General features: G+C 34.4%; 1 protein-coding gene and 1 pseudogene across 1 annotated transcript; both read left to right on the top strand.

The window, feature by feature from the left end:
* The first annotated feature begins 51,223 nt into the window (after positions 1-51,223).
* LOC118606045 lies at positions 51,224-51,342 on the top strand (annotated as a pseudogene).
* Positions 51,343-75,243: 23,901 nt separating this feature from the next.
* ADAMTS19 (ADAM metallopeptidase with thrombospondin type 1 motif 19) lies at positions 75,244-288,109 on the top strand. Its single transcript, XM_016158274.2, has 23 exons — positions 75,244-75,424; positions 76,030-76,685; positions 117,771-117,936; positions 124,859-125,031; positions 126,676-126,759; positions 127,530-127,687; positions 140,357-140,400; positions 170,000-170,105; positions 189,888-190,028; positions 191,487-191,637; positions 209,255-209,356; positions 214,346-214,476; positions 215,378-215,550; positions 222,091-222,218; positions 226,028-226,148; positions 232,283-232,363; positions 243,973-244,130; positions 248,109-248,262; positions 259,040-259,175; positions 263,208-263,412; positions 266,123-266,275; positions 284,526-284,703; positions 286,612-288,109. Exons 1-23 carry the CDS (start codon positions 75,331-75,333, stop codon positions 286,761-286,763), a joined length of 3,645 nt encoding a protein of 1,214 aa, XP_016013760.2. The 5' UTR covers positions 75,244-75,330; the 3' UTR covers positions 286,764-288,109.
* Positions 288,110-288,358: the final 249 nt, after the last annotated feature.

Raw genomic sequence — 288,358 nt, 5'->3', positions numbered from 1 at the left:
GTTATTTTTAAAATAATTAAATTTGAAATACTTTTTGAGCATGAAGTGTCTATTACATGATATTCTGGGGTCTGAGACAGAAAAATGAATAAGACATTGTTCATACCCTCAAATAGTCAAATCCGCTACTTTCTACCCGATAAATTTGAAGGAAGGTACACTGTAAAAGTACCCAACATGTACTGATGCCCCCAAACTCCCCCTACTTTCATCCCACACATATTATATGTTCTACTCATATTTCTTGTAATATCTTTTTCTCATCAAATCAGTTGACTTAATCCTTACGACTTAGAATATATAGATATGTTTGTACACCATATGTTGTTTCTTGCATTTTTATCTATGTATTTGAATATGTGTATGTAAGAGTGGGGGGTTATAATTTTGCATGTATTTAAAAAGTTTTAAAACACTAACATGTTTTCTGGATAATTACAAGTACAAAAATTATCATACTCATTAGCATTGTTATTGACACTGGCAGAAATGTGGATAGAGATAGGGTATCATATTTCTTACATCTTACATGTGCTCTCTATCTTATATATAGCAAGTGCATGTGATCATGCATGCATGTGTGTATGTGCGTGCACACACGTATGCACACACACACACACAACCACTTTGTAAGAGTCTTTACTTCACATACGCTACAACTTTCTTAACTACTGGAATTAACTGAATGCTTTCTGTTGTAAAGCCATCTGTTTCAAGTGTTCATGGATCACTTGAATTTTATCAGTGGATCTTTCTGAAGAAAGACTGGCATAGGTATAAGCATGTTTAGGTGACAGTGAGTAAATTAAATCATTTAGAGAGTTATTTATAAGTAGAGAATAAAGATGAGAATTTTGGAAAGCAGGATGTAGGTTGAAAATGAGGAGACTTGACTGCTTAAATGAATGTTTTTGGATTTGTTCTTTACAACATGAGAAATCATTAAAAGTTTTCAAACAAGGACAAAATAGACAATTTCATGCAACTGGAAATAACATTAAATCCCTATTTACTTTTCTAGATCTCTACAGAAGTATAAGCTTCTTTAGAGCACGAAATAGCTCTGCTGAGTAACGTCATCTTGAAAATTTTCTTTTGCATAGAGACAATAATTAGGAGCACAGTGGAGAGAGAAGGACAACAAAGCACATATATAGGTGCCTAGATGTTTGATCCTTTTCTGAAAGTAACTGATGAGGTCATCTTGGGTAAATCACTTAGATCCTGGAAACTTTTTCTTCAGCTTTAAGAATTCAATGAATCTGTTTTTCGCCATTGAGTATGTTAGCTGTGGGTTTGTCACACATGGCATTTATTATGTTTTCCTTTTATAGCCAGTCTGTTGAGTGTTTTTATCATGAAAGGGTGCTGTATTTTGTCAGTTGCTTTTTCTGCATTTATTGAGGTGATCATATGATTTTTATCTTTCATTATGTTAATGTGGTGTGTCATATTTATTGATTTGCATATATTGAATCATTTTTCTATCCCAGGTATAAATCCCACTTGGCCATGGTGTATAATCTTTTTAATGTGTTCTTGAATTTGGTTTGCTAATATCTTGTTGAGAATTTTTGCATCTATATTTATCAGGGATATTAGTCTATAGTTCTCTTGTAGTTTCCCTTTCTGGCTTTGGTATCAGGGTAATGCTGGTTTCATAGAATGAGTTTGAGAGTGTTACCTCCTCTTTAATTTTTGGAAGAGTTTGAGAGGATTGATATTAATTTTCTTTAAGTGTTTGGTAGAATTCGCCAGTGAAGCTGTTTAATCTTGAGATTTTCTGTGCTGGGAGCTTGTGATTACTCATTCAACCTCCTTACTCATTATTAAATGTCGGTTTAGATTTTCTATTTCTTCCTGATTCAGTCTTGGTAGGTTGTGTGTTTCTAGGAATTTATGGATTCTTCTAGATTATCTAATTTTTTTGGCATATCATTGTTTATAGTAGTTTCTTATGAGCTTATGTATTTCTGTAGTATTAGTTATAAGGTCTCCTCTTTGATTTCTAATTTATTTGTTTGATTATTCTATTTTTCCCCCCCTTAATCTAGTTAAGCATTGTCAATTTTGTTTACCTTTTATAAAACCAGCTCTTAGTTTTGTCGATTCTTTCTATTTTCTGGTCTCTATTTTATCTATTTCTACTCTAATCTTTATTATTTCCTTTCTTCTGCTGACATTGGATTTAATTTATTCTTCTTTTTCTAGTTCCTCATGGTATAAAGTTAGGTCATTTGAGATCTTTTTAATTTCTTAATATGCATGTTTATTGCTATACATGTTCCTCTCGGACTGCATTTACAACATACCATAAGTTTTTGAATATTGTGTTTCTATTTTCATTTGTTTTGAGATTTAAAAAATTCATTTTTAACACTTTCTTTGACTCATTGGTTTTTCAAAAGTGTCTTGTTTAATTTCCACATATTTATAGATATTCCAGCTTTCCTCTTGTTGATTTCTGTTTTTATCGTAATCAGAAAAGATAGTTGGTATGATTTCAGTCCTCTTAAATTTACTATCACTTGTTTTGTGTCCTGTCATATAATCTATCCTGGAGCATGTTCGTTGTGCACTTAAGAAGAATGTATATTCTGCTGCTGTTGGATAGAATGTCCTATGTATGATTAAGTTCATTTGGTCTACAGTATGTTCAATTCCAACATTTTCTTCTTGATTTTCTGTTTCTAAGATTAGGAACAAGGCAAGGTTGCCCATTATTATCACTCTTATTCAATATAATACTGGAGGTCCTAGCTAGAGCAAGTCCTACTAGCTTGCCTACCAGGCAAGGCATCCAAATCAGAAAGAAAGAAGTAAAACTGTCATTATTTGCAGACGATATGATTTTGATTTGTTTGTGCAATGAGATAAATAAGGACCTAATTTTTTTTTTTAAATAGCTTTCTACCTGCCAATTTCTGTGTACCAGCATGATCACAAGATGGATGCTACATCTTTAAGGATCACATTCTTGCACAATAGCATCTCATTCAGGAAGGAAAAGACTTAAGGGCATTCTCTTGGCTTTACTCTGGTCTTTTATCTTTCCCAGAAGATCTTCTCCAGGGGACTTCCTTTTACATTTCACTAATGAAGAATGGGTTTAAGTTCCACCCTTATGCCAGCAATGTCACTATAATTGTCTCGGACCTTTGAGCTTGACACATTAGTGTCCAAATAAAAGTTGACTAGAAAGAAGAGAGAATGGCTGCTGAGTAGGCAAAAAGCATATTTGACAGCTTTGAAAATTAATAAATGTAATTTTATTTAGATCTCCTGTGTTCCAGTAGCCAGGATATTAAATTGAGATAATCCATGGTGCTTAAGCAGTTCACCATATTTTGTTGGATTTATAAAAATAAACAATTAGTCTAGTGCAATAAATATATTAAAAAGTGATAATGAAAGGTGAATGGGAGTGAGGAGAAAGTGACCCATGCTGACAAGGGGAAAGGAAACAAACTACCATTTACTGAACTACTCTATGCTAATTTCATAAATGTATGTTAAATAAATTTTGTTAAGTGAATAAAATAATGGTAACAGAGATATCATATGGATAGCTGACTTCATTAATAAATCCGGGTTTATAACTCATGACTCTAGACCCAAGACTGGTATGCCTTTCATCAGGTATTAATTCATATGCTTGAAAAATCACATTATAAAATCTTGTCTAGTTGCCCAATCATATACCTGTCCTTCCTTAAAAAAGTGTGGACATTCTACTTAACATGGAAACCTTTTTAATAGAATTAATTTATTTGATCAGAGCAAATTGATTTCATCTAATTGGATTTTGATCACATACAGTAAATCCATCAACTAAATTTAACACTATTGCTCTTAATCTTCCTTTGGGATAATTAAAGGAAGGTATGCTTTTTAGAGATGGGACTTCATACATATAAAGGAAGAAAGAATCATAATCATAAAATAAAATAATCTTGAAGTTTTCTGCACTTTATCTCAAAAATATCCTGTTGAGGTGCTACTTCTTAAAAAATGAAGAAAATGTTATGTTAATTGGAGGAGCTTTTTGTAATGCCAATTACATCCACACAGTGTGTTTATTCTTAGTGTATAATATTCACCAGATTTTCTAAGTCCCACAGAAAAGTTCTGAAGCAGGAGAAAAGGTCCACTCCTAATTAGAAGTGGGTTGATCAGAGGAATTTATTAAGGGGGATTAGCTATCCATTCAGAAACAAAGGGCCGAATTCTTATTCCTTCTTTACTTCTAAAGGAGCTCCAAGAAATGACAAGTGGAGTAAAGAGAAGGGAAATGGAATCTGGCTCCATTTCTCATCTTTCTGAAGGTACAGAAAGGTTATGTGACTGCCGCAGGCAAAATAATTAATGGCTGAGTTGCAAACATGAAGAAGTAACATTGGATATTACACTTCAACTTATCTAAAAAGTTTAAATTAAAATGTTACTTTGGAGCAAAACCTCCAAAACAGCAAACATTTTTGATGCTTTTTCCAAGTCATTAACTTAATGTATATGTTCTTTGTCTTGTTCTGGAATTCTCGGAATACCTTGCATTTTACAGTATAGTAGTATATTGTGCTGCTGTGTTAACAGAACTGTGCTAATTTGAAAGATGGTACCTAATAATCTTTATATTTGACATTTTAGAATAGATGTTTTAAACTACCATAAAATTAGTTGCTTTTGTTAACTTCTTTTTGCAAAATTAAAATACTTTTATAATAGGAAAGCTACATATTAACTAAAAAAAGAAATCAATTTTGGAAGGATTGATTTTAATTATTACCATGGTGTATTCATTACAAGAATATTTGTTTCACAGAAGAAATAATAACTATGGTTACTTTTGAATCAAAATATAGATAATTTTAAAAACTGGTGTGATTATTTTTCTATTATGCAAGGAAAAATTAATAAAATTTTGAAGAAATTAACAGTCAACTCCTTTAAGACCAAGGGAAAATATCTTATTTCATTCTTTGCTGTTTGCAGAAGATCTCAGATCTTCTTTTGAAGAAAGATAATACATAAAATCTAGACTTCTGACAGGTGATGGAGAATGTATTTTAAATTAGTTTTTTATTTGAGAAGAATTGTTCCCCTCGAAGAAATGTTTAGATTGAATATCATAAATAATTCTTACTTGCACTGTTTCCAGGCTGCTGTGTGATCGAAGAATAGAAAATTGACTTTTATAATAATATTGGTTTGAGATTAAACTCTTGCTAAACTTGCTTGTGGCTGAAAAGAAATAAAGAAGCAGCACTTAAAAAGTATAAGAGAAAATTATATACTTTGAAAAATAGGATATCATTTTCCCACTTAATATGACAGGTAGTTTCATTCTTTTAAAAAATACATGAAAGTAAGTGGAAAAAAATGTTAAGTAGGTATTATGTAAATGTAACAAATCCTCTCTCCTACTCTCAGGTCCCTTGCCGGGGTTATGTTCTCTTATATATCCTTCCAGACCTGCCAGTAGAAGCATGCTATAAAATGTTTAGGAACTTTCAATGTTCATTTGACATATCTTATAATTTTTTTTTCATAGCTAAAGCATTTATTTTAATGGCTACTAAGTATAAAATACTATACAGAGAATATGATTTATCCAACTAGTTCCTGTTTCCAGGCTACTTCCTTTGCAGAAGTGCTACAAATAACCTTTATGAATCGTTAGGCCAGTTATATGGAAAATTCCTAGAACTGAAATTTCCTGGGGGCTGAAACAAAAATGACAAAAAGCCCCATTGCTTATAATATTTGTAGCAAACAAATTTTTTTCTGATTAGTTCTGAGTCTAAAAATCATAGACTCAGAATTGAAAACTATCAGAGATCTTTAAAATATATTCTATCTAGTTTAAACTTTTTTATGTACAATGAGGACCCTGAGAATTTTGAAGCAGGGATAATATTCTATGTATCTTCATATCTCCTCCCAATATTAAAAAAAATATGTTTTCTTATTAAAGTATAGTTGACATACTATATATATATATTTTTTAGTTTCAGGGATACGACATAGAGATTTAATATCTAAACACCTTATGATGTGATCAACACATTAAGTCTGGTAACTATCTATCACCATACAGAATTATTACAATATTGCCTTTATTCCCTGTGCTGTGCATTATATCCTCATGCCTTATTTATTTTATAACTGGAAGTTTGTACCACTTATTCTTCATCATCTTTTTTATTCATCTCCCACCCCCTTTCTCTCTGGCAATCATCAGTGTGTTCTCTGTGCATATGAGTCTATTTCTGTTTTGTTTTGTTTGTTCCTTTGTTTCTTTCTTTTGGTTCCACATGTAAGTGAAACCATACAGTATTTGTCTTTGTCTTACTTATTTCACTTAATGTGACCCTCTAGGTCTCCATGTTGTTGCAAATGGCAAGAGTTCATTCTTTTTATGGCTGAGTAATATTCCACTATATATATTTACACACACACACACACACACACACACACACTACATCTTTTTTATTCATTATCTATTAATGCACACTTAGGTTGCTTTCATATGTTGGATATTGTAAATATTGCTGCAATGAATGTATTTTTCAAATCAGAGCTATTGTTTCCTTCAGATAAATACCCAGAGTGGAATTGTTGAGTTGTATGGTAGTTTTATTTTTATTTTTTTACATTACAATTTACAATTGTACCAACAATGCAGTAGGGTTCCCTTTTCTCTACATCCTCATCAACACTTATTTGTTGACTTTGTGATAATGGCCATTCTGACAGTGTAAGGTTATCACCTTTCATTGTGGTTTTGATTTGCATTTCTCTGATGATTAGTGATATAGAGCACCTTTTCATAGTCTGTCGGCCATCAGTATGTCATCTTTATAGAAATGTCTATTCAGGACCTATGACCATTTTTAATAGGTTTTTTTTTTATGTTGAATTGTATGAGTTCTTTATATGTTTTGGATATTAATTAATCCTTCGTCAAATATATCATTTGCAAATATCTGCTCCCATTCAATATGTTCTCTTTTCATTTTGTTAATGATTTCCTTTGCTGTGCAAAGCTTTTTAGTTTGATGTAGTCACATTTCTTTATTTTCGTTTTTAATGCCCTTGCCTGGAAAGACATGTCTAAAAAAATTTTGCTAAGACTGATGTCAAAGAATTTACTACCTATGTTTTCTTCTAGGAGTTTTATGCTTCAGTTTTACATTTAAGTCCTTAATCTATTTTGAGTTTTTCTTTCTATATAGTGTAAGAATGTGGTACAGTTTTATCTTTTTCTATGTATCTGTCCAAAGTTCCCAATGTCATTTATGTCATCATATGTTTTTATCTCCTTTGTTGTAGATTAAGTGACCATATTAGTGTGAGTTTATTTCTGGGCCCTTTATTCTGTTTCAATTGATCTGCATGTCTGTTTTATTTCAATATCATAGTGTTTTGATTATATTTTGTAGTATGATTTGGAATTGGGGAGCATGATTTTATTCTCCAACTTTGTTCTCTTCTTAACATTTTTATAGACAGTTTTTGACTCTGATAGAGTGCTCTATACAGAATAAAAAAGTCAGCAAATATTATAAATTTAACAAAACTTAGCTCTCACAGAATGATTAAGTTTCTGTTGAAGTTACTGTCCTATAATTAAACAAGTTATGTCATTCTTTAGTTTGAAATTGTTTTCCACTTTTTGCATTGTTTCTGAATAATTTTCAAACTATGTAGTTTTCAAACTACATGGTCGTTTACAATTTAGTACTCAACTATTTCTGCAGTTACTACACCCCACGTATTCTACACTTCTTGCAATGCAAATCCAATCATTCACCCAACAAGCTCTAGTTTGTTGAATATTTATTCTATTCATAAGGTGAGTTAAGAAAATTTTCCAAATTTTCTTAGTAATGATTCTCATTAATAGCTTCTATAGTTAAGAATTTTCTGGTTTCCAATCAAAAAGGTAGAGTTGGTAAATGCTGTACTCACCTCCCATCACCACATCAAAATTGCAACTAAATTATAGAAGAGTCACCTGGAAAACCATCTGAAGACTAACTGAACAGAAGTTCTATAACCAAGGATATAAAGAAGAAGCCACGTTGAGACTGGTAGGAGGGATGGAGACACAAAATGGACTAGTCCCACACCCATCTGTGATAGTTGAGAATCAGGACAGCTATTTCGACGGCAGAGATCTACTCTGAGGAGCGAAGGGTCCTATCCCCACACCAGGCACCCCAGCCAAGGGTTCTAGTGCTGGAAAGATGAGCCCTCACAATATTTGGCTGTGTAAATCAGTGGGTATTCTGACATCTGTGTGGGCTAGGGAACTATAGGAAACCAAGGCATCCTCTTAAAAGGCCTGTACACAGACTCATGCACTCTCAGGCACTCACCCTGGGCTCTCACAGAAGGATGGCGGCTTGGGAGGTGACAGAGACATACAGGAGAGACTTAGTTGTGTGGCTTCAAGATGAGGGTTGGAGAGACATCTGCCATTGTCCCTGCATTGAGCCCTCCCCATTATGGCCAAATTTGAACCTGCATTGGCCTAATGAACCCCACTCACTTTACCCTGGTGACTCCCTGGGACTGTGCTGTGCCTCACCCAACTTGTGCACCGCCAGAGGCTCTTTCAGTGGCAAGCAGCTTGCCTTGACCCCCAGTGAAGTCATTCTTAAAAAACTCTCAAAGGTCTACAGGTCCCCAGCAAGTGGTGGCTGTGCCTTACGCGAGTGGCTCCAGACTCAGCACTGGCTCCAAATCTGAATCTGCATTTACATGGTGAACACCACTTACTCCACTCTGGTGATTCCTTGAGAACCTGGCTCATCCAACTTGAATACCACCCAAGGCTCTTTTAGCAGCTGAACTTTATGAGTAGCTGGCAGGTGGCGGTAGGCCTCAAGATGCACTGTGCCTTTTGCTGAACTGCTCCAGGCCCAGTACTGGTGGAAGCCAGCCTCAGATTGCACCATGGCCTCTCCCACATGCCTTCGTGTCCAGTGCAGGCAGCTACCAACCACACAGATCATTTTGTAGTTCCTACCAGGTAGCCCTGGGCTGGTCACAGGCAGTGACTGACTTTGGCCTGCACCAGAGCCCCTCTGAGGAGGCTCTAGAATAAATATACCCAGTGGCCGGCTTCAGACCACAGCAAAGCACCGCCTAATTAGCTTCACAAGTGGCACACCTCAAGGGTGGTCTTGGCAGACACCACAGCCCGCTGGGGAGAATTCAGCCCCATGGGTCAGCCCCCACACAGCAGCTGATACATTGCGATCATGGTCAGTCCTCACAGCCAGTCAGCTTGAGGGCCTCCCCTACCCACTGACCTGCCAACAGCAATTAAGGATCAACTACAATAAGAGGGCACACACAACCCATATAAAGCATACTCCTGGAGCACCCACTCAGGTGATCAGGGAGACTGTGCCACCGGGCCCCATGGATCACTTAGTATATAAGGCCACCCTGCCAAAATTGGGAAATGTAGCAGATCTACCTAATACACAGAGGCAAACAGAGAGGCAGCCAAAATAAGAAAACAAACATATCTCAAGTGAAAGAACAGGGGAAAAATCCAGAAAAATAATTATATAAAATGGAAGCAAGCAATCTACTAGATATAGAGTTCAAAACACTAATTATAAAAGGATGCTCAAGGAACTTAGAACTTAAAGAGATAGTAAGCATAAAAAGAACATAGGAACCATAAAAAAGAACCAGTCAGAAATGAAAAATACAATTACTGAAATGGAAAATACACTAGGAGGAATCAACAGCATATTAGATGAAGCAGAGGATTGAATCAGTAATTTGGAAGACAAAGTAGCAAAAAACAGCCAATCAGAACAACAACAACAAAAAGAATTAAAAAAAATGAGGATAGTTAAAGAAACCTTTGGGACAACATCAAATGTGGTAACAATTCGCATCATAGGGATACCAGAAGTTTAAGTGAGAGAGCAAGGGATTGAGATCCTACTTGAAGAAATAATGACTGAAAACTTCCCTAACCTAGCGAAGGAAATAGACATACAAGTCCAGGAAGCACAGAGTCTGAGACAAAATGAACCCAAAAAGGCCCACACCATGACACATCATAAAGTGGCAAAGGTTAAAGACAAAGAGAGTCTTAAAAGCAGCAAGAGAAATGCAGTGAGTTACCCACAGGAGGGCTTCCATAAGACTGTCGTCAGCTGATTTCTCAACAATACTTTGCAGGCCAGAAGGGACTGGCGTGAAATATTCAAAGTGATGGCAAGCAAAGACCTTCAACCAGATTAATCTATCTAGCAAAGCTATCATCCAGAACAGAAAGACAGATAAACAGCTTCCCAGACAAAAGAAAGCTAAAGGAGTTCATCACCACCAAGCCAGTATTACACGAAATGTGAAAGAGACTTCTTTAAAAAGGACATAAATATGAATAATAAAACAATAACTACATACCTATCAATAATCACTTTAAATGTAAATAGATTAAATTCAAAATAGATTAAATTCAAAATAGATTAAATAAAAAAACATAGATAAGAAATGGATAAGAAAACAAGATCCATACATATATTATCTGCAGGAGACCTACTTCAGATCAAAAGACACACACGGACTGAAAGTAAAGGTATACTTTACTTTTGTTTCATGAAATAAAGATATTTCATGCAAATAGAAACAAACAAAAAGTTGGGGTAGCAGTACTTATGTGAGACAAAATACACTTTAAAACAAAGGCCATATAAGAGGCAAATGAATACATTATGTAATGATGAAGGGATTACTCCAATAAGAGAATATAACCCTTGTAAACATTTATATACCTCACGTAGGAGCACCTAAATATATAAAGCAAATATTGACCAACATGAAAGGAGAGATCGACAGTAATACAGTCGTAGTATGGGACTTTAATACCCCATTGACATCAATGGATAAATATTCAAGAGAGAAAATCAACAAGGAAACAGCAGCCTAGAGCATTTCATTCCAAAGCAGCAGAATATATATTCTTATTGGCCATGGAACATAGTCTATTCTAAGATAGACTACATGTTCGGCCACAAAGCAAGTCTCAATACATTTAGGAAGATGAAATCATCAAGCATATTCTCCAATCTCAATGGTAGGATATCAGAAGTCAATTACAAGAAAAAGAACTGAAAAACACACAAACACGTGGAGGCTAAATAACATGCTACTAAACAATGAATGAGTTAACAATGAGATCAAGGAAGAAATTGAAAGATATCTTGAAATAAATGAAAATGAAAACACAATGAATGACCCAAATTTATAAGACACTGCAAAAGGAATCTTTAGAAGGAAATTCATAGAGATACAGGCCATACTTCAAGAAACAAACAAACAAAAATACCAAATGAACAATTTAACCCTACACCTAACAGAACTAGAAAAAGAACAGCAAACAAAGCCAAAAGTGAGTAGAGGGAAGAAAATAAATATCAGGGTGTAAATAAATAAAAAAGAGTCTAAAAGATAAGCGGTAGAAAAGATCAATAAAAATGAGACATAGTTTTTTAAAAAGATAAACAATATTGATAAACCTTTAACCTAACTCATCAAGGAAAAAAGAGAGAAGACACAAATAAAATCAGAAATGAGAATCAACTGACACCACAGAAATACAAAGGATTACAAGAAAATACTATGAACAATTATATGCCAACAAATTGGAAAATCTGGAAGAACTAGAGAAATTCCTAGAAACATAATCTTCTAAAACTAAATCGAGAAGAAACAAAATCTGAAGAGATCCATTACTACTAAAAAAATTTAAGCAATAATTAGAAAACTCTCAACAAACAAAGGTCCTTGAGCAGATGGCTTCAAATAAGAATAACACCTACACATACTATTCCAAAAAATTCAATAGTAGGGAAGCCTCATAAGCTCCTTTTCTGAGGCCACCGTTACTATGAATTCAAAACCAGACAAATGCATTACAAAAAAAAAATTATAGAACGCTAATCTCTGTTAAACATAGATGCGAAATTTCTCAACAAAGTATTAGCAAATAATAAATTACGCAATACATTAAAAAAGATTGTACACCATGAACAAGTGGGATTTGTTCCTGGGAAGCAAAGTTGGTTTAATATCCACAAATCGATTAACATGATACACCATATAAACAAAATGAAGAATGGAAATCGTATGATAACTTCAATAGGTGCAAAAAAAGCATTTGACAAAATCCACCACCCATTTATGATAAAAATTCCCAGCAGAGAAGACATACCTCAACATAATCAAGGCCATATATGTCATACCCACAGTTTACATCATACTCAATGGTAAAAAGTTAAAAGCACTTTCCTTAAGGTCAAGAATTAGGTATGGATCTCCACTTTTATCACTTTATTCAACATAATGTTGGAAATCCTAGCCACAGCAATCAGAGAAGAAAAAGAAATAAAAATCATCCAAATTGGAAAGAAAGTAGTGAAACTGTCATTATTTATAGATGACATAATACTATATAGAGAGAACTCTAAAGATTCTACTGAACATTATTAGAACTGATAAATAAATTCAGTAAAGTAGCAGGATACAAAATTAATATTCAGAAATTAATTGTATTTTTATACACAAATTAAGAAAATAATCCCATTTACAGTTGCATCAAAAAAATACCTATGAATAAATTTAACCAAGGAGGTAAAAGACCTGTACTCATAAAATTATAAGACAATGAAGAAAGAAATTGAAGAAGATATAAATAAATGGAAACATATATCGTGCTCATGGATAGGAAGAATTAGTATCATTTTAAATGTCTGTACTACTCAAAACAATCTACAGATTCAATGTAATCCTTATCAAAACACCAAAGGCATTTCTCACAGAATTAGAACAAATAATCTTTAAATTTATATGGAATCACAAAACAACCCCGAATAGCAACAGCAGTCTTGAGAAAGAAGAACGAAGTTGGAGGTATCATGCTACCTGATATCAAACTATACCACAAGGCTATAATAATCAAAACAGCATGGTACTGGCATAAAGACAGACATGTAGATCAACAAAAAAGAATACAGAGCCTGGAAATAAACTCATGCCTCTATGGTCAGTTAATCTATGACAAAGGAGACAAGAATATACAATGGAGTAAAGACAGTCTATTCAATAAATGGTGTTGGGAAAACTGGACGGATAATGCAAAAATATGAAACTAGACCGTCTTCTTGTACCATAGACATAATAAATTAAACAAATATAAAACGCTTAAATGTAAGACCCAAAACCATAAAACTAGAAAAAATCATAAGCAGTAAACTCTCTGATGTTGCTCTTAGTAATATTTTTTCATATGTATATCTCCTTGAGCTAAGGAAACAAAAGAAATGATAAACAAATGGTACAACATCAAACTAAAAAGTTTTTGCCAGCAAAGAAAACTACCAAAAAAATGAAAAGGCAACCTATTGCATGGGAGACTATATTTGCCAATGATGCACCTGATAAGGGGTTAATATCCAAAATATATAAAGAATTCATTCAACTCAACAACAAAATACAAACAATCCAATTAAAAAATGGGCAGAGGACCTGAATAGGCATTTGGCCAGAGGACATATAGATGGCTAATAGAGATATGAAAAGATGTTCAATGTCACTAATCACCAGAGAAATGTAATTAAAACCATGAGATAGCGCCTCACTCCTGTCAGAATGGCTATCATCAATAAATCAACAACAATTGTTGACCAGGATATGGAGAAAAGGGAACTCTTGTGCACTCTTGGTGGGAATGTAAACTGGTGTAGCCACTATTGAAAACAGTATGGAGGTTCCGCAAAATATTAAAAGTAGAACTACCTCATGGTATGGCCATTCTATTTCTAGGTATTTATTCAAAAAAATCCAAAACACTAATCTGAAAAAAATATATACCCCTTTGTTCACTTCAAGATACTTTATAATAGCCAAGATATGGAAGCTATGTAAGTGCCCACCAATAGACGACTGGATAAAGAAGTGGTAGATATATACAATGGAGTATTACTCATCCATAGGCAAGAAACTGAGAAAGACAAATACCATATGATTTCACTTATAATTGGAATCTGAAGAATAAAACAAACAAACAAAACAGAAACATACTCATAAATACAGAGAGCAAAGTGATGGTTGCCAGGTGAGAGGGGGAATGGGGTGTTGGGTGAAAAAAGTAAAAGGATTAAGAAGTACAAATTGACAGTCAAAAAACAGTCATCAATAATATTGTAATAACTATGTATTGTGTCGGGTGGGTGAGTGCTAGACTATATCTACTTGAAAATGTCATCTCATTTACAGGAAATTCCTTGTAACTCGAAGCCCAGTTTATTTCTGCTATAGCCCATTCTGGCATATATTTATAGATGTAAATCTCACATATGAATGTCATGTATCCCAAATGGGAGAACATTATTGTGAACCTCTGATCCTGAGATTAAGGTCTAAATCCAGAAAAAAATTTTTTTCTACATATGCATATTTTAAATGTACTTTATTATGTTATGTCTATTTTCTTCCCTTCACTGAAGAATAAAATATATGGTAAAATCTATAATTATATAATATACTTGAAGATATACAATTAGGTGCTCATAGAACTTTTCTTCTTAAAACTAAATAAATGTTTCCATCTTAAAGCATTTATTTGCCTTTTTTCAGCCCTTTGAATCATTATTGTAGTTTTCTCTATACTCTTTCCAACTTTCCCTCACATAGAAAATGAAGTATTGTATAAAACTGTTTATAGTATTTGTCAAGCATTCATTATAAGACTTAGTCTAACAAAGTGATGATGCAGCCTTTCCTTCTGTTTATGCATGAGTATGTATTATGTTTGCGTTTTAACAGTGACACTCCATGACTGATTCATGGCTGCTGATGAGTCATTTTCTTGATTAATTATGTTAAGCCTGTTTGTTTTCTGAACAACAAAACTATGTGATGGATAACCGGGTTCTATGGTTTAAGACAGGAACAGATGTTAAGAGATTATATTCAGCCTATTAAAAGGGGTAACCAAATAATTAGTCATCTATGCTGTCTGTTTAGAGCAATCTGGCAACACGAATTGCCTTATAAAAGTTGAACTTTCAGCTCCACTGACAAATGTCACTGTTTCTCCTCATCTATATCCATATTCGAAAATGAATGACAAGAGTTGTCTTTTATAATCAGTTCAACTAAATTTCAGTCAGGTTTTCTTTCAAATTAAATTTTGACTATAAAAGGCTCTCTTCCCAGAGACTTTCATTTTACACAATGAAAATGTGATCCAGGTCAAAATACTGTCCTGGTTATTTCTTGTTTGTGTAGAGTTACCTCCTTTGCCATGGATACCCCATGTCTGCACTATGTACATCTATGCCCCGAGTGATTAAGACAGAGAGTCTTACGAGTCATGCAGGCCTAACCTGCCACTTCCACAGCTCCAGGTTCTTCAGAGCAACGCCTCGGTGTTCCGTGTACGAATGCGCCTTACTTACCGGCACGATTTCGTTCTTGCTCCTCGGTAGTCACGAATTCAAATATCTGACTTCGTCTTGAGTTTCCATTTCTGAGAGAGAATGATTTGGATTTTTTACTACCTCTTGTAAGAATCATGGAGTTGGAAGGTGATCTAAATTGAAGAACCATCTAGACCACAAATGCATTTGATGATGTTATACAAGTTATTTAATCATTCTAGAGTGAATTGTTTTCCTTATCGGTGCCAAGGGAATAAGAACACATATCCATCTCACAGAAGTGTTGTGTGTTTTTAAAAACAAGACACATAAGCAGTTTTTCTTTGTTTTCAGTTTAAAATCTTACGTAAATGTAGAATGGCATTATGATTTTACTTCCTCTTCAATTAAGTGCCCTCTGCTGGTTATGCTATTCCAGAAACCAGTTGCCGAGGTCTGCATTACGTCTGGAAGGATGTGGGCTAAAGATTCTGCTGCGTATAAGCATACAGCCAGGCTCACTCTGAGCAACAGGGGCTTCTTCAGGTGTTAAGATCATACGTGGTATCTATTATCACAGTAAAATGAAACAATTCTGAGACGGCATCCTTATGCATAATTAAATTTTTAAATGTTTGCTATGATAATGTTTATATAATTTGCAGGTAACTCAGCGTTTGAGTGAATAGAGCTTTATGTGAAGTCATGGCCATCAGCTTTTATTAGAAATGATGGCACTTAAGACTAGTAGTGCTCACTCTTCCCAATCCTTGTTACTTGGTATAAAATCAGATTTTCCTCTTAGAGCCTACATGTCTACTCAATATCTGTTCTCTACTTCTTCATTCTTTTCAGAATCTCTGTATTGGTGGGAGGGGCAATGTGCCCATCCAAAAAATTGTATTTTCTGACCTCTCTTGCTTGTGGGTATAACTAATATGAGCAGAATCTATTGTGTGACCTCTGGAACTAGGAAGGGATTTTTTTGTTGCTCTTTAATTTTATCTTCCTATCTGGAATGTATAAACGATTATGGGAGCCAAATAACCATCTTGTGAACGTGTGACGAATCTGAGAATGGAACCTATACTTTGAGTACAGAGAAGCAAAAAGATGTTAGAACCTGGGCCCTGATAACTTTATGGAGCCACCATTCTAGCTCATGTTAGGTGAGAGACAAAGACATTCAGAAGTTAAGTGTAAGCCACCGTTATGTTTTAAGTCTCTGCTATGGGCAGCTCAATATAACTCTTAGCATACATTATCCTTCATAAAATAGGCATATTTGCTTTTTTCTCTTTTCCCATAACCAGAAAACAAAACAAACAACAATAATGAAAGGAAAAAAAAGCCACTATATGTTTCTATCTGCTAGACCACATGTAAGCAAATAGATCCATGATAGAAACACGAAGGCATTGAACAATATATTTTCTCTATGACTCTTATTCAAGCCTTCATATGGCTTGATTATAACAGCTACTGTAAAGTGATTTTCTTTCAAAATTGAAATGGATTCACTTTAAGTGCAATGAAAAAAATGAACTTAAAAAAAAAAATTCTTCCTCTCGAGAAATACGCTGGGAAATGTCAGAATAGGCAAAGTACCACTTAGAGACCTCCGGTGGCTGCCAGGTCTTGAGTGTTCCAGAGCATTAGCGCTGCCCTAAGTGTAATCACGATAGATGGTGATTAGGCATTATCTTTGGCTGTTTTCTCTGGCTGTCTTTTTCTGACAGGTCCGTCTTAACTAAACCCAAATTGGAATGAAAAAAAAAATAACTGCCATGTTTTCAAAGAACAAGTCAGCCAAAGTTACAAACCAGCTCATATTTATTTATCTTGAACCAGGAAAACAATGCCATTAAAAATGAATCGTTTCAAAAAATAAAAAAAATCTTGTGCCTTTCGGATTTATTTTTAAGTCGAAGGGATTATTCTCCTTCAGGGACTAAGAAAGATTTAGATATGAAAGTAAACTTTTGGGAAGAAATAGAGGTATGGGATGAGTGAATGAGGCTTGTCAACACACATATATGCATATAAAAATATGTATATATAAAAATGTTTGGAAGAAAACGTACCATAATGGTTAAGATATAGAGAGTGGTTATTTGCAGTTGTCAAAAATATAAGCTTATATAATTTTCTCATTTATATTTTCTTATATTTTCCAATACAATGAACACAGATCTCTTTTGTAATAAAAAAATAAATCATTGAAGAAATATATTGAATCAAAATGACAATCCATGCCACTTTCAGATTCATAATTCTAACACTAGAGTAAGCTGCTTCTTTTTGTTCTCAGTGGAAAAGCAGAAAATCTAGTCATCTTCCTATATCACAGTGCTTCATATACATTTTGCTGGTTTTAAAACAATATCCACAAACGCTTTATTATTGCTTTCTTTGAGAGTAGTTCCTCTACTGGTGAGTTTGTGCTAGAATTAGTGACTCAATTCTAACAAATAGAACAAACAAACTAGAATTGATATGTCACTTCCATGTTCATGTTAAAAAGATAGCACCTCTCTTTCTTGCTCTGATCACTCAGCACAGGGAAACAATCTCCCATGTTGTTAGCAGTAGTATGGAGAGTCCCATGTGACAAGGAACTAAGGCCCTCTGCCCGATAGTTCATGTAGAATTGAGGCCTGACAACAAGCAGGGGATAAACTTGAAAGTGGGTCCTTTCAACTCCATGCAAGTCTTAAGATGACTACAGCTATAGCTAACATCTTGACAGGGACCTAATGAGAGACCCTGAGCCAGTGCCACTCAGCTCAGCTGTACAATGATCCCTCATCCTCAGATATTATGACATAAATCTTAAGCTTCTAAATCTTGGAGTAATTTGTTACACAATAGATAACTCATACACACCTACAGGAGGATTGTCCAAAAGCATTCTTGGAATTCTCAGATAAAATAAAATTCCTCAGTCTTTACTACCTCCCCAAACTAAAAATATTATCCAAAATATGAGTAGATATCAGACAGCTTAGCCAAACAAAGCAACTATAAAGTGCAGGAAGGGGTTCAACATCAATCTCTACTGAGCATTGGAAATAGAGAGAATTCCAAAACTGGACACAATGTTTACTCTAGGTTTTCTGTCCTCAAATCAACAGGTAGGAAAGTGAGGGGACATAATTCTGAGAAAAACTGTCTAACTCCCACCATTAACATATAAACCATAGACATCATTTCAGACAGGAGAACTGAGGAACAGTGAAGTACTCCTACTATGAATTTATATCATCTATCTTGTTTTCTGCTTTCTCCTTTGTTTTGTTTAATCTACATTTTCCCCCCTCATTTCTTATCTTTTTAATTATTGTCTTTTCATTTTCCTCCCTCTTCTAGTTTGGAAATTGTAAGATATATTTCTATTATTTAATAGGCTTGGTTAGATTAATAGTTTCTACAAATAAACTTGACTTTGAACTCTAGTTAACAATATCTCTATCCTCTTTAAGACTAATGATTCTTGATTTTAAGGACCATGTGAAATACTCAAGGATCTTATTAAAATGCAGATTCTGATTTATTATGTCTAGGGTGGGCCTGAGAGTCTACATTCTAATAAATTTCCAGGTGAGTGTGATGCTTTTGCTCCATGAAACATACATTAAGTTGCAAGGTCTTAGACTCACAAAACTCTTTCATTCTTCTTTATTATTAATATTCCCGACCTATTATTTTTGTATTTTAATGCAGGATAAAGCCATTTATTTGTGTACAAATTAAAATCTCTGAAAGTATATCAAATAACTCTTAATGAAAGTTTACAGTGTAGAATTATGCTAGGAATTGGAGAAGAGCAAAAGGAATTGCTTATTTTTCATTTAAAATCTTTCCAAAGTTCTGGAATTATTTTCATGTAGCAATATTATTTTTTAAAATTCAAAATAAGAGTATGCATACAACTCTTAGAATTAAATTCTGAAATATATTTGTTAAAACTTTTTAAAGAACTATGTATAAAATAAAGCATAGGTATTATTGAACATTTTCATAATGTCGTGATGGTATTCACATACACAGAAAAATATAGATGATAACTGTGCAATCTAAGATAACTCAAGTACATAAGAATAAATGTTTAATGAAGACTCCTCTACACCTAAAATAGATACTCAACCCTGGGTCCTGGAATTTTGTTTTTGCTCCTGGAATTTTCTTTTCTGAAAGGTGTATGGCAGATATGAGAATGTTTCGCTTTTGTTGCATCCAGTCTATTTTGTTAAGTGTCCTGTAATTCAACAGTGAAGCTCAGATTCTCTATCTGCATTTTTTTTTTTTTAAAGAAAGAAAACTAAACTCTGGATACTCAAATGACAGTTTTATGCATAAGGAATTGAGCCTTTTCTCCTAAATGTGTTTGCTTCATTAGCTTTGGAAGAAACTGCCCTAAATGAAGAAAAAGAAAGTCTTGAAAACCTTCAGGGTTCTTCAGAAAGACTTCGTTTGCATAGAATCGTTCATCAATTTCAGCAGTAACAGAAAGTAATAGAAACGTGACCTGAATGGTTAGCTGAAAATTGAGTAGTAACTAAAACTTCTTTGAAGTTGTTCATCAGATATAGGGCACAACTTGTTCCTTGTATCATAAATATTGAAACGTTGTGAATATTTTTATTACAATTAAAACATTTCTGAATGGTGGTGATGTAATGTGAGTTATTTGTTTACTGCACTTATCCTTCGGTGGGCAGATGAATTATGGCATGAATTTTTAGAAATGATTTAACATAAGACCTATTATACTTACAAAGATGCAGACCTTTATTTAGAACTGTAAGGGAACCTATTCCATCTGAAAGTTTATTATTAAAAGTACTTTTCAGAGAATAAAATGACGTGAAAGCTGGAAGTCTCTGGCACAGAGGACAGATATTTTCAGGTGCTCCCAACCACACGTGTCCACCCTCAATTTTAGTAAGTTTTGTTTTTCAATTTTCATAATTTTGTATTACATATACCATTTACTCCTAGTTTATACACTCGTGTTTATAGCTTTTGATTATCACCGAAACAGAAGTTCTGTGCCTGTCTAGTTTTTCAAAAGAGAGAATACAGCTTAAAAATTAAATCTACAAATACTTTTTTAATTGGAAAGCAACAGATTAAGAATCACCTGTGGTCTCAAGAAAAAGAAATAAGTAAAATCCTATAAAATTCTTAAGGTATTTATCTTATAAATATTTGAAAATTATTTTGATCATTTGGCCTTTTTAGTGATTGGTATATTGATATTTAGTAACTCTGAAATTATTCCAAGAAATATTTTGTGATTTTGTAAGAAAAAAATTTCCCAATGACTTTGCTACTTTAAAAAGAGGAGGAGGAGGGGGAGTGGTAGGGAGAGGAGAAGGAAAAGGACAGAAAGAGAGAGAAGGAAAAAGTAAGAATTGATGCTACACAGTGTCTTCAAGATAAGATAAGAGTATCTTAACGTTTTCAGACAAAAATCATATACAGGCTAATCCATGAGATAAGATAAAGACCAAAAAGATAGCAAAAATGCTGGTACTACACTCTGAAAGTTGTTTCAGACTGCTTTTAAAACATAGAAACAATTTAAAATCCATTATTTTTAGCAATTTCCTGGTCTTCTTTGAGAATAATTACAAAGATATATTTTCCAATATGACATTAAAAAATATATGTCATTAAAATTCTGATTAATCTTAAACATGAGAATAGTTCTAATTATTGATGTCTATTTAAAATACTTTGAAGAAAAATAAATCAACATTTCAGTCGATTATTTAAAGTACGTAGGTATATCTATATAATATATATTTGTCTGCAGGATAAAATACATATATGTGTATATGTGTATGTATACTGTTTGAAATTATTTATAATATATGGAAGAAAAAACAAGGTCATATTCATGAATTTTTATGTAGCAAACTAAGGTATATAAGTTAAGGTATATAACCTTCTACTCCATTTGGCGCGGAAGTGTATAAAAGGAGATGATCTCTTTCTGGGACAGTCACATGAAGTGACCAAACTGTTTTATAAAGGTATGAGGAATACTAGGAGGTAAGGGAGGTGGAGGCAGAAATCTACTTGAGTTGATTTTTAGAGAAGCTGTTCTAACGCTCACGAATGCCAGGAGCCTGTGGGTGGCAGTGAGAACTACAGATCCATCCAATAATGTGACTGTCATTGTTGAGCAGCCTTTGCAATACAATGTACATCATTTTCAGACTGCAGATGACCAAGAAAGCAAAAAATATGACATAAATTAGTTTCAAGGGTCACAATGAAGTATCTGGAGTTGGCTGATGAGACTTTCATCATGCTTACCTAAAATGGTTGATGCCTGAAATCTAAATGGTATCTAACATGGTATCGACATTGATGAGATACCACAGAAAATCTCAAACCAGCCAGGGCTGCGAAGATTCATTCAGTTTCTGCCCATGGGGGTTGTAAATTTAATTCCTTTCTCATTCAGTCCCTGTACTGGTGTTTCTCCCTGTTGCCTCCTGATTCTTATCTGCATCAATCATGTGAGAAGACAATGTTCATTTATTTATCTTTTCTTCATGTTGTTATAACGCCTTGGACATAATTTCATGTAACCAAAGAATAAATTTCTAATTTTAAGTGGGGCAGAAAATCTACATATTTGAGGTGCTGTGGTACTACATGTCATAATGAGTCTATAAATGTTCCTACATGAGGCCGATTGTGGTGGAGATGTCACTTTCTTTGCTGCTTTGTCCAAGGAGTGAAAGCAATAATGTCAGTGTTCATCCTAATATATATCGAGCATTTGTAAGATTCTTTATATTTGACAAAGCAACGTTCACATTATGATTTCATCTATCTTTTCAAACACCCTTGAGGAAGGCAATATCCCTTTTTATAAATAAGTATATGCAACTTTCTCATTACTATGCAGTCTTGAAGCAGCAGAACTAACACAGATACTGGGGTCTTTGATACTGAAGATCTGGTCCCTGTCCAGAGCTGTCATTAAAGCTTTTCTCCTCTGAGAAGAAAAGTAAGAGGAAGTTCTTTTGTTTCCCACGTGTAGAAATCTTGCTACGTAACTTGTAAATGGCCACAAAAAGCTTGGGGATTTTTGATACTTAATTACAAGACCGGGTCAACTAGTACAATGCCATGGATTCTAGAGTTCTCATTAGATACTTTTGATGTTGGAGGTTATTGTGTGCACCAGTGGATGCTGAAGGTTGATTTGGCCCAGCCTGTCATTCCTGTCCCCTCCCCTCAATTACCTGGATGATGTATTGGTAGACAGGGCAGTGCTACTAAAGAATTCTTTCATCTGAGGGTGAAGATGAAAACAAACCAGTAAATTCTCCCTTCATTGTTCACGAGGTCTTTGTTTTATCTTCCAAAGGTTTGATGTTTGATAATGAATAAATTAGGATAAAATATGAATGCACCCTCTGTAAGGACCCAGCGGGAAACATTGGCTGTTGAGCCAGAGCTCAATCAGCAAATGAAAGGGGTTCATTTTGGCATCAAGACCAGGCCTGTGAAGTTTGCTTATTTAGAAGAAAATTCAAGATGAAAAAGGCAGTATGTGTGCATGGTGCTTCTGTGTGCAAGAGAGATAATAAGTAGGCTAAGAAAAGTTTCAATTTTATGGAAACACCACAAATTTTATATAAAATAACTTAAGTAATTTCCTAATGTAATTTATTCTTTAAAATATTTATTAAGTAATTTATTATTTCTCTATTCTTAATTAAATTGACATACATGTTTTATTAATGCACATAATGCTTTAATAGGCTGAACATCTTTTGAATCTCATACACATATATAAAATATGGATGCTGCTGGCTTAAGCTGTTGCTTACCCTCAGAGAGACAATTAGAGTCATTTATAAAAAAGAAAATTCTGTGGAAACTGGCTTTGTGTGGAATTATATGAACAGTGTCATAGCTTGATGTTAATTAATACTTCTTTCCCCTTATTATCAAATTTAGATGGCTTCTCCCTTCTTGGTCTCCTACAGGTACTTCTTTTAAAGGTTGTTACATATTATTCTCTGAGGACAGTGCCATAAGTGATGCAACCACATTAATTTAAAGCCAAGATCTGGAGCTAAGAGCTAACATGTTAAATATAGCATGTGGTTCCATACTTTTGCTATTCTCCTCACATCTACCCCACCACGAGAGCTGTCAAGAAAAGTTAGCAACTCCCAACTCTTCCTGTCACTCAGTTTATACATAGAGCCTGGCTTTTCGGGTAGCTTTCCCTTTATCTAGGGCAGGCCTAAAAGCAAGGAATGGAAGCTGTGGCAAAGGCTTCAATTCTAAACTATGCAAGAGGCATGAAGTCCACTCAAGGGCAAATTGCTAGGTAGGCAAAATATTTTTCTGTCCCTACCCCTTGTGTTCACTTTTCCGCTCTTTACTGTGTTTTTTTCCCCACCCATTTCAGACTCTGGAATGGCTATGAAATGAAGCTTTAGGAAAGGTTGTGATAGGTGGGAAGGCACTCACCTTTTTTGACATTCATCACCTTCTTCTGAGCTCATTTAAACACGAAACTCCCTTTTTAACTATATTGCCTCAAACTTTATTTCTAAATGGAAAAAAAAAATTTCGAAGTCTCGATAGAGTGTTGGAGAGATATTCTGGGTGGCAAGGCACTTCACCCAAATAACCTATGACGGGCAGCTTCTCATGCCATATTTATATACAACATGCCAGGAGGACAGTGTTCTTTAGAAAGTACTTCAAAATTCTGTACCCCGAGGTAACTACTGCAGTCTCAGTTTCAGCCACTGAGCACACACAGTCATGATTCTTGTCCTTCCGTATTTTACATGATACGATAAGAGACTTGGCTCAGTGTTAGAATCAACATGGAGTAGTAGAGTCAACATACAATATATAGAAAAATGTAGCAAACCCATTACCTTATTATATGGACATTACAATTACAGCATTTCCCCCTTTCAATCTCTAATCAAATATATGTTCTGTTTTAGTATCAAGCAATAGAAAGATATAGATAAGAGAGCTCGCTTCTGAAGCAGTGTGATTGAGTAATTTTAAAGAAAAAAATTAAAGTTTTTCTATTCAAGAGAAATTTTAGACTTAAAAATGTTTTAATAATTAGGATTTCTTGAAGGGACAGGAAGAATAACACATGTTATATAGCTATGTATTATGTATACAGCAAGATCAAAATACATTAAGTTAAAAGTAATTTCCTTTTGTATTTTACCTAACTCTAATTGGCACTTGATATGTTTAGTTAAATTTTTCTTTTGACCTGTTTTCTTTTCACTTCCTTTTTTGACTATTAAAACTGAGATTTTTATCTTTTAATTAGTAGCACGAACTTATGTTAGAATTGCCTGGGGCATGCATGGTTAAATACCGCATTGCTACCATATAATTAACTGCCTTTCAACAGGTAAGAGGAAGAGCAGGGGAAAGAGAAACACACACAGAGCTAAGCAGAAAGTGGTTACAGGAGAAGAATCAACTGTAAGAAAATATATTATATTAATAAGTAATAAGCTGCAGTTCTTTATAATCTCACTAGATGTCATGTTACTGACTTGAACGAAAAAAACTAAAGAAGAACCAGGAAAGTTACAATTTTTTAAAAACAGCTGTATCTGAAAGTTATTTGCAGTTATTTATTTTCCTACCTATTTTTACAGCTCACAACTCAGATATCTCAAATTTGTATTGTGGAGCAAATGATATAATACATGTAAAAGTGCTGTTAGTGCCTGGCAGACAGTACTCAACATGTACAAGTTTATTTTTGTGGGATTAGTCAGAATAGGAAGTGTTTTTCTGCTGTTTATGTTGCTATTCAAATGTATAACCTTATTAGTGAGGGAGGTCAAGAATTTTTATAACTAGTAATATGTTTTCAAATGGTTTATAGAATTGTTTAAAACACAAATATAAGGTGACAGAAAGTACATATGAACATGTTATTGATACGCTTCTAATTATTTCTAAACTTTAATTAAATATTGTTTCGTAAAGAATTCCTACCATCTGAATTTCAAAAAGAATTCTTAAATGTGATGAACAAGACTCCCCACCATGTACTAAATTCAAGTTTCTAAAATTTACAAACATGTATTATTCACATTTTTTGTGACCTATAGTGTATTTCCCTCTAACCTGTTTAAAAATTGATAAGTTAGCAAACTTTACACCCCTCTCTCTTCTATTTTTCAACACAAGAAAGTGACCCAATGAATAAAAATGACTTTCTTAAATAGTTTATGGTATAGTATATAAGTGGTAGGTTAGAAGAGAGAACAATGGGAAAATATAGCAGTACTTTAGAGTATTATTGATATTAGTATACTCCAAGGAGACAAAACATAGCTAGTTAGTGAAAAAAAGTAGGTAACATCCATTTTCACTTTTCAAGATCTGAAAATAATGACAGAGAAGTAGCTTGAGATCAAGTTTAAAAATGTTCATGTACATTTTCTCCTGTAATGGGTCATTTAGACAGACAACAAGGTGAACATGCATTTGATATGATTCCTCAAATATAAGTTTGAGCCACTTCCTTTAAATGATGAAAAATATGGACATGTAGTTATAGAAAGAAAAAATAACCTTCCATTCTTATAAAAAGAGGAAACTTTAATTTATTGAGTACCTACTTTGTGACAAATACCTCAAATACATTATTTAAATCCTAACAATAATCCATTAAAAGAAGAATCATTGTTATAGGTATATATGAAGAAAATGAAGTACATCTAAGTTAAAAAACTTGCCTAAGTCACTTATCTTGTGAATGGAAAAATTTGGATCAAATTGAATGGACATTCACTTCAGGTTGTCTCTGACTAACATTTTTAATTAACAGATTTTCTGCATGGCCAATTAGAAATGCCACTCTTTCCAAAAAAAATGCATTCGCTATTTGTTGATCACAGTTATACAAATGAAGGAAGAAATTTTACTTGTTCTCGTATGTGATCATGCCATGCTTTGGCATTGGGGGTGTATTTAATAATACAAATTTAAAATGGATCAAAGACCAGATATTCAAAGTGGAGAGATTACAAATTATATTTGAGTAATATAAGAATAATTAAAAATATTATTGGAGGCATTTCTGCTTCTGGTAGATTAGATTAGATAATTTGGACCAAAACTTTTGTGGGCATAACTAGATAACTGGGGACAGCAGCAGGGAGAGGGAATCATGGATTCTCAAAATTCTTGAGAGTAGAATAGAGAGTTAAAATTTATCAGACCAGAATTTAGAAAAGGATAGATCCCTAGTGATGTAAGATGGACTTGGGCTTGCTTTTTCCTCTAAATATTTGCCTCTCAGGACAGGGGAGCCATGACACTCAGGTGAAGTGTACATTTTGACAGACTGGTGTAGACAGAGAGAAGGGGATTGGAGTCCAGGAACCTCCAAAAGAGCAGGAACTGGAGGACGCCTCTCACATGAGGCTGGCACTGCAAAGAGCCCCACTCTGGGGTGAGAACGATTGCTCTGTAGAAAGGTCCTTTCAGAGACTTTGTAGAAAGGCCCTTCTTAATCTTTCAAATTGGACTGAAGCAATTCTAGATTTCTAGTGTGCCCATGCAACTAGCAGAAGTTGAATAAAAAGACTTTGGAACAAGGTAGGATGTTTGGTCTCAAATTAGTTTTCCAAACAACTTTTCAAACAGATATCCAAATTATCCAAAAACAAAAACAAAAACAAAAACAAAACAAAAAACCCCAAAAACCAACCAAACAAAAAACCCAAAACAAAAAAACAAAAACTCCCAAAACATAACCAGACAAATGAGGAGACACGATGACATAACTGAAAACTGGCAGCAACAATAAAACATAGCACTCGGGTCTGAACATTTGTGTCCTCCCCAAATTCATACGTTAAAATCCTAATCCCCAAAAATAATGCTGTTAGAACGCAAGACCTTTGGGAGGTGATGAGGTAATAAGGGTGGAGCCCTCAGGAATGAGATTAATGCTTTTATAAAACAGACTCCATAGAGCTCCCTACTCCCTCTTGCCATATAAAGATACAACAAGAAATCTGTGACCTGAAAGAGGGCCCTCATCTGACCATACTGGCGCCCTGATCTTGAACTTTCAGCCTCCAGAACTGTAAGAAATAAATATTCGTTGTGTATAAACCACCCAATCTGTGGTTTTTTGAATAATGTTATAGCAGCCCAAACAGACTGACATATAGAAATAGACCTATGAGGGCTCTAAATATCAGAAACAAATTTTGAAATAATTATACTATGTATAAGGTGATAATAGTCAGAATTTAAATTTTCAGGAGAAAATTGCAAACTGAAAAAAATAAATTGAAATTCTAAAAGTGAAAAATAACTGTAATGAGGAACTCAAAGAACGGTTTAATAACAAATTAAAAGCAGCTGAGAAAAATTTGTTAAGTGAAAGAGCTAAGAGAAGATAATTTGAATTATGTGCAAATAGACAAAGCACTAAGCAAAACATGGAGGGTAGGATAAAAATGCTTAACATAATTATAGCTGGAATCCTAGAGGAGAGAAAAAGAAAAATGGAGCAGAAACAATTTGAAGAGCTAATGAATACAACCTTTATAAAACTGATGAAAGACATAAAACCATTTTTCATAAAGATTATGACCAGCAAAAATGGTAAATATAAAAGAAAATCCACACCTGATCACATCAGTAACTGCTGAAAACCGAAGACGAAAAGAGAACATTTAAAAGCAATCAGAAGGTTAAAAAAACTTTAAGGATTATATTCTCCTGTGCGACAGTTAAACTAAAACCTGACTTGTCTGTAACAACAATGGAAAACAAGAAGCAGCTGAATATTTTCAAAGTGCTGCAAAAAAAATCCCCCCAAAACAAACCAAAAAACCCCTGAATTCCATATAAAGCAAAAATGCCCTTAGAAAATTAAAGTGAAAAAATTATACTTTCAGGCAAACAAATGCTGAAAGAATTATCACTAGTAGAACTTACTATTGGGAAGAAAGACACCTCTTCAGAGGGAATATACAGGATCTCAGATGGGAGAGCAGGGATGCCAGATGTTAGGAAGAGAAACGAAAGGTGAAAGTGAGAGGAAATGTAAATAAAGTTGGATGGTATAAAAATGAAAATGTATTGATGGCTTATATTTTATATGTTTCCTTAAATATAGTTATAATAAATATTTATTTACATATTTATTTACAATGGCTAAGAAAAAAAAACAGCTGGAAAGTAGATGTGTTAAGTGTTCTGAGGAATATTTGAGAGAGAGAGAGTCGGAGACTCCATATATAGAAAATGTTAAAAATTGGTCCATCATTTCCTCCCCTCCTCTCCCATTACTGATCTAAACAATAAAGTACATAGTCATCTGATGGAAGTAAGCAAATCTTTGCCACAGCCCAGAGCAAGTATCAAAGGTACAAGAAAAGGGGACTTACAAAATACGTACTTTTGTTTGCAGTTCTGTGGTGAATTATTCCAAAAGTGTATGGAAGCTGATGATGAACATATAAAAGACCCAGTTCCTTCAGATTATATACCCAGTTTTTCCTAGTCTCTAGAATCACAATTCTAAAAAGCTTTAAAGACCATCAAGGCAAAGTTTCGATGGAATTTGGTATAACTATGGTTCCATTCTGACTGAAATGTGCTCACATGATCTATAGTTCTCATGGTAACCAGGGTTTTGAGTTTAGTATATTTACACATGAGGAAGAAGGCGGAAGGCCCCAGGTATAAAAATCATGCCAGCTCTCATGTCCCGGGATATAAACGGGCACAGTAATCAATTTTTTAAGTACACGCTTGAGAATGCCTCTCTACTAAGAAGTATCAACTTCAAAAGAACTTATTTTAGAAACACATGCCACAGGTCACTAATAGAAATGCTTTTTATGACAGCTTACTCTGTCTTTCATCGAAACAGCCAGCCACATGTGGCTTTATGAGGGATGTCTATTTTGTGGCACTAGCCTGTAAATCCTAAACTCAAAGATCTTGATGACACGACGATTCATCTTCATGGCTGGCATAGAGACGAGGATGAATTCTCAATGTATTTTTTTCTTTGTCAGTGAGTGTATTTAACAGATATTTACAATGAAGTTATATATGTTTTTTTTTAAATATTCAAAATTATTAAAAATGTTCTAGGAATAAAATTCTTCACAGTTTTATCAGTATGTTGACATATACTCATTTTAAAGAAAGAATTCAAAAGAAAGAAATCATCATATGGTCTCACATGGTGCTTAGCAAAGGGGGCAGCTTGGGCTGTGATGTAACTTGAACTCTGATTCTGGTCTGTGCCCTGCAGGGATCTCAGAGGGTTTTTTCCTAATCCATGCAGTGTCACTCTACAGGTTTGTCTTGGCTCCAAATTGTCCCTGCAATGTAAGTTCACGCTAACTCAGCTTGTACTACTGAGTGATCCACTGAGAGATGTATTTCTTCTTCCAATCTCTCCCAAGAACTGTCCTGTCTACCTCCTCTGTGGCAAGGAGACACTGAGTAGGTTCACTAGTTCTAACTTCCTGCCCACTTGGGAGACACAGCAATTTTTATACGCCCTCAAATTCTACTCTTGGTTTATGGGAAACTTAGGGTGTTTTCTCCAGAAATCTTTTTGCCTGGGGGTACCTTGCCTCTCTAGGTAATTTTCTGTCTTCATTTTAGCTAAAGTCCCCAGAGGTTAAGAACGAAACAATATTTAGCAATCACGTCCGCACTTCAAAACTAAATGCTGCAGAAGAAGTGAACCCCCAGTTTTGTAGTGCTATCCAGAATGGACATATCAAAGAACTGAGTGTGAAGAAGCTTAGAATGTCTTAGCAGAGGTGTACTGGAATGCTGTGAAATTTTCACCTCCTGGCTCCATCAGAGAGGGGAGCACACACTTTCCTCTTACCTCAAACCAGTGATAGAGGCTTCAAGGAGACCAGTCAGAGTATAATCCTCTGATGTCTAGGGAGTTCGGGCATCTGTATGGATTCTGATCCCATGCAACTGACTACTTATCATCATGATATGACCTATGTGTCACTATTGAAATAGAGATGGCCCCAGGAGGAGAAGTAACATGATAGTTGACCTTGCCAATAATAATTAGGGTAGGATGTGATAAATGCTCTAATAAAAGTGCCAGTTTTTTAAAAATTTATTTTTAAATTACAGTTGACATAATATATTAGTTTCAGGTGTATAATGTAGTGATCAAACATTCATACACCTTACGAAGTGACCACCCATCTGACACCAGACACAGTTATTATAATATTATCGACTATATTCACTATGTTGTACTTTACATCCTTGTGACTATTTTTATAACTGGCAATTTGTATTCCTTAATCCCTTTCATCTTTTTGCTCATCCGCTTCACACCCGTCCTATCTGGAGACTATCAATTTGTTCTCCCTATGAGTTTGTGTCTGATTTGTTTGTTCATTTACTTTGTTTTTTTTTTTTTTTTTTTTTTAAATATTTTACATATAAGTGAAGTCATATGGCATCTGTCTTTCTCTGTCTGACTTATTTAGCATAGTATCCTCTGGGTCCATCATGTTATTGCAAATGGCAAAATTTCATTCTTTTTTATGGCTGAGTAACATTTTATTGTGTGTGTGTGTGTGTGTGTGTGTGTGTGTGTGTATATTCCACCATAATGCTGCAATGAACATGGTACATATATCTTTTTGAATTAGTGTTTTGGATTTCTTTGCATAAATACCCAGAAGTGGAATTGCTGGATCATAAGGAAAAATGTATTGGAGGAATATAAGAATATTTGATTTCTTCTTGAGCTGATTGTCCTTATAGTATTAAAATACTATAAAATGTAGGATCTTTTTCCTTCTAATAGTTTAATTTACCAGATGTGAGGTCACACCTTTCAGGTGTGAGACTTTTAAAATTTGCTGTTTTGCCTTATAATTATAGAAAAATAATCAAACTTCTCTTAATTGACCGGAAAGAGATAAAAATTCATAGGCACTTAACTTTGTTTAAATAATAATCTTTGCCTCTAAGTTTATGTGTTAGAGCTGATTTTGTTGGAATTTACCCTTGATGTTACTCTAAAATAGTCACTTCCACAAACATTCTTTTCAGTTGTCACATCTGAAGAAGATCCTTCAGCCATTTTGTTTTTAATCAGGTGCCTCCCCTTTCAGTGTGAGCTTAAGCTGGGGCATAGGATGCACCAGGAAAGCTTCGGCTGAAATGAATACTGATGAAGTGATAACTTCAAAGAAGCTGTCATTGCTTCACCTCTAGCAGGCTGGCAGCTGCAAGACAGGGAACTCAAGTGGTAGTCCTCAATGATTCATATCCTTTGTGACTGTGGAATAAACTTACACAGTGATTTCTCAGTTATGGCATTTCTCTCCTACTCCTATTACTGATATGAGAATTAATCAAAGATGTCTAAGAAATGGTGGCATTTTATCTCAGAAAACAACTTGTTCATATAACCCCATTGACATTTTGAAACTTGGGGATTTCAAGTCTTGTCGCTTTGTCTTTCAGGCATCTTTTGATCAAGCCACATGTAATGTCTTATGTCTTTCACTAATGCACAGTTGGAGTGATGGGTATATTGTCACTTGCCTTTGGTTAGGCTCCTAAGTCAGAGCAAAAAGGGCAACCGGTTTCCCAAGACCTTTCCCTCTCACCTTTCTCACCCCCTATTGCTCCTACTGTTAAAAATAATTTGCAGGCGTCTCTGAGCATCCAAGGCTGCAGGTAAATCCATGGTCCATGATGCATAAGCTTTTCTCTAAAACATGAAAATACATAAAAACAATTAATTATAATCATATTTTAGTAATTTAAGATTAATATAATTCACACTCAGTGACATAAACTATATCATAGCAATGAAAGTGCATTCTTTGGAACAAAATACTCTCTGGCACAAAGCCATAACTCAAACCATGCATTCTACTCAAAGATCAGAAGACAAGCTACAAGAAGAAAGGTAGTGTATTTCATTAAAACTCTAAAACCTTTAAATATATTTTTGCTGTGACTTTGAGTTGAAAATACATATTTAATATGTATTAAATACGTATATATAATATGCAGTTTGAGTATTTATTAAATTTATTCATAAAGTTTTAGTGACAGCCAAGGCTGCTTTTAAACACTTATTAACTTATATTTTCCAATTTATAAGGAGCCCTCTCATTTACTTTCATGAAAGCAAATTTGGTTGAAGAGTTTTTCAAAGTGATATTGATAGTTATGGGAATTAGTGCTTCTCATTTCAACTCATATTCCAATAAGCTAAGGCGAAATACATAGACTAAAATGTTATTCTTAGAAAGCAAGTCTATAAATTGGGTACTATAAATATTACCATTTAGCCTAAACAAGAACTATCACACACTAAGCGTAATGGCCTCAAATATTAGTTGGCTTTCATGTCTCTGAAAAGTCTCATTTTTTTTGATTAATTGCCCCCCTCTCCAGGCTTATAGCTCTATGAAATGGTTCCTCAATATTTTGTCTCTTTAATAATCAGACAAATTAAATCAGATGCAATATCTTCACTAGAATCCTGACCTGACCATAAAGTTTCTCACAAAGACTCAAGTGCCACAGTCTCGTATTTCCTTGCTTACTTTTCTTGCAGTAAAGGTTTAGATTTGATTAGCTTATTACTAAAGGTCTGCATTGGTTTAAGGACTCTCAAACATGTAAACTCATTTAATTTTTAAATAGCAAAACAAAACAAAATGAAGCAAAACTCCTCCACCCCCGCCCCCCAAAACCCCTCCGAAACCCAAACTGTTAATAACATTAGTAAGAGGAAAATTTGGGGGATTTTTGAAACTATTAAATGTGAGTAAATATATTTTCATGGATTGAGTCCTCAGAAAGATTTTGGCCTGATTTTTTGAATAGGTATAGTTGCCATGCTTCCTGAAACAAAGTGACTTTGTTTCACATCTGTTCTGTGTCCACAGTACTTTATATTATCTTGATATAATAGGCATTTGTTTTGCTTACTCTCAGACTGTAGCCCTGAAGTCTGCTTAGCATTGCTTCACGTTTATCCTAGTTGCTTCTGCGATTTCTCCAGAAACAGTAAAAAAGGTATGTGCGTTATTAACAGTACTCTCTCCACTTTGATCTTTATCACTACACTTCTGCTGAGCTTTATCCACTTTCACATTCTCACAGCTGGAACCTGTAGACGTCATCTCAACGATGTGCATTGTGTAAGCTTCCCTAGCTCTATATCAAGGATTGGGAGAAGCTAGGAAAGAGTTAGCAAATTTCTACCATTGAAAAGCCTACCATACTAACATTTCTCCGTGGTGGTGCTGTTGGAACACATCATAACAAAATTTTAACTACCAGACCCTTCCTCCTCAATGTCTCTTGGACTCCACTTATTGTTACCACCCATCACTACTGATTCATGGCTCTCTCTTTGTCTACAAATCATTCTTGTTGGAAAATTAACTCTGACAATGCACATCTTAGGAAAACAAAAGTTCCTTTGACCCATTTCCCCTTCCATTAGAGTTGCATTTCCCCCGCTCCCATTTGTAGTCAAACGTTATGGAAAATGCATTAACATGTCCTGCCTCTATTTCCCTACTACCCATCCAAGATTTGGTTCATTTCAATTTGCCTTCGGCCTCCAGCACAAGGACAAAACTGTTTTAATCAGTTACTTCCACTTTTTCAAATCCCATTCGATGTTTTTTTTCCTCGTGTTATTTAGATTCTCAGCAGCCTTTGACATACTCTGTCAACTTTTCCTCAAAATACTCTTCTCAACTAGCTTCCATGGGCTTTTCCACCTTTGCAGCTCTTCCTATGCATTTCTCACTTCTCGTTATTTATCTGTACTGTAATTTGTAAATTTGGAAGTTGCACGAGCCAGATCCTAGACTTGCTTTTATCTCTCTACATTCTCCTTTTGGTTATTCTATTGATTCTTCTGGCTTTAAATACAATCTTAAGGCCACTCTCCTGTCCAAAAGAGAGATGCTATTTATCACTCAGCAGAAAGATAGAACTGTGAAGCATCAGTCAGGACCTTTTCCCGAGATCTTATTTTGCCAAAAAAACAAAAAAAAGAAAAAAAAATCGGTAGAGAAATATTCTATTTTGTCTTACTATTGAGTATTTGAAAGTCCTCACATAAATATTTTCTATTATTAGTTCCCTCTCCTTCTATGTTGTCTTCATTCTCTAACTTCTTTCGATGTTCGTTGAGTTACCGGAAATACTACAGAGTATGCTACAAAGCACTATACAAAGAAAAATTTTTGACAATATATAATTATTCAGACTTTGTGTGATATATCTACAATTCAGAGCTTACCTATTGGAGGCATATTGTCAAGACAGACAATACTCTGAAATCTTATAAATATACATGTAACAATTAGTATGACATTCAGAGGAAGAAAAGGTAAATATCCACTGGAGTAACCTAAGAAACTAGACCTTTTCCATCCCAAGATTGTTGTTTTAATAATTCAAAGGAACTTCTGAATAGTCCTATCATAGATTATCAATAGCCTTAAACATAATCAACTCCTTGCCCCAATAATTTCAATTAAGAGAGTTTTCCTAGAGAGATAGTCAAAATTAGGCATATAATTTAATGTTATTCATAATAAATTATACGCTGAATATATCCACTGTTAAATAAAGTATATTAATTTTGATAAAATACTAAACAGCATATTGAAGAACAGTGTATATAGCAATCATGTAAAATAAGACTATTTGTAAAAACAAAAGACGGAAATATAAACTATGTAGAATAAGATGTTAATCACAGCAATCTCTGGATAGTGAATTTTTAAATAATATTTGTGTGCTTCTCTGTATTAAAAATTTTAAATAATAGTTACATACTGCATTAGCAATCAGAAAATTTCATAATAAATACCCATCTAATCTCTCCAAGAAAATTTCCCTTACCAGAGAAGATAGCAGTAGAGATTTCTCCCATCTAGACATTGCTGTTAACAGTCACTTCATTTATGCCAGTCCGTTTTGCTTGCACATAAACTAAAGCCTTGACTTATTGATAAATATCTCTGATATTCATGGAGCTGAGTGTCTTTATATAGGCTCATGACTTATTTGCATTGATTCTTCTTTGAAATACCTGTTGATGTTTTTCAACCACTTTTCCAATTGTTTTTATTGACCTATAGATGTTATTTATATTCTGAATAGAAATCCTGGGTTAGTTACAGGTGTTATTCTGGCAGGATGTGGCCTATATTTTTACTCTACAATCTAGCAAACCCAGTTCTGGGTATTTATCCAAAAGAATTGAAATTAGTATCTAGAAGTGATATTGGTACTCCTGTGTTCATGGCAGCACTATTCACAATGGCTAAGATGTGGAAACAACCTAACTGTCAAGCAACAGATGAATGGATAAAGAAAATATGCAGTATACACACACAATGAAATACCATACAGTCGTTAAAAGGAAGGAAATTCTGTAACATGAAACCACAGGGATTAACCTTGAAGACATTAAGCTAAGTGAAAGATGTCAGTCACAGGAAGACAAACACTGCAAGATTCCACCTACATGAGGTATCTAAAAGAGTCAAAGTCAGAGAATGAAAGAGTGGAATGGTGATTACCAAGGGCTGGGGGGAGAGAGCAAGGGAGAGTTATTGATCAAAGGACATAAAGTTTCAGTCGAGCAAGATGTATCAGCTCTAGCTATCTGTTGTACACAATTATATCTATAGTCAACAGTAATGTACCGTACATTTAAAATTTTAAGAGGGTAGATATCCTGTTAAGTGTTCCTACCACACTAATATAAAATAAAGTAATAAAAAAATGAAAGTAGTGATTTTTAAAATAATATTTTAAGTGTATAAATATCACATTGTTGCATTCATGTTGTTTTATATACATTTAATTGTTTAATGAAAGGTCCATTGGATCCTAGTTTTGTTAATGATGATGATGGTGGTGGTAACTACATTAAATATTTTTACTATGAACTATATGTCAAGCTCAGCGCTAGGCTGCTTTGATGTATTTTCCTACTAATAACAGTCTATGATACTGCTGCTAAAATTGTTCCAAGGAGAAACTAAGGTTTGGAGTTATGAAAAAATTCTCTCAAGGGCTTGAAGGTAATAAGTGGAATGGCTGAGATTCAAACCCAGGTCTATGCGATCCCAAAGTCCATCAGTGCTACTAGTCTCCATGCTAGTCTAAAGTGATTGGTTCATATTTGCAAAGGCCTCTTCCCTTCCATTGCAAATTCTTTGTTTTCTTTTGTTAATCTCCAAACTCACTTTTTTGTTCCATACAACTTTATGTAAAAAATTATGTTGCTAGTAGTCCAAATTGGTGAAAGCCATTAGCATTGACAAGAGTAGAATTAAAGTTTTTGTAACAAATGGAAATCAAGTTCAACTTAAAGAGCAACTTTGCATTTTAAAATTATAATAGTTTGACTTTATAAGCAGGTGAAGTATAATTGTAGTGGAAACATTTCCTCTGAAAAATTATTTCTCATCCTCTTTCTTTACAGGGTGAATAGTTACTTTGACATTTAAAATTCTTATATGACATTGTGAGATGTCTTGGAGTGACAAGGGAAGATTCACTGGGACCTAGTTGGAGATTAGATTCTAATCTTCTATTGCTGACATTTCAGTCCTCTGAGGCACATAAAATGTTTTAGCTGCCTAAGATGTAGAAAGATTCAGTTGCTCTAAGGAATTGTACTGGTTTTTATTGCTAACTTCAAATTCATTTTCAAAACCAAATAATACAAAAGTCTGACCATCTGTGTACGCATGGTCAGCGAGAAGACTCATGTACTCAAACTAGGATATGTGATGTGCCACAGAGATATGCAATGAGGCCAACATAGTTCCTGAAAACTTGTCTTGCAAAAGGTTGCCCTGTTTACGATACTTCTCTGTACATGAAGGTATTGCTCTGGCACATTCAATATGGACAAAGAGCCTGTTGTTAATGTAAAAAGTCCTCCCCCTCCCCTTCTCATGTTATTTGATACCTCATGGCCACAAGTGATCTAAAGATGACTGGATGCTGAAGCAAAGAAATGAAATGAGGCTGTTAGGACGTTTGTACTCAGACTCTTGGGTGAGAAGTTAGTAAGCTCTGGCTTTTTGCAGCTTTATATAGATTAGAATCTGTGGTGCGCTCATTTCTCCTTGGCTTATTTCCCAACCCAGATCTTGCTGTTGGGAATAGGTGTGCATTTCCTTGACTCTTGAGACCTGCACTTGGGTGGGAGCTCGTTTGTGGATCTTAGATCCAGAGTCTTTGTTTTTGTTGTATGGAAATTGGAGCTGCGGAGCATCATGTGAATCCTGGAGCTGCTTGGACTAAAATAAGGGCCAACATGTAAAGATACTCAGGTGACATAAAAAAAGAACACATGTAGTAACTGTCTACAAACACAGTCACAATTTCTCCTATCCCTGTTCATGCATGCTGCTCCTTCCTTCACGCAGTGAGGTGTCCATCCTGCCCTTTGAACCCAGGCTTGTCTTGTGATGTACTTTGATCAATAGGATGTGGCAGAAGGGATGTTCGCGTCTGTCGAGCCCAGACCTTAAGAGACCTCATAGGTTCCTCTGTTGCTATCTTGGAAACAAGCTGCTATTTAAAGAAGTCTGATTGTCCCTGGAGGATGAGAGGCTTCAAAGGGAGGGGAAGAAGCCCAGATGGCCCCCAGCTGTTTAAGCCACCCAAAGTGAGGCACCAGACACGAGAGTGAGGTCATCTTGGACTTTCCAGCAGACTCCATGTACAGCAGGAGAATTGCTCAGGTGAAGCCAGCCAGCCCTTGAAATCATGAGAAATAATGAACTGTGGTCTTTTTAAGTTGTTAATTGGGGGGTACTTTGTTATGCAGCAATCGATAACCAAAATGATTCTACTGTAGTTGGCACAGCAGATATTCTCGCTTTATCCATCACCTCAGTGAATCTCTCTCTCTCTCTCTCTCTCTCTCTCTCTCTCTCTCTCTCTCTCTCTTTCTCTCTCTCTCTCTCTCTCTCTCTCAATCTCTCTCTCTCTCTCTCTCTCTCTCTCTCTCTCTCTCTCTCTCTCTCTCTCTCTCTCTCTCTCTCTCCTCTCTCTCTCCCCCTCTCTCTCTCTTTTCTTTGTGACTCCCTGCTGCATTTGGTACTTCTGATTATGCCTTTTCCAAACTTTAATTTCCGAGGCACCTCTATCTCCCAATTTTTTTTTTAATCTGAATTCTTTTTCATTTCCATTATCAACCCCCTTCGATATCTCCCCATTAAGTGTGGATGGTTCCAAGGTTTGAATCTTGTCTCCCTTTCCTTTTGGTGTATATATTCTTTTGCATGCCTCCCTCCATAACTCATGTATTCCTTAACCATCTATTTTCTATGTTTCCAAATTTTCTAACTCAACCCAGATCATTTAGACTCTCATCTTCAACAATGTACTGGAAAACTCTGTTTAAATATCTAAGTATTTGAGCCTTGGTCCTAAACTAAGCTCCTAAATCTTTACCAAAAATTGTGTGTGTGGTTTTAAAAAAATATTACTTAATTTACTAATTTACTTTGCTCTCTTGCTCTTCTGAGCCATATGTCTGGGGCGACCTTCCTGTTGTCTCTCTTTCCCAGATGATCAGACACTATGTGTTTAGAATTCTAACTGGAAGGTGTTTCTTAGGTCTGTCTCTTCCTTTTTTTCTGATTTAATCTAAGGCTCTCAATATTTATGACTCAAACTAAATCAGTTGTCTCTTGAATTGTTTCCTTGTCTTTATTTCTTACTTCAGTTAAACAGATTTTTTCCAAAGTGCAGATAAAATGGTAGAATTTCCTACCTTAAATCATTAAATGGCTCCCTTAAATATAGCAAAACTTTCTATTTGGTGTAGTGGGCACAATGACATGTGTGCACAGCAGTGAATCTAAAAATGTTTAACAACCTGCTGTCCATGAGGAAAAAAAGTATGTGTGTATTTTAGATACCTGTGTGTAGTATATATATATATACATAAATTTAGTATATTTTACTGATATAAAGAATGCATAGAATACAATTTACAAATAATAAAAATGCAGAATTCTTTCTTGTAAATTCAATATAGCCAATTGAATTTACCTAATAGACTGCTTTTGTTGATTTTTGCTGAACTATTTTGTATCTGGAGCCAAGCTACAGTTGCAGTTGATAAACGACTATCATTCTGACATGAATGTTAACAATATTTTCATTTACATTAATGATTAAGATGAACATGAACAATAATGATGTATTTTACTCGTTAGTGACATAAGCAACTTCTTTGCTGAATTGGATAATAACTTTCTAATTTTGGATGTACTTCCTCAATATTTTTGTGCTATTTATAGCATACTAGTTCTAGTTACAACACATTTTAAGTGTAATCTGCATTATTAACATTTTCTCTATCAGTTTCTGAAGCCCAATCAACAAAACAGTACTGAAAACTTGATTTGTAGTGTTTGCTTATTTTTCCTGACATAAATACTCCCACTATGGCCAAGTTTGAGCCTCCTACTAGGAGTTGGAAAGAGATGCACAGTAGCACACAATTAATTAGTATTTCTATCTCAGATGAAATAAATATAAATAACTACAAAAGCATACTTAAGAGTAAAATGTAGTAACATAATTGGAAAGTTATAAGGTTTGAATATTTATTACCTTGTGTTTAATATAATTCGATTGGAAGTTTATATAATGTGAATTTAATAATGGCTATGTTTATCAACCAGCTTGCAAATTCCCTTACATTTAAACAACTGGCTCTCTTTAATCAGTATTATTAACTGGATCTGGCACTGAACTTGGTGGCCCAACACCTTGATCTGCTTGCTCTAGAGGAAGCTGCTCACATGGAAAACTCCTGCTAACTTTTCGCTTTCTGAGTGAAATTTTGGTGAAATTATCCTTTGCCTGTGCAAATAGAAATGACTTGTTCCTTTATATTCCACTCTCAGTACTCACTTTTCTTCACCTCTTGCAACATCTGTCATATATATCGTGACTATTTATCATTATCTTACCATACTAACAGTCTTAAGAGCCTGTAGCAAAGAACTGTGACCAATAATAGGTGTCTAATTTCTTGTCTAAGAATAGATGTATAGAAGATGAGTGGGCTGTAGGGCTGATGGAAAACAGAACATTGAAAGTTGCCACCAGAATGCAGGGTTCTCTACTGCTCTGGGCAAGCCGACTTTCACTGACATCATCTAGCAGGAAAAAAAACAAAGTGACTCACTTTCATCAGAGTTAGTGAGATAGCTCCGAAGACTAACAGAACAGTCTGTCAGCACTCTCCTCAGTAAAGGATCCGCAAGCTTCTTAGAAGCTCAGAAGTACTTCAAAAGATTCTCTTTCAGGGAATCTGGTGAGATACTACATTAGAAACTTTGTGAGACATTTTAAAATAATGAAATTTGTCAGAGAGAACGAAGTGTTTAGCCTTAAGCATATAAGCTTCTGGTTAGTATTTCTTTAACACAGGCAGTACCTGAGGATCAATGAGTAATATCATGACTTCTAAAAAAGAAAATGAAACACCTAGTGGAGACAGACAGAGCCTTCATGACACACCAAACATTACCCATAATGTGCTTTGAGTTTAAAAGCAAAGCAGTGAAGGCAGAATCCTATCTAATCGCCCTCTTCCAATTTACTGTGTAGCTTGTGTTTTAACATATTTTGTGATGGAGAACTCACTGCCTCTCTCAGTTCTCATGCTGGATTTCAGAAAACATGAAAACGAGTAAGGTTGACGAATGAAGTCTGAAACTAAGCCAGTCTCTTATCATCTTGGCTGCAATACTTTCATACCCAGTCTGCTGGGCTGCACAAAGTTTGGCAAAAGATGACAGTGCCACCGAGGTCTTGTATGTCCAACTTCTTTGCCAACAGGGTAGAAGAATCTTCATAAAGACTATTTTAAAAACCGGAGTGCTGCCCATGCTGAAGCCACATAATCACAGAATGGCCAGCTGGGTATAATCATTTTTAGTTCATAGAATGAATCTTTGTGGTTGCCACAAATCAGTAATAATAAAAATAAATTATTTAGTGCTGATTTTCACTAATTTTGTAACACTGTTAAAACTAATTGCTTTTAGTAAATGAAGAAATATACCAACAGGCAGAATATTTTTATATTTGTGTAGAAAATCTTATATCTTACTATCTACAGTTATAAATAAAATCCAGAGACTCAGTGAAATGAATTTTCTCATGATAGATCATACAGGTTGGAAGTGGCAGAACTAAATTCAAATGTAGGCTTGTCTAACTCCAAAGTTATGTTCTTTGCCCGATGCTATTAAATAAAGATATGCGTCTTTCATTAGACATTAAAATTCTTGTTCACACTATTAATCATATTAGTCATAAGTCCACAATGCCATCCTTAAATACAGAGGTTAGCAATCAGAATGTAACTCCTTTCATCGTGGGCTGAGATATAAACATCTGAAATATTTGAATGTTAATATTCAGATCTACAAATATTCAGACATTCATTGAATTGCAGAAAATTATAGAGGTCCTTATTTTATGTAATGGATATTCTTTATTGGTATAATGTTACTCATTTCTTTCCTTCAGAAAACACTATTGACCAAGGACCAGAAAGTGTGCTAAGCACTGCTGGAACCCCAGTGAACAAGACAAGCAAGTTCCTGCCACCCAGAGAACTAACATTTTAGTTGAAAAAGGCAGATTATAAACACACACACAAAAATTAACACATAAATGACTGTGCTTTTTACAGACTGTGAAACTTATCATGAAGGAAATACACAGTGTGATGAGGCAGAGAAGAATTAGAAGGTGACTACTAAAAGCCAATTCATTTAATACTGCTATTTAAGAAAATAGCAGTATCATCAATATAGAGCTATGTGAGGCTTTCTAAGAAGGAAAAACATCATTGGTAGATGCTTGCATCAGTCCCCCCACAGTCTGAGTGATCTGAAAAAGAATTCTTTTATTCAAAATTATGCACCAATTGATGTTGCAGGTGCATTGAACAGAAAGCATTGAACAGGCACAAACTTTTACTTAAAACCTTACTGTCCATCAGCAACTTTCTATTCCTTATCAGTAGTTATAATTGAGGTTTCATTTCTTTCTTTCTTTCTTTCTTTCTTTCTTTCTTTCTTTCTTTCTTTCTTTCTTTCTTTCTTTCTTTCTTTTTTTCTTTTCTTTTTTTTTGGAAAACTAAGCTCCTCTGTGTGCCATGAAGACAGGATTGCAGCTATAACTTTTCAGAGCAGTGGGATCCCAGGAATTATTAGGAAAGTGGCATGATAGAGGTGAAAGCCAAGTGCTCCGGACAGTCTTGGAACCTCATCGCTCTGATGTGTCCTTGCACAGGTCATAACCCCCCCCTTTTTTAACAATCCCTAAAATGAGAGTGTTTCATCATTCATCAGTTGATTACTGAGGTTTATTCTAACTCTAACTCTGTCTGTGTTCAGATTCAAATTATATATATATGAATTATCTATAGCGATCAAGACAGGAAGAAGATATGAAAGTGAGATCTTTTAAATTAGGATATGGTCTCAGAATTTTTAAATAGCTTCCTCTAAAATTGTTGGGTATGATACTAGTTAACTAATTAGTCTAGTCCAGTGTCTTCATTTTGAAGAGGAAACAGCAGCCCAGAGACATGAGGGACTTACCCATTGTCCTAGAGACAGTGGCTGAAGTGACACCAGGGCTCCAGCCCTAACCCTGTTGTCTCTAAGAATAAACCTGGATCATGTCCCTTTGCGTACTAATTTTTAAATCTAAATCATTTGTTCTCTGTTTCTGATCTCATTTCTTTCTTCTTTTTCTTTATGGTTTATTATAAATTAATATTATTAAAAATTTAGAGATATAATGCAACCACTATTATGATAACCTGTTTCTTATTCCAGACCATCAAACCATATCTACAAGTCAGTGCCCATGAAAAAGTTTCGAGGAATATGTTGTAATTTCATCGATCTGCTTTGTTCTTTCTTGTTCCTTTTGAATTCTGCTCTTTTCTTGCTAATAAAACTAAATCATTGCACCATCACTGAAACACTGACAGTTCTACTGTTGACACAGAATTTCAAATTTTATATATGACAGCTCAATCTAGCCACGTACAGAAAAGAGTCAAGTGTCATAGTGCTTTTATTTTTGTGTGAAAATGTTTATATTATTCCCAATGAATAGAGAAGCAAAGTAGGAGCTATAATTATGAACACTCCTTTAAAATTCTCTGTATAATCTTGTTACTCAAAAGAAATAAAAACATATGTCCAAATAAAAACTCATACACTAATGTTCATAGCAGCATTATTCATAATAATCAAAGAATGGATACAACCCAGATGTCCACCAAAGGATGAACAGATAAACAAATGTGATATATCCAGGCAATGAAATATTATTTGGCAATAAAAAGGAATGAAGTACTAACATTTGCTATTATATGGATGAATCTTGACAACATTATGCTAAGTGAAAAAACCAATCATAAGATACTATGTATGATTTATGTGAAAAATTGGGAATGTACAAATCCATAAAGACAAAAAGTAGATTAATGGTTACCTGGGCCTGGGAGAGAAAACAGAAGTGACTGCCATTGGATACAGGGTTGCTTTTAGGAATGATGAAAATGTTCCATAATTAGATTGTGGTAATAGCTGCACTATTCTGTGACTACACTAAAACTACTAAATTTTCTGCTTGAATTGGGTAAATTTTACGGTATATGAATAATATCTCAGTAAAGTTATTTTTTAAAAAATCGTCTGTTTACACTGGTATCTCTCTACTGGCGTACCAAGGAGTTGGGCTTACTTTTCCCATGCACCAACTTTATTCTTAGAAATTGTGAGAAACTCAATTGTGAGTATCTACTTTTATAGATGTGATGAAAGTTCCATAGAGCTCTAAGGTACCTTGGAATTCATAGTATAAAGTAGTCAAAAGATTATGCTCTGAACCAGATTACTCAGGTTTAAATCCTGGTTCTGCTAGTTATAAAATGTGTGATCTTGGACAAATATCTATTTTTCCTTGATTTCCAGATTTCTAATTCATAGAAGGGAAAAATAATAGTACCTAGCTTAGATGTAAATAAATTACTATTTTGCGTAGTGTTAGGTAACATGATATAGTTCAAATAGTTAAATAATTGATAGTCATATGATATAACTGCAATACCTCATTTTACAAATGTAATACTGTTGATAGGCTTTAAAGAAGTTATGTAAAGTTTCACAGAATCACATAGTAAAATAAAGCAAGCTATTTTGTAGTTTAGTACTTTTAGCTTGAAGTTATCACATGTCTTTTTTTTTGCATCGAATAATACTTTTTTATTGTTGACTGAAATATTTTTTACTTTGGAGTAATTTAAACCATTTAGTTTTTATAGGTTTAACTATTTCTAGTGAAAAGAGCATTTGATAAAAGATAAATAATCCACATTGCGTTCCTATGATGACTGTTTGAAAAGATGAAAACTGAAAATTAAATTTGAGTTTAATTCAGTTTATATTTTATAGATTTCTCCAAAAAAATGTGAACTTTGAAGACACATGCTAAGCGACCTTCAGTTTTAAGGAAATTGACTAAATTACCCATTTCTATTCAGTAATCTCTAATACTAATGATACTAAAGAATTGTCAAATACATGATTTAGAAATATAACACGCATAAATACAAAATGTTTCAGTAGTTAAATGAAATACCTTCTGTTAGATTTTTTGTTCATTCTCAGGTAAGGTTTAAACTGATTCAAGAATGTAGTCACAAAATTGTTCTTACTTGATTTGCTGACCTAGAAGAGAGAGAGCAAGAAAGAAAAAAAATGAAACAGTGGGAGAGAGAAAGAAAATGACAAAAACATAGTAATTACACTCTTGTTGGCAGTTTTTATCTTGATGTAATTCCATCCTTCTATCATAGAGTAGATATACAACAATGATCTCTGGACTGGAATGCAAAGTATTTTAGCCTAAAAACAATTTATCTAACTAGTCTTTAAAATTATAAATTCATTTAGAAATGTAAACCAAAAGGCTTTTTAAACAACATTTTTCCTACATGGAAATAAAAGAGATGAGAGAAAAATACAAACTTTGACATTTGACTGCATTTATAATCCTGACACATTTGCTAAACATTTTGATAATGTTGAGTTCGAATTTAAACAAATGACAAAGATATGTCCAAAATGCAGGTTTCTTAACTTAAACTTTATCTTTACATCTGATTAGTTATATTTTTAACTTTTATACCATGTTTCCAAAAGAAAGTATTTAATGAACCCCAAAATCAATAGTTCCAATCAGCAGAATTCTAAAATTTTCAGCTTAACTATAGAAAAAATAAAAGATAGTTAAACTAAATTAATAGTTGTGGCATGGATTTTCTTTGTTCATCTTTCTTTCTTTTTGGGGGTGTGCTCAACAAATTTAAAAAATATTCAATAAGCTCGATCATTTTTTTTTGAATGAGCCCTTAACTAAACAAATAATTCCCATCTATTATTTCAGTACCACCTATATTATTAAAATATACTCTGTGAGAGTGTGCTATTACAACTACTGTCCACACACAAAAAATTTAAAACAAGGTCACTGCTGTTTAAAAACCTTATTCAAAGAATGGATTTTTTTTCTTGGTTTTATTGAAATATAATTGACAATTAGCTGCTTGTATCTGCATTATACAATTCAATGAGGTTTTTTTTTTCAATTATAGTTGGGATACAATAATATACCAGTTTTAGTTGTGCAGCATAGTGATCAGAGATCCGCATAACTCACCAAGCGATCACCCCACTAAATCGAATATTTTGTGCCAAGCCCTTTTGTCCTGCATACCTTCTTTTGAGAAATCAGCTGCCAGTCTTATGGGTGCTCCCTTATAGGTAACTAACTGCTTTTCTCTTGCTGCTTTTAGGAGTCTCTCTTTGTATTTAACTTTTGGCATTTTAATTATGATGTGTCTCGATGTGGCCCTCTTTGGGTTCCTCTTTCTTGAGACTCTCTGAGCTTCCTGGGGTTGTATGTCTATTTTCTTTACTAGGTGAGGGAAGTTTTTTGTCATTATTTCTTCAAATAGCTCTTCAATGTCTTATTTTCCAACATTGTATTCAGATGTTTTTACGTTTAATTGTGTCCCATAGGCTCCTTAAATTATCATTATAACCTTGGCTTCTTTTTCTTGCCATTCTGATTGCATGTCCATGACTTCCACATCCTCTATATCAGTGGTTCAATCCTTTTCTTTATCCACTCTGTTGATTCCATATAATATGCTCTTCATTTCAGATAATGTGTTCTTCATTTCAGACTGGTTTCATTTTATAATTTCCATTTTCATTTTTATGTTTTTTTTTTCTCTGTTAAAGTTCTCACTGAATTCATCTATGCTTCTCCTAAGTTCATTGAGCATCTTTATAACCATTGTTGTGAACTCTGTGTCTGTTAGATTGCTTGACTCCATTATTCCTGAATCTCTGTTCTGTTCTCGCATATGGTTTCTGTTTCTTTGTCTTCCCATTCTGGCTGCCTTTCTGTGTCTGTTTCTATGTACCAATCAAAGCTTCTATGTCTCCCGGTCTTATTAACTTTGTGTAGTAGGTGTCCGGTGGCACAGTCCTGAGAGGTGTTCAGTTGTAGGCCAAATTTAGCCCCAGCCTGTACCCCTCCAGAGCCACCTGTTAAGATTCAGCAAGCAATCCACAGATGCTGTGGCTACAGTTGCCTCAAGAAACCACATCAGACACTGAGGCCAGTTGCCACCAATGTGAGTCTTGGTGCTGTTCAGCGAGGAGCCCTGGGCTTGCTGAAGACATACCTGGATGTGGAATGGGTGGGACCATGAGCTGGGAGAGGTGGAGTTTGAGAGAATCCTCTGGGTGGAGAGACCTCTTATCCAGTTTGATGACGTCTCAGCTATGGCAGTGCTGAGTCCACACACTGGGAGGAGATAAGGCTCAACAGAAGAACAATGGATACTGCTGGCACGTCTGCCTGGAAGTGAGCTTCATCTCTAGCCCTCACTCTGACAATTCAGTGCCTCCCTGTAAATCCCTGGTGCCCCCGGAGCAGCCTACCCAGAGCTGGTGCTCAGAATGAGCAGGTCTGTCATGCTAAAGTCCACACGAGGACACAGCCCCTTTAAGAGGAATGTCCACAGCTGCCACTCACACTACCACAACCTCCATCCATCTCAGATACTCCGGACTGGATAGCCTCGCATCCTTGCCTGATCCTACCTTCTACTGTTGCAGGGTGATTTCTTTTTTCTCTCCCTAGTCGTAGTGCTTCTGTTTGTCTAGAACCCAGGTGACTTTCCTTGCTGTTTGCTCCATGTTTCTGTCACAACTTTGATGTGGTCTCAAGAGGAATGAACAAAGCCTCTCATCTTCGCCATTGTTTCCCCTCCCAAAAAAGGGATTTAAGCCATCTATGAGAAATGCTCCCAACAAAGCTATCTGGAGGGCACTGCGAAAATACCTGGAAAGGAGAAGTAATTGTTACTTTAAGGAATTTTGTCAGCCCCCTTTGAGGAGATGGCAGGTAGGGCTAGACAAGAAACTATGGGGGATGAAGAAAGAGTGTAGAGCAAATTTGCGATGAGAATAACTTAAAGCAGGGCACAGTCCGAGAACAAAATGTAAGCTCTTTCTTCTCCTGCAGTCCAGTTTATCTTCTTTTTCAGTATCATAATTCAGCACACTGTGAAGCAGCCATACTGCATTTTGCCACACCACTATCTGTGCTCATGCTTCACAGAAAGAGGTTATCTCAGGGCTGCCTGAGTCAGAAGATCTTGGCATTTTGTCTGATTTTCAGCATTACACTAAGAATCCGATTTTTTTCTGCTTGGTTGCTGTTTCTCCTTGATGTTTTCAAAGTTCTCTGGTGCCAGAGTTTGCGCACCAGATTGTTTGCCTCTAAAAAGCAACTTGAAGATGTGGCTCATGTAGTGTATAACGTAGTAAATGTTTTCACAGCTCATGTGGTCTTATAGAATTTGTTCTGAGAGTTTCCACATCTCAGTTTTATGACTAAATACATTTGAAAAACATAAATCAATTCTATAACATTTGTTTTTTTTTTTAAAATCTGACAAGAATAATGGGATCTTTCTTCACTCTAGAGGAGAAAAAGAGCAAAGAAGATATTCATCACACCATTTGAAAGAAAGATGACTGGTAGGTTAATTCATTTCCTTTCACTAAGAAATTTGGACTTCGTTCCTAGAATATTCTATATGAAACATGATTCACACAAATTACTTAGTGAACCATTGATTTGACTATAGAACTTATTTTAAAATAACTTTTCATTTTTTATATTGTCGATTCAATATTATTGGGAAAATAAGTAAACTATATAAGTCATCACTTGCACTGTGAAGATTATATAAAAAGGAAGAAGTACACATCAAAGTATATGTGCAACATTTAAGAAATAACCCCCCAAAATTCTTTTATCATGTGAAAATTTTCAAAAAATCCACCTACAAGCATCAATTTTAAATATTAATAGATGTATAGATAATGTTAAGTTTGGAATAAATGCATATGTTTATTTTGTGTTCATGTATATCTCTGGATCAGTGAGTGCTTCTTCCTGCTTTGTTATGGTTAATTTTCATATTTTTGTTATGTCAGGAGGTCTCACAGGACCTTTTGAGTGATAGGCACTCAATAAATGTTGACTGCTAGCAGCAGTACTATAACACAAGAGTTCATCTATAATAATACATGAACTTTCAATAAGTCATTACAAGCCTATTGCAAGCAATAAGTTTTCTGACAAAATTATCATTCTATTATCACGAATGATAAGTATGTTCCATTCTTAGTTTCTTTCTGTTCTGAAAACAATCCAGATATAATGTTTTCAAGAAGTTTCCTAACATGGACTGGTAAAATCTGTTCTATCTTCCCACATACAACACAATATTGGTCTATGTGATTTTATTCCAAATCTATCTCATTCTTTTATTTTTATTTTATATTTAATTAAGTTTATTGAGATGACCTTGGTTAATAACATTATATGTTTCAAGTGTACAATTCTATAATACATCATCTGTGTATTACATTGTGTGTTCACCACCCAAAGTCTATTTTCCTTCCATCATCATATATTTGATGCCCTGTACACTCTTTAACCTCACCAACTCTTCTTCCTCTCTGGTAACTATCATACCGTTGTCTGGTCTATGTTTTTTGTTTGTTCGTTTTGTTGGTTCATTTGTTTTTTTTGTTTGTTTGTTTTATATCACACACATGAGTGAAATCATATGATTCTTGTCCTTTGTCATCTGACTTATTTCATTAACATGATACTTTCAAGATCCATCCATGTTGTCACAAATGGCAATATTTCATCTTTTCTTAAGGCTGAGTAGTATTCCATTATATATATGAACAACATCTTTTTTATCTAATCATTCATTGAAAGACACTTGGGTTGTTTTCATGTCTTGGCTATTGTAATAATGTTGCAATGAACATAAGAGTACATATATTTTTATGAATGTTTTCAAAATTTTCAAGTAGGTACCCAGAAGAGGGATTCCTGGGTCATCTACAAATACATACTACAGCTTCTACAATTATCCTCCAAAAGTCAATCGAGTTTTATATCAAGCCCCACCAACTTCACACCTCCTATCCCAGTAAATTTTGATAGAAACGACCATTTGCAGAGAATATTCCTGGTTTTAGCACTGAAAGTTCCAAGTTTCAAGAAACCTCTCAATCACAGGCAATCTGGTACAATTAGTCACCATAGATAGTCTATCGCTTCTGTAAAACTTTAAAATGATATATCTCTTAAAAATAGGAATCTTTAAAAAAGTGATCATTAGCATACCTAAAAATCCTTACTGTCATCAAATACCCACTGATGTTCACTTTCTCTAATTGTCATAAATTTTTAAGCAATTTGTTTTTGGATTAGGGTCCAACGAAGATACATAAATTGTGATTGGTGAATGAATATGTGTCTTAAATTTTTTTAATTTTTATTTTGTTTTTGTTTTTAGTCTATAGAGTCTTCCTCTTCCTCCCTCTCACCGTCCCTCACTCCCAGTTTTTGTTACTAAAAAAACAAGTCATTTATCCTGCACAGTTTTTCACAATGTCCTGCACAGTTTTTCATGATGTGTATTTTACAGATTGGATTCTCATGGTACAGTTTAATATGTCTCACTGACCCTTATTTACCTTGTAAATTTCTAATTAGATATACAGTCTTGGCCACATTCAAGTTACAGCTTGGAGGGGGAGGTGGGGTGAAGGGCAGTACTATGCCAAGTGGTGTGTACTTCATCTTCATTCCATGTGAACATCCATGCCTGCCCAATGATAACAGCCACTACTTAATATTGCCTAGACTCATATGTGATCTTAGGATAATTAGTCTAGACAATAAAACAGAAAAATATTCCAAGAGTACTTAATAATTACATAGGTCCTGCATAATTATTGTTCATTCCGCCTAGGATGCTCCATTTCTACCTGGTACCAAAGGCGGAAATTGTCACATTTTTTTTCAATCAATTCAAACTCAGATATGTTAAGGTAATCCTTTTTTCTTGAGTGTATTATCACTTTAAAATGAAATTCTTAAGGATTAAAACACCCTGTACATATATGAAATTATACTATTGTTTCAGTAGGGACAAGAAAAAGCATTTCTGAGTCTATGGCAATGCCATCCTGAATGTTCCTGATCTTGTCTGATCTTGGAAGATAAGCAGAATTGGGCCTGGTTAGTACCCGGATGGGAGACCACCTAGGAATACCAGGTGCTTTAGACATTAAAAAAAAAAAAAGTATTTCCGAGCACAGCCTTGCTTTGGTGCTCCTTCTAATAACACCTCATAAACAGCCATTTGGGAGACTTTCTTATTTATTTGTAAGAATACTTTAGTTACTAATGATGTTAATCACTTCTGTGTATTGTATATTTTGCAAATATTTCCCCCAGTGTCTATTGTTTTATCTTTTAGGGTGATTTTGGCCTTTAGAAGCTTTCAATTTTGATATTGCTATCAATAATATTCTTTGAAGCTTTCCTGGTTTTTCTTCCTTAATAATACCTGAGGATTGGTAATTGTTTAAAGAGAGGTTTTCTAAATCATGCTTAGTTTCTATAAGCAACTTTAATATATCTTAAAAATGTATCAGTGTATGGAGTAGCGCTAAGCCAATAATTTTAGGTTTTCTATTCCTGAAGCAATATTAAAATACCTGATTCATTAACTTAATGAGAGTACATTAATCACTTGGAGAAAATGGCCAGCACTAAAGCAAAAGTTCAAAGAAGAAATAGCACACTGGTGTCAGATAGGTTTCATTGTGAGTGCTGACTTAGATCTGTTGGTAGTGAGACCTGAAATAGAATGGCATGAATATTTTTAACTGTGTTTTTCTGAATTTAGGGAGAAACAAAACTCTGAATAATTAAAAATATTAACAATAGTAATAAGAGAAGGGAGTGATGGTACACTTGCCATTTATTTGCCGATCCTTTCCAAAACCAATTCTTTGTCAAGTTCTATCTTAATCATTTAAGTCATTTCCTAGAATTACCACCATATGCTAGCTGTATTGAAGAATGCAAGAAAGTATGGTGGTAGCTTTATTCATCTTGATAATAAATTAACCTTGAAAAAACATATGCAAAGTCTATATGCCAAATATTATTGCTTGATGCCTTTTAAAAATTTATATGGGAATTATTTGGTACATTGCAGTAATACTCTATAGCCAACACAGAGCTGAGAGAATTCTTATGGAGAAAATATTCAGTTCATTATCTGGGTACATCTTGAAAAAATTAAGTCCATTCCATTATAATGAATGCAGAGGAACCTTAATCACTGGGCTATATCTCATACAAATGTAGAAAAAGCTCCCAAACTAAATATCATTAAAATTACTGGAGTCAGAATAGTCAGACCTCAGAAAATTGGGGCAGAAAGCCTACTAACTGGTTCCTCAGAATTAGAAGCCTACCAACCTGAGTTCTGTTAATATTTATCAGCTATGTTTCCCGCCTCTTCACACTGTATTTCTTCATCTTAGGTTTTTGTTCCCCTTACCAAACCAACAACGTGCTCTTTCTTATTAAGGTTTTTTGGGCTTGTGCTTACACATGGATTCTGTTGACTCTTGTCCACTGCAACCTATTGGTCTCTTTTTTCTCTGATCTTTCACTTCCTGTTCTCACTACAAAGCAAATGACTTCTGACTATTTACTGACAGTTCAGATTACCAAGAGAACGGAAGTTTCTAATGCTCTTGCAGCTATTTTTCAGGCTATTGAATGACTGCTCTTGAGGGCCAATTATAATGTAATCATGTTTAACTGGAGGGATGGCACCCTTACGACACTGTCAGGTGGAATTATACAAAAGGAAATTCTGAGGCTTGGGGTAATGTACATTTATCTTTCAAAATACTGAATTCTATTATGAAATGTGAAGAGGTCTGTAATTTGTAAAACACAGATGAATAAAATCCGATGTTTTATGTATAAATAGTAAGCAAAGAGTTAGACTTAGGCAGGATTCACAGGCTGCGTTTGATAATTATAACTACTTAGTAGCACAGTTATCTTAAACATCAAAAGGAATTGGCAATATTCTATTATACGAATATATCACATTTTCTTTATCATTCATCTGTTGGTGGACGTTTGGGTTGTTTCCCTATCTTGGCTATTGTGAATAATTAGTGCAGATCTTTGTTTGGGATCTTAATTCTTTTGGATAAATACCTAAAAGTAGCATTGCTGGATCATATGTAGTTCTATTTTTATTTTTTGAGGAACTCTCATACTGTTTTCCATAGTGGCTGCACCAATTTACATTCCCAATGACAGGATACAAGGGCTCCCAGTTCTTCACATCCTCGCTAACACTTGATATCTATTTGCAACAACATGGATGAAACTGAAGAACGTTATGCTAAGTGAAATAAGTCAGTCACAGGACAAATACTGCATGATTCTACCTATATGAGGTACTTAAAATAGTAAAACTCATAGAAGCAGAGAACAGAATGGTAGGGGAGGGGGAATAGGGAAATTCAATGAATGCCAAGTTTCAGTTATGCAGGATGAGTAAGTTCTAGAGATCTGCTCTATCACATAGTGCCTATAGCAGACAATACTGTATTGTACACTTAAAAATCTGTTAAGAGGGTGAAGGTCATGTTAAGTGTTCTCATAACAATGACAGCAAAAGAAGTATGAGGAAATTTTTAAGGATAATTTTAAGAGTCTGTTATCTTGATTGTAGTGATGGTTTCATGGGTATATGCATATGCCCAAACTCATTAAATTGTATACATTAAATATGCGCAGTCTGTATAGCAATTATATCACAATAAAGAAAAAGAAAAGGGAAAGAAAGGAATGAACAAATCAAAAGATACCTAACAGTCATGAAATATATATGAAGCTCTTACTATTTGTGAGTATCTAATTTGGTCACCTGTGAGTGACACTCATTCTGGCCTATATCCCCTCTGCCCAAGGAAAACAAGTAGAACCCAAATCTGTTCAGGAAGCTAACTGGCAAGATACAGCTCTGACCAGGCATACTTGTCCCTGTGACTTTCTAATCAAAGAAGTTTGTGTCATTGGTCAAGAATGCCTTTCATCTGTGGGACTTCTCACTCAAATTTAATCTTTGATATCAGTAACCACATTGATCACTGAGGAACACAGAGGCAGAAGAGAGAAAGGCAGGTTATATGAATATGGCATACCCCAGGATCAGGTAGCGTGGTCCCTTCATCCCAATTGTATATGATCCTATATGTGTTAACTTGCCTGTCTCTTTCCTCTTGCTTCTTATCGTGAGTTCTAAATATGACTTGAGCATTTTAATTTGGTCTGTGAGCCTTTCTGTTCTGTGAGCTCTGGGATAACTTTTTTGTTATTGTACTTGGAGGCTATTATTGTATCAAAGTAATTTCCCACATGATATTTGACTCGCCTACAATTTGTAAGTCAAACATCTTTACTTTAAGGGTTTGTTGCTTAATATTAACTAAATGAAGTATAATAGTCAAGAAGAAACAAATTAGTAGTCTACTCAAAACCAGGGGGAGAGCCTTGGAGAGAAAGGAATTGAATGCTTATTTCTTCATATTCTTTTCAATATGAACTAGGGAAAAAAATCTACACAGCTGGTTCTATTTCAGTTGTCTGTCTCATTACTAAGAATGATACAGCTTCTAATCAGAATCTCTTCCTATTATTTATTTAATTCAAAGCCATCAGTATTTATATTCTCAAATATTTTTGCCTCCACTATATTATTACTCTACTCAAATTTGCTTGATAAACAATTGTTTTCACCATCCCCATTGTCCACAGAACTATTTTTCCTAAGGTCTTATAGGTAGCTTAAAAAAACATGGATTAGCAGCATATCTCTGGACTCACAGTCTTACTTTTCCTATTGTAGCCTTCGGTTGTCCTTTGAGTTGAAACCAATATTTTAATTACTGCCTCTGGTTCCTATATGCTCATATTAGTTTTCCATTGATGCTGTAACGAATTTCCACAAAACTAGTGGCTTATAACAACATATATTTATTATTTTAGAGTTATATAGGTTAGAAATCCTACACAAGTCTTGCTGGGCCACAGTTGAGATATCAGCAGGGCTGGAGAAGGAATGGGCTCTGCAGCAGGTCCAAGCTTGGGCTATACGACCCAGCAAACCTTTGTGGTACTGGAGGTGTCAATAAGTGGGAAACAAGACTGTCTCGAGTTTATGGAAAGCCCCACTGGGAAAATCTCAGTGAAGCTCTGTGTGGTTCTGGAGCCTAGTCTTGCCATCTGCAATGGAACTATATGTCTTTTGACAAAACAACTACTTGCATGTATAGTGGGTGTTGGTAGAGATGGAGCACCAGCTGTTAGACAGTAAGGGAAGAAATAGCCAGAATTGCCTATCATGAACTGGATCTTGTTAAACCCACCAACTCATGAGTTGGGCAGACCCATTGACAACTCATCATAACTTGAAAGGAATACATCTAGGATGTGAGGAGTGACAGGGAGCAAAATCGAGTTGTATGAGAAGTAACTCTAATCTTTATGGAACCCACCACTGTTGTGCCAGCATCTCTCCTTCATGTCATGCCTAAGGTTGTTTGGGGACTGACTTAGTATCTAGATGCAAAATAGATGGTGGCTGAATTACCACCTAACATAGGGATGTCCTGAGATAGTGGAGACGACAGATAGAGAAAACCCTCCTACTTAGCAGTTTCAGATAATGAATCTGATCATCCACACTGTGTTAAAAGAGGCCTAAAGTTAGAACATATTAGGACTAATTGACAGTGATCAAGGCTTTGGGTGGTTGACAGGGGCCTAGAAGGAAAAAAAGGAAAAAATTAGAAAGAAGGAGTACTGAGAGATATGAAGTAGAAGCTTGCGAATGGCCACATGAGAGTGGGCATGGACTGTGAATATTGTTGTATTGTACAGTAGTACCAACAACAGAACATCCCTCATAGAAGAGGTAAGGATTAGGATGACCTAGCCAGGGACATCAGCCAGCCTCTCTCATTGGCCACCCCAGTGCTGCTACAGTGGACACGTGAATAAAGTGGCCTTGATGGCAGAGGTGGAGGCTATCTATGTGCCCAACAGCATTTGTTCCTACTAGCTGATCTACCTAACAAATGTCGAAAGTCCAAAGAGCCAACAATAAAGACCAATATTGAACTTCCATTTGGCAGATGAACTGGTTCATTAGTGCCTTGTTTGTCACTGTTGGGGCCAATCAGAGTTCGGTGTCACCCCAACAGCAGGCGTTAAGGAGAGGGATAAGAACGGTGCAGAAGTGTAGTTAGCATTTTCCCTTGGTTCTTCCTCAAATGACATAGTAAAGAATAACAGGTCATTGAGATTTAATAGTTTTATTATAGTATGTTTTAGAGTCCAGAAGGGCAAAAAGGGCCCAGAAATAGAAATGTCTACCTTATATTTGGGCCATGATGGGTGGTTCCAAAGGCATTCCTAGACAACTGGCAAGTGAGGTCATTTTGATTGACACCTGGCTGCTCTATAACTCTGCCTAGTGCACATTACATACCCAGAATTCAGTCTCATAATTAGATTCATGAACTTCCAGGCATAAACATAGTATTAATAATGAAGCTTAAATTGTAGGAAAATTAGAATAGTACCTTCTGTGCGGGCATCTGTAGCCAGATTATGCCAGCTAAGACAATGACTCTCTTGTCCTTTGTTTCTGGGGATGCAGGAGGGATACTCTAACTACCAATAGAGTGTTCCTTGGGCAGCCTCTAGGCTGGGCCCTTATTCCTTTGTTTCCCTTGTTGCTCATGTCTGACTAGCTACCTAACATGTTGATGACATTTGACCTCTTTTATTCTGGAAAGGCCAGCAATTTGTTCCCCAAAGAATAGATAAATATTCAGAGCTTGGGTTTGCCTTTCCTATATATAGGGTTTTGGTGAGCACTACCGTTTGAAGTTTTATGGAGTGATGAATCCACTGGCGTGGAATCTCACAGTATACTGTATCAAACCAAGTGACCAGCTTTCTAGCAAAGAAAATGTTTGCTTACATGGGGCATACATTATATAATCTTGTAAGAATTGCTTGCAAGAATTGCTAAAGGCCAGGTGTAGGCTAGCATCAGAATGTATATATAGCTCCAGGGGGCTGCTACTTTTTCACCCCCTAAACACCAGCAGGAGTTCCAAGGAAAGACTAAGGGAACTCTAGATCTTTCCCCAGTAACATCAAATGGAGAGAAGAACAATAACTGGTGTCAGAAATTCCCACCGGCTCCATATCCCCAGTCTATCTTACAGAACAAAAGCTTAATTTGCAAGGGAAAGAACAAGAACTGTCATACTTTCCACTAGGAGAAAAGAAAAGAAAAAAAAAAAGCTCTACCTGGGGGCAGGGCAGGGCAGGAATACTTGCTAGGCCCAGCATTACAGGTAGAAATGGGACAGGGGCAATTTTTTTTTTTTAAATAATAATTTTTGTATTTTTCAATTACAGTTAACATACAATATATTATCTTAGTTTTGGGTGTAGTGATTAGACATAGTGATTAGACATTTATATAACTTACTAAGTGATCTCCCTGATAAGTCTAGTACCCATCTGACACCTTACATAGTTATTACAGTGACTATATTCCCTATGCTGTATGAACAGAGGGAATTGAGAAAGCCACATTCCACAAGTTCATAGAGGCTGCTAAGACTGAGACTTAATCGGAACATCAGAGAAGGACTGTCCTCCCCTGCTTCCCACCAGTAAGGCAACAAACACCCAGTGAAAAGAACTAGAATACAACTGGGATTGCTGCAGGAGACAGATTCTCCTCCTTGCGGCTTGGACATTGAGAGTACTGTCTGGTGAACTACCTCACACCTAAATATGAGGCATCACTGTAAAATACGAAGCTTCTGGTATGCTGAGGGTAACCATAGCAACACCAAACTTTCAACTCAACCCCTCGTTAGACTAGATTAACACGAACCCCCACATTAAAGGTGTAGAGGGAAAAAAGGCTATGCTCATCTTCAAACATAAGGTGAAATTTGTGTCAGAACCTTACAACATGTCTGGCTTCCAACAAAAATAACAAGTCATTTGAAAAGCCAAAAACAGATACAGTCTGAATATACAAAGTAATTACCAGAACCAGCCTCAGATATGACCCAGATGCTAGAACTGACAGAGAATTTAAAATAACTATGAATAATATGTTAAAGGTTCTAATAGAAAAATTAGACAACATGCAAGAATGGATAGGTGATTTTAGCATAGAGCAGGAAACTGTAGGAAAGACATCAAATAAAAATACTAGTAATCAAAAGCAGTTATTATTTAGTTCCTTACTTTATACTTCTACCAATACGAGAACTCAGACTGATTTGACCTATCAAGTGTTTTAACCTCACCCGTATTTCTTTTGGATTGCTTGATAATAAAATGAATAAAAACAAGAAAATCCAATAGAAAGTGGTTTTATTGACTCAACTATGTGTGTAAATATATCTTTAAATTGATTTGATCAAATTTAGTAAAAACGGCCAAATTAATTTTTACATTAAGTCACTAATTATCAATGGATGGGTTCAGATGTAAATATGGAAAAGGGTTTTGTGTCTGAAAGAATGCTGCTTGTTCTAGAAATTTCTGCATATCCGACAAGCATGCAACCTTTCAGGCAGCAACAATTTTATATTTCAGCTTAGACTCAACTTCCTGGGGAATTCCATTCAGTTGAATTGTTCTGTGGAAACACAACACCGTGTGATGTAAAACAGCCCCTAACAATTTACTAAATTGCTTTTTCATTAAGCTGTATTTTCAAAAGTAAAAATGACCAGTTTAAGCATTTCTTAGCATAATACTCATATGACAAGATCAAGAAAATCTTGGATGACAATCCAATTAGTGTTCTGTTGAATAGTGCTATTAAAAAAATAATAATCATACATATTCTACCCACATGTACTGCTGTTAATAGTACTATTTGTTATTTGTTGAGTGCTGACAGTGAGCAGATGCAGCCCTTGCCCTGGGGGCTTATAATAGAACCTAGACAGCCAAGAAAATCTGAATAAACTATGCCAGTAGGTGCAAGGCTTTGGGGCTCATGTCCATCTATAAATTTTTCTTCCTTTTCTCTTCATTTCTCTTATAAAATTCTGTATATAAAGTAAATACATTACTGTAATATTTTTTTTCAGATTTCATGTAATTCACATTAAACAAGCTACAGGTTAATTTATAATTTATAGAGTCTTTTAATATCATTTAAGTAGAGAATACCTTAAGTCCATGAAAGCTTTTCACAGAGAATGTGAAATTAAATCCATAAATATTTATAACCTAATACAAATATTTTAATTACTAAAATTATTTTTTTCTCATTTTTGAAAAAGGGGACCATTTTAGTTGGATAACAAAAAGAAGAAAAAGAAGTAAAATCTGTTAACTATACACTATTTATTCACAGCTGTTTGATGTTATTATTTTACCTACCAATTTTTCTGTATTGTAGTTGAGCCTTTATAGTTGGATTTTGTTCAAAAGCAAGGTTTCCTTAAGAAATTAGAAAGTGTTTGAAGTAATCTCAAATATATATGTATGTCATATACACACACACACATTTAAGTAAATCTTTTATTTAAGCATATAAATATAGTATAGAATTACACATTGAACATTTGGAAATCATGAGTTTAATGTGATATAAATTAACTGTTTAGATCAACAGAAATACATTGTTGCCTCCCTAGACGGGAACACCACCATTTTTCACAAAGCAGTTTAAAACAAAAATCAAGATCTAGCACATACATGTATGTTTCTGAGATGGAAAACCGGTCTATACTCTATCTTGAATTTTTATAAGAGTTTATTTATCCTGAGATAACATTTGAAAAGCTTTCCAGAAACAGGAAGACATAAGTTTCTGGTTCTAATTTAAATAGTCATATGATATGTGACCTTAATGTAGTAAGAGGTATTCCGGCCAGGGTAGTTTCTTCTACGGATCAAGCGTATTTTTGTTAAATTGAAAAAATTTAAAACAAATGTCTCTCATGCTGAAAAAAAAAAACCTCAAGGGCATCATCAGTCATAGGTTTAAAACACAGGCCCAAATAATTAGCAGCTAAATCATAGCAGAAAAAAAATAAGAGCTTTTCCTGAACAATTTGTGGCATTATTTAAAGTCTTCTCTTAGAAGGCAATTGTTCTAGAATGACTGATTTTCTCTGTGCACTTTCACTCAATAAACATTAATGAGTCAATTATGTAAAAGTAGAAATAAAGAAAAACAGAGAAGTATTGAGCACTTTAAATTGTAATTTTCCTTCAAAAATTCTTTAGTAGATTTTTTAAAAAGTCACAGAGAGTTAAATGACACAACAGAAAACATTCTGAAAAGGTTCTCTTTCCCTGTAGCTTTCCCTATTACACCAAACATACATTCACACTCTGATATAGTTCAGGTTTGTTCTATACTCTGCCATTCCTCTCTGTATATGCACATGAATATACTCACCTGTTGTATATCAAAGGAAATACTATACACGTTACAATATAACTTATTTTTTAAAAGTTTTATAATACAGTGTATACCTTTTTGCATATCAGTAGAAAAAGGTCAATGCTTTAAAAAAGTAATCAAGCATTTTCCATAGTAAGGTATGCTGTAAATTATTCAGTCATTTGCCTAATGATGGACATCGAGGCTTTCCTGCAGTTTGATGCCCTTAAAAAAATGGCACCATAAACATCCTTAGGTGCCTGGCCTCTCTCTCTCCAGGATCAATTTCTTCAAGTGGGATTGATGGGTCAATGGAATGTGTTGTTTTAAATTTTGCCGGAGATGTCCGGTTTCATTTCCAAAGAGGATTTAGTACACACTTTCAGAAACAAGGTTAAAACTGTTCCCATCTCTCACACTTCACCTGCATTGACTTTTATCACTCCTTTTATTTGGGGAAGGGGGATTAAACGAATTTAAACAGAACCTTTTTTTGTAATAATCTGCATTAGTCTCCACTTTTCATATGATTGTTTCCCATTTGCATTTCCTCTATACTCAATGACTTACTCTATCGTTACCCATTTGTCTTTCTAACTGCTGGTCTTCTTTTAAAACTAATTTGTATGAGCTCTTTTTATGTTATGAATATTAACCCTTTGTCCTATGTTTTTTGGCTTTTTAAAATATATTTTACAATACACACATTTTTAAAAAATGAAGCCAAATGTCTTTCTTTTTCTTTATGACTTTCAGACTTTCTATATTACTTTAAAAGCCTTCCTTAGCCTAAGATTATTCAAATATTCATCTATAAGGTAATGATATTTTTGCTGTTGGTGTATTCGAGAATTAGTAGTTGCAGAGGCCTGATCAAGTTTATTGAAGGAAGTAGCCACTGATGCTTTTTAGTTATACTCTCACCGATAATGATGAGTATGTGAAGAAGGGGCTGGCTGATGTTCTCAGAGAGGGCTGGTTTGTATCATCTGGGAATGAGCCCCTCTTTCACAGAGGAGGCCTTTGAAGGAGCATTCACATGGGACACAGTATTATCTACTCTCGGAAGTTCTTGAACTTCCACTTCAAGAAGTTCATACGCATAATTCTTACACAGGCTGATTAATTCCTTTAATCAGATTCCTTCTTAGTTTCTTACCACCTTGGCAAAACATTAACCACCTTTCATTGATCAGTATAGAAACTTACTTGATGCTATGCCTCTTTCCCGTGGTGCACAAAAAAGATGTGCTGCTTGAAATTTAGTCTGCTCTCCTTCAGGACGACTCCAGAGTGGGGTGTGACTTTGCAAGGGTCCACTCATGATTGGTGTCAGCAAATTGCACAGAGAAACCTATGAACCAGGCTGAAGTTATTCTTCTTTAGCTGTCAGCTAGTCTTAGAAAATTTCCCATAAAAATGTAGATAAGATTTGTGGGAGGGACTTCACTGAGATAAGGGTAAGCAGGCTTGTATCTGGAGAGAACAGTGTATGGAAACTGGGGCCTTCGAGACCTGCTTAGATGTCATCCTGTTGCAAGTTCTATTTGGTGAGAATGTTTCTGGACAAGTGTAACTAGATCCTTTTCTCTCTCTCACCCTCCCTTTCCTTATTCCTTCTGTCCATCCTTCCTTTTTCCTTTCCTCCATCTATTAGCAAATATTTCCTGAACAATGGTTCTATGTCAGCTATTATTCCAGAATCTGGGCAAGAGTGGTGAGTAAGACTGGCCAGCCCCTTCCTTTATGGTGTTGATATTCTAGTAGAATAGGACAGTGCTTGATTGATGACAGGAAGTTAAGTTTACACAATTGTCTGCTAGTCCATAATCAGGTATTCAGTCTCAACCATGGCCGAGTAGAAAGCCAAGCACTTCTGTAAATAAGAGGATAGTTTTTTTTGCAGAAGAGGACATGGCAATGCTCCAAATTTTTAGGGTCTCCATCTTGATTTTCTAATCATGGTTTGCCACTGCTGCATACAGATGAGAGAATGCACACTCACCTGATGTCCCTCTTGATTACCATTCCTTTCTGGCAGAGCTGTTCGCACCCCAACAAGACCAAACAGAGGAACTTTGGTGTCTCAGAACCATATTCAATATGTGTCATACTTTAGATTACTAGTAAATAGATCGAAAAGCCTAACTCAAATGAGGTTTACATTTTCTCCAAAACCCAAAGAACCCACAGAATGTTTTTCTTTCTGGTGGGGCACAAAGTACAACAAAATATTTCTTTACTTTGAAAGGGGGTTTCTGACCTGTCTCCAAATCACTGGCCTCCGAGAAACGTTGCTAAGGTGGTAGGCCCTTAATCGCCCAGCCTTTAATATATGTGCTTTCCTCATGTCTGGCTGCATCACGCTCTCTATGTTCTGTCAGCATTATTATTAACTTAATGGACAACTGTTGTGTTCCTTGGGGAATAGAAACTTTAATATTCCTGTGGACTAAATTATAGAAAACATTAGAGAGTAAATATCATCTAGGAGGAATTTGTACTCTGATCTTTTTCAGGTAAAAAATTGTTTCCATTGCTTTACATTTATAGAGATAAAAGAAAAAATATCACCAAATCAATAGCTGCTTATTAATTATCAGAAGCTATATTCATTTACCCAAGTAAAAAAGACCAATCTAGAATAGTAGCTAAAATAGATTAACAGACAACACTCATTTATTCTTTTCCAGGGCCTGTCACCTGCACAGGATAGTTAAAAAGGAATATTAAAAAATGTCACCACCTTTGCATCTTCTAAGTCTTTGATAGAGGCACTAAATACTGTAGTTTCACGGTAATTCAAGATTACTTTGATTCATAATTTTGGCTTGGAAGAAGAGCTCACTGGTTTCCATTTGGTGTCTTATTGCAATAGCCCTTACCCAATGTGTCAGGAAACCCATGCGGGAGAACTGCCAGTTCTCAGTATTTCTCTCTGTAGTATATATTTAGCAAGTGGACAAAAAGCACAGCATTGTGACAGAAATTGCTAGATTGTCATTAAAACCTTGATAAAATGTTAAGCTATATATTCTGCCATCCTTGCATACAGAGATGATCCCATTATCAGATTTTGTTAAAAAAAAATGTGAACAGGCATGATGTCCCACTTCTAAGGTTTTCTGGAAACTTGCCTGGCCCCTCATGTGCCTTCCCCACCCATAGGCTGGGTGCAGACAAGGTTCTGGGATGTGGAAGAGCCTTCAGAAGGAAGGAGCCTGCGTCCTAAGGTACCGGGAACACCTGCCTTGACTGTTATGTAAGTGAGAAATAGATTTTTATTGTGTTTCAGCCATTGTAAATTTGGGAGTACATTTGTTACAGTCTTATAAATACAGTGTGGATTCAGGATTTTTACTGGGCCTTTCACAAATATACTGAAATAAAATTCATTTCTGACTTTCAGAAGCCCTCACTGTAACATGTGAATTGCAATGGCTGTTGAGTCCTCAGGTATTTAGTCTTTTCTTAGAATTAGCAACAGCAAGGCTCAAAAGATCTGGGAATATTCTTTTCTACAAAGCAGTTAGTAAGCAGTTAAATGTTTGTTTCGGGCAAGAAAAAGGGAAGATTGGCTTATAGACAATGTTATCAGGTCTTCTCGGGGGTGTCCAGGCTTTCCTTCATTCAAAGGACTGGGAGGCTCTGTACTGAGCGGGAGCTAGGAATTTGCTAAGAAGCATCTGGGTACATGGCTAGTGGCAGCACTTACTTAGCTGGGGGATCCTGGAGTACACATACTCATTGATGTCTGAAATGGAAGCATTGGGGGTGTCATGTATTCCTAAGTCTTTCCTTAAAATAGATTTATTGAGATATAATTTATACACAATAGATTTTACCAATGTTAAGTGCACAATCTGAATGAGTTTTGAAAAATATAGTTACGTAACAAGTACTATAATCATGATCTAGTGATTTTCACCACCCAGGAAAACTCCCTCATATCCTTTCGCCTGCCGGGCCCCTAGGCCAGCTCCTGGCACTGATCTTTCTATCATTTAGTTTCGCCTTTTCTAGACTTTCATACAAATGGAAGCGTTATTCACTTAAAATAATGCTTTTGAGATTCACCCATGTTGTTGCACGTATCTGTAGTAGTTTGTTTCCTTTTATTGCTGAGTGAAATTCCACTACAAGGAAAGAGCAAAATTTATTTATCTATTCACCAGTTGATGGACATATGGTGAATGGATAAACATTCCGGTTTGGAGCTATTATGAATAAAGCTGGTGCAAAAATTCCAGTAGTATTTTGTATACACCCGTATCCATTTCTCTTGGTGAATATATCTAGGAACTGGGTTTGCTGTATGATAAATGTATATTTAGGAAACATAAGAAGCTGTCCATTTTTCCCCCAAAGAGACTGTATTTTGCATTCACATCAGTAATGCATGAGAGTTCCAATTATTCCACATCCTTGCAAACATTTGGCATTCTGGATATTTAAAACTTCCTCCTTTCTTATGGGTATGTAGCATTATTTACCCCTGGTTTTAATTTGCATTTAATGTTTATTTCTCTAGTTATTAATAATGTCAGCTTTCTATATATAAAAACATAAATCTTACCTTATCTTAGCTCATCTTATAAAATTAGGCCAAAATGGATAAGAAGCCTAAACGCAAGAGGAAAACCTTGAAAACTTCTAGAAGAAAATGTAAAAGAAAAGCATTTGATCTTGGGTTATGCAAATATTTCTTAGATAGAAAACCAGAAGAAAAACCATAAAGAACAAATTAATAAATTAGATTTTATCAAAATTAAAATTTGCTCTTAGAAGGACATATGAGTAAACAAAAAGTCAAGCCACAGACTCAGAGAAAATCTTCTATATCTGCTACAGGCTTCTCTCTCTCTCTCTCATTCTCTCAGTTTGTATTGGTTTTGATAAGAAATTTGCTGTCGTTCTTATATTTGTTACTCTACATCATCTTTTTTCCTTTGGCTGCTTTTGAGACTTTCTATTTCTCTTTGGTTTTCACCAATTTTATCAAGATATATGTTGGCATACTTTTAATACCCTGCTTGCTTATGTGTGTGAGTGAGTGTGTGTGTGTGTGTATGTTTGTGTATGTAATTTTCATAAATTTAGACAATTTTCAGCTTTATTAGCCAAATTTAGACGATTTTCAGAACTCCTTTTTCACATATGCTGGATCCTTTGTTATACCACAACTCACCAGCGTCCAAATCATTTCTTCTTCTTTTTTTTTTCTCTTTATACTTCACTTGAAATAGTTTCTGTTGTTATGTCTTCAAGTTCACCAATCTTTTTTTTTTTTTTTCTTTCTGAGGTGTCTAATCTGTTTTCAATCTCACCTGGTGAGCTTTTCATCTGAATACTGCATTTTTTATCTCTTGAAAATCCAGTTGAATCTTTTTTAAGACCCTATTTATCAGGTTCATCTTTTCCTCTATCTTGTAAATTTACAGCCTATCTACAATAGCTGTTTTAATGGTTTTGTTGGCTTATTCTATTACTTCTGTTGTGTCTGGATCTATTTTTACTGATTGACTTTTTCTTTTTTTCTCCTACTTTTTGCATGCCTGGATTTTTTTTTATTGGATGCCAGATAATGAAAATTTTATATCCTTGCTGCTTATTATTTTCATTCCTTTAAATACGATGGAGTTTATCCTGATAGGAAATTAAGTTACTTAGCATCAAATGAATCATTTTATGGCTTACTTTTAAACCTTGTTGGAATGGGTTCAAATCAATTTTAATTATAGGTCTAATTTAGTCTCACCAAGCAGTAATTTTCTAGGAGCACTATCAAATGCCCCTTGCATTATGAAGTCCTTCCAGTCTAGCTGGTGGGGACACATGGCACTTAAAGTATTGTTTGGCCTAATGCTTTCTGCTCTTCCCCTCCTCTCCCTGACTGCGGGTAGTATCTTCGTATATATGTACGAATCAGGACACAGAAAATTAGTTTAAAGTTTTCTCAGCAAACATCCAGAGTTCTCTCTTTTACTTGGTAGTTTAACAATATGTCCACAAATTCTTTGATTATTCCCCCATCAAAGAGTGGAATTTTATCGTCTTCTCTTTGAGTATGTGTGGGACTCAGTGAGCAATGTCTGACAGATTATGGCAGCAGTGATGGGATATCACTTCTGTGGTCAGGTAATGAGAATACTGTGGCTACCTTTTTGGGTGCACTCTGTTGCTCTCTCATGGATAACTGCTCTGTGGGATGCTAGAACCTTCCAGCCCATTCACATCATCAGTGACTATAGACCATGGCTCTGGCCAACAGCTTGGTTGAAACCTTATGAGAAATCTGGGGCCAGAATTACCAAGATCACCTCTTCCTGGATTCCTAACACTGTGTGACTGTGTGAGATAATAAATGGTTATTGTTTTAAGATGCTAAGTTTTGGGGTAATTTGTTATGTAGCAAGAGTTAACTAATACATATTTTGGTACCTAAAAGTAGGTGTTGCTACAGCAACAACTTAAATGGTGAAAGTGGCTTTGGATCTGGGCAGTGGGCATTTGGGAGAGTATTAGCGAAAGTCTAAAGTACCTTCAAGAAGCTTTATTATAGGTTTTATTTTGAAATAATTCTATACTCAAAAATTTACAAATATTTCCTATGAATCCTTCATCCAGTTTTCACCAATGATAAATGTCTTATATAACCATTGTACATTATCAAAACCAGGAAACTGACATTGGTACAATATAAGTAAACTACAAACCTTACTTGGATTTCACCAATTGTTTTTGTGTAGTTCTATGAAATATTATCATGTATAAATTTGTGTAACTACAATGATTAACACAGAATGGTTCCATTATTACAATGAAATTCACTTTTCCATTTATTTGTAGATACATAATCCTCTCAAACCTAATCTTTTGCAGCCACTAATATGTTTTTATCACTATATTTCCATATTTATTAAAGTATATTTTCATCACTATATTTTATCATTTCAAGAATAATATATAAATGAAATCATACAGCATATAATCTTTGAGATTGACTTTTTCATTTAGCATAATACCTTTGAGATCCATTTGATAGTTCTTTTAATATATGAGAGTTCTAGTTGATACAGCATCCCTGTCAAGACTTAGAATTGTCAGTGTTTTGTATTTTAGCTATTCTAATAAGCATGTGATAGTATTTAATCATGGTTTCAATTTGCATTTATCTACCAATTAATGATGTTTAATATTGTTTCATGTGCTTATTGGTTCTGTATATATTTTCTTTTCAAGTCTTTTGTCCACTTTCTAGTAGAATTGTTTGTTTTCTTAGTAGTAAGTTCAAATATATTTTTACTATTCTGAATCTGTCTCTTGTCAGGTATGTTTTCAAATTTCTTCTCTTATTCTGTGTCCTATTTTTACATTCCCTTAACAGGGCCTTTTTTGAAAAAAAAAGCTTTTAATTTCTATTAAGTGTAATCCATCATTTTATTGTTTATGGATTTATTTATTTTTAATACTATTATGATTTTACAGATTCTACTTTTGGTATCATGTCTAAGAACTTTCTTTTTAATCCTAAGTCACAAAAGCCAAAAATTTCATTTCGTATTTTTTCTAGAAGCTTTATGTTTTATAGTCTTACATTTTATATTTAGATCTATGATTCATTTTGAGTTAATTTTTATATGTTATGAGATTCAAGTTGAGATTCTTTTTTTGTCTTTGATGTCCAGTTGTTTCAATCTCATTTGTTGAAATGACTATCCTTTCTCAATTGAAATGCTTTTGTACTTTTGTCAAAAAACAGTTAACTGTGCTTCGTGAAAATATTTCTAGACTCTATACTGTTCCACTTATCTATAGAATACCTTAATCTCTTGATTACTATACCTCTAAAGTGAACCTTAATATTAGGTAGTGTTGAGTCTTTTATTTTACTTTGTCAAAATTTTTTCCATTAATTTAGCTCCTTTCTGTTCCTGTATGTATTTAAAAATAAGTTGGTCTATATCTATAAATAATCCTATTGAGTTGTTAATAGGAATTTTTATAAACAAAACAGAATTGAGGGAGATATGTCACCTTTAATATGTCTATACTTCCAACCTGTGAACCCACTATGCCTTTCCATTTATTTAGGTCTTTAATTTTTATTAATGTTTTGTGTTCTTCAGCAAACATACCCTATACAATTTGATTAAACTTCCACCTGCCCAAATATTTCATTGTTTTGGAACTACTGTAAATGGTATTGAATTTTAGCTTTAGTTTCCAATTGTTCATTGCTAAAATATGGAAATATGATTGATTTTTGGTATTGACCTTGTATCCTGTGATCTTGAGATCTAAGAATTTTTGTTACATTTATTTTTGAGAATTTTCTACATAAACAATCATGTCACTGGCAAACTGGGACAGTTCTATTTATCCGTTTCACATTTGTATTATTTTTATTTATATTTCTTGCTTTATAACACCAGTTAGGATTTTCAATACTATGGTGCATATGAGCAGTGAGAGTGGACATCCATGTCTTGATCTCAGTTTTAAAGGGAGAGAATTCAGTCATTCTCTCTTAGCTATAGGTTTTTACAAATATATTATTTATCCAGCTGAAAGTTTCTCTTCTGCTCCTATTCCAGTTTGCCGAAAGTTTTAATCATAAGAGGAGACTGAATTTTGTTAAGTGATTTTTCTGCAACAGTTGGTATACTCATGTGGTTTTCTTCTTTAGTTTGATGTTACAGTGAATTATATTGATTTTGGAATATTAAACTAGCCTTGCATTCCTTAAATAAATCTCGCTGGTAATATTACATTATTCTTTTTATATATTGCTGGATTCAATTTGCTAATATTTTGTTGATTTTGCATCTATATTCATGAGATATATTGGTCTGTATTTTCCCTTTTTATACTTGCTTTGTCTGGTTTTGGTATGAGGGTAACACCAGCCTCAGAAAATTAGTTGCTAAGTGTGGTCTTCTATTTTCTGGAAAAGATTATGTAGAATTGGTGTTACTTTAAAAACAAACATTCAGTAGAATGAGCCATTGAAAACATCTGGAACTAGATATTTATTTTATTGAGAGTTTTTAAGCTACATATTTAATTTCTTTAATACCTTAAAAAAGCTTTTAGTTGAAGCAATATCTTTGGTTAGGCTGTAGGTGAGGGCTTTTAGGAAAGTGAAGTAAATATCGTTAGAAACTAAAGGAAAGGGAATCCTTGTTATATAGTGGCATTAAATTTACCAGCACTGTTGTCTGTGGTAGAAAATGGGCCTAGTAATCGGTTCATCAAGCTAAGGACATTTCCAAAAATATTTTGAAGGTGCCACCAGGCTTCTTTCTGCTTATAGAACATGTGAAATGAGAGAAGATAAACTAAAGGAAGACTGTTAACAAAAAGTAGGCAAGAATTTTTTTCCAGCCTCTTTTACTGTAAAATAATGGTAAAATTAAGAACAAATAACATCAGAACAAGGATGAAATCAAGGGCACTTTCAGGAAAGCATGGTCTAATAATGAAGCCAAAAGTGTAAAATTCCTTATTAAGAAATAAAGATCACATGTGGCCATTCTGAGTATCTTCCAGTCAGAGTAAAGGCCCTCTAAGCCAGGAGTTCCCAATCTTTGTGGCACCAGAGATTGGTGCTCCTATGAAAAGCTAATGCCTTACCATCTAAGGTGGAGCTGAGATGGTGATGCTAGCGCTAGGGAGCAGCTGCAAGGACAGATGAAGCTTCACTTGCTTGCCCACTGCTCACCTCCTGATGTGCAGCACGGTTCCTAGAAAGCCATGGACCGGTACTGGTCTATGGCCTGAGGATTGGGGACCTTGGCTCTAAAACGTTTAAGTGTGTGTCTCCCAGATCATTTCAATCAAACATTAGGACTTCTAAGAAGTCCAAGAGCGCTGTCTCTTAGTGGTCTTGTCAGAAAGTCAACACAGAGGATGGTTTATCTCAAAGAGATTTGAAGGTGTACCTTTTGCCTAGTTAAGTAAACTCCATAAAGATTCACAGAAGACTTACAAAGCTTGAAAAACAATTACCTATGCAGAAACACTTCTGGGCAGAAAGGGGCAGAGACTATATAAAATAATATGGAGTTGTTGGACCCATAAATTCTACTGTCAGGGAGCCAATGGAGAAAACTACTCAGTTGTGAATGTATACTGCCTTTCATGGAAACGGAAGGATGACTCAGAGAGTAGAAACAAGTTCTCAGAGAGCAGAGCCCTGAACCATGGAGAATTATTCCCAGACCTTGAGACATAATCGAGGCACTTCAAATATTCTGCCAGTTGGATTTCAGAATTGCTGTGGACCAGTAACTTCTTTGTGCCTCCTCTTTTCCTCCCTTTTGAATAGAGATGTTTATAGCAGTTGTCCCCTGCCTGTTCCACCACAATATGTTGCGTGTATGGTAGGCAAATAAATTGTTCCTTAATTTCACAAGTCCATAGAGGGAGAGCTAAAGTCAAGGAGCTCTACTTAATGAACTACACTGAGGACATTCACGTACACCTGGACATGATCTAGATCTTGATACCCTGGACTTTGAGCTGATGCTTTAATAGGATGAGCCCTCAGGAGGGGATGAGTGTATTTTGCACAAAGAAGAAATGCAAATAATTTATGGCCGGAGGGCATAAATACCCTTTGATTGTTTTAAAAATATGTCCATAAATTCTCTGTTGCTTTTCCATTTGGATGTGGGCTAGACATAGTGTTTTGCTTCTAATGAATAGAATATGGTAGTAGTGGCGATATGCTGTTTTCAAGATTAGGTTATAAAAAGACCATAGCATACAGTTTGGGTACATTTTCACTCTTGGGTCACTTGTTCTGAGGGAATACATGTAATGAGCAGCCCTATGGAGAGGTCCATCTGTCAAGTTTCCTATCAACAGCTTTCTGGCTTGGAAAACAGAAACTCTATCTCCAGTTAAGTCTTCAGAAACTATAGCCGTGGCCAAGAGTTTGAGTGCAGTCTAGTGAGATCCTGATTCAGAAATATCCAGCCTAGCTACTTCAGGATTCTTGATCCTCAGAAACCGTGTGAGGAAATAAATGTTTGTTGTTTTAAACTGCTAAGTTGGTTATGCAGCAGTAGATAAATACTATGTTCTTTATGTAACTGCCTCCTCTCCAGACCCTGCCTTGTAAATTCTAGTTCTCTTGCTCTGTTTTCTCACCTCTGCTAGTCTTCAGGGCTCTGTTTTGATTCCTCCTCCCAGTGCTGAAGCCACGATGTTGCCTCCAGGTAGTAAGCTGGGAGAATTGCCGTGATCACCTATTTGCTTCCCTTCTCTCATAGATCATAGTCCTAGGCTGCTCATTGTCCAATTTCTAAACACTACTGATTTTTACATTTTGTCTGCTTTTTTTTTTTTTTTTAATTGCTTAAGGGAAGAGTTAAATCTGGTTCCTGTTACTCTATTATGGCCAGAACTAGCTTAAGTCTTGATGTCGATTTAGACGTGAGTGCTACTGGGAGTCGATATCCTCATGGAACTCAGTGAAAGGGTTCTTTGTATTTTTCTAAGATTTTATGGTTTCTTTGAGGGGAAAGGATTTAAGATTAGCTTTAGGTAGTGAGAGGCTTAGGACCAATGAGGGAAGAGAATTGCTGAAGGCATCAAAGCCAACTTGCTATATAGAAAAGCATGGGTTATAAAATGCAACATGTGAGCACCTTGTGATCAGAACAGTTGGTTCCACTTACTCCGATGCTTTGTCACTTACCTCCACCCCACAAAAGCAGTGCTTGGTTGATGTTAGCTACTATCTGGTGACATATGTATTGACCTGTCTTAAGCAACATATTTTTCCCAGCTGCTCTTTTCTTGCTTCTAAGGTTGGTAATGCACACATATGTCACAGTCCTGCCTTTTCTCCTCATTTTGCCATACAGTTTACTCCATTCCAAAATCAGGCTAGTTCTTTCTTTCACTTACATACATAAGTGAAATTTACTCAAGCTCACTTTAATTGATGCTCTTTTTTTTTTTTTTTGTACATTTAAGTCTCTTCTAGTTAGAGCGCAAAAACTTTCCACAAGTCATTTCTTTCTTAGACTTGCTCGCTCTGTAAGCCAGATAAATCATGCTGAGGGTAGCTGATCACCAAGCAAGCATCCATTATAATTCTGAGTCAAGAAATTGAAATTGGAATACCATATAGATTTCAATTGCCATTATCTTCTAAAGCATTTTAGAGAATTTCCTGAGCACTTCTATACCTATTCGGTATAAATCTTGAATTAGGCAGGGTGATGTTAAAAATAAAACAAACAAACCATATAACAAAAGAAATCATTCCTACCTTTCAAAAATTTAGTCTAGTAGGAGAAATATGTATATAAGTCATTATAACCCGAAAGATTTATAAAAGCTTTTAAAATATGCAATAAATTATAACAGTATTTCAAATGAGAGAAAGAGAGAGAAGAGCTTGCTGGGAATTAGGTAAACCTTTTCGTAACAATCACGATTAACCTCTGCCATGAGGAATTGATAGGGATTATGTGTTACTAGGGGGTGGGGAGGTAGGCAGAGATGGGAACTTACATAGGCAACCTGTGTTTTTGTGTAGCATTTTTAATTTAATCATATAGCTCATCTAGTTTTACGGAATCACAAATGTATTCCAATAAATACATACATTTTAACATGTATTACTCCTACAGTTTTACATTTTTGTTGTTCTTGTTAAAATTATATTAGAAACATTTAAGACATATCCTAGTAGAGGTGTTTCATTGAAACTAGCATTTCATCTTAATGGCTTGCTACATTTCTTAAAAATAAACTGCCTCTGATTTCTTGCTTAGTCTATATAACTGAGTCTCATAAAAAGAAATGTGTAGCTTCTTAAGTTATTCAGTTATTTCTCAAGTGTCTGAATATCCATATCCACCACAGTAACTTATTTTAGAGCTTTTGTAAGACAAGGTTTGGAGACAGAACACTCTTGACAAACACACTTAGAGCGTCTTCATGTTTGTTTTTAAACTCTGGACAACTCAAAGAAAGTATTCTAGGACCCAGCTTATTCAAACAATGGCTTTCCTTTGAAATAAGATCATTTGCCTCCCCTAAAGGCATAGTTGTCACCTTTGACACTAGGAACAGAAGGTAAAACAACAAAGGATGTAGGGAACCAACCTCGGTGCTGGCATTTTTAAAAAACAGATTTGCATCAACTTTTATTTCCAGCTGTCTGGCCTAGTCCAGAGGGAGCAAATGGCAGGTTAGATCAATCACCCTGGAATCTGATGTGCAAGGTTCAATGTGGCCAAGAGAAGAGGTATGGAAAGGGCATAGGTACCAAGAAAAGCTGCAACAAAGGAAGCAATAATATTTAAGGCTAAAATTCCCCCACAAGACAGAAATAGCAAAAATATATTTGTTAATGTACTAAAAAAGTAAAAAAGGCAACTACTCTCACCTGGCCTGAGGTCTTTAGAACACAATATTTAACATCATCCCTTTAATCTAACCCTCTTTAGGAGTGTGTGCGGCGCGTGAGAGGGAGGGAGGAAGGAAGGAAGAGGAAAGAGGAGAGGAGAGAAGGAGGGAAGAGGAGAGACGAGAGGAGAAGAGGAGAGGGGAGGAGAGGGAGAGGGGAAATTGATAGCACTGATGAATGAGAAGCAGGAAAGATAAGGTGGGAAATGTCAGGGTGTCTACTGTCCTGGGAACCTTTGAAGCACTCTCCATGACGAATTACATTATTTCCAGGCATAGAAAATTCCTAGAGACAAAAATGGGAAGAAAAATCAAAGGTCTTTGGCCAGTGGGGCCGCAGCTTTGTGCTCCCGTCTGCACTGTTTGCTTTGTGTGATGTGCGATGGGGGAGAACTCGACCAAAGGAGGAGCCTGAGTAGGGGGGTGGAGTGGGAAGGGGCAGGCACATCTACCTGCACGCACCTCCGCTGGGGGTAGGTGAGTGGGTACTGTGCTAAGATGCAAATCTGGCTCCCACGGTAGCCAATCAGGAGTCAGGTGAGGAAATTTGGGTCCCCACCCCACCTCAATCCGGAGTGTGAGCACGTGTGCGGTGTTCTGGGACCTTTGTCCCGCAAAGTCACACTTGGCGGGCACCCCTTAGTCCCTTCTTCTTGTTGGATCTGTTTGCATCTTTTCTTCTCCACATCCCACCTCTCGAGTCGTATCTCTCCCCTCACCCTCCCCTCCCCAATTCCCTCCCCCGCCCTGTGGGCAAGAGCCTGCAGCACTTCGGTCCCGAGGCGGTGTGCAGAGACTGGCACACCAGGTTGCCGAGACTGCGGCATCAGCTCCCCTGGCAGTACCGGGGGGTGCAGGCGGCGAGCCTCAGCTCGGACATCACGGCTCTCTTGCCCGCGCGGGGCAGTACTCCCCGCGACTCCAAGCAGCGCTGCCCGCCTTGCGCCTGCCGGCTCTCGGCTGACTGTGGGTCGGTCCTGTGGGGCTCCGGAAACTCCTGCAACGTCCAGAACACAGAAAATAGAGTCATCACCTAATTCGCCAGGGAGCCGGAGCGCTGCGGGACCGCGGCGCTGCCTGCCCCTGCTCCTCCCCCCCCCCCCACCCCACCCCCGCCTGTGCTCCAGCAGCCTCTCGGAGTCATACAGCAACCCCCCCCCCCCCCCCGGCAGACAAAGGGCCTGGGCAAACTCGCCGCCCGGCCTCCTTGCGCTCCGGGAGGCGGCGGCGCCCGCGGTGGATCGCGCAGGGAGGCGCGCGCGGGGCAGGGAGCCGCGGCCGCGGGAGCGCGGGATGGGGAAGAGCCGCGAGATGCGCCTGGCTCACCTCTGCTGCTGCTGCTGCCTCCTTTACCAGCTGGGGGTCTTGTCGAATGGGATCGTTTCAGGTAAGTTCTGCCGTGACTTGCGGCTTGCTTTCCAACGTCCCCAGCGGAGACCTGGAACGCACGAGTCGGCAGGGCTGGTGCATGCAGCCCGTGCGCGGCCAGCAGGGCTCAGGGGCAGCGGTGAAACGAGCGTGCGGGTGCGGAGGAGGGGGTCGCCCTCGCGAGCCCAGAGCTGTTCTCCAGGCCTCTTTTTAACAATCCCAAAAGGATTAGTTTTCCTCTATGAGAGTAGTGATATTTGCAAAGGCGCGTTTCCAGCACCTGGAGGAAACCTAGGGAGCACACACATGGATGGCTCTGCTCTGACATGTACTTAAGAAAAATCATTTAATTGTGCTGGAGTCTTCACCTTTCAGCAACCAAGTGCTGTCACCAGACTTGACTGCCCCACTCCTCCCCTCCCCCCCGCACATATATCGTACTTTTATTTTGAAAACGCTGGGGTCTGTAATCTGATCGCAAGGCTGCAGGGGTTGCTGGAGTTTCAGGGGCTAGACGGGTGGTCTCCAACGCCTGAGCGCCGGAGCCCTGGGGCTGGACGAGTGTGAGCCTGGGCATGCTTGTGCATTTTCAGCCCCGCACTTCTCTGTCTGCCCCGCCCGCAGGGCTGCAGTTCGCCCCCGACCGCGAGGAGTGGGAAGTCGTGTTTCCTGCACTCTGGCGCCGGGAGCCGGTGGACGCGGCTGGCGGCAGCGGGGGCAGCGTCGACCAAGGCTGGGCGCGCGGCGTTGGAGGCGGCAGCGGAGGCGCCCGGGCGCTGGCAGCCGGCAGCTCCCGCGAGGTGCGCTCGGTGGCCCCGGCGCCGCCGGAGGAGCCCGCGGAGGGCCCGTCCGAGCCCCGGCCCCGGCCCCCGCCTCCGGGGGGCGAGGAGGACGAGGAGCTCGAGTCGCAGGAGCTGCCTCGGGGATCCGGTGGGGCTGCCACCTTGTCCCCGGGCGCCCCGGCCTCGTGGCAGCCGCCGCCGCCCCCACAGCCACCTCCGTCTCCGCCCCCCGCCCAGCAAGCGGAGACGGAAGGCGATGAGGTGCTGCTGCGGATCCCGGCCTTCTCCCGGGACCTCTACCTGCTGCTCCGGAGAGACGGCCGCTTCCTGGCCCCGCGCTTCGCAGTGGAGCAGCGACCGAGTCCCGGTCCGGGCCCCACGGGGGCAGCAGCCTCCCCGCTCCCTCCCGCACCGCCCGACGCTGCCTGCTTCTACACCGGGGCGGTGCTGCGGCACCCCGGCTCTCTGGCCTCTTTCAGCACCTGTGGAGGTGGCCTGGTAAGCGCCCTCCCCCACTCACCACTTCCCTTGCCACCCCTCCCTCTCCCCGGCTAGACCAGGCTGATTTGCATGCGCCTCATCCGCTGCCGAAGTGCTCGCCCTGAACTTCACCCTGGTCCGCGCCACCCGGGAGCCTATAGCTCTTACCTCCCAGGGAACACATCCAGGGCAGTCGGAGGACCTGAAGGCTCACTGGGTGGATTAGCAGCCTTCTCCTTCCAGGTGGTTGGTTATGTTTCTTCCAAATACTATAGGAAACTGTCTCCTTGTGACTCTTTCGCCTGGTTTTACTTCTTTCTGTTTTCCAAAGTAAGCCCACCACGTGGTGTCTTTCAGGAGCTTGGAAGACAACCAATCTGCTCCCTGCTGAATCTCCTCTGTGTGTGCCCCCCACCTCCAGTTCCTCATCTATTATCTTATAGTTTTTTTTTTTATGTCCTATTTAAAAGTTGTCAGAACAGTTCTCTAAATCGCACTCTGACAACTGCCTAGAATTTAAACACATCTACAACCATGCTGGTGAAAGGCAGGAGTTGAGCGGTACCAATTTAATGACCGGATGACATTAGAATCCAATCAGTATTCAAAGGGTTATGGTTCCATGATTTAACATTTTCTTTTCTAAGGTTTACATTTTATTTGGCAACAGTTCCTTTTCTCCTCTCCCTTCCGTGGAGGAAAGTAGCAAGCGTAAGAGCCTTGCTGAGAGGCCTGTTGGAAGTGGAGAGAAAAAGCCATTTGCTCTGTCTGAACAATAGAGATCATCATCGGGTTCCCCCAACCCCCATTCTGTCTTGACTCAGGGTTTGGTATAATTGTTACCTCCTGTACGTTGGCTTTCTTTGTGGTAAAGTATACATAGCATAAAAGTTACCATTTTAACCATATTTAGATGTCCACATCGGTGGCATGAAGTACATTTCCATTGTTGTGCAGTTGTCATCGCTATGGCCTTTATGACTGTTTTAAGGCACACCCCACACAATACTGAAAACACTCATGTTATTTGTGGCTTCATTTTGTTGTTGCTAGTGAGCCATTGATGGAATCCACAAGGACTCATCTGAAAGCAACCTGCCTATTTGGAGAAAAACCTAATAGTAATTATTTAGTCTTTTTCAAAGTACCTTGTCTTTCTGGATCTCATTTTTCCTATTCAGAGCAGAAAACATCAGCACATTCGAAGCTACCTAAGGCCACAAAATGTAAAAAGATGGTTAAAAAGACAAACAAAATGAGACTGGAAATTTTTACCTCTGCCCTCCTAAGGTCTGATAGTCAAATGATGTAAATTGCTGGACAGGGCTACATTTTACCAGATGCTCATAATGATGAATATTCAAACAGGGACATTTTTAGCCACAAGTGAAAAGAACTGGCATGGCAAAATCACATGAAAAACTTTTAAAAATGTTTTTATGGAACTGATGCCTGAATACTTAACTGGGGGAAACATTTTGTGGGGGATTTCATTGTCCACTAGTTTTCGTCCAGGGATTAAATAAGTACGTATCGAAAGTTCTCGATTGGTGGAAGGAATAGGGGATAAAGCATTTCACTGTGTTGAAATGTGGGCTTTTGGTCAGATTTTCCAAATGAGCTATACCTTCTCTCCATACTTAAGGGAGCAAAGTTAGAATTATGAGTAGGTTGTTCATAGACTAAATAGGAGCTTGACATACCTCCCTGTTTATCATGTTGGACTTCTGCTCATTTTTCCTATTAGCCACATATGTGTATGTTCTGAACTGGGAGGTCTTTGTTATTGAGGAAAACTGACGTTGCCAGCAATACAGTGCAGCAGTCAGACTCTGAGTAAAAAGTTAGTAGGCAAAAAGCCAAGAAGGGTGGGTTTGCTACTCCAGACTCCACTGTGCCAGCCCTTTTCCTTTATGGGGGTGGGTTAGGAAAGAAGGAGCATAATTTGTTATCTGATCTAACATCGGCTTGTTTCCTGGTGATTGACAAGTCCCTTATCTCCCTGAGCTTCAGTTTTCATAAGTAAAAGAAGAGAATGATGATTTAATTAATTATTAGATGGTAGAATTAAAATTCCGTTGGATGTTAAATGTATTCTTGGTCCCGTGTTAGGGGCTTGCAGATCAGGGGAAGGACATCATATACAAGTAGATATGACATAGGTTGTCATGAAACAGTGACACATCGGTATGATGAATCAAATGTTACGCCCACAGTCAAGTCCTGCGTGGGGAATTGAAGGAGGCTTCCCAAAGCAGATAGAGTTTAATTGGATGTATAAGTGTGGGGAGACTTTCTCTTGGCCGAAAAGAGTTGAAGAGTGCTTTAGAGGGAGCGAAGAGACTGAGTGGAGACGTGGAAGTTCAGAATGTATCAAGGGAATGAAAAAAAGTCTCCCATGACTTGGCCAGTAGGGGCAATAGGAAAATGACCCCCAAATACTTAGTGAGATCAAACCCCAAAAGCCTTGTATGCTGGAGTATGGGCTTTTTTTTTTTTTTCTGGCTAAGTGTTGATTATCACAGGACGACATTTTTGCTCTTCTATATTTCTAGAATTCTTTGATTCTGTAATTCTAATGTGAGGAATCATGATGTCTTTATATGAGGGTGAATTATTTATAAATGCAACTGCCTTTAGTTTGCAACAGTTTTTTCTTCTCAGTTAGTAAAAGCTTTTTGATTGTCAATTGCACAGAAAAGAGTGGATCTCTATGTATACCTTTGCTTACCCTCTCTCAGTAGCCATGCCTACTGGTATCTGAATCCCTCAACACCTTTTGGATTATTATATATTTGAAAGGATCCAAAAGTCTCTTTCAAAGGAAGTAGATCATCAGCTATTCAGGTTTGCAAAGTGTTGAACACTTATGAGATTAGCCACTTAATTCTTCAGATTTCAGTCGAACTTGTGCTGTGAAGAGAAACATGCTAGAATGGGGATTTGGGGTACAGGATCAAGTGCTGCCTTCTCAAAATATTTAATCTTTCTGGATCTCACCCTATTTACAAAATGTACAAATTGTATTATATATCTAGCGATTCATGGATGAAGTGTTCTATTTCTGTTTCCCCCCATTAGTCTCTGATATTGAATAGTAATCTTAGTTGAGCCATATATTTGACCTAATAGGCACACACATATCATAATACTAAGCACGTAAACATTTATTGAACAATTCGTGTGAGTTTCTATAGATGCACAAATAAGATGAAAAAGCCTTGATAGATTTCAAGGAGTTCCCAGCCTGGCCTACCAATCACAAATGTAAACTTGTAAATATTATTAAAGATATGTACAAAGGTAGATGTGCCCTAAGTGCTATGATGGTACTATCTTGTTCATCTCTTTTAATTTCCACTATTTTGTAGGATGTCCAGATTTTAGTAAGCAAGTACTCAATAAAAATCACTGAATAAAATACAAAGCATGCGGCATTTTATTATGTTTTAAATAATCTCTAAATAATTGAAATATGAAAAGCCACAAATTAAATTCCACTAGAGTGCAATTATGGTTGCTCAAAAGTAACACAATACTCACACACACACACACGCACACACACACACACCCCTAAGCACTGAGCCAAGGTAAACTACATCAGCACATGCCTTGCCTTTGGTTTTCTTTAGATGGACTGTTGTAATGGCTATCAGTAATATTTAGATTGTTTTCTCAGAGTGATAAAGAATGACTCCTACAACTTTACTTAAATTTAGAGTTTTATACAGTAGTCATTTTATTAGCTCTTGATACAGAATCTGCAGGTTGGTGTAAAGTCAAAGTTTGTTTTTTTTTTTTTTTCAGTTTGCTCCTTTACTTGAATTAAAGTATTGGATGCCCTGACAAGTGTTGAACACTTAAATATTTAGGGGTACCTATTTTGGACAAGATACTTTATCAAATATGAGTAGGAAAGCAGGAGAGGAGGATGTCAGTGTAGGGGGAGGGGGAAGGGTAGTTCATATCTAGAAGAATTGGGGTAGAAATGGAATCAACATCTCAATGGAAGAAGTAAGATTGTAGACTAACCTCGTATCTCTACCTTCTTCGTTCATGCCAAGTCTTAGGAATGACAGAAAAGATATTTTAAATAAATCCAAAGCAGTATTGTAAGAGAATGCTATCAGTGCATCAGACATTTTGAATATCTCCTGAAAGCTTGAAAACAGTTCAGACTGGGTTAATGGAAAACATATAGACTTTAGAAACATCTGTGTATGGTGGGAGCGATGCCAGAGGAGCTGCCTTGCTGCACTTGAAAAGGAAAGAGGAGGCCCTAGAGCAACAGCATCACTGACTTTTACTGTTGTCCAGTTATGAGAACCAGCAGAGGCCAAATGCGTGTCCCTGAGGCAGGAGTTGAGGGAATGGAGACAGAGCTTTCCTGGGCATTTTGGTGATATCAGAGGACAGAGAGCCTTCCACTCTCAAAAGATATATTGTTATCTCCCTGCATCGAGTAGGAGGTCCTATTGTCTCTCCAAATAACTGAAGAAGAGCAGGATAACTGAACTAGTCAACAGATAGGTAAACAGGAAAACCAAAAAGTGATGAGCTGATGACCAAGGATATCTTTTAAGAAAATGAACCATATAAAGGAGACTCATCAAACTGATTAATTAATACACAAAGCAAAAAAGTTAATAGAATAAATAGAATACTTCAGCAGAAAATTAGGGTGGATGTATATGCATGGAAAGAATAAATTAAAAAATATAGGAAGAGCTTCTGTTCAGAAAAGGTGATTAGATAAAATGGAACAAAAATTTTTGATCTCTAGAATTAAAAACAACATAGATCAGTAAATTTGTGGCCTTGATCAAACTTAAAAATTATCCCAGAACGTAATATAAAAGACAAGTAGATGCAAAATGTGAAAGAAAAGTTGTCAGCCACAAATCATAGATCTAGATGGTTCAAATTTCTCTAGTAGGAGTTAATTTTAAAAATAAGTTTTGGGATGGAATTTTAAAATGCATGCAATGTACCCTAAACATTTGATTCTAATTTAAATCACCAAACTATATATTCATCAGCTAACCCTTAGATGTAAGGCCAGATTTTACTTACTCCTTTGAGTGTAGGTCAGATAACTGGTGTTTCAGGTGAGTGTTACTCAACATTGCACCAAAACCAATTTCCAATATAGGCTTCTATACTTGGAATAAAAATTAAAGACAAGTGTAAGGCAATTTACGTGTAGAATCCTGGACTCTGAAAATTTTCAAATATTTTTATACATTTTTTATTAAATTTATTAGGCTAACATAGGTTAACATTACATAAATTTCAGGTGTACAACTTTCTAGTACGACATCTGCATACTGTGTGCTCACCACCCAAAGCTTAGTTTTCTTCTGTCACCATATATTTCATCCCCTTTAATCTTTTTCCTCTGCTGCTACACCCCGTTCCTTCTTTTAACCACCATTCTCTTGTCTGAACCTATGAGTTTGTTTTTTGTTTTGTTTGTTCATTTGTTCCTTTTTGTTGTATATTGAACATATGAATGATATCACACTGTTCTTGTTCTTTTCCATCACCTAGGATAATATTCTAAAGATCCATCTATGTTGTCACAAATAGCAATATTTCATCTTTTTTATGACTGAGTAGTATTCCACTGTATTTATGTACCACATCTTCTGTTGAAGGACACTTAGGTTGTTTTCAATTCTTGGCTATTGTGAATGATGTTGTAATGAATGTAAAGATACATAGATCTTTATGATCAAGAGTTTAAAACAGTTTTTGAATTTTTTATAGCTGTTTCATCCCAAAGAAAATTAGAGAATTTTTTTTTTTTCGTGACTTAACTTTCTCAAGTTTTTCCAAAATCTTCATGGGACAAAGACATCTTTTGCATTCATAGTTCACTGGCTATAGTATTTAGTTTTTTAAAAATTATGTTATTACAAAATGTTATGCTTACTTGTGCTTAAACAAATACAGTTGACTGTTGTTAAACATGCAGGCCTACTGGTAGAAATAATTGTTTACATTAAGACAAGGGAGGAATCTATTAGCTGAGAGAATTCAGCATGCAGCCATCGTATTTTTTGGATTGTGTGTAGAGTGTTGTTTAATTCAGTGATATGAATTGCATTGGCTGTTATAATCAATATTAGGCAGAGATTAAGAGAGCTTTCTTTGTATCAAAATCAAATTTGCCATAGATAAAGGAAGACACCTACCTTCAAACTTAAGGACCAACCACTAAAATTAGAGTCGCATAGGTAAAGAGAGACCCAAACCCAGCCATGCTGTGGCAGAATATTAGAAAATCAAAGACAAAGAGAAAATTCTACAAATTTAATAAAGGGGAGATTATCTACAATGGAATGAGTGTCAGACTGACATTAGAGATTAAATCAGTAATAATAGATGCTAGAGGGTCATGTTTTGATAGCTTTAGCGTTCTGAGGAAACGTGTTTTTGAATCCTGAATTCAGCCAAAGTACCATTTAAACCTAAAGGCAAATTAAAATCGTTTCCAAATTATAAGAACTCAAACTTTACCACACAGAACCTCTGAAAAGGTATGCAGTGAAAAGTCTACCTCTACCACCCCCTCCCTGGTTATTACTCGGTGTTCTTTCCTAGGGGGAGTAAGGGTTATTAGTTTCTAGAAGCAATTGATTCATAAACAAATAAATGTGTAAATATAAATTTATGGCTTTTTAAACCCTCATTATTTACATACTCGTGAGATTATCACATATGAATGCATTAAGAGGTTCCCCTTTCTTTTTTTGTAATCCATTTTATCGGCAAATATGTGCCATAATCTACATAATCAGTTTGGTGTTAATGTATGTTTGATTCCAGTATTTTCCTCTTACGAACAGTGCTAAATAAATAGGACTCTGTAGATATGCCATTTTGCCTACATGATGAATATCTATGACAAAGGGCATTTGTACAGGTAATTTGGGGAGATATTAACTGATCGTACCCCATAAGGTGGTGTCACTTGACACTTAGGCCAGAATGTAAAAATGTGTTTTGTGTGCTGTTACCAATATGGGTGTTATTAAAAATGTTGATTTTCATGAAATCTAATAAGCAAAAAATGTTCTCTCAATGGAGTTTTAATTTACTTTTTTTTTGGTACTATGCTGAAGTTGAGATCTTTTCATATTTTTGCTCCATTTCCTTTTCTGTAAACTTTCCATTCATATCTTCTACTCATTTTTTAAATTAGGTTTTGGTCTTTTTCATTTCCAATTCTAGAGCTCTTTTTATATTAGTATTTTAAAATGGTAAATATTAATAACAATAATACATGCTGAGAGTAGAAAGTTTAGGAATTATATAAAATACGTCATCTGTAATCTTACCTAATTCATAGATAACCACTGTTAACTTTTTAGTGGATATGCTTAAAAGGAAATATAAGTATCAAATAGTCACATTAAAAGAATTTACTGGCAAGCCAGGAAAAGCAAATTTTCTCAAACATTATTTTTGGTTCATAATATTGGCACAAATTATGCATATTGATAATATCCAGTGGGCATGCCTGGGGAGCACTTAATTTTATACATTATAGGAAAATAAATTGGTAGAGGCTCTTGCGTGGTATATATTTAAATTTTTAAATGTGTCTATCCTTCATTTTAGCAAGACTTTTATAGGTATCAACATTACAGGAATATTCATATAAGTGCAAAAGATTTATGTGTGAGCCTATTTGTTGCAGCTGTTTGTAAGAACAGAACAGTAAATATTCATCAATAGTGGGCTAGTTACATCTATATATTGTGTTGAATGCTCAGAGAAAAAAAGATTAAAAGAATAGTTTCTTGCTTCAAAGTATTTACAGTGTCAAGGAATCGTTTCTTTGCTTCAACTTCTTGTTCTCCCTGTGTTCATCACAGTCCTTTGATTTAGTAAGTGTTGAATGTCTCCTCTTTAACTTTAAGTGCACGTATCTCGAAAGCATCCTATGGTTTTCCAGTTTAAAACTTAGAATGACACAGATGATCATGGTCCTGGTGACAGTGATACCTGGGAGGAGTTTCTGTATTTGGAGTGAGGTGATATGCAGATACCATACTCTTATATAAGAAAGCAACACAGGGAATTCTAAATTCTAATAAAAAGAATCAGCATTCTGATAGAATAAGCAGCATTATACATAACTACTCATGTATTTGTCTTAGTGACCTGAGAGAGTTCAGGCATGGACCAATTTTGTGAGAAAAACTTTTGTTTATTTCATAATATTTATTAATATTAATATTATATTTATTTGAAGTTTATTTGCTAATTATAAGTCTAGTGTACTTTTTAAATTCAGGCAATTCTTTATAGGAGTCTTAAATTTTTTTATGCAACACTAAAACAGAACATTTTTACTTAGCTCACACAGAATCGAATGTTTAACTGCAATTACATTTTTACCCCAGATGGTTTTATGCCTTTGTATTTGCAAAATAAAGGATAGTCAGAGGAGTTCCAGGTTCTTGATAGGTGGGAAGTGTATTAAATTAGGCACATAATCTTGACATAGTCTGTGGCAGTGGAAGAATCAGTGGTCCTTCTTGGATTTGGGTTGAGGGTGTTTCCTGAAAGGAGGTCTTAAGATTCCCTTAGCCAAGTGAGGGCCATAATTTGATGCAGAGTGCATTTAGGGTGCAGCCATGGTGAGCACATCATCTTGTCTCCATCTCATCTTTGTTCTAATGCCAAGCCCTTGACTGAGAGAAGTGAGAAAATGGGAACTCAGCCATTTCCATGCTCCCAGATATTTGAACAGAAATATTGCATGGTGGTGTTGGGAAATCCCTTGGGGATGAGATAGCTGAGGATTTGTCTTTTCTAGCAAGAGAGACTTGATTTCATTTCATAATTAATGTGCGTATATCTGCAATAAATTATTAGCTATTTAGGCTAATAATGATGATCAGGGGGATGGAGTTGGTGAGCCCCGGCCAATTTTAGTATTATTAAACAGCTTCTGCTTGCCTGTTGGTTCCCATTTAAAAAAAAAAAAAATCTAATCATATACTTTTTTTCTTTACAAGCACATAAAGATGTTTTGCCACAGATTTTTTTTCGTCCCTCTTACCTGACCTATACGACTATTTTCTACAGAGAGCCCATACCATCAGCTATTTGCACATGTTTCTGGATGACCCCTGTTCCTTCAAGGTCTGGTGTGCAGATACCTTATCAAACTCATGGCGGTGGGGGTGAGGTGTAGGAAGTGGGGGATTCCCCTTGTAAAACCAGAGTCTCAGATTGAGCCTCAAATTTAAGAAATGTATTTAAAAAGAATCCAGGGTAACTCCTGTGTAAGCTAAAATTTGAGAGCAGTCGCTTCTCTAGCTCTGAAAACAGCAGATGTCGTGATCTGTATCGACTAGGTTTGCACTCGCCGAATCTTATACCGTAGGCGTCTCGAACGAATTTTAATACTCTTTTATTTATTTTTTTATCCTTCTGTCTTTACCTTTAACATCCACCCAAGAACCCACTTAGATTCCATTAAGCTAGAAAGGATTTTATGGATTTCAAATGATTATTCAATAGGCTATACATATGAACTCGCTGGGAGATAATATAATGGGATCTTAATGCCACTGAATGTTTTTCCAATCTTCAGGTGAAAAAATATTCAAAGGTTAAAACTTGCTTCCTATTCTAGAATTTGGAAGTATATAGAGCAAATTATTTTAAACTGTTATCAACAGTTTTATTGGTAATGTAGCAGGAGACTTACTCCAGATGTTTCATAATAGTTACAGTAATAAAATAAAATTTATCAGAAATGAAGAAAGTTCAAATGTGGATAAATGAAGACCGAGGCCCATTGGAGAGGAATACTAGAACATCGGTGAGAAAAATATACTCTCTGTGAGAGATTATCTACACTGACTGGCAGTGCATCATGTTCAGGTTAAGAGGATTTTGGAGATGCATAAGAATTAAACAGTAAGCTATCCCAAGGCAGAAATAAAGCAACAAGTTTTATCTACTCACTCACATTCTAAGAATTTGAATGTCGAGAGTTCCATAAAAATAATTAGAGTTAAAAGTCAAAAATAAAACAAGAGGAGTGGCCAAGCAAATAATTACATTAGTTAATATGATTAGTTTGAATGGTCTGCCTGCCTCCATGATAATTTAAATGTATGTAATAGCAACTAAAATGTGATAGATGTATCTTCATTGTGAAAGTATTATATTGCCAGTAAATATTTTAGTGTATGCAGTTCACAGTTAGAGGAACTTAAGTGTAATTAGCATAGGGTCTTTGTGTTGTCTGGTTCTGGTTGTGTGCTTGCAAATAACGTAACTTGTAACTTCAGAATTTTATTACAACAAAATAGAAAGTTTGAGTAATTTATTATGAAAGTAACAATTATGTATAAATATAATTAACCAAGCATTATGTCTGAATAATTTATTGTGGAAATACTTGTTGTTTTATAAATTTAATTGTTTAGTGCCCCATTTTCTTTTTTAACATGGATATTTCCTATATCTCTGTAACTCTCTAATTAGAGGTGGTTGTAATTAGTAATGTTTTAAAATGTATTGAATTGGTATTTGAAGATGAAAAGTAGAAACTTCCTGGTCGAACCTAATTATTTCTCATTAGTAAGATAGATTCATGGATATGTCCAGCTGATTTTTCAATGTAACAAATTGAAAAAGATATTGTGAATGCTTTTCTTTCTAATATCTTTCTTCTGGCTTGATTCATATACCATAAAATTCACGCAAAGGTACAATTCAGTGATTCGAGTACGTTTACGGAATTGTGCAACCATCATCACAATCCAGTTTTAAAATATCTCCATCACCCCAAAGGGATCCCTCATACTCATTTGCATTCACTCTATTCCTACCCCCAGTCTCGACTAACCATTAATCTTTCTGTTTATATAGATTTGCCTTTGCATTTTGTATAAATGAAGTTATATAAAATTCGGTCTATGTATGGCCTCTTAAACTTAGCGTAGTGTTTTTGAGGTTCATCCATGTGGTAACATGTATCAGCACTCATTCCTTTTTACAGCTGAATAATATTTCGTTGTATGAATATATCATGTTTTGTTTACTCGTTCATTTAGTTGATGGGCATTTGGATTGTGCGCAAGTCTTTGTGTAGATATATATTTTCATTTTTCTTGGGTAGATACCTAGGAGTAGAGTTACTTGGTCATTATGGTAAAATTGGTAAAATTATGTTTAATATTTAAGAAATTGCCAGATTCTTTTCCAAAGTACTACACCATTTTAAATGTGTTAAGATTCCAGTTTCCCCACATCCTCAACGACACTTGTTACTGTGTCTCTTTGATAACTATAATTCACATTTCTCTAGTGACTAACGTGGAGCATCTTTTCATTTGCCATTTCATAGCCACTCATATATCATCTTTGGTGGAACATCTATTCAAATCTTTTGCTTATTTTCAATTGGGCTTTTTGTCTTTCTACTATTTAGTTTTAGAGTTCTTATATACTCTGGATGTAAATTCTTTGTCACACATATGATTTGCTAATGTTTTCTTTCAGTCTATGGATGTCTGTTCATTTTCATAATGGTGTCTTTTAAAGCCAAGTTTTAAAAATCCAATTTATTATTATTATTTCTTTTATAGAATGTACTTTTGGTATTGTACCTAAGAACTTTGTGTCTAACTCGAAATCACAGAGACTTTCTCCTATGTTTTCTTCCATAATTTCTGTTTTTACATTTAGGCCTATGATTCATTTTGTTAGCTTTTGCATATGGTATGAGGTAAGGATCTAAATATATATCTCCAATTTTCTGTCAGTACTATTTGTGGAAAAGACCATCCTTTACTCATGAAATGCCATGGAACCTTGTCAAAAGTTAATTCGAAAGTTAATTTACCATAAATGTAAGCTTACATTTGAATTATTAATAGTGTTCTTTTGATCGGTATGTTCATCTTTATGTCAATACCATGCTGTCTTGATTTATGTCATTTTATGCTTTTTTTTTATTCTAATGAATCTTAGCTTATAGTTAAATATATTTCTTTTTCTTTAGCCCAATTTCATTTAGATCCCACTGAGTTTTTTATTTATTTATTTTTATTTTTCAATTAGAGTTGACATTCAATTTTTAAAATATTAATTTCAGATATATGGCATAGTGGTTAGATATTTGTATAATTTACAAAGTGATTCCCCCAATTAGTCTAGTATCCACCTAGCACTATATACATAGTTATTAAAATATTATTGACTATATTCCTTATGTTATACTTCATATCCCCATGACTATTTCATAACTTGCCAATCTGTACTTGTTAATATCTTTTTTAAATGCCGAAAGTGTAAATCTTTCAATTTTGATTTCCTTTTTCAAAACTGTTTTAGCTTTTTTGGATACTTTGCATTTCTATATAACTTTGGGATCAGATGGTCAATATCTTCAAAGAGTCTGCTGGGACTTTGATAAAGATTGTGTTTAAAGATCAGTTCTGGGAGAGTTTTCATCTTAAACAATACACAAGCCTTTTTTTTCCCTCTCTCTCTTTTTTTTTTTTTTTTTTTTTCTAACTGGACATGATTATTTCTAGAGAAACCATTAGAGGATGTTCATGGACACCCCATTGACTAATAATGAATAAAATTAGCTACTGACAGCTCATATTACAATGTTTAAAATGGATAAAGATTTAAAATTTTTAAAGAATTTATGAAAACAAATAATCAAAGCCATTCTTTTGGAGGTATACAAAATAGGAAGTTATAGAAATAGCATCTTTACAGGATTGGGACATGAATCCAGGTATCAGACTTAATTATTGTTTCATATAAACCACTTCTGTGAAAAAGATCAAAGTTGTTAGGATCAGGGTTCAAATCAAGTAAACAAATAAATGCAAATAAACCAACAAAATCCAAATCAACATTTTAGGAAGCAGATTTTAGTTGTAAACATTCAAAGTTATTCTGTAAATATAAACCTCTATCCACATTATTTTGGGTGTTTATTCAAATAGTACCAAGAATTCCAGTACAGTGCCTCTATTGAAAGCTAAAACAATACACTCTCTCTGATAATAGGAATCATGATTAAGGAAATGTTAGGGAAATAAAGGCCCTTAGATAGTTAATCTGTTAGGCATTTATTTAATAATGATATAAAGAAGCCAAGTAAAGGATAGAAATATTGTATTTAGTTAATTCCAATCAATAATTTTTCAAATTTTAGCAGCTCTCACATAGGGGTATTTCATAATGTAGACGGCATCTTAGACTTGATGACATTTGATATGAAAGCAAATATGGACTTGGTGTCATTTTAGGAAATGAACGTTTATGAAGGTCTAGTTACAACCGTTCTGGAAAAACTTGGCTCAGTAAGTAACAGGGAATGATACCAGAATGAGTCTATTTAAATCTCTGATTTTGAATAATAATATATGGGGATAAATACAGAAAAGCTTTGTAGTTTTTTGTTAATGTACTTAAAAATTTTCTGGATTTCAGGATTAAACCAAATTTTCATCCCTGTAAATCTTATATTAAATCTAAGCTTTAAGGGATAAAATGATGGTCCAAGAATTCTATCAGGAGAGATGCTTTGGATTGGTCAGAGGAAAATAGACATGACATATATACAACTATCACTTGAAAGTTAGGTCCACATCTCAACTGGTAAAATGGTAAATTAAAGAAATATATTTGATTACTATTTAATTCTCATGATTGTTTATCATCGATTTGCAGTTTCTATAGTTCATTCTCTTTGTCAGGCCCTGAGAGTTGGCATGATCTGTATGAATCGACATGACCTTCCTATGAAGGAGGTAGAGTGATGAAGGTAGAAAGATAAAAGAGAAGTAAACTCACTGATGCATATTTATAGTATGTTTTAAGCTTAAGAATGTGGAAACCTCCTATTTCTCTTTGAAATGTTTTTGGAATAACATATTAAAGCATCCTTGGGGACAGCCCAACACTGCACATTAATATGGTTTAAAAGGTCTCCGAAGCATTTGCCTATAGTTAGCTCAGTTGTAGTATTTTAGAAAGTGTTCTAATAACTTGGCTGCTCTTGCCTTTGGCGGTGGAGTCTCGACAAGTGTACAGTGTCCAATTTTGGGGTTCTTGGTCACATGGTCTTACGTGTTCTGAACCTATTAATAACTCACCATAGGCTTGTAAGAGAATACATCAGACTCTATATTAGAACTGCATAATCAACTGTATACTTAATCCTTCTCTCATTTCTTTCCATTACCTATTCTAGAAGACACATTCAGTTCTGTGTTCAGTGCTTCTATCTCCTCCTATTCCAGTAATTCTAAAATGGATTTCAATTAATTAGTCTTGGAGAGTTAAAGAATAATATAATATAAGTGAAAGAGAAAACAGTGGAAGGGCTACCATAATAATATAAATGGTTATAACTATGATAATAACATAGGTTTTTAAAGTACTTCACAATTTATAACCTGTATTTATCAAAATCTTTTGGTTGTAATATAGCTACACATTTTCAGAAAATAAGTGACCAGCTCAAACAAATGCTTATGTGTAAATCTAGTTTTTATAAACTAAATTATAGTTTAAGGGCCATAGATGATGTAGTTATGTAAGGGAAAGTTATTGGAATTTTTTCTAAATAAATAATAACACCTCAGTTAATTTAGTATCACTTTCTTAGCACAAAATGGTTGGGAAATGCCATGTAAAAACTTAGGATACTCTTTACATATTTTGAAAGTGTTCATAAACTTTACATTTAAAAAATAAGAATAGGTTTCTATGTCATGGTAATGGTAGGTAGTAAATGACAAGAAACATACCTGCAAGAAATAGAAAAAGTGCTAGAATCTTCCACTAATCATAGCTATAAGGGCAGGAAACTAGTGACACCTCCACCTTTTTCTGTGTTAAATCAGTAGAAAAAATTTAGCGGATAGAAATGCTGCTGTTTTGTTTTCATCAATTTTAAATAAAGAATCGAGGCCCAGAACATAATAGCTACTATTTATTGAACACTGCTATATGCCATACTCATACTACCATAAGTATGGCTAATTTTTATAGAAGCCCACTAAGATATATGCTCTCACTCAGTTTTATAAGGACGTGGAAACTCATGGCGACTGAATAGATCACTCACATCAGGCGGCTGGTAACGCCTGGAGATGAAATGCAAAGCTCTGTGTGTGTATGTGTGTGTGTGTGTGTGTCTATGTGATGAAAATATTTTTTAATTCAGTTTTATTTATTAGCAGTACATAACACATTCACATCATTTTAATTTTTTGATCCAAGGTATAGAGTAGAAATTGAAATGGAATAGATTTAGGAGTAGAATTGAACATAGTAGAAATTACTGATTTTTTTAAAAATTAATTTTTTCACTATAGTTGACATACAATATTATATTAATTTTAGGTGTGGAGCATAGTGGTTAGACATTTATATACCTTACAAAGTGATTACTTTGTACCCATCTGTTACAACCATCATAGGCCTAACTACACAGTACAGTCAGCAATAGTGTAAGTTCTGTTTTTCCAAATGTTCTTGAGCTGCAGTTGGCTGAATTTATTTTGATTCAGAACCTATGGGTAGGGAGGGCCAACCATAATTTGCCTAAGGTTGCCAAGGAAGCAAGTTGGAAATCAAATCAGCTCTGTTTGATTTCAAAGCCAATATTCTTCATAGAAGTGGTTTGAAGACTGGGTTCTGCAGAACTATACAGTCCCGAATTGGTGTGTTTCAAGTTTTGAGGTAAAATGAAGTGAAGGGAAGTGTTTGGAGTAGAAGGTGAACTCCGGCTGTGTACTCTCCCACGTACATATCAACACACTCCTGGTATTCTCAGACTGTTATTTTTTCTTCTAATCTTTACTCACATCTCAGTAATTGGTAGAATGAATAAAAAGAAAAAATATATGGAAAGAATAGAAAATACCATCAATCGATTTGACTGAATTGACACGGAATATTTTGTATCTAATGCACATGGAAGTCATCAAGATAGATCATACACTGGGCTGTTAAATTAGTTTAAATTATATATTTAATTGTGGGAAAATACACAGCTGGCAAGAAGATGAAGTATTATAATACCATGAAGACCCATTTGATAATATTTAATAAATATGAAGACTTGGATCTCCACAAGCCAAAATTTTACTGCTATATACTATATTTAAAATAACTGAAAACACACTCCTGTATTCTCTAACAGTGGATTTAATGGAAATCAATAACAAAAAGATCTGAGTTTAGCATAAATTTACAAATGAATAATATACTACTAAATGATACATGGGTCAAAGAAGAAAACACAACAGAATTTTGAATGAATGAAAACGAGAACAAAATATATCAAAAAATGTGGAATGCAGTTAAAGCAATACTTATGGGAACATTTCTTAACATAGCATTAAATACTCATGTTAGGAAAGAAGATAGGTCAACTCTAAAGTAGGATAAGAAGACAAAGTAATCAAAAATATAGAGAACAAAAGAATATGTATAAGGGCAGAGATCAATAAAGTTTAAAAAAGCAGAAAAAGAGTGGAGAAAAATAAAATTTCTGGAAATAATAACAAAATTGATATATCTCTGCCTAGATTGACCAAAGAGGGAAAACACAAATTATAAATATTAGGAATGAAAGGGAGACATCATTACAATTTCTTTATAATTAAAATGTTAAGGAAATATGAACCACTTTATGTCAAAAAGTTTATACAACATTAGATGAAAGGGACCAATTCCTTGAAAGATACAGATGTTAATAAACTGACTTAAGAAAATAATGTAGAATATTTGTGCAGCCTTAAATGTACTATAATTGAATTTATAGTTAAAATTTCTGCCATGAAGAAAATTCCAGTCCCAGATGACTTCATTGGTGTGTTTTGTCAAACATCTAAGGATGAGGTACTTCAAATACTTATGAAACAATCATGGTCCTGATGATTGTTGCAAGGTGGAAAAAAAAGCTACAGTCTAATCCCACATAAAAACACTAAAATCTTTAAAAATATTAGCAAATCAAATTGGATAAATATGAAAGAGTAAAATTATGTGATAATAGCAATAAATGCAGAGAAATTATTTGACGAGATTCAACATTCTTTTTCTGATAACTCTGTCACCTACGAAAAAAATGTATGTACTGCCACCTGTTAGTGGAGTTCTACTATAAAACCATGGTTAATGTAATTTTTAATTGTGGAAGACTGCATTTCCCATCTATTATCAGGAATAAGACAAGAATATCTATTCTGACCACTTTTAGTCAACATTGCACTGGGAATCTTAGTACAATAAGCGAAAATAAATAAATAATTAAAAATAAAGAACTAGAGGCATGTAGATAGAACAGGAAGAAGTAACTTTGCCTTTATTTGCAGACAACAGGATCATATATAGAGAAAATCCTAAGGAGTCTATTAAAATAACTGCTAAAATTAATGAATGAGTTTAGCACGGTCACAAGATATAATACCAATTCACAAAAAACTCCAATGTTCACTGTTACTAATCAGAGTATAAAGTTTGAGGTAATTAAAACACAAAATAACTTCTTTCTTAGATAACTATATAGCCTAGTCATTTCTTTTAATCCTAAAGAGTTTCAAGATTGTTTTCTTTAAAGAGATAATTGGGTACTGTCCAGATGCAGAGAAGAAAATGAATCTGCTTAAATAGCAAGATGGCATTTTTTCAACATAAAATGCTAATTTATTGTTAGAATAACAGTGCATTTCGATGATAAAATTAAAACTTACTACTAGATTAATAAAGTTGTTTAAAAACTATAGTAATTAAATCAAAATATTTCTATTAGTTTCATGGTTTTTGAGGGCTGTTTTTAAATTTAATGAAAGTGTTTTATAATAAATATATATGTATAGTTTATAATAACATTAGGATAGGTCTGGTTCACCATCTTGCATAGTGTCTTGATCTACTTGTCAGATTTCTATTCATAGATCATAATATATATATATTAGTATACCTATATTAATGTAACTGGATTTTAAAATTTTGCATTTTCCTTTTATGTACATAAGGTAATAAAAATACATTGATTTTATTTTCTCAACACACGTACCGAATTCCAAATACTATAACATTTTCTAGATGAACTTTTTTCAGTTTGAAATCATTAATCTCACTTCGTTGAAATAATTAATTCTAGTTTGTCAGTAGGACTAGTCTGTGTCCTTACTAATTAAGAGTCTAAGTCAGGAAAACACGTGTCTTCAACTTTTCAAAGCAATTTACTAAGTAAGGCACTTACTGAATTAGAGAGAACTCTCATTCATCTGTATTCTTTTGGGTAGCTGTTGAATTAAACAGGAAGGAATTCATACCCATATCTGGTTTTGAAGTCTACAAGTTGGATTACGTTGAATAAATGTCACAGAGAAATTGCAAGAGCAAAAGCAAGCATGAGGCAATGTTGTAACTCTGTATTGTGTGGTGGTATGATTTTTAGCCCTCTGGATTTACTTACTTTCTGTAAGAGACCCTATTGTTATAGACATAACCAAGGAAAGATATCAGGCATTTAGGTTGAATTGAAAATATAGACTAGGATTATCTAGAGATCAGGTACTTAGGACTTTGTCAAGTAGGGCACAGGTATAGTTTAATTTCTATATAGATTTAGAGTTGTATCAAGTCCTTTCATTTCATTTAACGGACAAGAAACTTATTTGTAAGATAGGAAAGGCTTGCTTTAATTTCACTCTTAATGTTGCCTTTGTTCTAAGCTTTACATAGACACTCATTTCCCTTTATATCTGCCAGGCATCAGCCTAGCTCCTTAGGCTGAAAAGTGAACTGAGTTTGTATCAGTGCTCCTTTGTATCAGTGGGTGAAATTTAAAGAAATTGATCCAAAGTAGAGAATATATTTTAACATGTTACAGAGCCTCACTAGTTTGCGAAGATCTGGCTTTTAATGTCACGGTGGAGCCTGTTGAGCTTTATTTCACAGTTTTGGTGTAGTACCCACACCCAAGTCAGTGGCTAGTAATTCTGGTGTCATTATCATTAAAGGCAACATTTATCGGGTGCCCATTATGAAAAGTAAAGTGTGATTTATACACTTATTAAAACAATTCGTTTCTTTTCTCTTCTTAAAGCTTCTTATCAGAAGAAAAAGAAAAGTGACTTGGCAGAAGTGAAAGGAAATAGTACCTGTTGAAGGGGAAGGGGTTTCATAGAGAGTCTGTTTTGTATACGGTTTCTTGTACTCGTCTCTCTGATTTAGACTTTGTTAGTCTATATGATCCTTCTGGTTATCAAGGTGATTACATCTCAGTAGCATGGGGTGGGATGCTCAGTTAAGTCATCCTAAAGAAGCCCATGTTCAATATCTACTGGCCTGTGGCCGCATCATTTTTCAAACAGGACTGGTGGGCACTTAACCTTTTCTTTCTTTATTCTTTGATCTCAAATCTTCCATTTTATCTATTATAAGAATCTGATTAGACTCTTGGCTCTTAGTTTTCTGGGTGGACAAACAATTCGATTGAAATTTTTCTGAGTTTGCTTGTTTTTATATTTTCTAGGAAGTGTAATTTGAACTATGCAAATACATTGGAAGTTTCCATCTTTTGCAAATAGGGCGTTGGCACTCTTATTTAGAATAGTATAGCTAGTGTTTATTTTGAACATTGAGGTCAATGAGAACTTTTTACAGATTAAACAGCTTATTTCTCAGTAGTCATTATCAACAAATCTTAATATTCCCACATCAACAATGAGAAAAATAAGACCCATGAGGTTACATTACCTGCCTGAAGTCACACAGGACCCATGTGATGGAGCAGACACTGAGTTCAGTCTTCCAGTGCCATATCCTTTGCCTTTCCTTTATGCTTAATATAGTTCTTCTGGTTAGGTTGAATTGTATAAAATTGTCGATTTGACCTACTATAAAAAGGAATTTCATATGCTACAACCTAAAAAAAAAAAGACCCCAACCAAACAAACTCCGTTTAAGAAAAGCTCATTTTATATGCAGCTAAAACTGAATAATTTTTTAAAAGTTCAATACTAGGTTTGAGGGGGGAATAACTTTAGTCATTAATGTTTGAAAATGAAATGCCAGGGCAAAAAAGCTTGGTTTGGGAGTACTCTTTGCTCCTTTAAATTAAGAGCATGGACTCAGGAGGCAAAGTATGTGGGTTTGAATCCATTCTCTCCTGTTACTACTCTGCTAGCTGTGTGACCTCACGTGACCTCTCAGTGCTGTTGTATCTTCACCTTTAAGATTCACTAAGTTACTTACATTAGTATCTAGCACTACTGTAAGGACTATAAATGTATTTTTTAAATAAAATGAAGGTGAGAAATAGAGCTAGAATATGTTTTGGTCAATGTATTAAATAATTTTATAAATCTTTCAAAATGCTATCTATTAGAAATTTTGAAATTAATTAAATGAATGTAGAATATTAAATTAGGTTAACATAAGTAACAGTTTACCCATATGTGGTTTGTACATTAATTTAAATGTACAAATTGTTCATTTAATTTATTTTTTAATTTTTTTTGGGGTGACATTGGTTAACGAAAACTAGTAAGTTTCAGGTGTATAATTTAACAGTAAGGCATATGTATATTGCATTGTGTACAAATTGTTTAAGTAGGTTTGAGAGTAAATGTATAAAACTAATCACCCCTTTCATTCAGGAAATATCTATTGGTTGATTCGAGCTATTGAATGAAGTTTTCTTATCAACGTTCTTTCACCAAAATTCTTTTTGAATTGTTTGTACTAAAATGCCATCTGGAAACTTCTCTCCAAAACAACTCTGAAAGTTCCCCTTTCAAGTACAGATAAATGACATAGTGACTTCCCGTGGCCAAGTGATCGAAGTAACTATAAAATGCACACCCACAGAGATGATGAGTTGATTTGCTTGTTTTTCTGTAGCCTTCAACTTCCTATACAGCCTCCAAAAATTTCAGAAGAATGTGTAGCAAACAGAAGGGAGGAGAGAATGTGCATTGGTAGCCTGCTAGGGGCTAAGTGCTTTATGAGGTAAGAGTAAATGCATGATAATGTACGAAAAGTAAATAAATGAAGCACTTTAACTCCTATGTTGATTCCTATTGAATAATTAAAAATTATTACAATACCTAATTTAAAGCTTTCAAAAAATAGAATAAATACTGGCCAAGTGGAATTGAAGTCTAGGTAGGTAATAAAATAAGAGAACCTCTAATTCTTCAAATAAATCTGTGGATTCTGGCGCAGATGTGTCCTTTCATCCCAGGTTACTGAGAGAATTTGCAGAGTAAACACTGAACTGCTGCCACTTATCTTTTAAAAGCATTTATTTTATAATCACCTCATTCTTTTAGATTGGTTCACACTGACAGCATTTAGGTTGCTTCCTTTTTCTTTTTCTTCTTTAATGATGAGAAACAATTTGCCCTGCCAATCTGGTACTGGCTCTTTTCCTTCTACGTGTGTGCAAGTATTTATTTTTGGTGAAATTGTTGAGGCATTACATATGCACATTTTAGTGTAAGAGATAGTGCAAACTGCTCTGCAGTGTTTATACCATGCGTTCTACTACCAACACTATTTTAGAACACCTTTACTCCAATAACCTCTAACTCTCAATATATCCTAGTTTTTCATTTTATTTTCCTGTAGATGACTGTAAAATAGCATTCTTTTATTGTTTACTTTCTAATTTTCTTGATTGTTGGTCAGTTTGATCATGCTTTCATGTCATCGGCTATTAGGATTTCTTCTATTACAAATCTGTTATGCAATCAGGAATTCTACTGGATAACTTTTTTATCTTAGAATTATCTTGAAATAAAATCCTTTGTTACATATGTTGCAAATATTTTCCCCCAGTCTGCCAAATTTGTTTATGTTTTGTCATAAGTGTTTCTACATTTTAATATGGCCAAGTTCAATAATACTGTCTAATACAATTGCTGCATTTTGGTGTTTCTTTAAGAAGGCCTTTCTCTATAGTAGTGATCGTATCTCTCTATTATTCTCCTATTTTAATATTTTTGTATTGTATTTTACTAAGAAGCAAGTTGTATAACAATGAAAGATTATGTTGCTATTTATGTTAAAAAGAATTCACAATACTATACAATTTCTTGTAGGTGCTTATATGTGTACATATAAAGGTATAAAACGATATAGCAAATATTTTTGGAGATAAGTGAAGGAATCTAGGATTGAGGATGGTAGTCTAAGAGATTTTTAAATTTATCACTAATTTTGAAAACCATTTTGACAGGGAGTGCTTGTGTATCGTTTGTACAATTAAAGGTCAATATATGTGTGTGCATACATATATTTAATATACTTACATATATTTATTATGGAAACAGTGTAACCACATAAAAATTTTTTTTAAATGAGAGACATGTTTACATAGTCACTATTTACAATCACAATTACAATTTTGCTATATTGTTTTCACCACCAGTTTCACTATAGTTGTATTGAATTGTTTTAAAAACTCAAAGTGTTCCTACAACTCTTATCATTTTTAAAGAAACATAACATCTCACATGTATTTTACAATATTGCCACATAGACATCAGTAATATTACATTTGAAGACTATGTTATGTAGCATGTGTTTTCCCTGAATATGCCAAAATTTATCTTATTATTTTTTTATGGTGAACTTTGAGATGGTGTCCATGTTTTTCCATTTTGAAAAGTGAATATTTTCCTATGTGGTTGTTGCTTTGTGGTGTTTCTTTAAGAAGATCTTCTCTGCTCCAAAGTCATAATCTCATTATCCCTTCTACATATTTTTCTTATACTTTTTGTATTGTTGATTTTAATAAAACAAAGCAAGCAGGTCTTATTTTGTATGTATCTCAAGAATAAATTACCAGAGCTGTAATTACTGAGCCTGAAGATCTAAGAACAATGTGTCTACAGGGATTTCCCAGGGGACACTAAGTTATGAGGCTACCAGTGAGGTTTGAGGCACTAAGTTAACTTTATTTTAGCCAGCTACATATAATATAATTTTATATGCTTATTTTTTTTACTAATTAAAAACATTTTTAAATTGCAGTTGGCATGTGATATTATATTAGTTTTAGGTGTACAACATAGTGATTAGACATTTCTAATACAAAGTTATCACCCTTATAAATCTGGTACCCGTTTGACGCCATACATAGTTATTTGAATATTATTGGCTATGTTTCTTATGCTGTACTTTATATCCCCATAACAATTTTGTAACTACCTATTTGCACTTCTTAATCCCTTCCCCTTTTTCACCCACCCCTCAACCGCTTTCCCATCCTGCAACCATCAAAATGTTCTCTGTATCTATGAGTTTGTTTCTGTTTTGTTCATTTTGTTCTGCAGATTTCACATGTAAATGAAATCATATGGCATTTGTCTTTCTCTGTCTGACTTACTCTACGCAGCATAATAGTCTCTAGGTTGATCCATGTCGTTACAGATGGCAAGATTTCTTTCCTTTTTATGGCTGAGTAATATTCCTTGTATATATACCACCTTTTCTTTTTCCATTCATTCATAATGGACACCCAGGTATCCTCCATATCTTGACTACTTTAAATAACTGCAATGAATATATGGATTCATATGTCCCCTTGAAGTAGTGTTTTGGGTTTCTTTGGATAAATCCTAGAAGTGGGATAACTGGGTCCTTCTTTGTCTCTTGTTATAGCCTTTGATTTAGTCTATTTTGTATGGTATAAGTATTGCTACCCCAGCTTTTTTATTTCCATTTTCATGAAATATCTTTTTCATCCTTTTGCTTTCAGTTTCTGTGTTTCTTTCAATCTGAAGTGTGTCTCTTGTAGGCAGCATATGTAAGGATCTTGTTTTCTTATCCATTCAGCCACATTTTCTTTTAATTGGAGCATTTAATCCATTTACATTTAAAGTAATTGTTGATAAATATGTAGTTATTCCTATTTTATTATTCATATTTTTAACTTTTTATCTTTTTTCTTCTTTTTCTTAAAGAAGTCCCTTCAACATTTTCTGTAATACTGGCTTGGTGGTGATGAACTCCTTTAGCCTTTACTTGTCTGGGAAGCTCTATTTGTCTTTCGATTATAAATGATAGCTTTGTTGGGTAGAGTAATGGTTGTAGGTCCTTACTTTTCATTATTTTGAATATTTCTTTGCCAATCCTTTCTGGTCTGGAAAGTTTTTGTTGAGAAATCAGCTGTCAGTCTTATGAGAGCCCCTGTAGGTAACTAATTGCTTTTCTCTTGCTGCTTTTAAGATTCTCTCATTGTCTTTATCCTTTGACATTTTAATTATGATGTGTCTTGGCATGAGCCTCTTTGGATTCATATTGTTTGGGACTCTCTGAGGTTCCTGGGCTTGTATGTGTATTTCCATCACCAGGTTAGGGAAATTTTCTGTCATTATTTCTTCAAATAGGCTCTCATTCCTTGCTCTCGCTCTTCTCCTTCTGGTTATCCCTATCATGCGAAGGTTGGTATGCTTGATGTTGTCCCAGAGGCCCCTTAAACTATCCTCATTTTTTTGGATTATTTTTTCTTGTACTTCTGATTGGGTGTTTTCTGCTACTTTATCTTCTAAATCACTGATTCGAACCTCTGCTTCATCTAATTTACTGTCGATTTCTTCTACAGTCTTCTTCATTTCAATTGTAGTCTTCATTTTTGACTGGTTCATTTTTGTTTCCTAACTCTATTTTTATGTTTTTTTTTTAAATCTCTTTGTTAAAGTTCCCACTGAGTTCATCTACTCTTCTCCTAAATTCATTGAACATCCTTATCACCACTGTTTTGAACTCTGCATCTTGTAGATTGCTTGTCTCCATTGTGTTCAGTTCTTTTTCTGGAGCTTTGTTTTTTTTCTTCATTTGGGACATGTTTCTTTGTCTCCCCATTATGGCTGCCTCCCTTCATTTGTTTCTATGTATTAGGTAGGGTTGTTAACGTCTTTCAGTCTTAGTAAAGTGGCCTTACATAGTAGGTTCTATGAGGCGCAGTGGTGTAGTCTCTCTGGTCCCCTGAGCCAGGTGCTCCAGGTGTGTCCCTTGTATGGGTTGTGTTTGTCCTCCTGTTGTAGTTGAGCCTTGGTTACTGTTTACATGTCAGTAGGAGAGACTGACCCTTGGATTGATTGATGGTGAGGACTGTGACTACAGTGGAGGAACTGTTATGGAGTAGGATTCACATTAGCAGGGCTCTGGTGCCTCCCCAGTATGCCCTTTGGGTGTGTTGTCCATGGATGTGGCCCTGGTGATGCTCAGCTTAGACTGAAGCTGGCCATTGAGCATGCAGGCTTGAGCCTCCTGGGCTTGCTTGGGGCCACCTGGCATGAGCCACCAAGCAGTCTGCAGATGCCCACCATCTATGCTGGGCTTGGAGGTGCCTTGAGAGGCCAGGCTGAGAACCAAAGCCGGCTGTTGCTAATGCCAGGCATAGGGATGCTCAGCAAGAGGTATGGGACATGCTGAGACCAGATGCTGCTTGTTTAGGTTTTGTAAACCTTTGAGAAATTTTAGAAAAGTCTACAGCATGAGCTGAGACAGCCCATTTAAATGGAAAAGCCCCTGGAGGCGGCTTAGGTAGCTGCAAGTTGGGAGAGGCGGTGTCTCAGGGAATCCCCTGAGTGAGATCAGTGTCAGCCTGAATGCTAGAGACTCAGATATGTCAGCCAAGTGGATCTTCACATTGAGTGGGGGAGGGCTCAACAAAGGAACAGTGCCCTCTGCCAGTACTCTGTTTGGGAGAAAGCTGCCCCTCAGCCCTTGCCCTGAAGTCAGACATCTGAGTTCCTCCCAGTATGTCCCTGGTGCTTTTTGCACTGCTGCTCCAGCACTGGAGCTCAGAGTGAGTGAGTTCCTCAGTGAGTAAGTCAGCGTGCGAGTCCCCAGAGAGGCAGCCCTCAGTCTCACTTAGCCACAATCTCTGCTGGTTTTTACAGCCAGAAGTTGTGAGGGTTTCTCTTCCCGGCACTGGAACCCTGGGTTGGGGAGTCTGGTGTGGGGTTGGGACCCTTCACTCCTCCTGGGAGTTCTTCACAGCCAAGATTTCCTCTGGATTCTCAACTGCCACACACGGGCACAGGACCAGCCCGCTCTGCATCTCCACCCCTCCTACCAGTATCGAGGTGGCTTCCTCTTTGTGATCTCAGTTGTAGGACTTCTGTTCAGCTAAATTTAAGGCGATTATCCATGATGGTTATTCTGTAGTTGAGTTGTAATTTAGATGTGTTCACGAAGAAGGCAAATATAGTGTTTACCTAATCTGCCATCTTGCCTGGAACATTTATACTTATTTTTAATTGCTATTCGAAACAGTGAAATTATGCCTGACTGTTGGAATTTACATCTTTTAATTTCTATCCAGAAATGACTACAGTTCCATTCCTGTTAAACTACTTGTTTTCCTCCTTTGTGAATTTTATGTATCAGTTTACCCATTTGGCTTTTAGGGTTTGTGATTGTCATTTACATAACAAATGTTATATATAATCATATTTATTCCAAATGTTTTCTCAATTCATTTTGCTTTTTCAGTTGAATTTTAGCTAAAGTTCTCCTTTCAGAGTTTTGAATAACCTCTTTTTTTTTTTTAGTAAGTAAAATGCTTTGTATTTATTTACTTTCTAAAGTAATTCTTTAATCACTTGGGATAGAAAACATCATGATTCCATCTTTGACTCTTCCTGTTCAATAATTTTAATCATTCTCTTAGATAAGAACACGAATATGATTCTAAATCAATTCACCAAAGCTAAGAATCTGTAAGTAGTTGCTAATTTGTTGGCTAATGGAGTCAATATCTAAAAAAAATGTTATAAAACTTACAAGAATAAAGAAGAAGTCTACGATTAGTTTAAATAAAACTTTAGATGGAATAGTTAACTCATTCTTTGTTACTACTGTTATAGAAGACAGAATTGAAAATTACCCATGTATTATCTACTTCACAAGAATCAAACCCCAGTAACTTTTCTGTTTATTCATTGTGAATTGCTCTCAAATATTTTATTTTTTATAATATTTTATTTTCCTTCCAAACCACAGAGATTCCATTCATTAATATTAAAGTTGCAAAATTCATATGTTGAAATTTATACATCATTTATCATTAATGAAATAAGGAATCTAATGGTAGCAGTATCAATTTTTTTATTTGAATTGTGTACAAATAAGTGTCAATATTTCAGAATAGTTAATTGCAAAGGATAGAGGCTTTGTTGCTGACAGACCAAAGTATTCACTTGGGGCTACCGACTTGGAGTCCTCATCCTACTTTACCATTAGCAGCACTGGGAACAGCTGATAAGCCCTCCACCTTCTTGATGTATGTTTTTATCACTTGCTGTCAGGACTCAACCCCTCTCTAATTGCTCCCTCTCAGTCTGATTTGTTGATTATTACTCTTCTCTGCACCTTCTTTATACTGTTTTTACCTAGTGCTCAGCCGTGGGCCTTCTTTTCTTCTCTACCTACACTAGTCTCATGGCCTAAATGTCAGCTATATGCCAATGACTCCAAAATCTGTAATCCTAGTTCAGATGTCCTTGTTGAGCTCCAAGTCCATATGTCCAGCTACCTACCTGATATTTTAACGTGAGGTCTAATAGATATATCAGACTTAGTGTATTCCAAACTGAACCGATCATCCCCCATCCTGGTCTCCTCACATTATTCTTCACTCATTGATGGTGAACTGTACAGTTCCATTTGACAAAGGCCAAAAATGATATTATGGTTCTGAATCCCTCTCTTTCTTTCAAACATAAACATCATATGTTCTGTTTGCTGTACCTTCAAACTTTATCCTGAATCTGACCAGTTCCATTACCATTAATACTATCCTGGCCTGAGCCATCAATCACCTCTTATCTAGTCTTTCCCTCTCTGTAGTCTGTCCTGAGTGGAGCCACCACTGTGAACCCTTTTAAATAAGTCTAAGTGTGTTCACTGCAATGTTTGTAATAGTGAGACACACTATGTACTAAAGACATACATAGAGAACATTTAAAACATGAACGCAGAAGCTATACACATCTTTAATGTAGTAGTTACTTTGAGCAATAAAGTCTGGGACTTGGTTTTGGGAGGCTGTACAGGTCCATTCAACTGAATCAATAAGTTGTTATATATTTTTTAAAAAAATGCTCTACAGCAAATAAATGTTAACAATTTTTAAATATGAGGAGTGGATCACTAGGTACTCTATCATCCTGTGTATTTCTGAAAGTTTGAAATATTTCCTAATACAGAATGATAAAAAATAATAAATGAAAACACTTTCCATTTTGTTATCCTATATCAGTCTGTATATTCTTAATGTGTTACTTTTCTTACACATTTCAACTTATTCTATGTACTAAAGACAATTTCACTTAATACTCACCTTCTTACTTTAAACTCAAGGAACATCACACCTAAGAATGATGCTTATAAACTAGAGAACATCCAAGTGAAATGAAAACAATGAAGAAAGACAGGGAACTCATTTCATATCAGGAATAGTTATAGTAACTAGGCATGTACAGAGAAGCCAGAAGAGTGTTTGTCATATATTTGAAATGTGAGAAGCTGCTTAGGATGCAGGATCAGGACTCATGCTTTATAGTTGCGATGGAGAAACTTCAAGACCTTTTATAAGAATCTTCCTGAGAATTACCACTGTCCAGTAAAGGCCTAGATTACTTCAGAGTGATTATTCTCTATTAGTGATTCAAATGAGTAATCAGAATATTAAATATTTATCAGAGATGTCTATGAACGATTTCTTCTCTGGGTGGAATTTGGAATGAACTGACCCCTAAATTCTTGTTCGGATAGACTCTTGTTTATAAATGTCTTTCTTAAAACATGATGCATGGATGTACTATTCCTGATGTTGTCTGGAATATGCAGAGTGCATTGAGTTTCCTGCCTTATACCAGATAATTTCAGCTCCGGTGGTGTGTGACCTCCCAGGTGATCTCGAATAAATTAGCTGAGATTATCTTAGCTTTTTGAGCCTCTGTACTGATGGGACATTTATGAAAGAGACTCAAGAAAGGTGGGGAAAAAAGGTCACACAGCTCTCCCTGGTTACACATTTGTTTTTGGGGTTCTTGTAGTTAGGAAACAGGCCACATGAGAAAGAACTTTGTTGATACAAGATTTATCACTCCTTTTAAAGAGGAAAAGCACAAATATAATTTATTAGATATTACTTAATGCCACTCAGAATGGGGGGTAGGAGGAATATTTGCATTATCCAAAGGTCCTAAATGGAAAAGAAGAACAACAAGAACAACACATTTTACTGATGTGGGTGCAAATGAGACAGAAGACTTAAAATCTACAATAAATAAACTCCTTAGTTATTCTAAAAGACACTTAAGATTGTTTTAAAACAGACTTAAAAACTGTTTTGTACACTGGTGTATTTCTTGCATCTAGCACGTTAGCTTACACATGCTTTGCACTCAGTAAATATTGTCGAATCAATTAATTATTGTATTTATTTGACCTTTAATTGAATCTGGAAAATAAGTCGCAGCACATTTTCCGTGCCTCTGAGTACCAGGGCTACGGTCCTTGAGTAGTTTGCTCCACTAATCTTGTTTCCATGGTAAAATGAATTTGCATCTACTCTCTAGGGGTATGTAGGAGGTTGGCAACATCTCTGTTAATTGTGAGGTCACCAGAAAGACCTGGCAGTCATGAGTACTTCCCCAAGTTGCAGCTGCACAGCTTTCTCAGTGGTCTCGTTCAGTCCACTTAAAGCACATAACTGGGCTGGGATTGCATGAGATAAGTGCCGCAAGTGCTCATCGCCATGGTGAGTGGCTCTGAAAAACCACTGAGTGACTAACCCTTTAACAACTAGATGTACAACTGAGTGTGCACCGACTCATTAAGTGCTAGAGTGGGTGGCAAGTTGGAAGCCATCATTTAAAAAAATAGATAGGTCAAGCAAAGTTAGTTAATAAGTTTAAATTCTTCTCATGTCTCCTCGGAATGGAACTAAAGTCGGCCATGTTATGACTTTTGAGAACGCTGATTGATCTAGACAGGGCAGTTCTCTTTTGCTCAATTTTCGGTGTTGAATTTAACAGCAGCATGAGCACATGTATTTGATCATCTTGCATAGGACTGGTAAATTTTTAACCTGAGCAATATGTGTTAGACAGGAAAATACATTTTTCAGGGTAAAACAAATGAGATCTTATTCATCTTTTCTTTAAAGTCAGTTCCAGAAAGAATTAATTCTGACTTTTAAAAAATCAACTCTACAAGCTCTTACGTTTCCTTTAACCTCACCAGTCCTTCCTCCTCAGTTTCCTTTGCTAATTCCTTTTCCACCTCTCAGTGTTAGGGTCCTCAGGGTTTGGTCAAAGGCCCTTTTCTCTTCTTTCTTTATGCTCCCTTTCCAGATAACATCACTCATTCCCATGGATTGAAAAATTATGTTGGCAGCTCTCAGATGCAAGTTTTTATCTCGAAATCCTTCACTAAGCTCCACACTCCGATCATTTACTTGATTTCTTCACTTGAATGTTTTACTTTATATCAAACCTCATAAGGTACCATCAGAAACTTTGATTCTCTGACCCCCAAATCTGTTTCATCCTCAGAGTCTGACATTTATAGCTTAATCACAGACATCTATCTCCCCTTCTTGAGTACTGAAGCCAGAAATGCTGGAGTCATCTTTAATTCTCTGTGTTACTGTCCCTCTACGTCTCAATGTCTAAACCATTAACAAATTTGAGTGGTTGCCCTCTGGTGTGTATGAAAATCCAAAATTAATCTTAAATGTACTTCCTTTTCTCTACATCCCCAGTTCAGCCGCTGTGTGTTGCTTCATTGGTCTAGCCACCATGATCTTGCACTTGAACTATTACATCTAACATCAAACTGGTCTCTCTGATTCCACTCTTGTCATCCTATACTCTATCTTCCAAATAATAATAATAATAATAATAAAAAGAATGACTTTCTTTGAAATTTATATCAAGTTATGCCATCCACTTACAGTTGCTTCCAATTACATTTCAAATTAAATCTAAGTGTCTTATTGTGGTCTTCAGAGTTCTGTATGAATCATACCTTGCTGACCCCTCTCTTCTGTTTTTGCTGCTATAATTATTTGTCTGCAACTCCTGCTACCGTCTCAGACTTCATGTCATTCCTACAACTACGTCCTGTCTTATCTATAGGTCTTCCTCCCTGATTGACTTTATACTAATGTCACCATTACTTATTACTTTAATTGCTGCAGTAGCCTCCTAACAAGTCTTGTGTCCCCGCATTTCAACTTCTTTTTGAAATTTAAGTATAATCTAAGACATACATATACATCATTTGAGAAGTCAGTACTTTACTGAAAAAACTTTAATGGAAAAATAAACTCTCTTGCTCCCTCTCTCCACCCTAGATTTTTGCATTCAGGGAGCAATTGTATTTCTTTTAGTACTTGCCTGGCCTCTACATTGCTAAGTAATATATATTTTTTATTCTTCATTTTTCATTTTTAAAGTGTGTTTAATTGTGACATAAACATACAGAACACAAACCCATGCTGTTATAAATAATAATTAAAAAGGGTACACTTTTGTAAGCTCAAAGTTGATATACTGAGTTTCTCCCATATATCTTCTAGGGTTATAGCCTTGGTAGATGTCATCCTCCACCTAATTCACCACTCTCTCTCAATTATGTTCTTTGTCATGTGACTGGCTTCTTTTTTAGGTCTCAAATGCTACTTCTTTAGAAGGTCTTATTGGGCCATACTGTCTAGCATCTCGGCCTCTGTTTTATTTCTCTCAAATCCTTGTTTCTTTAAAGTATGATACTTCTCATACTTTATAATTTCTTAAGTATATTTATCTGAATACTTGATTTTCTCTGCCTTTCCCCCTAATGTATAAGGTTCATGGTGACAGAGCTTAAATCCATTTTCATCTTTGAGTCACTAGTGTCTTGCATACTGCCATATGTTAGGTATTCAGTGGGTACATTTGTAATGAACACTAAACCATCACAAAGAAGATATAGTGGAAAGTAATGGCTGTTGGATTAACTGGTTAATAAACTTAGAAGTAGGTTTAAAACTGAATTTGCTTTCTATTTCTCAACTTGCTTTTTGCATATTTAAAGAATCTATAGACATCCAAGGGATTAATTAAAGAATCATTATAAGCAACAAGACATTACAGTAAAGTGAATGGATATGAGAAAGTATAGAAAAATTAAATATTTCTTGATATGAGCAAAAATTAGACTGTACAATGAGAAATGAGATAACCATCATAATGACAAAAAATCAATCATTTTGGATAACTAAATGTTATGATGGAGCATTTATTTTCTGTTTTACCAGTTTTTGCCTCTTCTTTTCCACTTCTTCAACATAGAACAACTTCTGTTTATTATCATACTTGTGTTGTGGTTTATCTGTAGTGTAGTTAAAAAAGAACGTTTTGAAATTGTTTTTAAATCCATATCTCTGTCAAATGTTGGAGGAAAGTTAGAAGAGGGCAATAGTTTTCAAGAAAATGGAAGAGAAAGCATATTTTTTTCATTTGTAGGGGTGAAATCTATTTCTGTGTAATTATTATGTAGATAAAATAAGACTGTGTTGAAAGAACACAGACCTAGGGGGCCATATTATACATATATAACTTGTCATTGAGTAAACAGGTCTGGACAGATGTCACAATAAAACAAGTGGTGTTGTTTTGTTTCGTTTTGTTTTTGGTCTTCCTTCTGGCAGTGTTCACTCTTAGGTTGTGAGAAGTCCCCGAGTAAATTTAGGCACACAAAGTCTCTGTTGAGTAATTAAAATATTTATTATATAATCATCAGACAGTACAAATTCACAGAAAGTTAAAATATCTCTGCTACATGCCCTCTGCATCCAGGTTTACTTAAAACCAATCACATGTGGAAAAGAAGGGGGCGAAATCAGAGTCCTCGTTATTTCCTCACCTAGATTTCGTTTCTCCTGCTGCATGCACTGGCTTCCTCTGCCTCCTCTAGGACTGAAGCTGTAAGGGAGGTGAGGAGAGTCTTAAGTGTCTGACAGTGTCATAGAATGTGTCTCTGAGTGCTTGTTTGATAGCTGCTTAAAGTGAACAGTCTCTTTCTCTCATGGGCCGCATTTGTGGGTTCTTGGGAGGCTGTCATCTTCACAGATGTCCCTCAGCCTCTGAGATCTCACATTTGTGCTTCAAAGAGGGTTAATTCAGCTCTGGATGGTCCCTTTCCTGCCAAGGCCCTTAGGTGTCTCGGGGGGACACTACCCGACTACATTTTAACCTTGCTTAATATTGTGAAATAGAACACAGACGTTAAAAAGTGTGTAACGCATCAATGTAAAGTTTATCGACAAATGATTATGGAGCAATTGTGTGTAACTTTGATCCAGTCGAATAAATAGCACATTTTCTCCACTCCTAAAGTATAAGTTTGGGATGGGTCTTGCCAGACCTGTACCCTGAACTCTCGCTGCACAAAGCTGGTACTTATGCATTTTATTGACTAGAGGGTCAAATGAATAAATAGCTAATAAAACTATGATACATTTAGAGGATAAACAATTATTCAGCTATTAAAACCAGGCTTATAAAGATCATTTAATACTATTAAGGAACAAAAATGAAGTAGAATATAAAACTCTAGCACATTATGCATGTATGTGTATAGGCACACACATGCACCCACATGCACACACACTGATACATACCCATATATACTTATGTATATGTATATTAATAGACTAGAAAGAAATATATACATACATTATAGTTATTCCATGATGGGATTTGGGATAATTATTTTCTTTCTTTAACTATATATTTGAAAAGTTCTGTTATTAAAAAGCTCAGATTTTTATGATCACACTTTAAGAAAGAAAATGAAAAAGAATTAAAAGAAAGGAAGAAGGAAACAAAAACTAAAATCTGGAAATATTCACCCAGATCTGCCATGGGAACATTATCGGGTATTCACCATTGGCAGAGACCTGGAGAAGGAACCCTCAGACCATCAGAAAAACAGTCTGCTTTTGGCAGGTTATAAGTCTGGTCACATAAAACAGTCCACTTAAGATAAAGTTCAGACCCTAATGCCATAGTTTTGTCTTCTCATTTGTGAGAGATGGGGCTTGGCCTTGCTCTTGATATCAAACTTTGGATTTCAACCATCTATGTTGTGTTTGACGTCAAATCCTTAGTGCAAAATTTTTTAAAGATGAGAGTTATTTGGAATAACAGTCTTAGGGCAGGCCTAGCTCTTTCCAGATAGTCTCACAAAGGCAGCAGTCTTTGGTTTGAGTCCTGTTTCACCACAGATGACAAGTGACAGACACAGAGAGTGGATGGATCTCAGGTGGAAGCAGTGGGCTGTGAGGGGGATTTGGGAATCACCTTCACTGAGGGGATTATAAAACCATTGGGAGTGAAAAGTGTAGAGAATAATTTCTGACCAAAGACTCGCGTTGGAGTGAGGAAATAGACCTATTTAAGGAAACAGAAACAGTTGCTAGAAAAGGAGAAAATTAGAGCAAGATAATATTCGTGGAAAAGAAAAGTGATCCAAGGTCAAATGCCTTAGAGAGGAGAGTAAAAGAAAGGAAATTGTGGGTGGCCCAGAACAATTTCTGGAGTTCAGTGAGGCAAATGAAAATACAGGTAAAAATGTAAGTAGGATGTAGGTAGCAAGCAAATTTAGAGTGATGGATTAAAACCCCAAATCAGTTTGGGAATTGGGAGGCTGAAATTCTAGTCCTGACTTTCACATGAACTCTTGTGTGATGTTATGCAAGTCATGTAACATTTCTAAGTCTTGGCTTCCTTGATTTTTAAAACTCCAGTGATGGCCAGATGATTTCTAAATTTCCTTCTTCCCTTGTAGTTTCATGATCCTTTTTGAAGCCCTTTGTCAGAGAAAGAAAGCAGAATGATATTGACAGCATGGTCACTGGAGAGCTTTTCATAAAGATAGAACCTGGGCACACAAGGAAACCAACACTAGAAATGCCAGAGAGAAGAAATCAAATTGTAATTTTCTGCAGTTGGAGTCCCAGGAGGAGTGATTAGATGCTCTTTAGAGCAGTGAACGACTATGTTATCTTTTACCTCAAAAAGGAAGAATACGTTGAGTTAAAAGCAAAAACCTTGAACACCTGCAATTTGGCCGACCTTGTGTCTTGAAGGCATGAAGATGAGCACTGGGGCCAAAGCCTCCCCTCAGATAGCTAATCAGAGAGACAAAAACAACCACCAAAGCAGATTTATTAGGGTAGTAACGGAAAAGGTCCAGTGTAGAAGTGGAGAGGGGAGGCAGTGGTTACTTTGGACAGGACAGGATTGGCTTAGTTTTGAAGAAATAACTTTCCACACTGACAGTGACTTTCTGGAAGAAAGCAGAGTGTGCAAGGGACCAAGATGTGGTCATGCAACAACTAGAAGTTATTCTGAAACATGTTAAAATTGAAAGTTTGTTCGCACAATTAAAATTATTTGTTAAGGTTATTTATGAAGTTTAAATAAAAATAAAGCTAGAGTGGTAGTCAAGAGTTCGTCATGACTTTAAATCTTATCTGTCTTCATTAGGGTTTGGAGTTTCTCCCTGTGGGCATAAAGAGGAAACATCGAAATCGTCAAGTCAAAAAGAGTACTTTAGGATGATAAAACGATAGATGTGGTGTCAGACTGTATTTTCGTTCAGATTCATGTGTAGAATACACAAATGCATGAAAAACCATTTACAATAATATTGAAAATGACATTTTCTGAATAACGTGTAATATAAACATAGTATAATATGCTTATATTTCAAACTCTATAATGCATTTTTTACTTAATGAGATAAACATTCTAACATTACTATACAAGAAAATACTTCAGAAAATAAAGCCATACTTATATAGAAACTCATATCATGTAGAGCATCAGATATTTGTCTGAAAAGTTTTTACAAACATATGCCAATGCCAGAGCTTTTCAACAACTTCTGTTACTGTTGTTTAGAAAGAGAACACTTGTGCTACTTCCGATATCTCACTAATTCTCTAATATATCTTAGAGTTGGGCAAGAGACTTATAATCCTCAGAACTTCAGAACATTGACTTACCTGTTCCTCTCAAGAACTTTGTATTTGATGTTTTCAATTTCATGAGTTCATTTTATTTTTTGGCTGCATTTCCCCAATTCTCCACTCAAGCAAGGCTTCTTCTTTGCACCACTTTCTAGACTCAACACCTTCTTCGCCCTTGCTCCCAATGCCTCCTGTTCTAGGGAACAACCTTGCCCCAGTCTTATCCAAATCCTGCTCTCCCTCCAGACTCTTCTTGCATCCTGAAGCTATAGTGATCTACCACCTTCCTCATGTCTTTTAGCACTTATGGTATTTAGTTCTTGATATACTATATATCTTAAAAAATAAGGTATTATCAAAGACTCTGACAATACATAGTTTGAGCCACAGATAAATATCTTCAGCCAGTCCAGTGAAAGGTTAGCTAGAAAACCAAGGTTCTGGTAAATAAAGGAAGTTTCCAGGAAGGAGTGTGGAAAATGATGAGGACTCTTGAGATGACCACAGTAGTGCTTTTGCTCTGTGAGTGAACAGGAAGTAAGGCAGTGAATGGGAAGTCAGCCTAGTGGGAGTGAGAATGGAAATGGAGAATGTCATGTTGCTTTCTAAATTTTTAGTTATTTTTTAGTTATGCTTACATTAGAGCTTTAGAATCTTTGTATCTATTGGATAGGCCATAATTAATTTAAATTTGAACAAGTAAAATATTTATATTTGGCAAATTGAAGCAACAATATGTAAAAATTGACGTACATTGGACAAATCAAATTTCATGTTGTGGTTAGAAGTCGGTGGCAGTCTCAGTATACCTTCATGAGATCGGTGTTAATAGTTATTTTAGAAAGCACAGAGGAATCTAAATAGAAAAATAAAATATGGGAACCAGTAACAAAAGAAATGGCTGGCAACTTATTTTCACATAAGTGATGGTAAAGTTGCAAAATACTGAAATTCTTGCTAAATTGTCAAATCAAAGAATAACATTCCATGAAAAAAAGAACAGATGCCACCATATGAGGAAATGTATGTGACGACAGAAATAAGGTAGGGAGCCACTGTAAAACTTAATTTCATTTCCAAATATTTTAATAAAATGTCTTAAAATAGGGCCATCTGGGAGAAAAATGCTTATATAGTTTGCATTTATTTTAGATAATTAATTGTGTCATATTAATTCACATAATCTTTTCTGGCCTTCTAATATTGAAAGGACAATATTTGTGATAAAGCGAATGCTGCTTAGCTGTGGATTGTCAAACGCAGTGGCCCTTGAGCAGAGAGATTAATATGGAGTTGTGTTTTTCCATGGCCTGTAAGATCAATAAAGAGAAAAAAATCTGTTTCTTTAGTGGGAAAAAAGCGAGCTCTTGTGGAGAGAGAAAACCTCAAGATGTTCTGCAGTTCTGCTCTAATACAAGTCATTATCTTGAAAGATACCTATGTAAGCTACAACTCTTCTTGTGCTACAGCATAATATTCTGTCTCAGACAGAAAACTCTTTCCTGGAGAGAGAACACTGAGCACTTGGGACTGCATGTGCCCCAGAGTGAACTGAGTCTGGCACACTGTGGTCAGAGAATAAATATATATCGAATGAGTCACCATTTATAATTATTCCAATGTTATTTTTCCTGTTTAAAAGTGGCCTTCTCATTTTAAAAAATGTCTATAGATAACATCATAAGGCAACAGATAACTCTGTGTTATGAAGAGGTTTCCAAATCCTAAATAAAAAAAAACATTTATTTCAGACAATATTTAATATGCTAATAAGTAGATATGAAGAAGAATGAACTTTGTTTCTTTGGATTCTGAACTCTTGAGTCCTTACTCAAATGTTTGCATTTTTATATTCATTATGGTTGTTCTTATTAATAAAATAAAAATTATGGTGAATGCTTATTGAGTGTTTACTTACTATCGGATTCAGTGATAAGAGCATTACATGTACTTCTAAAAACTGATTCTTCCAAATAGCCCTATGAAGCTGTTGTATAGATAACAGTGTTGTAACTTTCTCAGAGTTACATGGCCAGTAGTAAGTTATGAACTCAAATAATCTTAAATCCAGAATCTTTTCTTGGAGTCATTAAATTTTATATGATAGTATGCAATTAAATTTTATAAGGTTTATTGTTATAAATCTAACCACACTTATAACCTATTAAAAGAATGTATCAGATTGCAAATTGATGACTTAGGGAAACTGAGCATATCTATCTGAGACATTCTAACTACACATCATAGCAATTATTATTTTAATCATCAGCCACACTATCAGTTTTATTAATAACTTTGAATACTGACTGAACCTTAGTATCACACTAATAAATAAGACAAGATTAACATATATCCATATTTTCACAGTCAGGATCAATATTATATAATGTGACAACACTACCTATCTTCAATCCACATCTAGATGTAACACATCTTTTTTTAAAAAAAATTATTTATTTACTTATTTATTTTAACTTAAAAGAATTATTGGTTAATGAAATCCAGTAAGTTTCAGGTGTACAATTTAGCAGTAAGGCGTGTGTGTGTGTGTGTGTGTGTGTGTGTATGTGTGTGTGTGTGTGTATTTGTGTGTTCACTGCCCATAGTTAGATTTCTTTCCGTCATCACATATTTGACCCCTTTTACCCCATTTACTTCCCCCTCTCCCTTCCCCCTACTCCCTGGTAACCACTAGTCTATTGTCTATGTCCATGAGTCTCTGTTTGTTTGTCCTGTTTGTTACTCTTAGGTTTATATCCCACATATAAGTGATATTATGTGGTTAGCATGATTACCTTGAGTTCTATCCATGTTGTTGCAAATGTCAGTATGTCATCTCTTATGGTTGAGTAATATTCCATTATATATATGTACCACAGCATTTTATCCAATCATCTATCGCAGGACACTTCGGTTGCTCCCATGTCCCGGCCACTATGAATAATCTATTATGAACATCGGTGTACAAATATCTTTTCAGATATGAGTTTTCAAATCTTAAGAGTAAATACCCAGTAGAGGGATTGCTAGATCATATGGTAGATCAATTCTTAGTTTTCTGAGGAACCTGCATACTGTTTTCCAGAGTGGCTGTACCACCAGCAGTGTATGAAGGTTCCTTTTCTCCTCATCCTCTCCATTTTTCGTTACTTGTCCTGTTGATTTTAACTATTCTAACAGGTGTGAGATGGTATCTCATAGGTGTGAGATGGTATCTCATTGTGGTTTTGATTTGTATTTCCTTAATAGCTAGCCATGTTGAGTATCTTTTCATATGTTTGTTGGCCATTTGTATGTCCTCTAGGGAGAAGTGTCTTTAACGATTATTATTTCAATTTGTAAGTATTTGTTATTCTCCTTTTCCCATCAAATTAGGCTCCAGGGAAAACTTTTTGAATTTTACAGAATTACTTTAAAATTCAAGCTAGTTTCATATTTGAGAGAATTAAAACATGTATGAAAAATAACTCATTGGAAGTCATTAAAATTACTCAAAAAATGGCCAAATGTATACACATTTTAAAAGAATAATATTTTAAAAGAATCATTACAATAAATCTTTGCATTGTCTCCACTCACAAATGATCTATGCAGATGTACAAGCATGTGTGAGAGAGAGAGACGGAGAGGGGAAAACAGAGAGAGAGAGAGAGAGAGAGAGAGAGAGAGAGAGAGAGAGAGAGAGAGAGAGAGAGAGAGAGAGAGGAGGAAGGGGACAGATGGAAGTGGTGGAACTGTTATTCTAGTACTTGAGAATTTTATTAGAGATATGAAAATTTTAATAAAATGAAATTGATGAGGATTTTTAGATTTATTCTTAAGATCTGTGTAATGTCAATTTTTGCAGAATAAAATGAGGTAGCATATTGGCAATCACATGGTCTTTCTGTATAAAAGATACAGTACACTTTAATAATTGAAACAAAAGAAAAAACCTCTTCTATACTTTTAAGGAAAACATCCATTTTTTTAGCATAGATTTATTTTTTTCTTAATATTCAGTTTAGGAGAATTAGTATATCTGTAGAAGTAATTATTATTATGCTAGATACCTGTGGATCAGGTTAAAATGAACTATACATAATTTTCATATAATTAATACAAAACAAAATTAAGAACTTTGATATTAGTAGATTCGATATAAATAATGCATGTTCTAAGGGATTATTTCTTCACAAGTATTGCTAAAGAATTAACAACAGTTAAATATATACATTTATATATATTACAGTAGAGTAAAATAATAAAAATTAAAAATATTAAGTCATATGTTCTTCCATGTAGAATATTTTCCTAGTTATAATGTAAATTTATATTCTAAAATAGGAAGGAAAGAAATGACTAGGCTTAGCTTCAGTATAATAAAAGGATACCTACTTATTATAAGTTCTTATTGATCATAACCATATTTTACAGTTTTGAACCTTTTGTCTTTAATTGGTGAACTTTAAAAACATGGCATTATAAGAACTGAAACTTATTTATGTAAATGATGCTTCATTTTTCTGTAGTTTATTGTTCAAAGGTTTTCAAAATATTTAATAGAAGACTTTAAGAATATTTTATATAATAACTTCAATGGAGTTATTATATAGGAGATGTTAGCTTTGATATGTTACATGACTGACTTTATTAAATAATGATTATCAAAAGTTGGACCTGTGGTTTTTGCAATTAAAAACTCTATTGCTCTTCTGTACATGGTTTGCATGTAAGTGACCCCATGGGTCTCCCAAAGTGAGCCTTTAACATTCCAGAATTTTTACTGTGCATCTGTTGCTGGCATCTAGCCTCCCACCCACACAGGCTAAGACTAACTAAATGAAGTTTATGCTAGTGCAATAAAGTACATAAGATGAAGTAATAAAATGGGAAGACAGTTACTTTATTATGCGGTTGCTAAAATAGCTTCACTACAAGAATGTATACATGCATGTGAAAGAAAATAGAGTGAGTGTGAGCAGGAGAATCTAGAAAGTAATTTATTCAAATGGTATTTCTTACATATCTTTTTATGTTATATATTCCAGATGGGATTTATACAGCTCAATGAAGACTTCATATTTATTGAACCACTCAATGATACAATGGCCATAACGGGTCACCCACACCGTGTATATAGGCAGAAAAGGTCCATGGAGGAGAAAGTCACAGAGAAGTCAACTCCTCACAGTCATTACTGTGGTATCATTTCAGGTAATGCTTTCTCCTGAAAGATTTAACTAAATACGCAATGTGAAATGAATCCTTTCAAAAAAATTCTACCCATGCATCCATCCACCCACCCACCCACCCATTTTCCCATCCACCCATCTACCCATCCACCCACCCACCTACCTGTCCATCCACCCATCCATCCATCTACTCACTAGCTTTATCTTTTTTTTTTTATAACATAGACTCTCTTTTGGTTAATGACTATTCAATATACATATCTTCGACTTACCTTTTCATTTTCTGTAAAGTACAACATTTTAATATCAACAAATGGAAACTCAAAAGGACGTCAGAGATTAATATGTAGCATGCCTTATATTTCTTATGACTTGTTAAGTGTTGTCATGGGATACCGGTCACTTCACCAGATAGAAATGACACCGAGAGAACTCTAGCTCTCCTGAGACTGATACTGTGAGCTCATGGCTTCTTTTAGTTCACTGTGTGAGAACATCAGAGCTATCTCCTTCCTTTGACCAGAGCTATCACCTACTCATTTTTTCTCTTTTCATTTGACCCAAGTAAAAATCATCTTGGAAGTTAAAATTATCAGAGGACTAGGAAGAAGAGTAACAATTTATTTCTTTGGATTGTATTCTTGGTATCAGAATACCTTAAATCTGGCAGTTTCAGAGGCACATACATGTTGCCAATTGTCAAATCCCCATCTCTGTCTGCCAGTTCTTTACAGAAGTAAAATGGTGACTGTTTTGTGCACCTCCCTCCCTACTTCCTTCGGCAGAGATCTATGACATTAGCAAGAATGGTAAGAAAAATGAATGATTTCTGTTACTTAAGTAGGACCCGAAGATCATAGCCAACATTCAGAAAATCACTAGAATTTCCCAAGAAAAAATTTTTAGACATGTAAACCAGGCATCTCAGTGAATATTCTGAGAAATATTTCCAGTTAGAATTGGAGGAAATATGAATTTATTAAAGAATTTTCGGTGTAAAGACTTTAAAATTTGACTTGTAGTGTAAAATTAGGTGCTAAAGTAGCTAGTGCCAAGATATTAATTCTAAAGCTGGTTATGATACTCTAAGCCAGTCTAGATATATGAATTGTGATGATAGGAACATTTGCAGAGGCCACAGGATGTTCACATCATCATTTGTCTAAGGTGTTTGGATTCAGAAAGAAATACAATATATTTTTCTTCAGATATATTCATCTCAAATTGATCTGTGAGTTCTCTTTTCTGAAAGCTTATGAATTCAGTCTGTGTGGGAATCACTTTCAAAAGTGGTTGAGTGAATCTATCTCCGTGTCACACTAGTCAGTGCCTATGATCAACTTAAATAAGACACCTTCCCCTTCTCTATTTGAAGAACTACAATCACAAAAGAGTTTTAACAGCTGAACGAAAGCCATAGCATTGTGGACAAGCAAAAGAAAGGCTTTTGGATCAAGAAACAATAACAGCAACAATGACTTGGATTTAGTCCTTTTAAGTACATAGCCTTGTATGTTATACTGAAAATCTGAACTGTGCAACTTTTGAATCATAGCGAGTTCCAGCTGTTCTAATTACTCATGTACACGGACGACACACAGCAGGCTTTGTGTGCCATTATGCATGGAGGAAAGGCTTCTAGAAAATTCTTAATTTTAATATATTCATAAAGCATAAATACATGGTTCTTATATGGCAAACATTTCTCATAAAGCTTTAATTTTTTTTTTTTGTTAGACATAATCATTATATATTAATTGACCTATTTGGATCAAGCACTTGCATACCAGGAGTGCTAAGCTGTCATCATTTGGATAATTTATTGAGCTTACCTACTTTCAGTTGCTTTTTAAGAGTCTAGAATTTTAAAAATCATTTTAATCAATAATCCATGAAATAAACTATTGATTTACTTATACCAATATGTCTAATTGTAGCTCTTTCCTTCTTACTTCTGGCTGAGGTAGTAGCATATTAAACGTATGATTCAAATTTGAATAATATTGCAGTACTTGCCCTTGCACAATGGAATCATAAAATTTACTTGTATTCAGCTTGATCTTCACACTATTCCCCTTCATCATTTAATGCCTTAACTATATCATGTCTATATATTTTTATTACATGAATATTTTTCCCAAACAGGGACCTTTGTATTTTAGAATGACTATGTTGTATTCTTTTGTTCAATGATAATATGGAGGAGGGGAAGGCACATGAGGTTGAGTGAGAGGCCCCAGGTTCAAAGCATGCATGCATCCTCACTCCAACTAGGTACTCTTATTCAATTCCCTTACGCTTTTGAACCTTAGTTTATTTGCATCATAAGCATGACCAGTCACCTCACAGGGATGTAGAGCTAAATGACACAGCCCTTATTCTCAAGAGGTAACTAATGTATTATTTTAGACCAGCTGGTAAATGAGTAATTATACTGTCATGTGATAAGCACTGTGACAGATTCAGTACACAAAGTCCCAAGCTTCTGATATCGGGAGCCTGAGCCTCGAAGATCAGGTAAAACTTACCTACACTACAGGGATAAAAGGGACAGTGTGGGTAAGTTTGGGGAACAGATAATGGGTTTTGGGGTCAGACTGCCTGTGTTTGTAATCTCGTGCTGTTTCTTCCTAGCTGTGTGACTTTGGAAAACTTCATCTCTCAAAAACTCCATTTACAATATGAAAAATGGGGATAGTGATACCTGAAGCTCAGGGCTGTTGTCAGAATTAAATGAAAGTATGTGTTCAAATGAAAAATGTATGTGAAATTCTTAGTGCATGTTGTTAGTCAGGGAAAGAACCTATCAGGCAGAAGGAACAGTACATGTAGAAGCATGAAGGCAGGAGAAAGCATCGTCTCAGGGAGCTGAGGCTGAATGTCTACAATATGGTCGTGAGATACAACCTGAAAAGGTAGTTGTCGACGGGATAATGAAGGAGTTTGTATGTCGTGAGAAGTGCTTTATCTCAAAGGCAAAATATGGTCTTTGAAGATTTTAAGCAGGCAAATGACATTATCAATATATATTTCTTAACATTTTAGTAGAAACTTATGCATATGTCTAGGACTCAGATGGCTACTGAAATTGTTTCCACACACCATCTATAACTGCCGTGGAGATTATTGTCAGTATACAGACAATGTTATGGAGATCCTACATTGAGCACTAGTGAATATGCTTATTAAAATGTCTTCTCTAACTGGAAGTGTGCGGCATCAATTAAATTGTTTTTATACACACATATGGGCAGAAAATGCCCTCGAGATTCATGAGATGAAGAATGCACTCAGCACTGTTGATGTAAACAATGAAGACTTCAAAGGAAGCAACTTAATAGAAAGATTACTTCAATATGAATGATTTACACACACAGTGGCTAACTCCTGTGATGGTGTCTCACACAAAGTTGAGATTTTTCAAAAACCTAGAAGGTTCCAAGCTGCCTATTTAAATACAACATGCAAATCTGGATGCCACACTCTGACAGTTTGGGGCCGATACAGCTGTCACTAGCTGGGGCAATAAAGGAAACAAACTTTTTCTCTCTTTCTTACATGGTCTATTTACCACTCTTGGTACAGTTCAGAATCTCCTCATTTTATAACTATCCCCTTGGTTTCATTTTTGCTCTCCTTTTATTTATCTTATATCTCTGCTTCCTTCATGGGCATATCTTCTTCCACATGTATACTCCCTAAATAGAGGCATTTCCTAGGATTTCCTCCTTTTCTTTCTACTTCTCACTCCACATGCTTTTCCTGGGTTGATAGAATCCAAATCTGTGGGTTCAGCTTCATTTACACATTGATTAGCTCCAAAATCAGTCTCCATTTTAACCTCTCTCCTGACTGTCAAGTGTGTAGTAACTTCTACTCAGATGTCTCTCAGGCACCTCAGACTTAGTCTAAAGCTGAACCCATCATCTTTCTTCCCAAACTCTATTGATATTTTCCATTGACATAGTCACTCAAAAATAGAACCTAAACAATGCCCCCCATGCACAAACCAAACCAAACAACAGCAACATGAAAGAGTAATTCTAACCACCTTCCCTGTTTCCCCCTAAATCTGATTAATTTTACTTATGTTGAGGTCTACTCCCTATATAGCTAGATCTATATCTGTCGGTCTGTCTGCCTGTCTGTATATCCATTTATCTATCTATCCTTTTTCCCATAATCAGTTTATTAGGTATTGTCCCTGCTAAGATGAGTCTTTTCATATGCTTGTAGGAATGTCCCCTTCCTAAATATTATAAGTTTATATAACAGTATACTAATATATAAATAGATAGGATTAAGATTATGATTAGAAAAACTAAAATATTCATTCCTAGCTGCCATAGATCTTAAGATACAAAAAGAACAATTTCTTAAGCTGTCCTTTATCAAGGTCTTTGGCATTAACTGCTGTTATTGCATATGAATTCATGGGGTTTACTTTTAACTATAGTAATTCTGTTGCAGAAGGCTACTGTGGTTTTTGTCCTTTTGCATCATCTTGTTTCATGATATAATGATGTTCCTTAAATAAGGAGCCTTTGCATTTATTTTTATAACAGTTTGATTAACTTAGTTATCTGACCCTGCTTGATCTTTGGGTAACACTGTTCATTAAATAGATTTTCAATCTGTGTCACTGCCAGAAAAAGGGGAAAATGATAAAACATGGAGATATCTGAGACCAGAGAAATTTCCAGTAATGGTGGAGAGACCCAGTTCATGTTAGATATCAGAGCTAACACAGTCAGCCCTGGAGGTCAGTCATAGAAGAGAACCAGTAGTTTAAGAATCAAGAGTTGAATTAATCCTGGCACCATGAAAAGATGGTAGAGGCCAAGAAAGGTGGAATAAGTAGTTAGTAAAATAGAATAAAATAAAATTGAATAGAATTGGCCAGCCACAGCTCCTGGAACACGACTCCAGAAAAAGAATTCATCAGAAATCAAGACAATTGACTAGAACTCTGAGAATTTATATCTCCAAATTCAAAACAAAGTTAGAGACACCTGGGGAAACATGACTAATTGAACACATATGTTTATCTCCATGGGACTCTACTAACACACATGTTTACTTTCAGGGACTCCACTAAAATTGTAGTAAAGAAATACAAAAGATGTTTGCTCAAAAGTACAAGTTTGAGAAAGGAGACAATAGCAGTTAAGTGACATTAACAGGATTTCGATAAACGGCAAGGAGAATAGGTGATAGCTGATTTAACAATGGATTGTGGAGATGTTGCATAACTATAGACATTTATTAAAACTGAAATGTATGCTTAAATGACTGCATGTTATCTACACATAAACTACACATCAATAAAGCTGTTAAAATAAAAAATTCATTATTGAAGAACCACATGCATAGAGGAAGTTGCAGAAATGATGTGTCCAACTGCTGAATTTTTCCAAAATGAACATAACTGTATAACTACCACTCTGATCAGAAATAGAAAGTTTCATCACAGAAGATGTTCACTTTGTGCCTACTTTAAGCATGAATTTTTCTTATCCCAAGATATTCACTATTCTGACATCTAGCATCGTGTCTTCCTAGTTTTTGATGTTTCTATAAATGGAATCATACCCTACCTACCCTTTTGTAATTGGCTTCTTGTGCTCCGCCTTATATTTATGAGGTTCATCCATATTTTTGCACATTGCAGTAGCTGATTTATTTTCATTGCTATATCACATTTCATTCCATGAGTAGCCCAATATTTCTTTATCCATTATGCTATTGTTGGTTATTTGAACTATTAAGAATAGTATTGCTCTGAATAATTTGTACATGTAATTTGCAAGCAATTTTGATGAGTATATATTTCAGATCTTTGGTCGTCGGATATGCAAATGTTCAACTTTAGTGAATACTGCTGATTGCTTTTTCAGTGTTTATCCTAATTTAAATTCCCAGCGTGTGTGTGTTTGGTACTTCTAGTTGTCCCCACATTCTTGTCTACACTTGAGATAATCATCCCTTTATTTTAGCCATTCTAGGGATCTTAATTAACTGATCGTAGCTTTAATTTGTATTTCCCCGAAGACTAGCAAGATTGAGAACCTTCTCATATGCTTCTCATTAGCCATTTGGATATCCTCTGTGAGAAACTGCTGTTTAGTTCTTTTGCCAATTTTTCAATTAGGTTATCTGTCATTGATTTAGAGTAGCTTTTATTTCTTTATTATGGAAAAACATTGTAAATATCTTCTCCCAGTTGGTGGCATGCTTTTCATTGTGATAGTGGCATGCTTTAATAAACAAAAAAATTACATTTTATGTAGATAAATTCATAAATGTTTATTTGTGATTACTACTTTTATTTGGCCCTATTTGAGGAGTATATATTACCTTAAGGTCATAACTTCTATATGAGCCTGATGGAAGGCAGAACCAAATCGTTGTTAACCTGTGCATAATATTTTAGTAATTAGGAAAACTTGCCTGAAATTAAGGTACGTGGGGAAGTCACTTCAGGGACTTCTTGCAAGTAGACCTTTATTTTGTCAATGATTTCAAAGGGAAAATCATGGTATCTTTTATTCACTGAGTTATTTTCATATGAATCTCTATGCTAGAATTTTACTCATGTGACTTATTATAAGCCATCAACGGCTCTAGAAAGTAGGTGTCGGTATTCTTCATTTTATAGATGAGGACACAGGCTGACCTAGTGAGGTTAGTTGCCCACATAACAGAACTAATAAATAGTAGAAGCCCATTCAGTCTGATTCCAAAGTCATATCCAAAGCCAAATGCCCTTTTCATTTCACACATTTCCTTCACACATTTCCATGAGTGAAGGGAGCTTCTTTGGTTTTGCCCAACATGTTTTACATGTTGATATTCAAAAAACATTTTTTTAATTATTAAAGAACACTTTTTTGTTCACTTTGCCAAGATGGAGGCACATTTGAAAATTCATTTCTCTGTTGCAGATAAAGGAAGACCTAGATCTAAAAAAATAACAGAAAGTGGAAGAGGGAAACGATATTCATACAAATTACCTCAAGAATACAACATAGAGACTGTAGTGGTTGCAGACCCAGCAATGGTTTCCTATCATGGAGCAGATGCAGCCAGGAGATTCATTCTAACCATCTTAAATATGGTAGGCAAACTTTAAAGTGCGCTTGGAATTTTTTCAAGAAAACTCTAAGGAAGAAATGTGTGAGTATAATGAAGTTCTTTAAAAATTAACTCATTACTACTTCTTTCTTTTATTGACATCAGTAAAAAAATTCTTTAGGTTTACCAAATCATCTCAAAAGAGATATCAAAATAATAATTCACATCTTCTAGTAAAAAAAAAAAAACAAACCTAATTGTCCATTTTGATGTGGCAAAACTATTATTATTTCCTCTCTTATTTTTTGTGCTTTTTTTTTTCATTCTCATTTATAAGACCACCTATAGAAATTAGCAGAAATGTTATGTTTGTTCATATTCATGGCCCACCCAAAGTACTCTAGATTATAAAGTGGAACAAAAATGGAGATTGGTAGTACATTGAGCTCTTGTACAGGTGTGTAATATTGGATGTCAGATGTACTACTAGTTGATGAGTAAAACCTAATAGCTAATACCTAAAATTTAACCAGCTGAATCACATGTAGCTAACTTCAGTTGACAATTTCTGGACTGCAGAAATCTAGTGTGTACCTAGCATCTTATGGATGCTCACTCTCCATGAATCCTTTGACTTAATGCTTATGGTGTTGGCTAAACCTCCTTCAAGGCAGAATTAGGAGGTTGTAGTGAAGGGTGGTACTTAGGGGAGAATAAATGTAAATAAAAGCCTTAGGCAAATGTTCATTTAAAATTACAGTTAACACATAAGGCAGGGTAAGCACCACTAATTCAAAGATAAATATGTCTTTGTTAAATTCTCATTTTTATAGTTTTTTGCTATCATTTAGCTTGTTTTTCCAGTGAACAGATTTCCCCACACTTCAGTCACTTCTGTGTATGTTCAGCTACCCCCTGAACACTCCACCAGCTTTCTGTACAGGGCAGACTAACACAGCCAACCAGCATCAGTCTTTTCCAAGTAGTGCTATCTCTGAAAGCATGGGTTTCTTGTGCCAGTTTTGTATTTTCTATTACAAATTAAATAAATGCTAAATTTTACAAAAACTCAAGGTACCACATAAAAAATTCACCATGCTTTCCAGAAATTCACATTATTACATCCACAGTGTTTTGAGAAAACTTGTTATAATGGTGATCTGAAACAATTAAAGCAACAATGGCCTACAAGCTTGTCTTCCTGGGCAGCATCAGAGGGGGGAGCTTTGAAAACTCTGTTGATATTTGGCCTGGGAAAGAAAAAAGACTCTAAGGAATAAGTTGGGAGGGGGCCTAAAGCAGGCTGGGTTTTTCAGGACCTTTCTCAGAAGAAAGAAGGACACTGGCATTTTATGAATTAAGAATTAAGAAAACTTCTAGGGTTTAGTCACTAAAATTCTTCTCTTCAGTATTATGAAAAGCTCTACCTTCTCTTTGCACCCCATTGAAATGCCTAGACTATCCGGCCTGCTGTAAAGATCTCAGAATTATAGGTCTAAATTTCTTAGTATCTAGAATGAATAGCTAAGTTATTATTGCTTATTATGCTAATTTTTAAATAATTAAAAAAATTTAAAATATATAAGATTTCTTAACTAAATTGAAACTTCTGCCATGTCTGGGCTTTAAGAAAAATTAAGATGTTTTTCAGTTTTATTTTAGGATTTTTATTTTCATTTGTTTTTAGGTTTTTAACCTTTTCCAACACAAGAGTCTTGGTGTGCAGGTCAATCTTCGTGTGATAAAGCTTATTCTGCTCCATGAAACTCCAGTAAGAAAGTCTTGAGTTTTTTTGTTCAATTAAGTGGGTGAGAAGTTTTGTTTAGGTACTTTTAAGTAAAGGGAATGTTAGGGAATGTCAGGTACTTTTAAGTAAAGGGATGTACTTTTTATTGACTGAAAATCTGGAAATATCCACTGAGTCACTTAGAGGATACATAAACTGGTCTTTAGTTTTGGTTAGTACCTCAATTTTATTCTAAAAATGTAATGTTCTTAGTTTCCAAGGATCCTGACCACAAACTTTAACTTTCTAAAAGTAATTTTAAAAAGTCATACTTAATGACAGTTTTATTTTCCTTTTTTGAAACGTGCTTTTAAAGCCTTTTCTTAGCTGTAATTCATTTTAAACGAAGGATATTCCGTGACATCACTTTATCATACTGTTTGACTGGTACTTTGTAATACTTTTCTTCTTAAATTATAGAAATAATTGGTTACCTAAGTAAAAGTTCCACGTTCTCAATATTCCATTGCACTTCTGTCCTTTTTCCGAATAACATTAAAAGGATTTTGTAATTATTGTAACTTCACAAAGTTTTAAGATTTTTAGATTAGGCCAAGTGAACTCTGAATGTCTTCCAGGTTTTAATTAATGTTATAGTCAGCAGTTTGTTTTAGTAATTTAAAAGTCCCCTCAGATTTTAGCCACTGTTGTTGTTATTATCATTATTGTTGTTGTTGTTGTTTTTGTTATTATTATTATTATTTTTGGTATATCCAAGAATAATTTGCCTTGAAGTGAAATCTCTTCTTTCGCAGGCAGATCTATATATTGGGCATCATGGAGAGAAAATGTTAGAGAGTTTTTGTAAGTGGCAACATGAAGAATTTGGCAAAAAGAATGACATACACTTAGAGATGTCGACAAGCTGGGGAGAGGACATGACTCCTGCGGACGCAGCTATCCTTATAACAAGGTCAGTTTTCCAAAGCCAATTAAACGACATTCCTAATTCTGTGACCATGCTGCTAATCCTATTAGTCACTTCACAGAATGCTTTTATCCTAGGTTTTGTGTTCCAAAACACTTTTGGCATAATGATGTTCTTCATTTCCCTTGATTCATAGTAACTGTTTTTGAACAGCCATTTATTGGATGGCATCTTGATAAAACATTTGGTTAGTGAATTTTAAAAAAGTTACCCTTAATTTTGAATGTGAAGACATAGTCTTTGGTAATGATAAGTGAAAACTATGGTGAATTTGGGCAGAACTTCGAAATTATGAACCTGCACTGTATGTTTTCCAGTTATCACCATATAGAGGGACCTAATATGTTAAATTCAAGAATTGACAAAGTTTCTGGTTCCATCACATAATACACAGTAACATTTAAACATGATTTTCTGTAATGAAGCTATTGAATACATGATAACTTCTTGTTGTTGATGATATAAAAGGTATTCTAGTTATAAATAATTCATAAAGATGAGGAGAACTCTATGAAAGAACACAATTAGACTTCTACAGTCAGGTGTACCTGATACTGGACTTCTGCAGCAAACCATAAACTGGGAAATACTTATTTGGCAACTACTTCCAGTCACTGGAGAATGAACAATGCAAGACTGCAACTCTGAAAGAAGGAACACTTATTAACTGAGGCCCATAGTCAATCCAGCTTTTCACCTGGGAACAATTTTTTGACTGGTACCACAGGAGTGGAGCAACCTTGTTAATACCTTATTATGACTCCTGGCATTTAGCTGAGAAAGCAGAAAGGCTGTACCTTCACAGAAGGGGCCATGATCCAGAGAAATACCTGCTCTTGACCTGCCTAACAAAGCCTGAAACCAGCCCCAGCAGGATCTTTACAGGAGACAGAGTTTGGAGGTTGAGCCCCACCAATTTACAGAGGCTTGGGAATCATCTTGCACTTTTGATACATCCTCCCTACTAAAGAATAAACTCAAACCAACCTAAGTTTAGAGTGCTCAGCCAGTCATTGAACTGCTTCCTAAAACAAGAGTTAGTACTCTTCAGAGGAAGGTAACAGAATCCTATATCTCCGTAATATAGAATGTCCACAATGTCTAAAACATAATAAAAATTAGCTAAGCAAAGCAACATGAAAATGTGATCCCCGGTAAAGGAAAAGTAATCAATAGAAACTGACCCTGAGATAGCTTTGATTTTGGATTTACCAATTAATATAATTGTAATTGGAATCTCCAAAGAAGAGAATGAGAATAGGTAAGAAAAATTATTTGAAGTGATAATGACAACTCTCCCCCCTTCCCGATTTGATAAATAACAACTTATAGACCCAGGCATAGCCTAGAAAAATTGGTGAAAACTAAAGATACAGAAAAGGAATTTTGAATTGGCCTAAGAAAAGAGATATATTACACGGGGAAAATAATGATAAGATGGATGAATGACTTCCCATGAGAAAAAAATGAGTTCAAAAGACCATTGTTTTTTTATTAAATATTTTCATTTTCATTAAATATCTCTTATGTATAGGAAAAAAACCCTATCAATAAAAATTCTTAATGCATTTTTAAATGTACTTTATTAATCTTGAAAGGGTATTTACACACACATAATCAAGAATTAATATCATACTTTATAGTTTTATAAAAAGCATGTTATTGTTTTATAAGATTATAGGCAAAGTAAAAGTCTAAGTCCATTTCAAGTTATTCAACAACTAACCAAGATTTAATTCTTTTAGCTCATAATTTTCTCAATTCTCTGCTAAACTTTTACAGATTTGTTTGAAATATATTTAAATTAAAAAAATTTAAATTATACTGTTAGGGTTATTAAATTATATTATTTATTTTTATTTAAATTATATTGTTAGGATTGTTAAAATGTGTTCTGAAAATATGCATCTTTTCTGTGGTGGAGGTCCCCTTAATGATATTTCAAAGTGACAGAGTAGATTTAGAAAGATCTTGTAATTAAATGTATAGGCCATTGTAAATCACTGTATTTTTGCGGTCCACTAAGAAATCAGCTTATACTAAAATTTATCCTGTTTATGACTTTTAAGCATTTTTTAATTTGAATAAGATTAACAAATATTAAAGTTTACTTAACTCTACCAAAAAATTTTTAAAGAATTTCTTTTATAAAAATAATAGAATAGCAAATACTGCTGTTAATGAAGATGATTAGGATTACCAGGGAAAATATTGCCCTTATTTTTTTATGTTATATTTTATAATAATTTTGCATGACAAGTTTCTTAAATATATTTTATTTTATTTAGTACTAAATATTATATTTCTGAAAAAGAATTTATAGCACCATATACAATCCATAGTATTATTTATGATCACATAAGTTATTGTGTGTGGTTAATTTGAACCTCTAACTGTATTAACCACCACTCTGATATAGAGAAATTAAATTTCCAGAATGCATTAACCATAATGGTTTGAGTGGTTTTTATGTATTTATTTCTCAATTGATTAACTCTGTCTTCCTTCTCCTAATAGTCATAGATTTTAGAACTGTTGCTTCTGAGATTAAAGAGGATGATTATCATAATTTGATGAACAATTCATGTTTTTCCCTTGTTAAAAATGTAATGCATTTATTATAGAAATTTGAGAAATACAAAGATAAAGATAAAATGTTAGCCTTTAATTCCACTACTTAGGACTCATTATAGGTAACATTTTTAAGTGTATTTCTACAGTTTTATAGCCTATATATTTTTGTAACTAAAACATGTATTTATAATATTGGGGTCATAATCTACATGCAAATTTCATTTTGCTCCACCAATAGTGTGACATGAGTTCCATTCCTTATTTCTATTGCCATTTTCCTCTTCAAATCTCTGAAAAAAGTATCTCCTGCATCGATTTTTTTTTCTTCTGTTACAAAGCTGTAAAAGCTATGCTTTTAACTAACTACTCTTCATCGTTACCTCCCTTCCTCCCCATTGTTAGCATTTAATAGCAATGTAACATAGTTATTTCCTGTAAAGAGTTGTGTCATGTATTTCATAGGCTAATAAAATATAAAGAATAATAAAATTAGCAATTGCAAGTCCACGTCTCTATTTAAAAAACAGAATGTTATCCATGAAGTTGAAGCCCCCATTTTATATACTGTTTTGTAATACATATTTTCCCTTAAAAATCTATTTCAAACATTTCCATATTTTTAAATACTTCTTTAGGAAACTCTATAGCATAACTCTCTTCGTGCCGCACTGCCCCCCCTCCCCCCCCCCTCGCCAACTAATGCACGAACATGTTCTCAGGGTACGAGTTGCCGAAGGTAACCAAAGTTCAGTTGGTATATATTCTAAAGAACATGGTTTCATGTTATACACAGTTTTCTCTATTTTTTTTTTTCACTTTATGCTGTGTCCTGCAAGTCTTTTCATTTAATTCATTGTGGAAGGTAGAATATTTTGCCTCAAAGATGTCCACACCCTAATCCCCAGAACCTGTGATTATGTTCCCTTACATGGCAAAAAACCAAAAACAAACAAAAACACAACTTTGCAGATATGAAAGGATGTTGAGATGGGGAGATTATCCCAGATTATCTGGATGGGTCCAGTGTAATCACAGGAATTTTAAAAGGTGGAAAACAGAGCAGAAGGTCAGAGTCAGAGAGGCTGGAAGAGGTTTTGCTGCGGGCTTTGAAGATGCAGGAAGGGGCCGCAAGCCAAAGAGTGCAGGCTGTCTCTAGAAGCTGGACAAGACAAGCAAGCAGATTCTACCTTAGAGCTTTAGGAGGAACGCAGCCCTGATGACACCATGGTTTTAACCCAGCAAGACCTATATTTGTCTTCAGACCTCTGGAACTGTAAGATAATACATTTCTGTTGTTTTAAGTCATTAAGTTTGTGGTAATTCGTTATAGCAATAGGACACCGATACACTCATAATGGTTTGTATCATTTGGAGGGAGCAGACATGTTATTTTATTGCATATAAGTATCTTAATTTAAATAACTACTCCATATTTGTATAACTTTCTGATTTTTCACATTTTGAGAAAAATGTATAAATGTCTTTATATATGATTATAAACATATTTATTTAAGGTAATTAAATGGGACTTGCTCTTGTGTTTAGAAATTTTTTCTTCTTTATTGTCAAATGCTCATAAAATGCAATCAAATTGCATATTTAGCCTTAGGCTAGGATACTATATTAAGGGAATGAACTGAAGGTAATAATATATAGGATTCGTGAGACTATTTTAGATTGTATTCTCCAGCAAAACACACAATAAACTTTATTTTATAATTTTAATCCACTGTATCAGATCAATTGATAAAATAATTATTCATCCTCAGATTTTCAAAACTTGAACTACTACCACAGGACTAAATATATACTCTGTATGCCCAAATTATATTTTTCAAAGATAAGACAAGATAAGGCCTATCTTAGTTATGGATAGAAAACAAGGCTTCACCATCTAAATGGGACTTCTCAAAAGTCTTTCTTTGGGGGTAAAATTTATTATAGTTTTGCTAAGCTACTTCATGTTTCATGGAAGAAAAAAAGATCTTTATACACTTCCTCAATGCTTTAGCGGAAATATTGACTTCAATGTTTGCACCCTGATAACTAGGACTTAGAATAGGACTAAATAGATTGCTTCTGTTTTCTGTTTGCTTGTTTGTTTTCTGGTAAGCAATGGAATAAAAATCTGTAGTTGAAAAGAAGAAAAAAAAATCTGTCAAAGGCTATACACATATAAAATATTGATATTGATAGATCAGTATCAATAATTCTCCTTTCACTCCCCTATGGACCTAAGGTTTATGAAGAGGGTCACTGTTCTCAGTGTAGTGAAAATCAGCCCACTTAAGGGAACGTTTTATTGCTAAGTGGCCTGGTACCACTTGATCAGGAAAGTCTAAACGAATAGTTTGAGTAATTACATAAGAATCCCTTTTTTTGTTGTTGTTGTTAGTATAAACGTAAAGATAATCAGATCTTTAGCTTTGCAAGGAAGTTGTGGAAATAAAATAAAAATTTTAATCTCTATAGATTTCATGTTCTTATTCATATTTGACAAGCTAAACTCATAACCGGCCTAATTTCTAGTGAATGCTCTTCTTAATTATTAAATGTTGTGAGTACATTAGTAGGAAGAAATTTTAACTCAGCTATTAATTTTGATTTCAGTTAAAATGAATAATGTTTGTGTAATCCAAACCTATCTGCTGTAATATATTTGTTAAATTGTCCTGTGTGAAAAAATGAAATGAATAGTTTAAAGCTGACCTAGTATTTGTGGGCTCATAGTAACAAAAACACAAAACATCATATCCCAACTATCAACTCTGTGATTTCTTAGTGTATTTTTCACATTTTTCTTTAAAATCATGGAGAAAACATAAGTCTCTGTCTCTTGAAAACACTCTTTAATTTCGAATTTAATTTTATTGATGATAGTTTTGCTTTTCCTATTTACCTAAATGATTTTGATTTATGTACAGTACTTCTGAAAGCTAGTTTCAAACTAATACCATTGGCAAGTAAGATAGAAAATTTAATAAAATATAGAAATGGCAGGAATATATTAATTTAATACAAATCATAGAATAATATTTGAATGAGTCATTTATAGGTATATCCCAGGGCACTATAAAACTACAATGAGACTTATTCTCAGATGCATCTTCATTCTTGGAAATTAAAGGCTACATTTCATTTTTTTCAGTATAAATCAGAACTTAAGCAGAATTTATTGGCCTTCCCAGTTGCCAAAGTCTAACAGTATCATTTCCATAAACTCACATAATGAAACTCTATGATGCAGACTTCAGGCGCACTGAGCCAGCATGAGCCAAAAATGAGAGAATTTGAATCCACACGATCGCAGGTCTAGGCAAACAAACCCCCTAGCCCCCTAATAAATCTTTGAATATTGTGAAATTAAGAATATGTTATTTTGGTCCTCTGGAAAGAAGTTGAAGATTAAGAATTATAGTCTGATCTGAGGTTTTGAAACACTGCTGACAATTTATTCTTCAGTTGCACTGAGGAACTTCTAGTGCCTTTGTATAAAAGACCTTGTGTTTTTGAAATAATGTGCTTTATTCATTTGTTTGCTAAGTGAACAGAAATTGGCTGTGTAAAGGATTCTAAGTGCCCTTGACAATAAGCAGTGCATTTGTCATAGTTTTACCATGTTGTTTAGTTACAGATGAAGTCCCTTGTTTCACATTATGTAAATCAAATAGTCATGTTGCAGCCTCATGCATTGATATGATATATTATATTGTGTGTTTAGAAAAAGCACATAAAATCCCTTTCCCCCTGCATCTGAATATACTCAGTGATTCTTGGCCCTAAGGTGAAGATTTGATTTTATGTGGTTCTTTAATTTTCTGCATTGCCATATTATTCGATATCATCTGTTTTGGGTGTTTCTCTCTCCATTTGCTGGCAAAGGCAATTGCAAAATAGAACTATCCATTATTTAATACAATTCCCCAGGCCTCGTCCTCTCTGATCCTGGGCCTTTATCACATTACAGAAGTGATTGTGTTCATTCTCTCCTTTACCTTCAGAGTAGAAGCTTATTTATTTACCTTTGTATTCTCCTTATCCAGTGCTCGCTTGGCATATGAGAGGCACTCCAATTCTGTAGGTAGGCCATTCACTACACAACAGCAGAGGGAGCCATTTACATTGTTGTATATGTAAATGTACCCCAGGAATTAAACAGTACACAACCTGTACAACTAGGCATGGTGTCCCTGTGGTAAATTTGATTTCTGTATCTTCTGATGCAGAAAAAAGCTAAATGTATCTGGTCATTTACTTGTCAAAAAAACAAAAACAAAAACAAAACAAACACAAAACTATCAGCAGACTTTTTCCATTCCTCTTTACCTATAATTATATTCAGACACTGAATATGTAACAGCATGGGGGGATGTGTTTTCCTGTGGCATTTGGTGTTGGTTTTGCACCTGAGATTGACTTTGCCCCAGTCGAATGTCTGTACTTCTCGTGACAGCTGGAGAAGATTCTGTGTAGGACTTAGAATCAAAGGAAGAACTGAGGGACCAGGCATCAAGAAACACAGTAAAGGCAGGCAGGAGTGAGGGTGGTCAAAAATAAAAAGACAGTGAAGAAGGAAATTTAGAAATCTCAACCACTGAATTTGGATGATCCAGGGACATTTACATTCTCAACCTATATCATCCACTTTAGATCCTCTGAAAAATGGGTTTGAGCCAGGGGCGGGGTAATTCTGTGATTAGAAGCTGGTAACCAGAAATTATGATGTATTCAAAGGTGGCTTTCTAGAGAGAAAGATGCTAGGGGTTGGACATAGTGAGGGTTTGCCTTAATGGCTGCCCAGGAATCACTCAGCCTTTTAAAAACTTTTGATTACAACCCTGGGAACAAGTATTCCAATTGAGCAGTCTTGTTTTGCCCAGATTTATAAGGGTTTCAGTTTTGTACCTTGAATATTGAAGGGGATGTTGTCCACTAGTGTAACTTAGGGTAGGGGAGTTTTAGTGGTCACCTCATATGGGATAAAATTCTAGTGTGTCTTCCCTTATTTATCTAGAGTTATCTTTCTAACTTTGGCATGTAATTTCAGAAAGATCACTTTTTACAGAAAAAGGTGTAAATATTAAGACCCCTGATGGACAATCTGATTATTTAATTAAAATTTCTTTTTCTTTGCTATTTGCTTTTTAACAATTAACAAAAATTAATCTACCTTGCAACTTTCTTGCAGTTGGAACAGTAGATTTTTAAGGCATATGTAAGTAATACTGTTAGGTTTATATCTTCCATTAATAAGGGATTTTGTGTAGAGTGAAGATTAATGTACCAACTTAATAGTCAACTTTCAATTATCCAGGGTAGATTAACTAATTTTTAGATTTATAAGAATAAAAAATAATAGCATATTTGAGAAAGACATTAAAATTTTTACAAATTAATGAAAACATGCTGTACTGTTCCTATTGTTTGGAAATACACAGCAATCAGTAGGCAGCACATCATAATACTGCGTTGTGTCTACTGCAATTTGGGGATTACCCACACCCTTGCCAGTCAGACGAGGGGTCTTTGCAGTAGGCCCTCTTTGGAGCAAAGGTATCTTTGACATTCATTATAGAGGCAGAGGTGGGAGAGAGCATGGCCACTGAAACAAACCAAAGTGAAATTTTAAGGGTGGAGTTAATTAAATGAGGAAAGGAAAGGAAAAGAGATAATGTTCAGGAGAGCTGGACACTTTGCCTTCCTTGTGAAATATTGGAGAAGTGTTCTCAGTTAAGTGATCCACAGGAAAAATAATTTTTAAGTGATTATTTATGAAGCAATTTATGTGACAAACTATCATACTCATTATTTTTGTTACTTATAATTGCAGAACGATAACTATGTTCCTAAATATTGGATGTAATTTAAATGAATCAAGTTTATATTAAGTCCATTGTATACCTTGTGTTGAAAATGTATTATTTAAAGTTATATTTTATCTTCTTTATCTTGTCTCTACACTTCTTCCCATTACTCTGATAATCAAGAGTTGAGTCTATATGTTTCATATAAATCATCTCTGTCAGAAATTTACCAGAAGGAATAGTAAGAAATTATAATAATTAATAGTTGATATTAAAATACTTCATTCCCTAGTTCATTCATACCCATAGCTATGCACACTTTTTTTTCCCAGTCTCCAATCTTATAGAAGAAAATGACAAGTCACTGATTTTTACAATTGAGGCAGTTTTTCAGTCCTTTAAAGAGTTTGGTAAAAGTAGATACATAATATAAAATACTAATACGATAAGGCCTATATGGCTAGTTTCTGTGTATATTAAGATATAACATTAACAATAAACAAATACATTTCACTATGCTTAATTACTCTGTGGTAGGTTACAGATTCTGTTCACCTCCTCTAATTATGTGATAATCTGGCTGACTAGATTATCAGAAAGTGTGGCCATTATAGACATCTAGTAATTGTAGGGGAAAAAAAGTGAAACAAAACAAAACAAAAACAGGCTTTCACATGCAAAAATGAGCCAAAAACAAAGAGGGCTCTGGCAAAAAAAAAATGTAGTATGTTTCTGAAGTAATGTGATAGCTTCCCCGGGAGGAGTTTGTTGGACTTAAAAACCTAGGTTCCCGGGATTAACTCTCACATGAAGAAAAGCCATTGAGGCCTTGCAAAGTGGGGAAGTGGAACTGAAATGATGGCATACAGCCAGAACTCTTAGATGCCTACACCTTTAATAAAAGTGTGATCTGATAAGAGCTCTGCAAACAAGTATAGGTTGTCAGCAGGAAGCATTCTATCCCAACCATGACCTCAGGTTAGGAAAAAACAGCTCCTCTGAGTATTCATTATCATGAATATGATTCTAACATTGAAGCATTTACAAAACTGCTCTTTCAGCTTACACCACATAAGGTAACCACAAATAAAGTACAAATAATGAGTTTACAATAGAATTCCGAAGCACAAAATGATATCATCTTCCATTACAAAAGCCAAGTCACAATTAAAGAATAATTTAAAGAGTTGACAGGGATTATTAATGCATGTTCACATGATTTAAAACACAAAAACAATCAAAATATGAAAATAAAGTGTTTTGAAAAAAATGGTTGATTTGAAAATTAATGGAAATAAAACATCTATAAAAGAAATGTATTTATATTTAAAATCTCAGTTTCTGAGTTGAAGATCAGAGTAGATGCAACTGAAGAGAGCACTAGTGAATTAGATGATCTGAGGGATTCTCCCAGAGGGCTGCATAGAATGATTAAGAGATGGAAAGATAAAAGGGTGTTTGAGAGTTACAGACATCAAAATGAGAAGAACAAAGATTCACTCAAAGGAGTTCTAGGAGAAGAGAGTAGGAAGAATGTGAGAGGAATTAGCTAAACATAATGGTATGAATTTTTGTGTTCACATGGATTCTCAAATTGAAAAACATATTGAGTACCAAAGAGGATAAATAAAAATGAAATCAGTACCTCGACATATCCTGGTGGGACTGCAGAACTACAAAGACAAAAAGAAATCTTGGCATTAACCAGACCATGTTATGTACCAATTATGTTTCAATAAAAAAATTAACTAGAAACCAAATGCATGAAAGAAGGGCAAAGTGGTTGCAGACTTATAATCGTTAAATATATAGGCAAATCTAAATAAATGCTAATGGTTTAGAAAAAACCGTCTAACTTGAAATTTTGAAAATTGAGATGGAATTATAATGTTAGATAAAAATAGCATGAAAAATTGAAGGAAGAGATTGGATTAAAATTCTTTGATATTCTTGCCTTTTTCAGGAGGAGACCGAAGATAATTTTTAACTACAGACATTTTGAACGAATGTAGGAGGCAGAATAATAATGTCTATATTCTAATCCACAGACCCTGTGACTAAGTTATCTTATATGGCAACAGGAACTTTGCAGATGTGATTATCTTAAGGTTTTGAGAGGGAGAAGCTAAATGTAATCACCGGGTATAAGGAAAGCAGAGGCAAGAGTCAGAAAATGATAGAAATGGGTCAAAGCTCTGCAATTGCTGGCTTTGAAGATGGAAAGGTACCATGAGTCACGAAATCGAAGCGGACTCTAGAAACTGGAAAAGGCAAGAGAATGAATCTCACCTAGAGCTTCCAGAAGGAACACAGTGCTACTGACTGACGCCTTGATTTTAGCCCACTGAAATTCATTTCAGACTCCTGACTTAAATTTCATATTAAGACACTAAACTTGTGGATTTGTTACAGCAGCAATGGGAAAGTAACACGGTGTATTTTAAAATTTAAAAGAAACCGTAAAAAGGAGAAAAACAAAGAAGAAAAGAATGAAGATAAATAACTTGGTAAATAAAATCATAAATAATAAAGAATCCAAATATATCCATAATAAAACATTAAATTCACTTACAAAGATTTATATAACTAGGTTTTACAATTTAACCATATGCTATGTAAAATAGAGAAAAAAAAAGTCGAAAGTGAAACAAAGAAAAAGATATGCCAAGCAAATATTGATGTATTACTAATATATTAATATTTGTTAACATCAGACACAATAGACTTTAACAAGGAAAACATTAAAAGGGATAAGTAGGGTGTTTACCCAATACTAAAAACAATAATTCAAAATAAATTACAAAAATTTAGTGATAACTTATCTTCAACATAAACAAAGCAGAAATGAGCAGAATCATAAGGAAACATCAACACATTATAACCATATTAAATTTTAACAACTCTACCTCAGAAACGGATGTAAAAACAAGTTCAAAAATTCTCATTCTTTTGAGCAAATGTGTATCAGAGCTTGTTATAGCTAGATCCAAACAATTAGAGAATATACATTTTAAACATACACGGAACATTACAAAACCGTGCAAAGATATCAAATCAGGAATGCTGCCGATGATCCCAGCAAGATGTGAACTGAAAATTAACCATTGTAATTATCAATGCAGATGTCATTGGTGAAATTGACAGGAGTGTTGCACTTAATTTTTAATAAAAGTTATTTTTTTATTTAGGAGTGGCATTCAGATGGCTATAACAGAGAGGGCAAGATTTTTAAAAAGGATTTTTTTTTTTTCATTTCTCCCTCACATACATACAAGGACTAACTGTGGTATTGTGGTAATAGTAAATTTCTATAGAACCTAAATGCTCATCAATAGGAAATCAATAAGAAAAAATAGTTAACATTACGGTACAGGAATAGTAGCAACAACAACGAACAACAAATATATCAACTAACTTTTGAGAGCTTACAATGTGCCTGGCATTGTTTTAAATGTTCTGTGTGTGTTAACTCATTCAACCCACGTATGAAACCTATATTTTAAATGTTTTATATTTTTAAATCATCTAACCTATTCAATAAACTTATGTGGTAGATAGATATCATTATTATCCCTATTTTGTAGATGATGTGACTGAGTCACAAGAGGTTGTCTAAAGTCACCTAGGTAGTAAAAGGTAGATAAAAAGTTTTGCTTTCATATAGTTTGCCTCTGAAATCATAATTTATTAGGGAATGCTCTCTGACATATGGCAGTCAAATAAAGAGCAAATTACAGAATATTATTCATATTCCACCTATGTAAAAACACTAATTTCTTCATGCCCTAGTAAAAATGATTATCGTTCTTTTAAAAATTTTGCCAATCTTATGATACAAAGTACTATGTTTTAAATTTTATTTCTTACCTTTAAATCTTCAATCGGGAAATTAATCCTGTATCATGTGAAGTAGAGATCCTACAATATTTTGCAAACAGAAAGCCATATCCTAACACTAGATCCTATTTTTCTGGTAATGAAAAATGAAATCCTATAAAATTCAAATGAGATGGAATTTTATTTTCAAAATATTGCCCGTGAAATAGGACAACATGTTTCAGGATTATATAAGGTAAAAATGTGTCATAAAAATATAATTATTCTTCTGTTTCTTAGACTTAAGATTAGTTAATCTAATTTTTAGTTTTATTAAATTCTTGGAGGTAGATTAAGGTTGCTGTTCAATTATTCATGTAACTATTAAAAATGAGTCACATACTCTCTATTATTTGTGAAAAAGTGTATCTTTACTTTAATTTTATATATTTTTTTCTAGGAAAGATTTCTGTGTCCACAAAGATGAACCATGTGATACTGTTGGTAAGTGCACATCAAAATTTTTATATTTTTGAAGAGTTCTGGGGACACTAAACACATCATTTGTTTAAATATAGCTACTTTTAATGGAATATTTTAGATTGTCAGAGATATATATTTTCAACCTATATGTTTAATCATTTTTCAACACTTCAGTTATTAATAGAACAGCTTAAAGACATGTATGCACTGTATTTTGCAGAAAATTTTAAACAACGCTCTAAGAATATCATGAATTCTTTTTTGTTATTTTCCCAGAGGTATACACATGAGTTCAATAAAATTCTATTACTATTGATAAACCAAGGAAAAATATATTAATGACAGTATAATTGACCTTCTTAAGGCTAACAGATTTGTTTTAAAGTTATATATGCTTAAAGTTCTTTACAGTCAAAGAAAGTTCATCTAATTTGCACGACTAATGATGATTTTATGTCCATAAAGTAGCATATTTTCTATATTTTGTCCTGGATATCTAAATATAACCTAAATATAACCATATAGCCAATAGAATTCATGAAACCTTAAATCTTAATTTTGAGAGAATGACTACATATATGCTAATATAAATTCATTATATAAATTTGCCTATCCAAATACATATAGAACTATTATAGATATAAACTATATAGCTATATATATATAATTTAAAATCATAAAGTTGTGTGTAATAAAATACTATTGGCAAGGCATATTTAAGAGTCATAATCTTGTTTTGACATATGTGGGGTTCATTTGTTTTTTGTAAGGTGAACAGTAAAAAAAAGGGTAAAAACAGAATAAAGGGTTATAGGCATTTAAAAAAATAATCTAACTAGTTCTATTAACTGAAGTTCTCATCAGCTTCCTCAGATAATTAAAAATCTGAGGTAAAAAAGAGAAAATAGAACAGAACAAAGCAGACGATGATGGAATCAAAGGACTGTTTGGTTTAGAAGGGACTTTAAGCATGAAAAGGGCTGGACTCCTAAGAAAAGCTGACCTGATTTAGGGATGATCTTTTAATGTTAACTCACTTACCTGCTGTCTGTGGTTTTCTTCTCTTCTTGCCTGAATCTCTAGAAATTAAATCTTGATATGGTTTTAATACCTAAGCGTGGAAGCTTTTAATTACCAATAAAGCTTGTCTCAAAATAATGACCTTCTCCTCTTAAAGAGCTGTGTTGCCTGTAAAGCGTCTTTAATATAGACAGATTGACTTCTTGCTCTTTGGAGCATCTGAGAGAAATCAGCCACTCAGGCGGGTCTTCATAATCGTGCCTTTTTGTAGAGTGGGCCTGTGGACTCAGGAGGCAAATACTAATGCGAGGCGAATCAATGTTTTATGTCTTGCCAAAACTCCTCATTGAAAATAGCATTATATTCATGATACATATTATCTATGAAACTTATTTTCCGTTTTAAAACATCTTCATTTGAATAATGAAGGTCCTTGATCTTTTTGGCAGGAAAGTGATATAGTCAGCCCCAGCTCTATCAGTCCTGCGCATTAAGAGTATATCGCAGCACAGGGTGTGGGAAGTCCAGTGTCCTTCCTGAGATCTCTCTGGATTTTCGAGTGCTTAGATTCTTGGGGTCCCCTCTGGCATCACTAAATCCTAGTTTTCCTGAACAAGTGAGTCTCTTCATACAATCCCTGCCCCCACAAAAAATTTCCTTTTTACCTTAACCATTCTTATGCCTAGAGACATGTACATTGACGGGGTTTGTAAAGACATCTGTGAGAAATAGGTATTGCAAGTTCCACCCCAGCCTTCGTGTATCTACATGGCACAGCCACAGTGCCATGTAGGAGAGGACACTCCTCTAGCCACTGTCATGATTAGTCTAGGCCTATCCAGGGGACCATTTCATGGCCTCAACCTAACCCAGTCAGCAAATGGGACTGTATGGTTGGGACATGTGGCCTGTCACCTATGCTTGCCTCATTAAGCTGAAGAAAGAAACATTTTTCATGTTTGAAGCTTGTTCATATAGGTCCCCACTGGATGTGAACAAGGAAGGATGCAACCCTGATCACTATAATCTGAGCAAAGACATAGCAGGTTAGAGAGAGGGAAAGGTGCCTTTTTCCCTGATGACTCTGTTGAATCTCTGATTCTTCATCCTTGGGCCCGGTCTAACCTCTTGGCTTTGGAATGAGTAAGCCAATAAATATCCTTACTGCTAAGCCAAATTTATGATATTTAATTCTGCAATTTGTAGCCTAAGGCATAGATCTTCCCTGACACTCATATATGCATTTACAAGAAAAGAACATGAGGCAATATGAATAATTTCCACTGTTATTAAAAGAGTACTGTTAACTTGCTCTGTGACTAATTTCAAGAATTAAACAAAAATGTATAGTTCATTGATCATCTTAACAGCTTTTAATCTCTAACAAATCAAAAGAGATTTAGGGCTTAAATCAATAAAATGTTTATTGACACACATTTTTTAATCTCCTTATGTAATAGTACGAGTTGTATTTTTGTCAGGTGCTTTTCTTTAGTCAAAATGTACCTTCTTTCTTCCTTTATCTATTACTGATGTGAAGTCATCTCATTTTATTTCAGATTCTATAATGAAAATTCTGAAAGAGAGGAAGGGGAAAGGAAAAAAGTGGGTTCAGCATTTATTAATTTGGATAATATGGGCCTGAATGGTACCTTTAACATGACAATTTTCCCTATGCTGCTGGGTATAGTGAGAGAGGAAGGACAGCACTAAAAGCTTTAAATATATATTATTAACTTGAGTTATAAATGGAGAGGAATGCCAATTTAAAAAATTTATTTATTGGAGAAGAGAATTTTTTGTTGGATGAGTTTGACAAATAACTGTGTAAATTTTAGGTATACAATGTATAAATTTGATACATTCATACATTGTACTATGGGTATCAAAATAATATCATATTACATACTTATTAGTATGATATTATTGTCTATATTCAATCTATTGTACATTAGATCTCTTTGGCTTGTTTAGTGCTCATTATAAGTTTGTACCCTTAAACACCATTGGTCTTATTCTTTCACCCCCTATTCTTTGGTAACTGCTATTTTATTCTCTCTTTTATTTTACTTGTTTGATTGATTTATTTTTTTTTTGGATTCCACATATAAGTAATATTACACAGTACTTGTCTTTCTCTGACTGTATCACTTAGTATAATGTGCTCAAGGGCCATCCATGTTGTTGCAAATGGCAAGATTTCCTCCTTCCTCATGACTGAATAATATTTCATTGTGTATATATACAACATCTTTAAAAATTTTTTATTTTTCAATTATAGTTGTCATACAATATTACACTAGTTTCAAGTGTACAACATAGTGGTTAAACATTGATATACCTTACAAAGTGATCAGTCTTTTAACCATCTGGCACCAGACATAACTATTACAATCTTATAGTCTATATTTCCTATAGGTATGCCTAGATTTTAAAAGCAGTGTAAGATTTATGTTGTACATTGTAATTGGAGCCACACGTTTACAGACATTATTTCATTTAATTTTTTCAAAACCTAACTCTCTAGTTTTGTTCCCATTGTTACTTTATAGATAAAGAAAACTCTAAAATAGAACAGAGGATGGATTTTCAAGTCAGACATCTAGATTTAAATCAGCACTCTGCTGGCAAATGTGGGCATATTACCTAATACCTTGGAAGTTGTTTCCTCACCTTTAAAATAGAAGCTATATTATCGACTTCACAGAATGTTGTGAAGCTCTGACACTTGCAAATGCAGCTGATTTTTCAATCAGCACTTGGTATCCTGTTATTTCCTGCAGAGAGGTTAAAAGTTTGTCCAGCATCAGTAAATGGTGGTGTTGGCCTCTGCCTCAGATCTTCTGGCTGTAATCAGAGTCAGCTTTCCTTTATAAGTCGATGTGTTTGTATAATAGAGGACAATACTACTGGAACACTGAAGGTGAGAAAAATGTCTTTGAATGAAGTGATAGAATGAAATTGTGTAAATGAAAACATACAAAGAAATGGCAAATATAAACTTGGAAATTACTTTTATTTGCTTGCATTTTAATGTCAAAATGATAGGATATTTTGTTCATTTGCTGATGCAGATGATAAGTGCATTTTAAATGAACTGAGCATTAGCAATGTTATGGGATATAAATGAATGCCTCACTTTATGTTATGTTTATTTATTAAGGTTAAAGGGGAGTCAAATATATGGAGATGGAAGGAGATTTGACTTTGAGTGGTGAACACACAGTGCAATATACAGATGATGTATTATTGAATTATACACTTGAAACCTATATAATTTTATTAACCAATGTCACCCCAATATATGTAATAAAAAATGAAAAGCTATTTAGCAGGTAAAAAGTAAAAGGTGTTTTAACACTCCCTGAATCACATTTTTTTCCTGTTGTTTTAGTTGGGTAGAGAGTTTAATAGATTGGTAGGTAGTCATGTAAATAGTGGAAGAAAAAAAAGCTATTAAATATTTTAATCAACAAAATGTCAATTCTAAAACATATGCGTGTTCACCTTTTAACATTCCTGAAATTGAGATTTATTTTGTAATCAATGGCCTACTAGAACTGTGTCATAGTTTAATTCAAAGTTTTTAAAATCTTAATTGGATAAACTATGATGTATGATGGTATCCTCATATTTCAGGATGCAAGTGGCAACTATTTATTTACTTAGCGAAGTTACCTTACCTCCTTTGGGAAGTGGAATAATAGTCCCCAAATAATGGTCCCGGACTCTGAGAATATGTTAGGTTACATAGCAAAGGGAAATGAAGGTTGCAGATGAAATTCTGGCTACCAATCAACTGACCATAAAATGGAGAAATTACCCTGGGCCAACCTGGTGTGCCCAAGCTAATAACAAGGGTACTTAAAAGTGGAAGAGCTCAGAGTCAGAGGGAGATGTGATTGTTGAAGGAAGGCGCAGAGAGATGTGATGTGAGACAGATTCAACTCGTCAGTACTGATATTGAAGGTGGAAGAAGGGGTCCTCAAGTAACATTGGCTTAGAACTTGGGAAAAGCAAGAAGATGGATTCCTACCTAGAGCCTTCAGAAGGGGGCATGGACAGCTGTGTGACAACTTGATTTTAGCTAGTGAGCTCTTGTCAAACTTTTAACATAGAGAATTTTAAAATACTAAATTTGGGTGTTTTAAGCCACTAAATTTGTGATAATTTGTTATTACAGCAGCTGTATAAGAACATGTATGTTCTAATACCTAATTACCCCCCTCTAATTACTTATAAAGAAAGAATAAAGAAATATGGTGCTCTCAAATCTTTAGATTGTGGGGTCAATAATTCTGGCTTTATAGTTAGATTTAGGAATTGGTGAAGAATTTGAGATTAGATTAAAAAATATAAATTTGTGTCATGATATATAAAGAGCAACCAACTGGGTCTATCCTAACAAATACTGTTAATTATAGTTGACTATTTCTAGCTGAGCAGTTACACCAAAAAATGGTCTATATCATCCACTAACAATAAAAGAAATCTAATAAATTTTAAAAAATATTTCTATGAAAATACCAAGCCTTATGATTTACAGATAATTTCTACTAAAATTTCAGGAAACAGACCATTACCATATTATACAAACTATTTTAGAGGATAAAAAACAGTGCATTAAAACCATGTAAATTTCTTACTAAATCTTAAGGAGGACAATGTAAGAAAGAAAAAAATAAGCTAATCTTTCTCAGGAAATAAATGAAAGAATTCTAAATTAAATATTAGCAGATACTATCTTTCAATGTATTTTTAAAATAAGGATTATCTTATTCAAGATTTATTCTAGAAATGCAGGGATAGTTTAACATTAAAAAAATCTTAAAATGTAACTATGTAATTCAATTAGAGAAAAAAACCATACGATCATCAGAACACATAAAGAAAATGTCTTTTATACAATTCAAAACAAATTGATGGTAAAAACTACTAACAAGATAGGACAAAGTAGGGACTTTATTAACCCAGTTAAAGAGATTTACAAAAAAATACATAAGAATCTTTAAAAAAAAAAATGACCCAAAGCATTAAAAGCATTCTTTTTAAAATTAGAAAAATGAAGTGGATTTTATTATTACTCTTTCTATTCAACAATGCATTAGAAATTTTAGGTCTGAAAATAAAGTAGATGCTTTGATTGTCTACATTTTAAAAAAACATAGAGAATATGGAATTAAATGATTAAAATCGACAGGATAGTCAGGCGGTTAGATATCAAATCGTATTCGATGAATTGTATTTTGTATACCAGCAACTGGCAGTGAGACATTTAATTAAAAAATTCTATTAAATATGTGAAAAAAATTAAATTCTTTGGAATATATCTGATAACAAACATAAGACATATGGAGAAAATTATTGAGCTATCTTGCAATTTAATAAAGAAGATATAATTCAGTGAAGAGCAAAACTTTGCTCATGGTCTAAAAGACTAAAGATCATACAAATGTCCATTTCTCTCACACTGATCTATTGATATGATGTATTTCCATAAAAATTCTAAGAGGTGTTTTGTAGGAAAATAGATAGGCTGATACTAAAAGGTTATATGTAGGATCATAGGCCTAAGAATTGCCAGGAGCTGGTGAAGAATATGCAGGGGGAATCTACTCTATCAGATGTCAAGATATAGTTTGTAATAAATAGGACAAGGCCATTATATATATTTGGGAAATTGATAAATAAAGCAGAACACTGGGAGAGGAGGCACGTGGTATTAAGACAATTAATTGTTCACGTGGAGAAAAATTAAAGTGAATCCCATATGGTTTAAATTTTTTTAAGTTTAGAAAAGAAAATATAGAAAAATAATTTTATATTTTTGAGGTAGAGACAGAATTCTTAAAACAGACTTTAAATGCTAATCATAAAGGAAATGCTTGGTGAACTCAACTATATTAATATTTAAAGTTTCTATCACTGATACCATAATCACTATACAATATATGGTAAAAAAAAAAATCTTATTTGTCAATATTACCATAGATCTCATCAGAAAAGTCTTTAAGTGTTGGGAAGCTATCAAGCTCAAATGACAGATACAAGTTTTCCAATAGTCTAATTTCACTTGAAACCTTAAATTTTATCATTGGTAAAAAAAAAAAAAAAAAAAAAAATCATCAGTTGGTTTCCTTGGAATAACAGGTTCCTTTTGTTCATTTTTGGGTAAAAGTCAACCAAACTCACAAGTCTGAATAACTGTGTTTGTCTGTCCCACATTCTTCTAAGTACAAATGCTATTTGATGAAATGCACTTATTTTAGCTCACAAATCATACAATCTCACAGTACTTTTCCCAGACACAACATCATCTTTTAGTCTGCAGCAGAAATGCTTTAGCAATACTTCCTTTTTGTTACACAAAATATTAAAAAGTGGATACACTCAAGGGTTCAGATTTAATAAAATTAATCAATTTTCCTGCTTCACGTAGGATATTTTAAAGTAGAATTGGCATGTTCCCTCTGGGAGTGAGTGCTAGTGAAAAATAAAATGACTGACAGTGAAGTTTGGTGCCACTGCCTTGATTCGTGGTAGGCAATTTTATGTACCATTGCTTTTGCATTATCGGTGCAAATGTTGACAGTTTTGACCTTATGGAGCCCTTGAAAAGATCTTAGGGGACCCACTGAAAAGATACGATGGAAGCCCAGGATTCTGTAGAACACTCTTTGAGAAATTTGCCATAACTGATTGATAATCAATCAATGGTGATAGTGATCGTGTGTGTGTGTGTGTGTGTGTGTGTGTGTGTGTGTGTGTGTGTGTGTTTCAGGAAACCTTTTAAAGATTTTAAGTATAGAAAGTCGACAAATACTTAGATCTGGCAAAGGTACATGTCGACCCATGAGTTTACAGCTATGAATATTTTTTTAATTCTCATTGATGAGAGAGGCTGTGCGTCCTTTACCACTAGAATTCCAGTTGGATGTGTTTTGACCCTCCCTGCATTCCATTGCCAAGACTTCAGTGCATCAATATTACTAATAAACTTTCTTCTCCTGTTTTTTAAGCAGGTTGAAATGATAGTTTATTCTTCTGTATGCTTCTGAAGAATTCTGATTTTATGTTCTTGCAGATTGTTAAACAGGCATACAGACCACCTGGGAAGTAACTGCCAAAAAGAAACATATTCTGAGACTAAAACATACTTAAATCACCCTTTTATGTTGACACTGTGCATGTGAGAATCTCCAGACACTTCCCTTTTCAAACACCAATACGTTCTTCAAACCACACTTCAGCAGAAGTAATCATTTTTATTGGGTGAGAAGAAGAGGTCAAGCCAATTTTTAAAAGTAGCATAATTTTTATTAAATAGCAGTTGTGGCATTTCTTCTAGCATTGTGGCACCTAAAACACAGAGAGTGACAATGCTTAAAGAAATTACTGAGATCATCTCTCTACTTGAATGTGCTTTTGGTTAAAATATTAAACCATGTCAGTTTAACATTTAGTATTTTGAAATTTGTAATCTTTCGGACTAGGCAAAGAATGAAATTAACTTTTTTTTCTATATAAATTTTACTTTTTTTTAAAGTGAATCAATAGTGTAAATAAGTCTTTGAGGGAGTTCAAGTACATTTTTTGGGTATTTATTATATTCACATTTCCACTCCAAGCTCTGTAATGGATTCAACAACGACTTTGGGACATACATTTTAGCAAAAGAGATTATAGAACATATTAGAAGCATGAATCAGCATTAAATGTGGATAATTTTACATTAACTAGGGTCAGGTATGAAATAACCAGAAATTGTTGTATTTTTTGTAAGGTATGTTGCTGCGAAGAGTTGCTCAGAAATGGAAATGGAATATATTCAGTGTGGTTGACAGAATTCTGAAGATGACACCCCTAAGATTTCTTATCCCTGGTTATTCAGTCTAACGCTAATCTAGGTACTGCTGTGAAGGAATTTTGCAGATATAATTACAATCCTTCAATTAATCTTAAAATACTGAGAATTAACCTTATTTGCCCTTTAAAGCAGGGGCAAGGAACTGAATGATGCCAACAACCTAAATGAATTTGGAAGGTGGTACTTCCCCAGAATCTTAAGATAAGAGCTCAGCCTGGATGGCACCTTGATTTTGGCCTTATGAGATGATAAGCTGTCCCAGACTCTGACCTATGAAACTGTGCAATAATAAATGGATGTTACTTTAAGCCACTTCATTTATAGTAATTTGTTATGCAGCAGTTGGAAACTGACACATTCAGACTAAAGGATGTATATTATTATACATTGATTTGGGGTTTAAATACTGGAGGAGAGCAGGCCATCTTGGATGAAAGTATAGTACCTGGACCTTTGAGAAAGCAGAGTAAAAACAAAAAACAAATGAAAATGTTTGTTAAGGAATAAAAGTTAAGGGAGAAATTCAAAGAGATTTGCACTTATGGCACCTGATGGGACAGGAGAACAGTGAAAGGATTTTAGGAGGATTTTCCTACAGTCTTTGCAATTTCTCCATATTTAATATTTCTTTTGTCTCATCTGTGATGAACAAAAGCACACTTAAATGAAACGAGTCTGAACACTTGCCTTGTGGGGAAGAAGGGAAAGTGGTGGGAAACACTGCGTGTCAAAGGAGGGAACTGAGTGGCACCAACTCAGAATACAGGAAAATACATCACTCTGGGCCTCCAAAGAAAGAAAACAAGAAAACCCGAGGGTGCCAGACTAAGCTGGGGCACGACTGTAGCTTTGCAACAAAAGGCCTGTGATGTTCACCTTTCGATAAGGAGATCATACGATCTATAATTCATACTGAGACCCTTTGAAAAGTCGAAAGAATTAATAATTATAAAGTGGGTTGCCCCAGGCAAACTAGCTGTATGGTCACTCTATCATTAATGAACTTGTTTGAGACATACTTTTACATATTGATCAGAACTGTAAATAATACACTGATTACTTATTTCAGAAGTATTAAGCTATAACATTATTTTTATAATATAGATATTTTATTTAATCCCTCAATAATAATGATTAAACTCACTAAGAATCAACACATAAGCACTGTTGCTGCATGTGTTGGATGCTGGTTTCTCCTCATTTCTCTCAACCTTGCTTTCCTTTAATCCAGGTGGCCACAGAGCATTGGCTATTGGTACATTCTAATGGTCTGAGTCTCAGATATGTCAGGAATAAAAAGGATAATTATTCTCAGCATGTTCTAAATTCTGATATCTGACAGGCCTGGAAATATACTTAGAAGGTAATATGAACTGTGCTTCTTTATTTGTTCTTCTTCCTCAATATTTATTGGTTCTTTCATTTCAGATTTTTTTTTTTTTCACTCCTCTGGATCTTTACCTCTCTGTTTTTGTTCATTTATTCAATTTGTTTCTAATACTTTGGAGCACCTACTCTGTTTCCAAAAGCATATTAGGTGCTAGGTGTTAGAGATAGTGTGGTGATTAAAATGAAACTATTTGCACATATTTTTAAATCTTTCCCATCTTGCTATCCTTCTGTTATTCTTGCCTAGGGGACTCAAAAAATTCCCCTATTTGTCTTCCAACTTTCTCTCCATAATTATACTGCCATGGCTTCCATGCATAAATATATTGATGCACATCTCTTAAGTATTGAGAAACCTTAGTATTTTTTTTTAAATCTGGATATCATCTATCATCAAATTTTCATAATCTTGTTATTACCAAACAGTTCTGTCTTGACACAGTAAAATTTTTTCTATATCATTTATATAAGTGTATTGGAGAATGTTGACAGTTTATAAATTATTTTTGCTTTCTGTTTAATTATTAGTGTATAATAATATTGATATAACCTGTATTATTTCAGTGCGAATGTTTAAGTCAGTTTTATTATGGTGTATGGAATATTATTCATTGTTACATGGCCAAAAATGCAGAAACTATAAGCTTATTCAGGTATTGCAATGATTTGTGTCTTTAATACCTAAACAATCTAGTGGTGCAGTACAGTTGTCGCTTTGCATTTGCCATAGTTTTCCCAGTTCTGGTCCTTAAGGAAAATGGTAAGAACTCTAGAGAATATTGAGATTATTGAGATGCTTCTCTTGCACTGTAGAAATAATAAAATTCCATAGGCAATTTTCTTTAAATTACAAGACGTTAGTTTTTATTGTCTTTTTGCAGAGAAGCAACTATCTGAGTCCAGTTTAAGGAAGCTGGAGTAAACACACTTCACCCTTCTCTTTCACTGAATGCAGCTATAAAATGTGAGAGAATGGGACAGCTACTTGATGATTTTAGAAAGCAAATAGTAGCATGCCAACTGAGAAGAAGATGAGAATTTATAGTTCCACAAAACCAGCAGAGAGCTAATTATTTTACTCCCTCTCTCCTGGACTCAATGCACTTGGAAGTGGTCATCAGAGCAGGTATAGAAAGAGCTTGCAGGATCCCTCCAGTTTGGATCAAGTACCAAGAATGTCCCCTAATGTTCAGAAAAAGTAGGGGTGATCCCCCCTTTAAAAAAGTTGTCTGCATTCTCTCCTGCCCCATGTGTCAAGAAATCCTGTCATATTGGCAATGGGGACAGCAACACTGGCAGCAGTAGCTGTCATAAAAACTTGAGATGAATCTTCCTCTCTGATCTGCAGAGCTTTTATTCCGAGAGGGCAGGGCGAACTCTATTGCTTTTTGTCTCTGTCCTCCTTTTCCTCAAACCTAGAAGCAGACACAAGAATGAAAAGTTCATGGCAGAATGGGGGCACTAAAAGCCAAACTTTCTAGAAGCAGGACTGAAATGAGACCCCCAGGGACATGGAAGGTGCTAGGGAGATAGTGGAGACAGGGAAGCTGGGGAAAGTAACCCCATAAAGTTGTTTAGCATCTTCTTTGCTCACCTCCAAGCTTTGGATGTGTGACTATGGCCCTAAAATTCCTTTTAGAAATGAGCTATTAAGCTATTGAGCCACCTAGTTTCCAGACTGATCACTAGGTGACAAACATAGAATAGATTTGAATAGCAATGAAAAGGCTTTGAAAATTGATGATGAAAATTTGATAAACCAAAACCCATAGAAACTTTGGAATTTTGGAACTTACATCCTGAATCTAACTAGGTGATTTTATGCTAAAAATTGAAATGTATCAGCATTCTTTATAGGATTTAATTAAGACTGACAATCTCATAATGTAAATTCTAAATTCCAGGATACCATCCAAAATTGCACTGCCTATAAAGAAATAGGAAAATCTTAATTTGCTCAGGAAAGGACACTCAACAGATGCCAACTCTGAAATAGCACAAATTTTGGAATACCTGACAAAGACTAAACTATCTATTACGAAGATATTCCAACAAGTAAGGGTAAATATTCTTGAAATGAATGGAAAGATATAAAGCCTCAGCAAATAAATAGACTATTTAAAGATAAACCAAATGGATATATTAGAAAAAAGAAAATAATAACAAAATAAAAATCTCTATGTATGTACTGAATAGTAGGATGTAGACCATGGAGAAAAGAGTCAGTAAACATAATGATAGATCAGAAGAAATTATCCAATCTGAGCACCAGAGAAAAAAAGAATATTCAGAAAAAATATGAAGAGTCTCAGGGGTTTGTGGGAAATATCACAAGTAGTAATCATGGACCTCAGAAGGACACAGAAGGAGAGAAGAAATATAACTTCTCAACTTTAGCAAAATTTAAACCATAAAATTCAAGAAGCTAAGTAAACTCCAAACAAGAAATACCTGAAGAAATACACAGGCACAAATATAATCCAACTATGAAAGTTAAAGACAAAGGAAAAAATGATACAAAAAAATCAGCTCGTTATTTTTTGGGGATAGTGATACTAATGATAGCAAATCTCTCATGACAAACCATGAAGTCCACAAGGGTGGCTCACTGTTTTTAAAATACTGAAAGAAAGGATTTTCAATGTAGGTGAAGGTGAAATAGAGCATTCTATATGAAGGAAAACTAAGAGAATCAATAACTAAAAGAGCTACTTTTAAAAAATTGTCAAAGTAAGTAATGCTGCCAGAAGGGAAATTATACTTAAAGGAAACTTAGAACATTAGGAATGAAGAAAGAGAAATGGTAAGTATCTGGGTAAATACAATACGTAGACATTTTCTTATCTTAAGTATTTTAAATATGTTAGAGAATTGAAAGGAAACATTTGTGATGTTATGCGGCTGTAATATATTAGACAGTTACAACATACATGGAGGGTAAAGGGACTACATGGTATTAAACTTTCTGCACTTCACTTGAAGTGGCAAAATATTGATCCTGATCAGATTTTGAAAGTTGAAGAGGTGTAATGTTAAACCTATCATAAACAACCACTAAACAAGTATATATGAAGATGTAGTTAAAAACATAATAAATGAGTTAAAATGGAATACTAAAAAATTTAAAACCTTTCCTCCTTTCAAAAGTGTTCATTCAAAAGAGCAAAAAGAAGTCAAGAAAGGGAAACAGAAGAAAGGAAAATAGAGGGTACAAATAAAATTAACAATGGAAAACAAATAACAAAATGGTAGACCTAAGTCCCAACATACCAGTAATTGCATTAAATATCAATAATCTAAAACTCACCATTAAAAGAAAGAGATGACCAGAATGGATTAAAAAAATAAAGATACAAGTCTGCTGTCATAAGAAACTCATTTCAAACATAATAGGTAAATTAAGAGTAAAAATATGAAAACTATACACTATGAAAAAAACTAAAAAAATTGGAAACGCTCAAATGGCTATATTAATATCAGACAATTTAGATTTAATTAGATTTCAGAAAATTGCCAAGAACTAAGAGGGACAGTATATAATAATAAAAAGGTTAATTCACTAAGAAAATATAATCATCTTAAATGTTTTGGGTCCTATAACAATAGTCCTTTAAAATTTATGAAACAAAAACTTACAGAAGTAAAAGGAAAAATAGAGAAATGCACAATGATATTTGGAAGATGTCAACATTTATTTCTCTTTTAGTAATTGACAAAATCAGCCAAGAGAAAGTCAGCAAGCATATAAAAGAATTGAATAAAACTATTAACTAATATTTAATATTGCTCTACCCAACATAACAAAATACACTGACTTTTCAAGCAATATAGAAATTTTTCCAAGAAAGAATATTTCATAGGTTATAAAACAAACTTCCAAATTTAAAAGAATTGAAATCATACAATGCATTTTCTTGAACATAATGGAATTAGACTAGAAATCAATTATATATTTAAAATTTATTTTTCATGTACAGTTTCAGATTATACAAGAAATCAATATGAGGGTCTGGGAGAGTGATGTGAAGGGTTAAAGAAGTACAAATAAGTAGTCAATAGATGGTCACAGGGATGGGGAGCACAGCATAGGGAATGCAGTTAGCATTAATATATTGGCTAGGTGGAGAGCTAGAGGAGAGAAAGAGCAATTAGGGGGATCATTGTATAAACTATACAAATGTCTAACCAATGTACTGTATACTTGAAACTAATAAAATAAAAAAAAAAAAAAAAGTAGTTGGATCCAAAAGAAAAAAAAAGAAATTAATAAAGATAAGAAAATATTCTCCAAAATATTTGGAAAATAATGAATTCTAAATAATTTATGAGTTAAAGAGGAAATTTCAAGGAAAATTAAAGTGATTCGAACTGAAAAAATGACAACATAGAAATTATGGGCTGCAGATAAGACAATGCTTAAAGGGAAATATATATAATTAAATGCTTTCTTTTTGTTAAAAAAAGAGGAAAGGTCTGAAGTCAATAATCTAAGCTAAAATAGAAGAGCGAAGAAAGCAAAACAAATATGCTCATGTCAAACAGAAGAAAAGATATAATAAAGATAAGAGCACAGATCAGTGAAACGAAAACAAAATAATAGTAAAAACCAAGGGAAGCAAACCTGGTGTTTTGAAAATGTCAATACAATTTTAAACCTCTAGTAAATTCTTGAAGAAAATAGAAAGTAGGAACATTTTGCTCATATCAGCAATGAAAGGAGAGTTATCACTACAAACTACTCAGACATTAAGACAATCATTAGGGAATAATACAAACACCTGTCTGCACACACATTTACAGCTTAGATGAAATGGACCAATTCAGTGAGAACCACAAACTAACAAAACTTACTCAAGATAAAATAGCCTCAGATATCCTATACATATTAAAGAGGTTGAATTTATAGTTTAAAGCCATCCAAAAATAAAATCTCCAGGCCCAGAAAGTTTCATTGGTGAATTCTTTTAGAAAAGAAATAATACCAATTCTACATTATCACTTTAAGAAAACAGAATGGCTAGGGCACTTCCCAAATCATTTTATGAGACTAGCATTACCCTAAAATTAAAACTATACCAAGAAGTGCAAGGCAGGTGTGTGTGTGGGGGCAGGGGAGCGGCGGGGGGGGGGGGGGGTGCTGTGGGAGGGGGGAGGGCGGAGAACAAACTACAGACATGTTTCTCATGATCATAGACACATATTAGCAAATTGAACCCAGATATAAGAATACAGAACAGAACCAAATGGGTCTTATCTCAATATTTGAAAATTAATCATATTTAAGGTCTAAATAAGAGACACATGATCATCACAACAGATGCAGAAATAGCATGTAACAAAATTCAACATCTATTCACAATAAATACTCAAAAACATAGAAATAGAAGAGCATTGCCTTAGTCTAATAGTGTCTACAGAAAGAGAGAGAGAGAGAGACAGAGAGACAGAGACAGAGAGACAGACAGAGACAGAGACAGTTAACATCACGTGTAATGGTGACAGAATGAATGCTTTTCCACTCAGACCGGAACTTGGCAAGGGGGAAGGCTGTTCATTCCGTTCTTCCTAAAGCAGTGCTAGAAGTAGACTAAGGTAAGAAAAATAAATGAAAAGCATAACTAATTTGAAGTTAGAAATAAAACTATTCCTCTTTGCAGAAAACATGATTGTTTACATAGAAAATGACAAGGAACATATGAAAAAACAACTAAAGCTAAGTGAATTTAGCAGGGTCACAGTACGAAGTCAACAAACAAAAATCCAATGTATTTTTATGTACTAGAATTAAACAGTTGGAAAATGAAATTTTAAATATACATGTGTATGTGTGTGTGCATATATATACAAATATATAAACTACATATACATATATAATAATATAAAATCTAATTTTAATATATGTGTATATATATGTAAAATTTATCATAGCTCAAAAATGAAATATCTAGGTATAAATTTAAACTAATGTAGAGATTCTGTATACTAAAAACCACAAAATGCTGATTAGAGCAATAAAAAATCTAAATAAATGGAGATAAATACTGTATTCATAGATTGGAAGATAGCATAGCACAGATGCAAATTCTTCTCAAATTGATCTATAGATTTAACACAATTCCAATCAAAATGAGGGCACTTTTTTGTAGATATAGACAAGATGATTTCAAATGTATATGAAAAAACAAATAATAATAGCCAAAACACTTTTGAAAAGAAAAATAATTTTAGAGGAATTGTAACTACTTGATTTTCAGACTTACTGCAAAGTTTTAGTGTGGTCTTGGTTATGGAATAAGTACATAGGTCAATAGATCAAATAGAATTTTCAGAAATATATCCACACAATTATGGCCAATTGTTTTTCTGAAAAGGGTACAAACTCTATTCAGGGAAGAAAATAATTTTTCGACAAATAGTCTTGAAAAATTTGAACATCACTATGCAAAATAATGAACTTTATACAAAAGTTAATACACAATGGATTATTGATCTAGATGTAAAATGTAAAACTATAGAAACTTAGAAGGAAACATGAGAGAAAGTCTTTGCGATCTTGAATTAGGTAGAGTTCTTAGATATGACAACAAACACATGAGACACGAAAGGAAAAATGAATAAACTGGATTTAATCAATACTAAAACAACAGCAACAATGAAAATATTTTTGTTCTGTTAAGAGATTAGAAATCAAGTTAGGGACTAGGAAAAAATATTTATATATCACATATCCAGATACAAGGACTTGTATACAAAACATATAAAGAACTCTCAAAGCTCTACACTAAGAAAACGATCATTTAAAAATGTGCAAAAGACTTAACAGTCCACAAAAAAGCTATAAGGATGGTAAATAACACATGAAAAGATGTTCAGTATCATTTGTCATGAGGATATGCAGATTAAAACCACAATGAGATATGCCTACTATAGGAGCAAAATACAAATACTGACAATACCAAGGGCTGACAAGAATGTGGATCAATTTTAACTCTCATACCTTGCTACTGGGAATGCAAAATTTTACAGCGCGCTTGGGAAAACAGTTTGGCTGTTTCTAATATAGATAAATATTCACATACCACATGACCTAGCAATTCTATTCCTAAGTATATACTTCAAGAAAATGAAAAGCCTGTAGTCAGCCAAAACCTATTCATGAATGTTGAAATTGCTACAAACTGGAGACGATCCAAATGTTCTCCAACAGGTGAATGGATAAACAGTCCGTGGTACAGTCATACTATGAAATACTATTTAGATACGAAAAGGAATGACCTGTTCATCCAACAGTTTGGTGGAATTTCAAAGCATTACGTTGAGTGAAAGAAGCCGGTTTCAAAAGGGTATATACTGTATGATTACATTTTATGACACTCTCTAAGACAAACCTATGATGCTTAGATCAAAGGTCACTATTGCCTAGGGCTGGGGAAGGTATAACTGTAGAGATGACACAAAATGGTGGTGGTTACACAGATCAACACAGCTGCTCAAATTCATAGAACTGCACAAGAAAAAGGAAATATCACTGTATCTGAATTAAAAAATCAAAACAGAACAGAGAAAGAAATCAATCGTACGGTCATTAGATTTGCTTTTAGCATCACAACAGAGGATTCCACAAAATTTCCTGCTGGTTGTGTCCTGATCTACACAGGGCCTAAGGGAGAGGAGGGACTAAAATGTTTCCCAGTCTTCACCCATCAGATTCTTTTTCTAATCCTTTCATTCACTGGGATAAACTTTCCAAAAAACTGTCTGCCTCGCCAGTGTTGTGCCTTTAAATATTTTATTAAATCTATTGGTGTGACATTGGTTAATAAGGTTATGTATGTGTCCACTGTACAATTTTATAATACAGCATCTGTATATCAAATTGTATGTTAACCACCCAAAGTCAAAGCTCCTTCAGTTACCGAATATTTGACCGCCTTTACCCTCTACTACCTGCCTTCCCCTCTGGTAACCACCATACTATTATCTACGTCTATGAGTTTTTTTGTTTATTTTGTTTGTTTGTTGCTTTCTTTGCCTCTATAATTCATACGAATGTGCTCTTCTGAGGCCCCATTAAGAACCAGTTATTTTTGTAGATTATAACTGTGGTCAGGTCCTGTTCAATGCTCTGTGTTCTTGGCACGTAGCACAGCAATTGAGCAGATGCTCAATATTTGTATTTCTGAGTAGAAATGCATTCCTAATAAGAAAATAACAAAAATTTTTTTCCTATGGTTTACAATAAAAGCAAAGCTGAACTTATCTTGTTTAATTCTTGGCCGCTGGTGTCTGTCTATCTTATTAGGCACTGGCTAGAACATAAATCAGACACTTTATATTTCTATTTTGGCAAGATGTTGCCAGGATACGACTGGGATACATAATTCTTAAGGAATTACTATGAAAAGTGGTTATTCTCTTCTCAAGATCTTTTATTGTTAGAGATTGATTTTAATTAGAGAATTTTCTTTATATTAGAAAATGTTTTAATGGTGCTGTTAAGAACCATATGAATATTAAAACATGCTGAGTATACTCTTGGAAACAAAGACCATCTTAATTTAGAAAACTCCCTGAGGTCTTCCTTGTAGCTTTTACTGTTATTATTAGAAGTTTAGCTTTGTGTTTACCACACACACACGGTGTTGTCAGTGAACAATAATATTTGTTAAATATTCACTCTGGGTTTTTAGATATATTATCTCCTTTAACCCTGCAAAAGTTCTCTGTCATAAGGGACTGTTACCTTATTTTAATGACTACCAAGTTTCAGATATGCCAACATATGCTTGAAATACATTATCTAAATTGATTACCATTCCTAAGACATTCCTAAGAAATGATCAATTTCCCAATTTTCCTGTTGGGGAAACTGAGGCTCAGAAAATAGAATTAACTTTTTTACGGTCACAAAGCTAAGAATTGAGGCTGGGATTCAAACCGTAGAATATTTCACACTAGAGAATCAATTCTTAAAATTTTCTTCTTTGCATTTTGCCATTTTTTTAATGCTTAATGTAGAAAACAGGTTATGAAAAATTGTCATTGAATTCCCTTCAGGATTTTAGAAAGTATCAAATTATTTTGAAGAAAAAATTTAACCAATTAACTATTAACTACTTCTGTGTACGGATCTAAAAAAACTGAGATCTTAAAAATACATCGAGAGTTGAAATCACTTGTGCTTAGGTAAACATATATTTTACCTAACAAATTATGTCAAACTTAGTATTTTAAATATTAGTAGTTGAGATATAAGAACATCAGATATTTGTAATTATATTGTAATTATAATTATATTCTTTAGTTTTCTCCAGTTTATAGAATTATTTCTTTACTTGAATAAAAACGCTGATCATACTAAATAGAAAGCAAATTATGAATAACAAAATGATTAAAAATTGGCATGTGAAAAAGGAATGTTGTGTCAAACTATTTTGCACACTGAATTGGTTTGTAGTTATAAATGCGTGCCGTCAATGTTTTTACTAGTATACTAAAAAAGCAATTTATACAGCTTTTTATTAGCATGATATTTTTAGTTTTAATTGTTCCTGTTTAATGCCTTCAGGATATGATTACGTTATAATATTATAAAAATGAGTTAGCCATAATTTCTGATTTACATGCAATCAGAACACTTTAAAATTTTTCCATCTGTATTCTAAAACTTACTTCAAGAAACTCTTTAATGGTGATTTATCTTACCTATTTTTTAAAGTCATGAGAGTTTTAATCTCCAAGGCAGATGAAATCATTAAACTTAATTCAATTTTTTTTTGCTTGTGAGCAAGTAATATAGAAAACCTAAGAACTCTGATTTATCTTTTTTTATATCAACATAGTGATGAGAATACTAATATCCAGCCATGTTGTGATAGATTGTGCATGTGCAGTAACATTCTCATTACTGATTTACAAGAGTTAGATGTATAATTGACCATATGTGGCTTTTTCAATGTGCCACAAGAATTATATTTTCTAGTGTTGTACTGAAATCTAAAATTGAGGATTTCAACTTGTATATAGTATTAATGATTTATTAATGATATATCAAAATCACAATAATGTACATTGGATTCTGGCTTAATTTAAACTCTCCAAGGATTTGGGCATTTAACTCCTAAAACCATTCAGTAACCTGCCCTTAAATTTTATGAAGAGAGATAAAAAATGAATGTTAAGTAGAATAAATCTAGAATACAATAGCAGGAGCACAAAACTATCCCACGGATAGTACTCTTTCATTATCTTAATGGGGGGAGAAGGCGGGTGGGCTTAATGGTGTGGTTTACTATAAAGCTTAAAGGAAGTGCGAAAACAATGTAAGCAAGAACAAAATCTGTTTTGGAATGCATCCTTTATCACGACATCCTCTCCATCTCTCAGAAGAGCAGAATTTAGGAGTTGGCCACCTCTGCTTACTCTATATATCACTCTCTCTGAACTCCCTTTCTTTCTCTATTTTTCCTAAACATTTAACTTGAACCATCTATCACTTTCTTCTTCCTGCACAACATTAGTATTCCATATGAAAGCTTGCCAAAGATTTACAAGTGGCATATATATGCTATTTAGTCTAGTAGTTCACTTATCTTAGATACCTCCATCGGGTCTTAGGATAATAAAATAAAATGAGTGATTATTCACTGTTTTATTTTCCTTTAGAAACCCATTAAGAATCACACACTTTTTAAATGTATGCATTCCCATCTGTAGTTAATTTTGTCTCAATACATTTACCAAGGTCAAAAATTACACTATATTAGGTAAAGAAAATGTATCTAGTTTTCTACAGTGTATTAAATCTTTCTCTCACCAATTCCTACCTCACTTAATTCCAAGAAAATGAAAACTTAAACGTGTCAATTGATGTTATTTTTCCTCTAGATGACTTTATTCCTATACCTTGTTTTTATTTTTGCTTTGTTTTAGCTTATGTTCATTTTTTTCCTAAATAGCCCCCCTCACCTCTCATTTGACTCTTTCCAAGTAGCGAGGGTCATGGGCTATAGATCAGCAATCACAATTCTTTCACGACCCTCGGAAAGAGACCTCTCGTCTTTGCATCTTTGCAATGAATTCTTTAGTCTACACGGTATCAGAGCACACTGCTGAACTTGGCTGCCGTGAATATAGCTGGTGGGTTCCAGTCAAGAATATCGACTTGGTCAAGGCCCTGTGACCTTCCTATTTAGCTTGCTCCACCACACTCTTTATCTTCCTCCCACCCTAAGCCCTACACTTTTAGCTCTACTGCTGAAGACACTGCTGGATTTCAGCCATATCATTCCTGCATCACTTTTGTTAAACTGCCCACCCCTCTGGCCTCCAGGGCAGTGAGAATCAAAGTAGGCTCAGTCCTTCTCTCTGCCTAGGCATGGTGGTTTCATTCTCTACTTGAGCCATCCACATTGGCCTGGGGATTTTTAATCTACTGTCTCCCTGAATTCTAAAAGTTTACCACTAATCCTTATTCATTCCCATCTGCCTTTAGGTGACCAGGAAGACATAACACTACCTGGCAATACAAAATAGAAATGCATGTTAATATATTATTTATTATGACTGTACTATACGAACACATCGAGAGTGAACAGATTGATTCTCAGTACTTTCTTGCCCTCGTGGTGCTTACAGTCTGATAGAGAGATGGTCAATATCCACAATACATAATTAAATTAATTGGGTATTAAAAATTTAAACTGACATAGAAAAAATTAGTAGAAGTAAGAGATAATCTGGGAGTTTCCAGGTAGGGAGAAGTGTATTTATGGTTTTAAATTTGGTGATCAAGAAATGCCTCAGTGAAAACAGTGACATTTTAAAAAGATTTGAAGATCTGGAAAGCGATATTTGGGGAGAGAATATTCTAGATAGAGTGAAAAGTGAGTGAAGAAGTCTTGAGGTGGAAAACATCCTTGGCCCATCTGAGAAATGACCCCCCCTCCCAAAAAAAAGCAATATAGCTGGAGTAGAATGAATAAAAGGGATAATTATAGGAAATTTCAGATTTTGTATTTCTTTTGACAGCTTTGGTAAATTGTAAATTTTTTTGGTATACTTTTAAAATATTATCTTGATGTTTTTAGGAATTGCTGAGATATTTTCTTACTCATGTTGATGCTGATAATTTGTATTTGTCTCTGTCTTATTCTCGACAGTTTACTAGGGAATTATTAATTTTTGCCAATTTTCTTTTACATTTGTTTTACTGTTCATTGATTTTCTTCTTTATTATTTATTTTCTTCTATTTTCTTAAGCTTTGAAGCTCTCTTCTTTTCCCGGCTCCTGGAAAGAAGTTTAACTATTTATTTTCAGTCTTTTTTATTTTTTCTAATATACGCTATGAATTTCCCTAAGCACTGTTGTTTCAGTCCATACATTTTTGATGTGTTCTATTTTTATGATTATGTTGAAACCTTTTCTAATTTCTATGGTAATTTCCTTTTTCACTTGTGAACTATTTAGAAGTATATCATCCCATGTCTAGACAGTTTGGGTTTTTCCAGTTATCTTTTGGTTCTTAATTTCTTAATTATTTCTGTTGTGGCCAGTGTACATACTTTGGATGCTTTCCACTTTTGAAATGTGTTGAGATTTTTTTCACTTCAGTATGTGGTCAGTTTTTATAAATGTATTTCATACACTTAAAAAGAAAGCAGTATGGGGATTCCTTGGAAAATTACAAATAGAATTACCATATGATCCAGCCATTTCCCTTTTGGATATTTATCCAAAGAATATAAGAACACTAGTTTGAAAAGATATATACAACACTATGTTTATTATAGCATTATTTACAATACTAAGATAAGGAAGCAACCTAAGTGCCCATTGATGGGTGAACGGATAAAGAAAATGTGATACACATACACACACACACAATGAAATACCACTCAGCCATAAAAAATAATGATATCTTGCCATTTGTGGCAACTTGAATAGTCCTTGAGGGTATTACGCTAAATGAAATAAGTCAGACAGAGCAAGACAGCTATTCCACTCATACGTGAAACTTAAAAAAAAAACAAAAGAAAGGAACAAGCAAAAGAATAACCAACACATGATACAGAGAGCAGAATGGTGGTTACTGCAGGGTAAAAGGGGTGGGAGTTGGGCTAAATGGGTGAAGGGATCAGCTATATGGGGATGGATGGTAACTAGGCTTTTGTTGGTAATTGCTTTGTAGTGTATACAGATGTTGAATTATAATGTACAACTGTACAAACGTATATAAAGTTATATATCAATTTTAACCTTAAGAAAAAGAATGTGAATTTTGTCATTGAGTGAAATGTTCTATTATGTCAATTAAGACATACTTGCTAAATTTTTGATCAGATCTTTAGGTCCTTAGTGAATTTTTTATGGAAGTTCAGTTAATTATTAAAAGAGACATGTTAAAGTCTTCCAATTTAATTGCAGATTTGTTTATTTCTCTTCTTAATTCTATTCATTTTTGCTTTATACATTTTGAAGCTTAGTTATTATGTAAATATGGATGTAGAATTGTGGTGTCTTCTCATTGGTGTGATCCTTTTATCACAAAAATATCTGTTTTTATTAGATAAACTCAATTTGTCTAATTTTGTATGTTCGTAATATTTATATTGTCACCCTTGCTCTGTTTTGGTTATGTTTGAATATTATCTTTTTCTATTCTTATACTTTTAACCCATCTCTGTCCTTTTACTTAAAATGTATGTCTTCTAAGCAGAGTGGAGTGGGGGTTTCTGATTTTTGTCCAGTCTTATAATCTTAGCTTTTATTTTTCATAGTCTTTTTTATTTAATGAAATTTTTGGTAGGAAATGCTATCTTTTTATTTGTTTCCTATTTGACATTGTTTCATGTTTTTCCTTTGTTCTTTCACTTTTTAATAGATAAATCCAATATTTGTATGCCATTTTATATCTATATATTTGTTGGTTATGTATTATTTTACTATTCTTTTATAATTACTGTATATATTATGACATATACCTCTTTCTCACTCTCCTGATATTGCTAGGACCTTTGAACACTTGAACTCTTTTATCTCCCATTATATATGGTTACATGTATTTTGGTTCTGTATATTTTAAATTTTGAAGTCATTAAAATTAGCGTTATGTGTATTCAATATTTGTTTATAGTTCTCCATTTACTTACTCTTTTTGATGTTCTTTATCTCCTTCATTTCTATGTTTTCATCTGGGATTTTTCTTTCTGCTAGAAGAAATTTCTTCAAAGCTTCTTTATACTATTATAAACAACATCTGCCTTATTTGACTATAGAGGTTCACTGTATATTTTATTAAATGAATATCCTTTCTTTTTGTTAGAAGTTACTTTTTTCTTGATACTCATAAAAACTGTACTATTAAGAATGTTGTAGATTACTTAAACATTTAAGAGAATCTGGAAGCCTATTTTTAAAATACATTTATAACTATGCTGATATTAAATGCATAACTTATGTAATTGTTGTTTATATTACTAGATCATCATTTTGTCCTTTAATGGAACAGATAATTAGTGAACTAGTAAGACAAGTTATTGTTTTAAAGTATGTACAAAGCCCAATTTGAATGTAATTATGTAGTTTCATATGATCAGGGCACCATCATTAAATCATTCTACCTATCTTTTTCTAATTAGTGGATGAAATACATTTTGATTCTACAAAGTTACATTTTTATTTAAGGCCAAGTGTAATCACATTTTATATTAATCCTTCGGGGAATTTCATCTATGTAACTCCTTAAACAGCCCCCTTATTGAGGATATGCTAAACACAGGGTTGGTACAAAGATGTACATGGCCTGCACCTTTAAAGAACCTCAGCTACCCTCTGTGAGTGACGCCCACTCTCACAGACATCTCCTTACTCTTTTTCCTGCTCAATCCTTTGTTTAGGAGCCACGCCCCCAACACCAATTTCTACTACTGTTCTCCGGCTAACCTCTGCCCACTCAGTGATACCACCAAGCTGTTTCCTTCTCTAAAAGCCTTTCCTGCTTTGATTTTATTGCTTATCTGATATATGTTTTTCATTCTTATAATATCCTCTGTATGTCTTTATGCCTTAATGATCACATGTTAAAATGAGTGTTTATGTGGCTCATGCTCCTGAAGACACTCTCAGTGTAGATTCATCTTTGTACCTTTGGTACTTGTCACATATTATGTTACTTGTTGCCCTACGCTTCAAGTAATAGTAGAACTCACAGGCAAATAACTCATATGGATAAATAGGACTGTGCCAGGATTTTGTGCTAGGAGAGCAAGGATTTTGAACTCAGGTAGTCTAGCTCATGGTTAAAAGCAACAATTCTGGAGCTGGACAACTTACTTTTGTTAGGATACATGTACCTGAACACATAAAAACTCTGATTTTCTAATTAGTCTATTATTGTAACATAAATCCTCTATGACTTAGGTGGTCTCTGATCATCTTGATAAGGTATATCATATCATGTCCTAGAATAGTGTGTTTTGTTTTCAGATAAGAGATTCTGTTGACTTCTGATGTGTGATTTGATTCATTTTTAGGTGAAAAAATTAGAGGTTATTTTGGTTTCCTTTGTATTTCCAGAATTTTTTATATTAAAAGAGTGCTTTAAAAAGGGTCTGTATTACATTTATCTTTAAATAACAGCTGTATTAAATCCTTTCTCCTTATAACCTCTACCCCTTATTATAATAAGAAACATGTGGGTTTTGGAAAGGAACTGAAAAGTTTGGGCTTTTAAACAGAATAATGAAAGTCATTTAAATTAGTCATGGTTACAATCATTCTCTATAACTTTCAAGTCAAAGAAAATCTTCTTGGTGTGCCAAATGTAAGAACAATGAAATTCAAACTTATCAGAGTCTTAGTTAAAGATTCAGACTTTACACTTAAATAAAAGGAGAGTAGGCATAGAGGGTCATTTTGGGTTGTTAAATGACACCTGGTCTGTAAGAGACTCTATTAATTACCCTTTGAATTTCAGATATGATTATCGTATTTATGTTTTAAATTTTTTCCTTATGTACACTTATGTGAATTTGGAAAATGGGAAAAGAGAAAGAAAATTACTCATAATCTCTCCACAAAATACAATTGCTATAGCAAGTTAGCATATTTTTATTGTCCTATGAAAATATGGTGGTATCAATTTTTTAATACTTAGTTGTAATCATACCTTTATGCCACTAAGTACTCATCAGTTTTTAAAGTATATGTCATATTTTATAGTATACATATATATCATAAATGAGTCAATATCACTATAATTTTTTGCATGAGTGCACAATAGTCATTAATTTCACATAACCTGGTGAGGACTCTGGGGCCATGGGGGAGGTTGCTGTTCATTCTTTTCTCCTGTATATCACAGGCTGGTGCCAGACAGACACCAGAGGTGTAAATCTGTTGCATTCCCCTTGCTTCCCACTACTGCTTCTAAGTCAAAATCTCTCCTGTCCTCATATAAAACCTCTTCATTTGAAGCTGAAGCTCTTCAGCTTTACAATCTTATCCCTCACTGTCACTGATTAATTTAACTTCTTAATTTTCACTCCGGTCCACCTTTCTCACCTTCCTGAGTTTATTGCGATGATATGCAGTTTCATGTTCATATAATTAGTCCACTCAACACTACTTAATAATTCTTTGACCTCAATCTTAATGACTTCTACTTGTACTCTTCTCTACTCTTGTGGCAGTACCTAATTATGTCATGAAACTTCACCTTCAGAATCTTAAATCCCTAAATCTCACCCTCTTATCACAGTCTCCAATAATTTTGGGGAAGTTTCTATTCTTTTTCCTCATTTCACAAATGTATTCTATTCAGGAAAAACAAGGAGCTCAGTGCCACACAGACATTTCGACAGTATGTTGGAAATCCTAGCCAATGTAGTAAAATTATAGAAAAATATAGAAAAAAATAAAGAAGAGAAAGAATAATATAGAATATAGAAGAGCTGGAAACAAGTGACAATACTATTTTTACTTGGGATCAATATTTTTGAAGGGATACATTTACATTTCTCTTGAAGAAATGTAAAACTTATTAAAGAAAGTAAATTTGATATGTACTGGTCCATGGAGCAAAGAGATATATGAAATGATGACAAGCCGCAGTAACTGCGTTTTAAATCCGTATATGGTGATGGGATTATTTTAGTTGTGGTGAAGGATGTGGTGCAATATGTAGGCATCCTAAGGGAAATTTTGTCCTGAGGAGTGGTCATTGGCATGCTAATTATAGCAGAGCTTAATTTAGTATTTTTGTAGAACATTTAATCTTAAATTATATCTTTAGTTTTTTTTTAAATGCTTAAGAGAATTTTATTACTCTATTTATGGAAGATACTTCTCTTTCACCTTCCTTTCCTTCCTCCTTCCTTCTTTTCTTCAATTATGACACAAGTTCGATTAGTTCCCAAATCTTTATTTTCCATTTTTGTTCTATTAATAAGTATCCGACTTATCTCTCTTAAAATTCATATTGTGTTTAATAAGTTTGAAAGTTTTATTATTTTTATTTTATTTGTTGTTTAATAAAACTAGATAAAGAATAGTTCCAGAGAATACAATGGTCAGGGGAATGTTTTTCTCCTCTTCCTCTTCTCCCTTCCCCAACCCCTCTTTTATTTTTTATCTCTACTTTCACCTTTTTTTCATAGTTGATAGATTTAACTCTGATTTCATTTTAATTGCCTTAATAAGCCAAATGAAGTAGTAGGGCTAATCATTTGTCTGTTCATCCATTATTCATCCATCCACATATCCATTCATAGAGAAGTCATTTCATCTATGTAGATTTAAGTTCTATAAAATCTTGATTTCTAAATATGCAGAGAAAATAACATTGACGGGTGTATTTTATCTCTTAGCAGTTTCTTCCTGTAGTTATATTTTATTACATTTTATTTAAAGAATATATCACATTTTCCTGATAGGCCAGTGAATACCAGGCCTTGACATTCTCCATCAAAATTTGAATAAATAGTTGGGGATTTCACATAGACTTTCAACTAATCTTCATTTTCAATGCTCCAGCAATGTCTCAAACCCTGTGTGCCTCAGTCTTGAGACTCTCTGGGGTTCTACCACACTCATAAAATCCTTGTCTACTGTCATTTTGGCTGTGGCTTTACTTAATCAATTCATATACCTTCGTGGATCTTCTATCTTTCCCAAACACAGAAAAGGTGATTTATTCTTTTATTTGAACTTAATCGTTCCTTACCATTATTTTTTAAGTTTCTGGAAAGAGAAGAAAACTCACAAGCAGTCAGCCAACTAGCAACTCTGCACTAAATTGTTATCGGAAGCAAAATAAACATTGCCTGGTATAGGAATTCAAAGTTGGGTTCAGTCCTGCCTCCTGCCCACCCACACCATCATTCTATTATATTTAGTAGTGATGTGATCTTTGGTAAATCATTTTTCCTGTCTAGGCCTTAATATATTCATAAAATAAGATTAAATGTAATTTATAAAGATACGAGAATTAGAGAAAATACAATGAATTTAATAAATACTAGATGTGATTTTAGTAACTTTTGTTATTAGAAAATGAATTAAAACAAATTTAGAAAATTATGATTTCTTGTGTTAAATGATATTTATTCAAGGATTTATCTTAATTGGTAAATAGTACATAAATCTTTAACTAAAGAGTAGCAATGATTTCAGATATCATCTTTATTGATAATTTCAACCAAAAGACCAAATATCTTGCTGAAAGTTTTATCTTAAATAATATTTCAGCATATATACTTTGCAGTCACACCATCTTATTACCCAAGAAACTTTCAGAGGAAACATTTTCAATTTTCTATATATCACAGATAGTTTTTATGTCTTATTAGTTAAAATGGCTGTTTGACAAAATCGAATTTCAAAATTTTATTAACTCAAAATTTAAGTGTAAGTTCAAGAGTGTCCCGAATGTAATTTATTTTATTTTAGGGTATTTCTTTGAAACTAGGTTCTTCACAAGAATTGAAAAGCATTTAACATAATCATTGCTTTTTTATTTATGCTTCTAAGCTACAACTATTCATTTATCTTAAATGGCAATGAAAAGTGATATTTATAAAATGTATTCTTACAGTGTGCCTTTTGAGAATTGGATAATTGATAAAATCATTTCTTCTAAAATATCGAATTGAAAAGAATATTAACAATTTATTGAGTGACTTATATATGTATTTTCTCCTAAAATTCCATTTGTAATGGCTAGATATCATATTTTAACATTGACATTTTTTTGTTTCTTCACTTTTTGTTTCCTCCATTAATACCTAATGTAAATATATGCATTTTAATTCTAACATATGATAATTAGTGTTCATGTTTTCTAGGTATAGCTTACTTGAGTGGAATGTGTAGTGAAAAGAGAAAATGTATTATTGCTGAAGACAATGGCCTGAATCTGGCATTTACAATTGCTCATGAAATGGGTCACAAGTAAGTAAAAATTGTGGCTATGCATATAACTGTATAATTTGAGTTATTGAATTACTTGCATATCTTTTGATTTTTTAATTTGGGCTCAAGTTTTTGAAAAATTAAGGAAATAAGAAGAAGTAGAGAAGATCATTTAAATTTAAAGAGTATCTTCTGAATGTTGTAACCATTCCTGATAGTTTGAATAACATTTTATTACATTATTAAAATCCTCACCAGGACAGTAATCACATGGTACATGATTGATTTCACTACACATTTTCAAGTGAGATAAACATTGCAATAATCATGACGAAACTATGTATTATTAAAACATCCAAAGAAAACACTTTGTCAAGTGAAATTACTTTCAGCCTATGTTTGTTATTACCTGATGTAGAATAAAGCAATTAATCTGCATGGTTTAGGAGTAATGGATTTAAAAGAGAAACTGAACACACAGTTAATATATAATGAACATTAATTTTTGTCTCAGGCATAATCTATGCACTTTGTGTAGCTTGGTTTATTTAAAACTTATAAAAAGCAAGGATCTCATTTTACAGATAATAATAATAGCATTAATAATTAGTAATAGCAACACTTACATAGCACTTACTATGTGCCAGGAACTTTTCTACATGCTTTATATATACTTACAACATTCTTGTGAGGTACCGTTATTCGAGAACCCATCTTACAGGGGAGAAAACTGAAGTATAGAGAAGTTAATTTACCCTTCCAAAGTTATAAAAATAATAAGTATTGGAAGAAGGATTTGAACTCAAGTCATCTAACTCAGGTCCTATTATTTTGATTTTATTCATTAAGTTATCTGCTACCTTTAGGCCTTAGATCCCTCATCAGTAAATTGGGGATTATACCTGTGTAATGAGGTTAGTTTGGGATTCAAATTACATAAGGACTATGCACATATTTTCAGGCAGTATCATATAGTAGAAATAGTGTGGGTTAGGGAATCAGACTTAATGTTGACTGTAGGGTTCCCTATGAGGTAGCAGTATCAACAGTACAAATGAAAAGCATTTTAGTTAGACTTGGGTTTAGTGAAGTCCTTCTCAGGAAGGTGATCTTTATGGAGGCTTCTTTAGTCAAAGACATATTTAGTTTGGCTGACATTGTTTTAAAAATTGAATCAATTGCCAACATTAAAAAGTATAAGTTTGACATAAAAATTCAAATGTCCAGAACTGGCAACACTAGACTCAGAGTCCCATATGACAACCATTCTTTGGAGCTGAGTAGCATCTGTACCCTGTGCACTGGACTCATCTTTCCCATCTTATCTCAGGCTACAACTTTCTAGTTATCATACACCCAGCTCACTTTACTTTCATTATATGCCTGGCCTCTGTAGACAATTGAGTAAAATTAAGTTGGCAGTGAAATTTGATTGGTATAAGAAAGCTTCGAAGGTAATTTATATAGGACATAATAGTTTGATTTTTAAAAAATTCTTTATATTTAAGTAAACTAAAGTATAGGAAAATGATCAATGAGTTAATAAAAAATTGAATATACCCATGTACCCAAAACCTAGTCCAAGAGTTAGGACATTATCAACACTGATTGACTTTTAATATTACTTTTTAAATGTGTAGATACACTTTCATTTTCTCCCATGCAGGCTTTGAGTTTTCAGTCGAGTGCTCTAGAATACAAGTTTGTTATTCAAAAAAGAAACTGAGAAACAAAGATAAATACACTTTAAAGTCATTATTCTTTAGGGAAAATATGCAATGTAACCTCACTCAAAATTGCACCACAGAAATGATGGGGTTTGGAATCTTAATTCCAATACGATTTTGATAATTTAAAGATATTTTAGTTTAATCATACTAGGAAGAACCATTGCATCATTTGAATGAAAAATGTTGAGAATAATGTTTAAAGCCAAGAAAAAGTTATTACTGGTAAATTTTAAGACAACAAATGCAAATCAATCATAAATGTCTTATAAAATAAATGTTAGTTTCTGAATAATGATAATTTTCACTCTTTAGCTAGGCATTAACAGCTTGATATACAAGCAATCTGAATATTTTTTATGACAAAGCCATTGAATAACTTTAAGTATCCTGAATAGTAGAGGGTTCACTTTAAAAAGTTATTTTAGTTTTTAAAAACAGATAAGTAAAATTATTTTCTTCAATCTTGTTGTATTCTAAAATGTAGGAAAAGCACTAATTAAATGAACCAACCACAATACATGTTACTTTGTCAACAAGTAAAGGCTCGATGAAAAACCTACAACTACTTAAAAAACTAAATGATGTGATTTAAGGAAAGACCACTTGAGCTTTATGTAGTAGAAACATTGGTTTATGACCAGGAACTTGGGTTGGAATGGCTAAAATGGTAGTAAAATAATATTTAATTTGACTTATAGAACTGTACCCAAAATCAATAGAGATGTGCCAAAGGTATGTGTAATGCTTCATGTATTAAGACCAGCACATGTGATATATGTTGAACAACTTAGTTGCTAAAAGTTCTCCCTTCTAGTAAGTAATATTTGTCTTAAAAGTAGAGGTTAGTGTTTTTTGATGCTAGAGAGTGGGAGACACTAGCAGTGAGAATAATAGTGTCTTTATAAAGAACAAATAAACAGGAGGGAGCTTTTCTTTATAAATTAGGTCATCATCATCCAGTGTAAGACATAAAGCACAGTGAAAGAGAAATAGGAAGAGGAAATTTTCTGAATGGACATGTATACATAGCCTCTCAAATAAGGAAAGTTTTCATAGATATTTGATAATGGATCCTATGCACACACACACACACACATCAATGAGAACTTTTTTAATTAAAAGTATAATTAAGAGTCAGCTGTTTAAGTAAAACTATTAAATTTTTAATGATATATTTTTATTTCATTCTCTTCTTCTTTTTCTTTATCTTCTTCCTCTCTCTCTCTCCTTTCTCTTTTTTCTTTTTTGTTGGTTATAACTTCTTCCCAGATAGTGTTAACATAGGGAGAAAATGGATCATATAATTCTGCAACCCACAATTTTAGAGAGGCAGAATGATTCCATTTAAATTAGTTGATTCAAGAATACCTTTATAATCACACATGAAATATTTCTAAACTGATTTGGGATGAGTGTTCTTATGTTTGTTGCCTTGATTGATTTCTAGAAATTCCCAGAGCAACACCACATATAACTGGAAAATTCAGTATGGGCCAAGTAATAAAAAATGACTCAGGGTGATAATTTAAGTAATTAAAGAGAACAACCAAAACCAAAACTAAAACCAAAACCAAAACCAAAACAAACCCTTCTTTTACTATTAAAAAGGAACTGTAAATAATGTTGGCAAAAATATATTGAATTTTTCCTTTAGGAAATTACCAATTTAAAAAATCTTATATGTCATTACATACATAAATTAGAATTCATAGCAAGAAAGGAGAAATGATTTATACCAACATTTTATATTTCCCTTTCAAAATTATTTTCCTTTTTAAGCAGTAGGTCAGGGGAGGGATTATTTTTCTTATAAGCAAAATATTACAAGAATGAAATTTCTATTGATATTGAGTATTTCTATACTATGGAACACAAATGAGATCTTTATAATTTATTGTGACAAAGGCTAAAACTTTGTGTTAATAAATAAAAATATTCATGAATTTGACAGGGTTTGTTGAATATGTATATATATATACATATTCACTACATTTTATATATTTTATATGAGCTTTATAAATAACAGTTTGTTGGAGTAAGAGATTTTACTTTGATTTCAAGCCATAATTTATTCTTAATATATTAATGGTGGGTGGGGAGAGTATCCCTAAGATCAACCTTAGGTTCAGTGATTCACTAAAGGACTCACAAAACTCGGCAAAGCTGTTTTACCCACAATGACAGTTCATTACAGTGGAAAGATATAAATTAAAAGGCACAGAGGAGAGGGTCCAGGAGACACCTGACACAAGCTTCCACTTGTCCTCTCCACTGGAGCTGTGCAGACGGTGCTTAATTGTCTCAACAATAATGTGTGAAAACACACAGAGTTTTGCCAACCAGAGAAGCTAACCTGAGCCTTGGTATCCAGAGTTTTTACTGGAGTTTGGTCCTGTAGGCATGGCTGACCTTCAATCTCCAGCCCCTTCAGAGATCAAGCTGGTGCAAGTTCCCCCATCACAAAACACACTGTTAATATCAACTGGCTGACATGCCCCAGGACCACCAGGTAAACAAATATACTTTCATTAGGCAGGAGATTCCAGCAGCCTAGAGGTGGCCTCTCAGGAGCTTGGCAGGAACCAGACCACCAGAACTTGTGGAGTTAACTCTTTACTGCATAATTACACAATATTTTTAAAGTCTTAAAATATATTTTCATTAGGTTGCTAAAACTATCTAGCAAAAGTAATGTCTTCGTTTATCAGCAGGCATTGCACCAGATACTGTGCATTCATGTCCAATCCAGTCTTACGAGAATCTTGAGCTAAGTGTTGTTATTATTGTCTTTTCAGAGGAGGAGGAAACAAATTAATAGAGATTAATTTTTCAGGGGTTCTTTTGATATTAAGGGCATACTTTTTTGATCAAATGTATTGAATATATTGTTTTAGTTAATGAAATCTTAGTTTTTAATGTTTTCGACCTGCAGAGATTTTTAGTAGTCAAATCTCATATTTTCTTTATTTCTTCTATAGTTTTTGCAGTTAAAAATGCTTCCTTATTCTAAAATTAGGGAAATATATTTTCATCCAGTTGTTTTATATCTTCTTCTCTTCTCTCTCTCTCTCTTTCTCTCTTTTACCACTTAACACTGGAAGGCCATCTAAAATAAATCTACTTTAGTATATAGAGTAAAATTCTCTCTATTAAACTCGATTTTCTCATCGACTGCTCAATAAATGACCTTACTATTCAAAATATCATCTGTGATGAAATAAGGAGCAATACCAGAATATATATAAGACATTTCTTGCTTCATTGAAAAATTGAAATGGAATAAAGAAAGGTAGCTGAACTAAGTTATGTGCTTAGTGATATGGTTGATTTAAATTCTAGTGCCAGCTACTTATCTGCAAAATCTGCAAAAAAAAGTTTACCTACTGGCAGCCAGGCCACAGACCACACTCTGAGTAGACCTTTCACATAACACTTTTTAATTCTAAGTCAGTGTTGCCTAGGAAGTCTCCTTTGAATTGCTAGAGAGCATTCTTTTTATTTTAGCCTGAAAAGTGAATCATACATCTCTGTCCTCATATATTTGTGAAGTACTTTTAGACATAAATCCTGGATGCAATCCATTGCAAATAATAACAGTTGTTCTTTTGTACAAGTAATTGGTGGTGTTTTAGATTGCTATGTTAGGTAAATCTAAATATACACCTACATATCTATATAGAATATACATTTATATTTTTATACACCTATGTATCTATATATGGTATATGTTTATATTTTTATTATATATTTATTATATGTATTATACATATAGCATCCTTTTTTTCTTTAGTCTTCTTCGTGAATTCCAACCAGAATATATAAAATTACCCCTTTAATATTGGGTACAGCTTTACTAAAATTTAGTTCCAGGTCTTACATATTATGAAATATGTAAATTATCAAGGAAATAATAGTTTTTAAAATAATTGTTAATCATTTAATCCTGTGAGTATTTTTCTGACCTTGCTAAATCTGGACATTTGTTGGACAGTGAAACTTTGCACCAGCTTAGCACATTGAGGCCAAGACTTCTGCTCCCACCCGAAGAAGGAAGGCAAGAATATTAGCTTTATTTTAGAGATGATGATTGCCAAAGCTCACACAGCTAATAAGTGCCTGAGTGGATGTTCAAAGTCAAGTCTGTCCAACTCTAAAGTCCACATTATTAATTATTGTGCTATGCCAGAAGTGCTAAAGAGTCCTTCTAACTGAACTTTACTCAGCTTACTTCTGGGCTGCTCTGTATTATTTGCTCCTCCTTACTTCTTTGTTCATACTTTAGACTGTGTTTCCTCTCATTCTCAGCATGAGACTTTTTACAGTGTTTCTAATGTACCATGGCTCTTCACACTGTGAAACATTGTCACATGCTACTGCCTCTGTCTAGAATACTTACTTTCTATCTTTGAGTAATTATCTACTGCTGATTATAATTCATATGTCATATCAATAAACACTTCCTACGAGATGTACTCTCTATAGGTCAATCTCTGTATTAAATGCTTAATAGCACCATTTCTTTATAAATATACATTATTCAGCTATTAGAACTATAACCCACAGGCTGTTAGCCCCAAGAGGTAAGGAACCATAACTATATTTGATTATCATAGGATTTCTAATGCATTTGATAATGCTCAGTACATAGTAGGCATTCAATAAATATGGATTAAATAAGTGAATGCTTTAATATAGTAATTATAGTAAAATATTCTTGTGCATGAACATCAATGAAAATTTATTAGAGAAATACATACATTTAGAATTATAAGCATGCTTTTGAAAAACACAGAGGTCAAATAAAAAATCATTAGGGAAACTAGAATATTCTCAGGTTTAAACAATAACAAACATACCATTTAGCAAGTTTGTAACATGCAGATAAAGCATCAAATAGAGGGAAAGGATTAGCTTTAAATGCATATATAAAAATTAAATGAGGAAATTAATGACTTTGGGTTTCAAATGAAGAAATTATAAAAATAATAATAAAGTAAAAGCAATTAGGAAGAAATCATAAAGACTAGGAAATAATAAAATGGAAAAATGCAATAAAAAGAAACAATAAAGTCAAAATTAGATCTATAAAAATACAAATAAGATTGACAAATATAAGATTGATCAAGAAAACAAGGCACAATTCAACAGTATTAGAAATGAGAAAAGGAGACATAACATAGATGCCAAAGATATTGAAAATATACGAGTAAACTTAATACTTTCATGGCAAACAATTAAAAACAGATGAAATTGAAAAATTCTAAGAAAATATAAGAAGATCATAAAGATCTATAACCATTTAAAGAAATTGAATCAGCACTTTAAAATCTTCCCAAAGAAAACACCAGTGTTCAGACAGAGGTATAGTTTCAAAGAATAGATGATATTAATCTAATTTTTCTAGAAAAATGAAGGAACAATTTCCAACTTGTCATTTTAGGCTAATATTAATGTGATATAAAAATCAGAAAAGCACGATTACAAGAAGGAAAGTTGCAGTCGTTTTTATCAGACGTTGATACAGAAATGACAAGGTAACATTTTCAAAATAAAGCAGCAATGTCTAAACAAAGGTAATACAAAGGAATAGAGTTGGACTTCTATCAAGATAGCAAAGGTCATTTATCATTTAAAAATCTTAATCCTCACATTAACATTAAAGATAAAAATCCAAAAAAATATACACTCATGTATATTTACCAAAAACAATGGGAATCATCATTGTTTATGGTGAAATATTAGAAACATCCTCTACAAAATTAAGAAAACAACAAAGGTCTCACTACACATGCTTCTATATATATACTGGAAGTATAAACAAGTTAAGTGTGGTGGAAAATTAAATAAAAGGTGTAGGGAGGAGAATGGAAGAAATGATATTTGCAAATGATATTAAAAACATGATAGACTGTACAAATAAAATAGGGAATTAATTGACGAGTTTAGTAAGATTATTAGATATAAGGCAAATATACAAAAACCAAATGTCAACACAAAAATATAAAATATTTTTAATAATATTTTTTACTGTAGCAATAGAAAACACACAGTACTATATTTTATTGGAATAAGTCCAACAAAATATAGGAAAGTATATACTCCTATTAAAATTGATTAAATTAAACCTTTATCAATGAAAATATACCATGTTTGTGAATAAATATAATATCTTACAGATGTCAATTCTGCTATAAGTGATTTAGAGGTTCATAGAAATTCTAATAAATGTGCCATCACAACTTCTCTTATGGAAGTTGGCAAAATATTTCATAAATTTATATATAAATGCAAATTGCCAAAAATGGCCAAAATATTCATGGAAAAGGAATAGATGAAGGCGGAGGCAAAGACAGAGGAAGATGAGGAGGAGAATAATATGAGGCTATTGCTCTAGCAGAAATCAAGACTGATTTAAAACTAGAATAACTAAGACATTTTGACATTTATACAGATATAGACGGTTAGACCAAAAGAATAAAATATGGGGTCACCAACAGGTCCATGCCTACGTGAGAACCTGATGTCTGACTATGGTGTCATTGCAGATCAGTAGAGAAAGTTGACTATTCTGAAGAATGTGATGGTGCATTTGGTTTTCCACACATATAAAAATTAAATTAAATAGCTTCATCATTTGTTTCTAAAATTCAATTTTAGATAAAGACTGATAGATCACAGATAAGACTCTTAAGAGAAAATATATGAGACTGTCTTTAAGACTTTGGGGTTGAAATGATTTCTGAATTTTTGAATGCCTTGTTTTTGAAGGCAGAGGCATAGATCTTATAAAACTGACAAGGATCTTAGAATTGGTCTTGTTCAAATTTCTTATGTGTGTGATGTTTCCTTTAATATTTATTTTATTAGACTATATAACACACATAAAGACACACATACATATATGGTATGTGTAAACACATAGCATATATTTGTTTTTATGAAAATATTTTACAATTTTAAATGAAAATCAACCTAGAAAAGAGTGGCAAAATGAGTATTATTTGTGTAATTGGAAAACTGAAGACAATCAAAAAACTTATTATAACAATAAAAGAATTTTTATTGGCCTGTTACAAAACTATATAAAAATTTTTGCTTTCCTATGCATAAACAACAACCACTTGCAAACTATTAAGAAAGAGAAAAATCAGTGTATATTGATGATAGCAAAAAATTAAATAAAATAAAAATTTAAAAGATAAAATATCTAGGAATATACTTACAAAGGAATGTACAAGACTTATAAAAAGAAGAATTTATAACCACACAGAGGGTCATAAAAGTGGTTTAAATAAATGGAAAAACATTTCCCGGTTTGGAATAGGAACAGTCAATATTATAAAATGACAATTATCTATATATAAATATAACGTGATCTGCCCAAAAATGCAATAGAATTTTTTTCTTTCTTTTTTTTTTATTAGACATACTGATTATAGAGTCCATATGGAAAAATCAATATAAGAAATTTCTTGTTAAAAAGATGGAGGGGAGGATGAGAGTGAATGCTATCATCTATTAATACATTTCATAGTCGATAAAGCAGTTTGTGCTGCTGCTTGATAGGCAGACAAGTCAAAGGAAGAGAGAGTAAAGAGAATTCCCTTTGTAAGCAGGAAATAATGTGGAAATGTAGCATATACTAAAAGCTACACTCAATGGAAGGAAATGAATTGTTTGGTAACAAAATAATAGGAACCTGATTCTGTATCTTAGAAATGACATCAGAACACACCAAAATGATTCTGTCTTTTGAGATTATTTTGTTTTGTTTTGTCGGCATTTTTCCTCTTTTTTAGTTTGTTAATAGGGAAAGTCTATGATTCTAAATATGAAATCTACAAATATGTAAGGGCAAGTCACATTAAATTAATGACTTGAAATTAAATATCCGACATGGGTGGACCTCGAGATAATCATGTTAAGCAAAATAAGGCAGACAAAAAAAAAAAAAAGGAAAATTACATGATATCACTTATATGTGGGATATAAATCTAAAAGCAACAAATGAACAGGGCAAATAAATAGAGACTCATGGACATGGACAATAGACTAGTGGTTACCAGATAGTAGGAGGGAGAGTGGAGATAGACAGGGTAAGCGGGTCAAATATGTGGTGACAGAAAGAAATCTAACTGTGGGAGGCGAACACACAATGTAAATATATACATGCCGTACTGTTAAAGTGTACAGCTGAAACATTGGATTTTGTCAACCAATGTCACCATAAAAAGTTAATTAATTAATTTTAAAAAATTAAATATCAACTCAGAGAAAAAGTACAATGAAAAGATAAACTACAATTAGTGAAAGTATTTGCAACATATATGACAAAGTAATATTTTCCTTAATATAAAAAAAAGCTCTTACAAATCGATATACAAAATGACCAAAGCCCTGTTAGAAAAATGGCAAAGGATATAACCACACACTCATAATGATGTATCGACAGCTTATATAAAATAATTTTAGTATCATTCATAGAATGCCAATTCAGACCACAAAGCAATTCTACTTTCACCTATCAGATTACACAAATCTACACAGATGAGTCCATATTTACTCCCACTATAAGGACCATTTATTTCCCTTGGCAAGAAAACTCTTCCTGCCTTCTTCTCTCATTTTCTGTTACTCTTCTTTAGATCATTTCTTCAGCAAAATACTCATGGGTAAGTTAAAGCCCTTAATATATGCTCTTACAGGTTCTAATTAGTTTTCATTTCTAATTTTTTCACAGTTGCTGGTTTACATTATTTATATGATTATTTGATATCTAATTAGATTGTGCTTCCTGAAGACAGAAGCTGTATCGTGTGTGTGTGTGTGTGTGTGTGTGTGTGTGTGACTTATTGTTGTTGTTATTTAACATTGTATCTCTAACACCTTTCATATGTGCTCAATAAATGTTGTTAAATGATGTTTTGGTAACAGTGTGAATTGAATGACAAGTGTTGGAAATGTGTGGGAAAACAAATATTCTTATACATTTTTGAGAGTAGTGCACTATTATTGGGTGCCATATGGTAATATTTATCCAAATTTAAATCAAGGAGTGCTTTAGAATACAGTTTCAGCTCATTTTGCCAGCTTGAGTATAGCATATTTTAAATTATAATTTAATTTGTATTTGTGTTGCTTTGTTTACTAGAATAGTTGAACATCTCATCTTTTTCTAGCGCGCTAAATTTAGACCCCTCATGTAAAAATATGTAGCCAATAAAAATAATCATAAGAACTTAAAAATAGTTATTTTACATTAAAAACCATTATTTATTTTTCGACTATTTAGTATCTGATGGCTCTGAACTCTCCTTTTCTAATTATAAAAAGGGACCTTTTAAGATATATTGTATCCTTGAAATAATTCTGTGGCCATAAAGTTGTGGACAAAATTGTCTTGAAATCAGTATACGATATAGTTTTGTAATTTGACTTTAGCACATTTATGAGAATTTATACTTGTAATCAATAGTGTCAAGAAAATAAAAAAGCTCTAGCAGAGTTCTATATTTTTATAAGTTAAAAGAAACTGCCTTAAACATACACAATTTTTATTCACTGATTAAGAATTTCACATGGTAATTAGATTTCCTACTTCATAGAAATGTTGAGTGGATAAAATTACATAAATTGGAGGAAATTACTTATAAATCATGTCATTTTAAAAACATAGAATATTTTTATATGATGAAAAATGCTTATGTGTTTTTGGTTTTTGGTTTGCTCTTTGAACCAGGAGGAAAAGACTAAAATATATTACTAAACTTTGGCATGGAGATATGGCTTTTCCACTAAGTTAGAAATTCAGGAGTTTCTTCAAAACCGAGAGTCTAATAAGGCAATAAATACGCAAAGTTAACTCCTTGAAGGCAGTAAATACTTGGGGCACCTGCTAAAGTTTTAAGTATTGCTAGAGTGCCAATAATACAGATGCCCATGACTAATAAGCCTTTGAAATTAATGACATTTATTTACATACTCTGCTGGAAATTGTGTCTGGATAGAACCAAGTGCAGGGCCAGGTTATAAGCCCTCTTCTTCAGACATCTGCATGTCTGTTATTGGTATCAATATTATTATCAGTTCTTTAGTCGAGACATCTGAAACATCTTTATCTCTTTCTCCTCTTAGCTCTTCCCATTATTGGTTGCCAAATTCTATTCATTCTTCATCTGAGATAGCTGTCTCATCTATCCATTGTCTCTCATTATTCCTCCAGACTTCGACTATTGCAATATCTCCTTGCCTTAACATCTCATCTTTCTAATACATCTCACACATTAGTCAGATCCTACTTCCCGAATCATGGTCCTGATCTTCAGTTTAGAAATCTTGATTGCCCTTTACCACCTAATGAATCAACTCCAAATTCCCTAGCCTTAGATTTATGAATTTATAGAGTAGTCTCAATCTACCTTTCAAACTTTATAATCCACTTCTCTATTTCATGAATGCAAATAGTCCACACTTTTCAAACTTCATGTTTTTATTAATGTTTTTTTTTTTTTAAATCCCAACTCCCAGGCCCACTGATTTATACCTCTTCCAGTTTTACTTCTCCATTAATGGCCAAGACAAATGCTGTCACTTTTGGGAAATTAGACCTGAAAGTCCAGCTGGAAATGTGTTTCATATTATAACTCCCTTGTTCTGTTTATTGTAAATACCACTTGTCACTTAATTTCTAATATGTACTGATTTATTTCAATATTTACATACACAGATGCACTGCACACACAAGCACACACCCCCTACTGGACAGCAATCTCTACAAAACACTCTCTAGGATTACTAGCTAATACATTTTTTCTCCCACAGCAGTGTTGAGTGCATTGTACATAAATGTTTGCTGTATGAATGAATAAGCATACAAATACTCATCTGTTGGGCAGTCATCTTGTGATACAGAGTAGAAGACAATTGAGTTCCAAAAGTAGAGAAGAGAAATTAGTTTGGGTCAAAGAATGCAATTTTCTTGACTGGTAAAAGAAAATATGTTTTTATGACTATACAAATATAAATATGGCAAAATATTTTTCCTTTTGAAGTCTGGTTACAAGCCTATCAAACTATCATGCAAATCCTGAAGTCATGAACTTGGAAAGGCCAAATCCAGCAGTTTTAGCGATAGCACTATTTAATCTAAAATTCTGCTGATTCAATAAGAAGCTAGCATATGCCCCTGGAGGGTCCCTGTCAAACATAAATTTGGCTAGCCTCTCAGTTTGCTTTTCATTCTGCAATGATGTGCAGCAGTATATCTACTATAAGAAACAGAGGACATACTCTAAAGGGAGAGTAGACATAGTAAAAAGTAAATCAGAAATGAAGATAAAGACAATACATCATCATCTATGACTGTTAAGATGGAAAATACATGAGATAATGGATTGCTATAATAGACAAAAAATAAATATACTCTTACCTACATCTAGAAATCCATTGCTCTTTAAAATGTTCAAAATTAATTATTCTGTTAATAATTCTCCTTAACCCACTAAAATTGGTAATAGCTACATGTAAATGTCCTGTCCCTACAATATACTTTTAGAACTTCCTATAGCAAAAGTCACAAGTATCTTCCTCTAACACAGATGCCTTCTTGATGAAGATTAGAAACTACAGAGTAGGCAGATGAGAGAGAAAGTGTATTAAAGAAACACAGACTTGGACCTGAATTCTTGTCATGCCAGCTACTCACTGAATGATCTTTAGACAAGTCAATCTGTCTGAACTAATTTTCTTCATCTCTAAAATTTGGATAAGTTTTCTTTTCAAGGTTCCTTATTAGATTGGTGATGCCCTAATTGGATAGCGCAATGGTTGACACATAATACAGAGTGAATGAATAATAATTATGATAATTAGGAGTATTATAATGTTTTTTTATGAACGCTTTAATGTAAAAAAAGGAGATTTTCAGCGTGCAATGGTTTACTTCTCTCATTCAAGTGATTTCATATCCTTCCAAATTCTTACTAGATTGGCAGGAAGTCTTGTAGACCACTGACATGGATTTTGTATTTGATACTTTATTTAGACAATGATACTAGTTAGATTAATAAGAGGTTTGTCCAAGTTGATCATAATAGTGGGACTTCAGCCAGTATAGATGTGGTATAGATGTGGCAGCACTCCCACACCAGATTCTCTCCAAATCTAGGTTTAGATGTCATAGTGAGTAGGTAAAAGAGGGGGGGAAAATCACCCAGCTAATGAATGGCCTTAGATGAATTGGCATTCTGTTTGCATTTCTCTAACGTATCTTGGCAAATGTATGTTCTAGTAAGGCAAGCAACCTTGCTTGAGCAGAGTATTTATAGACTTTTCAGGCTACGCTTTCTCTAAGTCAGTAAGAGGCCATGTTAGTTTCAACTTTCCATCAAATTTACAGAATATATAGTTGCTTCTATGATTCTCTATCAGTTTATTAACCTGTAGATATTTTAATAAAGTATTGAACTAAATGATTAAAGGAATTAAAAATAAAATATGATAGTTCTTGTTCTCTGAACCCTTAAATTCCAGGTGGTGATAAGTTATATGTGTTACTTAAAATTCACCAGAAATAGAAGTAATTCTGATATGTCTTATATGCTATATATTTGAAGGGCACAGAAGTTAAGGATCATGAGAAATATATGCTAGGATTTATTGAAGAGGCTCTTATACAGGAATAAAGTCTTAAAATTTGAGTTGTATTTGTAAATGCACATCAGCTGGGAAAGGCATTCCGGTAGGAAAGGACTACAGAGAAGGGTTGGCCGGAATGAACTGTCCTAGTGAAAATTACATTGAAGTCACATTACAGATCGTTTGAAAAAAACAGGATAAGAAGTTGGGATTTTATCCTGTAGGTTACTGGTTCTCAGAATTTTAAGTGGGTAAGAATTATCTAAGAAATGAGTTAAAATGCAGTCTTAGGCTTTATCTCTAAATATTTTCTTTAATTGGTTGGGGCACAGCCCAGGACTCTGCATTTTTACTAACCCGACATTATTGTGCCCTCCAATTCTGCCCCTGGTTCATGTTTTCAGTATTAATTTTTTGCCAGGGAAAATTAAAAGACTTTTACATAGGAAATGAGTGTTTTTATATTAATGTATTCATAAGAAACGAAAGTAATTAAAGTATGGATAATTAAGGCAAAGAGTTAAGGGTCAGGAGGTCACTTGGGCAGACATTACACCAATTCAGAAGAGAAGAGAATCAGCACTTGTCTTGGTTGACAGCAGCGGGAGTGGGAAGGACGGTATAGGCAGTAGAGTTTTAAGGAAGATAGAACTAACAAGATCGAGGCACTTATTAGCTACATGAGGGTAAAAGATGGTGTTCCAACCCCAGTAGACAATAAACTTCCTGAAGGTAGGAACTGGACCTTATTCATTTATATGACCCCAGCTCAGTGAAGTACCCAGCATATAGTGGGTTCTCAGCAGGTGTTTATTGAATTGCTAGATACATCTGTTATATAATGAACAGCAAAGTCAAAAAGAATCTTTTTGTACCTCTACTTTTTCTTTATCCTGTAATTTTTTACCTTGTTGCTGACTTGCTTTACATTGTTTTTTGACTTGCCAATAGAAGTATGTATTTGTTTTGTGCAAATTGAACTATTTAAAATATAAAATGTAATGAGAGTATTTTGTATTAATGTTGGGCTTTTTTTCATAAGCACACAGCAATGGAGTTACATCAAAGCAGATATAGCCATTGAATTGCATGAAATGAAGTGTCGTTTTGTGGAAATATTATCGACTTTCATTAGATATTGTGATAGTTTGTTTTTTTAATATATTTTTTTTCTGTATAATATGTGGCTTTCAGTGGGACATAACATGTTATGATAAGATGTTTAATATATTCAGCACAAAAAAACTCCTCTTACTTTTAAAGTATTACTGTTAACAAATCGGGTCTTTTCCAAATTATCCAAAAAATGTGAGTGAATTCATAAATGTTCTCTTCTCTAACTCTTTAAACATCAAAAGGGACCATCTTCAAAATCCGAATGCTTCTCCAGCTTTCTGCAGGATATCACAAAACTTCCTGGCAGGGACTTTTAAACAAGTTGAGAAGTTTTATAAGATAAAAATATTTTTTCAGTTGACTTGACAACCATGTACAATGTTAGTGGAGAGTTTATTTGCCCAAGGCTCTTTGTCAAAATGAATTTGAACTGAGATTATTAAAATACAGCTCTGTTGCACAGTAAGAGGAAGGTGCTGCTAATATCTTAACTTTGAGAATGTTTTCCATACAATGCATGCAATTTGGTTATGGGACTATATATGTACAGATAAATTTCTGCTGAGAAAAGACATTTAAAATTACTCAGAAAACAATAAATAATTTGCATGAGTGGAGAGTTTTGACCCAGAAGGAGAAGCACTGTAGTTTGGTGGTTTAGAGGTCTCTCTGCTTGGCTATCAGGTTGCCTGGAGCTGAGTCACAGTTTTGCCGTTAACCTCGGCACCTTCCTCATCTGTAAAATCAAAGCCATGATCATAGAAACATTATGGGGTTTATTGTGAGGAGTGAATGATATCATCAGTGTCAATGATTAATATAGTGACTGGAAGAGATTCACAATTAATTATTTTCTTTTAAATCTGTAGAATCAAGACTAAGTAACGTCCCTTGATGATAGTTCCAGATGCGTGGTTAAAAAAAGAAAAAGAAAAAAAAAAAAAAAAGGACAACCTTGTCCCAATTTAACGATAATCTTTTCTGTTACAAGTTAAATAGCTTTAGGAAAATTTAACTAATGGTAAACAATGCCTGAATCACCAGAGCTCTTCATGGCTGTAGCTAATTTCTTATATGAGAACCAGGATCCCAAAAGGAAAATGATTATCTGGATGAGAAGTTATAATCTTCCCAATTTGGGAAATCATTACACTACTTTGGGAAAATGTCCAAATTGTTAAACCTTGGAAACAGTCCCTCTTCTCTCAAATGGACACATTGTTTAAGAAGTTTTATTATTTCTGAAAAAGACCAGTTGCCTTTCAAAAATAATGGCACTTGTTTATGGTTTGAAAGACTGCACACCACAGATGGCAGTGTTGAGCATGCTCTACATGGCAAGTGGCTGCTGTCATTACAGAGTTGCCCTGTGGCGTGTGTGGCGGCCAGAATTTCAGGTGGAGGTGAGACAGTGAGGCTGGCAGGGGCAGCATCAGAATCGTACAGTTAGAGATGAGTTAAGGCATCTTTATCCATTGTGCTACGTTTATACTTTCTTATTTTAATTTCACATCCAAAGTCACTTCTTGCCATTATTATGTACTGTGTTTTCCTTAAGTCCACAATTTTCATCAAAGTCGGCAAATACAGTAAATTAATGATGTTTATCTCTTTGTGTGTGTCTGTGTTTTTTTGTTGTTGTTGTTGACAAATTTGAATAATAAAATTTCCTGATTTACTGCCCCAATAAAAAGAATAGTTATGAGTTTCTACTATATTTCAGCACTGTGCCAGGCATTTTACATAACCCTCATGTATTCTTCATCACCTGTGAGGAAAGTATTTAAACAAGTGAAGAAACTGAGGCACATTTATCTTTCTGTTTTTATTTAACTTGCCTCTGTTCACATAAGTAAGGAGAGACATAATTCAAATCTTTTTCTAACTCGAATGTTTTTTACTCTACCCCCTAGTAACTGAACTGGCTCATATTTACACGTATCTCTTATTTTTCCTCTTTATCTTCGAAGTATGAAAAACATACATCTTATTCTCTCTTTCACTCATTCTAGTAATGTGTATTGATACAAACCCTACTTAAAGATATTAATTAGACTAGGAAAGAGTAATGTAATTCATCATATAGCTGAATTTTTCTAACACTAAAAGTTAAAAATGATATTCAATAATGCGTTTTTAGTTTTTTTAGACCTTAGTTTTCATACTCTTCGAAGTTAGCAAACACAATGAACCTTTCCTTCATTATTCTTATTCATAAATTAATTTATTTCATCTATATACTTTTTTTCTTTCAAATATGTTAAATATAACAGTTTTGTTTTAAAATTTTTAATTTAAACAAAAATGTAGTTTGAGAGTCTTTTTTTTTAATTTGAAAAACTAATCTAGTTGTGATTTTCCTTAGCAACTTTTATAATAATGATTTTATCAGTGTTTCAAAGTATAATGTAAATATTCTTGTTATTTACAGTTTTTCATTGTGAAAGACTTTTATTTATCATCTAGATCATTACACAGTGAGAAAATGAGATTCCTAGCTCTCCTACCATCATCTCCAACTTAGGATGTACAAAAATGAATTTTCGTCTTTCTTCTTCATTATTAACTCTGACTTACAAACAATTATTTTAATGGCCTTATTATGAGAATTCATAGGAGATTATATAAAATTTTTACTGAAATAGATGTGATTTCAGATGACGAATTGGTCCTGCTGTTGGGCATGGTTTATAGAATATTACCACAATATGCCAGGATCTTAGGGAGATGAGTAAGTCCCCATCCTCAAGTAATTGCAGAGAAAACCAAAAGTAAAAATGTATAATACATTGTAGAGAACACTATCACAATATTCACAAGATCCTATGATGGGAAAAAGAGAGAGTACACATAGGTGAGGTGAGAGTTATTAAAACAAAACAAAACAAAACAAAAAAACAAAAACAACAATAAAAACCTCCTGAAGGTAATCTATATACATGTTGAAGATAAATTTTATTATCCAGGCAGACATTGAAGGAAAGGTACCTTGGACAGGGTGGGACGGGGAATGAAATTAATAGACGTCGAATGGATAATGGTTAGTCACAGCACCCTTAGTTCATACATTTCCACTTTCTTTCTCACTGTATGATCTTAGGAAAGTTCTCATCAGCAAAGTAGGTATTATAATAGTTCCTGCATCATAGAATTGTTTAACTAAACTTAGAAATTCCTTTGTTTGGTGTCAGACACATAGAAAATGCTAAATAACTATTAACTACGAGAGAATAATAAATGATATAATGTTTGGGAAACAAGAAATCATTCAGTATTGCTGAGAAGAAAATGCAGAAAATGGCTTGAAGAAGATGAAGAAGCAATGCACTGTGTTAAAGAGCTGGGAATTGTTATATAGGTACTGGGAGAGCAGAGGAAGGGCAGTCCAGCTGTCTTTTAAACAGGTATTTCCTGGTTAGAGGAAGGAGAGGAGAAGAGAGAACGTTGGTAAAGAGTAGAGATGCATGACCCTTTTAGAATGCGTTGTAATTGTCAAAACTAAAAGTTTTCTAATCCTCTAACAAAAGGGATTGAAAGGAGAGGACAGTTGAGAGAAGTACTTAAAAAGTAGAATTGGTAGGGCTTGCTCCTAACACTTAATAAATAAAATAGCCTGGGAGAGAAAGGAATAAATTATGATCTGAAGATTCTTGGTCTGGAAGATTGGGCGGCAGCAAGGGCGCGCGCGCGCGCGCACACACACACACACACACACACACACACACACACACACACATCTCCCAAATGACAGAGGAAGAAAATAGAGGAGTAAACAGAGGTTTGAAACAGAGAATGATGAGAACAGTTTTTAGACAGTTAGCATTCTTTTAGTACATCTTGTCAGATTTTTAGAATGGAATTCTGACTTAAAGGAGCAGATTTAATAGAAAAGTTAAAGATGGCCACGAATGTGAAGGTTTCCCAGGGACAACGTGTGTTATATGATGAGTGGAAGAAGATGGTCCAGTGAAGCAGATGGGGAAAATAAGTAGTTTAATGTGGTTTTATATTTGATAAAAGGTATGAGTAAACAAGAACAAGAATCTCGTTGTCAAATAGAAATTATTTCTGTGTGTTTTGTACCTACTACTGTGTAAAAACTATACCTATAAAACATTTGCTACATTGATTGGGGAAATATTTTTTACTAAATAAAATATTTACCTTTAATCTAAATAACAAAATTTAAAAAATTGAACAATTGGAAATCTATTATTTTGACTATTAAGACTAATTTCTCTCCCATTATTTTAAGTATTTAGCTGTTATTTAATTACAGTTATAAAAAAAACTAAAAAAAATACCTAATTTATAAATTTTTGATTATATTCCAAATCAGCATGGGCATTAATCATGACAATGACCACCCATCATGTGCTGATGGCCTGCATATCATGTCTGGTGAATGGATTAAAGGACAAAATCTTGGTGATGTTTCATGGTCGCGATGTAGCAAGGAAGATTTGGAAAGATTCCTAAGGTACTGAGGTCGCTTACCATTGTCACATCATGAATGTGTGTGTGTGCCTGCTGGGGAGGTGGCAGAGCAGAGCAGAAAGACGGCAGGTTAGGAATCAAGGCACTTGGTTCCACGTACGGCGCTCTTCTATTGACTCATACTATGAACTGGGACATATTATTTAACTCGTCTGCTTCTTAATTTCCACATTTTCAAATAAAAGGTTGGGCAACATGATTTGTAAAGTTAAAAATTTACCGTAATGATAAAATCTATCACAGTATTTAATTGCCATGTCAAAATCTCCCAGTGGAAACATTCTCATTGCTCAGTCTTTAGCGAAGCTGTTGTTATCACAAAGAACCTCTTTAACAAAAGCTCCACCTTTCCATGTGATACTTTTAAACTCTGAATCTGTTTTCATTGCTGCAGTTTTCATCACTATGAATACTGCTCTGTTTTTTTCTGCCTTCAAGAGCAGTGACGTTTAGCTTCTGCCTGGCTGGAAAAAGAAATGAAAAATATTATTATTGTTCTAATTTTCATTTCAAAGGCCTTGTTCTTGACTTATTACTTTGGGAATAGAAGGAGCAGCTGAATCAGTAGGTGGTATTTATTACAAACTAGTGAGTGTGAGTGAGTGAGAGTTGCTTAAAGTATCCAAAAGTCTAAGAAATATAGGAACACCTAGCTAGCTAAAGTCACTGCGCAGATCAATTATATTCATTTTTCCATATAGTTTAAGTTGATAAGCCTATTTTTCTGCTAAATTAATATTAAAATCTACTAAATATAATATTTACAACATTAACATAACCCTGCTCTGAAATATGTGCAATATATTCTATGCACGTTCTTTGTCATGATAGTGTACACGACAGTGCTCAGAGCATGTCGTGTTTTGAACACACCACCTCACTGGAACAGCGGCCCTTCAGTAGGCCAAATGAGTTCCCGAGGAACAGGTATGAATGATACTGTTTGGCTGCCTTCACGTAGATCAGAACTATGACAAAATTAAACGTCTTCTCATAAATGGAAGTTTTACAATGTCAAGTACAAACATATTCATACAAGGAATACTCATTAGAGAATGCTTTTCCATAGATTCTTTAAATCCTTGAATGTAGTTGATTTCTTACCTTCACATGCTACTTTTGGGCAAGTTAATTTATGAGTGTGAGCTTCTTCATCTTAAAATAGCAAGCACTTCACAGTATTATGTAGATTAGCTAAATTAATCCATATGAAATACCTTTATAAACCAAAAAGTTCTGTTAAGCTGAACATTATTCTTATTAGGATTATCTTAAATACTTGTAAATAAATGATTCTCATATATGAAATAATTTTAATGAGCTTATAAATAAAAGTGAGAACATATTTTTAACATTATGAAATGTTTCCTATTGTATGCTAATGATAACAACTTTTTACATCACTAAATTCAAAATTTGACACCTATCTGCATATTGCCAGGTCAAAGGCCAGCAACTGCTTGCTACAAACAAATCCCCAGAGTGTCAATTCTGTGATGGTTCCCTCCAAGTTGCCAGGGATGACATACACAGCTCATGAGCAGTGCCAGATTCTCTTCGGGCCACTGGCTTCCTTTTGCCAGGAGATGCAGGTAAGGGTTGTGTCCAGGTGAGAGTTTTAAAATGTATGTTCACATCCATTGTTTAGCAATTGATTGGAGAAGGGGATGATGACTTTATTTTAGAGTTTGTGGCTCAAAATCACTCCAATCTTGGAAAGAAGGAATTTTCTAAGAAAAGATTTTTGCATTTTTCCTCCTGGCACTTTGAAAGTGATAGAAAGAAGGTGTAGGTGTTTAATTAGTGAGGAATGATTGAAGAATTTTTCCTTTGAAGTGGCACTGAAGTAAGGGAAATATTTGCATTATGCTATTTTAAAGCTTCTATTTTAAATCTCTTACTTTCTTAAATGGTAGGAAACTGGGTGAAAATGTAATAAAAACAATATAAGAGTATGTAATTGAGGAGGAAGAGTTATATCTTTTACCCCTGAGAATGTTAAAAAATATGTTCTATAGGAACAAAAATTAGAGAGTACGTTTTTAAATAGTTCAACTAGAGGAAAGGGGTAAATGTATGATGGTAAACTAAGCAGTGTCTGTGAGTATTCAAATAGTCACTAATTAGAGAGCCAGTTGTACCAGTCTAGAAATCTGAGGTTTGAAGGCTTGAGCAAAATGACCTTCATTGATGCAAGAATTTTAGCTCTATTTACCCTTCTATTTTCCTTCTCTCTTTCTGCTGCCCACCTATTCCCAACACACACACATGCGTGCGCGCATACACACACACACACACACACACACACACACACACACACACACACTCTTTGTATTTCAGGAATAAGCTGATAGTCACAGTTAGGGTGAATTGGTAGCTATATTTCACTCTTCCTAAGTTTCTATGATTGCTTCAAAGGAGTTTGGCTTTGTTGAAGATAATACTGTTTTGGATTACTGGTGACATAATTAAAATCCATTATAAGAAAAAAAGTATATGGTGTTATGACATATTTTCTGCTCTCTCTGCTTTTTAGTTCTTATCAAAACAGTTGTTCACTTGTTTATTATTTTTTTCTTCTTCATTTCCCACACTTGTGTGTAAGTTGCATGAGGGCAGAGAATGTTTCCTCAGCGTCTAGCCCGGTGGCTGGCACATGGTAGGCACTCGGTGAATATTTGACTTACAATTAGAATAAATAAAGGTATAAAAGAGTTGGAGATACATTAAATGTGATGTGGGAATGGATGTGTAAGCTCTAACACTCATCTGGAAGCAGTGGAGCTCAAAAGGAACTGGCCTAGGTGAGTGATCGTGACCTGATACCCGAAGGTTTACATGTGGCAGAGTCATGGATCCATGGAACGTAGCATCAGGTGCAATAATGACAACTGTAGCCAGGTTGGCTCTATGTGACCTGTCCCTGATACCTCTCTGTTCTCATCTACCAATCTTCTTGTTCATACCACTGTCACCTCTGGGCCTTTAGATTGTCAAAAATTGAGTAACAATCTTCTTTCCTAAATCTTCATGGTAAAACAAATGTTTTGAGGAACACGAGATTGGTTTTGTGGGTAGACACTTCTACATGCTGAAAGTTTTATTGTTTTGGAAAACAGAGCAGGCCATGTGTGTTTACTGTTGCAGTACTGTGTAGGAGATAGTTTCTTTTCATGCAGTATAGAGAATTGTTAGAGCTGATAAATGGAAATTTTTCATGTTTTATGAAGTATCCCAAGTGTTAGAAAAACTCAGGCAGTGATCAACTACTAACATGATTTTGGTAAATTTTAGATAACTTTTTATAAAATTTATTTTTGAAAGCTTTTTGAAATTATTTTTAATGAAATATATTGCAATATAATATTAGTTAAATTTTACTTGTGCCATTCTACAACATTTTAAACTCTAAAATATATTCCATAGTATGTTATTTACATTTATGATTTATTTTGATTTTTAAAACAATTATATTCCATAGTTCTTATTCACTTCTATTTTACAGATCAACAATCTGAGGCCCGTAGAAGTTAAATAGCACAATTAAGTTCTTACACTTATTAAGAGGAAGTGATAGATGCAAATCCAAAGAATAGAGTACATTGTAAACACTATGTACTTTACTACTTCTTATGGCATTTAACTCCTTTACATATTGTCTTTGGTATGGGAAAAACCTTAGATTATATCCTGTGTTTCAACTGAATCTATTTTGTCTGTTATAGCATCTATACCATCAGGATTAAAAAGTATCTTAATTCATTTATTTTATTTTTCTTGGCTTTTTGCTCTATTTATATGGTTATTTCTCACTGACCTACCTGTATAGGCTTTTTTTTTTTTTCATCTCTGAAAGTATAACTTTTAGAGGGTTTTAAATCTATATTTCTCAATATCCTAGGATGCTATCTTTTTTAAACTAAATATTTTGCAAATAAAAATAAGTTTTAGGTTTTAGGTATCAGAAATGTTCCCCCCCCTCAAAAAAAAAATTGTATATATTGGAACATTTTATTTATAAAATCAGTTTTCCTCTAGTTTTGCCTGTGAGTAATCTTAATCAGGGACAACTTAAAAAATAATTCTAAGAAGGATTGGGCTGCTGTGGGCAGTCAAGGAAAAGCAATGCCTCTGAGTGAGGGTTTGATCGGAGATCACTGCCTTGGCGAGGCATGAAGCCTGAGCTCTAATTGTGGTTCTGCCTCTGATTAGGTGTTAACCGCAGTCGAAGCTCATTTTCTTTCTAAGCCACTGTCTATAGAATGAGACATCATCCTTTAGAGTCTCTTAGAGCTAAGAGACCGGACTTCTCTGATTCCAAAATCATAATCTGATATACCCCTTGAAATCATCATTTTGATCCCAAATTAGTGCAGTGTGCAAAGTGTAGGGGATAGATAGATAGATAGATAGATAGATAGATAGATAGATAGATTGAATGAATGAGCCATTGAAGAGATTAGTTACAAATTCGGTTTCTGATTTGACAAATGTTTATTGAGTTCCAACTACTTTCCAGGCATTACCCTATGCACTAATAATGCAGCAGGAAACAAAGACCCTCACTTTCATGGAGCAAATACATACATAATATATCAGTTGGTGATAAGTGTCTTGGAGAAGTAGAAACTTAGGTAAGAAGGATAGGGAATATAACCAGGAATGGGAAAGTGCTCTTTTATATAGAGTGATCTAGGAAGTCTTCCTGTAGAAGGTGGTATTTGTTTAGAGATCTGAAGGAATCATGATAGCAAGACATGCATTTATCTTGTGATGATATAGCAAGAAGAAATAGAAAACAAAATGCCCTGGAATGGAGTTTGGTCGTGTTTTAAGTTTAAGATGTTCATTAGACATCCAAGTAGACATGTAAGTATCAATAATATCAAGTGGTATAACTTAAAAATATAAGAGGAAATAGTTATAAGTATAGAACTGAACCTGCAATAACTTTGAGGTCTGCCTGTATGTCACATGTCAAGATAACATGAAGATAACCTTATAAAATGTTAATTTAACCAAATTAATTATTTCATTAAAGTCAATGATTTCATTAATTCAATAAAACATTAAGTTATGACTACATAAACACCAATGAATAAGGGTAGATAGCTCGTTTCACAATTTATATGTGAGTTAATCAGGCAACCCTGTGACCATTCCATTTCCAGTCAATTATAAATGACTATCAAGCTGCATGGAGTGAAGATTCATAGCAACTTTTCAACATGTGTGTTTCTGGTAGAATCTTAGAGACAATGGCAGTTGGTCTATAGTATTTGAATTAGCTATTGCTCTTCCATACTTATAAATAGGTATTTGTACACAAGCACTAGAGACTTCAACATTACAGACATGCTGATCTAATTTATGATATAAATTTACCCTGAGGATAGCAACCTACATCTGCAAAATGTTTAAAGGCAAAGCTGTAGAGGTGCTTGTGAAACATCTTGGCCCTCAGCAGTAACAACTCACTTTTCTGCATGAACATGCTAACTTCTTGGCTCTCTTCATTCCTGAGTCCTAAGCCGTTGGTGCCTCTAAGGCCATCTGGCATCTTGTGGTGGAGCCAGCTCTGACTGCATGAAGTCATTGTAGTAACTGCCTGAAATTCTTAGCCTGGCTAAGAACACAGCGGTGTGGATGGTTCCCTAGAGTCAGTAAGAAGTGGCCACACAAGAGTTATGTTCTTTGAGTAAGAAGGAAGAGTGCTAAAAAAATTGAAGACCTCCAGGAAACTTAAGGCTCTGTCGTTGGTTTTGGATTAGGCACACTATGAATTGCATACATATCATATGTATAGAAAACTATCTAGTATAATTGAATCATGTGGCGACTTTGAAAAGTTGCATAGAAAGGCATAGAAAGTTCCAGTTTTACATTTCTCTTATATTGACTTGATACGTCAAAATATATTTGGCTTCTAAAACCTCTCATTTGATCCAATGAACAGGCTGGCATTGAATTATGGTACCCTATGAAGAATTCTAGAAGACTGAGTCTCTGTGATTTGGTATTGTGAAATCCAGAGGCAATAGGAATTTGTACTTAAAAAGGCTTAAAATGAAATAGCCCTTGATGGATAATGGTTGTTTCGGCAGTCACAGCAGCATCATTGATAAATCATGTTGTTGAGACTGGTGAAGTTGTAGATTTATAAAGTCCTTCCTTTCTATAAGGTCTATAAAGTTATGGTGGGTACAAACTACCAAGAATTGATTCTCTCTGTTTTGCCATCTAATCAAAGCCCCATCTTATCCTTTGAGTTTTAATGCTATACAGTCTATCAGTACATGAGTTTGATGAATACATGAGCTTATTTGACTGGATAATCTAGCTCCTTAACTTCTTTTCAGAGAACTAATTTTTTTGTGTGACTTCTTATTGACATGTTGTTTTGTTTTGTTTTCCATCTTATACAAATTCTTCCCTACTCTGGAATTAAATTCTTATATAGTACATTCATTTTCTTTCAGCTTCACTATTTCCTTAGTGCCAGAGATATTTTGAATTTTTTTAAAATTTATTAATGAAGACAGTTTTTAAAAGACAACTCTTTGTTTATACTGACTTTTATTTGTTCTGCAATAAGATGTAGTCTATACAATGCCATACTTTACAATTTATTGAAGTTTCTTGTTTAACGTAGTACATGATACATTTTAGTAATTGTCCTCTGCATACATGAAAGACTGTGTGTGTTATTTAAAGTTCATTATCTGTCACTAGATCTTAGAGGAAGCATATTAATATTATTCAAAATATCTATTGAAACATGGCAGAGTGAGAAACATCCTCAGATCTCTCCCCCCGAAACAACAATAAGCTGAACATCTAAAACTCAACAAAAAACACCCAAACTGCACACCAGCATGTCTGAGCATGGTATCTGTGCATAAGAGCTACCACAGGTCAGAACCTTGGGTGTTGGGTGGTAGACAGGGAGAAACAAAGAAACTGCCTCTCACAGGAGCTCCTTCCAGGAGGAGGGGGAGGGGTGTAGGTACGGTGATTTCCCTGATCAGTCTGCCTAGAAGTGCCAGAAGTTCTAGCGGCCAGTGGCAGGGCCCAGTTATCAGGGCAGAAAGCAGGGAAGTGGGGCGGGACAGCAGAGAAACAACAGTTGATTTTTACTGGCCCCATTTGGAAAACCAAGGCTGAGCCACAGTCCCCACTCCCCAACACAGAGGGCCCCTCCCCCCATACCCTCCAACACTGCCGAGCTCCAGGGAAATCTAAACATATGCTACCAAAACTGTTACTAACACTGACAGGGACTGAAACTGAGAATAGTAAGTGTGATTAAATGTCTACAAGAAAATAAAAAAGACATTTAGGCTTTATATAAAGCAGGGATACAAGAGGCTTAGACACAACCTACTGGAAACCAAAAGAAAAGCACCTTCTTCTCAGCAAGCTAAAGAGAGACCTTTATATAATACATCTTTTTTTTCTTTTTCTTTTGAAAAATAACAGAATACACATCCATTAATGCCCAGGCACAGAAATAGTCCATTAAACACCATGAACAACTAAGGTGAAAAGACATCTCAGAAAGAAAGAGAAAAATCTCCAGAAAATAAGCTTATAGACATAGAAATATGTGATTTAAATGACAAAGAATTTAGGAAGGTACTTTTGAAAAAACTCAATGAGATCCAAAACAATTCAAATCAACAATTTCAGGAATTGAAAAAACAACTAGTTGAGTAGAGCAAGGAGATTGAAACCCTCAAAAGAAACCAAATAGAATTTCTGGAGATGAATAACACACTGCAAAAGTTGAAAAATTAAATAGCAAGCTTGGGAAATAGAGTCGACCAAATGAAGGAAAGGATCAGTGATATCTAAGACAGAAATCTAGAAACAAATCAGAAGGAAGAAGAGAGAAACTGAAGCATGAAAAATAATGAAAGAGAAATTCAAGAACTAGCTGATATCATCAGGAAAGGAAACATAAGAATAATGGGCATTATCGAAGGTGAGGAAAAGGAACAGGGACTAGAAAGCATTTTCAGACAAATAGTGGATGAGAATTTCCCAAATCTAAGGAATGAGCTGGAGCTTGGAATTCAAGTAGTCGACAGAAAACCCAATTATCTCAACCAAAAAAAACCTTCACCAAGACACAGAGTGTTAAAATTATCAAAAATCAATGACAAAGACAGAATTCTCAGGGCAGCCAGAAAAAAGAAGATGGTAACTTATAAAGGAAAACTCATTAGATTATCGTTGGACTTCTCAGCGCAAACCTTATAAGCCAGAAAGAAATGGAATCAAATATTTAAACTATAAAGTAAAAGAAACTACCAACCTAGAATAATGTATCTAGCTAAGCTCTCCTTGAAATATGAAGGAGAAATTGAGACTTTTCCAGACATACAAAAATAGAGGGAATTCTTCGTTACAAGGCCTGCACTACAGGAAATACTGAAAGGTGGCAGCTCATCTAAAACAAAATAACAAAACGAACAAACAAAATACATAATTAGGAGTAAAGTGACTATCAGGCAAATAGAAGCAGAGCAGTGCAACCCTTACTAAGAGTAGGGCATTATAAGCTTAAATAATAATAAGAGAATTGCTATAGCAAGATAGTAATGAACATTCAGCATACATAGGGACAAATTGAATTAACAATGACTGAAAAGGGGGAGGGAATTCAAAGATCCAAATTCACAAAGGGAAAAGGAGATAAGGCCCGTGTGTGTGTGTGTGTGTGTGTGTGTGTGTGTGTGTGTGTGTGTTTGTGTGTGTGTGTGTGTTTGTGTGTGTGTGTGTGTGAGAAATATATATAACTATCCTTTTCATATTCATAATGGTAACCACACACCAAAGATTTAGAACTGAAGTATATAACATAAAACAAGAAGAACAGAGGCAAAATCCACAAAAGCCAACCCAAATAAAGATAACAGAAACACAAGGACGAGGAAGCAATGGAAACACTGAGCTACCAAAAAGTAAAAGATAAAATGTCTATAAGAAGCCCTCATATTTCAATAATCACCTTAAATGTAAATGGACTGAACTCACCAATTAAAAGGCACAGAGTTGCAAAAGGATCACAAAACAAAACCCAACCATATGCTACCTCAAGGAGACACATCTCAGCTCCAAAGACAAATATAAAATCAAAGTGAAAGGATGGAAAATGATATTTCAAGTCAATGGCATTCAGAAAAAAGCAGGAGTAGCAGTACTAATATTAGACGAAATAGACTTCAAAATAAAAAAGGCAAAGAAAGATATCGAAAGACACTTCACAATGATAAAGGGAATCATGCACCAAGAAGACATAACACTTATTAATATCTATGCTCCCAATCAGGGAGAAACAGACCAAAACACTATTGTAGTAGGGGACCTTAATACCCCACTGTCAGATATGGACAGATCATCCAAACAGAAAACCAATAAGGAAATAACATTTTTAAATGACACGTTAGTTCAACTGGACATAATTGACATTTACAGAGCCTTCCATCTCCAAACAACTGCTTATACATTCTTCTCTAGAGTACATGGAACATGCTCAAGAATCGACCACCTACTGGGACACAGAAATAGCCTCAACAAATATAAGAGAGATGAAATCATGCCAACTATATTCTCTGATCATAATGCTTTGAAACTAGAGATCAACTGCAAAAAGAAATTAGGAAGAACCACAAATACATGGAGATTAAACAACATTCTACTGAAGAATAACTGGGTCAGGGAAGAAATAAACAGAGAGATCAAGAGAGACATAGAAACGAGTGATAATGATAGTACAACATATCAAAACTTTGGGACATGGCAAATGCGGTCATAAAAGTTCATATCATTACAGGCCAATCTCCAAAAACAAGAATGAGCTCAAATAAACAGCCTAACACCTCATCTTAAAAAAACTAGAAAAGGAAGAACAAAGGAAGCCTAAAGTTAGCAGAAGGGATGAAGCCGTCAAAATTAGAGCAGAAATAAATGAAATTTAAAACAAACAAACAAACAAACAAAAGAAAACATAAATGCAACAAGGAGTTGGTTCTTTGAGAAGGTTAATAAAATTGACAAACCTCTGACTAGACTCACTAAAGAGAAAACAGAAAAGACACAAATAAACAAAATCAGGGATGAAAGGGGAAATTAAGACTGACATCACAGAAGTACAAAGGATCATGCAAAAATATTATAAAAAGTATATAATAACAAATTTAATAACCTAGAAGAAATGCACCAGTACTTAGAAAAATACAATCTTCCTAGACTGAATCAAGAAGATCTGGAAAATCTAAATAGACTGATCAACAGTATGGAAATTGAAACAGTCATAAAAAACCTACCAAAAAGTAAAAGTCAAGGACCGGATGGCTTCACCAGTGAATTCTACCAACTATTCAACGAAGATTTAAAACCTATTCTCCTCAAACTCTTCCAAAAAATCAAAGAGGAGGCAATACTTCCCAACTCATTTTATGAGGCCAATATTACTCTGATACTAAAACCTAATAAAGATAACACACACAAAAAAACTACTATCTCTCATGAACACAGATGCAAAAATCCTAAATAAGATACTAGTGAACCGAGTGCAGCAACATATTAAAAAGATTATACACCACGATCAAGTGGGCTTCATTCCAGAGGTGCAGGGATGCTTCAACATATACAAATTGATTAATGTTATACACCACATAAAAAAAATTTAAAAATAATCATACGATCATATCAATAGATGCAGAAAAAGCCTTTGACAAGGTACCTTAACATAATAAAGGCCTATATGACAAACCCTCAGCCGACATTATACTTAATGGTGAAAACTAAAATTCTTCCCTCTAAGATTAGGAACGAGGTGGGGCTGTCCACTATTGCCACTGTTATTCAATATAACATTAGATGTCCTAGCAAGTGCAGTCGGGCAAGAGAAAGATATAAAAGGCATCCAAATAAGAAACAAAGAAGTCAAACTGTCACTATGTGTGGATAACATGATTCTCTATATAGAAAACCCTAAAGATTCCACAAGAACACTACTACAAACAATAAGCAAATATAGTAAAGTATCTGGACACAAAATCAATGTCCAAAAATCTATAGCTTTCCTATACTTTAATAATGAAGAGTCAGAAAAAGAAGTGGAAAATAATTCCTTTTGCAATTGCAACAAAAAGAATAAAATACCTAGTAATAAATTTAACAAAACATGTCAAGGACCTATATAATGAAAACTACAAGACTCTATTAAAAGAAATCGAAGAAGATACAAAGAAATATAAAGATATTCTGTGTTCTTGGATTGGAAGTATCAACATAGTTGAAATGATCATATTAAATAAAGCATTATACAGATTTAATGCAACCTCCCTCAAAATCCTATTGGCATTTTTTTTTTTAAAGAAATAGAACAAAAAATCACGAGATTTGCATGGAAGCACAAAAGACCCCGAATCTCTAAAGTCATCCTGAGAAAAAAGAACAAGGCTGGAGACATCACTCTGCCCAACTTCAAATTATGCTATAAAGTGACAGTAATCTGCATGATATTGGCAGCAAGACAGACACACGAACAAGTGGAACAGAATCGAGAGTCCAGAAGTAAACCCATATTTACATGGGCAAATAATTTTCAACAGAAAAGCCAAAAACACACAGTGGAGAAAGGAAAGCCTCTTCAATAAATGGTGCTGGGAAAACTGGAAAGCCACTTGCAAAAGAATGAAACTAGACTGTTTTCTATCACCACACACCAAAATTAACTCAAAGTAGATTAAGGATCTAAATATAAGACCTGAAACAATAAAATGTGTAGAAGAAAACACAGGAACTGAACTCAAGGACCTTGGACTTAAAGAGGATTTTATGAATTTGACCTCAAAGGCAAGGGTAATAAAAGAAAAAATAAATGAATGGGACTACATCAAACTAAAAAGCTTCTGCTTAGCAAGGTAAAGAGACAACCATCTGTATGAGAAAATATATTTGCAAGTAACGCCTCCGATGAGGGCCTAATATCCAAAATATACAAAGAATTCATACAACTCAATAACCAAAAAATAAACAATGTAATGAAAAAATGGGCAGAGGGCCTGAACAGACACTTCTCCCTAGAAGACATACAAATGGCCAACAAATATATGGAGGATGCTCAACATCACTAGCTTTTAGGGAAAAGCAAATCAAAACCACAATGAGATACCATCTCACATCTGTTAGAATAGCTATAATCAACAGGACAAGTAATAACAAATGTTGAAGAGGATGTGGAGAAAAAGGAACCATCCTACACTGCTGGTGGGACTGCAAATTGGTACAGCCACTATTGAAAATGCTATGGAGGTTCCTCAGAAAAATAAGAATTGATCTACCATATGACCCAGGAATCTCTTTACTGGATATTTATCCCAAAGACTTGAAAACCCATATCCAAAAAGATATTTGCACACCAATGTTCATAGTAGCATTATTCACGGTGGCCAGGACATGGAAGAAACCAAAGTGTCCTATGATAGATAATTGGCTAAAGAAGCTGTGGTACATATATACAATGGAATATTACTCAGCCATAAGAAGAGAAAAAATACTGCCATTTGCAACAACCTGAATGGACCTCGAGATAATCATGCTAAGCGAAATAAGCCAGACTGAAAAAGTTAAAAATCACATGATATTACTTATATGTGGGATATAAGCCTAAAAGCAACAAATGAATAGGAGAAAAAGACACTCATGGACTTGGACAATGGACTAGTGATTACCAGAGGGTAGAGGGTTGGGGAGGAGTGAAAAGGTAGATAGGGTAAAGGGGGTCAAATATAGGGAGGCTGGAGATAGCGAAGTGGGTAAAGGGGATCAAATATATGGTAGCTGAAGGACACTGGACTCCGGGTGGTAATCACACAATAGAATATGTAGATGTCCAATTTTAATGTACACCCAAGAATTATATAATTGCATTAACCATTGTTAACCCAATAAACTTAAAAAAAATAAAGTTTACATGTACAAATGAAAAAAAAGTGTATTCTATTTCCCACATTTCAAATAAAACTTGTAAATTTTCTTGATAAAAAATATCTCTTTTTTGCTTATTTTGGTTTGATTGATCTATCAGTAACTGACAGGCATGTGCCGAAATACCGAACTCTATTAATTTATTTATTTCTCCCTTTAATTTTGTCAGTTTTTATCTTATGTAATGTTGAGTTATATAACAAGGTACGCACATGTTTATGGTTTTTCATCTGCTTGATCTGTTTTTCCTTTTCCATTTCTTAATGACTTATGCCTTAAAACATGTTTTGTCTGGCATTAAAAGCATTATACTGGCTAATATTGCCATACCTTTATCTTCAGCTTTTCCAAGATATATATAAATATAGACATGGATAATAGATAATTAAAAATGATTACTAGAGAAAACTAATTGCTGGATTTTATATTTTTCTGTTTAAACCAATGTTACAGTTTTTTTTTGTATTTTCAGCAGCAAGTTTAACATTTTTACCTTTATTTAAATTAGTGTTTTTTAAGATTTTTATTCTTTAGTCTATTTTGTGTTTGTGTTTCATTTTTATGCTCTACTTTTTTCTCTTTTTCTCCTATCTATTTTTCAATGGAGAAACCAACTTTTCTCTGCAAAGTCATACATTCTTTATATGATTTTATGCATACTGGTAATTGGTCCTTTTTTCTTGTTGAATAGTATTCCACTGGTAGATAAACTGTTTTGTTTATCAGTTCATCTCACTAAATCTGAGATGCTAGCTGTTATGAGTGAGGCTACTTTGAACATTTGCAAATGATCGTGTGGACCCATTTTTATTCTTAATCTTAATACATTAACACCTTATATAGTAATAGATGAATTTCTTACAAACTATGGCCTAGAGACTAGCTACCTGTTTTTGTAAATAAAATTTTATTGGAATACGGTCACCCTCATTCATCCACATATTCTGTTTGGCTGCCTTCAAGCTGCAATGGCAATGTTGAATAGTTACAACAGAGTCCACATAGCCCACGAGCCTAAAATATATCCTATTTGGCACTGCATAGAAAAATTTGCTGACCCCTGTAGCAGAAACTCTGGAATCTGTTATATTCCTCCAAAGCATGCTTTTTTAAAATTATTATTATTGTTATTGTTGTTGTCGTTGTTGCTTTCATGGGCAATTGTTTGTTATATTCAAACTGAAAACTTTGTCTTACATACAGTGTATATCAGTTCATATCTTGGATCAATTCACTCTTCCCTTATCTCAGCTATTTGGAATGTGTATCATGTATGTATGGGTCAGGTGCCAGCTAAAGACTTAGGCTTCTCTGACGATTTTCCTTTTGGAATATTCCCTTCAGTTTCTGACTGCTTTGACCACCACGATTTCTGTCTTTACGAGTCTAAAAAGATGGCATATTTTTCACTGTTCTAACCACCCAATGTCATGCCATTAGGTCAAAGCTGCAAAGATGGTGAACTCAACTTGAGCCAATCCCTTCAGCTCCCTAAAAAAATTTACCTGCCTTTGTCTATTCTCCAGAACCACCAGAAAGTTGTTTTTGTGTTTTGTCTACAGTTTATGATTGTTATCTACAGGAGGGTTGGTCTTCTGGGAACTTACTCTGCTGTTCCAAAAAGGGAACCTTTTGATCTTACATTGCTCTTTCATACTAAGGAATTCGGGATCATTTTGTAAAAGTATTTCAAATGGTTTTTTCCCACTATTCATTTTTTCCCCCTTTGGGACTTCATGAACTAGGCCTTGACAGTTCTCCTTTCTTTAAATTTTCTCTTATTCCTTGGCTTTCTTTAACACTTTCTGATGTGTTCCACTGAGGAGTCCTTTGCAGCTTGTGGCTTCAGTTGTTGGCGAAGCATAGACTGCATTTTCCTCTCTATGTCTGTTGTTTAACTTCCGCTGCTAGCAATCTCAAAATATGTGTATTCTGGGAGGTAAAAGGGAAGACATAAAACTATTTAACTGTTGTTAGTGGCCAAATCTTTGTTAAAGAATAAAGTTTTGAAATGTAAATGAGCTAGACTTCTAGAATTTCTCCAACTAAAATGAAGATTTAAAATAATGGCTAAAATCCAATTATTGTTGCTGTATGTAGTCAACATGTATTTAGATTTATCCTCATTTTTATCATTTTCTTCATTTGTTATTGCTTTTAAGTCCTTTCCTATCAGATCATATTCTTTGTAGTATATCATTTCAGTGTTCCTTTTGGGCAGAGATATTGGTGGTAAACACTCAGGGTTTTTTTTCTTGAGAATCTTTATTTAACCTTCAGCCTTGAATAACATTTCAGCTAAGTTTAGGAGTCTAGATTGACAGTTTATTTTTCCTCTTGCCACTTTGCATAAATCAGTTATTCACTTCCTTATTTTGGTGCCAAGATGCCATCTTTGCCATTTTCCTAATCTTGAAAGAAAACTTTCGATATTTCACTGTTTTTTCTGAGGTTTGCTGTACATTTTCATAGATGTCCATTAATTGTGAAGACATTTCCTTCGGTGGCTAGTTTGCTAAGATTTTTCTTTTTAAATGAACTTTTTAATGGCTGTTGAATTGCATCACATGCTTTGTATCCAGAGATATAAGAATCATATATTTTAAATTTACTTATGTTCTTGATTACATTAGCCAAATCTCTAATATTGCACTAACCTTGTATTCTGAAGGAAAACACAACTCAGTCATTATGCATTGCATTTTTTATGCACTGCTTGCTTGGTTTATTCTTGTATTTAGCAGATTTAAATTCAAGTTGATAAATGAGGTATATCACTATTTTCGCTTTGTTTTAAAACTCCTGTCTGGTTTGGGAATCATAAAGTATGTTTAGAAGTGTTCCCTCTTTTTCTCTTCTCTAGAGAGTTTGTGTAAATTGAGAATCTAAGTTTCTTGAAAGGTTATTAGTTTTTGAACCAAATATATTCTTTGTGGGAAGATTTTCAACAATCAATTTTAACTATTCTATGGTTACCGAATAGTTTAGCTTTTCTAATTCTTTTTGGATTTATTTTAGCAACTTTACTGTTTTTAAAAATATTTTTCTATTTTACATAAGTTTTCAAGTTTATTGGCATAAAGTTTATAATGTCTTCCTATTTCTGTTTAAACTTTCCATGGTCTGTGGTTATACCTTCCTTTTTATTCTTAATAGTGTTTATTTTTGCTTTCTCTTTTTTTTTTGATAATTTTCATTTTTTTCAATATTTACAAAGAACTAGATTCAGTTTTTTATTATTTCTTTTGTATCTGTTTCTATTTTTAACACCTCTCTTTCTTCCTCTCTTCCTTTCTTAATAATACTAAGGTTGAACATCCTATGATGAAGAGGAGTGTTTTAAAAAATATTACCCCATACCGAATTACATTTGCAATCAAATGTTAAGTTATTGCAATTGTATTTTGGAAGATAATGTATGGAAGAACAAAGAATTACATGTTCAAGATTTAATAATTACTTCCATGTATATGCACCTATGTTTTTTATTTTAACATAAATTTCAGAACATCCTAATAGAAGTATGTGCTATAAAAACAGACAATGGTACAGGTTATCTTTGAAGATAAATTTATAAAATTTATACATGGACAATTAATCTTCCATTTAAATTATTCAATTGAAAATATATAGTATTTTCATGTAAACATTTAAAAAGCCTACTTAAGATAAACATCCAAATTCATTTTACATGCTTCTAATGATCTTTTATTATAGAAGAATAAAAAAGGGATATTGTATTATTTTTATTAGTTTGCTATGAAATGCTGAATTGTGCATTTCTGTCCTGAATTCCTATGCAAAGCATTTTAAGTTTTAATGTATTCTTGACTGACGTATTAAGTGGTTTCAGCAATTAAGTTGAAAAAAAAATTCTGCTCTGACCTGTATAACATATGGAAAGTGTTTGGTTTTAACAAAATACCCAACTGTGGCCTGCATTATCTTAAACAAGGGCTCGATATTACATAGTTCTAATATCACATAGCTGAGATACTCCACTTCTCAAGGTAAAAACAGCCCATACCATTTCTTCAGCATTTTCTTGTTCTACTTTTGACAGATTGAGTTGAAATTCTGAATCTGAGTTATTTTTAAGAATGAGGCTGTGATTTACCATAAGATTTCTAGACCTACAGAATATAAAGGGCAGAGATCTCCTCTGTGAGAGATTTATTCTACATGACTGTGCTTACCTTGAAAAGCTGCCAAGTTTGCTTTTATGCTCTCAGTGCCTCAAGTGGAAATCAATTAAGGTACCTGCTGTTTTGAATAGCAGATAATGGTGGAAGGTCAGAATTCAGACCACCAACAGCGTTCAACAAGCCAGTATTATTCTAAAACCATCAGAGAAGATTGGCTTTTTAGTTCAATATGTTTTGGTTAACTAATGAACTTGACCGATATAATTCATGTTATCACACAGCTAAGTTTTATTGAGTATAAATAAAGCAAAATTCTTCCTTGGTGGAAAATTCAGTATTTGAGCCCGTGATTATAAAATATCCTTAACATAAAGGGCTTGGGAGGGTTGCAGGGTACTTTTAGGAGCTAAAATTCTGGGGTTAGAGGTCCTTTCATTCAAAGATAAATGTGTCCACAAATAATATCTTTGTTTATATTTAAGAGTCTAAAATATTATAGAGAAGAATTTGATTTAGGCATTTTAAAAAATAAATTTCTGGATAAATTTTTGTAAATGATGTGTACAAATAAAAACACGCAAATTAAGCAAAATCATCTTAAATATATTAAGATATACTTGTAAGAAATACTTTGAAGCAGAAAAACTGTCTGTCATAGCAGATAAAATAATGTAAATAAAATACATCACACTCTTGCATAGACTATTGAATTTTTAACAGCTTACAAACATTTCAGAAATCTAAATCTTTAAAAAAAAGAATAAGAAATACTATTTTGGTGTTGTGACAAATCCAGCATTAGAGTTGTACCAGACCTGTTCAAACTTTAGTTTAAATATATCTTTCTCAAAGTATTTAATAGATTTGGGTCATGAGTTAATTTGAACTTGGCAGTGATTCTTAGTCTGTTTTGAACACCACTGTCAGAGTGAACCTCCTAAAGTAGCCTTTTTATCTTATCAACCTGCTGGTCAACTGCTAAGTGTCTTCCCTCCAAATATGCAGTCCCTAGTCCCTGGCTCTTCTATCTTTAAAACCTTATTCAGGGCTCCCCTCTGTTACATGCCCCCTCTCATGACATCGACCATCTCCCCCTTTCTTCTGTGTCTTGCGCATTGCTGCCTACTTGTTCTTTATGGACTTGTTCGCTTCCACCCTCTTCTTCAAGTGTCTGGATAGGTAGTAACACAATTCTCTTCACTGTAGAATGCTCTAATCACCTTTACGTATTCCTCATGGGTTTCATACTTCTATTCAATTTGTTAATAATATGCTTCTGTCTAAAAAACTTTAACCATCTTATAGAAATAGAAAGTCCTTAAGAATATGCCAGTTGTGCCTTTTTATTTGTGTCTCTGGGCAGGCCACAACCTCAGCTGTGGCTTGGGTTTCTGTCTCCCCCACTGCATTTCCTCAGAGCTTTCTTCTTTCATCGATGCTATGTCTTTGCTGCTTTATCCCAGTGCTTTATTAAAATTTCTTTTAACTTTTCCTTAGAAAAAGTTCATTGTGTCTTGGAGATTTAGAATTCATTCATACCAAGGTAAAAATATCTGGCAATTTACAGAAACACCCACTGAGAGTCTCTGTATTATGTCAACAGCCAAGGCTATATAATGGAATCATGAAGTAGTAGCCATGGCATTTAAGCATAAAACAGCATAAGTGAGGACAGGCTTTAGGACAGGAGACATGAAATTTATACACGAAAGCACATCACTTTAATTCTTTCAGCCTGGTTCATATCATGGTATAAATAATGATTTTCAGCTTACATTTTTCTGTTGTTTCTACTTAATGTTGCATGATCACATGTGTTTTATTTAAAGAAATTTAAAGGTTTAAATTTATTAAACATATTTTCTGTTTTTATGTATCAATCTTCTCGTTACTATAAATAAGTCAATACCGTTTCAATCATAAGTCCAGTATTAAAGGTATTAAAACATATTTTTCTTCAAATAATTTCTGTTGTTCTATCTAAGTAGCTTTCTCGAAAATTATCAACTTACCCTAAAAAAAATGTGATACCTTCCCCTTATTATTATGCCCTTGTTTTCAGCATGTTATTTGCACAGGGTTATGGTGCAAGGTAGAAGGTGAGAAAGAATGCAGAACCAAACTTGATCCGCCAATGGATGGAACTGATTGTGACGCTGGTAAGGTAAGTTGTTTGTGTTGTTTGAAGTTCATTAGCATATTAAATGAAACGTAGGAAACTTGTATTTTCTCTCTTGCCAATTCTGTATGTGTCCGTCTTTACACTAGTGGAATTATTCCAGTATATATAAAAGTTTCAGCATTTCATCTATTTTTAATTTTAACTTTTATATTTTTTCAAATTCATGATTGTTTTGTTAATATTGATGCAATTATTTTTATTGTTGTTGGTTATGAGAATTTTGAGAGTCAGATATACATATTACCTTAACAAAAAAAGAATATTTTTTTTTTACTATTTGAACATAAGTAAAATAACACAAATAATAGCATACATGGTGAAACTTCTTGAATACTTTCAGGCATAAAATATTGTCCAAGGAGACCTACTCAGTTAATTTTTCTTGTCATTTCAAGTCTCACAAATAAAATATTCTAATTGACATATTGGGCTTAGTACATATTTGGCTAAATAGTTTAATATATTTCATAAGGCTTTAGAAATTTACTAGTATATATTTCCATCAAAACAATTACTGTTGAAAAAATTTTCTTTTGAAGAATATGAAGGAGGTAGATCCCATATAAATGTGTAATTAATCAAAAGTTCAATAGTTGACATAATTTTTAAATGTGTATTCTATGAAGGAAAAGTGGAACGGTTATCACTTTACTCTAGATAAAAGGTCAGAAACTTTGCCTCTGAAGAACATTGAACTTTTATTGCATTTGAAAAGAAACAACACCATGACGATTATTTGGGGTGGATACTTAGTGAAAAAAGTCGAGTCATAGAGTGAGTGCTAATTTAGAAACACATTGGTTTGAAAAAATGGACAGAATTTTGTCCTAAGGAAATATTTACACATGTGCGCAGATAGTCCTGTTGGCATGTAAACACACATACACACACAAACGCACATAGTATATATTTTTAGACTCATAGAAAATGGTTTGAAAATATAAACTCTAAACTGAAATTAGAGTTTGCTCTTGGGAGGGAAGTGGAATTGATGGATAGAAGTAAAGCAATGTGAGATGAGGGTGAATATAACTTTTCTCCAGACATTTCTGGATTGTTTGACATAAGCACATAGTTATTTATTACTTCTATGATTTCTTTAATTAAAAAAGAAAAATGTACAAGTTGTTAAATCCAAAATATTTTTTAAAAGACTGGAAATGTTTTCACACTAGGTACAATCAATAAGAAAACGGTTTCTTAAAAGGGAACTACTGAAATATTAGTCAGTTGTTCGCATACTGTGCCAAATGTTTTTCTATGAGCTTATATGAAGAGTCAGAATTTAGGTTCGCTATATTTTTTAAATGATACATGAAAGTACAATAATGTGTGTCTGTTGGGCAAGACTTATGGTATTTTGCTGAGTAATTTATTGCTTGAATCATAAAAATCTGCACCAGCAATAACTTTCATTACCCTTGAAGCACAAAGCCCTAATAAACAAAGATAACCAAATATTGACCATATTTCTTCAAACATCACACAACCCATTCACTTTACTTAGTTCTTCTTTAGCATTATAAAATCTTTCTTTTTGTAATTTGTTATCTAAATATTTTTTCTACTTATTTTTTCCCAATATTTGTGAGAATAATTTATATTCCCGAGGTCTCTAAAATGAACTTATTCTTTCAGCGATCAAAACTATAACTGCTTATTAAAAGTAAAATGTTTTATTTCCCTGTAATTGTGCTAATGATATTCTTTTAGTGATTCTGTAATGCTTTGTGTATTAAAATAACTAACGAACTTCTTAGTTCTTCAGGCTATGCGGGCTTCTTCACATATCCATCTGTTCCAGCTGTTGAAGGAGCCATTACGAAAATAGTTTCCAACACTCTGCACTTGAGTGCTCTAGTGCTAAAATATTTGAAAGTTTGGAACCTCGCACTAAACACTAAATATGTTGCAAATTAAGAAACAAAGCTGGGAATTTCGTTATGTGTTACACCCTAGTGATGTTAATTTAGCTGTATAACTAATTTACCTAGGAGTATGTAGTTAAGTCTAAGAAGATGCTTGCAGAATTTTATGATTCAAATTGGTTGTGAAAATAGGAATTTATCTATTATTTATACACAGCATTTTCCAAATTAAAAGCAGCCTGTTTTCTTTCTTCTTTTCTTTTTATAATACTGTCGTCAGTGTTTACATTTATATTGAACAGAGGTTAAAGAGTTGATAAATGACTTGGAAAAAAAAACAAGAAATATATGTTTTTTACTTACAATATTTGCTAGGAATTGGGAGAGGAAAAAGGAAAGTACTATACCAATTCCCCAGAATTTTAAACTATTCTGTAGCATTCTATATAATATATTTTAGTTATTTACTTTCTTAAATTGAGGTTCTTAAAGTTGCCATGATTATTCTTTATTGAAAAAATGAAGACTGTAATATTCTTTCAATCACAAATTTGCATGTGTACAGAGTTTATTGCCTTCTTTCCCCCTCTCCCCTTCTCTCATCCAACAATCTATGTACAAGGTTTGATTAGAAAATGATGTTTCCTTTCACGTCTTTGTGGATCTCTTTTTATCAGGTGTTTTCAGGAACTTCCTAGACATGTCTGCATTGAAATTTGAGAGAAGAGAAATGTAACCTATTTTTTAAGGTCATGTACTGTCCCAGAAATAGTCTATATTATATATTCTCTAAGCATTTTCATAAATCAACTGAATTAGTAGATATTACAAATTTTGACTTTTGTAAACCATATATAATATCTTTTTTGAGGCTAAAAAATACAAATGAAACAAAGCATGCTGCTAGAAATTTTATGAGAAACACCATTAGGATCATTTTATATACAAATCTAATAGAATATGTTGTATAATAATTTAGAGACTACATTTAACACTTGCCTCAGTGTGGAGGCACGTCACCCTCTAGAAGACACAAAAACAGGTTCTCCATAGTTTTGTACAGAGATCTGCTTATAGGCAAGGTGACACACTTCATTATACTATGCTTTCTATACATTGCAACTGATTAGCATATGCAAATTTGGCTTGCATATCAGTTTTCATTTCTCTTTATTTATAAGATGTGGTCTAGTTCAAATGATGTGCAAGTCTAGATTCTCATCTTTCCCAGAATATTTTTAGTTAGCTGTGAACTCTAGACTGGTCTTTTAATGCCAGTGTGCTTGCTAAATGGGCAAGGAAACTATGACATCCAGTCTGGGAAAAATAAACACTTTTCAAGTTGGCCAAAACAATTTGACCAATTGAAGTTTGACAACTTTCACCTTGTATTTTTTTTCCACGAATGCCTTAATATGGTTAAATCCTTAAAACCAGTTAGTTGTTTAAAAGTTTTCATAGGTATGTTTTCCCCGCCCTCTTGAAACTTTTAGACTGACTCTTCATACACAATCTCAATTTATTCAGTGACCAACTTAGCATAACAATACATTCTGAGTTGTTGAGGTTTATTTTTTTTTAAGCCGGGATTTAAAATGTCTTGAATCTAAAAGAGGTCAAATTTAAATTTGATATTATTAGAGAAAATCTGCGGGAACTAATTATTTTATTGCATACAAAAGCATTAACTGGGCTCAAACAAAACTATGTAGTATAGTTTCTAAGTTCTTTCTTCTGAAAACAGCATTTAAAAACATTCTCAAAATAAATTTTTAAGGAAACATAAGTCATTAAGAGTCAGAATGAATAGAATTTTTGTTAGATTTCTGGAACCTTATTAATGACAGTAATATAATAATACATATAAGATATTATTATTGTTGAGTTTTATTAAATTCTTAGTATGGGCTATGCATTGTGCTTAGCACTTCATTCAAATCTTGCAAAATGTCTATTAGGTAACTATGATTATTATTCACATTTTGAAGTTGAAAAACTAAGGGTCAGAGTGTTTCTGTCATTTCCTCCAAATTCCTTATAAACCAGGTTGCCCTTTGGTGCAGAAAATTGTTTAGAACTGAAAGGATCAGCTTGCTCAACCCCTGTCATTATGCAATTGTTACTCTAAATTTTCCTAATCTTTACTTATTGTTCTCAACATGCTTTTGTTTAATTAATTTTTATCTTGAACATGTTTGCCCATGACCATCACATATCTAATTTTCCAAGAATGACAATAATCTGTCCATCAAGGCCTGGCAGCCATTCCTTGGTCACCACCAAAACATCCTCTTTCACTGCTTTTGTTTAATGAAAAAATAAATATAAAAAAGAGAAGGACCACACTCCTTTCTCTTCTTTCACAGTTACCTTTTCTTTCTGAATACATACCAAATAAGCTGTAGAAAAATCGGAATGAAATGACAGAATTTCGTTCCAAGAGTCTAATTGCCTACGTCTTTCAAATAAATGGCTTTTAGAAGAAAATTTGCTATAACGTTAAAGCTTGAATTCAGAAAAAAGAAAGAAAAAGGCATGAAAGAAAGTGCTAAAATCAAATAATACTAATTATTTAATTATAAGGAGAATGACCTGAATCACTGACATTTGAAATCAAAATTGCCAAATTTGCTAAAATGTCTGCTTTCACCTTGGTTGTATATAGAAGGATATTTATGTCTTATTTGCCATTCTTATATATGACTCTGCTTTTTTTTTTTTTGTTTTTGTTGTTGCTGTTGGTCTCTTTTAGATTGTTTTGTTTCTTGGAGTGTATTAAGTTTTCTTTCCTGGCCCATGCAACCTCACATTTCCTCTGCACCCTATCTCTGTTGCAGTACTGAATCCTGAGCTGTAGTACAAATATCTGTGTACTGTTTTCGGGACAAGATTATAGTATCTGACATGAGAACTGAGAAAAAAGGACCATTCTATTCCTATGGCAATAATCACCGTGACTTATTATCGGTGGCCTTTTCAATTCCACATTTTTGGGGCTCTCATAGACCCTAGATTTAATTGCAATTCCAGTGACTCTATAGGCCAGTGAATGATTTTCTGTTGTGCCCTGATTTGTTCACCTAAGACATAACTTTTGGAATAGTGGTGTAAGGCTGGAGAATGTACCAGCAGGACCTCAGCACCTGGACACGTGACCGGAGAGTGGAGTGTGTGGAGTGCCTGCAGCCGCACCTGCAGTTCTGGGATCAGCAGTCGAGAACGCAAATGTCCTGGGTAAATGCAAAGTTCCTGGACTGGGAGGGCAGGTTTTTCTTCAGTTTTGAAATGCAAAACTTTTACCGATAAAGCATGCTGGAAAGCAAAAGGAGACCCTCAAGCCCTACACAATTTGGGGAAGCAGAAAAGTCCTCAATTTATTTATTTTCTATAATAACTCCCTTTAAGAAAAAATAATAAGACCAATTCTTCTAAGAACAAATAAATGCTACCCAGGTTTCTTAATTAAATCAAATGAAATGTGTTTAAATAAACAGGGAGGCATGTATTAGAAAAAGTCAGTCAGAATTTAGAGGAACCATGAGAAGAACAAGAAGGTGATAGGACTTAAGAAAGAGAGAACATGAGAACAAAAGTAATGTCAAAAGAAGCGAAGAATGAAAAGAAATGAAAACATGCTTATCAATTTACAGATAGGGAGCATGACAAGATCTATGAGTGTGATCCTAGGAAAGTGTGTGAGAAAATCACTTCAGCTCTTGGTGCGGGTTCAGTGGCCCAACTGCTTCACAATCAATTTTAAAGAATTTATATAAAAATGCTAGAAGCATCCCCTTAATAATTCTTAGGGCCAACTCCGTCAGAATTGCAGGCTTTCTGAGTTTTGCCCCCAGCCTCATTCCTTTATTCTTCTCTTTGTTTTTCATGGCAAGTTGGCTTTTATTTCTCATGTATTTTGGAAGTTAAATTGATTAAGGATTGGGAAAAATCTATAGTTTTGTAGATTTTCTAATATTACCAATTATTTAATGAGTCCATATTTTCAAATGTAGATTTAATATAAAGGAGTATACCTTAACTTTTTATTTTATTTATTTTATTTTATTTTTTAAAACAATGAGTTGCTAACATAAAAAAAAAAAGATAAAATTGATTATTTGTATACTATCTTTTCTAGGCTAGGTTCTGAAGCAAGGGATTGTAATGGTCCCAGAAAACAATACAGACTATGTGAGCATCCACCTTGTCCTGCAGGTTTGCCTGGATTCAGAGACTGGCAATGTCAGGCCTATAGTGTTAGAACTTCGTACCCAAAGCATGCACTTCAGTGGCAAGCTGTCATGGATGAAGGTATGACTAGCCAGATCACCACCATCTTAATTAAGTAGCTTTCTAGGTTTGCAATAGTAAATGTTATTTTACAGATTATATACTGAGTACTTCAGAGCTCAACTTTTTTCTACTTTTACTAACGTATAACGGCCACAGAAACTGACTAGAAGTATATTTAAAAATATAGGGATAGGCGTGTACCTATTAGATCAATTGAAATTTTAAAAAATGACAATACCAAATGCTGGTGAGGATGAGGAGACACAGGGTCTCTCATACATTGCTGGTAGGAATGAAAAATGGTATCTACAGCCACTCTGAAAGAAAGCTTGGCATTTCCTGAAATAACTAAAGATACACCTACCATATAATTTAGAAAATGTAGAAAATGCAGTCCTGTGCATTTCTACCTGAAAAAAATGAAAATTTACAATCATAAAAAATCCTGTACACATGTGTTCATAGCAGCTTTATTTTCAATTGCCCCCAAATCAGAAACAACCAAAAAGATTCTAAGTTGCTGAACGGTTAAATAGAGGCAATTGTTGCCGTATTAGTTGAAAATGATAATACTTTGCCTCTTGGTCAGTGTGTTGTGGGTTTGAGTTGCAATTACCAAAAGTGGTGGTGAATTCTCTGTCTTAATTGACCATCACATCCTAGTCTCCTCTTATCCCTGCCCCCTTAGTCGACTTGGACCGGGCTTTTCAACATTTCAATAGCACTCCTGTTAATAGCCTAAATTCCTTTGTCAGTTTCAGTGCACCCATCTGACAAAACCCTTCTTTCCATGGAAACATCTGAGCAAACAAGCACTAATAGGAATAGCCAAAAATTAGGACAAATTATTTTACTACATAATGGTGCATGTGGGGGGAAGCAGCCATCAGATGATTCCCCCCTCATCTTGCTATCAAACACATGAGCCTGACTATATCTGCAGACATTCCATCTGCTTTCTGGCATTTAGCAAAATTTTCATTCCTCCTTTCTAAAACCAGTTTTTCCAACTGTGCCCTCGATGTCATCCCCATCTAATCTTTTCAGCTAGCTTATTGATTATCTCTCCTTTGTTTTATACACTTAATCTACCCTCTGTGATTTTTGACTTTTGATTTTTAAGTGTGTTTAGGACTCTTTCATGAACAAAAAACAAACCTTCCTTAAAGCTCATTGCCACCTCCAGCTGGTGCATTTATAGTCTTCTCCCTCATAGATAGACTTCTCAAAAGAGCCCTCTGTTTCCTTACTTTCAACTTGGATTTCACCAGCATGAATCTTATTATGTCATCAAAGACTGTCATAGAAATTAAACCTAATGAATGATCTTCAGTCCTATACCTGACCTCTCAAATACATTCAAATGGTTGGCCCCCTTGGTTCTTGAAATGCTTATGTGCCTTTATTTCCATGACGTGACGCCGTCCTGCCTTTCCTAATCTATGTCTGTGTGTTCTCTGCCTATCCCAGATGCTATTCAGTTTTCACTCCACATTTTCTTAGGTGATCTCATCTATTCCCATGGCTTCAAACAGGCAAATAACTCATGAATTCATATCTTCATCCAGATTTTTTATTTGAGCTTGTATTATAACCTCCTCCTCGATATTTCTACTTGACTATCTACAATTTTCAGACTAAGTTCATGGTTTTAACCCTTCCGATCCATGTCCATTCGATCCTGTTTAGTGTCTCCTACCTCAGGGAAGGTTATATATACCAGCTTTTCAGTTGCACAAGCCAGAGATGTGTCATCTTCACATTTCCATCTTCCTTCCCCACATTTTCAATCCATTACCATATCTTATCTGTTTTACTACCTGAATATCTGTTCACTCCATCTCTACTCTCATTATTCTAAACTTCTGTTTCCAGACTCTCTCTCTTGCTTGGGCTATTATAGTGACTCCAAAGTAGTCTTTCTACTTTCACAATACCCCTGCCTCAGTTCACTCTTCACAGAGCAGCCTAGAGATCTTTATGTAAAATGCAAGTCTGATCATTTCAATCTCCCACTTAAAGCATTTCAGAGGCTTCCCATAACTCGTTAGGGCAAGATCCAATTATACCGCATGATATGCACAACGAGATCCTCATTCTTCTCTCTTCTGTTATCTCCTGCTTCATCTAAAACTTTGCTCTTTTTCACACTGCACTCCAGATATTGGTATTACTGTCTCAAACCTGTCATGTTCTCTTTCCCTATATGGCCTCCAAACATACTGTTTCCTCAGTTGAGAAGAAATTAAAGCACAGTCTTTTATTTACATAAGCCTCTTAATAAGTGGTAATTCTGTCTTTCCAGATGCTTATACCAAAAACCTTGGAGTCATCATTTTTCCTTTTCTTTCTCTTCTGTTAGATGTTTAAAACATCAATAAAGTCACATTAGCCCTAGCTTTAAAATATGTCCAGAATCTGATCATTTCCTAACATCTCCAGAACTGCCACCCTGGTATAAGCCACCATCTCTCACCCAGATAACTGCAGTAGCCTTCTAACTGATTGTTACGCCTGTGTCCTTAACTGGCCTTCATTCTTAACATACCAGCTAGAGTGACATATTTAAAATGTCAGTCATATCATGTTATTCTTCCATTCAAAACTCTTCAATATCTTCACAACTCACTAAGGGTTAAATAAAGTCCATGGTTCTTCTAATGGCCTATAAGGACCTCCACTACCTAACTTCCTGTTACCCTCCAATTTCATCTCTGCTGTTTCCTCATCACACCCTTCTACCCACACTGGCTCCCTTGCTCTTCTTAGAATAAGTCAGGTATCTTCCTATCTCATTGTCTTGGAAGTTGTCTTCCCTGAGGAGACACTTTCCCCAGACATCAGTGTGATTTATAGTCTTGCCTCCTCCAGATCTTTCCTTAAATGTTAACTCAAAGCCTTTCTCTTCTTTATTCTTTTTTTCACATAGCTTATCATCTGCCATGATACTTTTATGTCTTATTTGTTTATTATTTACCGCCCCCCCCCGCCCCCGCCATGACAGTTGTAAGAGCAGGCTTGTTAGATTCTGTGTATTGCCTTATCTTTAAGCACTATAAACAGTACTTGAACAGAGGAGGCACCGAATAAATATTAGGTGAATCAATGGTATGTCTAATGGGAATTTTATAGTGATCTGTCTTGGCCCCAATTGTCTTTTCACTAACCATTTCCCTTAGGATAATCTTATTTATTCACTAGCTTTTATTTATCATCTGAATGCTAAAGAAATACATACTTATCACCAGATATTGAGCTCCTTAGCTGCTTACTCATCTGCTGCATGGACATCTCCATCCAATATCCCATTCATTGCTAACTCGGCGTACTCTAAGTTCAACATGACCCCTGTTCCTTCTGCTTTTCTCATTGTGCTCTTTCACAGTGAGATGGCATCATCACCAACCTCATGACCAAACTAAGCCAGAATCCTTCTTCCTCAATCTCCAGTCATTGGTAATCAGTCAACAAACCCTATTTGTCCAAACTTTTCTCCTGCCAGCATCTTCGTTCATAATTGTATCATCTCTAACCGGGATTCCCCGAGCAGCTTCTTCATCATCTCTCTGGCTGCAGCCTCACTCTCTCCTCCAGCCCCTACTCCTCATTTCAGCCAGGTTGGCCTTTTTAAAGGCCAGATCTGCTTGTCTCTGCACCAACTAATACCCTAATACCCTTCCTTGAGTCCCGCTGCTCTCAGGACCAGTCTCAAACTTTGCTACCTGGTTCATAAGGCCATCCTTGTGGCCCACCCCTTTAACTTCTCTCCTTACCTTCTGTTGTCTCCAGCACAGTTAGGCCATTCCATTCCCTCCCTCACATACGTCTCACTCTCATATTTCTGGGCCTGTAGACATGCTAGTTTCTTGGCATAATACCTTTTTTCCCCCTCAAGATTTGATTTCTCTCTCTCTATGTATTTACCTTGAGAACATCTGATAATTGGTTTATTTCAAGTCCTCTAGAAAAAAAAAATCCCCTTGATCCTCCAAACTGGGTATGTGCCTCTTCCAAGTACCCCACAAGGACCCTGTTAAAATAGATTTTAATATGTCTGCATCCTCTCTGTTGTCTGTGTCTTGTGTTAAGTCTGGCAATTATTAAACTTTTGATGAATATTTGTTGCATAAATTTGAAATACGTAAACAATATCTTTTCATTGTAAAATAATCGAGATGACTTCGGATCATGAAAATTGTCATCTGACCATTTGAGGATTGATCCTAAATCTGCCTCTAACTGGCTGTGCAATTTGATAATATTAGATTCATTTGAAACCTATTTACTCAGATGTAAAATAAGAGTGAGGAAATGGGTTCCCTTCAGATTAAAAGAAAATTGGGATGAGATGGGGATCAATTTAAAATATTAAAGATATTGGAAATCACAATTACGTTTCTAACTATTATAAAGTGACATTTGTCATCAGAATAACCCATAATAGATATTTATATAATTAGCAGGTTAACATTTATGGAAAGTGATTTTTGTAATGTATATTAATCCATCAGTTTCTATGATGAACAAAATACACAACAAAATAGTCTGTATGTATTACAGCACTATGGGCGAACTTAAAATATACAATTCTTTTATAAAATCCTGTCTTAATAGCATATGATAGCTTAACACACACATGGCTGTTTCTGTTATTCTTATGTAATACATGAATCTATGGTTGGGGTAATTAAATGTAGGGTATCAATGCAGTAGTGAACATTAGTTTTAGAGAAAAAAGACGCATGGCTTTAACATTCAGATATTTTGTATAATCTGTACTGAAATTTGGCTGAAATCCATGTTTAATGCATATCTTGGAAAGGATTGGTCTCTTAAATCAAGACAGAGCCTGCCTGCCAAGTACTGGCATGTTAAATGGATCACTGTAATGTCACAGTCTCCAGGGTACACTCCAGGAAGGAAGATTGGTATCAAATGTTTATGTCGTCTATAAAGCTTAAGTAAGCACAGCGAATTGACAGTGCGTCGTAAAGGAGAAATACAAAGATTTTTATCTGAGGTCTTGCTTGGAATGTGAGTGAAATTTTCTAGACTAACTCCTGTCAGCATTATTCATATATCTGGTTTGCTCCTCTTTTCAATGAAAACTCCAGAAAGAGAATTATACGTGTGTACACATATCACTTTTAAAGTGTTACAACTATAGCAGCTGTTTTTAAGTCCAAAGATATGACATAGTAAGCAGCCTTTGAATAAACACAACCTACTTTGAGGTGTGAGAGCACACTGAAATGCTTTATTGCAGCTTATAATGGCATCTTAAAGGAAAATTTCAAAACCATGCACATTGAAGGCCTTGTTCCAACTCCTCAAAATTGTTCAAACAGTATTCAGAAGCCACATGTGAAAACTGTTTGAAATGTTCAATTCTAAAGGCTCATTTAACTGTCTGTCTTCTCTCTGCAAAGCGATACCCTGTTCCATGCCTCTGGCTATTATTTGGTATTTATAGAACCCCATCAGCATACGTGGAATCTTACTGAAGACATAAGCGAAGATCAGTGTCAGAGACTGTAAACTATTTTCCATTCTATTTATATGAGCTTAATAAACAGTAAAGGGCCTGACTGGTGTTAAGCCAATAGAGTAGTAATGTAGCATGGAAATTGCTCTGAAGTTTCAGATTTGGATAATCCTACTACTGGTGTTACCAAATACTACAGCTCTTTTGCGTAGGATGCTTTGAAATAGAAACAACACTTTTTTTCTTTTTCTTTTTTTTTAGTATTCTTTGACTGAGACTAATAGGCAAGTGTTTTAACTCTAATCATCCCACTGCGTTATTTAACAAAGCACTGAAGAAGATGGCCAGGCATTCAAGAATTCTTTACCTAGATCAGTGGTTCTCAATCTTGATGCGCTTATATACTGACATGCTTTTTGACTAAGCAGTAAAGGGGGTTGATTCCCAGCCAACACTTCAGCAACTGTGCATACCAAGGGATGTTCCCATGGGGTTGTATTGCATTTCTAAACATCCTCGTAATGGAAAAATCTCATGGGAATTGCTCATCTTAGAAGTTCTTTTTTCCCCCTTTAGTAATTTTTAAATTAGAAAATGCCAGATGCAAAGGATTGAAAATTAGTGTATTGGAATTTAAATGAGATGTCGAGAGGTTTCATGAATAACATAAATCTTAAAAAGGCAGAACTCTGATGTGTACTAAAGGTAAAGGGAAATTCATTCCAACAGATATTATCGAAATTGGGGGTTGGCAAAGACATTTTTCAGAAAGAATGATTGGCTTGGGTTTTCAGGAAGAATGATTGGTTGAGATTTAGTGCCAGAAAGTAATAAGTAATTTGAAGACATATTTCTTAACAGAGAGGTTAACATTCATTGGATACCTGTTTTTTCTCAGGTGTCATCTTATTTACTATTCATAATAATCTAGTATTATTTGCTCTAGTATTATATTATCCAATTCACATGAAACCATATTTTTTACTCAACACTGTGCTGAGAAATAAAGCTTGAGATAAAAATATTTATGGAGTCACTTTTGCTCATTTCTTTTTTATCCACTCTCTATGTAGAAAAACCATGTGCCTTGTTTTGCTCTCCTGTTGGAAAAGAACAGCCTGTTCTTCTGTCAGAAAAAGTGATGGATGGAACTTCTTGTGGATATCAAGGATTGGATATCTGTGCAAATGGCAGGTGTCAGGTAAGCCAAACTAAGAGGGAGAATGTGTGTGCTTGGGGAGGACTGCGAGACCACAAAGCAGCTGCATAGTATGGTGGAGAACTCTGCACCAAGATTCAGAAAATGAGGATGTATTCCTGACTCACCGTGATCTTGACTAGGTCTGATCTGCTTTGTATAGTGTAGAGTTTGGATTAGATAATCTATAATATTCATAACTAGCTGAAAGAATCTGAGAGTTTAATTTTGTCATATACATATTGCAGGTCTAAAATTGTAACACTTCAGGCATTTTATGTCAAAACATTCTGTACCAAAAATGTAAGCACTCCAGTTCTCCGTGTTTTGTGTCCAAGACTGAGCCATGTGGTAAAAAAACTATAAAATCAGTCCTATTACTCATTTAATCTTAAAGCATTTCAACATACTTGAATCAACTGATTTTTAATGTATATTCAGTTTTCTTAGAAGTTTTAAACATTTCATTTCTTTTCCTCTTCTTTTTTAAAAATAATCTTCACCTACTTATGTGCATTTGTGTGTTCTTCTTCACGTATTGCCAGAAAGGCAGAAATTCTGTTAAAGTGAGGACGAAGAGCATAGTGGAAAGATCAAAGGCTAGAACTTGGTTATAGCTCTGCCACTGTCTTAGGTTGGCTTTCCTGGAAGATTAATAATGTGCAGGAGTTTAATGCCAAGTATTTTCATTGATGATCAACATCTGTGTGGGGAGGGGAAGGAGGCAGGATTGGGCACAGGGGGAGGTTAAGCTGTAGTGCAGTCACAAGACCTCAAATGACCCTGTGGGGAACATTGAAACGGGGATGGCTCTTCAGAATTGTCCCCATTTGGGGTGAGAAAAACAGCCCTTTTTACCCCCAGCCTCTAGGAGCATTTGGATGCAAGTTGCCCAAGGAAGGAGATGTGACCTTGGGAAAGGCAGTTTCTGCAGGCTAGGCAATTTCTGAAAAAGGTTCATGGCTGAGAACTATCAGTTGATAAATTTTCCAGGCATGGGAGGGAAATAAATCCTTTAATTGTGAAAGAGTATCTGAGTGGAGCAGCACTGAATCCATGACAGCCACTAGGAAACTGTGTTCTTAGGAAAATCACTTAAAATATGTATGTGTCCATTAACTAATCTGTAAAACGAAGTTGTTGGACCAATGGTCATTGACTTTTTTTGTGTAATACACTCCTTTGAGAATTTGATGAAAAGTTTGCTTCCCCTCTACCCCTAGAAAAATGCACACCTGATATCATCCCTCAACCTCGCCAACACACACACCAAGATTTGAAAACAATTGCAAGCTATAGATGAATCAGTCTGTGGTCCTATAGAGGTCTATGGACTTCTGCTGAAAACTTGAAAACATGAAACTTAAATGCTTCACCAGCTCTAAGGTTCTGTATTTTTCCAGCAGTCTATCCAGCTTAAAGCACAGAGTCATGTAATATCATTGGCATAAGAAACAGCCTTATAATTACATATTAATTTCCTATATTCTTTAACTGAATATGGCAGTAATATGAAATGTAATTTTTCATTTGTCTGTTAAAAAAATCATTGCAGGTATATGCCTCTACATTTTTTTCCAGAACTACATGTTGTGCAATTAAAGCTTTTAACTTTATTTTGTCATTATATGTAAATCTGGCAGATTAATATATGTCTTAAATGAATTTATTTTTCAAAATAAATTATTTTTCTAATTGTACAATAGCCTCAATTGCTATGCTTTTCATTTAACAGTAGTATTCTGTAATCCAGATCCTTAGCTAAACATTACAATTATAACAACAACAAAAAATTATGTATAAGTGCTATGTGAATTCGATGATTATCATCAAAATTCTATGAATGGGAATACCTTAAAATTCTGAGTTTTTTACTAAAACGCTTCATTCGGTCTTTCAATATAATTAAAAACATGCTTTTTTCCCCTGACAGCCTTGTATGTATTGGGTTTGGCTTGAGTGTTTTCTTTTATCGCAAAATACATAGCACCCAAGCTGAATGTAAAATTCTAAGTGTGGTGAGTGGACCAAGAAGGTTGTTAAAAAGAAGTAGCTTTCTTCTGGTGACCCAATTTGGCTCTGCGGTATTTCCATCATGGGAAAGGACAGGGAAAGCTCTGCTCTGTGTTATCACCTTATCCTTTTATCTCCATCATACCAGTGGTACCTCAAAGTACCTGCCATCAGCTAAAAAGTATTGCCTTTTCAAAGTTGTTCATCCTCAACTTTTGGAGTTATGTGAGCATATTTTGATAAGTATGGATATTTGAGACTATCCATTACAAAATACAAAATCTTTGATTCTTATATTAAAAATGCATGATTATCAAGCCATGGCATTATGTTTATCCCCGACTTTTATTTTAGATTTACAGAGTTGTAATATCATAGTTACAAGGGCTAGAAAAAAACAAGAGACTACTAGGCACTCATTTATTCAGTCATTTAACTACTTTTTACTGGATTTATTGTATTTGCCAAGAAACAAGTTGGATGCTAGGAATAGAGTAATAAACGTGCTTTCATCATTTAAATGGACTTTAAATTTTTTCTTCATTTATACATGAAGGAGAAAATTTTTTTCTCCACTCCAAGATTTCCAGGTATTTTCATGGCTGCTGCTTAGTGAACATTTCTCATACTGTTTTCGTATTTTGCGACTTTTCTGTGGTGGCCACCTCTTTGAACCAAACGTTCTCTTTATTTCTCCCTGGATATGCTTTGAATTGCTGGTCAGAATTCTCCCGCTAATGCATTGCTTTGTCTACCTCTTGACACTGATACATTCCCCATGACGAAAGGAAATGACGCTGTCTTATGCAGGTTTCATGTGATTTTTGTTCTCTCAGGACATTTACCCTACAGCTGTGTTTTAGCATATTCCTGCTTCTCCCATCACAATACCAACCACAGGAAAAAAGACCCCAGTTTCGTTTCTGTTTTATTTAATATTTTAAAAATTCCTCTAAAATAATTTTTACTTGTTATAAATGGATATATCATCAGTCTCTCTTGCAGATCCTTCTATTCAGAGGTAATTGTGTGATCCTATTTCTGACAGTATCGACATATGAGATTCAGCCCTTTGAGTACACACAACTTGGCAAAATATGATCATATTTACTGAATATCAATGGGGGATCAACATTATTCATTAGGAAAGAGTCAATGATTTAATCTCAGAAGATTTTTATATACATAATTTTTCTGAAAGCATATAAAAATTAAATCTCCCACTGCTTATATTTTCTTATAGCATCCATGGGGTTTGAGCATTTCTTACTCACATTTGTGTGCTGGGTGCCAAAGAAGATGGGCATAGAAGTTTTATTTGCGAACTGTAGTGAAAATAAACATTTGAGTTTGGTTTTCACAAAATTAATATTTAATATTTAGTATTTGCTTTACAACCACTTAAGAAGCGAAGCCATCCATGTAATGAACATCCATTATCTGTTCTACGTTGAGTAGAATGCATTAGATTAAGCTATATTTAATAGAAATGTGATTTCTTTTGTGACTTATGTAAATTGCAGCTGTCTCAATGATATTTTTCCAAATTGCTTTAGGATATCACTTTATTTTAATATAAGAAAAGTACTCTCATCACTGTCCTGCTATGTGGTCACTTTACAGATGATATTATTTGGCATGAGCTTGCTGTATTAGTTTGCACCAGAGAATATGCCATTTTAGTAGTTTTTTAATTAAATATTTCTAGTTTGTAAAGACTAGGTTTGTCCTAAATTAGTGGTTAAAAAATAAAAATAAAATATCTCACTTTATGACGTACTATCATTCTCTTGTTACAGAAAGTTGGCTGCGATGGTTTATTAGGGTCTCTTGCAAGGGAAGATCATTGTGGTGTATGCAATGGCAATGGAAAATCATGCAAAATAATTAAAGGAGATTTTAATCATACCAGAGGAGCAGGTAATTATTTTAATTTTTTTCAAAATTAATAATCCAAACATCTTTGGGGAGAGAGATTACATAGAACTTGATTTAGAAATCACGGTCTTGATTCTATTGAAGATTTTTGTAATGGGTATTGAATGATTTTTCATGATGTATACAATACATGTGATATGAGCCAGAAATTATAACAAGCCCATTTCCCAATAATGAAAATATGAAATCATCTCTTGTGCATTTAATTAATTGGAGCAGCAAGGGAATAATCTAATTTTCATTGGCATATGTTATCAGGTTTCTATAGACTCTATTCTCCAATGTAAAGTGTGATGTCTATCAGAGAACAGTGATTAGTAACAGCCTGAAACGACTACTGAGAATATCAGTCTTCAGGTTTTCAGTTTTTCGTTTTCTTTATTTTTTTCTTAATGTTTTACTAAATTTGTAGGGAACAAATTTTTGGAAACAGAAAGTCTGTAGCAGTGTAGCATGGTGAAAACAATAACAGGGGAAATCAGAAGATGTGGGATGATGTTCCAGGTATACTAATAATGGCAACTCATCTGTTATTTCGTTTCCTCATCTATGTATACTACTACTCAGGGGATATGAGGATAAAATGACTATGAGTGATCTACATAGTATGAGGTTTAAAGTGATCTACAGCAAAAAATAATACTGTCTATCCTGAAATACAATGACCCACAAATATACTTTATATATAGAAATTGCTTTATATTCAGGGCCTCAAGCTTACTGGGAGGAAGCAAACATTTTGGCATTTATGTTAGTTTCTTGACTGAACATTTATCTATTGAACTGTCTTAGTGTTTGTGATGATATTTTCACCATCTGTAGTATAGTTATATTACATATATCAACTTTTTCCTATTTTAAATTCCTTTCTTGTTCAAAAACAAAAACAAAAAAACCTGAGACTAAAATATCTGTTACAGTCTGAGTATGAAGAACAAACCATTTATGTTTGAATAATCAAGAAAACAGTTCATTCTAGATAAGAGTTCTTCAGAAAAGAAAATTAGACCTAGCCCTCTAAAGTTGAATGTAACTGTGGCTAGGGCCCAGCAGAATAAAAGATAAGTAAGCTTGAAGATTTTGAGGCCCAAAAGTAACAAAGGCCCAGGGTAAATTACAGACCAAAATCTCAGTCACCAAAGCTGTGTAAAAGGCGACAAGTCCTACAAGTCAAAATCTGCCAGAACTCATTTAGAAAATTTATATGTCACTGTAACAGGTTCCCAGACTTTCAACTAAGAAGTGCAATTATAATGAGCTTTTCAGCCTGATTGTCGTTATGGGAGAGGTATTCGTAGTGCGTAAGTTCAAATAAAGACTGAAAGACTAAAGATTTAAAGATACTAGAATTTTTGAAGCATATTCTTGCCTAGTTATTTAATATATGTCGTAACAGTTCATTGAATAATATTGGTGCACATTCAGCATTGATATTTTTATTTAATTATAATAACACTTGATTTTTCCAAGGATAGAAAACAGAAATAACAGTTAACAAATCAGTGATGCTTGTCATTCTGACTGTAGTAATGTGGATACATTTTCTTCAGATTCCTACTCAAACCTCCTTTGTTTTTATTGCACCTTAATTTCTACTTTTGTTCATTTGTTTGTTTGCCATGGATAGGTTATACAAATGGCATGTGATATTTGGAATATGTCTGCAATGCCTAAGATATTAAGAGTATCAGAGACTAATAATATTATTTTCTTCCTTAAATTCTGTGCTAGTTTCACACAGAATTCTTAACTTGAACCATAAAAAAAAGTCCTACATGATGTTGTCCCTATCTGTCTCTCCGACATCATCTCACACTGAAGTTCCTTTCCTTCTCTAAGCTTTAGCCACTGACTTCTTATAGATGCTCCAACTAACCGTGAATACTGTTCTGTTAGCCTTCTCTTAGTTTTGCCTAGTTAATTCTTAGATATCGCTTAGATCTCAATTTATGTCACTTACTCAGCAAAGTGTTCCCTGAACAACCTCCACCTCCTATCACTAGCAACTAGTTTAGTGATGTGTACCATGTTGGTATCCGTACGGTGCAGCTCTAATCACATTTCTAATTGAACACTCGTTGGTCTTTACCTCCCCACTGGACTTTAAGATCAGTGAGGAAAAACATCATGGCTATTTCTGTTTAGTATCATATCCTCAGTGACCGGCATAGTGTGTGATCCATTAATATTTGTTAATTTAATTAACAATGAAACATTATGTTGTTAAGAACTTTAAAAAAAAAATCTGCATGAGTCCTTAATTATATCATGGGCTTCTCTACTTGTGGCTTTAGGAATGTTGTATTCATTTCTCTTGAGATAATTTTATCCTTATAGTTTATGGACTTCCTAGAATTTCTTGAAGAAATTGCAGCCTTATTTGGTCCAGTTGGCCCTGCGCACTGTGTATATTGTATGATTAACACATGTACAGACACATGTGGGTGTTTTTGGTCCCAGTGCTCTATTTAGAGTTTGCTAAATCATTTTTGTTGGAGCTAGAAAATAAACTTAGGAGGATTTTATTTTAGTACTTTTATCATGTTTTTCATTGTAATTTGCCTAGCCAGGGGATAATTTTAAAGGAATTTTTAAAGGTAAATTGTGTACCTAGCCAGTTGTGGAACTGTATAGTTCTCAACATACACTAAAAAGAAAATGGACATAAAATGTGTCATTTTAGTATAAAAGACAATAATACTGATTCTGTGTAAGGAACACAAACACATTCTTGTTTGTATGTTTACCACAGCTGTAGGAGAGAGTAGTGTCATGTATTCATTTTATAAAATAATATCGGCAGGTCATAGCTGTAAGAGTTCAAAGCTTGGGTCAGCTAGTTACTTACAATGCAGTCATGAAAAATGTATTTTTTTCTACTTTAATTTTCTTACCTATTAAGTGAGAAATGCAATATCTACCTTGGATGCTATCATTTTGATTAATGTAATAATTTTATGTAAATTACCTATAATTGTGACTAGCACATAGCATTTGTTTCAAATGTGGTGGTTTTCTTTGTAACTATCATGAATATGATTGTTATTGGTGTTTTAAGATGGCTGATTAATAATAGGAATCGGTTATAAAATAGGATAAGATGTTCCTATATACAAAGCAAACTGTCACAACATGAGAGTAAAATTTATAACATTGACCTCACACCCTTTTTCCAACTTTGAAGCTTGACAGTAGCTTCTCTAATATTCACTTCTTTAAAAAACATGCATTATCAATTGTAAGATGGCTTATTTACTGGAAAATATCAAAGCCTCCAGTTATTGGCTATCTTTCTTCAAATGTCTTTGCTTAATACCTTTCTTCCTCTTTTTCTTCTTTAGTTAAATTCGATTTAACTCACCTATCCTCCAAGCAATTCCAATTGAATGATAGAAAATTGTTCTAGATATAACTATAAACTTAGGTGTAACTACTACCCTGATGTACAATGTACCTGAGTTTCCAGCTGAGCTCAAACAGGAATTTACAGCTACTATCTCTACTGTCCTTTGTCCACTTTTCTTTTTTAACATACTGAAATTTAATATCCCCAAACACTTTGATAAATTTATTTGTTCAGATATTAACAGTCACCTCTTGATTGTGACATCCAGTCACCATCTCCTTAGTCACCTTTCTCTTTCATGTCTCTACAGCTTATGACACAGTTTTCCAATAACTCCTCTTGAGATGTTCCAATCCATAGGACCCCGGTGCACCATAATAGGCAGATCTCCCCCCTACTCAGGATTGTTCCTTCTCTGTATTCTTTTCTGATTTATTTTTAATCTCTGTTAATGACTGTCACCAAGGTGGAGTCCTTGATTTCTCTCTCTCTCTGTTTTCTCCACTTACTTTTATGGTTTCAGTGACTGCCTCTGCAAAGATGCCTCCCAGAGGGACAATAGCCTGACCTTGCTCTGGAGTTTTTGATGTTCCAGAGTTCTTACTGGATATTTTTACTAGTGTGTTACATCATTTTGTTAAACGCAAATCCCAAAGCTGAATTTATCAGATTATCCCTACAACTTGACTTCCATAGTCCTATAAATAATGGTCCCATTCTCACATAAGTAATAATAAAATGTTGTGTTCAATGTTTATGCTCCCACTTTCTATTGGTTCTCAAGTTCAGAATGCTTCCCCCCTCCCCCCTTTGTGGTGCCTTCTACCAGCGTGGAATTTTACACTAGACTCCCAACATCGTTATTTACAACTACATTGCTGGTCATTCTGCAACCTGCTGTTAGATAAAGCCTCTTGAACTAGTATCTGATTACCAAGTTCCTTGCTTTAGAGTGTTCAGTAGCTGCAAATTGATAAATTCATTGTCGTGGGCATACATTTAAACTCTCATTAGTAGGGCCATCTTCTTACACCTTCTTATTCTATCAGAATTATTTTATTCATGTGCTACTAAGGATACCACTTACTTCCTCACTTCTACTTATACCTAGTGAACTCATCCTTTTTCTATATCTTTATCCTATTCATTATTCAAAGAGTCTGTCTGTTTACTCCTTTGTGAAGCTTTCCTTGGCTTTAGAAATGTTCTCTTCTCTGAATCATAGTGATTCTGGTTGATGTCAGTGTTTCTTAAACATGAGTAATGTATATTGCCATTTGAAAGAGAAAAAGGAAAAATAAATCCCATTTCTGTAAGTTAAAAATAGCAGTAAACCTTTTGAGTGGTGATGTGAGCAGAGCAAGGGAGAATTTAAACAACATGGTTTATGTTCTTTAGTAAGGAGGTAACCATATCATTTTGTGAATTATCTTTTAAACTTAATTTGTGAAGTTTTATTTGACTCATATTTTTATAAGATATGTATGCCTTGTTTTTCCAATTCAATTATAAGCTCATTGGGTGCAGAGGCCTTCTTACCTTACTTCTGAGTATAAATAGGCAGCAAGCATTTGTTTCTATTTTCGTTGCTGCCTGTTTATTCAAGTAACAAAAGGATAGTGCTGGTATGGTTTACTATTACTAAAAATGGTTAAATTGAATAAGCAGTGTTCACTAATGGAAATTATGATTCAAAAACACATGCCTCTAATTCCAGCCACTGCCACCAGGTGGGGTGTATGCTACCTTTTGATATAGACCAAATAATTGAAACAGTTTCAGGAATTCGAATAATTAATCAGCAGTCAACAACTCTGGGATTAGCTATTGTGCCTTTTTAAAAGTAATTTTGAAATTAGACTTTTATCATATATATGGAGCTATATAGATATACTAGAATATTAAATGTTTTTTCAATATATTTTGAAAGCATAACTATTCAGCCAAAAGTAGGTGTCTACTCTATACTGACTACACTAAACCTTTCCTGAGAAAAAGCTAATTGTGTTCTACCCATCTGACACCTTCCTAGATGACACAAGATTGTTTTGCATGGCCTTATACTTACTTGTCTCTTGATTTTGACTTTTTCTGTACATTTTCTCTTCTATCCCACTTTATCTTATAATGAGCACTACTTCTATCCCACTTTATCTTATCTTATAGTGAGCATTCCTAAACTTCTGCTGAAAAACCTTTCCTGAGAAACAGCTAATTGTGTTCTACCTATCTGACACCTTCCTAAGTGACACGAGATTGTTTTGCATGGCCTTATACTAACTTGTCTCAGCCCCAGCTTCAGTCTCCTCAGGAAGGGCTTAGTTTCTCTTGTTCCAGCTCAGCTACTCCAGGGACCTAGTCCCTTCTGACTGTTTTCTCTCCAGTTGCATCTTCTTCTTCCACACACTTCTTAAATTAAAGGAGTTCCGTGAGCAAAATCTGAGGTCATTGCTCTGTTCCAAGACCCACATATTTCTAACTGGGCTGTCCCATTGTATTTTCTCTAGACTCACAACTCATAAGATATCACTGAATTTTTTACATGAAATAAAATTGACTGTTTGCCCTTGATAGTGCTATGGACTTAACATCTTTCCAAACAACTTCTCCCCCTGAAATTATGATAGCTTTTGTACATGAAATTTTTTCTTTCCATAAGTATTGAAATATCCTACCAAAACTCAAAATCCAAAAAAGAAGGGCAAGTCAATTAAGAAAAGAGATCGTATAAGAACTCGAGATTTATTTCATGTTTTATTGACTCTTACAGGTTATGTGGAAGTGCTGGTGATACCTACTGGAGCAAGAAGAATCAAAGTTGTGGAGGAAAAGCCGGCACATAGCTACTTAGGTAACCTGTGTTACAGACCCAGAGCCTATTCACACACGAGCCCCACTCCAGGCCCTGAGAGTTCTGTGATGATGAGGATGTCAGTCTGTTTCTAGTTACGTGTTTGAATTTCCCAGGAAGCACCTCTTGTCATATCAAGTAGAAATTTCTTTCCTTCTCTCCCAGGGACTTCCCAGGACCAAAAGCAATTTGGCTGTCTATGTGTTTTAGGGGGGTGTAAATTGCTTCCACATGTTAGTCCATATTAAAAAAAGAAAACAGTCATTGGAGGATTTGGGTATGTTTTATTTCATATATATACATTTATATAAACATTTCATAAATATATTTCTGTCATATATACACACGTACATATACACACATTGAAATTCATTGCATATGTAAATGCATATACGTGTGTGTTATATATAATAATTGCTTTAGAATTAGGAAATCTCGTAAAGTTCTTAGATTTTTTTCTACATTCTAAAAGGAACTTAATCTGTTAATGGGAAACAACACTCTCTCTTACCTCACTTCAGGTTCACTCACCTATGATGAAGGTATTTTTTATTTTTAATTATTATAGTGGAAAGAATTGTATCAGCTATTTTAATTAGGCCAATTAATGACTTTTAAATATATGGAACAAAATACTAAGTTGTCGAAGTACACATTGTTTTGTATATTAAAATTTCAAACTAATTAAGTCATATAAAATGATCTTTTAAAGTCACAAATAGAGAGATCTAATGTGATCAGGTCTGGCATAAGACTTAATATTTCCCCAGGATTTAAACTTTATATTTATATCTTTAAAGAAAAGCTTCATGCTTTTTTTCTTAGTAACAAAAATAATGTTCTCATTCTTTCTCAAATAAGAAATAGTGTCCCAGTTGGGAAACACTTTGTAGATGGTAAAAAAAATCCAATATTACAGGATTGTTTTTACTCTGCAGTATTGGGAATAGTCTCCATTTGAATCGAATTATTTTTCTCATTAGGATTTGCTTTCTAGGAGCAGGAACATTTGAGAAAAGGGGACAGGAAAATAAACCCTTTGTCATGTGGCACACTCATTAGTTTGTTATTACTAATATTTAAATTTTATCTGTTTTTACCTAATATGGTTTTCAAATGCATTGTGAGTGCAAGTAAATCATCCCAGATGTCCAAATTCATATTAAAGCTCCAATACCCAGTTTTTGGAGACACTATGCTAACTCTAAACAATTTTAATGCACTCATTCACTAGCAGACATTTGGCTGTTCTGCTGGGGAATATTTTTTTTCCCCCAAGCTGGAAAAGAATATAGATGTCTCAAATTGAGTTTTCTCAAATTCTTCAAAAGTCTACATTGTACTATGATTTTTAGTAACCTAAAAAATATGGCTAAGTAAACAAGTCAGTTTTATAAATGGAAGTCTCTATACTCTCCCTAATTCCTTATTTCTCAGACTCTTCAACCAATCCATTCTTGTTTTTGTCTTCCCTCTACTGTAACTGCCTTTGTCAAGGTCAGCAAATGCCCTCCATACTGACAACTCAACGATCACGTGTTATTTGCACTATACATAGTGTCCAAAACTGTTGCCCTTTCCTCAGCTCGTTAAATACTTTCTCTTTTGGCTTCTCAGACCCGAGGTCCCATGCCTCACTGGACACCCCTTACGGGTCTTTTGTGTAGGCTTCTCAACCTCTACATGGTTTCCAAATGTTACCACGCTGTTGACTCAAGCCCAGCCCTGCTCACTTCCCTGCTACGCTATTTCCCTAGGGAATCCCTTGGAGCTTCATCGCTGTCCCCATTTATCTGATGCAGATTATCAAATGTCTCATATGTACCTCAGAAATAATAAGTCTAAGTCCAAAATTATATTTCTGCCACATACAGAAACCTCATCCTCCTTTAGCATTGCCCATTATAGTAAATGTCACCGTATTAGTGGTCTAAGTCTGTAACAATTACAACAAACTTGGTGGTTTTAAAACAGCAGAAATGTATTCTCTCACAGTTCTGGAGGCTATAATCAATTTTTATGGACCCAAAATCAAGATGTCTGCAAAGCCATGCTTTCTCTGAGGACTCTACGGGAATATCCATTCTGATGGCTACCAGCATTCTTTTGCTTGTGGCCACATCATTCCAGTATCTGTCTCCCTGGTGCCACTGTCTTCTCCTCTTTTTCTGTGTTCAAACCTCCTTCTCCCTACCTTTCATAAGGGAACATTTTGATTGCACTTCAGGCCCACCAGGATAATCCAGGATAATCTCCCCATCTCAAGATCCTTAATTTAATCATGCCTGCAGAGTTATTTGTTTGTTTGTTTCTTTGTTTGTATACCATGTAAGGTAGCATTTCAGGTTCCAAGGATTTGGACATGAATATCTTTTTTTCCTTTTTCCCTTAATAATACTTGTTTTTTTAATTGTGGTAAAATACACATAAAATTTACCATCTTAACTATGTTAAGTGTCCAGTTCATTAACATTGAATATATTCACCTTGTTGTGTAACTACTACCACTATCATCTCCAGAAGTCTTTTCATTTTGCAAAACTGAAACTTTATATCCATTAACCAATAATCACTATTATGCTTTCTATCTTCACGGATTCGACTACTTTGCATACTTCATGGATGTGAAACTATACAGTAACTATTGTTTTGTGATTGACTTATATCACTTAGAATAATGTCCTTGAGATTTAACTGCACTGTAGCAGTGTCAGAATTTTCTTCCTTTTTAAGGCTGAGTAATACTCCATTGTTTGTATACATTACATTTCTTCATCCATTCCTTCATCCATGGACGCTTGGGTTGATTCTATGTTTTAATTGTTATGAATAATGCTTCTGTGAAAATGGTATACAAATATTTCTTCAAGACCTTGCTTTTCATTCTTTCGAGCATATACTTAGAAGTAGAATTGCTGAATCATATGGTAATTCTATTTTTAATTTTTTTGAGAAACTGCCACATAACATTTTTTATTCCCACCAACAGTGTGCAATGGTTCCAGTTTCTCTATATCCTCACCAACACTTGTCGTTTTCTGTTTATTTTAATAGTAACCATCCTAATGGGTTTGAGGTAATATCTCAATGTGGTTTTTGATTTGCATTTCCCTAAGGATTACTGGTGCTGAAGCATATTTTTGTGTGCTTGTTGGTCATTTGTATATCTTCTTTGGAGAAACGTCCATTCTAGTCCTTTGCCCATTTTTGAGTTAGGTTGTTTGTTTTTCTTTGTTGATAAATTTTAGGAGTTCTCTATATAGTCTAGATATTAATCCCCTACCAGATATATGATATATAAGTATTTTCTCAATTCGTGGGTTTTTATTCTGTTAAAAGTGTCTTTTGCTGCACAAAAGTTTATGTATATGCAATTATTTTTAATTTTCATGAAATTCAGTTTGTCTGTTTTTCTTTTATTACCTGTGCTTTTGGTGCCAAATCCAAGAAATCACTGCCAAATTTAGTGTTGTGAAGCTTTTGCCTTACGTTTTCTTCTAAGAGTTCTTAGGTCTTACATTTAGATCTTTGATCCACTGTGAGTTAATTTTTGTGTATGGTGTTAGTTAAGGATTCAACTTCATTTTTCTGCATGTAGTTACTCAGTTTTCTTAGCACCACTGATTGAAAAACTGTCCTTTCTCCACTGAATGATTTTGGCACTCTTTTCAAAAATAATTTGGCTAAATAGAAGGTTTATTTCTGGGATCTGTATTCTATTCCATTGGTCTGCATGTCTGTTTTTATGCCAGTAGTACACTGTTTTGATTACTGTAGCTTTCTAGTAAGTTCTGAAATCAGGAAGTGTGAGTCTCCAGCTTTGTTCTTCTTTTTCAAGATTGTTTTGGCTACTTAGGGCCACTTGAGATTTCATACAAACTTTAGGATAGGATTTTTTATTTCTGCAAAAAAAAAAAAAAAAAAAAGCCGCTGAGATTTTGATAGGAGTTGCATTGAGTTTGTAGGTTATTTTAGATAATGTCGACAACTTAATAATATTGAGTCTTCCAATCCATGAACCTGGAATGTGGTTCCATTTATATCTTCTTTAATTTCTTTCCACAATATTTTTAGTTTTCACTGTATAAGCCTTTCATCTTCTTGGTTAATTCCCAAGGACTTTATTCTTTTTGATGCTATTTATTGTAAATAGAATTATTTTCTTAATTTTATTTTCTGATCTTTATTGTTAGTACATAGAAATGCAACTACTTTTTGTGTGTTGACTTTTTATCTTGCTTCTTTGTTGAATCCATTTATTCTAACAGTTTATTTTTTGTAAAATTTTTAGAGTTTTCTATATATAAGATTATATCATCTGTGAAGAGAAATAATTTTACTTCTTCCTTTTTGATTTGGATGCCTTTTGTGCTTCTGAATTTGGTTTGCTAGGATTTTACTGAGGAATTTTACAATAATATTCATAATGGAAATTGGTCTATAGTTTTATTTCGTTTGTTTGTTCTGTTTCTTTGTAGCATTTTTGTCTAGCTTTGGTATCAGAAAAGTGCTGGCCTCATTGAATGAGTGAGGAAGTCTTCCCTCCACTTTAGTTCTTTAGAAAATCTAAAGATTGGTGTTAGTTCTTTTTTAAATGTTTGGTAAAATTTGCCGATGAAGCCATAAAGTCCAGGACTTTTCTTGGGATAATTTTTATTATTGATTCAGTGTGCTTACTAGTTATAGGTATATTTAGGATTTCTGTTTCCTTGTGCTTCAGTCTCGGTAGGTTTTGTGTCTACAGGAATTTGTTTATTTCACTTAGGTTATCCAGTTTGCTAGCATTCAGTTGTTCATAGTACTTTATTATTCTTTGTTACCGTAACATCGATCAAAATGTTCCCACTTTCATTTCTGTTTTTTCAGTTGTCTCTCTTTTTTCTTCCGTAGTCAAGCTAGCTAAAGGTTTGTCGATTTAGTTGATCTTTTCAAAGAACCAACTTCTGGTTTTGTTCATTTTTATCAATTATTTTTCCATTCTTTATTTCACTTATCTCTGCTCTAATCTTTATTATTTTCTTCCTTCTGGTAGCTTTCAGTTTAGTTTATTCTTTTTGTAGTTTCTTAAGTTGTAAAGTTAGATTGTTCATCTTCTTTTTTAATGTAAGCTTTCGTAACTATAAATTTCCCCTATAGGGCTGCTTTCACTGTGTCCCATCAGTTTTGGAATGTCATATTTTTTTTCCATTTGTCTTGAAATATTTTCTAATTTCCCTTATGATTTCTTCTTTGAGCCATTCATTGTTTGTGCTGTTTCATTTCCATAAATTTGTGCATTTTCCAGTTTTCCTTCTGTTATTGACTTTTAACTTCACCTCATTGTGCTCAGAGAAGATACTTTGTACAATATCTACCTTGTAGGACATGGATATCTTGGAGGAGGCATTATTTATCACGGTCACTAATTTCTACTCAGTAGATTATATTAAAGCTAGGAGTTTCCCTTGATAATTCTCTTTGTCACTTTAATATATCAGCAAATCCTGTCAATTATTCAAATCCGTCACTTTCTTTCTATATCCACTGTGACCCCCTAACCAAGCTACTCTCTATTACATTGTCCTGCTTTGTTTCCTTTATAGCACTTATCACTGTCTGAATTTTCTTATTTGGTTACATGTATGCTTTTACAGTCTCTATCGCCATTGTTAATTCTTAAAGGCGGGGATCCTTTTGCTCAGAGCTATATCTGCAGTAAATAAAACAGAGTCTGACACACAGGAAATAGTAAAGACTTTCTGAGTGAAATTTAATTAAGAAAAGATGTTTCACATTTGTATAGTGATTAGTCTGAGCCAGTACATTAAATATATCCGTTAAGTAAATCCTCACAACAACTCTGAAATATGTGCTGCTAATTTTTAAAATCAGGTAGTAGAAGAACAGGGGGGTTAAGTTTCTTTTCCAAGGTCACACATTTAAAAAGTTGTGACCCTGGATTTAAATCCAAACAATGTGTCCACAGTGTATGGTTCCTATTGTCTCCCTTTCACTTTTTCTTTTTAATCATTGCCTTGCATGCAACATTTGTGATTTTAAAGTACATGTCATATATGAACACATTGTCTTTGAATTTCCTCCGAATTCCCTCTTTTCTCCTTCTCTCAACTAGTGTCAATTGGTGTACAGAATTAATTCAGAGGAATACAAATCATGAAACGACAGTTTTCTTCTCTCATCACTACCTTCAAGTCTGCCAGATCCCATTTTCTTTCCCTGATGCAGATCTGTAAACATAAATCTCCAATAGCTTTGTGTTATTAAAAGACCATTCAAGTTAAATATGGAATCACATATCTGTGTTAAGTGTGTGGCCTTATTAATGTGAGTTTTCCTTGTGTTTAGTATTAGGCTTAGACCTGAGCTGCCAGGTTCTTTTCCTTGTATAAGGAAATAGAACCAGTGCCCCTAAACATCCTGAATACTAGTCTGAGGTTAAATAAAGGTTGAAAATACTAGTATGTTACCATGTTTATGCAAGAACCCACTAAATTTCCTTACTTGCTTAAGCAAGTAAGCAAGCATGAAAATGAAGAGACCAGCTGCATAATCCAATCAAGAGAACAGGAAAACCCCAGTAGTTTCTAGAGACTTTGAAGCAGTTGAACTGTTGAAACTTGTTGAAGAATGTATGTGAATATTGATAGAAGATGAAGATTTAGAGATGACTTCTAGGTTTCTGGCTTAAACAGCTGGGCAAATAATGCTGGCTAGAGCACATGGATGAGGGGTAAAATTGGGAAAAAAAAAAAAAAAAGAAGTAACACAGTATTGAAACCCTAGATTTCAAGCCTGTGCTATATATTGTTTGCCTTAAGAATGACAGAATATACATATCATAAATCACACTTCCTAAAGGCTCTTTTGGGCATTAGAAGGAAGTCATTGAAATCTTCATCTATAAAAGCATTAGCAAAAAAGAAAGGAAAATAGATCATACCCTGGCAAACTAATCATTCTGTAACAAATTAACTTGTCTACATAAAACTATATATTATCTCATGGGAGACATTTAATTTCCACCCAATACAATTATTCTTTTTCATTATTCTCTTTGAATTATATTCCCATATGCAATTATTATCTGCTTTTCTGAAGATTGTGACTTTATTATTTGGTTAATAATTTAGTAATTTATCAAAAAGCCTCAAATGGAGAGTAAAGTAGGTCAGAGAGACCATACGTTATATCTTTATAACATCACTATAGCTTATGATTTTTAAAAACCTAAAAAAGATCACATGGGTTATCTTAACCTTGCTTGCCGTTTTGCATACAACCACTATGGAAAAACTTCTCGCTAAAAACAATTAAAAGTGTTGAGAAAAACGCAAAAGGAGGAAAAAAGAACATTTTTAAAATTTGACTCACATGCTATAAAGAAAAGCGAGAATAGGATGCCAGAGTATTCGGCTGCCTGAAGTCCCACTTATGCTTAATTCTGGTAAGAGAGTAAAGGAGGCATCTAAAAAATGCAAAGGAAAGGGCTTGTAGAAATGACCAACTCAGCCAGTTAAAGTCCATTCCTAACTGCCTTCTCCCTCCTCCAGGACTCTGCAACTTACATCTTGATTCATGGCTTGCCAACCAACTAATGTCCTTCCTTATCTCTGTAGCTGTGTAGGAATGATAAGACTATATAAAACTGCTTGCTATGTTACAATCAGGGCTCAGCATTAGGGTAGGAATCCACTGAGCAGGTGCTGGTATCAATAAGTGCTACTTTCTGCTTATAGCCTCAGTGTCCCGTCTCTCCAAGAATCCTATAACAGTGTTCATAATGCCAAGGTAGCGAGTTCTACAAGGTAAAATGACCTGTAAATAGATAAGATCAGTGGTCTGGAAATTCCTCCTCCCTTGCAGCCCCCAGCTCAAAGCTCCTCCTCTTCATCCTGAGTCACAAAGTGCATGTAGAACCTCAGACAAAGGAATCACACGCCCCTTGCATGGACATGGCAAAGATAAATAAGCTGTGAGAGATCTAACCAAGGCGAGCTCGTGCTTTGGGCCTGTTGAAAGCCACACGCTCTCTGCCAGCATTAAATTCTCCTTCCTCTAACAAAGTTCTCTGAGTGTCCAAATTACTCCATTGAGTGTTACTTCCTGCAACACTGATAACCAGTTTAAACTTTGAGAGCCAAGGGATGCTGTAGATAGAAAATAAAGCCTAAGACCTTTGAAAAGTAGAGACTCTAATAGGAGGCCCCTGCCTCTAAAAGCAGGACCCAAAGGGCTACAAGCTCACTGTGAAAAAGAAAGAAAAATATACGTGCACCTAAAAGAAGAAAGAAAGGGAATGTGTCTGTGTTAACACTGGAACTCGGAAGAGGTAGAAAATCAACTTCCCTGAAAATTTGCAAACAAAAGCAAATGTTCATACGAATTTGTGGCACCAATTTATTCTAACTGTGAAGTCAGAAGCCTTGGCTGACATATGCAAATCCAAAAATTTTTTGAAGTAATGCACCTTCAAAACAAGCCTCAAAGGAATTCTATAAAGTTCAACGAATAAAATTTTATAGCAAAAAAAAGTTCAGACAACATCAAAGGAAATAGATGCTACAAACAAAAGCTGTGAAAATAAGGGAGAGCAGAATCAGACATAGATATAGCAGTATCATATATGATTCATATACAGAAAATATAAAAATATTAGGTCAATATGTTTAAATATACAAAAGAGGAATTTACAATTTTACAAGAATAAGTAGAATCAACTAAACACATATTTAGAAAACCAAATATAATTTTTTAAATGAAATTTTAAAAACTCGATAGAAAACAAGATAGGAGAAGAATAGCAGAAATATACAGCAAGCAGGAAAAAAGAAAGCACAAAATAAGATGGCATAAACAAATCAAAACAGACCAGCAATCTCAAACATTTAAAAACTTAATCTCTAGTAAAAAGAATATTTATAAGACTGGAGTTTAAAAATAATTTAGGTATATGGAATTTTTTAAGAAGTTTTTTTCAGGTATTTTTTATTAGAGATTTTTCAAAAAATATTTCTTTATAATTGTGCCCTGAGTATATGTTGAAATATGGGAGCAAGGAGTAGGGAGAATGGAATTATACTGGCTATGGTACAAATCTAGGCCGAAAAGATTTCTCAAAATATTTAATAGACTTTAAGAGATATACAAGGAAATAGTTTACCTTTTAGGCAAAATCATTATTTAAAAAATCAATTTAACATTGTTTGAAGCATATCCATTTGTAAATGGTATTATGATATTTGCAGTATTGAGAGTTTTCTGTCAATGTATCCCTTTTCAAGTTTAAAATTCAAGGTAAAAATTAATATTTACATATTTTTCATAAATCTGAAAATATATATGCTTGATATTTATCTAAATACTTTATATACAGTACATGCTAAAGATATTATTGATAGAAATTAAGATTAATGAGATAAAATTTCAATAGTTTTATTGGTAATTGCTTGTAATAATGCGATTATAAGCACCAGAAAAATTCCAGTGGACCAGAAAAACATGAACAGATAATGAATAATTTACTTGATTAATTTAAATAAACATGCAAATTATAGATAAGTAAATGAATAATAAATTTCATAGCAATAAAACAAATTTTTATTTAAAAAATCTGGATTGTTCAAAATTTAATGCCTGATATTTCTTCTCACCCATTTCTCTTGCTAGTCTTTCCCATTTCATTATTTGCCATCATAACCCACCTGTTTTCTCATCTTAGAAACCTAGTATCATACCTGACACTTCCTTTCATGACAACCAAGTCATCATCGTATGTTATTAATTTCACTCCTAAATTGTTCTTGCTATTTTTCTCCACCGCCTTAATCCAAGCCACCATTACTTTCAGTTGGGCTACTAGGTTAATGTTATATCCTGACTTCCCTATCCAAATTTGCCCTACCTCAGTCCATTTTCTTCACAATATTTTTCAAAATCTTTTAGAGCTTTACATATTTTTTTCTTAGGAAAAAAAAAAAACACCTCAAAATATTAACAAGGCCCACCAGGTCTTCCCATTCCTTACTTCTCCAGGTTCATCTCTGTGGTTCACTTCAGTGCGTTTGGCATCACGCACATTTGTCTCTGGATGCTCCCCAAGCTACATTGAGCTTTCTGTAGTTTTCTTAGCCTTGAATGAACTTTCGCTGCTTTTCGTTTTCCCCTGTCCAGCATCTCCAGTAAATGACATCCTTCAGGCAAGCCTTTCCTGACTTCTCCCACATGAGCTTCAGCATAATTAGAATTAGGAATTTATATTACTTATTTCATTTCTCATTCACTATCTAGATTATGAATTCTGTGAAGCCAGAGAATATATTTATGTTGTTCATTTTAGAATTTCCTAGGACTTTGAGGATTGCTTGCTTTATAGCTGATACTTGACACATCATTATTTAGTCTCGATTAAATATTATACAAAAGAAAGGTGCTTCCAAGAAGGTGTTCAGAATTAGACACTTTAGCTGCTATCATGCAAGTATAAATTGAAAGCTAATTTGAAATTATTTTTCAAAATCTATAAGTGTTCAAGTTCTTTGGCCCTGTAATCCTAAATCTGGAAACTTATCCAAGGGAAATATTGAGTTATATACATAATTAGCATACAGTATATTTATCTGAGCATTATATACAATATGAAAAACTTGGAAACCTTCAAGAATTCAATAAATAGAGATTAGCTTAAATAATATTTAGCAAGATTTATTGGCTTAAGTTATCAAAACATTTTTATAGCATTATAACATATAAAAGCCTTTAATGAACACATAAGCGACTTTTCGGAAGATAATTCAGTTAAATGGGAGAGTCTAAAAACTTAAATTAAAAAAATTAAACAACTTGCAAAAAAAATAAAAAGGATCTCTAATTTAAAATGATGATCATAACATCTCACTTTCATGTCATGAATCTTATTTAAATAGTAACAGAGATCAATTCAAAACAGAAATAGAGAAAAAAGTTTAGGTAAACAATGTTGTTTTGGAAAATTGTATACAAATGATGCTGTTGATGGGTGAAAATTGGCATTTATCTTCCATTTTTTGTACACAGCTAAAGGTGTGAAAAGGTCCCGAGTTTAGTGTTTAAGACTAACATATTATTTTAGTATTTTTTTGTAGTGAATAAAACTGTCATTTTGATCTGTTAGTTGACATACAATTTAATGACTTGTCTTTAATGATGCACTTTTCTGGATGGCATAGGAGATCTAGATCATGTCAAAAATGTCATGCCAGTGCTCACGTTGTTTGCAGGGTCATTGCATAGACAACACAAAAACACACACTGAGCCTTAAAAAAGAATATGTTAAAGAACGTATGATTAAGGACAAAAATAAGGATTATAGACATCAAGTGTCCAAAGAAGTGTGCAGGAGTCCAAGATAAATATGGCCACGTAGTTGTGGACAACTTCAGGAGCAGAGAGTTTATGGAATTTGCTATGATTTCAGACTTTCCCATCGAGAACACGCCTCATGTTTTAGGTCAGGGAGTTGACCCATTAGTTGAGAAACAAACGAAATCCTTTTAATGAAGTCATGTGATGTGGATATGGATTAATGCTTCTTACTTGTTAATTCTCATAATATTTTTAAACTTCTTTATAGCTCTCCGCGACACTGGAAAACAGTCTATCAATAGTGACTGGAAGATTGAACATTCTGGAGCATTCAACTTAGCAGGGACTACTGTTCATTACGTAAGACGAGGCCTCTGGGAGAAGCTCTCTGCCAAAGGTCCTACCACGTCACCTTTGCACCTCCTGGTATGAGTCAGGGACATTGAGTAATCAGCTCCCCATGGCAAAGGCCATTCCCACCCTGCCTTCTCTAATCTTTTTCCCAAATTTGAATTGTCAAGTAGATATTCAAATGATTTAAGAGATGGTTCTTTAGGGTTTTTAAAAATGTGTTTTAAATCATAATATATAAAAATGGGATTTAAAAAAAGAAAACAAAATACACAAACAATGGAAATTATTACAAGAGGAACTGGACTCAGACTCAAAGTAGAGGCGAATTACAGGCAGTGAGGAGCTCCTCTTTTTCCTAAAATCATATTTTACTAACCAGAGCTGATGTCTGTGAAGAGAGTACTATAATATGGTAAATCATAGCATTTTATACACCCATGAGGTGGACATGGTCTGAATCTGTATAAAATGTCTGATAAAATGGTTGCTATTTCTGGGGAAAAGATTTGGTAAATATATCTAACAGTACTTCCAATTATCCTATTCTGCTTTCTTATTAGATTAATTAATTCCTGAAAAAAAAAACTATGAAAATTGGAATATTTGGGATAAGTTTTTTTTTTTTTTAGCATGTAATAAAAGACTAGGTATGAGGCAGGACAGAGTATGGAATGGAAGAAGCAGGACAGTGGGACTCTGTGCCCAAACTGGTGGCAGGTTCAAATGCCCGTTTTGACCTTGATCATTGCAGTCAGCGCTAACGGCACAGAAGCCAGAGAACTGACTGCACAGCTGGCGCGTTTTCCATTGCAGTGACAAAGTCTAAAATTCAGACACTTCAACACCTCTTTAAGTCCACACATAAAAACAACTCTAAAACACGATCAACTGACTCTTTATTTGGAGTGTGGTATGCCACATTATTTAGTACCTGCACACAATTTAAGTTGAATTTATCTTCAATTGGAGACATCTGTGTTGCTAGTCCAAGAGCCAGAGGTTGAAATCATGCATTGGCCCACTTGCTTTTCTACTTTGATGTGCCTGTGAAACACTGGGTTTCTCTTTGAAAGGCACACTCTGATTCGTTTGGTCCTGAGGTCCACATTTCTAACCAGCTCCCAGGTGATGCCACCACTACTGGTCCACGGACCACGTTTTAAAGAACGATGTTTTCTAGAACTGCAACTGATAGGTTTTACCAACAGAGATAAAAAGAGAGCAAGGAGAGTAAATGGGACCTTCTCTTCCAAATCTTGATGATGATGATGACAATGTTGTGATGATGATGACCACTATTCATTGAGCACTAAGAGTCAGATACTATCCAAAAGTGCTTTAAGCTCATTATAGCATTTAATACTGATAATAACGCTGTGTCATGTGTATTATTATTACTCCATTTTTCTGATTGTAAAAAATGACAACTAAGTATGAGAAGGGTTAGATAATTTGCACGGTGTTATCTCCCAATAAGTAATTTAGCTGTGAACAAATCAGGTGTTAATGGTCTGTGCTGTCTCTCCTAATATAAAGCTTAGATCTAAACTTTTGGCACCACATAGCCTGGGATCATAAATGTATGTATGCTTTGCATGAATATTTGTTCATCTCCCCAAATTCATTTGGATCCTATTATTTCATTCAAAGTGGAAACTTTGTGCCCCATGCTGTCTGGAGAGAGGGGAAAAAATGACTAAACAAACAACATATGACCGATATCTAGCTATTCCCAACTTATTGTTTTAAATTTATTTTTCATTTACAGTTGATGTACAATATTATATTAGTTTCAGGTGTACAACAGAGTGATTAGATATTTATATACCTTACAAAGTGCTCACCTGTGGTCACTTAGAATAACATCGTTCCCAATAACAAACATTTTTAATGATTGGATTGCAGGAAATACCATCAGGTTGCCTGTTTTATATGAGTGTAACCTACATGTTTTTTATGGAACAGGACCGAAGCTCTTTTACTGAGCCTCTAATTCAAAATCTTAAAAGTTTATGTGAGACCTCAGTTTTGGGCGAGGGGAATTTCCTTGCTGCAGAATCCTTAATTTGACTGGTAATTACCAAGGTTTTTCCTGGAAGCATGAAGCATAATTAAAGTCAGTGAACTATGTCTTAAAGAAGGCATCTATGTGACCTGGATTTATTCAGTAATCCAAGGGAAACGGCACTTCTCAGATATTTTTCTTTAATGACTATTACAGACTGAAATCCAGTACTGCACTTTGAAAGGCAATACCTTCTGCTGCCATGCGTCAGTCTGTGCCCTCAGCTGTAACACGGTCACACTTTCCTTCTTGCAAAAACACACTGCCAATTTCAAATGGTTTCAAAAAGAGCTAATGATTTTGTAGCCAATGTCTCTATTTTAAACGCATTATTTATTCAAGGATAATCTAAAGCTCTATCAATGAAAATGCAGTTTTTTAGAAAAATAGACACTTCTTCATTTAATTAAATAAGTTGGCAAAATGCTACTATTTATATGTTCATTTCATCAATTTCAAAACTATGTGTTAGTCTGGTTGTGTCCATAAACAAGGTAAGTCAGTTTCTCTCTCTCTCTCTCTCTCTCTCTCTCTCTCTCTCTCTCTCTCACTCTCTCTCTCTCTCTCTCTCTCTCTCTCTCTTCTCCCCCCACCCCAATTTAGCTGAGAATCACTTATTACTGGGAACATCAAATGAGATATTTCAAGCAAAAATAAGCACTGTGATGTACTTAGAATTAGTACACAGTATGTTATGTATATGTGAATTTAAAAACTATTTTTATTATTGACATGTTGACTTCTAATGCCATCGCACTATTTCCCTAGTCCACATATTAAAATGTATTTTAGTATTTCTGTTGATATATTGAATAGCATTTGAAAAAAAGAAGTAAAGAATGTTAACCTTGGGCTCCTTTAAATTTTCTCATGAAACGTTAACTCTGAATTACCTATCATTGCAAGTAACTCGACACAGTTTAAGTACTGAACAAAGTTCCCTAACTTAACATAATTTAAAGTTTAAATATATATGTTTTTGTGCATCACCTTGTATTACAGAGATTGCTTTCATAAATCCTCAGATTCCTAGGAGTGCTATATCCCTTGGAATTGTTTGACATGTTTTGTGCAAATGTGTTTATAAAGAAACATATATCCTTACTCATTCTTTTACTTAAAAAGAGTATATTTCAGGTATATGTATTTATTTTTTCATTTAAAATATGTATGATTTCCCATCATGACCGATTTTGAGCTTAGTACAGGATACCAAGGGAGAACAAAACAGACCCCTGCTTATGTCTTGTGTTGTCCCAAATTCAGTCATTCTCGTATATCCTTTATGGTTTATTGCACTGTTTACATATGTGTACATAACTGTACTATTATTAAGTTAATATTTATTTAAAAATTCATTTTAACATAATTCCTTTTTTGAAGGAAGTGATCTTTACTACAAATGGAAAATGAGTAATCTTGCCAAAATTAAAAGTTAACTGTATGAATACATGGAATGAAATTCCTGTCCTCCAGTTGGCTTAGAAGTTCTCTGCCCTTACGGAGTAAAATAAGTGCCAAAGTCTTATATCCTCTTCCTCTTTTGATCCAGGGACTTAGTAGCCATCTTTCTGTTTTATATGAATGGAAAGGCTGCATTGATATTAGATTGTAAGTTGTATTTTAGTGTTAGATAGGACACATATTCCTGTCCCACTACTTAAGTCATCTCATATGTGTATCATGCTTTGGGAAGCTGTTTAGTCCATCGACTTAAAAGAAAATGATCTAGTATCTCTGACCACATTCAAGTGGTCTTTTCTTCATGATGTCATCAGCTCAGAGGTATGAAAACGTCAGTCTTTTCAGAACTATGACAGTGTCAACATTTAAGCAAGAATGTCACATTTCTATGATATATTCAAGAAACATGTACAGCATATGATAAGCATTTAGGCTACCGATATCCTTAGTTTTATGCTTCACATTGAACATGCTGTACTTTGACCCATCTGCCTTGATCATTTTAATGTGTTATATTGTAGGTGCTGCTGTTTCAAGATCAGAACTACGGACTTCACTATGAGTACACTATTCCATCAGACCCTCCTCCAGAGAATCAGAGTGCAAAAGTGCCCGAACCCCTGTTCATGTGGACACACGCAGGCTGGGAAGATTGCGATGCCACCTGTGGAGGAGGTAAAGGATTTTTCAGCAGTTATCTTTCAAAAAGAGTAGTTGCCTTCTGATTGACCACTGATAAAATTAAGACAGATCCGCAATCTCATACCTGAAATTCCAAAATCTTGAAATAATTGGAAACTGAAAGTTTTCTGTGACACATTTAGCAGCTAAACGCCTGAACTCTTTTGTGGCAAAATCTGATGTGAGTTGAAGAAAGGCTATTGTTACAGATTTCACTTAATATTACTTTGCATAAATATTCATGTGTTTGCAGATAGGGGCTGCCTTAGCTACCATACTGGTTATGTCATATATGTACTTTTATATTTACTTTTTATACTTTACTTTCTTATTTTTATAAAATCTTAAAAGTTCTAAATTCCAAAGTACATCTTCCCACAAGAATTATAGCCCTGATATGAAAGTCAAGATTCTAGGAAAGAGTAGTATTGAGTTTGCTTCTGTGTTGTCTGCATACTTGAGTTCAATATGTATAAAGCACATGAAGAAAATGATTTCATTCCCCTAATTCCTTTATTTTGATTTCTTTTAGAGTATGTCACTATTTTCAATAAATATAAAAGCATCCTGAAATTTTACCCAGAGTTTTTTAATTTTTGTTTTCATGTTAGAAGTTGAGGAGGCAAAAGAACAAAATTACTTCAACATAAAATGTGAAACTAGGAAATCACACAATCCTACTGAGGACATAGCTAAGTACCACAGCTAAAATGGGTTGTCAGTTACTCACAGAACCAATTAGCGGTAAGGCCATAGCTAGGTCCCAAGTCTCGAGATTCCCAACTTCCATTTCTCTCTGTGTATCAGCAGCATGGTATTTTCAGTTCTCATTTCACTTAAATTTTTCACAGATTTCACTTAAAATCTGTTCTCTAGTAACAAATGCCTTCTAAGGCTAAAAGGAAACATTTTATTCTACTATACAAAAGTATAGTATGTACATATATTATCTATTTAATATAAACTGATTTGTGCAAAGAAGCAGAATATCAATTTTGTTTTCTAGGCAAAGAAACTATTGTTACAGTAGCCTAAATTTGCTGCAGAAGGAGCAGGTGAAGGTGCACAAAGAGACTGGCATGTGAAAGAGTGTTTGGGGGAAAAGGAAACAAAATATGCACAGAAATAAGTAATATATTATGGTATAAATTTTGATAAGTACTCTGGATGAAAATTAAACACAGGAGGGGAATAAATAAAGGATGTGAAGATGGGAGGGAGTAAATGCAGAAGATGGTAGTCAGAAAAGGCCTCAATGAAATCACAATGAATAAAAAATATAAAGTGAATAGATCACCACTTATGAGGGTGTCTGGGGGCAAAGCGTTCCAGGCAAAGGCCCTGAGGCAGGAATGGAACTGGCATGATCAATAACTAGCAAGAATGCTAGTATGTCCTTCCTTTCCTTGGAGTGATGTGAGATGCCATTGGAGGGTTTTGGTAGAGGAGCAACTTATTCTGGCTTATGTTTTTAACAGTTATTTATGTTTCTGCATTGAGAATGGATGGAATGAAGGAAAGGATGGAAGCAGAGAGACCAGTCAGGGGGTGACTGCAGTAATCCAAGAAAGAGATGATAGTGGTTTGACCATGGTGGTAGCAGTGGAGGTAGGAGGAAGTTTCCAGGTTCTGTATATATTTTGAAAGTAGAACTAATAAACTATATTGGTAGACTAGATGTGGAATATGAGAGGAAGAATGATGTCATGGATGACTTGTGTTTGTTTCGATTTTAATTTCAATTGTCAGGATGAAGTTAACCATTGACTTCCTTAGGAAAGCCTGTGGCATAGGAAAGAGTATGATTTTCAACATAGATTTGAGATGTCTATTGGATACCTAAGTATGATGTCAAGTAAGCACTTGTATATATAAATCTGATGTCAGGACAGATGATTAGGCTAAATATATACAACATATAGATGATATTTTAAATGTTATGGATTCACCTAAGTTTTTTTGAGAGAAGCTGTTAGAGGATTGAGCGTTGAGACATTGTATAATTTCAAATTCAGAGAGGTGAGAAGGAACCAGCAAAGCAGGTTAAAATGAGTGGCCGACAACATAGGAGAAAAAACAGGCAGATGAGAATGCTTTCCTGTAAGGCGAGTGAGAAAGCATTACAAGAAAGGAATAAACAACTGGATCAAAGCGGCTAATAAGTCAAAAATAATTTGAACTGAGAACTGACTATTCTATCTAAATGTATTCTATTTATTATATTTTAAAATATATTCATTATATTTGAAATGAAGAGGTCAGTGATGACCTTGCCAGAATTAATTTAAATGAAGTATTTGGCTCAAAAGACTAAGTGGAGTGGTTTCAAGAGAAAATAGCAAGTGATGAGTTGGAGAAAGAACTCAAGGTAACACAGCAGACACTTCCCCCAAGAAGATATACAAATAGTCAATAGACTTATGAAAAGATGTTCAACTTCACTAGCTATTAGGGAAATGCAAATCAAAACCACAATAAAAGAGCACCTCACACCTGTTAGAGTGGTTATGTGGATTTTAATTGTGTGGCAGCACTTGAAGTTAATGGTCATGAATTTAGTTTGACTCCAATCATTATAATGTATGTTATCCTCCAGCTGTGTACACTATGCAGATGCACTTGTGCAGTAAGTCTGGGAATTGCCAGGTGAATACAATAAAATAAAAGGAGGATGTGATTTACCTGAGGTGGTTTGTAAGGAGTTGAAAATGGTTGGACTTGGAATTTAGTTGCATAAGGAGAAAAGTAAAGGTATGAAAGGCTTGAAAGACAGTCGAAGGCGGTAGCATTATGACTTATAGGGCCTGATGGAGTTAAAGACTTTTAGACTTGGCTACCAAAGGGAGACGGATGGTGACAGAAAATCAAGCAAAGGGGCTCTAGCTATCATTAATAACAAGACCAGGGGAGGTAGTGGCTTAAGTAAAGAGAAAGGCAATATCACTGGGAAGAGGAGAGGGCCGGGAACAGAGAGGCTTTGGTGTTACAATCCCTGAGATAGATACTGTAATTACCAAAATCGTGCTGGAAGTGGTGTTAGCAAATATAACAATAGTGCAGTGGCTGAAATCTTAGATTATAGAGAGGGAGTGCCCCTGAGGTTGATGTTTGACTAGAGCAAGAAGGAAAATGGGTCAGACCCAAAGCTGAAGGTGTAGGAAGAAGAAAGGGAGAATGGACTCTTAGTGGCAGTGAGGGACATGCTGCCTCTAGACCCCGGGGTATGCGGAAGTAGCATGAAAATGGCCACTGGAGGCTGTAGGGAGAACAAGGAAGAGTCTCCTCAAGGGAGAGAAAAAAAGGCATAGAGGTTGAAGTGAGCACTCAGAACTCTGGGTTCTCATCTGACCCCCAGAGCACCTGGCTGGCCGAGGCCGCCAGAGCAAATGCAACATTGGGGCAGGGAAAGGAGATGATGCAGAGCATGTTTTGCTCCCCAGAATATAGAATAATTACAACTAAGGCATTTCAAATCATTCTCGCAGTTCAAGAATTTTTATCAGTCATGCTCACCATGGTAAAATTTTCATTGGCCATATTTTTCCCAGGGCCCGTGATTGCCACATGACTGGGGACCTCGACCCTCTGTCCTGTGTATACCTAAGGTCTTGTTCCTTGGTCCTACCCACTCTTTACTGAGGCTCGGGACGATTTCACCTAAGGGATGCTGGTTCAATCCTCTAACCAAAGAAAAAACAAAACCACCAACAGTAACAAGCATATTTGAAATGAAAATCAATATGGTTAGATTCTTCTCTGCCATACAACTCATATAAGAATGGCCAGCCCCCATCCAGTGGAGGGCTATGGGGAAAGGAACGATGAAAAGGTTCATGGTTTCTGTTAGAGCATTGACAGGCGATCTTTAAAATCTGTTAACATTTAAAACTCTAGGCAGGAAAACGTTTGCCCAGTGAATTTTGTTATCCTCATTTTTTTTCTTTCTTCTGTTATTGTGGTCCAATAAAAGCTACATCAGAAGTAAACATTCAGAACTCGTCAGTCTTCTGTTTGAATAAGCAAAGTATTAGGGTTAAATTTTTTTCCCCAAGACACCTTGATTCCAACCTAGAATATGTTTTGCCAATTGCCAAATCCCAAGGAATAGGGATTCATTATAAATTATTTTAATTTTGAGGTGAGAGGGCTTTTTTAATAGTCTTAAGTGTAACTTAATTATTCACAGAGAAAACTGAAGGGGAGAGACAGTGACTTCTCAAGGTCATGTGCCCACTAGGAAGGAGCCAGGATTAGAATCCAGGATTCCTGAGTTCAAGTCTCCTTTCCTCCTCACCTTATACCTTTTTCAAGAGCAGCTCAGGAGGCTTAATATCATTCCCACAAAATAGGGCATGTCCCTTAGAGATTATTTCTTTGGATTGAAGGAAGTGTTTTACTATAACCTGTTGAAGTCAGAAAAAGACAAGAACCATATGATTTCACTCATATGTGGGATATAAAATAGAAAGCAACAGGCAAACAAACAAACAAACAAACAAACAAAAAACCTCAGTGACACAGACAACGAAATAGTGGGTACCATAAGGGGAAGAGGGTGAGAAGAAGATAAAGAGGGTCGAGGGTCAAATATATGGTGATGGAAGGAGACTAGACTTTGGGTGGTGACCACACATGCCATCTACAGATGATGTACTATAGAATTGCACACTTGATACTTATATAATCTTGTTAACCAATGTAACCCCAATAAATTTAATAAAAAAATGAAATTTAAAAATAGAATTTAGATATGTTCTTATTTTTATTCCAAATGGCTTGTTTTGTAAAATAGGCCTTCTAATTATACACAGAAGACCGTTCTCAAATTTGTTCCATTGTGTTCAGTCAACAGTGTTCAATTATCTCTATGTTAATAGGGCACATAATCACTTCAGAAAAGCCAAAATATTTCTAGGCTTTTGGGGATTATTTTCCTTTGCAGCTCATAGATGAAGTGGATGGACAGGAACTCAGGAATCTTATTATTTCTGACTCCTTGTTGTTGATTTTATAGCCAGAAAGAGCTTTGTAATCTTTCAGCATATTTGTGAATTAAATGAGAGGAAGTTCAAAACACAGAACATTGCAAACAGATTCATACAAAATTTACCTTCAATGGAAAAGGGGAGTAATAGCACTATTCTATTTCACAGGAATTTGATCACAAGGCATTAGATTGCCAGCAATAAGTAAGAAAAAGAAATTTTAAAAAGATCCCCAGTGTCATGTAGCTAAGTTTTTATTGTGATGATCTTTTACATCAATATCTCCAACTAAGTTTTAAAATGATAATCCAAATTAAAGTTAATTTATTATGCATTTCTATTAATTTATCAATACCAGTTATTACCAGATCTGAAAATCCTAAGATATAAAAATCTCTTCTTTTAGAAGGAATACTGTTTAAAAATATCTAATAGATGCTGGTGATCTCAAGTAAATATTTTTAAAGTTTAACATAGATATACTTTTGATTGCCATCTTTTCTATTTCTAACGATAATTCTAGAAAAATTTGAATGAATATATCATTTTTATTTTAGCATTGGCCATTGAAATCAGTCCTTTTACTTTCAAACAGCTGAAAATGTATTCGTGAAACAGATGTTTACTTTGCCTTTGATATTCTAAAAGATCTAAAAACTTTGAAGGAATGTTTCAAATTTATTTTGGCACCTTGATAGTGTGGGTCAGTGCGTAAAGTTCTTTTTGACATAAAAAAACTGTTTTAAGTGATCTTGGTCTTCAGAGGCATTAGAAGTGTAGCATTCCTTGAGATCTGAGAGCTGTGTGTGGAATCAGTATCCATATACCACGTACAGCAACTGCAATACATTAGGATTTATTGTGATCCAGTGGATGAATGAATGAATGAATGAATGAAATAAAACCTGGAATGAGGGAGGACCCCCAAATCCAATAACTCTTTTGGAATAAATAAAGAATTGAACTTGCTTTTAGGAAATATACATAGGTACAATTTGAAGAGGAAAAATGTAAGCCAACATTCCACATTCTTCACATTAGTTAAATACTCCTAACTTACGAACTCTCATGCTCTTATCGTTATATTATGATATCCTAGACACAGCTTTCCTTGTCCATGACCAGATTCTATGAAGGCACCCAAGATTTTGGGTTCTGGTTGAGGAAACGTCTCCACATACAAATGCCTGTATCTTTTCAAGGATGCACATTTTTCCTTTATTTTCTATTTTAAAGGTACTTTACATGTACCCAAATAAATGTTATTAGCCAAAGAAAATACACCAAAATATATTTTTCTTTATATTATTCTATTTTAATAATATTAACATAATTTTGTATACTACTTTTTATACTTAAATTAATAGGAACATTTTTGTGTTAATGTAAACTCTTTATAAACTTAAAATTTAATACCTAAATATTAGCCCATTAATTGGATACATTATAGATTACTATTGCCCATAATTAGTCATTTAGTTTGCAGATGATTTTTATCATTCTAGAAGACACATTGTTAATATGAAGTTCTTTGTACAGAAAGCACTTTGGGTTTGAATAATATGCTTGTATTTCACTCATTGATTCTTTTGTCAATACTGACCATGTACTCACTTTTGCTGGACAATACAAAGATGAGTACCTTCTGCTTTTAGAGAATTCGCTGTCTATCTAGTAGTGGCCAAATGATGATAAAACGACTACACAGAGTAATATGGGGAGATGTAGAAAGCCTTCCAGGGATATGCATAGGTCCAGAGGCACTGGGGTTAGTAGGAATGTTTATTACTAGGGGGCAAAATATGAGGAGCAAGTTGTGAGAAATGATTTGACCAGAAAAGTTGAAAGAAGCTAGTTCATGATGGTCCTTTAGTGTTATGCTAGCACCCAAGTTATATTTAACTTGGAAGTTATGAGTTCCCATTAAAATATTTGTGTATAGAAAAGACAAGATCAGTTCAGGTTATATATTGGGTGTTGGGAATAATGCAAAATAAAAAAGTTTTTACTAAAATAAAAAGCAGTCATTTTAATATTAAGCCCAAACCCTGAGGAAAAAAATGACTTATAGAAATATAAGAGGAATTGCTAAGAAGTAAGTGGCATGACATGATTTTGGAACTTGTTCAAGTTTTAAAATGTATGCATAAAAAATAGCCGACATATTAGGTATCTCTAGGAAGTGCTCAGAGAAAAGTCCTTCATCCTCATTAAAGTGTATTTGTTCGCTTGCTGCCTATGTTAGCGCAATAGTAAATAAATATATTAAAATTTTAAAAGAAAGTTGTGAAAACAAGTGAATACATGTTGTCTCTCTTATAGAGAGTTCCACAATCTTATTTAAAAGTTCGGAATGGCCAGTAAGAGAATTTCAGCTGTGCATATCAAAACACTAAACCCATTCCCAAAAATGCGTTTCTATATTTATGATGCAAGTTGTAGAAATGTGATCTATGTGGATAGAATATAGTTTTATTAAAAATATCCATTTCAGGGGTTAAATACAGAGCATAGAAAAAAGTATCAGCTTATGTCTAAGCCTGGGAAAGAAGGAGCACAATGTCATATCTAGTCTTTGTTAAGTGTCTTTGGAGAACCAAGCAAGAGTCAGTACATAAAATTTACCTTACCTTTTCATATTTTGCCCAAATTTGAGAGAGACAAATGCATAATGGTTATTTTATTTTACTCATAATTGTGTTCAACATATCAAAACAGATTTTCCCAATACCAATTTAATGGGAATGACCCAGAGGTGAAGTAAATTGCCATAAAGCAAGTAATACACTGTCAACAGCCTGTAGCTACTCATGGTTCAGGCAGAAGGCCAGTTACTTCATCGCTTTCTGTTCTTCCCTAGGTTCCACAGTACTGGATGCATTATAAATACTGCTATTAAATGCTAGAATGGAAATTTCCTGTGTTGGCTGGGACATAAAATATATAAAAGAAAAAAAACTCAAACAATAACATTTCCATATGGCTTTATGATCTTAGTTGTATTTTCATAGGCATGAAGTGTCTGTAGCTCAGCAATAGAGATTTTTTTTCCTGATTCTATTGTTTTTGTTCAATAAAATAAGAAAAAAAAGGCTAAGCATCTTCTATCTGCCAAAAAACTTATGATGTGAGCTTCCTTGCTACATTGTGGAAAATGTCCCAATTCATACTTGCATGCCTTCGAGCTTTCTTAGAGCACCACTCAGGCGCTCCCTGAAACGGTGCTGATGGCTTTATCCCTTTTGATATATCAAAACTTATACTTAAAAGATTTTTTTCAAATAGCTCAATATGTTAGCTCTGGGCTAATATAGCTAAGGATAGATATTTTCTGAGAAAGGAAATAAATGCAGTATAATTAGCCCTGAGTTATTTATTCCGTGACTACATATATGTTCAGCAAAAGCCTTCTGGATAATATCTGTCATCTTTTTGTGTTGTAGTTGACAAAAAGCCATTATTTAAATGAGCTTAGGCAACTGCATCTATTTTGCAAAAGAGTGTCTAATGACTGTGAAGGCTTTAAATTAGATTTTAAAACTAACATTTGTATTTTATAAAAGTAATATTTTTTAATCCTGCTTTTAGGCTGGCTTCATTGTAATATTGAAATAATAGTTACATATGCTAGCATTATGCAAAATTGGCATAATGTCTATTTAGTATCTGCATCAGGTCATAGATGAACACCTGATGCATTGAAAATTGAGAGGAACTTGACCATAAATGTGTCCCAAATTTTTATATTTAGATAGCTCCTGCCTTGTGGGGCCAGTTTTCTCTGTGAAAAGAAAATGAACATAATAAGTCATTTCTGCTTTTCTAGAAGTTTATTTGAAAATTACGTAAAGTTGGTGGGTATTAAACACTACTATGATTAAGTCTAACACCACACTCCACCCTTCTTGACCTGAGAAGGACAAAATAGTCTGGACAGCCCCTAAGAGTACCCCTGGGGCATGAAAGGTTGCTTTTCTCCACAAGTTAGCATCAGATTGCCTGGCTGCATGAGCAGCACAGGTCAGGCTAAGGGACCTCTGAGACATAGCTGGGGCCCCTATAAAGTCCTCGGCCCACCGACTGCAAGTCACTTGCCAAGCCGTGCACCCTTCTGTGTGCAGAAAAGAACACTGTTTGCTAATTCATCTGCCAGAGGGCATGACTCTTTCTTAATCTGTATGTCCTAAGAGGCACCTTTTCCTATTCTGTGGTTGGCTCTTCCCCTTGTTGGCCCAGTAGTGCACAGTCGCAGAATGCTGTGGGATCCTGGTTGGAAGCACATTTTCTCTCGCTCAAGGGTAAGGGCCTTTTACCTGCGTGACGTCCCATAAAATAATTGCATTGCATCAGATCCTTGGGATTCTCCAGACAGGGAATAATTTGGCCAACATGGTGTTGCCTATGATAGAAGATACAACTGAATATCCTAATGTTTTCAATTGCGTGATATGTAATAACTACAGATATGTTATTAATTAATCCACATATGTATGTAAATGTAGTTGTGTTTGCGTACTACAAATTGTCAAGACTATGCTCAGTATTGTTGAGAGGAAAATCAGGTGACAATCCTGACCCTACACTTGTCTCTTGCCTCCTACTTGGCTACCCATCATTTCTCTCCCCACCCCACCCCCCCATTCAAGTCAAAGTAAAAGATATTCAAAAATTATTGAAGTATCTCTTGCTCTTTCTCTCTCTCACTTTCTTGCTCTCTCTCTCTCTCTCCCTCTCCATCCTGTCTGTTTTCCTCCCTTGATGCCAGCCTTCCCTCTCTGTTAATTAAATAACAGAAGGACCTTTCTGCCAGCAGCCTGGGCTGTCCCATTTAGCATAACCAGCAGGAACACTCTGAGCTTCCTAAGTATCATGGCAAGGCAGTCACAGGACCCTAACTAATGGGACTTTCAATAGTCTCCAGAAGACTTGTGATTTTATTTCTTAATCCTTCGTGATCTGTATGGCTTTAGAAATTGTTGGTTGATATAATTATTTTGTAATGTCAGATTGTAAGTTAAATTAGATTCCTAAATCTTATATAGATATTTAGACTTTTGCTGAGAAACAGAATGAGCACATATTTGGTAGGCTTTTTAAAGTGTAATAATAAAAGGTTGTAAATAAGTGTGCATAGGGCTTTATGAAAAATGAATACAGCATACAAATGGTCATTTTTACTTCCTCTAATCAGACTTTCATGCCAGAGAAAGTAGAAAAGTCAGTTTTCTGAAATCTGGTGAAAAATGGTAAGAGTCCCATGGCTTTTCTTAGAGAACATTATAATCATTAGGGAATGAGGATTTCTGGAATTCTTGGGATCTTTATCTGAGTCATACTCAAATTAAGCTTGCTTCCTATAACTTACCACAGAGCACTGATGATGTACAACCAAATGAAAAGGTGAATGCACGTTTACATGCGTATTCATATGCCTTCACTAAGATACATGGGTGTTACGAAAATACGTCTTTTCAGCACTTAATGCCAAAAGATGGCATAGCTTTTTACAACAAGTCTTTAATTATTATCTTGTCAACTTACGGTGCCACAATCTTTTTATAATATAAAACTTGCCATTTAATATCTAATGAGGCAAAAATCACCATTCATCTTCCTTAAGCCTAGAGATACATTTCGTTATGTAAATAATATCATCTTCATTGATTTAACCTAAAATTTGTCTAAAATATCTACGAAAATTATAACAAGCTTATGAACACCTCCTACATCCATTAGACAAAGGCCTTATAGTAACTTTTATTTATATGTTTATTTGTTCTTTTCAGGAGAAAGGAAGACAACGGTGTCTTGCACAAAAATCATGAACAAAAACATCAGCATCGTAGACAACAAGAAATGCAAATACTTGACCAAGCCAGAGCCACAGATTCGCAAGTGCAACGAGCAACCATGCCAAACTAGGTGACCCTATCCCACCACTCATTAAGGCTTTGTTTGGCCATGACATTGCTGGTCTTTAAAACACACTCAAAATATTATTGAAATCACAGTTTCGTGAAAACAATGCAAGGGAGCTGTACCCAAATATAAGATTTTAAGTAAGCAAGGCCTCAGAAAGAAACAATTGATGGAATGAATATTGGTGCATCCAGGCTTGGATTCGCCTTCCCTGTAACTGAGCTCTCCACAGTGTGAAAACCACTGCTAGTTGGGATCAGGGAGAGTCATTAAAATTACTTGTTAACCTGTTGGTCAGCTCTTCAGAAATCTAGTTATTGGGTTGAATGGAGCTATTCATTCCTGAATTCTTTGAAATGGTGTTTTAGGACTTGCCAAGGATGATATAAACCAAAGCAAGACTGGCTGGAACCCAGTCCCCTGCTTAACCATGGGGGCAGTGTGGTCCTACCGGCTCCTCAGCTGGACCCTTACTTCTCCCAGAATTCCCAACACAAACTGCCTGACTCCTGATTTCTTGTCACCAGATTTCTGACCTGGATCCTAGTTACTGGACAGTTAGTTGCTTTGTTCCCCTGTGACTTCCCCAGTGAGTATTAGGCAACAAAGGAGGCAAGAAACTCATGAGTAGAGGACAAAAACAGCAGTGCTGAGCAGCTGAAAGTGGAGTAGAAAGAAACCATGTTTTAGTAACCTTCAGAGACAAATGAGTGGAACCTTAGTATAATTTTAGAGCAGTCTAGCAGCAAGGCCATTTAGAGTGGTCTTCATCATAGGGCTCCTGAATGTCCGCATGCTTTAAGATAAAACTTGATGTTGAGCTTGAGTGGGACTAAGCCTCAGTGTCAAAAGTCCTGAAAACTTTTAGAGATGGAATAACAAAAAGAATGAAGCCAGATTGATTCCTCCAGAATATGAGAATAGGAACCTTTCTATCCTGACACTCAGAGGTTTGTAGAAGCTCAATGAGTTAGGGTGTAGTTGTGAGTTCTTAGGGAGTCGAACAGAGCATCAGTCTCCTCTCACAATAGCTTCTGCATTGGAATCAGTGAAGTTTTACATCTTGCAACTCAGATATACAAAGAATTTGGAGTTTTGTAGAGATCTATAACTAATAGCATCTTCATGACCCTGCATCACAGTGAATAAGTATGGGCAGTGAAAGGGGCGGGGACAAAGTTGCCAATTAACTCTAGGCTTTTCTGTCTTCAGTAATCTCTTTGGGAATGAGTGCCCAGTTCTTCTGGTTTCCTTCCCCCACCCCCACCCCCATCTGAAAAAGCGTTACATCCTGAGTTTCCTCAATTTCTGCTTATTGCAAAACTCAGGAAGCCCTTCAGAATTCGTTCGTGCAATGTTAATGAGAGCTTAAAAGAATCTGTAAAATCCTTTTTTCTTCTACAAAGTTGACATTTTGAGACTGACTTTTCTGTAGATTCAATGTGTCTCAGGTGTAAAAAACTGATTACCAACCTTTCCTTCTCTCTGCATTCCTGCTCTTACGAGCCTACCCTTCCCCCAGGCAAAAATATGCTTCTAAAGAATATGACAGAAAAATGATAAATAAAAGAATGTGCAAGAGATAAAAGTACATTACAGTACTTTTAGTAATGTTATCCACCTGCCTGTCTCCGTGTTTTTAAGCCTAACTCCATAAATAGTTCAACAAATTAAGCTTTTTGAGAAGGCAGTGTAGTAATCAACAAGAAAGGTGACTTAAGGAATTATTGTTGCCTACAGTCAGGTCCTTGGGTCCTGACTTGCATTTCGTGCTGGAGAGATAAAGAAGCAGCGTTTTTGGCCTTCGCCCTATCAGCTAAAGAACCCAGATCCTTTTTGTCATTATTATTTCCAAGAATTATCTTCTCTTTATTTCTTTTAATAGATACTAAAATGCTAATTTCCCTTGTGTTAAGTGACTTATTAAAATATTAGAAAACATTTGTTTTATATACCGTATAACTTTTCCATATGGACGAAAGAGTGATGGCTTTTTGTGACAGATCAGGAACCTTGGAAGAGCTGGAGTGGAGGACGAGGTGTGGTTGTCGCTCCCTTACTCAGCCAATGAAGGGTCGCAGTGTGCAATGCACACCATTTGCTGTTCATTCACCGACCTCAGTTTTAGTGGGAGAAAATGCCTCGATAATGACTTGGTAAAATGAATAGTTTTAAAATGTCAGTACATTTCTGAGTGAGGAATTAGTTTTACAGCTGGAGACTAAAAGTCTTTATTAGTATTTTCCTTCTTGGAAAAGGAGGCAGTATATTGTGACCCACCGAGAAGCAATGTCAGTGGGGTTAACCAAAATTTTGGCAAGTAAGATATGAACATGGGCGATTCTTAGGGGTCATCACAGGAAGGCTTTCCAAGGCTTACTGGTATCACACAACCGTTATTTCTCATGCCTCTTCTTTGCCCCGCCCTGGTAAGACTCATTCTAATTTTCGTTCACATTTATTGAAAAAGTCACCAATTGGTTTGATGGAACTCTATGTGCCAAATATGAAATATATAGATGCACTAGCAAGTAGCTTTTTAAAAAGGAATCTTAAAGATAAAGAAATTCCAAGTTAGATGAATTCTATAATACAAATGTTTTCTCTCATTACATTTTACATGGTAGTTCTTATTTTTGAGTGGTTTTCACAAGGAATGGAAAAAAAGTAACTTTTTATCATTATATGAAGAATCTCTAAAATTAATTTTATTTTAAAAATATGAGGTTCCATGAAATTGCAGATACTTTCCTTTTTAATAATGTCTTCTGGATTACATAGTTGGGGAGAAAGTCCAAAGATGTGTTTAAAATGTTGTGCTTATAGCATGGGTATCCTTAAGCAGAAAGATGAAGCAGAAGCTAAATGAAATTGGAAGATAAATGTGCACTTTAGGAAAAATCCACTTGAGGACTCCAAAGCAAAATAGTAAGTCTGCATCATACTTGATAGACCAGCAGACGAGAACCTTGCTAGAGACGATACTGCAGTACAGATGTTATCATGAATTTTTAAAAAAATTTAGTAACAGAAGCTTAGACTTATTTAGAATCAAACCATCGTACACACAAGAAAACTAGGCTGTCAGAAGGTATAACATCTCAAATTTTGGCTCATTGCCAAGAACACATGGGTTCAAGTAAATTTGAAAGAAGTGAGATTATTTCTAGGAAACAGGGAGAGAAATATAAATTCCATCTCAAGAAATGTTTAATGGGTGCAAAGATGAATAAGGCATTGATCTCTGCCTTTGAAGGCCTTATTTGCTAATCAGGAAAAGGAGGTTAAGTCCTATAGGTAGCTTTGAGCTCCTTCGCTTCCTTAGAGAATATCTAATAAGTGTCATGTGAGAGCCACAAGCCAGGTGACAGAGGGCAGAGTAGAACACAGTCCTTGGGGGTTGGAAAGAGGAGCCCTTCTAGGAGGAAACTGGCTGTCAAGGACCTCCGCAGTAGATGCCCCACAAGCAAGTGCCATGAAGTGAACACAGAAAGTGTTTGGGGAACAAGCTGAGCATATGGTTGTTTTCTACTTAAGTGGGTGACGAAGCTAGAGAAATCTCTAAATACATATAAGTGATTTATAAATACACTGTAAGATGTATAATATATACTATATACTGAATGCCTATTGTATGTCAGATGCTATACTAATAGTTTTACAAATGAGAAAGTGGAAACTTAGCCAGCTGTTATGTATCGTTTTAAGAAAGTACACCTCGTAAAAAACCCGGAATTCAGCTCAGGCCCTGACTGCCCTGCTCTGTACAGAAACAGGATTGTGCAGGTGGTGTAGTGGAGGATTCAGATCCCCCTATAAGGTTGTCAAGATCATGGGAAATACAGAGAGGGATTCATTGACAGGAATCATTCAAATACCAAATTTCATGAACCATTCTTCCAGCATAGGCCTTACTTTCTTCCTGATATATATTTGGAGTGTTGTTTAAATGCCTGGTCCTGAGGGGAAATCCCAATTCATTAGAAATGGTTGATATCCATTAACTTGTTTTAGTGACTTCTGCTTTAATTTTAGATGGATGATGACAGAATGGACCCCGTGTTCACGAACTTGTGGAAAAGGGATGCAGAGCAGACAAGTGGCGTGTACCCAGCAACTGAGCAATGGAACTCTGGTTAGGGCCCGGGAGAGAGACTGTGCTGGGCCTAAGCCTGCCTCTGCCCAGCGCTGCGAGGGCCAGGACTGCATGACCGTGTGGGAGGCGGGAGTGTGGTCAGAGGTGCAGTACACATTCGTTTATTTTCCTTTTTTTTATTTTGACTCTTGGCTTGTAGAAGGTCATGTCATAGCATGTTCAGAATCTCTCTGTACAACAGTTGATATTTTTCAATGCCATCTACTGATTTTGTTGATAATAAAAAAAAAATCTATGTGCTCATTATGAATAATTTTGAAATCAGGAAGGAACGAAGTTATTTACTCTTTATTCTATAAATATTGTACTGTGATTAAGAGCATATTTTATATATGTTTTCTAATTTAACTTTTTCGTTTATCTGTCATGAATATACTCTTAAGTGGGTACGTATTACACATTTGACTCATTATCTATCCTTGAGCATTTAAAAGGGAAAGGAGAAGAATGGAATTAACACTTAAACATTTTCTGTGAGCAAGGACTGTGTTTTTACTTCATATTTAGTAAATTGTTTATATTCAATCACCAATGCAAGAAAGTTAACAGTTTTATCATTATCTAATATAACTTAGAGGAATTAAATAACTTACCTAAAGGCCTACCTAAGTGGTGGAGCTGGCATTTGAACCCAGTGCTGTCTAACTTACTGCATCACACACCCACTAGCTTGTAGCGTGTAGCATATGGGTATATTCTGTGCCAAACTGTATGCTTTGTTTTCTGTTTTCATGGCTCATATCTTTAGATAATAATAAACACCAGTCATATCTCCTGGCAGCTCTGAAACATATTATGTGAGTTCGTGGGAGCATGCACACGTGCACACATACTCACATTTCTATTCTCATACACATGTTAAAAAAACCAATGCACACACATACCCAGAGCCAAATCATCCATGTGCTTAATTTATAATATTAGATAAGATATAAAAATGACAAATAGGAAATGCTAGGTTGCAAGAAGTACCCATTCTTTCGAACATGATGATAAAGTAGCTTACATAATAAGATTTGTAAATATTCTTCAGTGAACCCAATGCCCCCAAAAGCACATTAGCAAATAGTGTGACTTTCTGTTGTCTTACTTTCCTGAGCTATACCTTACTGTTTGGTAGATTCTTCTTCATGTGTAATGTGTACTTTTGAGAGTGAATGCATTATTCAGTTTTAAATCAGTGTGAGTCATTTCGGTCTAGAGAGAAGATTCACATGAGCATCAGGGAAACAAAAATACCACACCTCCAGTCTAACCATAATGTTTGGCAAACTCTTCAGGAGGAAATGGGTCAGAAATATTCTACTATACAGATTTTGGCACCAGCTGGGTGAAATGATGTGTCCTAATGCAATATGCCAATTAAAAGATGGTCCTCTTGTTTTGATTTAATTTAAAATTGATTTTATGGGTCAGAGTTAGTTTCGATTGCAAAAAAACCAAAAATATAAATATTAAAATGCCAAATCACACGTGTGGTCTACTTCAAAGCTCAATATATTCAAACACAAGCCTTAAGTTATGAGATAATTACTTATTTGTGCAAAATTCAGTACATTTAATGTATCATTAACTCCATGCTCAAGTTTTCAGGAACACATCTCTTGGAATTCGCATGGTTACTCCTACACTCCATCATTGCTAAATGTTTACCTCCACTTCTTTCTTTAGACCTTTTTGAGATGCAAATATAAATTGGATTTTCAAGTTTTGCCATCACTCTCATTTCCCTCACCCTCCCCTGTCCCATCCAATGCCATTTTGGTTTGTGTGTCCAGATAGTAGATAGTCAGTGATGATGTGTACCTTTGTAAAACTGAGAACTTTATACATATTCCATAATGGGAAGCTTCAATGTAAATGACAGGGTAAGTTGCACCTAAGAGACTGGTGGAATATACATGTGTGTTTTGTATCTGTTATGTCATCATTGTCAATCAAGCATCAATTATCTATGAAGTAAACTATTTTTGAACCAAGTTATATTATATTTCAATTCATACAGCCATTTAGAATGATTTCTAGGGGTATATAATTATGTAAAGGAATTCTTTGGTTCATTCTTGCTTAGATTTTCTCTGTTTTAGCTTTAAGAAAAGTTTGTGAAAAATGACATTCAATAAGAAATTGAAAGCAACAGATGAACAAGACGAACAAATAAAAACTCATAGACACAGACAACAGTTTAATGGGTACCAGAGGGAAAGCGAGGCAAAAGAAGGTAGATAAGTGTAAAAGGAATTGAATACATAGTGATGGAAGGAAATTTAACTTTGGGTGGTGAACACAGAATGCACTATACATATTATTGAATTGTACACTTGAAACCTATATAATTTTATTAGCCAATGTCACTCCAAAAAATTTAATTTAAAAAATTGTCATTTTTTACAAACACTTCTTGAGGCTAAAACAGAGTAAATCTTAGTAAAAATAAAATGATGATTTTATTATGTAATATATGTAAACATTTGATCTCAATCAAATTTAGTATTTACATTTGATCATTGCATATTATCTGTTAAAAATAATCCCTGTTTTATCACGATCTGTACTAATGGTTCTGCGTTGCTGAAATTCTTTCACCTCCAATGCTGTACCCTAAGCCCTATCTACTCTCTGATACTGGTACACAGCCTATTCTCCTTATTCTTTATTTCTATATTCTTTGCTTGGTGTTTATGTGAGTTATAGGCTTATGAGAGACGATTAGAACCAATACTTAACAAAATTTCCTCATTCGACTATATCTCCTAGTCATTGACTTTATCCAAACTCTGATGTTATCTTCCAGTGCTCGGTCAAGTGTGGCAAAGGTGTCCGTCACCGGACTGTGAGGTGTACTAACCCTAGAAAGAAATGCGTCCTCTCCACCAGACCCAGGGAGGCTGAGGACTGTGAGGATTACTCGAAATGCTACGTGTGGCGAATGGGTGACTGGTCTAAGGTGAGAATCATTCTGTACATTCTTAATGTTAGTTTCAATAATGTCAGCATTGCCATGGGTACCATAACCATAAAGTATGACATTTTAGAGAGATGGAGAGTAGAGGTGAAGATCGTGGGATGTGTTCAAATGCTGCCTGTCTGTCGTGATCACGATCTCTATAAAACTGCCTTAAAGGTTAAATAAGATAAAATACATAAAGCACTTAACACAATTTTAATACAAATGAGGAGGTCGGTAGACAGGATAAAGGGAGTTAAATATGTGGTGACAGAAAGAAATCTAACTATGGAAGGTGAACATACAGTGTAAATGTATATATGCCTTACTGTTAAAGTGTACAGTTGAAACTTACTGGATTTCATTAACCAATGTCACCATAAAAATTTAATTAATTAAAAACAAAGAAATAAAACAAAAAAAAATAAAGCTCTCAAAAATACAATTTTTGTTGTTTTGTTGCTAGTTTTTTTGATATAGTTCTTCGTCGAAATATTTTTGCATAAAGCCTACCTAATAAATAGAATACTATCGAGTAAGTCAATTTAAAATAGGACTAAGGAAAGTATTGCCAGAACCAAGCAAAGAAATTCCTATCATAGTAGGTAAAAGGCATTCTTTTTCCCACCAACACTGGGGTTGTGTTTAGAAGAAGTGGGAAGGAACACAATTCTTGAAACCTTTGGTCAAATCGAGTGGACACAATTCATTCTTTGGCAGTTGAACAGTAAGTTTAATACCATGATAATAATAATGCTTACTTAAAATTTATGAATAAAGTAAAGTTATATATAAATGAGCTGTAGAAAGTAGTCACATGTTCACTCTACAAAGTATTAATAAATTTCATGGTTTAAGATAAAATTCTGATCATATCTCGGTGAAAATGGCTCTTAAATACTAGTTCTCAGAAATATGAGTATTAACCAAATGATCCCCAGTGCCTTGCCACATTTAGCTATGATATTATATTCCTGTTGTCATGGAATCATAAAATTCCAGGCCTTAGAAGAGAGATAATAAATCCTTTCTTCTTCCCTTTTATTGTATAAATGCAAAAAAGGGGGGCTGCCTGGGTATGGTGGGGAATATGATGGCTATTCAATAACACTAAGAGACATTCTAGAAGAAATCTTTTCATCGTATAATGTACTGTGTTTAGCCAGTTTGCCCAGTGTGGCCCCAAAAGAAATCTGTAACATTTAAAATCTATTTTCTTGTGATTATTTATGCCTTTCCTCCCTGACAAAAGTTTACATATTAACATGGTATCTGAGTTTTCAGTAAACTGTACTTTTTTTCCACTATTGACAGCATTCAGAGTTCGTATTGGGACTCTTAAAGGGTGCTTTAGTAAACTATGTAAATTAATTCCTGATTATGGAATTGGGAAATGTTTAGCCCAATCCATGCAGCTTTTAATTGCTGAATCATATAAGGAAACTCTTCCTTCAGAGTAAGCAACTTTCAGTAAACAACTTCTCTAAAACAACTTTTAGAGAATTCTAAATTAATCACAGATAGCTTTTTTTTTTTTTTTTTTTTTTTTTTATGTTCAGGGTTTATGTTTCCCTAACTCAAAGAGAAAAAAAATAGAGTGGGTGATAGGAAGAGACAATGATTTGGAACTCAAGAGACATGGGGACAGTTTGGACTTCCTCATTGTGCAGATGGCCAAACTGGTTAATTTGAATACCTTTGTATCTTTGTTTCTGTATGAGTGAAATAAAGAAACTAGACATCACTATTATTTTCAAGCTATATGTATATATAAACTCTTCATTCAATACTAAAAGTATAAAATAGGATGAGAAAACAAAATATGAGTTGGAGGGGTGTGGGGAAGGTCACATATTGCTCACTTCCAGTTGTAAGAACTCTGCTTTTATTTACTTTGGCTAGTAAAATTCTGGATGTTTTCCTTATATGAAATGATTCTGCTCTAAGGACAAGTTTTAAAATCACTAGAATAGATAAGCTATATTTTTCCAACTTTCTTAATTAATAGAAATATTCTAAGTGATAAATGTTAACCTCCAGTTAACTACGAAAAACCACAAAAATTATAATTGCAAAAAGTAGAAGATCCAGGTTTTATTGTAATTTATGACACAGAACTGTAAATTCCTACATTGCAGCTAATGCTAACAAATTCTATTTGTATGATAAATACCATTACTATTAGTTAAATTGTGCCTATTATGTAGCCTCTGGTTAAATCTTAAGCAAAATCAAAATTAACTGGAAGGTCATAGAAAATGTTAACTTTGGTTTTTCATGCTAAGCCCGAGAAATATATTTAAAAATTGTACCACATTTACATGAATGATGCAATTTTTAAATCTACCTGGATTTAATTAACTCAAACTAATTTTGTTGCCTTACTATATTGCTACCCAGCTAGAACATAACCATTGTAAGGAAAGAAATGGATAACCACCATAAATATTTATCTTTATTCCATGACTCTTTACCTTTGTTGGACTGTTTCATTATTTGTTCAGAAGATCCAGTATGTTGCATTTTTTTTCCTCTTTATATAAGTCTGCTTTTCTCCTTAAAGATGTTTTCTCCTTCATTCGTAACTAAAATCTTGGCATTACAGATTCAAATGACATGCACATATTAAAGCCAGTGGTTCCATGTGAATGTCACCTCTCCTTGTTTACTCCTGAGAGATCACTTTCTGGTTAAAATGAAGACCATCCCAAAATAATTACAGAGAAAAAAATAATGCTGCGATTTTAAAGTTTCAATGATTAAAATATTAATGGACAGAAGAAACAAGTAGATCTCTTATTCTTATCATCTCTGACCCTGCAATAAGAATAGCAGTGTATCTGTGCAGTTGTGGGTGGATTTCTGGGCTCTTCTGAGGTTACTTAGTCTGTTAGTTTCACTCAAATTCTACTAATATATTTAAACTATTGATAAGCATAAGTAGACTTAAAATTCAGCCTAGGATTCTTTAATCTAGAATATTCAATGGACTATCCATAAAGTCCAGCTCTGAAACTCTGCTTTTTCCTCGCTACTATGGATGAATTACTAGAGAGAGAATCACTGTCTAAAAGTCATTGACTGCTATTGACTAAAGTAATATTGGCTAGAGAGAGGCTAGAATATGGTTTTATGCCTCAAACTGTGTTCACTGCATTCGTATCAGCCTTGTGGTTTCTAACATTTATGTTTTAGTGGTTTTGTGTTAACAGTGGAAAAACTGCCTCAGCTTGAGAGGGAAACAGTCAAAGAGAAAAATCTGACATAAAAGTGTTACCTCTGATTTCTAAGTAGATGTAATGCAGTCTTTGTTGAATAGTGCTTGTGTTTATTTCATCGAGACCAGGAAGTTTGCAAAAATAGAAGACAAACAATGCGGTCGCTTTGCTCTGGCTGGGGTTAACCGTTGACCCAGTTATGTGCCACATTCTGACTGTATCTCTGATAGTGATATGGCTTTAGGGTTTTTCCTGAGAGTGCACAGTAAACCCATATGTTTCCTGGCAGTATAAATCTGTGTTTACTCATTTAAGCTCTCCTAAGTATAGAACATTGACTTTAAAAATAACATAATCCCTTATGTTTAATGAAATGCTATATTTTCTGCTAGAATTTGGCCTTTCTGCTTTTATTTGAACTTCTACAACTTCTTGTTTTCATTATTGGAGGCCAGTTGAAGAGCAAATAAAAGAATATTGCTTTATATACCTACCTGTTAAACAGAATTTGGTTCTTCATGAAGTTTTTATAGAGTTAACTTTTCTGTGCAGTATTAACAAGTGGTTTATATTTATTCAGGTGAATTATGATGACAACAAAACACCTTAGAATGGCACATAATTATTTTTGGTCTATTTTTAGAATAAATTCATACTCTACAATTTGAATTTAACTTAGTCCTTTAAAATTCTGGGAAATGAATAGTTTTGGCCACATGACATGGTTAATAGATTTTTGGATGAGAGACTGAGTCTTTTTTCGATGATATAATTCAAAATAATGCTGGAAGCATTGTAAATCATTTTGGATGATTTAATTTTATAGATAGTATGGGATATCTTTGTTTAGAAGTGGTGACTATAAAGCTTACAGTATAACAAGGCATTTTTAAACTTTTCCTGATAAAGGAAACCACAATTATATTCAGTATATTCAGTTGAATGGAAGAGGAGTTAGATAGAAGAAGAATCCAAAAACTAAGGTAATTCTTTGTAATGAATAGGAGAAATATATCAGACTGAATACATGCTTTCTGACAATAAAAACTGCATTTAAGTGAATAAGAACGCCACTGTTTCTGAAGTCATTCTCATAGGGATTTTCTAGTTCTATGTGGTTACATATCCCAAAGTGATGTTTAACAATAATTGTCTGCATTTTCTCTGAAAACAATGTCACGGCTGAAACTCAGAATATATTGATTGTGTAATCGTTTATTTTTGTAACTGCGAAGGACCTGCATATATCTGTATTATTTCTAGTAAAACTAATTGTCTTACCACTGAAATCCATCTGGTGTACTACAGTGTCCCAGGACTCTAGTAATTACAGGAAAATAAGAGTGCCTTTTCCTGAGTACTTAGTACTCAAATTTTTTAAAAGAAACTCAGAAATAGACTTTCAAATTAATCAAGTAAATTATGTCAGATCTCTCTTGAAGAGGCTTTGCATAATCAAGCATTATGACCTTAAAGTGTTCTCATTGTTTAATTATTAAATTAAAAAAATTCAACAGGAAAGTGTGAAATCAAAAAAACAATTCCTTATTGACATACTTAAAACAAGTCTAGAAAGACAGAGATTTATTACCCTGCCATACCTTTGTCAAGATTGGCCAACATTCAATATATGTGGCTTGGTTTGCACCTTTCCACCTAACCCTGAAAAAATATATATATTTTATGTCTTATTCTTTAGATTCTTAGAATGATAAATCATGTGAATTTGAAGCTCTGAATACATTAATACTAAAATAGGCTACCCCCCAAATCTCATAAGGTCCTTGGCCTAATAATCTGCCTTCTATTTGCTGAATACAAGCTTGTCACTTTGTAAAATAAATATTGACAGGTAATTGTAACTTATTGAAGTTGTGACTTATCCACTGAAGGAAAACTTGGTGAACTGTTGAAAGAAACTAATCTTAATCAATGCAATCAAGAATATCTTAAACTGAATGACTGGATAACACTGTGTTTTTAATCATGTACCTCTGTAGCCTAGAGTTTTTGCATTAAGTCAAAAAGAGCCAGACCCAGAAATCCAAAGGAGAGGTTTCTTGTCTCCTGATGACCAGATTAGGATCTTAGGACTCTAACTTCCTACATATCTGCACTCACCCAATGCTGATGCATACCCCACCCCAATTAAAATCAACTTGTGGGAAGTCCCAGAAACCAATTAATATATATAGCTCACTGATTTTAATCAAAGTAAAACTAACTGGGTTGTTACAAGTTAGTAGGGGGAAGCTCAATCAGTTGTTAGAAGGATTTCTCATTCAAATTAAATAATTAGCAACAACAGCAAATAATCAAATTAAATACCCTAGTAGAATGTAAAAATAGAAAATGTTAAGTATTGGTTGAAACTAGAGAACAAAAGCATGAATAAAATGAGAACTGCTATAATGGAGAAAGTATATTGTCAAAGATAGATACATTTGTAAAATTGGTATATACCAAAGACCTGAATGTCATCCCTTTTGTTAGACTAAATTCATGATAGTTTACACATTTTTGAAGCTTGCATTCCCAAAATTATATTCCATGGAAAACTCATTTCTTGGAATGTGGTCTCCATGTATGAGAAATACTATAGTTAACAATGATAAACAAATACTTTTTACTGTAGGACTTCTCAGATCCCTTAACATTCTTCTGTATTTGGTAAATTGCAAAGAGAGACAATAGCATTTCTCTTTTATTTCTTTTACTAAAGATTACTTTTGCAGAGCATGTAGCTACTTTGTTATTTAGTATAATATGCTTTGGGAAAGCTTACATTAGATTATTCCAATTTCAAAGTTTTGTAATTTTTTTTCAAACTAGAGAAAACTGTAGATTGAAACCAAACTGAAGTTATCTAAAATCTAGAAACTATTCTTGACATAGATTAGCATTTCTATTCATAATTATATTCTAATTATGACTACGAATCTTGGTGTTTGGAAAAATAAGCGCTTATCATTTTTAAAATTATAAATAATCTCATAAGAAAGGAAAATTTGATCAGCTACTTTATAAACAAGTATGAATATATCATACTTAAATTGTATCATAGTTGGATTAATGAATTATATAAATCAGAGATTGTGGGAATAACTCTCAACATTTGGACATTGAAGAAATCTATCCTAAGATATCCTAAATAAGAGATGTTTTGGACTACAGAAACATTTATTTGAAAGCTCACTTGTCTGTGAGTAAGCTGTTCACACTGAAGAAATTACTCAATGATAAATAGGATCCTTTTCCTCAAGAAAGACTTTTAATTATTTTTTTTTGATATATCACTGAGCATTTACACAACTTACTACTTACCATTCTATCTGGAGAATATAGCTCTCCTAAACCATCCACAAAATCCCCAAACTGTTGTCTATCAATTTTTTTCTTTTTTTTTGCATCTGTCTCTTTGCACGACCAGAGAATGGGACATTTTTTGCACTGCTTTACATATATAGAATTTTCACTATGATCGAATTACTCAATGTTGTCAAATGAATTTGGCTGGTATGATTGAACATAGACTATATTAGTTTAAAAAGAATGAGGCATACATACTATGTGTCTATATCTTCTATATAGAGAAAATTTATAATTTAGAGAGATCACAGTAGTATCTCTCTTTCTTTGTCTTTATATATGTGTGTATGTGAATATGTATATGTGTTCGTATATATAATGTATATTATATATGAAAATACATGTAGAATTATATTTTAAATACAGAGATAAGAACATATATTTAACATCCTTTGGATTGGAAAAAAGCAAGCCAAATTTTTTTAAATCCCCAGGGTTTAATAATGCTGTCTTAATAGATCTTTGAAAAATCACTAGGCTCTTAAAATAATGCTATTGGTGCTCTTATGCTGCATAAGAGGATATCTATAATTTCATCTTCTATACAATACCTGAGAGTAATTCAGAAAATAAATGTGATTGAGTTAAAAATTACTCTCAGTGTTCTCTACAGGGGATGGAGTATGCCAAAGCTCATTTTGAGAACATTGAATGTGATGGAGGGGGGATTTTTTTCAAATGAAAACTATAATGAAATTTGATAAGAATATTATACAATTAAAATCAGTAGTCTTAGCATCAAGCATTTTTTACTGAGATACAGTGCAGCATATATTCATCCAATACCAGAGACAGGCATAACGAGATCACCAGGACTACCAGAGAAAGACATCCTTAAAATGTGAGAAAAATTACCACTTAAAAAGGCATCATATGGCTTCTTTAGATACAAAATATAATGAAAGGGAAATTGTTTTAACAAACATGTCTCTGATTTGGCTTTAAGATGGCTGGGTGGCACTCCAGCTTTTGCACAGCCAGGGTGCAAAACCAGCATCCACCTCATATGCAGAGGACTAGTTTCTTAGGCCCCCTGCCTCTACCCCCACATCTTTGGCATGTGCCAAATCATCTGTAGGTCTCTCAGAACTTCAGAATGCTCTAACTATGCAAATCAAAGTAGTAATCCAATGTTAGTGATGTGCATAGTCCAACAAAAAGTATTTTGAGCTACTTAAAACAAAGGATCTACCTTAGAAGACAAAACACAAATAGCAGAATGGATTAGAAAAATATGTCTATAACCTTGTATATACTGCATACAGAATATGTACAAGTCCATGTAGTATAATAAATAAAACCAACAAACATGTTTAGAAGTACACACACACACACACACACACACACTAACTACTTCAGGGCTCAGAGAGGCAATATGAGAGAAGTGGATTGAGAGATGTTAGGCAATCAGAAAGCTCCATATAAATGGAGGAGATTCTGCTCAGTTCTGCCCACTTGCTTCCGTGTACCTGTTTCCCTATGCTACTTCTGATGTTGGATATTATCAAACTTTTTTTTTAACAATTTGGTAAGTAAAAAAAAAATGAGATCTCATTTTGAAATGCATGCATTCTATAACAACTCTATTGCCAAAGATTTGTCTTACACACTCTCAAATCATTTGCTAACTGTATTTATGAAGATGCTCATTGCAGTTTCATTGGAACAACAAAAATGTGGAAATGACCCATCTATCCATTCACTAGTTACATAATCGTAAAACGATGTTCAAACAGTGGAATACTATAGATTTTTAAAGATATATTTGTAACTACATACTGATGAGAAAAGAAAAATTTTACCAAGACCTACTATTAAGTAAATGTTATGCAGAAAAGTTAGATAGTGGAAATTACAGTTATTTACACATATTTTTTTATACACACTAAAAATGTTCTGCACAGATATACAAAGAACAGAGAGGAAAATGTCTTCTGAGCTTATAATTCTGTCATATCCACATATACTTTTAATTTTATGAACTGACCGTTTCTGTCTGAAATTAAAATAAAACTCATACATTTTTAATACTTTTTTCAGGCTGCACTTTCAAAAACGATTGATTCTGTGCATATAGAGAGGTGTTGAGAGACTATTACAGAATTTCTAGGGAGGGGAGAGGATTTGGGACTTTAAGAGGTAAGACAGTTCAGTGAACGAAGTCAAACAACCCTGGGTTTGAAGTCTGGATCAGCTATACAAATAAGTTAATGACTCCAAATGAAATAATGCATAGAAAGCTCTTAGCATAGTGTCGGATATGTAGTAACTAAATAAATGCTGGCTATTGGTATTGTCGTGTCAATAGAGATGGGGAGAAATAGTTGGCTTTAACAAATGGTTGTGAGGTTAAAATGAACAGGATTAGGGTTGATTACCTGTGGCGGGGCGGGGCGGAGCGGGGAGGTGAGAAAGGAGCAGGTGTTAGTTGTTGAGAAGTTAGCTTTCTGGTCTGAACAACTTGTATGGATGCTAGTTGTGATACGACATAGGAAACTCGAGAGAAGGATCAAGCTGGAGGGGAAATATCTGAATTCTCTTTTGGATTATATTTCATGTGCCCATAAGAGAGTCAGTCACACACTTGTGTCTAATAAGTAGCTGAGAAAAAAAGAATGGGATGAAAATATGAATTTTGAAGTCATCGACATTTAGAAGGTGTTTGCATTTGTACAGTGTAGGAATGCGTGAGAGGGAGCATAGCTGAAGAAGAAAAGACACAGCCTTAAAAACTCCCTTTACAGGCATGTAAGAGAAAAATCGCTGTTAGCAAAGGTGACAGAGAAAGGGCCGCACAAAGGAGAAGGAGGGAAATCAGGAGAAATGAGAGAAGAAAGTATTCTTAAGAGTGTTCAGTGAGATCAGGACCAAGTTAAAGGGAGTTCAGGGAGCCTGGATCTTTATTCTCAACTCGAACTTCAGCTGCCCTTAGGACTATGTCATTGACATTCTGACAGTTCCTCAAATTTTGTGTATTTAAAAGGAAATTCCTCATCGTATTTCCTCAAACCATATCCTACTCCCAATTCCCTTCTCCTGGAAAAATGCCAGTATAGTCTTCCCATTTACCCAGGCTAGAAGTCATCCTTGGCCCTTCTATACACAGGTAGGATTGTTGCCTCAGTTGCTTTTTATTCCCAATATCATTTTGCTGTCCTTCTTGTGTTTTCACCAGGACCAGAGTAACGATTTCTAAGGTGCTCTCTTAACCCTGTACTCCTCCGATTTGAGATCTGTTTAGTCACAGCGATGGCTCTAAATTCTTCCAGAGAATCCTCCCTGGCTGTACTGTCAACTAGCAGATACTCACCCTGACATTCACAGCTTTCTGTATGCTGGTCTTAACCTCCCTTTTGAGAACTGTCTCATTATCCTCATTACTTTAGTACCTCTCCTAAACTCGGGTCTGAGCCGTTTATGCTTCTACAATCTTCATGTCTGTGTTTATACAGTTCACTTTGCCTGGAAAGTGTTTCTTCCAACTATCTAGGTCCTTCAAGGACCAGCTCAAGTACCTCATTTTTCAAAGGGCTTGCCCAGTGAGTGGCAGAATTTGTTTGCACTTACTGACTATATTACTTTTTCTCAATTATTTAATGCCTTATATTGTTGCTGTTTCACTAAGAATGGCTTAACCCCTTCGCCCTTCCCACAAATCTGTGTGACCAGAACATTGCACTGCACATAGAGATATTTATTAAATAAATGACTGCTAAACCTTTTCATCAAGTAAACAAACAAAAAAAAATGTGTGATATATCTAACTATGCGTTGTATTTCCTTTCTTCTGGTTCCTTTTATTTTTCTCAATCTAATTCTATAAAAACAATGTCTGTCAGATTTTACTACAAAAGAATTAATAATGGGCTTATTTTTATCCAGGAAAATTAAACTAATTATATTTTAATTAAAAATAGAATTTTATGTAAACACATGACTCCCCTGACATTTTCCTGTATGGTAACTCAAACTACTTAAAAATGTGATTTTTTTTTTTAAAAAAGCAAATCTTCCCTTTTTTGCATAACATGCTGTGGAAGCCAAAAAGGTGTTTAATCCTGAGCTTCAAGGAAGCTGGCAGACTTCTTTTGCATTCTCCTGAATCCATTTGGCTGGAACACCTGCCATCAGGTTAGACAGCAATTATCTACTGCAGATGGAAGGCAGTGGAAGCAAAGCACACTTAGGAATTTTCTCTGTGAACTGGCAAATATATTCTTCATTTCAGGTTGGACTAAGTGAAAGGTAGCTATATAATGCTCTCTGTGCCATTTTAAATCAAGATTTTATTTATTAAAACAAAGCAAAATGAAAATATACACTTTTCCAAGATGGCTACAGGGGGATCCAATCCTTGTTGATCTAGAATTGCTGAACTAGACCTAGAAAGTATTCTATTTGAAAAGCAAATGTAATCTTCATTCTCAACAGTTCTCTTTGGTGAGAAGATCTTTCACTGGAAGGAGAGTGATAAAATAGAACTGTCTTGATAGTCTTTTTTTCTCCTCTGCAACACCCTGTAATTCTGGCAGACCTCTGGCAGAATTGCACATGTGCCCAAGACTTTTTGTTTATTAATTGCTTCTTAATGCGAAATATCTTTTTTTCTTCCATCATTCTGGTGATCAATGTGTACTTTGATATAAAAATGATTTGGCAGTCCTTTCATAACATATTCAGCTTTCTGCTGATCATTCATAAGCAATCTGCTTGATTTTGCCACACACATTTTCTTGATTTGCTATAACTATATGCAAATGTTTTCTTTAAAGAAACAAAAATAGTTTGAACCGTAGAAACAAATGCCAAATCAATTAAACACATATGCAAAAAAAAAAAAAAAAAAAAAGAAAAGAAAAGAAAATCTTCAAATGTCTGACCTCTAGGAATAGGTTCAATTCCAAATACCCATGTGTTAAGGCAGATGAACTACTTTAAAAAGATGCTGAAACACTGACCAAAATAAATAGCAAATCTTAAAAAACAAACCTAACTTTTGTTCCTTAGTATGTTTGTTTCACACTCACTTTATTAAAAAGTTGAAAGATGGAACTGCCAAACATATACATAAATGAATAGGAATGCTGCACTAATAATTTCCAGTAGAAGTCATCATTTAGTTTCCTTATGAGGTCCATTCTCCACTGTGAATGCTACTTCACTCTTGTTAAAACTGCTTTGGAATAATCCATTAATTCCCAAAGACGGATTATTCAAGTTTGTACTGTTAACCTTGTTATAGAGTGACACTTATCATTACAGATTATATCAGGTTCTGTAAGATTGTCTATTATATCGGTAGAAAAAAATTTTTTGAACTCTGTTTGCCAGTGACAATTTTCTCTTAATTTAGGAATTCCTATTTCTTACGGAGGCCAGCTGGAAATGAGTAAAGCATTACAGAGCCTTCCTTAGCTGTTGGCCTGGAGAATACACATTCTCTCCAAAATATATATCTTTGGCACAATCTAGAAGGAAGGAATCTCGGGTAATATTTGTGCTAGCCAAGTGGGAGAATTATTATTTTTAACCCCTAAATACACTGAAATTTTTTTAAGAAATTCAAAAACAGACCAGTATTAATTTAGTTGTTTCTTAGCCAACAAAACTTCAAATAAATACCTTATAGTAGTGTGTATTTTTACTATTAGATTTTCTGCCTCTTTGGTTTGTAATGTTTAAGAGGACATTTTACAAGACTTATAGCTTGAAGAGTTTTACAATTGAACATTAGAATTTAGCATACACAGATTAATAGTTCCATAAACTTAATGGCAAATTAGTTGATTATTTAACCTAAGTCTACAAATGTATTATACCATAATGTCTCGGTTGGTTCCCCAAACTAAGTTATATCAATATTCAGAGTGACAACTAACTAATTAGCACCAAAACAGCATCTATGAATAGACAAGAGTTAATTCCGAAGTCTTGAAAAGAGAGGTAGAAACTCACATTTAATCTCTAATTTTAAAGATTGGCATTTTACCACATAATCCCAATACCTAAGCCTAGATATAGAAGTCTTTAGCTTCATGTTCAAAATCACCTATTTGTAATAAACCTACTTGATCTCAGAACCCATGGAGCACAAAAGCACTAGCAAGAATCAGAGATTAGTGGAAAGAAATAGTATCTCCTCTCTAAATAGGAGAGTCGTTAGAGATACTATGGATATCCCACTTAGAAAGCATTCTTAAGTGAAATTAAGTCGTCCAAAAGTACATAGGTTATTACTTCTTGGACAAAAAGATGAAGGACAAGAACGTTCTTTGGTGAACTTGATAGAGACATGATACTAGGTAGACTATGAATTTCCAAGGACAGGAAGATACTTTTATACTTTACTAAAGTAGAGTCAAGTGGTACAATGGACAAGCCTTGAGAAGCTGCTAAAATCTTGGTGGCTAATTCTCCTCCCTCATTTTGACACTTGCTGAGTTTGTAGATGACTATTTATTGGTGCCTGTCTAGCCCTTTTCCTTTGAATTAAACACATTTTACTCATATTGATATATTATAGAGCGTACTTATTATTATCCACTAATATTTAATGGATTTACGTCAGTAAGCATAGTAGCATTCATGGAAACTTTGGGGAATGATATGTGTAGATTATTTTTTAAAAATTCAGATTCTTGATAAATATATTCAAAAATATTATAAAAGCAATATTTCTATATAAACTAATGAACATTTAGCAACAGAGTACACTCATATATGTAATATTTGATCCGTCAAAAACTTATTTATATCATTGTGCTAATTAGGAACTAATTATCCTCAGTGCATCAGATTAGAGTTGAAAACTTAATTTCACCGGGCACAGTTTTTTAACAGCACACACTCACTGCCCTTGAATATACTGAAATTATAACATCAATTACGTGTCTCAGGATAAATGCCCTCTGCTTGAACACCTTCTATTAAGTATTTACATATTTTTCAAAGTACTAAACCAAGATTTTAGCAACACTATTAGTGCCATAAATACTAGTATGTCAGGAATGAAATTTCCATGATCAGTTTCTTCCTGCAGTTTCCCTTTTGGGCAGTGCCTCACTACTCACCCCTCGTTTGTGATAGAAGAAAGGATTCCACACCTTAGCTTGTCCTTTAGATGGACTTCACAGCCATTCAGAGTTCATTTCATCCGTTTGTTTTGGTAATCATGCCACAGTTATGAATTTATTAAGAATTTTTGAGTGTGTTTTTTTCCTCTACATTTTGCCCCCTCATTTGTTTGTAGTTTGGCCAATCCATAAAATTGCCAATTGTATATCAACTTGGACTTTGCTTATACTTCCCTAGATATTTCCCTCACAGTTAGTTTATTTAGATGAATTTTCTCAGGCGAAATAAAGTCAGTTGGTTCTTACTACCTGGCATAAGAATGACAGAAGGAAAATAAAATTTTAGATAATGAAAATGATTATAAGATTCTATAAGATATCTCATTTTAAGAGAGGATAACGCCTTTTTCTTTTTGATTTGCTACTATTTTTATTCTTGGTTCTTATTTACTAAACTGTTTCTCTAATCATTTAAATAGTTTCAGTAATCATTTCAAACTGTTTGAATTATTGAGAAAGTTTCCTTTATCATGCTTAGTGTTTGACATGCAAGCTACAGCATAGATATAACATAATACAGCCTTAAAAATTGTCATTAATGTCCCAGGTCAAGGGAGGATTTATCCCATCATAAGAGAAATGTACAGCGATATTATCTAAAAATATTAAATCATGTGTACCCAAGTGCAGGAAAGATCATACTTTCCTTAGGTAGATTAAAATGAGGAATATCATTAAGTCACTAAAATGAATTTCATTTGAAAAGATCTAGGGGTTCATTTTTGGTGGGAAAGAGATAACAGTGCACAAGTTTTCCTCGTGCCTTGTTATCTCTGTCAAACAACAACAACAACAACAACAACAACAACAGCAAAAACTGTCTCGAACTCCAAAATCATATGAGCAATTTTCTAAGCTTTTTAAGTTTGTTCCAAAGCTTACTGTTTCCTTTTTACTCTTCTAAAGCTGGGACATCAAGATTGTGTTTGCAGTTCAGAATTAAAGGCTTCTAGTTCATGGAACTGATTCATAGGGTACTTTGTTTCAAAGGACCTCAGGGCAATAATGAATGGTTGGAGAACAGAATATTTGTCAGACAATTCAAGTCTCTTTTTAAAAAATACTCTAGTCAGGAAATTTTCCTTATAAAAGAAAGATCATTGGCAAGTTATCTGGTACACTCTGTGTTTGTTTACCAATTCCTGGCAAACTAATGTTGACATTTTAGCATTTTGACCTTTAGTGGAAGTCTGTAGTGCTATTTTATATCATTGTGTTTTGTAGTAGTTTATTGAATGAAGTGCCAGCTTTGTAGTATTAATAATTTCTGCTATTTTTATTTTCTGCACAAGATCCTGAACATAATGAGTGATCAATAAATATTTGAAAAAACAGTAAATGATTGAATATCCTGAGACATTCAAGCAAACTATATTTTGAAACTTCATTTAACAGATTTTCTGTCATACCATTGTTGGGTGGTACAGTGAATAATTAGATAATGATATTAGAGTCTTTATGTTACATAGCTTCACTACTTAAAAATTACCAAACTACAGTAATTTTTAATAAGATATTTTGGATTTTTACTTTCATAGTAATTTAGACCTGAAATTGTAGCTACAATCGCCTCTAGTGTCTTGCTTACCAAAAATGAAAAATAAGTCCTAAGTAAATTAGTTGCTAGGGACAATTGTTAAAGCCCAAATCTCCTCATTTTAAGGCCAGAATTATTTTGGCTTGTTCTTTTAATGTCTATTAATCATTAAGATGTGATTTGAGAAAATATCCAAATAGTTAGTAGTATCTTCTATAATAAAGTAGGAACTAGTTCAGAAGATACCTTGGGACTACAAGTGTTTCATTTCAAACATCTGTTCAATTTTCACACATTTATAATAAAATTTCTACCAAAATATATCTTATAAAGAAAATAATTACTAGCAAGAGCTTGATATTTTTTATTATTAAAGTGTTCTAATGAAAATTAGATTCTAAGGTTATTAGGCTATTTAATGTTTTATAATAAAGCTTATTGTACTAACTTCAAAAGCAGAAATGTTTTAGTTAAACAAATTCTAGAACTTTATTTCCTGAATACCGTTTTTATTTCCAGGTTATTCCCAAGTACAAGTTACAAAATTTAACTTGCATAAGGAATGTAACTAACTTTTTTTCTTAAGTTTTTCAAATTTTCATGGAAGATACTATTCAGCCATTATCTGTTAACAGGATGTATTCTGAGTTATTGTATGTCTATAATTACTTAATTTTTTATAGTCCTGAAAAATGATGTGTAACTTGGGTTTGCTCATATCCTTTGGAGTTAATATAAGATTAATCAAAAGTATCTGGCATAGTCTGTGACTGATTCCTGGGTTTTGTTGATACATGATAAGCACCCTCACTGTTCCATCAGAATGAGTTCATCTATTATAAACCTTCTGTAATTTTTTGGTTTCTCAAATATCATGATTACTTTTAAGAGCTACAGAAATTTTAGGAATAGATACCAGAATATATTTTTCCATATTAACTTAACCCCTTAAAAGTTTTGAGTTCAACTATTTTGAATTTTCCTGAAGATATTTTTCTAAGCATGATGTCTTAGATTCAGGTAATGCCATGTCTATAGAATTCCATTATTCTCCATGAGGTATTTTCATATTGGACATGTAGGTTTTATTACATGTGACATGACAATAAGCCTAATTTCAAGAAATATACCATGTACCTCAAGAGACAGACTAGATACATTGAAAAATATTAATCAAAAATAAGAAATAATCCAAATTGGTCTATGTTAAATACAGAACACATACTATTGACCAGTAGTTTCCAAACTCAGGCTGTGTAGCAGACTCATCTAGATATCTTTTTTAAAAATACATGTTTTCATACCCCACCTGAGTTTATTGACTTAGAAATTTTAGGCCTTAAACTCTGTAATTAAAAATATCTCCAGATGATTCTGAGGGATAGCCTTAGATATGTGGATATATAGTTTTAAACCATAAATACACATAAGTGGTTGGGGTCATTGTGGAACACTTCATGGAGGCAGTGGATTTGAGATTGTGATTTGAAAAGTGGCCAGGTATTTGAGAAGGAGTAATATTATGAACACAATTGTAGATGTGGGACTAAAAATCGCATGGGCATGATTAGTTTATAATACAACAAATGATTCCTAAAGTGAAAGGTGGAAAATGAGGTTGAGGAGGTAGATAAATGCCAGCCTGGAGACTCTGGGATACTGAGCTTTTTGCTTGTAGGCAATGGATTCAGTAATCAAACATTTTTGTCTAGGGAGATTATATATGTAAAGCAACTTTGAAAGAATACATATTTGGTATTAATATGTGAGATCGATTGGAATGCTAGAAACCAAAGACAAACTACAGTAGTAGACTAGGCTTGAAGGGATGAGGGTCTGTGTAGAACATTTCTGTGCAAATGAAAATGAGAAGAGCTGGGACCCATGATAATAGTGAAGGAAGAACTGATAGCAAAGAGTACAATCATAATAATGACTTGTTAAAACACAAGAAGGGGGGCGAAGTTACAACCTTTATGCCTGTATGTCTAAAAGGCAACAATCAGAAAATATTCACCGGTTTTCAGTTAGGATACACTGAGATCGTCTTTTTAAATAGTTCTAAAGATTTTGGAAAATAGTCAAATAAGGCTAAATCCTAACCATATAGAAAATAATATGACCAGTAAATAAGTTATTATTTTCAGAAACAAGCACATTCCCTCTCTCACATGTAGTTGTGATACCATAAAGTCATTGTACTTTCTCAGCCGAAGAAGTACCAGCTTATTTGTGTAACAATTTAAATCTAGTGACACATGTGAACCCAAGAGGTTTTTCTAATAGAAGACCATTGTACATTAAATATGTTCATCTTTGCAAAATATCTTACAAATGAAGACAAATTACATTTAGCTGAAATAAAAAGAGTCCATTAAAAAGGTATTTTATTAGAAAAATCCAGATTATCAAATATTTTTATTAGCACAGTATTGGATGTCATGTAATCTGCCAAGAAATAGCAGTTATTTCAATAACACATAAGGTTGATAAGCCATGTTGATATTGTTGATAAACAGTTCAAGACCAGAGTAAAAAGAGTGGATGAGTAGATTGAAAGACTAACAGATATCTAGCTACATGACTGGGCAAATGCTAACTCCTGAGCATCAATGACTAAATTAAAAAATAACAAGTCAAGTATTTGTTACAAACTGGATGTTAGAACTTTAAAAACTGTCTGCCCAGCTTCCTGGTTTCATTCACTCTTTTTCACTCCAAGTCACAGTCTCTGGCTTTCTTTATCCATCTTTGCTTGCTTCTGTCCTTCATCACCCAACGCTTTGCATTAGGTTACCCAGAGGCCACGGATAATATTGTGCCTGAGTTATGAACACTGATGTTCCTAACGCATGTTTTGTGTCTACTCTGGATGTTGTGTCTCACATTGAATTTTAAGAAATCAAAGGAGACAGTGGCTTGCAGTCCAGGAAAACAAAAACAAAAACAAAAAACAGAAAAAGGACTTTTAACAAATCTTGTATCTCTCCTAGTGCTCAATTACCTGTGGCAAAGGAATGCAGTCCCGCGTTATCCAGTGCATGCATAAGATCACAGGAAGACATGGAAATGAATGTTTTTCCTCAGAAAAACCTGCAGCATACAGGCCATGCCACCTTCAACCCTGCAATGAGAAGATTAACGTAAATACCATAACATCACCCAGGCTGGGTAAGTTGACCATAAAAAGAGATGGTTTTGAGAAATATGGAAATACTCATGGCTTCTTTTATTTTACATATCACTTTAAAATTTAGTTATAATAGTATACTAATTAGTTTGATTCTGACTAAATTGGCTCTATTTGACTGTGTTTTAGTCTGAATGGTCAGATGGGTAAAAAATGCTAAAGACTAAACTATTTTGATTCCTGAAACTGTCTACACAGAGCCAGGCTCTGGGCATATGAAAGCCACACCACTCAGGGTCATCTTATAAAAAGAGTTGAAGGCTGTAACCATATTTTGGATTCTGACCAGTCCCATGGCAGAACTATCAATTAAAGTAAGGTGTAGTGGAAAGGTGAGGTTGGAGTATATACCTTAGATCTCTGCACTGTTAATAGCCTTCCTTGTGATCCTGGGTACAAATTATTCTTTGGAGAGACATAGAGGAAAATATTGCTTTCAAGAAGAATGGGTGCATGGGTATATACCACCAAACAAGAGGTACCATTTTTTTTTTCATATTTAAGGATATAATATTAAATACAAATAAATACTAGTCACATGTCCATTTACATAGTTTTTTATGTTACAAAATGTGTTCATATATATTCTCAATTCCTGTTATTCAGTCTAATCCATTAGGAAAAGCAGAGTATGTACTCTAAGTAAATATAGCCTGCATCAGCATAACAAATATTCACGAATGAATTAGCCTTTATTTCTGTGTAAATTAGTGGCTTTAAACAGCATTGCTACCTGGCTGTTACTGGGTTAACTTACGTTTAACACCTTCAGTTTTAATTTGTGCATTTAATCTCCAGGGGAAAAATTTAATCATAAATTGTTATAGATTGTTTTTCAGATTCAATCACATGGAAAAGTTTGGTTCTTCATAGAAATACAGAAATTCTTTTTCGAGCCAAATAATTAACATTTCTAAGAAATAATCAGTTCAAGTAGAATTAAGACTAGTTAAGACAAAAAGTTAAGCAATCCTAGAGCAGATGCATTGAATCCATGTATTCAGAAGCAACATAATCCCTTTCTCCAACAATTGCTTGGAGTCATTCTTGAAGTATCACGTGGCAGAAAATAATGGAGTAAAAGAAGAATTTAATTAAAACTGTATATTCTCTGTTTATAACTTCTTGAAGGTGTACCCTGAAACACAGAAGCACAGTGGTTGGAAAAATCTAAGACTGTTAAAAGTAAAATAATGAATCATATTAGAATAGTGGCAAAAGAAATAATTATAGCAGGACCGACTTTTATTATGCATGCCAGAACATGCTATTTCTTCAGAAAACCTGAAGCCAAATTTACATGGCCAAAGTTTTTATGTCAGGTTCTCATTTCAAACACTATATTGCTGTAAATGTCACTCACTTGTGATAATCAGCTTTGATTTTAATGATGCCTGCTATCCCCCTTAGACATGTCTGCCAACTAGGTAATGAGGGATCTGAAATGTATGAGCATATTTTTTTCCACTTTCATCCTAACAATCCTTACTCATTTTTATTCCCATAAAGGTAGATATAGTGAGCACATTTCTTTTTCTTTTTAATCTTGTCAACTAAAAATCCAAAAGATTCTAAAACGAAAGCCATAAATTGAGCCTTAAAAGCCATTTGCAGTAACTCTGTGACTTTGGGAAATCTGTCTTTAAGAAGTCTAAAAACAGCTCAGAAGTGAGAACGTTATTCATTCACTTTATTCCTTTATTATAGGGTGTATACGCGTTTGTGTATTTGTGTCTCTGTGGTGAATCTCTGTCTTTTAAGTTCAGGAAGGTAATACAAAGGAGTCAAAGTGAGTGTACGAAATCCCCCACTTACACAGTTGCTCCTTGCTTCTGCTCACGACACAGGGGTCTCTACAGGTGTTGAGTTCTCTTTGTTTTGCTTCACAGCTGCTCTGACTTTCAAGTGCCTGGGAGATCAATGGCCTGTGTACTGCCGAGTGATACGCGAGAAGAACCTATGTCAGGACATGCGGTGGTACCAGCGCTGCTGTGAGACGTGCAGGGACTTCTATGCCCAAAAGCTGCAGCAGAAGAGTTGACCTCTAGCAGGCTGGCTGGCCCACAGCTCTTTGTTACATTATTTATAAACACACACACTAGCATGTTTTTCAGACCAAATATTATCAGATTACATATAATTTAATCAAATTAATTTATTTTGAGGCCTACCAAACCTCCAATATGGTGTTTGTTTTGGTAATACAAACATTTTGATCTATACTATATGGCTTCGTAAGTAATTTTATATGAATAAGTTGGATCCAGTTACCAGAATAAAAAGAAAAAGGAAAAAAAACCTAAGAATATTAGGCTTTAAAAAATTTTTTAAGTTAGGGCTCTCTCTAAGGTGCTACTCTCTCCCCACCAATACTATTGAGTTATACAGAATGTATACTGATTTAGCGTAATAGTTTAGCTGTTTATGGAGAGAAATCACTTTTGTGTTTTGATGTCCTAATGCAGAACTAGCCCATTTTCTGTAATCTGCAGGAGATGTGCACATGTAACAAACCTCGTGGTACTGAACAGGTTTTTAGAGAATGTATTATGAATTTGGTTCAGATCTAGAGACATCCATAGGAAAAAATTCTACTGTAATTATAATCTTATTTTAATAATGGAAAGGAAAAAAGTCAAAATAGAGACTTTGATCATGTTCATGAAAATGTGCTTGAACACAAGTATTGTAACAATGAAACACTGTAATGACTTACACTGAATCACCATTGCACTGTTGATATAGTGTAGAGAAACCGTTATAGAAATGGTAACATCCTACAAAAATGTGTATTATTTTAACATGTTGTCATTAGATTTTAGCTTTTTAAAAATAGTTTGAACAAAGAAAGCATTGATTCATCCATTTCCTTGTATCTTTTTAGCAGATTTTAAAAGAGTATAGTTCTTAGCCTCGCGAATCATGAGAAAATTTACTAAATATTTTTCAGCCTTTCCCTTAGAAACAAGGAAAAACAAAAAGCTGATAATACTGTGGTAGTTTCATTGTGTTTTTTCTTTTTAAAAATTAAAAAGTTTTGCAATTCTGTGAAACGTTAAAAAACCAGCTTAAATTTTTCTTGTGAGAAAATATTGTACATGATTCACATGATTTCTTAGATTTTTCAATAAAATATGTGAAATTTCCTGTTCTTCATAGGTCTCATATTTCCACACGTCTTGGCGCTGTCTGCTTTTGTTCTGGAATATCTTCTAAGGGATGTTTGTATAGTGAACAGCCTTGGAAGATAAAGTTAGTGTCTCTCTTGGGAGCAAAGGGCAGACGTGCTCATTTCCCCTTATAGGAGTTTCGGATTTCCTAAGTTGGGGTCCTTACCTCTCATACAATCCACTGCATGTGCAGGTGTCATCTGGCCTTCCTCATGTCTAGTGGCTTCCACTGGCATGACTACTGTAAAAGCCTGCATTCTGCAGATTATGGAACCAACAAGGGGGAGAGGGGGTTTTGCCAGTTTCTAGGATATTTTTTTAAAAAAATAATTTATTGGGATAACGTTGATTAATAACATTATATAAATTTCAGGTGTACAACTTTATAATATGACATCTGTATCCTCTATCGTGTGTTTGCTACCCAGAGTCTTCTGAGTATATCTATTTCAAGTAAACCTTCCAG

The sequence above is a fragment of the Rousettus aegyptiacus genome, unplaced genomic scaffold (genome assembly GCF_014176215.1).
Source record: "Rousettus aegyptiacus isolate mRouAeg1 unplaced genomic scaffold, mRouAeg1.p scaffold_m13_p_7, whole genome shotgun sequence".
In the NCBI taxonomy this organism is placed as follows: domain Eukaryota; kingdom Metazoa; phylum Chordata; class Mammalia; order Chiroptera; family Pteropodidae; genus Rousettus; species Rousettus aegyptiacus.
The sequence above is the reverse complement of the archived record's forward strand: the minus strand, read 5'-3'. Positions and strand labels throughout refer to the sequence as shown.

Bases quoted from the DNA above. Each gene is read 5' to 3' on its own strand.
- ADAMTS19 (XM_016158274.2), top strand. From the start codon at position 75,331: ATGGGGAAGAGCCGCGAGATGCGCCTGGCTCACCTCTGCTGCTGCTGC. The intron at 127,688-140,356 runs GTCAGTTTTCCA...ATTTTTTTCTAG, and splicing joins GCAGCTATCCTTATAACAAG to GAAAGATTTCTGTGTCCACA. The intron at 244,131-248,108 runs GTATGAGTCAGG...GTTATATTGTAG, and splicing joins CGTCACCTTTGCACCTCCTG to GTGCTGCTGTTTCAAGATCA.